The following is a 288,358-nucleotide window of genomic DNA, read 5'->3' on the forward strand; positions in this document are numbered from 1 at the left end:
AAAGTGCTCAGAATGTATTGAGTCCATGTATGAGCATATGAGAACATGCATTAATTGTATTGTATTTAAAAATTGTACAACTTGTATGTAAAGAAATGTATGTATGTACGTATGAACGCATGTATGCGATGAGGATGAGAATGTTTACATATGTATGCTAAAATTGTTGCTGTTGTAGTTGCTTTTTACAAATTTCAAAGTACAAATTTTACCAATAGTTGTTGTTGTATGTATAATTAACAATTCCAATTTCTTACGCTAAATAAAATCAATCGAAAACAGCTAATTTTTTTTAATATATCAAACAATTGCGACACAGCTTATGCCAAAGTGTCTGTAAATGGTAACAAATTTTTCTTTGAAGTAAATTTTTTCTTCAAGTAATAATTTACAATTTCTCATGCAACAGCTTACAATTATAAAATTCACATTTAAAATGTCGAATTATTTTTGTTTTTTTTTGTTCGTGTGTTTCTGTGTGTGTTTGTGTTTTAGCAACTACAAATTTTAAGCATATAAAAATTACTTAATAATGTTTGACAATTAAGGCAAAATGAAAATTGTAAATACACATATACATAAGCATATTTGCAACAAATCATATATAAATATATGTAAGTATGGTATATAAGTAGTTAAAACATATGTCTAAATAGAATACATGCACTGCTTACAGTATACACAAACAATGTAAGATGAGACGATGTTTAATTATATGGTGGGTGGTGGTTTGTGTTGCTTTTGTAATTGCGCGAGTTAATTTGTCGCTGTTGCTTCTTTATGATTGTTTGTTGTTTGTACAATTCCACTCTGCTGTGGCGCATGCATTCGCTATACACGGCCACTATCACTACATATCGAGTTCGAACATCATCGTGTTCCTGTGAGCATCCGCGTCGGATGACTCCTCCGATTCGAGACGTGCGCGTTGCATTTTGCTGCCGCCCTTTGCGTTGTGCTGCTGCTGCTGCTTGTTGGCGGTGTTATATTTATTGGCCTGCTTGCCACCAGCATGCGGCGGCTTATGAATACTGTTGTCTGCGCTGTCACCGCCTTTACTCTTCGATTTTAGATATTGGGTGTCAGCGTCCAAGTCAATGGGCTGCAAATATAAATTAGAAATTATAGGTTAAAGAATTATGATTTTTTGTTTGATATTTATATATTGTTATAACACGATGTTGACCGGCTTTATTCCTGGAATTTGATGAAATCGACGCGGACGATCTCTATTTCAAACAATACAGTGTGCCGTAATATGGCGAAAGCGTTACGCCAGTATAACAACAACAACTAAAAGAACACCCTCTCCTAGCGGCTGCACCCCATTAGCATTCTGCAAACACACATGCACACCAGTGCGCACACACCCTGTGCGAGTAATTATAGCATTGCTACCGAAAGTGCCGCCAAGAATCAATGCAAAAATAACAATGTCCCACTTTCTGAGGCTAAAACACTGCAATCAATGAAGTAATTAAGCTATACTATGCAAACAAACAAATTGGCAAAGCAAACAAATCGACGAATAAAGTGAAATCTACACACATCCATATGTACACAAATTAACGAGTGAGCTCTATATACTAACATATGTACATACATATGTATACCAATCGTATTTACTACGTAAGTGATTCCTTCGAATTAAAGAACAAAATCTTAAATGACAAAATTGACCACTTGTTTACTTTCGGTGCAAACAATAAAAAGTATTTATTTGTAAATATGTATATACATATGTATGTATATCATAATATTGGCGATGCAATCTAAATATCACATGTTTATGTTTGTGCAACGAGAGACACAGCTGGCGTGATGCCAATAACTAATTTAAAATTATGTAACATATATACATATGTATGTATAATCAAATATGTATACACATACATGCAAGGGTGGACTATATAGAGTTTATTACTTAATTTAAGTGGTTACATGGGTTTACGGGTTTAGAAAAATTGAATTTTTTATTGTCTTATTAAATTTTACAACACCTCTAGAATATTGCCCAAAATTTTCAAGTTGATCCGACGAATAGTTTCGGAGATACAGCCTTGAGAACTTGTGCGCTCGAGGCTAGCTAGGCTAAGTGCGCTGTCTTTAAACGCGTTTTTCTCGAAACCGTGTTTTTGAAGTCGGTTGGCAAGATTTCTCGAGAACTACTCAACCGATCTTCATGAAATTTTACACAGCTCTTTGAGATACAATTCTTAAAGACTGGGATTTTTTTCGATCAACTATTTCAAAACAAAATGTCACGAAATTTAAATTTTTTTGTAAAAATGTCTGCCAAAAATCCAATTTTAATTTTTTTTCCTTGGTCCAAGTTCTAAGTTAAGGCTTTAACTAAAGCACATATTTTTTTCACTTTAGATGATTCTGTAAGCAGTTATCCTGCCAACGCGGGCGCATGTTTCTTCCGAGGGGTCACCGGAAACAGCCGCGCATTGGCCAAAATTACAATATTTTTCTCAAAAATTTCAGAATTTCTTTGTAAATAGTGTATGTTTGTAACAATAAATTTTTTAAATTCTAATAAAATATTTCATTTTTTATATGAGAAAAAAATTTGAAAGATACTGTTTTTTACTCGAGGAAATCCTTAAATCATGTCAAGTGTAAAATATTGCACAGCTGATTTCCAATGTGAAATATCGAAAAATTATTAAGATTGTCGTATTTGCGGATTGGAAATCCCGCAGACAAGTGCTTGGGAAAGGATATATGGTGGATTATTTGTTTTATTTTGAAATTTTAGCCAACAAGTGAGATGAGGAATTTTTTTTTTGTCAGAGAAACAGAAGGCATTAACTTAGGCGTCAAAAGCCCATCTCGAGACTGCTAAGTGACACCGCGGATCTTATTTAATGATCGATCCTAGACTCTTTTAAGGGGATATCGAACCAGCTGTCCTTGAGCCTTTGAGTGAGAAAATCAAAGGAGACATTGAATAACCAACTGTGAAGAACGACAATGAAGTTTGGAAAAAAATAAATAATAATTGTAATTAAAACCAGTAAAATGCGGAAGAAAATGATTTTTGCCGCAATTTCAAAAAGAAAGCAAAATAATGACCACCCTGTACCCAAATCTTATTACCCACACATCTGTATATTTGTTTACATTTTAAAATGAGAATATCAGACGAGTATAAAAACAAATACGCCTCCGCGAATGTAATCAGATATGTGAGTTAACAGTATTTTAAGTAAATAATTAAATTTAATTAACTGATAGTGATAAATAAGCAGAGAATTTCTTGTTAGATAAGAACTGTTTATAGTAAATAATTAAAGGGTCAGTGGAGTCCTAATTAAGTTCGAATATATTTCGAAAATTTAAGTTCCATATTTGTATATATTAAAAGCTCACTTCTAAAGACTAAGGAGTCTTGTATTAATTTCCTACCTATAAAAATGTACACTGACTCAATATATTCGGAAAAAAACTGATTATATACTTATATGTATTTCGTATTTTACTAGTTCGAAAATAGAACCCTAACTAAATGCTAGACGTGTACTCAACTAATTAGCAAAAAATTAAATCGGTTAAAACCGCAATTGAAACATACAAATTATTTGTACATTGACAAAAATAATAGCAATAACAACAATATTTTAATTGCAAAATCACTGATAACTTTCCTAGCTACTTTTCTAGTAATCCCCTACCTACAATTTACTCACCTTGCTGTTATCTTCGTAGTCGGCAGAATCGCCTTCGCTGAGACGGCGCTGCAAGGCGCGCTGTTTGCGATCACGGCGTTTCTGGTTTTTCTTACGTTGCCCCAAAATGCTGGAATTTAGCCTAAAATACAAGAAGAAAGCATAGTTAAGATAATAATTCGCAATTGAGGCAATTTAAGCCAAATTAAATATGTATACACTTGAGAATATTTATATTGCGTAAACAGTGTTCAATTGTTTTATCAACAGTGATGCACGTCATTTCGAGTAATTTGTGAATTGCGCAATTTAACTGTGAAATTGTGCAAATCAGCCGTACAGCAAATCGAGATAAGGGGCATCTCAATGTAGACGGCTTGTTTGTTTTTATTTTTGCACAGTATAATTTGTAAACATTATCAAAGTGTTATTTTTGTTGAAACTCACCTAAATACCTGCTCTTTGATGACCTCATTAAATCTAACAGTCTTTTTACAACTCTCCGATAGCCTATTGGAGTCGTTTTCCTCCGGTATGTCGCTGAATGATTGGGAGAAATGCAAGCTGCTCCCCACGCCACCATCCACGGAACAAGAGAACGACGAATATTCATCGATAGACGAACAGCTGTCGGAAATCGATGGACGTGGCTCATAACGGCTGTAGCGTTTCAAAATACCCTTGAAGGAGGGTGGTAGAGTGGAAGCACCGCTACTTACCAAACTACCACCGCTACGACACTCCGAATAGCTACGTTGTTTTCGTTGTTGTACACCGTTTGGAACAGCCATTGACTGGGTTGCCATTGATTGTGGCTGTAGGTTGGATGTTATTGTGTCATTACGTTCCGGTGATGAGTTATCATCCGGTGAATTAGAAGAATCATCTTTCAAAATTTTAGCAGCCTCTTTTAAAAATTGTTTTTGCTGTTCCTGCTGTTGTTGTTGCTGCTGTTTTTGATACACTTTAATGTCGTCACACACCGATTCGGAGAGTGAACGACGTTTCTTATTCTTCTTCTTTTGTTTTTTGTTCACTTTCTTTGGCGCCGCATCGGCTGCATGCACCAAACCATCCTCATCTTCTGTGGTGTTGGCCGTACAGGTAGATTGTACTTCGTTAGTAGGTTTTATTTCGATTTCCACCGAGCGTTCACACTCCGAACGTTCAACGGAAATGTCCAATGATGAGGAAAGTGAAATTGGGGGCGTTGGTGGCGACTTCTTACGTGATTGACGCGATTTGTGAGCCAATTTGAATTTTCCCTGTATTGTGTACTCTTTCAAATCACTGGCGTCAATACCAACTAAGTAGTTGTGTATATTCTCACTGGAGGCAGCCATATTCAGATTTAGTACTACATTATTTTCCCAAGCTTCAGCTTCCGCTGAGGAAATTTCAGCATTAGAATCATCAGGCAGTTGCAAGTAGAGTGCATAATGCGTCGGATAATAACCGCTGCCAATCGATGTAAATTGTAGATGTAGACTCTTAGTGCTTCTAAGCATTGCTATTGACTCCGGCTGTACATTGCGAACGTGTAGTACCAAAGACATAACATTGTCCAAGACATTGCAGTCGAATTTGGCGGGTAGTTGATACTGAACGGAACTCTTAAGGAAATTGTTGGCAGTGCTTATTGAAGGTGGCACTGGCGAGCTGGAAGACTGCGGTGCTGTGAATGGGTAAAATGATGTAAAATATCAATTTACGCGTTTTTCAACTAAATATTGTGACAATTTGTATTTTATCAATATAAAAAATAACGAAAACCCAAATGATTATCTAATTAAATAATTCTCAACAGTTTTGCACTTAATTTGTATTTATGTTAAATTACTAAATTTTAATACTCACAATTCATATCGTCACCAGATGCGCTCAGATTTTCCTCCACCGTGTCACTTAGTTCATCTACGGGTGATTCGCTATTCGAATGCAAATTGCCCTCTTCGCGAATATCACTCTCCACACCGCTGTCTTCGCGATTGAGTTGGAAAATGGAATCATGCATGGCACGTTGCTGTCTTGGACTATTCTGTGTAACTGGCAGTGTTATACACAAACGTCGTTGATCTGTATCAAAGCGTGCAACACCGCTCTTATCATCCACAGCATAGGGGAGATCTAAATTGAGACGATACTTTGCGCCGGGACGTTCGCTCAATAAATATAATGACTTATCTGTCACATCCAATTTACATTCGGCTGTAGACTTGAGGAGAGGTAACTCAATTTCTATCACCAACTCACGCGGCACCGTCACACTGAACTTAGCGTCTAATTCATAGGTGTATTCTGTGAGATCAACATCACGACGATGCTTAATAACATATTTGGGTACATTAAATTCAGGTTTCGCTATTTCGTTTTGTGTTTTCATCGGTATAATTTTGGGTTCGCCGGCATCAACTGATGGCTTGGCGGGTGAAATGCCATCCAAGGGGTGTGGTTCGGCAGCCTCTGGTGGCGCATTTTTCGACAATGTGCGTATCACAATCGGGCGCGCCATGCCCTTAAATTGTAGTTTTGGAAATTTTAAATTTGTACGATCCAAATCCACCTGTAGTGACAAATGCTTCATTAATATACATATGTACATATAAATTCATATATGTATATGTATGTAGGCGTAGATATCAACCAAGTAATAATTTGCACTGATTTTAATAGGTTTATCGAAAGTACAAATTTGCTCACCTTGAATTCTCTTTCGACAGCGTCCAGCGCTGTGTCAATGAGGCACTTACGGAAAGCGGAATCTCGTTGTGACAAATACAACGCATCCGGATGGAAAATCACATCGTAAACGCGACAACGCTTTCCCTGTGCATCTAAATCGTCACGTGGTGGCGCTTGCGCAAGCGGTATTGACCAGCTTAAGTCGGGATTACCCGTTTCTGGATTTAGGCACAACTTATTCGATGGACGCGTTAGTTCAGCACATTTTGCTACATTTACGAAACACTTAGTTACCCCGTCCTCTGATGTTTTAATCACGAAACCCGGTTCAGGATTTATAAAACGCACATCTACTCCGCGTTCTGCTTCAAATTGTTTAATTTCTTGCTCGTATAGTTTACGATTTTCCGGATCTTGTATTTCTTCACAATATTCAAAGAATAATTTTCGAAATTCTTCTTTTTTTAAAGCATCTTCGATGCGCGCAAACTCCTCTTTCGTTATATCAAGATATTCTGTGCCGCCGCCGCCACAATTTTTGCTATTACGTCTTGGGGGCGGCGGGCAATGTTTATTACGCGCAGAGGAGTTTTGAGTGGCGGTAGATTCCGACATTTTTGTAACACAAATTTCAATTGGACAATTTTTAGTTAATAAGCTCTACAAATATTAGACAGATAGAACAAAGTAAACGATTGTTTTGTACACCAATGCTTTTATGCACTTCTGTTTGATTTTTATTTTTTAATAAATTAAATGTCTGTTAAATTTGATTTTCAACGCACTATAATTTGTTTGCACACCAAGTTTTTTAGTTTAAAATTCTTTCTTTTCACTTCTATCTGGTAGAAATTATACGATGCAAATCTGAAATGAGAAAAATATTTCAATTAGCGTAAAGAATATGTATATACTTTTATTTTATCAGGTTCACAGCTTAGTACTTGAAGACATTTCATTTAAAGAAATTGTTTATAGGGATAACGGTCTTTGATGATACTAGCGGCGTGAGCGCTCTACCAACCCAATTTAGTTTTTTGTTTTAAATCTAAATGCACCTGATAAGGATTACTTGAGCCAGGAGAAATATATGTAACATTCGATAAATATACTATTGCTTGGTGCATACATACATTTACACATCTATATATATGTACATACATGTCCATGGAAAATTGTTGATTTCAATTCCACTTATATTTCACTTTCTTTTTTTTCTATCTACATACATACATACAGAAATACAAATCACGCGGGTACAAATCATTTTTAAGGATTATATGAATATACATATGTTCATACATACATATGTATGTAAGTATGTACATATGTATATGTTTTTATAACGAGATTATTTTCTTATATGTTTCTTGGTCTATATTGCAAGTTTTCATATTTAATATGTTGTATAAAGAGTAAATTCATAAATTTGTACATAAATGGGTTAATTTTTATTATTTTGTTTGTATACAAAAACAGCAACGATAACAATGTCGTCATATGAACAATCATACATACATGTATGTACATACATAAGTTAATTCATATCAACAAAAATAATATAAACCTTACAATGTTTTTATCTTTGAAGAATAAAAATGAGAACACTCATTGTCTATGTGTAGACAATTCGGTCCCTAAATAGAGAGAGAACCCAACCGAGTTGATTAGAGAAACTGTCGACATTTGTATGTTTTTATTTTTGAAAAAAAAAAAAATCTCACCGCTTTTAGCTCTATTTTTATTAGTTTTTCTTATCTCGACAATAAATACCAATGTATGTGTAATTTGTTTGCAGATACATATGTAGGTACATATGGCTGAAGGTCTTTCTATTTGCGTTATTAAAATTACGAATACGTAGGAACGAGAGATTTTTGAATGAAACACACTTTGTGAGATATCTGACGAAATACCGGCTAATTATTACCTACCGTGAGGCTTAGTGAGCATTATTAATTCAATTGGTATGGAATCGATCTTAACACTTTTAAACGCTTAATTCGTGTTTACCACAATATTCACTTTTACATAAGTCAACAACTCAAAAGAGAAACCATGATATAATTTTCTTAACGAAATCACCCTCTGCTTATGTACATCTACTTTTTGGCTGCGTGGTGTTTGCGTGATTCTAAGCACGTAGTATACATTACATACATATGTATGTACATATATGTACAAATAAAGAATATATTTTGTAATGTTTTATCAATATTTTCAATAACGTATACCAACTAAGCATGAGTACTTATGCTTGTTTATACATATATACATACATATGTAGCCAAACATCGTAGACAAATTGTCCACTATGAATACCGGCTTCAAATCGATTTTGTTCTGTGGAATACGAAGGTAGTTGTTAAATAATAAACAGCCGCCAACTAACGGCAGCCAACCGGTATCACCCTGCGCATCCCACAACTACCTACCACAATGCATATTGGATGGGGTTCACTATGGGATACCTGTGTGCATGCAGCCGGCAGTAGGGGGTCATTATTATCCACTACAAACATTAAAACTTGATTTGCCTTGGACGCAACTTGCAGCGCCGGCGACCCGGTTCGTATGCCATGGCTTTACATGTTTGCACACACGTTTGACGAGCGATGTCAGTGACATTTGCACTACTTTTCTTTCTATAATCTTTTCTCTACATCAAATAGCAAAGTGGGCAGTTGCTTCTTGCCATGAGGTAAGGATTCCACCAAATTTAAGCAAACGCTATTTTTTATTGGAATGTATACTATCTTTATAAACAAACTCAGCTGTTCCTCATATTGTCACGTCTTTTAGGGTGCTGATAACAAAATATTGCAAATTTCACTGTTCCAGAAATTACTTTTGTCATAGATAAGTACGTACCCTAAAGTTTCATAGCACTTTGATAACTCAATATTTTGTACTAGCACTGTTTTTTCAGCAAAAGTATGTATAAACGCTCCAGCCTCGTGTTTCCTATTGCGCAGCGGCTTTTTAGTTTTCACCTACATGTAGTATATATTTTCTAAATTTTTATTTTTGTACCAGTTTTTGCTGTTTTTTCTGACGTGTGTTTTATGGCGGCTATGAGAGTTGGAGAGGAAATCATCTGGTAAATTGTGTTAGTGACGGCATTTTAACACACGGCTTATAAGATAACCGAATTTCAACGACCATAATAAGTAAAACCACGTGGTTGCGTTGTACCCAAGTGTTTTTAAGTAGTCGTTTCGTTGTTTTTAATTACTAAAAACCCCATTAAGAAATCAAAAAAATAACATTATCTTTACCTAAGGAGTATAATAGAATAAATTTTAAACAACAGCCAATAAGTACCCGGTTCATGACTTGACTATTTACCTTTCGGTGATTAGAAAAAGAGAACAACAAAAATAAATAAAAAAGTCAAACGAGAGTTGTGTATAACAGCTGTGAAAGAAATGAAGTAGCTGATTTTTCTGGAACTTTACTTCAGCTGATAGTGTTGGTTAGCGCTCAACTAATCATTGCAACATATGACTATATACAAACCCTTTATTATTAACTATTGTGGTATTATTACAAGTATTTTTACAAATTTCAAAAAAATAATAGATATTTTAATTATGGCTAGTTATAATGTGGATTAAATCAATTGTTTGATTAAGTTTAAGGCGTGATTAACCGGTTGTGAGAACGTAGACACCAATCTTCCTCAATAACCCTTCATAATATTTAGTACCTATTTAGCGTTGATGCACAATTATCTTTCCACGCACACAAACACCTCAAGTAACTCGCATACATATACACGCACTACTATTTTTATTATATTTTTCTGTAATTTTGCAGATATGTACCTAATGTACATACATGTAAGTGCAGCATGCAATAGATATATAGCAAAATGTATGGTATGTAATTGTATACTAACCGGCCTTTCGTTTTCTTTTTTTTTTTTTTTGAATCACCGGTTTTCAATTAATAAATATACTATATTTAATTTTTATGATTGGAAATTTTATTAATATGAGTTCAGTTTGTCTTGGCGTTTACACAAATTCACAACCACTTGCGACGAATTGATATAATCAACTGGCTGCTTACCACAGCAGAGCCCGCGTACAACCAGTACGATAGGTGAGAGCTCCGGCATACGAACTAGTTGGAGAGTGTATTTTCCGAATATATGCCGGTTCTGTTGTTGTTTTGTTTTAATGGCCTCTGCGCCTCACACTGTTCTTCAACGCAATTTAAAAACAATCATCACATACATACATATGTATGTACATATGTAAATACTACTTTATGTATGTATGTAAGTATATGTACATATGTTAGTAGTCGAAATATGTTAGCGGTAGGTATATGAAAATATATTTTGTAATATATTAAAGAATAGTCTTATTAGTTATATTTAAACAAATTGTTTATTGGTTACATATGTATAAACTTAATAATAATTAAGTTTACAATAAAAACATACATTTATTTTAAATTTGTTTGCCTGCTTTGACCAAAATTTGGATATAGTTTTTAGATTTACTTATATGTAGTACGTATCTACTAAGTGGAAGCCATTTAAATGTTATATATATATGTATTAGTAAATGTATGTGTATCCATTTACATATAATTATATATGTGCGGTAGTACAAAACACATAAGAAACAGGAAACGAATTTTACCTTCCTACTTCAAAATTGAACGGACATTAATCACATTTCAATATTATTTATAATGTAAATACTTGAATACATGCATATATACACACATAGAACTATATTTATTTTCTCATAATAATTTTAAAAACTAAAATAACAAATTTTAAGCTCTCAATTTAAAATGTGTGTTTAAAACATCATCAGCTGAAACTATACGGAACTTTAACTAACTTATCGACTTCGATAAATGAAAGAGTCGATAATAGCGTGCGCGAAATGTCAAAAATTAAAATTGTGCAAAAGCTTTTTGCGCGAATTCGCATAAAAATGAAGCAGTGAAATCGAATAGTGAGTGATTGTGAAAATTTATTTAAACAATTCAGTTGAGTAATAAAAATTGATTTAAGTGAAATATTAAGCTACACATACCAACTAAATTACAGTCATATAAACAGCAGTGTGTGCCATACTAAGTAAAAGGTGAGTGAAGTCGGTGCCTTACTTATCTAGCAAAATGCTATAGTAAATTAATTTAAGACTGATATTTTAAGAAATTAATTGAAGGCCATACTATTCTGATTGATAATTTGTATTATACACAAATACAATTTATATATATTCGTTTATAAAGGTCAGATTGTCTAAGTAATAGCAACGGCTAAAATTTTTAGTCGGCCACTAACTGCCACTGCAGCGTAATCTGTGAAAAAGTATTTGTGCAGTCTTTAATGTTGTTACAATTATATTAATTTACATATAGGTATATACCCTTATGTATATATTCTCGAATTCCCGTATTCCAGTATGGATTGCTTTGATAAAAGTTTAAATGGCCCCGCATTCTGTCGTGCAACTTCTTGATATTCCACAAATTGTATGGCCGGAAGTTCAATACTGTTGAACGGTGTATTTTTAGGTTAATACCGATTCATTTATGCTGATAATATCATAAGGTTGAATTTAATTACGTTATTAATCCATATTACTGGAAATTTTTTTGGATTTTTAATGCTGATTATGAGATTAGACCAGTCTAGAGCCATCAAAAAGGACTAATTTTGATTTATTATTTTTGGGTAAAGGAAAATGGAGTATAATATCTCCCTTTCAGGCTACATTAAAAATTATTTAAATACAGTGTAAGTTAAAAAACTATATCCAAAATGTTTATCCAAATATGACACAAAGGCGACAGTGAACGCTAAAACTAAATTAGAAACGAAATCTTAATCTGCATAACATTTGCAAGTAAAGTAAACACTTTATTTGTTGAATATTATGTCAAATATTTCACAAGCCGGCGAGTTTTTAAAAAAGTTAAATTAAAAGTTAATTAGTTAAATTAAATAAATGACAGACAATCACTAGTAAATTGATTATAAAACAAGAAAAAATGTTAACTTGAGCTGAATCGAAGCTATGCATTAGGCGCATTTATTATAGCAACTAAAGGGTGATCCATTTCGAGGTTCTCTGCTTTTTAAAGAAAAAACACAGAAACTTTAAATTTAATGCGGAATGTATATTATCATTCGAAAGAACATTCTTCAGATGGTTCATCCGTCGAGTACAATTTTCGATGACTCGTTCGAGCATTTCGACTAGTAACCGGTGAACGACACGCGTGATGTTTTGCTCCAAGGTCTGAATCGAAACGGGATTGTCTGCATAGAATTTAGACTTTACATATCCTCACGGGAAAAAAACCTGACAGTGTAATATCACACGATCTTGGTGGCCAATCGACCGATCCAAAACGTGAAATTATCTGCTCACCGAAGTGTTCGTTCAATAAATCCATTGAAGTGGCGCCGTTTTGTTGAAACCAAATGCAAACCGCCGAGATCACGAGCTTCAATTTCAGGCATCAAATAGTCAGTTATCATGGTACCATGGCGGTCGCCATTGACGGTTACGTTTTCATCGGCATCATTTGTGAAAAAATAAGAACCGATGATTCCACCGATCCACAAACCACATCAAACCGTTGTTTTTTCTGGATGAAATGGCAACTCTAGAATCTCTTCAGATTGCTCTTCTCCACAAACAGGGCAATTTTGCTTCTTTACATACCCATTGAGCCGGAAATTTGGCCCGTAAACGTCGGATCTTCTTGGAACTTTTCAAGAGCCCACATGAAGGCTAACCGGCTTCAGTTCTTGCACAACATGTACTTTATCTCAACGTAAATGTGCGAAGTCGTTCCATACGTCAGACCGAGTTGCTGCGAATGGCGCCGAATCGACTCTCCACGGTCTTCGTGTACACTCTCAGCTACGGCAACTATATGGGTTTCACTGCATGCAGGACGTGGTCTATTCGTTCAAATATTATCCAATATTATCCAAATAATGTAATGGTCTCAAGATGGGTGATGGTCTTTCTTCTTGATAGGTATATGTACTTCATCGATTTTGTAAATCAATTTCAAAAATTATTTTGTTCTTTAGTGATTCAAATGATCTCAGCAATGCATTTTTCTATATTATGAAGCCTCGACTACAAATTCAAAAACAAATGAACTAGCCAGAACCGGCACCACCTTACCATGAAAAAGTGGACATTTATATGGCTTTAGCTATTTATAGACTTTTTTCACTTATGAACTTCATCGGAAGAACGAGAAGTTTCAGAGATGGGACAATAGACTGCTTGGATTTTAGTCCCGATGGTTTCACAATCGGCCTCCTAAAGGCCTAGGTGCGTCGTCAAACAACCACTCTATCTATATATCCACCTAATTATAAATTCTTCTTTAGTTCAAAAAGCATTAATCAATTGCACAAAGCACAATGATTATTTTTATATATAAAGAATTCCTTTATTGTACAGTAAAGATAACCTAAAAATTTTACAAGTACATACAATAAATAATCGAACGTAATAATAGATGTACAAATTCAATAGAGTACCACAAGTAAGTCTATAGATTTATAAAATAAGATTTTTGTCTTAAAGCTATAAATATTCAAACAAATTTAAAGAATTTAACTTAAAAATAATTTACAAGTATTACCACATATACACATGTATAAAAAAATACAGACACAAGCTCATGCACACCAATAATTTTACTAACTAAACTTTAAATTATATTCATTGTGGTAAATAATGTAATTTATGAATGATAGATGATGATTTTAGAAAACTACTTTTCCAAAGAATATAACATAATTCATTTAATTTGATTCGAATTCTAGGCAGCAATTTCATACATAAACTGTATCAAAGGCTGATAAAAATTCGCCTGAATTCTACAACAAAATAAGCTTAACGCTGATTCTCTAAGCTACTTTTCTTCTATTTTCGCATAAACGAGCACTCTCTCCTCTCTGCACTCCTCTTCCATCTGCGCTCAATGCAATTTTACGCCTGACCCTTGGCATAGTAGTAGCCAGCAAAGGGCAGAGCGTGGAACGATTGTGTCAGTGGAATTGCACGTCCAGCAGTAGCTACGCTCTGTTCTGGTTGACGGCGCAAGCGTGCCGGTTCATAAGGTGGTTGCAAATCGCGCTGCAAAGCCAATGAGGCCAAATGCTGCTGTTTAAGATCACTGATCATGGCGATTTTGCGATGTTTCGGCTGTCCTCCAATCACTGTTGTTGCCTGAGCGGCACTGTTGGCTGCAGCAGTGGCGCCATTACCAACCGTGGTGCCAGCTAATTGATAGGCTTCTAAGTCATCATCACGTGGCAGCGGCTTATGTTGATCCTCCTCAACTGGGCTGCCATCAGGACGTACACGAAACACTAGCGGTCCACTGAGGAAGGTCTCAGTGGAGGACTTTTGATTATCTATCTGTCCATTAGCATAGCCATAGGTAATATCCATGTCCATTGCGAATTGGTGCTTGTTGTCGGCTTCGCCGTCGAAGAGTGGATTTTGGCTGTGTGTGTTGGTCGAACCGGCTGTATTGGCAGGCTTTTGATGCGTGAGGATGATAAGTGACGAGTCGGGTGGTGTTGGCAAGGGTTTGCGTGTGGTGATCAGCGTTGAGCTTGCGTGATTGCGCATGATGGAAGACCAAACTGCAAGGAAAAAATAATAATTCGCTATTATTACAAACAAATCTATTTTTAGTGTTGTAAATAAATTATTAACGATTTAATTATGCATTACAACTCTGACGGGGTGTAACAATACATACACACAGTAATAGACGCATGATTTCCAGTTATTTATTTGTCATTAAATAACAATTATTTACAGATTCTATCAGTCAACGGTACAGTGGGGCGAATTCGGTTTAAGTTGTGTTAAAAATAAGATTTTGTACATGCGTTGATGCACCTAAGAACAATAATCACACAAATTGTCAGTAAAAATAACGTTATTGTTTAACTGTTTGCGGGACTTTTATGCAACAATATGTTAAGCAGACAGCGCATCTATCTGTCTGTCGTGTCAAGTTAATTGCAAATTTATGCGAAACAATTATGGCGAAAACATTTCCTTAATAAAAACTTATTTACATACAATTTTTTTTTATTACATACATAATTATTTTTGCATATTTATGGAACCGACAATCGAAGCTGGTCAATGAACAGTTAATATGCTATTGGAACGGTTTAGTTGGTAGCTCCGTTACTAATAATATTAGTTTTAGCCACTTTTTGAAAATGTTTTTTCATTCTTTGGGATAAAACAATTACCAAAAACAATATAAAAATCACTAAACCTCACTAAAAAAATGAAAAATAATGTTAACCTCGGCTGCTTCCAAGCTGGAATATCCTCCCAGGTGCATTTCTCTACTATACGTACTACTAAGTCTGAAGACATAACCGGTTGGAGATTCCAAGCGAAGCCAGGTCCATCTCCACCTGGTCTTCCCAATGGGGTGGTGGTCTTCCTCTTCCTCTGCTTCCCCCAGCGAGTACTGCGTCTAATACTTACGGAGCTAGAGTGTTTTTCCGCCAACGCCGCTGTCTTTTAATTCGATCAACTATATCAATGTCGTCGTATATCTCATACAGCTCATTGTTTTGACTGCTAACAATGACGTGGGAGCCTAGCCGCGAGTGCGACGACTGTTTTTTTGATGAAAGGAGATAATTCGTCTTGCCCTCGTTCACCACCAGACCCATTTGCTTCGCTTCTTTATCCATTGTGAAGAAAGCAGAACTAACGGCGCGGTTGTTGAGGCCAATGATATCGATATCATCGGCGTACGCCAGCAGCTGTACACTTTTATAGAAGATGGTACGTTCTCTATTTAGTTCTACAGCTCGAATTATTTTCTCCAAGAGTAAATTGAAAGGGAGTCGCCTTATCTGAAACCTCGTTTGGTATAGAACGGCTCGGAAAGGTCCCTCCCGATCCTGACGGAGCTTTTGGTATTGTTCAATGTCAGTTTACACAGACGTATTAGTTTTGCGGGTATACCAAATTCAGACATGGCAGCATAGAGGCTGCTCTTTTTCGTGCTGTCAAAAACATCTTTAAAATCGACGAAGAGGTGGTGTGTCTAGATCCCCTTTTCGAATTTAGGCAACTTAATAAATTTTCCAGCATAAAACTATCACCGAGTTCAGTTTAAATTTTTTCCTTGTACTTAAAAACCGAAGGCAGTAAAAGAATACATGTTCAGAGTCTTCAAAGCGCTTTTAACAATTCGGACTAATGTCGTGCTGGAATCTATACAGGCAGCTTCTGAAGCACCCATGCCCACTTAGTGTTTGGGTTAGGTGGAAATCCAGGTTTCCAATTTGTCTGTCTACCCACAAATGGATGCCCGGTATCAGTCTGTGGGTCCGGCGTCCTTTGAGTGAGCTTTGCCACCGCTGCTGCCATATGGTTAAGCTTGACTCTCTCTTCTGATTATAGATTTATAGTAATAAGGAATATATCACCGTTCCGATCAGGCTTTGAACTTAAGGAATTTTTGGATTTAGCTATATAAAACCCGCGTAGACTCTTAAATGTGGAACATTTTTCAGCCGATCTTTACAAAAATTTATAGAATTTGAAATCTTAAAACCATACCCACAGATTTTAATTTTCTAAAATGTATTCTCAGACGACAAATCCAAAATTGTTTGGATAGTGTCGAATCGAACAAGAAACTGGCATAAAACAAACTGGTATAATCAAACAAATTTAGAAAAGTGAACTTTTATTGCACTTTAATGAGGTATCTGCATGATATGTTCTATTGACTCGACTGGGTATTTTTGTTGCTGTCTTCACGTTTCAATTTTGTGACAAAAGAGTATAGCTAAATCGTAGCGAGCAAGAAATATGCTTTGGATACTACTAGTGTTATGCTACTCAGCTCAGGAAAATTCAACGGCTTTAATTTAAGGTCCTGCTTCAGCAAGAAAATTTACTAATATCACTTCTCCACGGACTCCAAGGACTCATTGCAGTTTCAAGTGGGTGTTAATACCAATCAATATGTTGATTTTTTGTCGTTAAAACCGTGTCAAGCGGCGCTCAAAGCGATTTCTGCATACGAGATCAAATCGCTATTGATGCAGGAGTGTATAGAACATCTGAATAGTCTATGAGAACGTAACCAACTCTTATTTGGGGGCAAGGTCGCAAAGGTATAGCCGGGAATGAACTGGCTGAGGAGCTTGCCCGCTCCGCAGCATCCGCCAACATGGTAGGACCGGAACCTTTCATTGCTGTCCGTCCACAGACCATAAAGGAGCTGCTCCGCAATGATAAAGCATTGGCAACAACTCCTAATCATGCGCCATGCCAAGTTGCTAATGAGTGGTTACAACCTTAAAAGTTATGTTATCAACCTCCTAAGGGAAGAACTCAGGGTACTTGTCGCCAGTTCTGCGACTTGGAGTCTGAAACACCAGAACACTACCTAATCGACAGCACAGCGGTCTGTAGGCGCTGAATAAAGGTCCTTGGATTCATGTTTCCAAATAGGGATCACATCGCTGCAATAGCACCTAGCAGTATACAAGGTGCGTTCCAAAGTAAACAGGACTTAAAAAAACAGAAAAAATGGTTTTTTCGGCAAAATCAATTTATTTTATTCAAAATAGTCTCCTTCTGCTTCAATACAACATTCGAACGAGTGTTTTAGCTCGTTGGCCGGTATGGCCGCCAGTATGCCGGGGCAAGCCTTTTTGAATGGCCTCTACGTAACGCTTTCCTTTCATGGGCAAATGCATTTTTCCGAAAAGGAAGAAGTCAGACGGTGCCATATCAGGTGAATACGGGGAGTGCTTAATGGTTAAAATATGTTTTTTGGTCAATAATCGTCCTTCGATTGTTGGATTCTGAGCAATTTTTGGTCGTCAGTCAATTTGTGCGGAACAAACCGTGCACACACCTTTCGTAAGCCCAAATATTCGGTAAAAATGCTATAGATCGATGTTTTGAAGATGCTCAATTCCATTTCCATAAATTTCAATGATGATGCCGGCTGATTTTTGATGAATTCACGCACTGTTTCGATGGAATTTCCTGTGATCACGAATTTTGATCGTCATTTATGTCCCCACGACCACTTTGAAAACGTTGAAACCACTCGTGCACTCTGCCATGGGATAGGCAATCATCGCCATAAGCTTGTTTCATCAATTGAAACGTTTCGGTAAAAGTTTTACCAATTTTTAAATAAAATTTAATGTTGGCTCTTTGTTCGAAGCTCATTTTCGCACCGATAACACAAACATACTGACACTTAAAACGCAATAATTTCACTTTCAATCGATGAAATGTCATTAAATTCTCACTGGACAATCGATAATAATGCGATTCTAACGCACCAGTCGACATATAGATGGCGCCACCAGGGGGCGATAGATTCAAAAAGTTCTGTTTACTTTGGTACGCCCTTTGTATTGGAATTTATCAATTTGCTGGGGCTAGTTGAGACGTTATGACTTAGGAGAGGGCACAATAGACCCTAGGTCGCGGTACAGTCCTCATTTACTTATCTAATCTAAAGCCTAAAGAAACCTTCATATAAACTTGGCAAAGTTGTAAAAGACTTTGCATTATTTATCATTTTTACTTTTATGCAAAATTTTAGTTGTAACATGTCGGTAGCCATACATACATATTTATTTAATTGCACAATAAAATTGATGAATGGACAAACACAATTAGCAGTAAAAGCCGTTGCGGAAGTCAATTAAGCGGCGCCTATAAATATCGACTCGCGGATAAATGTAAATATGTAAATATACATAAATACATACATATACAAATACACTATCAAGCATTGCGACCCAACAACTGTTTTTCAAAGTTTTATGTAAAGACATTTGTTGTTTTTTTGTTTTTATTACACTTGTCAACTTACTAAGTTCATTGGCAGCCCGTTGATAGGGATCCAGCAGATCCAACTGTGCGTCGCTGAACGTTTGTAGTTTCTCATAGCCATAGGCGAGCAAGTCGCGCTTGCACTCGTTCACTGGCTTCGCTGTGCTGGCGGCGGTGGCTTTGCAGTGCACGCTGACCAATTGACCGAACGTCGAGTAGAGGTACGACATCTGTGGGGCGAGAGAAGTGTGAAATGTAAAGTGATTAGTGATTATTTTATATGTATTTATATATATATATATATACTTATATGTATATATTAATTGTTGTATAACTGATAGTTATATTTATTAATTTACACGCTTATTGATAAGAAGGCGGATGTGGCTTGCGCCAGTAGTAAAGTGCAGTTGGAAATATATTTTATGATAAAATATGTTTTCTACGAGCTGATAAGTGCCAGCGCTGGTTTGGTACAATACCTTGCTTGAGCTTGCGACGATATTCAGAGTAGAGTGAGATTAATGTCTATAAATGTGTGACAAAAAGGTGATCAACTAAGGGGCTTGAGATACCTTAGCAGTCAGTTGCTTTATTATTTTTATCAACTTCCAACGGTTTTTTAGCATTATCGCTATAGAACTACTTGCAATATTATTATTATTAAAAAATGACTTTCTGTATATTTTTACGACGATTTATCTTCAAAAGCTGAGATAAATAAATTTTCTGCTTATCGAAGATACCCATATGGACATTGTTTCCATAAAATATCGCATAGTCACATAATCTTATGTTAAAACCTCTGTGGTATTGAGTTTTATTAGATAAAACCGATAAAAAGGCATTACCGTTTCTCCCGAACTCTAAAGAGTGCAATGAAAACAAAGTGCCAATTTCCAAGCCAATTCATTCAAACGATACCGAAATGGATCCAAATTTATATCACGGAATTGTGACCCCTGACAGTTTTCAAACCATTTGGGCAATCCTCTATACTGTATGTCAGTTTATAATATCCCATCTCAGACCGAAGAAAACGAAACTGAGCTTAACAATTTTGTGCAGGTAGTGAGAAATTAATTTATTTTCCATTTTTATATTGGAAATTACCGATGTAAGGACTATTTTTACTTCCACATAACACATTTCCATGAAGAAAACGGAGACCCCATAAAATATATATCTAATTAATCAGCATGGCGAGCTGAGTTGATTGAGCCATGTTCGTCTGTCTATATATACATATACGCGAATTAGTTTTTAAGTTTTTGAGATATCGATCTGAAATTGTGATATCGATCTCAAATTCTTTTCTCTCCAAGAAACTGCTCATCTATCGCATCCGCCGATTTCGTATCACTATAGCATATAGCTGCCATACAAACTGAACGATCGCAATCATGTACTTGTATAGAAAACTTTTTCATTTGAAATTTGTCACGGGCAACCAATCTAAGGTTACTGTGCCATTTCTGAAAAAAGTGCTCAGTTCGAGCCATTTTTCAAAAAGGCGGTCACTTATCCGAGGCTGCTATTTCCTTTTCATTGGTAGTGTTTTTACGTAGCTGATCCCAAACCCAAAGAACGCCTTCTCACTTTAGCTCGCTTTCGAACGGATGTTTTTTGGATACCCAGAGTATACTTGGTCTAAAACCGGAAGTCTACACATGGCTCCATCCTCCGAGTCATTATATTATTATATGTATATAGCTGCCTTACAAACTGTATGATAAAAATCGAGTTCTCATAAGAAATCTTTTGTATTTGTCAAGGGTATTATAGCTTCGGAGCTATCGAAGTTAACGCTGTTTCATGTTATTATGTCACTCATTTAATTCGACGAATTTTTGAAGACAACTAAAGAAAAAACAACGATAACGACTGAATACGCATCTCAGCTGATATAAGCCTTAGTTAAATCTTGGCTTGACTTCTTGCGACTATACTTTATTGGCATGGAAAAATGTCACTGCTCATATTACTGATAATTTCAGAAATCTACCCAGCTCACCCTCCTAGTAAGGCAGGTAGAGCATTTCTATAGGTTCTGCAAAACTGCTTGTGAGGTTAATATGGATAGAAACTGTAGTTATGGTAAAATTAGGACTAAAATTACTGAAGAACTACAAAAAAAATTATGCAACTTGATACTCTATTCTCCCAATACCGAATCACCAAACCTGGAAAAGTGCTGAAACGAGCAAGCAACTGGTATAAATAAATACAGATCAGCAACCGTTTATACCAAATGAATGCAGCTTTATTACATCGGTAATAATTGTGTCATTTTGTTGCTTTCTACAAACTTTTTGACAAGTGAAACGCACTTAAATGTAACAAGTAGAGAAATGGCGAATCGATGACGTCTGCTCTATATATGTATGTACATACAATATTTATACCAGTAATGTGTACATTTATTAAAAATTATCTTAAATTATATTTCAAATCGTCATTTAAAAGCAAAACGACGTATCAACAAAAAAATCGAAAAATATGTATCATATACTTTTAAGCTTCCGCTGTTCAATATATCCAATATATAACCATTTTATAACCAAAACACATGTTTTGTTTCAATATGAGATTTTTCTATGTATTCTATCGTTTTTCCTTATTGCATACTATATATTTTTTTAAATTTTTTTTATGAAGAAGAATATTTTTACTCAAATAATTTCGATCATACAAATGTTAATTTTCAAGGCGTCTTTAATATAAAAAATTTCACATTATATTTATTCAAAAAAATATTTTTTTATTAGTTTATTGTTCCAAGCGTGATATTAGAGCTTTACGCTCGACATGTAAGGAATACGCAATTATATAATTCTGGTCAGGCACTCCAATTTTATATTTATGTTTGTCACATGTTTCAAAGTGATTGCAACCGGAAATCGATATAAAAAATAATATATTCTTCCGAACATTTGTATTGATCGCAAAATATACGTACTCGTATGTATACTTATTCAATAAGCTTCGAATGCGAAACAAATAAAAATATACATACATATATGAAATGTTTCAGAACATTGTTTTCTTGATGAATATAAGTGTAATAAGGTTATATATTGTTTTGAAAATAGTCTGATTTTTAAGATTTTTTTTATAAAATTTTCAGTAGGCACCTTCACCTATGAAAATTTGTAGATAACATTTATAGGAATCTAGAGATGGAAATGTTGCAAAATACATATTAACTATATATAATTGTAGTCAAGGCTTGGATAGATGTTCGACCGTGCTTCTACTACTCTCGGAGAGGTACTCTATGATTAGAGGAACCAATCCAACTATAAAAATTTTAAAAGAAGATTTTTGGAGAAAGAAACCCACTCAGAGGCTTGTTAAGCGTTACTTGTTAGAACTTCGCCTCGTTTGGGTTACGAGCTCACAACCCACCGTTTGGTAGTCACGTACTCTACATATTCTCCATATTTGGGTCTTTAGAACAAGTATATATGTATTTATAAATAAATACCAGCTTCAATTCAACTTCCAGATAAACATCTACTCCAGTTGCGCACTCTCGAGGCAAAAAGAAAAAATAAAAACAACAACACTGATAATAAAATGATGCTACGGCGGCTAGATTGCGCTACCGATTTGCTAACTACCAGACATTTACGTCTAAAATTAACCGACATAAATTCTTGCATGTATGTCCGTATGTACAACTATGTGCGATCATATGTAAATAGCTGCATACAGTGTACGTGCGGCAGCTCCCGCTATAGATGCAACAACAACGCCAACCACAATGCAAAAATGTAGGAATTACTCCATAAAATTTTCGGTTCAGTGGTTCTGTAACACATACTTAGGTACATCTAACATACATATATATACATACATATGTATATGAGATTTGCTTCTGCGCATGTGTAAACGCTGCCCTATGGCAGAAGAAGAATTTTGTGCGCATGCGCAATTATGTATTCTGCAAAGGTATCGGAGCGTGTCATTTTGTGTTAATTTCGCATTTTGAGTTTCGTAAAACGGCAGCTGGAAGATCCGAACACACGCGGTAGCATTAAAGACAGGCAGGCGAATAGACAGACAAGCGGCGATAAATCTTGCTGAGTTTGGGGTTTTCAAAGATTTTACGTTAGCCGCAGACGGTCAAGCATCTGTGCCGATGACACATTTCTCATCGACGTATGACGGAATTGGGGAATTTCGCACTTTGATTTAAGACTCAATTTCACTTTTTGTGCGACGAAAACAACGCAACAAGTGCTAAGTGATCAGTTTTAACCTGAAAAATTATGCAAACAATATTTCGGAGAACAAGTTCGGCATACTTAAATTTTGAGAGCTTTTATTTATTAAGTATACACATAAACAGAACGATAATACAGGTGAACATAGAAATAAATTAAAAACAACAACAAAAGTGTGACACAAGTGAGTAATAACTAACGGCATGCTGTCGCGAATATTCTAACTGGTTTTGAACTGGTCTAAACGCGGTTTTAGAGGCCACCGACTAACTTTGTTTGAACTAATTTTGTGGAAATAGAACTAAACTTTTAAAATTTGCCGCATAACGCTAGCAATTTACTATGCTTTTGATAGACACCCCGGAAATTATGCATTGTTCTTCTCGTTGGGCGGTATATAACCGGTATATAACTGGTTGAACGATTTTGAACCGCCCACCCTGCGCAATTGCGCATCTCTCCAAAACAACAAAGTGAAGACGAATCGTATTCTTCTTAGTCTTCTCTAAGCTGGCGCTAACTTGAGAACTTTTTAGAGCTGAGAAATTTTAGTTTTTCGATCTTCCTATTTCCGTAAGTTCTGTAGAGACATTCCCTGCTGGTAATTCCCATGGATATCGAAATCGGACTAAGGATAAATTAAAAAAAACTGCCTGTAAGTCTTTGTTGTAATAGTGACAGACAATATTCACCAAATATTTTGATAATTTTTAACGAGTTGATAGTTCTTGGTCGGATATAAAATCTGGTCCGTTTTGATCGTGGGGTCGAATGTTGCTGATTCTAGGCTTCTGTACCTTAGATCTGTTAGGTTTGACACTAAATCTCTGTTATCTCGATACAAAGCAGCAATTGATGCAAGTTCTATGTTAGATTACAGGGTTGATGTTGTTTTGGGTGCTTATGCTGGTAGTCAGAGAGATAAAGATTTTTACAACTGAAACTTTCATATAGCGAAAAGGCAAGCCAAAAGGCAAACGTACTGACTGTTCGTCTTATGAGTGGATACATTTCATTCGAAGCTAAGCGATTCGGCGCCATTCCCAGCAACTTGAACTGACGTATGGAACGACCTGGCGCATTTTACGACGAGATCTTAAGCATACAAAGCACACAACTTCTGCAAGAACTGAGGCCGCTAGACTTTACCAAGCGACATCGGTTCGTTTTATGGGCTTAGGAAAAGTTCCAAGAAGATTCCAAGATTTCGAGCTTAATTTTGTTTAGTGATGAGGCCTATTTCTGGCTCAATGGGTATGTAAACAAGACAATTTCCGCATTTGGGACCAAGACCAACATGAAGAGATTCAAGAGCTGCAATTTCATCCACAAAAAACAACGGTTTGGTGTGTTTAGTGGGCCGGTGAAATCATCGGCGCTTTGGTGAGCAGATAATTTCGAGTTTTGGGCCGGTCGATTGGCCACCAAGATCGTGTGATTTGACACCATTAGACTTCTTCCTGTGGGGATATGTAAAGTCTTAAGTATATGTCGACAATTCCGCTTCGATTCAGGCAAAATATCACGCGTGTTATTCGCCAGTTACCAGTCGAAATGATCGAACAAGTCATCGAAAATTGCACTCAACGGATGGACCATCTGAGACATAGTCGCGGCTAACATTTTAAAGAGATAATCTTCAAAAAATAAATGCCAAAGGATGTTATTTCGAATGATAATAAACATTTCCCACTAAATTGGAAGTTTCTGTGTTTTTTTCTTAAAAAAAAAGTAGGAAACCTCGAAATGGATCGCTCTTTATAACAGCACTACCCAAAAATGAAGTGATTACAACTCGTTAACCTTGAAACTAGGTTTTCTTCTTGGATAACGGACTTTACAGACCAATAAAGACATTTTGTTTTGAGATTAATGGATGTGATGAGTCTGAAACGTAATTATCTGGATTCTTTTTTAATCCTCTGTCTCTCTCTCACTCTCTCTTTTAACAAATTTATTTTCTTTTTTTTTCAACTACCTTTTTTGATACCCAGTTTGCTTTCTACAAAACATAGGCATTTATTTGTAATTTGAGTTTAATAGAAAAATGGATTTCAGAAAAAATTTTGGTTGAAATTTTTTTAATAATAAAACTTATCTAAAAGTATGTATAATATATAAAAATACACCTTTATTTATATTTAAAAATTGTATGTGTAGTAGTATCCAACCCGCACAAAATATGTTATGTCTCGCTGCAAATGTAAATATTGAACATTTTACAATTTTCTGTTGACAGCATACTAATGAGAAAGTGTTTCTGTGTACGTCATGGCGTATAAGTGATCATTAAGTGTCGAAAAAATAAATGTCAAAAAGTTGCCAAATACATACTAAAGTGTATGCAAATATATGAATGAGGGAGTGCATGCCAACAACAACAACACTATAAACACATAAGCATGTAAATACATATACATATACGTACATATGTAAGATATGCGATCGCATGCCAGCGAAGTGTAGAGGGTTCGCGAACGTGGGTGACTGTTTTGTTGGCAAGTACTCGTATTGACAGTTATTTAAACTCGTACGTGATTTTCATGTGCACTAACTATCGCTGGCAGCAAACTAAGCCAAAACTATTGGATTGGAGAGGTGTCGCTATTTTTATTGCGCAACGGTGTGAAGGAATGTTTTCAGACATACAAATAACATTTACAGGGAGCTAATCTGGCTCGAAACCGGTTTTAGACCCCTAGGCGAAGTTGCTTAGAATGGTCCGAAGATTTTTATAGTAAAAAAATGGTAAAACAAATCGACCCACTTTAGGGAGTATGTTTGAAGACGAGCATTTTAATTTGTTATTATGTTATTCAAAAGATAAAAATATATATTTTTTTTTGAAAATTTTCACATAAAGTGAGACTCAAACTATTTTAAATAATTAAATACAGTAAAAATTATTTGTTTTTTATATTTTCGTTTAAGATCGATAGATCATAATAGATATTCTCAGTTCTTTAGGTATTGCTATGCTACAAATGCGAGCTTATACGACCTATGGTCTACTCTGGTTTCCAAGACATTGTAAATTTTCAGGTTAATTTTCGTATCTGTCATTCATCGTTAGGTGGTGCTGGTGGATGTCGAATGTTTAAAAATTTATTTTCTGACCATTTTAGTTCATATTAGATACATATTTAGTTCTCATTTTAGGTATATTTTTACAAAAATTCAATTATTTCGGGTTTCAGTTCGATTGGAGTCCTCTGGGGTACATCTAGGGAACAACAGGTTTCATCATTGGTCGGTTTGAGTAAATTTTGTATTTGGTTTGATTAAAAGTTTATATGCTAAGCATTTTTCTAATCTGCATATTAACTGGATGTATGATTATGAATTAAAAACAGAATTTGATATATAAAGTATACATATGTAAGTTAAGATATTAGTTTTTAACTTCTTAGCATTGTGTTTGGTAAAATTTAATACAGTTCCGTAAGTTGCGAACAAAAAATCATCCACCATATAACCCTTTATTTATATTTTTTTCAAATTTCCTTTCCCTATGGTTTAATTGTTCCTTTATTCCTTTGTCATTGCTTCTCCTCTAATTGCTATCACCTACATTAAAAAATAAAATTGTATTTTATATCTAAAATATTTATGGAATATGAAAGAATTTGTTATAGCTAAAAGCCCGAATAACCTTACAGTGGTCGAAATCCATATATGTATGTACTACATAGATGCTCTAAAGCTCACACATCTTACCAAGCCTCCAGAAAACGTTTCTCCAGTGCAAATCTACTGAAATTGTCGGCAAATGGAACTGAATACGAACACTAAACGCCTTTCGAACAACTCAAAGATCTTATCTTAAGTAAGTAAGATATTTCTTGAAGTGAAATTTTACCATTTTCGAAATCTGGAAAAATTCATGCGAGATGTTCATAAAAAATGGGAATTTTAAAATAAAAATTTCCCAGATTCAAAGAGCCCAATTGTCAATTGACCCTTAAGTACGATAAAGTTTTTATTTATGTTCATTGCTTACTTTGTCTGTAGCAGCCGCTAATTTTAGACGTGTTTTTATGAGTTTGGCGGTTTTCGTTTGTTAAAAGAAATGGATAAATCGATTTTTTCGGGAATTCTTGGCTAAAAACAATACTGTAACGATGCCCCAGCCTCTATATTCGCTAGAAATTGCTTTTTGTAATTTTCTTTTATATTTCCAAAAGCAAAGAGAACCTCAAAAGACGGTAAAATCGCTGAAAATGTTAAAGGTTATTCCAAAAATCGAGTTTGAGAAGTATTTCGACGAGTAAAAAAAGCGCTGACATAAGTGCATAATATCGAATGGGAACTATTTTGAAGGCAATAACATTAATGTAGACAAATGAATAAACAAATTCAAAAATCGAAAATTCGGTTATTTTTTCAACACAGCTCGATCATAATGTGCCCAAGTTTTTAGTGCCGTCTTCATACAAGAAACCTTCTAAAATTACCGAAAATTTCTGAAAGTGTTATTTTGTATGTGAAAATTATTCATATTTGTTCTAAATTATAAAGTAGCCAATATTAGCTGTCTTCGATTGGTCATTTCTCTGCTCTCTTGTCAAAAAATTTACCTGTGCAACAATACAATCGAGTTGTATTGTAGAAAGATAGTATGCGGTTACTTCATTAAAGTGGTGGTATAACTATATGAAATATTCCCAACTTTTGTTTTGCATATTTGAGCTCACTTTTACTATTGAGAATGGTTCAAATGACAATTAAACACAAGTGCTGTCCGTTTGTTTGGACATCGTTTGTTCGATTCGTTAGAGAGTAGCGCTTGGGAAATCGAAAACAGCTACTGATTTTAAAAAGATCTTGATTGAAGCGCTCAATAGCATTTAAGTCTTGGTCGTATTTACCATATTAAAGATAGATTTTCTATTCTAAAAAGGAAGTTAAATTTTCCTATATTATTGGAAGTACATATCGTCACCTAAAATGCAAAATAACGTAACATCACTTTTCATAAGTTTAGTGGCGAAAGAAAACGTTATAATAAAAGCCACTCATATTAAAAAATAATGTGCGTATTGGTTATAAAATGGTTATATATTCGGTTAACAAATGGTTATAGTTCTGAGTTTTGGTTATAAAATGGTTATATTATTGGTTATTATATCTGACAAACAAACTTTGAGTTTTGGTTATAAAATGGTTATATTATTGGTTATTATAACTGACAGTGATTTTAGATTTTTTTGTTGATGATATGTTGTTGCATTTTAGGTGACGATATATAGATATTGTTTCTTCAAACCATAAGCATACATACATATGTATATATGTACATACATATATCCGAACGATCAATGAAGCAAACAAAAAAATTTCCGCTTGAGGCTTAAACTTTTGAGGAAAGTATTTTCTTGTTGAATTGCTGATGTAAACTCCAGTGAACGAGTGCTTATATATATATATATTATATACATATATACACATTTCTTTACCTATTCAATTAACGGAAAACATATATTTATCGTATTTAAGTATTTAAGTCCGTGGACCTCACTACAAGCCATAACTTACAGGCTTGTTTTACTTACATAAATTATCATTAAAAAATGCTTATTTAAATTTAAAGCAGACTATAAATTGATTTAATAAATTTAATAAAAATTATTGAAATTTTCGATTTTATATCCGCTTTTACCGACAGCCGCTCATTACGTACTACATACATACCAATACATGTATACAAATGTACATACATATGTATGTTTGTATTGTATAATGAAGTTGATATCACTTGCTTAATGATCATAATGAAGGTGTGAATTATTTATGCATATAAACGCTTTTAATATTTCTTAAATACTTTGTATGTGTGTTTGTATATACAATATGTATTCGTGTACACCTCTGCATTAACGTCGTGTGGTAACGGTGCAATAAATTTATGCAAATGGTGAGAAAAATGATCTTATAATAGCCAGTGGTTCATAAGTGCGCTGTGTAGCGGTAAAATGCGGTCGGTCAGTAACCCCATTAACAAACCAACAACACTGACCACCACGAGCAATAAAACGACAAAATAGCAACAAAAGACTGTAAAAAAATAAACAATATAGTTGAGTAAAAGAAAAACGAAAGACGGCACTTTTACCGCGGCAACGCATTATTAAGCGAGCTCGCGTAGGATATTCGTTTGTAATTAATTACTTAAGTTATTTTAATGAATTAAAGCGAAAATCCAAAATAAAATGAAGTGGAAAAAAATTAATGAGCAATTTTTAACGTAAGAGAGGTGGATACATGTAAACTATTGTATTTTAGGCATTTGAGCGTCGATATTTACTTACATATATGTATGTATGTAGCCGAAATGCTGCTTCAAAGTCGGTTTTCAAAAGCTTGTTGGCCATGTGTGATGTGTCAGCGATTACTCGACGAAAAAAGTTAAGACAAGCGATCGACAGTACCGTCGGCTGCTTGTGAAAGTGTTAATGGTCATCGTAGGGAAGAAATATCTTGCTGTATTCAAGCTGTTAGGGTTCAACCTACTGAATTTATAATGGAAAGAGCGTCGTAATGAAAAATTCAACTATACATTGTTGGAGACTGCTATTGCGCTACACGAAATTAACGCTGTATATTTATTTGGAATTTTATTAAGTGGTATTGCTTTTAAAAACATATTTATACCCTGACCAGGCTATATTAAGTTTGCCACGAAGCTTGTAAATCAGTAGGAATAGACGAAGATCCGATAAAAAATATATATAAATTATTAGATTGACGAGCTACTTATGTCCGTACATCCGTCTGGCTGTCTATCTACACATATGCGAACATGTCCCACATTTTTTTAGATTTCGGAGCAAAATACACTTTTTTATTTGACAAGATATCTTCATAAAATTTTGTACGGAATATTCTCCTTTTTAATAACACAATCACTGAAAATATACACTGCGGCGAAGAACTGATAAGTAGCATGAATCAGATTCTTTGTCTTGCCGGCAAGCTATTCAAACACGTCGGCGAAAAACTGATAAGGATGATGCATCAGCTTCTCTGTCGAATATGGTCGGACGAAAGCATACCCGCTGATTGGAATTTAAGCCGACTGGATGAACCTCCTCAACATTGCATATGAGTGAACGATTTAAGCTCACCGTCAAGAAACTGATTGGACCTTATCAGTGTGGCTTCACGCCCGAAAGGACTGAGTAGGCAATTGAGAACTAAAGTCCTCGAAAAGTCACACATCATCCCAGTCCTGCTATATGGTGCAAAGAGCAAGAACGTTGACAACATGTGATGAGTCGGCGTTACGAGTTTTCGAGAAACATTGACATAGTTCAGCGAATTATGTTTTGTATCCCGCACTGAGTTAAGATTATTTTAATATTGTATGTGCACCTCCATAAGATCTTCATAAGACTGCTTTTTTCAAATACAAAAATATATACTGTGTACAAAGTAGATATGCAAATCACACAATAACTGTTTATAATTTAAGTTTAAATCCATTAAAATGCTGTGAATTTTACTTTATACATCATCCAACTAATTATGCATAGCTAAAACGCTTGTCCAAATTGATGCGCTCAAACTGACAGTTCTCCTGCCAAAGCCAATTATTGTAGTGCTACATCTGCAGCAAAATTAATTATACGCCAATTTGTTACACACGAATAATTTTCTAATTTCAATTTCAAGCGATTTTTTCACTCAACACATTTAAGTCTTCAAGTAAAAAGAAATAAAATTAAAAAAAAAATACAAAAAATATTAAAAATAATAAAAATAGAAATAGAATTACTGCGCAGTCGCAGAGGCATGCATGGTGAGCAGAAAGAAAAATATAATTATTAAAGAAAACAAACAAAAAATCTTAGAAAACGTTCTGTCATCATTTCAGAACTTTTCGATTTTTTCTTTACCCTTATGTTCTACACACTATAATAATTTTTAATAGTTATATCGAAGTCGAATGGCATGCTAATTATGCATAGCTAAGCTGAGTTTATATATACATACATTCGTTTATTTATATAGGGAGACTTGACAGCCTGGGAATAAAAACAGCAGGTTTCAATAGACCATATGAAGCAATAAATGTTGACTTCAAGCTGACTCAAGCTGGAATTGCGTATAAAAAGCAATAAGTAGCAAACTAAAAGACTGTTCTCGATTATAATCGAGATTATTATTGGCACAAAGAAAAGCAGTACACCAACATACATACATACATACACATATTTGTAAGCATTTTTTGTGCTAATTCCTTACCAACCACTGATTATTCCAGGAAAACGATTTACGAACATACAAACACACACATATGTGCATACACATAAATATATGTATGTATGTAAGTATGAGAACATTTATATTTAGATAACCAAGAACCTGGCGTGTACGCAACTTTAATCCCCATCAGCTCTTTTATGACCACTTGCCTTTGCTGCTTGATCAACTTTATAGCTTTTTCCAATAATTTTCAATTAAGAATCGAAGAGAATTTACGATTTGTTTCTTTTTGCTTTGGTTTTTAATTCGTACTTAAGCTGAAAGCGCTTTCAAAAATATTTGCAGAAGGCAGAGAAAACAATAATTAACAATTGCAAAAGATGACCAGCGTTTCTTTGGACTAATGACGACATTGTTCCATATAAAAATACCAAAGTATTTTGATTGCGTGATTTTCTGTTTTTTATTTTGATATTTTAAATTTGGAATCTCAAAAGCTTACTTTGTGAATCCCTGCTGAACGCGTTTAAATTTTTTTCTTTTTTTGGCTCCGTAATAATCGGATATAAATACATTCGTAAAGAAAAATTTACTACACTTTTTTGTAAAGATGACTGTTTTAGGATTTAAAGTCTCATATTCACACATATATATGTACATATATGTATACGTAAATATTTGTAAGTGTAGAAAATAATTGAGTAAAGACACAGCTACTTATGGTCTACTGTGCCCTCTTCTATATACACATATGAATGGCCACAAAGGTCCAGCACTCTGAACGATTCCTAGAGTTTGCTGGGCGTGACTATGGTGATGTGATCCCCGTCCACATTGATGGAACCTAGAGCTATACGCCTGCTTTTACAAATTGCTGGAGAATCTAGAATCAGTTATTCAGGAATTTCCTGTTCTATATCGCAAAACCGGCAATCAGTTTGCGCAAGCGACTATGCTCATGCTGGACAAGTACTTCCTGAGCCTGCAGTGCCTTGTATAGAGCGCGACAAGAAGACGGAATTTGTCTCGGAGATGGTTGATCATATCTTTAAACCTTGCAAGGTTATACTCTTCCAATAGTAGCTTGGCGTGGCGCATGCCTGCTGCCAGTGTTGTTCTCTCCCCACTCTCTCCAGTTATTTTTTAGTGTGGTGGCCCCACTGTAGTCCACGGTTCTGGCTTCATTATCTTGGACTCCGCCACAGAGCGGAATAATTCGTCGGCGAGCTCATTTTCGGCTACCCCTTTATGCCCCGGCACCCAGATCCGGTTAACACGGTTGCTAACTTATAGACGGTTCAGTCTTCCTATACACTCCTTCACTAAAAGCGATTTGACCTCATAAGCTGAGATAACTTATGACTATCGCTAAGTATAGCGTTGCGCTGGTTGCGATTGTTGCGGCCGCGCAGTGTCTGCTCCAATGCCTTCCGGTATTTTCAAGCCGTCAGTGTACCACTGGATAATGCAGTCACCAGTAAAAGGTAGAGCGTGGTATTACTCTACTCCGCTTTACTGCCGAGAGTAACTCTAAACTTCTTCTTAAAGTTTACACTCTTCGTAACGCTGTCCCTTGGAAGAAGGGTCAGTGGTGTGTTTTCCTTTAATGCCTTCATTTGTTGAGGCGACATTGTCTTCTCTTTGCCAAAAACTCTCTGCTGGCATGGCCAGCATTGTATGTTTTGCTACATGTTTGATCACTAGATGCAGCGGTGTGAGCTCCACCATGACATCAAGTGCTGCAGTTGGGCAAGTGCGCATTGCCTCTGAAGCGCACACGCAGGTAAGCCTATGCAGCTTCCATAGTTGAAGCCTTACCGATGACAGCGTTGCCTTAGATGCCTAAGTAACCGCACCATAATTGACAATAGGCTTTACGATCATGGTATACAGACCTGTTACCTGGCTTGCAGCTCCAGGATCTACCGGCTAGGCGTCTGCTTATCATGAGTGCCTTGGTGGCTTTGGATAGTGTTAATTCCACGTGCCTATTTCACCGTAAGGCTGAATCTAATATGAGACCTAGGAGTTTGACCTCTTTAGACACCTCCAACTCCCTGCCTCCGAGTGATAGGGGCCTCAAGCCCGGAAGAGATCTTCGCTTTGTAAAATTTTTGTATTTGTATATACATACATATATTGATTGAACATTGGAAGCTGGGAAATGAGATCAGCCAAACAGGGGTTTCAGACGGTGCAGAAAATTTGATAATTCACTAAATTAAATGGCCGTTTTAAACTCCTTGCCAATCAGATAAACGATGTTCGATTTTCTGAAATTTTAGTTGCGAAGTTTTTCCAGACAATGGTGGTCTTTTACGGGAATTTTAGGCCTTCGAAAATGTCTTGAGCCTTAAAGATTTTCCTTTTTCCAGTTAACAAGTTTGTAAAGATCGATCTCTAAGATCGCTTACCTGGGTATCGCTCATCTTCTGCTACTCGTATTGTCTGCAGAATAAAAAGTTACAAGATCTTCGGTGATAACTGTTTGTCGCGAGTAAATGTTTTTGATTGATAGAAATTATTCAAAGAAGGTCGAGAATGCGTTGACGACGAACCACGTTCAGGAAGGCCATCTACATCAACTGATGATCAACACATCAATAAAATGAAGGAATTGGTGCTTGAGAATCGACAATTAATAGTCAAAGATCTTACTGGCATCGTTGGAATATCGGAAGTACCAGTGAAAAACATTTTGAAAGATCATTTGGGCCTAAGAAAAGTAAAAGCACGATTGGTTCCAAAATCACTAAATTTTTCCGAAAAACAGCGCCTCGTTAACTTCTGTGAAATAATGCTCTCCGACTACCAGGATGTCATGAGACGTTGTGTTGACAGTTTTCTTGCGGTGAGTCTTGGATCTATGCTTATGATCCACATACAGACGATCAATCGGCCGAATATCGTGCAAAGCAGTTCAAAAATCAAGTTTATGTTGGCAGTTTTCTTTGATTATCGAGGTGTGTTGCACTCCGAGTTCCTTCCAACCGGCCAAACTGTCAACAAGGAATACTATAAGTAGTTTGGTGTAATGCGTCGTTTGCGCGAAGCTATTGGTAAAAAGAGATCGACAAATTGACAATGCAAAGTCGCATACAGCATTGATTCTTCGTGAGTTCTTCGTCAAATTTTCCATCAATATCTTGCCGCAACCGTCGTATTCATCGATAACGATTTAGATCTGTGTGACTTCTGGATATTCAGCAAACTCAAACGATCTGTGCGGGGAAATCGTTTTGAGTCAATTGAAGATATTAAATGTGAATCGCTACGCGCATTGAAGGCTGTTCCGAAAATTGACTTAACAACTGTTTCGAGGATTGGAAAAATGTTGGCACAAGTATATTGTTGGCAAGGGGGATTACTTTGAGGGTGAACCCTTTGAAGTATAAAGTAAACAATTTTAAAATTATGAACAGAGTAGTACATCTTATCTGTGACATTTTTAAACGTTTCACCTATCTACAGATATGTTTGAATTATCATCTAGTTATATTTTTCTGCAAGACTTAAATTTTAACAATGTATGCTTAAAGCAAAAAGGTGCTAAACTTGGCTTAACGCTATAAATGTGTTAATTTACTAAACGGTAATTTAACAGTTATGCAAATAGTTGAGTGTATAATCACTCCTACTGCCATACATATATGTAGTATACTCGTACACACATCTACAGTTATGTTGGCAGTCAACTAAAACTCGAGTGCACCTTGGGTAAGAAGCAGCTCAAGTCTAAATTGGGCGCGTGTGTGCATCACAGAGTGAGACATCATTCACACTTATGTTCATATATATCTTTATATGGAAGACGCGTATACATTTTTAAATGTTTTTCTAGTAAATTGTCCGCTAAATAAATTGACGCATGTTGTCGAGTATGCCCAGCGGTTAATAGAAACTCTCGAAAGTCAATGGAAATTTGAAGCGTTTTAAGGCGTAAAACTACAAAGAAAACAGTTTGACTATATGTATCAACAACAGACATATCTCACTTGGAAATCTGTTAAATTATCTTGCGGTTTGTCGTTTTCGAGACTTTAATTGTTTTTATGTAATATACAAACATTTATGTATATGTATATGCACGTACATACACATATGAATATACAACATGCATATTAAGCATTTAAGTATATATGCTCATATGTATGTATGTATGTAGGTCTAGCTAAATAAATTATGATATCCAGCAGGTGCGTCATGTGTGATATAATAATCAACGTTTTTATTGAAACTCGAAGGTCACACGAGTCATGTCGTCAAATTCACTTGCCATTAAACGGGGCGTTATATGACAAGTGAAATGACAAAATACATACATATATACTTGTATGTCAAAGAGTACATAGTTCGTATTTACTTTCTGATTAAGCGCAATATGAAAACACTTGTGTTTTTTTTATTGTAAATAATAATAAATCTCGACAACTAGAAATGGAAAACCAAATTCCACTTTAATCGAACGTCAACTCGACTTTTTCGATTTTAGTAATAATATGTCTTCAACTTTAACATTACTATCCGTTTCTTTTATTTTGATCTCCCACACACCCGCCAAGGGAAGGTTTTGTGACTCTTTTTTTCGAATCACTAAAGGTAGACTAATGAGGAAAAAATATTACCAATAAAACACATACATATTTGAACTGAGAAGCTAATTTGTAATATTCACCTTAAGGAGCAAGCATAAATTAGTTTTTCCTTAAGGTAGTAGTCTGGTAACTTGGGTTAAAAAAATCGAAAATTTTTTTTGCTTAATTTGAAAGTACCATGTCTTGAAAATATACTGCGAAAATTTCACACAGAAATTCAAAATATTTCGGGAGTTATAACGAGTTTGCTAGAGCGCCTCGGAGTCCTCTCTCTCGGAGTTGTTGAACTTTAAACGCGTTTTTCTCAAAACATTGTTTTTCTGGCCGGCCCGGGTTCTAACTTTTTTTCTACTGAACCGATTGCTTTAAAATTTTAACAGGCTGTTAAAATACCTATAGTACTCGTCGGTACGAGACTTTTTTTCACCCCTAACTTTTTATTTTACAACCCTTTCTTTGCTAAAATAAAAGGACCTTTTTTTCAAAGTCCGCCATTTTGTTATTTACCTTTGAAATTTAACTTCATTAGTTCCGACCAGAATGACATGTCTATAGATTAACAATAATCAAGAATATTTGATTTCAGATATCATCAAGAGCCAAAATCACCCGGGCCACCCACGTTCATTTTTTTTGAGGTTGTCAAGGCTGTTTTCTCAGTGTTTGGTTAACAACCAATTGTCAGTTAAGCTCTGGTTAACTTAACCAAGACTCATTTTTTCGACAAAGAACTTTTTTTTTACTAGAACATAATGGACAGGTGGCTGCTAACCAGATATTAAGAAAACGACTATTAGAGAGTTATTGATTATCGAGAAATTTAATTAAGTGCATTTGAAGAAAAACGTTAACCAGAAGTTTAATCATTGGTTAAAGTTACGAGTTAAAGCACCGTAAATGTTGACAAGCTGAAGATATCTTACTTGGATCATAAGTTTTCCAGACAAGTTCAGTTCAATTAAGTACATTTCGTGAAAAAATTAACCAGTAGTTTAACTGTCGGTTAAATTTTAAGAGGTGAGAAAAGGAAAATGTTGTTAAAAAGCTTTTAAATCTTAACAAACGGAAGAAAGCATACTTGGAACATACTAGCTTTACACACAAGTTCAATTCAATTAAGTAAATTTCGTAAAACAAATTAACCAGAACTTTAACTGTTGGTTAAATTGAGAAAAGGTACATGTTTATAAACGGAAGAATACACATTTTCTAAAAAAGTTCAATTTAACTAAGAGCATTTCACGAAGTTCAAATCAAACATTGACAAAGTTCAATTCAATTAAGTGAATTTCGCGAAAAAAGTTAATCAGAACTTTAACTGTTGGTTGAGTTGAGAAAACGTACATGTTTATAAACGGAAGAATAAAAGAAAAGTTCAATTTAACTAAGTACATTTCACGTAGTTCAAATCAGTACATTTCTCAAAAAAAGTTAACCAGAAGTTAAAGTGCTGGTTAAATTTTAGATGTGAGAAAACATAAATTTTTTTAAGTGGTGTTTAAATCTCTACAATAAGAGGATCATAAGCTTCACTTCAATTTAATTAAACACATTTCAGGAAAGAAGTTAACCATAAGTTTAACTGCCAGTTAAGTTGAGAAAACATAAATGTTTTTACAGCAAATTTGGGTTTTACGTTTTGCGAACAAATTCAGTTTAATTAAGTGCATTTCCCAAAAAAAGTTAACCAAAAGTTTAACTGCTGGTTAAGTTGAGAAAGCAGACATGTTTTTAACGAGCCTTTAAATATTGACAACAACAGAAAATTCGACATTCAAATTACATATCTTTACGAAATATATAACACAACTTTTTGGTAAACTTTTTCAGTCAAATTTTTAAGAAATTGGGAATGGAATTTGAAAAATCTTCATCAAATGAAGTTAGGTAAATACTTATGTACATACTATACATATACTAGTACATATACCATAGGCAGAAAATGATACAACGGAGAATTTAATGACCATTTCTTTGAAAGATGTAGTCAAAAATTATAAAGCGATTCACAAAGTAGCGTGACTGAATGGATAAAAAATCCACCGAACTATATTTTTGTTATTATAATTTCAGAGACAGATTTTGATTAGTTTTTTTAACAAATCACTATCTAATTAAAAGAGACTGGTAAATTATTTAAAGCAATAAACTTGAATTGGCGGCGCATCACTACATTCTACTGACCTTTCGCTTTTTTTCGTGAGCAAAAACCACACTACGCTATACCAGTTATTATGAGTGAGCGTTCCTGCTGATTTCTAATGCCATTTATATTTAATTTGAAGACAACAAATTGGCGCTGTGAAAAATAAAGAGTCGACAGTTCGCGAATTCGCGTGTGCCACCGTTAATGGACCGGCTAAGCCGGTATGAATGCATACATAGATACCAAAAATATAAAACATAAATACATACATACATACATATATATACACATATACACATGTGCAAGCATAAATGTGTTGAATTAATATTTTTGCACTTTTTCATTTTTTTTTTGTTTATTTATCTCCTATTAATTATTTTAACTGTTGATTTTTAGCTTTTTTCTATTTTTTTAACTGCTTGGTTGCATTGGCATTAACCGCCGATTTACAGTTAGCGTGAAAACGCTAGTTTTATTATTGCTATTGTTATTAGAAAATCGTTACTGTGGATATTGTAGTAAAGTAGATGTGGATATATTTTTAGAAATTTGGCAGACCCGTGATAATGCTTTACTATTAAAGCTTTAGTCTGTGGTTCGAAACCCAGTAGTTCAATGAAACCCGCTTAAGTTATTTAATAGATTTTATTTTTCAACAACTTTTTTTGATGAAAAAAAAAATTAATAAAAAATCATGTGCTTTATTTTATGCAGTTTTAAGACATACATACACACTTGCGCCCCAATTTCGACATAAACTCGGCCTAACAACTGCCGTGAATGCAAGCGCCATATTGTTATTGAGAGCATTGTTAGTTCAATAACAGTGTATATAATTGTACATAACATATATTTAATTGCACTTACATTTACATATACATATATTTGTGTATATAAAATTTCCAACGTCAAGTTCAATGTAAACGAGCAGCCGTGTGGAACAATTGCCCGTTAGACAGGTGGCACGATGAAAATTATATCTTTGGACAGAAATGCAAACATTTATACAGTACTTATGTATGTATGTATGTGCCCGCAAAACGGCATAGGCGGCGTTATAACTGTTGTTGAGGGAGACTAAAGTTTCCTATAGATCTTTAAAGGTATATTTTAGGAGTACTAGATTACTTTAGGGTGTTATTTCTCAGAGATATTAAAATTTTATATAAAAAAAACATAGCAAAAATACTCAAATGGCCAATATTTAGATTCAGTAATTCGAAAATCGTATAGCTTTTCGTATTTGAATAAAGTAACTATACTTTAAGAGGACCATTCCCACGACAGCAGGGTCTAAGTAACCGGAATGGACCCGGATTTTTATCCGGCTAAGGACTGTCAACTCGGCACCATACCTCGAATTTACTTCAGGAATGTTTTCTGCCGCTACAACAACAACAGAGTGATCCAATTTCACTTCACTTTTCCTAGCATAGCCGGCCTCTTGTTAATAATGCGCCGAATGTTGGTTTTCAATCGGTCAGTCGTAATTGGCTTATTAGTATAAACAATTTTAATGACGTGCGTAAAAAGGTGACGTATTGATGGAACCACTTTTTTTGAAATGATTCGATCAAAAAAATTTATATCAAAAACATTTAAGGTCTGGTTAGCATTTATATGTGGGAGGGTGTCTTTTTAGTAGATACCAGAATCTCCTTCCGAATTACAGACCACTGCAGTGTCTTCTAAGAGGAAATCGCAGGAATTAAAGAAAGGCTTCTGACGTAGACTCCGCTTATAACCATAAATATATCCATATATACAGGTAACAAAGCGGATTTAAAATTCTCTAGGATTTCAAAATCAAAATAAAAGATAGATTGCGGGACATAGCGATATCCCAGTGAAGCAGTTGAACTAGTCAGCGCAGGCACCACCCTACAATTAGACCCAGAAAAAGACGGGATTGGTATGACTCTGGTTACTTGTAGATATTTAATCGGCAAGCATATTATATATGTATATCGGGTGATCCAAGTAGCAGTACTTTTTTCAATAACATTTTTTTGACAGATCACGCTTGATCGTGTCAAGCTGTCATATTATTTTTGTTCAGTATTATTTGGCATTTAATCATGGAAAGACTTACGGCTGAAAAACGTTTACAAAGCGTTCAACTTTATTACGAAAATTAACGTCTGTAAAGAATGTGCTCCGTGCGTATTGCATTATTTTCATTCGAATAGACCACGTCCTGCATGCAGTAAAGCCCATTTAGTAGCCGTAGCAGAGAATGCACACGAAGACCGTGGAGAGTCAATTCAGAGCCGTTCGCAGTAACTCGGACTGACGTATGGAATGACTTGGCGCGCGTACAAAGTACAGCTTTTGCAGGAACTAGAGCCTCTCGACCCTCCCAAGCGATATAGCTCTATGGGCTCTTGAAACTTTTCAGGAAGATCCGACGTTTTCGAGAAAAATTTTGTTCAGCGAAGAGACCCATTTCTAGCTCAATGAGTATATAAATAAGTAAAATTGCCCTATTTGGAACGAAGAACTGCCTGAAAATATTCAATAGTTGCCATTTTATCCAAAAAACAACGGTTTGGTGTGGTTTGCGGGCCGATGGAACGTAATCGTCAATGACGACCGTTATCGCGCCATGATAACCGACTATTTGATGCCTGAAATTGAAGTTCGTGATCTCGGCGGCCTCTATTCCCACACATCGCATTAATCAATCAATTTATTGAGAGAACACTTCGGTGAGCAGATATATTCACATTTTGGGTCGATCGATAAAGTCTAAAGTCTATGCGGACAATCCCCCTTCGATTTAAACCTTGGAGCAAAAGCTCACGCGTGTCATTCGCCAATTACGCGTCGAAATGCTCGAACAATTCATCGAAAAGTGGACTCAACGGATGTACTATCTGAGACGTAGCCGCAGCCAACATTTGAAAGAGATAATCTTCAGAAAATAAATGCCAAAGAATATTCTTTGAATGATAATAAATATTCTCCATTAAATTTGAAGTTTCTGTGTTTTTTCTTTAAAAACGTAGGGAACCTCGAAATGGAGTCTCTGTAGTGCTGTGTCTCGATGGTGTCAACATGGAGGCAAAGGTGTCATGAATGGAATATGGGCCGCACATGGCGACTGTTAAAATTCAAAGGGAATGATATAAGAATTCTAGTAAGAGTGTTATTAAGTCACTGTCTAATTTGCAAAGATGCCAACAACTATTGTAGAAGCTGTCTGGAGGTATAAGGATAATCTATGCCAATGTAAGACTTTGTGTAGGAAAATAATATCAACTATTTGTTGAGGATTTTTTGACGATGTCTCGAAGTTGGCACATATAAAACTTTTTTCTTTTTAAAGGGATTTAAGTCCTCTTTTTCGTTCCATGGAACTACGTACGTATAATACAATATGTGTAATCTAGAGCAGGCAGCATTAATGTTGTGTCTTCATTAAAAAAAACTGTTGTCATCTTGCCTACCCTGTTTCAACAAATAGCGAGACTTCCTCTCGGAAGTCGGGTTACGTAAGGGAAACGGACTCGATTTTTTAACCAGACAAGAACAGCCAACTCGGCAGAATTCCACCAAATTATTAGTCTCATGTTTTCTGCATATTAAATTTTTCGAAAAACTGATATTTGTAAATATTTCTTGGTTAGGGAGGGGGTAGCATGACCCCAAATATAAAAATGTTTAAAAATTTTCCACCGGAATTGCATCTAGTTATAGATATGCATACTGACACATACAAACTAAGCAAAGTGCATGCCTATCTAACAATTGTATGTCTGTAAATATATACATAAGTATGTGTGTATGTAATCCCACAATGAAAAGCTGTTATTACAGGTTGCTATGAATCGAGTCGATGGCAATGACAATGTTGACGCTACCTTGGCATTGGCGCTTTGTGTAACGCGGCGATAGAAACGCCGTTGCTTTATTATGAGTACCAATCTGTGTGTTTGTTTATTTGTATCTAGTATATATGTAGGTGTGTGTATTTATATTTATAGCATTTGTTGCCATTGCATTCTTCTCAAGTAATTTAGGTCTATTTAGCACAAAAAAGCGATAAGTCGATTCGAGTTCAATGATAAAATCAGCAACATCACAACAAAAGCAACAACAACCGCGCGTCAAATCCAGTCTGACAACTCTATTCGGCGGCAATTCAAATGCACAAGCAAAATTAAACTCAAAAGCCACTTAAATTCAAATCGTATGCCATACAAACTGTATGCCATGCCGTGAGTGATATCATTATTTTGAATGCATAAGGCTGAAGACGCATGCCGATTATATACATATGCGTGGACAACGTGGACACCGCTTAACGGTTCAACATGTTATCTGCTGTTGCCTAAACCTTTTCGTTCCGCTTTATTTAGCATAATTAAAGTGGTGAATAGCTGCGTATGCGAGATGCAAACATATTCAAAATGCGATAGTCAAATTAACTGCTATTCGTTGCGAGCGCTTTGCACTCGTGCATAATCGGAATACATATAAAAATATGTACTAGTTGTTATTTTATTGTTGTAAGTGGTTCAATATTTGCATTTCAATGGCTTATTGATGAACAGCGTCGTAGAAACCGGCAATGCGAAGGTGCATATTAAACGATTTACATATATAAATATTGTATATATGATAATGTATATACATATGTTTATGTAAATCGCGTCTGTGTAGCATTATAACACCAGTTTTTGCCTAATTTGCATTTTTCATGCAATTTTTCGTTAAGAAAATATATAAAAACAATATACGAGCGATAGCATTAACCTCTCCAACGTACGATTTCTTGCTCTATATGTTTAAGAATGCGTCGCACAGTTAAGACAGTTAAGGCCGCCAGCTGTGCAAGGCTCTTCGTACGCCGGGTACACGTCGAAAGCTGCGCTTTTTTTGGGTCAAACGTGATGCTTAAAGACGTCTGCGGCGCTGCCCTCTTGACCTTATGCCTTTTTAATTCTATTAATATGTGCCGAGATTTATGAATTATTAATCAGTTGACAGAAGATGCAGCATTAATGTATGCAAATTTAGGGTCAACACTCGCCTACGTTTGTTGCTTATTAAATTAGTTGAAGTTATTGATGAAGAATGCAAATAAATACCATAAAGAAGTTCCAGTTCAAGCGCAACGACATTGGTTATTAGTTAATTGCATATTGTAGTTATTGTTATGCATTAAATTATTATTTAAATTAATAAAGTGGCGTCTACGCTTTGTTTAACGCCTTGTCGCGCTTGTCATGTGATCTAATTAACATTATCTAACGAATGCTGGTTAATAGTTGCAGTCTTTACAGGCTTTAGAGCTTTGAATGCGAGACTTTTTTATGTGAGAAAATGTAATTGGTGGCTTAATATTGCTCGTCGAGGGTCTTCTGCTATGAAACAAAGCGGTTTTGTTATTTTAAAATTGTCTGCAGTCGTTATACGCACCCATAATCAGATTAAATGACTGTTAATATGAAGTGTGGACCTCGAAACTCAGTTATTTATATGTTTATTGACCCACATATTTGACCCCAAACTAAAGTGAACAAATTAAAACTAAACTGAAATTGAATTTGAAATTAAAACTAAATTGTAATTAATTTTTAAAAATTATTTTTGTTTTTTGAGGTTATGGAATTTTCGTATATTCTTTTCTCTGGTAAATGAATGACTAACCATTTTAGGGATTGCACACTCATTCCATATGTTTTCTGTTTCTCGCTTTCCTGTTCTCAGACTTGAGAAATTTCTTCGAAAGTTGCAAATTTTAGTCGATCACGTGATAGCAACAAACTGTGTTTTTAGGTATCTTGAGATAACTTCAAATTTGTCTCGGTGAAGAACTTAAATGTACTTTTCATACAATATTAGCGCACTAACATTTCAAACAAGTTAAAACGCCGAAATTTTTGAAAACCACAAATTTTGAAATAAATTTAAATATATGTCCGCTAGGTGGCGCTCAGATCGAAATTTTAAGAAAATTACATTTTTGCCAAATATAACAATGCTACTGCCGTTTGGAGTAAACAAATTGATAACAGAGCTATTTAAGCCTACAGCTAGCTTCTAATACATTAGCAAACAAATCTAGAGTTGACATCTACGTGGACAGCCAAGCAGCAATCAAGGGTTTAACCTCGTTTCGCATATCACCCAGAAATATCTTGGCAGGCGGGGCAGCCAGACATAAACGTCTTAACTTGCATCGAGGGTAATGTGATAGTGGACAAGTTTGCCAAGAGTGGTGTACAGCAGACGCCCGAAGATGTGATAAATAGATAAACATTGGGACATCCATGCATTTTCAATACGACGATTTGGATAGGAGCATGGCAAGGAAACCCAAAATGCGATGGAACGATCTATCTGGATACAAAACTGCAAAAGTCATGTGTAAAACGGTAGATCGATAGTATATAAAATTCCTACTGGCACTCGATAGAAGGGACTGTAGGAATATGATGGGAATACTCACTCGTTACTGTCTGGTGGTGGCACATGCTTGCAGAATGGTGCTGACAAATCGAGAAAATTGCGGAAAATGTCAATAGCGAGACAGCAGAGAAACAACAGAACATCTCTTGTAAACTTATTCCGTATTGACGAGGCTACTCATTAAGCATTTGGGGGTCCCACAGCATGAGACGCTGGAAGATGTATCGATAGTGAGGCCACAGAGTCTATTGAAATTCTCGTCGAGCGCAGGCATCCTAAATAATGACTTCTCCTCATTGACCTCGTAACTGAACTCCATCTGATATCACAGAGAACCAATACTGGTCTATGCTTGGCTCTACTTGATTAAGCTTACCTAATCGAACCTACTTAATCACCAAAAGATTTTTAATAAAGAAAAAATATCACCGCTCGTTGAAAATGTTGCAGAATACCAGTTTTTGAGTGACACAAAGTATTCAAAGGGGGTCGTAAAATCATCGAAAACTTGCGAGTTGTTCATTCACCTCTGTTAAGGACGATAAAATCAAAAAAGTGAAGTTAAAGAAGTGCTTGAAAATTGTCGTATTGACATCAAAGAGATAGTTTGAGATCTTCCTCAACAACTCTTATGAATCAACAAAATATGTACATTTTGGTTCATGTTTTGGGTATGATTCATATCAATGCTAGACTCGTACTCAAATATCTGAATCTTTTGTATGAATTTGTTAAATTTTCATTAAGAACAAAAGCGACGTCAAAAAGGGATGACCGAAGAGATGATTGACAATATAGCTGAGGACCCTTCATTCATCAAACACATCATTAATGGCGACGAGACGTGCGTTTGTGAATATGACGTCGAAATTGTCCAAAAATCTATCGAATGCCGTTCCAAAAATGAGCCAAAAAGTAGACTATTTTGAAGGCGATATCAAATATTTGTATTAAAATACGTGAAATAGTTTGTTTTTTGATCGTCCGTGTAAAATTTGATCAGATAATTAAAAAATCCGTCATTCGTATAATGAAATAAAATAATTTATAAAATCAACTCATTGATTGATCATTACTAAATACCTTTGTCTTTATATTAAATTATATTAAGAACATAATTTTTTGAAAACAGTTACCTTTCACAAATATTTTAGGGTATTTAAAAAATATAAAAAAATTTGGGCACAATTTTGATTAAAAAAATCTTATTATTTTATGAATTTAAAATTGTATTTAATATTTTATGTCCATGTGTTTAAAAAAAGTAGTTTTAAAATTAGTTATTATATACATATTTATAATTCTTTTTAATTTTAAAAAAGAAACTTGAACTATATTAAAAAAAATTATTTATTTATTAATATTTATTAAAGATATTATTTTTTCATTTTTATTAAAAATTTAAATTTTTTTTTTGATATTTATATAATGAAATATAAATAAATAAATATTTAAAAAAATATAATAATTACTTTTATATTAATAGTTATAAAAGATATTATTTTTTTAATTATTATTAAAAACTTTTTTTTTATTTTTTTTTTAATATATCTTTTTAATCTCAAAAAAGAAACTCGAACTATATTAAACAAAATGTGTTTTTATTATTAATAGGTATTAAAGATATTATTTTCTAATTTTTATTAAAAACTTAAATTTATTTTAATAATTATTTTTTTTTTTAATTTTAGTACAATTAATATTTATAGAATGAAATATAAAAAAAAAAAATATATATTTAAAAAGAATTGTTTTTAATATTAATAAATATTAAAGATATTATTTTTTTGTTAATTTTTATTAAAAATGTAAATTTATTTAATCATTTTTTTTAAACTAATTTCGATATTTTAGAATGAAATAAAAAAAAGTATATTTTTTTTAATTTTGATTAAAGAACTGAATTTATTTTAATAATTTTTTTTTTTAAATTTTAATAAAGTTGTAAATTTATTTGGATATTTTTAATAATGAAATGTAAAAACAAATATTTTTTTTAAAGAAAATTAACAATTTCAATTGTATTTTTTTAAATAATGTTATAAATGTTATTTTTACATACATTTGTTCGTATTATAGCTCAATTTATTATCATAATATCCAAGAGAGTCATATTTTGTTAAATAAATCTTTAGCGAGATTACTAAAACAAACTTTCATCTCAGTAAATAGCCAGTTCTAAATATTACTGTCTATCTGTCTTTATAAACAATATAATTTGTATAATATATACATATACATACATATATATATTTTTTAGTGTATATCAAAAGAAATTACTTTTCCCAAATATTTTCGGACAATATAAAAATATTTTTGGCCACAATTTTGTTTATAAATAAAATCAAATAATTTTTTGAATTTAAGATCTTATTAAAAGTTTCAAAAATATTAAAATTAATTGTTTTTATATTGGTGCAAAATATATACATTTTTTTAAATTAAAAAAGAAACTTGAACATTATTTAAATAATTTATTTATAAATTTTTTTTAATTTAAACATTTATTAGAGTTATAAATTGTGTTTTTTTGTTTATTTTTTGGTAAAGATTTAAAATAATTTAATATTAATATTTTATTAATTTTTAATGCAATTGTAGTTTTGTTTTATTTTATTATTAAAATATAAAAAAAATATTTTTTAATAAAAAACGTAAATTTTTATATTTTTTTCATAATTTTATAGATGGTATTTTTTATGTCGGTATTATAGCACAATTTTATAACATCAGAGTCATTAATTTCAAATAATTACGGTATTTTTACTTGAGAGAATTCATTGTAACTAATTTTATACAAAATAAAAATTCTTTTAAACTCATAACTTAATTTTATTCCAAAAATAAATTTTCAAAAAAACTAATCTCTTTATTTAAGTGGCCTCAACTAATATTTAAATGAAAAATAAGACAAGTCTTTAACCGAATTCAGCTGAAGCTCTTCAACAGCAGCCACAGCGCAGTTATCACAAACGAAAATCGAAAAAAAATAATAATAAAACAAAATAAATTCATTTAAACACGTAACACTAAAACCAGTTGCCGATAAAAATTTCTGTATAAAAACAAAAACTTGTTAAAAACAATAAATAACTAAGTAACACACATACACATACACATACATGCAAAAGCATGTGACTGTATGTGTGTGTGTGCAAGTCAACTCATCCTGCTTGAATGTGAATTAAAGTAAAGTACATCAAAAACAACGCACAAAAACAACAACTTAATTACAATATTTGCGTCAGCCAAAGTGATGGCGGCTATGCATGGCATGTTGTTGTTGCGCATATTTATTTATTACTACACCTCACATGTGTGTGTATATTTGTTGAGGCAAAGTAAAATTATGCTGCATTTTTCATTTTCATCATTGTTGTTATTGTTGCTATTGTATTGTTGGCTTACCTTTTCGTTGCGCGTTAAAAATTCCCAAATCGGTATCGCCGAGCCGCAACACATTTGCATGGAAACGCTTAAGATGAGGCATGTTGCAATTACTTTCGCTGCAGCGCGCTTGTTGTTGTTGTTGTTGTTAAGGTTCGCCATTGTTGTTGTCACGTCGCTATGCTGCTTGCCTTTAAGTGTGTGTGTGTAGGTATTTTTATTTTTTAATTTATTTTCGTGTTTTTTCGCGTTGGTTGCCAATAAATAATGTCAAAAAGCGCAACTTTCAAAAAAAGGGCGTTTCAAAAAAAAAAATCACTTGAGTTGTATAACACCGAAAAGCAGATGCGACAAAGCGCTGTTTTGATTGCTTTATGTTTTTACTTTTATTTTTTTTTTCTTTAATTTATTTTTGTTTTTAAATTTATTTTTATTTTTCAAATTTATTTTTAAATTTTTAAATTTTATTTTCTTTAATTTAATTTTATTTTCTAAATTTTATTTATTTTTTATTATTTTTTTTTTCAATAAATTTTTGTTTTTTTTTTGAATTTCAAATTTTTTTTCCAATTCAATTTTATTATTTTCCGCTTTGCGCCCGCATTCGCACAATTTCACTGCAATGCGCGCTTGACTTTCTTTTTCAGCGGCCTGTGCGCGCTCGTTCGTACGCTCGATTTGCTGCGCTGCGCTGGTGTTTGCTGGCGCTTCGCCACTCCGCTTAGCTGCTTGCACAATCGCTTGAAGCGTTATATCCGGCGCGCATCTAATATGTACACCTTTGTGGATGAGACGTCGGCGTACACGCGTTCAGCGGCGTGAGTTCAACGTATAACGATTGAAATGCGCAAGGTTTGACCTCTGCGCACGACTGGACCGACTGTTGATTGGCCTCTCTAAGCGCCCAGTTCCGTCTTGCGAAACACTTTCTACGGTTTTCTTTTCTTTTCGCTTGATTTTGCTCAGCTTCACTCCTCCCCAACGCGACGACTGCAAATCGATTTCGACGCTTTTAACTGTGGTGAAGAAGACTCAGCGAAGACGCTTTGTGGACGCTTGTAGACACGATAGACAAGTTGTGTAGGAAATTGTGTGAAGAAAAAAACGCACAAAACGTTCCAAAAATAACAAGAAAGTGACGTAAATATGCTGAAACTGTGCGTTGTCGTTAGGTAAGTCGTCGCTGCTTTGTGTCGTTTAACGGTTTCGCTATTTCAGATATTTCAAAAGTGTTCAAGCAAATTTGTATTGATTTTGTTTTCAAAGTTGTTTTTGTAATTTACACTTTTTTCGCACCAAAATCGTCGAATTAAACTTTGCGCTTTACAAGTTTGGATATATACACACACACAAACATATGCCGTGTGCGCTTCCGTTATGAGTTTGATCAAAGTCGCTTTTCCGTTTCAATAAATTTACTTTCCACCACTTTTCTATGCAACAAACATGCAATATTTGTTAACTACAGTTTTTTTCATTAAAAAAAACACAAAAATTATTTTTTGCTTTTCTGGGGGCGTCAAGTACACAGCACTTTCTGCTTCGACACGTCTGTAGACTCGTTTTGAAATGCGGTCTCTCGCGCCGCAACGCAGGCATTTATACTTTAAGCGCTGTCGCTGACGTTTGGTAAGCTCAACGTGTGAGGCGCATGTGAAAGAGCAGCTGGCAAGAGAACACACTTGGTGGAAACTCGTCGCAAGCACGGCTGGCGCACAAACAACGAAACAGACTACTAGTAGCTTCCAAAATCACACAGTCAGACAGAGTAGTTGTCAGTTAAAACACACATGTATGTGTGCGTGTGTGTAAATATGTGTGCAGTTTGGTATGCGGAGAACATCATCGGCTCGCTAGTTCCCGATCTAGTGAGTCAGCAGTCGCCAGTAGGCGCTCATCACTTGCCATTACGAGAGAGCAACTAAGCCGGGCATAGTTGTTAGTTGGCATGAGTGGCTGGTGGCGCTGCAGTAAGACTAAAAACAAAAACGGGGAGTGGGCAAAGGCAGCAAGTTGCGCTCATCCACTTTGGCTGGAATGCCTGTTGCTGTTTACTCGCTGCAATTGTTCCCGCTGCGTTGGGCGTTGCATGGTGGCGGCGGGTTGGTGGCGCATGTTGCAACGCGGCATGCTAGACGAAAAAGTCGTTCAACTTCACCGAGACCTTAGTCACATTTTTATACTTGTTGAGTGACGTTGCAGTTTGTTGTTGTTGTTTTTGTTGTTGCATTTCAATAGCAACGAGTAAACGTTGACATTCTAGGTGACTGCATTGACGGCGGCGACGCGATGATCGATGCGCGGCTTCGACATGCAAAAAATTAATTAATAAAAATTTGAAATCGAATTGAAGAACACAATGTTATGCAAATTAATAAATGTTTTTTGGCGTAAAAAAACCCAATTTTCTCTCATTAACATAACAAAGGCAGGTATTAAAAAAGGCTTATAAAGTAAGAAGTGCAATACGAAAAAAAATAAAAAAAGGCAAATTGCAAATAAAACAGTAAGAAAAAATTGAAAATGAAACAAAAAAAGAAAATAATAATAAAACAAAAATGCAAAAACGTAAAATATGTAATTTTTAATAAGAATCAAAAAAGGTGAAATAAAGTAAATTTACATCGAAATTAAAAAAAAAAAACTAAAAATCATAAAAAAAGTAAGGAAGTGCTAAGTTCGAGTATAACCGAAAATGTCATACTCTTGTAACAACTAGGATTAAGCCAGGGAAGTACTTTTAAGTACATAAGACCTGTTAGTTATGTGGTATAAGGCGAGATTTCACCTGATTTTATTAATTCTAAGCACAAATATGCACCGCTTTAAGAAAAGTATGCTCTCTCGGAGATTTCAGGTCCTTCCCTACCTGGTGTTTCCAACGAAGTGGAGGTCTTCCTCTACCTCTGCTTCCGCCGACGGATACTACGTCGAATACTTTCAGAGCTGGAGTGTTTTCGTCCAATCGGACGACATGACCTACTATGTGCAAAAAATTGTAAGACTTTGTTTATAATTTTAAAATTCTTAATTTATTCTTCAAAATCTATGTCGTTCCGCTCAAAGTAGTCCCCCTTGTCCCCAATACATTTGCGCCAACGTTTTTTCCAATCCCCGAAACAGTTATTAAAGTCAATTTTCGGAATACTCTTCAATGCACGTTGTGATTCACGTTAATGTCTTCAATTGACTTAAAACGGTTTCCTGGGAGCAGTCGTTTGAGTTTGTTGAATAGCCAGAAGTCACATGAAGCTAAATCAGGCGAATATGGTGGTTGTGGCACGATGTTGGTACAAATTTTAGCGAAGAACTCACGAAGAATCAATGCAATATGCGACGGTGCATTATCGTGGTGCAAAAACTAAGTGGTGTCGGTCGTACTTCCCGCCTCTTTTTACGAATGACTTCGCGCAAACGGCGCATAACGGTAAAATAGTATTCCTTGTTGACAGTTTGGTCGGTCGGAAGCAATTCGGAGAGCGCCAAGCCTCGATAATCAATGAAAACTGTCAACATTCGGTTTACCTTTGCCATGATATTCGGCCGATTGATCGTCTGTCTCCGGGTCTTAAGCATAGATCCTAAACTCATCGCCAGTCATAATATGTTTCATGACATCTTGGTAGTTGAAAAACATTGCTTCACAGACGTGATTTTGGAACCAATCGTGTTTTCATTTTTCTTAGGCCCAAATGATTTTTACTGATCCTTCCGATATTACAACGAAGCCATCAAGATCGACTTAATCGTCAATTCTCTTTTCTTTATTTTATTGACGCGTTGATCACCAGTTGATGTTGATGATCATTTTATATACTTCAGAAAGACAAGCGTATACTAAACACTGATGATTATTTTGATATGACAGTTGACACAGATGTCACTGAAAGTCATACCAACCTAGAAAAAAATATTTCGATCAATGGGTTTTCACGCGAAATTTAAATTAAAAAGTCTTACTATTCTTTGCTACAGTAGTATGTGGTATAGAGCCACCTGAAAGTTCGAAAATTTTTATATTAGTTATTATGGGGGCTAAGGGAAGTATTAACTTTATTCAACCCATTTGTAGCACACAGACATACTACTATCAGGAAACGATTCTCTCTGAATTTAAATTATAAATCTGACACATTTATTTTCTGTAAAAGTCAACTATGGATACAGGGTAAAAATATTCGGTACCTAGGGGCTTGAAAAGTTTTTGTTGGATTTGGACAGTTTTTGGTCATAATGTGGCAAACTCTAAAGGCAAAGAGATGGAATTTAAAATTGTTTCATATGGGAAATAGGCGTGACTGCGTCCGATTTCCCCCTTGTTCACACTGGAACATAAATATGTCAGAGAAGTGCCAAATTTGGTTCAAACTGGTCGTTCAGACCGATTGAGCGGTGTTATCATGTGATTTCATCCATTTTCCCTCTTTCGGTAAGAGTTCTTGTAATCTTTGCGTTAGGCGAATTTGGTTGTTGTACAGGGTTTCTTCGGAAGGTAATATGACTAAGTCGATTTATAAAAATTATAGAACCAATCGTTACAATTCTTTAGAAACTTTCAAAATAGGCTTCTTATGCGTCGATGCAGCGCAGCTAGCGCGATTTCCAAGCATTGAAAGCGTCTCGGAAGGCATACTCCTGAATAGCCTTGAAAGCCGAGGTGCATGCTGCTTGGATCCCCTCCGGAGTCCATGACTCTTCATCTGTGATTACGTTATTCAAAAATTGGGGGTCGTGTTCACACATGTTCAAATTTTCTGGGCTCTCTCCCACTCGCAGTAATTCAATTGGTCGTCTGTGAGCACATTTGGGACCATCGTCGCGCACACCTTGCGCATGTTCAAGTGCTCCGTCACAATGTCATGAACCACAGATTTTGATAAATTAAATTAAATACACATGAGTCACATTGTCGATGTTTGTCGAAGTCGCAGGTCTCCCAGCACGGTCTTCGTCAGCGAACTCTTTCCGGCCCTTCAAAAAGGAAACACGGACAAACTCTATAGCTTTAGTGGTTTAGGAGTTATGTACATTTCTAAGAAATCCCGACCACCGACTTTGAGAACGATCTTCTGAGAAAACCCGATAAAAGATTGAGGTACCCGTCTAGCCTAACGGCGCGCTCTCCCAAAGGTTCTATTCCTCACTTTTATTGCGATTGCCTTGAAACTGTGGGAAAACATTCTATTCATATAAAAAATTGCATTAAATAAAATAACAAATATTTTTTACAATTTCAAAACCCTTGCATTGCCTTAACTTCGGTAGCACCCCTCACAAATAAAAAAGTTTCCATACAAGAACTTGATTTGGATTTTTCATTTACAATGGCAGTTATAGGGACCCGATTTAAAGAATTTGTTCGGAAATTACAGCCTTGGCCAAAAATCTATACCAAATTTCTTGAAGATACATTGTGACAAAAAAGTACCTGGAAATTGTAAACAAAACAGAAAATATTTAATCATTCATCAATATTTATTTTGTCGCCTCCACATGTAATACATTTATGCCAACGATTTTACCACAGCACTTCGATGAAGTGATGAATTTTTGAGCCGCCTTTGTTTTGGCTCGTTTTTCCCCTTCATTCCAATGATTGTTGACTTGTTTGCATGTCAAACTCATAAACCAATATTTTATCGATAGTTACAATGCTCTCAATGAATGTGAGATCGGAATTCGCTCGATCAAGCATATTCAAAGAGACCTGTTTACCGTACTCTTTTAGAAAAAAAAGAGCTTTATCGGACGAGTCGAGCAACAACGAGTTTCATACCCAAAATACTACTAAAATCATTCGAATAGACTCATGAGAGATGTCGAGCTCTCTTGCCATCTCTCTAAAGTTTGTCCATAACGGGGAATTTGATCAAGATTTTCGGGTGCGTTTTTGTCCCAATGTATATCATCAAATAAAAAAGTTTTCATACAACCACTCAAATCCGATCGTTCAGTTTATTATTATTATATGCCATTGTGGTCCGATCTGGAGAATTTGCTCGGATACTTTACAGTTGTTTTAGTAATCCATATACAATTTCGTGAAGATATTTTATCATATTAAAAGTTTTCCGTACAAAACTTTACTTTTTAACGTTCAGTTTGTACGACAGCTATACGCTATAGTGGTCTTATACGGAATATTAGCACCTTTTTGGGGAGAAAGGAATATGTACAATATTTCAGACCGATATCTCATCTCAAAAAATGAGTGACCATTTCGGGTATATACGCCAATCAATGATAATATAGTATATTGTTTGAACTCATCGCGCTGATCACGCACTTATTTACTTTATTGGGTATTCGACGACGTTTTCTTCTGGGTTTTAAAAACTCCAAAAAATTAATATACCCGGGTATCATTAGCACAAAAAGGCAAAAAGTTACACAATTAACTTTTGAGTGTGATTAAGATTTTTTTAAATAATAAAAGCACGTATATACGATATAAGCTCGTAATGTGTTAAAAAATTCTGATCATTTAATGAATGCGTGCAAAAAATGCGCAAAAAATCCCACTGACCGAACTGACTGACTTTTACTCCGAAAGGCTCGTTTGACACACACATAAAATTCCCCAAATGAAATGAAACACAACTTAGATGCCTAAATTAACATTAACCCACATTTAAATTGACTTATTTTTAAGTATGATGCTTTCAAGTTTTTTTTTCTTTTTGTAAAATACGGTGAACAAGTTATCAAGAAATCAGCATAAACAAAGCGAAAAGTAAAAGTTATCATATAATATAAAAATATAAAGCAATTAAATAAATTCAATCAATTTACCCAGCCCTAAGCGGCTTAAGATTAATTAGCATTGCATTAAAATTTTCAAATATTGTATAAAATAATGGAGAATAAATTATAGAAGCCAACGGACTCAGATAACACTAATAATTCCTTTTCCGAATGCACTGTCAAATCACAATCGATTTTTTCTAAAAAAAACTTCAACTTATTTTTTTTTATATTTATAATAATAATAAACCAATAAATATGTATAATTTTGGTTGACCACTTTTTTCATCAGTGTAAATCGAAATCGAAATTTTGAAATTTCCAGAACAGTAGCGAGTGAACGATTGTTGTAAACTTCACAAATTTCATTGGTGGCTCGCGTGGCATTCTTCCACTTTTTATACAAAAATTTCAAAATATCGCGAATTTCTTCATTATTTTCACTCATTTTTGAACAGCTGTAACTTTTTTCAACTTCTCCGAATTTATTTGTTTTCGGTTAAATGATCTATTGACAAAATACAAAAATACTTTTTCGACTACCCAATATATTAGTTGTAGTATTGCACTATATAGTAATAAAGTTAGACTAGATATATGCATGCCAAGAAAAGAACATAATAAGACTGCTAGTGATTCAGTGTGTTTCGGTTTTCTTATGAAGACCCTACACTGATCTATTAATACGAGTAATGCCATATATTTTTCGCAAATAATTCCTTGCTGCGTTGAATATTGAGCACATACCTTGAAGAGGTGGAACAAATGCAAATGGCGCTTCTGCCTGAGGTTTAATGTACATATATTATATGTATATAGTATATATCCTTGGAGGGATATAATATTTAAATTTAAAGTGTTATCGCCATCGTCTTTATAATAGCATAAAATAACCCCCAAAGTTTGGGTGCTTTGCTGTGGTGAATTGTAGACCTTGTTAGAATGAACCTTTAATACAGGCATTTTTCCAATTTTTGCTTTCTTTTAATGGAAAATTCATGTAGAAATGTCCATTTACAAATACAGATCAACATTCAGGTATGCATTGAAAGGAGTAGTCTGATCCAAAAAAAACCGAGAATTTTAGAAAAATAACAATTTATTTCTCAACAGAATCATTTCACTTAAGGTAGTAGTCTGATAACTTATGCCTATTTTCATGACTTCTTTGGAGAGTGATTTTTTATAGGAAAATGAAATGGAATTATCTTGAATATTTAGAGTGTTTTTATTTACATATTGCAAATGTAAAAAAAAAATGTGTTTAAAAAAATTTAATACTTTATTACTATTATTATTGTCACTTAAAGTTGGAATCTCAAAAAAAAAATGCACGGGCCACCCACGTGATTTTTGGCTCTTGACGTTATCTGAAATCAAATATTCTTGATTATTCTTAATCTATAGACATGTCATTCTGGTCGGAACTACTGAAGTTAAATTTCAAGGGTAAATAACAAAATGGCAGACTTTGAAAAAAGTCCTTTTATTTTAGCAAAGAAAGGATTGTAAAATAAAAAGTTAGAGGTGAAAAAAATTCTCGTTAATACCGACGAGAACTATAAAATGTATAAAACAGCCTGTTAAAATTTGAAAGAAATCGGTTCAGTAGAAAAAAGTTAGGACCCGGGCCGACCAGAAAAACAATGTTTTGAGAAAAACGCGTTTAAAGTTCAACAACTCCGAGAGAGAGGACTCCGAGGCGCTCTAGAAACATCGTTATAACTCCCGAAATATTTCGATTTTTTGTCTGAAATTTTCACAGTATATTCTCAAGACATTGTACTTTCAAATTAAGCAAAAAAAATTTCGATTTTTTGAACCCAAGTTACCAGACTACTACCTTAAATTTTTGCCCGGCAAGTGACTTTTTGTGACATTTGGAATCAGTTAGAAGTCGTACGGGTCCAATAGGAAAATTTTGGTGAATGACAAAGCATTTCGTAGCATTTGACAAATTTGGTCGACGTGACGACAGCGGTGTGACCCGGTCATTGTCTTGATTGAAAAGAGTTTTGCTTCTGCATTTCGGTGTTGAATCGACCCAATAATTCAGCATCAAAAAACCCTTGGACTTTTTACATGCGGTGGTAAATGCATAGAACACACCGTGTGTTCCACAGAAGTGTTCAGTGACCTTTCACCTTCTTCGGAGCGGGCTCATACTGTTTGGGCTGCTCTTTGGTATCTGGTGTGTGTTATCTCAGCTGGAATTCGAAGTCTTTTGTCACCTTATCATACATGGTAGTCCTTTTCGGAGCATCTATTTCTAACTTATCAATCATTAAGCTGTATTCAGGCCGCAGCTTATTTAACTAGATTCCTTCCATAATTTAGAAAATAATTTAAATTTTATATTTTTGGGACTATACTTTCTCGAGAAGGCAGGTATTTTTTTTTGTATATAAGAGACCAGCAGTTTGTTTCGTAAAATTGTAAACTATTCGTTGCTGTTTTGACCTTCAGCATTATCGAATGAGGTCGGAAGAGATTTTGCTATGAATGCAACCTAAGCTTCCAGCCATCTTTATACATTAGTTTTGCTTTCCGACTTAACTGGGTTCTTGAAACACAAAAAAGTATTCGAAATTTACTGAGAGGGAACGTTTAGTATTTTCAATTCTACTACTTTTTTCACGAAAAACCATTTCCAAACAAGTTTAGAGTATTCTGCCGGTTTTACAGTCCCTGGCCGTATAAAAATATCGATTTTACTTGGTTATGTGGGAACAACTGTCGTCGGAACGGAAATGAAATACCTTTCGTTCAATCGATTTGAAAATTGATGCAGTCATTTGGAGTCTTATTAAACAAAATTTAACCACGATCTCGTCAATCTACTACAAAGCACAATACACAATTGGTATAGGGTTAAGCCACAAGTTCATAGGCTTTCGTAAATTGCATGTTGTGTGGAAGATTCTCTTCTTCATTATTGGCGTATGTGGTTGTATCTGGAAGTCTCACATCCAAAGCTCTTTCTTCTTTTCTTCGTGTTTTTTACGTGGCGGGATCCAAACCCAGCGCACAACCCTAGGGAGGAATGTTTCGTCTTCTTACTTTAGCTCGCCTTCAAACGTATGTTTTCTGGCTACCTAGAGGATACTTAGTCTAAGACCGAGAAAGTCGTGAGCTGCTTGAACTATGTGTAAAAGAATCATTTCTGGCCGCTCCCAAATGAATGGCCTCAATTTCCTCACTTGCGTGAACTTCTACACATGCCTCCATCCTCCGTGTGAAAGATTATTTTGCTTATTTGAGAAAGACCAGAAACCGACCTAGTTTTGAATGGCTTCTCCTTCTTTTATATGGTTCGCATTGTTAAAGGCAGGTCCTTATATCACAATTTGTTGTACAAAGTCGTGGTAACTCGAGGTGAAAACCTCAATAAAATTCTTTTCTATTCTAACTAAAGCACTTCACGACTAGAGCTGTCAGGTCTTGAAATTAATACAAATTTTTCAAGAAAACACACCTGTTGTTCGGCAAACTCTACATAACCTCCAAATGTGGATTATTTAATAGGCAAACAATAGAATGAAACAAAGCGCCAAAAAATGCAATTTGCAAATTTCATACATGGTATTATATGTTCTATAAGCAAATGAGATGTGTTATACAAAAACAACAATAACAAAAACAAGTAAAAAATTTAAATTATCATTAATTGAGTTATAAAATGAAATTCCAGCGAAATAGCGAGCCAACGGCGCTAAGCTATGAATATTTACTATGCGCGTGTAGAAAAACAAAAACAATAACAATAGCAACATACTTGCATAAATGTTAACTAAAATTCGACTTCTTCCAGAATTTAGTTTAGGCTTCTCCTCAATCAGACGCAATTCGTAATAAAAAAAAAGAAAACAAAAAACTAAAACAATAAAAACAAACTTTTGCACAAATAATATTATTTCGGGAGAAATTTGTGTCGCAGTTTCGAAACCAGTTATGGACAAAATTCCGACAGCACTATAGCGCAATGCCGCTGCCACCGTCGCTGTTGACGCCCGCTCCGTCGGTCTGGCATGTGAATCGGCAGCAGCGTTTGTTGTGTGTGTGGTTGTTGGCGGCCGTTTTGTTTTATTAACATGTGTTTCGATTGTTTTTGCGTTATTTTTGCCGTCATTGCCGTTGTTTTGGTTGTTGTTGTGTGTTTACTAAATGTAGCCTGAAGCGTGTTTTACTTACTGCTTTTCGCACTTTGCACTTATTTTGCATTCATTAGCGATTTGTCCAGAGAAGTGCTCGGAAAGTGGCTTAATCAAATAGCGGCAGGCAGAAGGGGCGGACCACTTACAGGCATGACGACTTTCGCATCGCTTACTTTTTGAAATGTTTAACATTTAAATGGGTGGTCTTCTTGGGAACCAAAAAAACGAAGAATTTGGAAATTCCAGAATGTTTCCGCGACTTTATTTTCGCGCATGCGTTAAACAGCCTGACAATTAAAATTAGTTTTTTTTAAGGAATTTATTGCAATTTGGGAATCACTGGCATGGCCTTTCAGAAAATGCGTTGGTAATTTGTTGATAAAACGCCACTCCCATTTTGTGTTGCATTGAAGCGACGCTGTTGTGTCACTTAAGTGCATGTGGGCGCGGTTTAAACCATCTTTTCAGTGGTTTACCGTTAAGCGATTGTCAAAAAATAACGAAGGATTACTTCGTGACATTAATAAATTTATGCGATTTTCGCATGCAAACAATTAATCGTGTCAACTTGATGCCTTTTGAGGCATTTTATATGAACACAAAAGACTTAAGAAACGAACTTGCGCTCCTTAAGAGTTTGCCACTATACATATGTATATAGATATGTGTGTGTGATTTGAGCTTGGGTACGAGTATTTGCATACACATACATATAATTTAAACTAATTGAATTTTAATTTTTTATTTTAAGAATGAATTCCTAAAGCTTTCGAGTCTATGTTTGCTCACTCAGGACATATGTATATGTATGTATGTATATTTTACCCTAAGAGTGTATTCCGAAAGTATTTATGAACGGTTCTTACCACAACAACACTCAAATTGAGTCTTCAATCTCAAGATATACTCAAAAAGTGAAAGAACCTCTAATCTAGAAACCCGTATTACGATCGGTTTTTTGGTAACTGATAAAAAAGCTTTGGATATAGCACTATACACAAAATATCCTCATCACCACGATTTCTAACCTTGTGGGAATTTCAAAAATAAGAACTATGTATATTGAATTTGTATAGTATGAATCTACATCCCTCCGAGGGATTGTGCGCTGGGTTTGGGACTCGCCACGTAAAAAACGTCCCTAATGAAAAGCAAGCAACAGCCTCGGATGAGAAACCCCCCTTCTAATGTCGACTGCGGCAAAAGCATGGGCATACACCTGGAATGTCCGGCCCCTTAATTGGGAAGATGCCGCTGCCGAGCTGGTTGATGTCCTCGTAAAAGTAAAGGCTGACATCACCGCCGTCCAAGAAATGCGATGGACGGGACAAGGACTGAGGCGAGTAGATTTACTACAGTGGCCATATAAAGGAGCGCAAATTCTGTGTGGGATTCGTGGTGGGAGAAAAACGCAGTCTTCGGGAACTGACATTCACTCCGCTGGGTGAGCATCTAGCCATAATCTGCATCAAAACGAGGTACTTCAACATATCGCCGATTTGCGCCCACGCCCCGACGGAAGAGAAGGACGATGCGACCAAAGATACCTTCGAAAGCGGATGGGCAGGATATCTTTGGCACAACGCAAAATCTTTAGTAAATGAGCGCTTGGTTGAGCGCACCTTTGAGATCTCAAGCCAGGCTTTCTCCGGATCGAAAAACCACCAACCAGATCGGTCATGTTGTGATAGACCGAAGAGACGTGTCCAGTGTTTTAGACGCGCGTGCGCCGTAACATCGACTCGGATCACTATCTTGTTGCAGCCAAGATACGCACCCGCCTCTGTACAGCAAAAAACACCCGTCACAAGCACAAGGCAGGTTCGACGTCGAGAAGTTGCAATCACAACAGATAGCTGAACGACTACTCGACTTGCACTCCTGCTCTCTGAGAGCACACATCAGCAACTCGGTATAAGGGAACTGTTGAACGGCATTTCAAGCTCTTTACGTACAGCTGCAAACGAAACCAATGGTTTTCTTGAAAGGCAAAAGAACAGCTGGTACGATGAGGAGTGCTGTGTCGCAGCGGAGAGAAAACCGACTGCCTACCTCGCAACGTTACAATCGACCACAACACGTGCGGGAAGGGATAGATACCGAGAGTTGAAGAGAGAAGCGAAACGAGTGAGTACGAAGAGCTTGACAAAATGGAGGACAGAAAAGATTCGGCGACTAGCAGAAGGTTTCAAGATCGGAGCATATTCGTGTAGAACCCCCAAAGGTGATCTAGTCATTGATGCCCAGAGCATACTTAAATTATGGAGAGAACACTTCTCCAACCTGCTGAATGGCAGTCAAAGCATAACAACAGGAAATGGTGAACCCTATTCCCCAAACGATAACGATGATGCGGACGTTTCATTGACTGAACTTGAAGAAATTCGAATAGCAATTACCGGTCTGAAGAACAACAAAGCAGCGGGGGCCGATGGATTGTCCGCCGAGCTATTCAAACACGTCGGCGAAAAACTGATAAGGATGATGCATCAACTTCTTTGTAGAATATGGTCGGACGAAAGCATGCCCGACGATTGCAATTTAAGTGTGCTCTGCCCAATCCACAAAAAGGGAGACCCCACAATCTGCGCCAATTACCGTGGGATAAGCCTCCTCAACATCGCATATAAGATCCTGGCTAAGCCTGGCATCTCCAATTGGCGCCAAACAGCGAAATGGAAGAACGACTGGCGCGCTGTTGTAAACTCGGCTATAACCGCGTATGCGGTATAGTCTACGTCTATAATGAAGTAGAAGTAGTTTTTATGTCGATATGTAACAATAGGTGAAACAAGACTGCATAATTTCACTCCGAAGTTCCTCGACATCAAACGGCTGCACACGATGAATCCGCTTTTGGCTTCAGTATTTTGGAATGCGCATAGCATCATTTATGTTGGCTAGCGTTATTGGATCGTTTTAAGGACAAAATGTTTCACCAAGACAGTGCGCCGTGTCATAAGTTAGTGACAACCATGGCAAAAATACAGGAATTGGGTTTTGAATTGCTTCTGTATCCACCGTATTCTAAATATCTGGCCCCCAGCGACTATTTCTTGTCGCTCAGATCTCAAAAGATTGCTTAAGCGGGGTCTTCCCGTACTTATCGAACCGCACTCGTATCATATGTTACTCATCCGCCATGGTGTAGAAATATTCCTACCTGCGACAATTCGTACATTAGCACGTTTAGTAGAATAATCGATTAAAATTCGTTAAAAGCTTTCAGGTTAATCAAAATAAGCGTCACCTTTATTAATTTTTTGATATTTGAGCACAACAAATTAATGCGTTTGATTCAAAATATGAAAACTAGAAAATATAAAAACACTACAAAAATATTAATGAAAGAGTAAGCTAGAATAATTTAATAGTCTAGGAAAAAGTGTTGCAGAAATTTAACTACATAAAAAAAATAATATAAATAAGAGTTAAAAAAAAAAACAAAACTATTGCCTGGCACGCCTGCTCAACGTTCTGCTAACGGTCACGGGTGGTGCAACGTTTTCATCGTTATTGCTGGTCGGTGCTTTTCGGGTTGCGCGTGCGCGACCACGAGTTGTGCTGTTCGTGCTTGCATGCTCCTTCGCCTTGCTTGCGGTTTGTGCGGCAGGTGATAAAATCTTAATTTCCGTCTCCATTGTGATCACTTTCAGGGTGCGTACTTCGGTTTTAGTACGTGTGCGTGATTTCGTCGTAGTCGACTTTTTATCCTCGGTTACTTTGATCCTTTCTACAACTTGTATTTGTGGTTCGCTTGGGACGAGTGTGGTTGTCTCGCTGCTGGCGGACACGCTCACTTCTGCTGAGGCGGGCTTTGCATTCGTTTCTTTACTTCGGCGCTTGGTTGGTGCAGCACGCGGTGCTTTTTTGGTGGTGCCTTTGGCATTTGTGGTTTTTGGCGGTGCTGTTAGTTTACCGAAAGTCGAATCGGGCGTTTTGAAAGTATCGGTGTTGTCGTCGGAAACAGCAATAACTTCGGGCGTTTGTTCTTTGCGCGCTTTTGCTTCTTTCAGTTTGGGTGTGCAGCTCTTATTTGGCACTAATGTGGGCTCATCGTCGCCAGCCAAGTCTATGGATTCAAATTTACGACAAATATTCGAAAGATTCTCATTGTGGCGACTAGCTTTGGTAACACTACACTTTTTGCTTAATATGGCACTGGCGCTGGTTTGGATATTTAATGCCTCACTCTGTTTACTACTCGCATCATCACTATCCAACAGATCCACAGATTCGATGCGTTGACAACGATTCAGTATATTGTCGATATCAGAATCGGGCGTAGAATTCGACGAATGGCTGGACGAATCGTTAGCAGCAGCTCTAATTTCGCGCAGCTTTCTTGCTGTCAGCGATTGTGTGCTTCCTTTTACACTTTTAGCACCGTTTTTGGCTGGCGTTTCAGTGGCCAAAAGTTTTTTCGCTTTTCTCGCCGTCAAAGTCAACATTTTCTCTTTGGTTTTGCTAACCTCTGGCAACCGCGCAACAGCACGCCTAGGCGTATGTTTGTTTAGACTCTCGTCACTGTCGTATATTTTGAAAGCAGCAGTTGGCAGCTTTTTCCCCGTTTTAGCTGCTGCCGGCACTTCCTTTGCCAACACCGTCACGTCTCCCAAATCGGGTGACACATTAAATGCCAGCGCGCGCCGCAAGCCACCCTGACTCTTATTTTCTTTCTGCATGGACATCTCTTTCTTTGTAGCACGCAATTGTAAGAGAAAATTAATGTGATAAACGGTATCAACATTTCCCTTTACACTACTGTAGCGCAGCAGACCCGCTTGCAGACAATTTAAGGCCTTTTCGTATTTCTTATGCGTACGCAGATAGTTGACGTAGTGTTGCAAGTTCAGCAGTTGTATATTCTGGAAATTGATACGTAGGAAATTGTTTTGCTGATGCGTTTCCAACCATTGCTGACTAGTTTCATAGAAATCCTCCAGTTTGTCATGATTATCGACAAGAAAGTAGAGTCTGGCATTCAAGCAACCGACCATAAAGCAACACCATTGTAGAATCTCATATTGTTGCAACGTATCGTTGCAGGCTATTTGGAGAAAGCGTGTAAGTCCATTTTCTCGCTGTATTGATGGGCTAAGTTGCATTTTGAGCTAAGTTTTGGGAAAAATATTAAAAGGAGATGTTAACTACAATTTTATATGAAAAGTTTTCCGAAAAAAAAATACATCAGTTTATTAGCATACCATTTTTGTGGGCGATGCATGCAACGGTATCATTTTGCGCAGCGGCTCCATGCCCGAATGCAGCAACTCCAATGTGTTGTAAGCGTTTGGGACTGCCAGTTTCTTTTCAACGGCGCGTGCTTCACTCAATTGCCGCAAATCTTCCATACTTTTTTCACCCAGTATATATTCAATCAATTTTACTTTGATCTGTGCATAAAAAAAATCAGTTAAAAACAAGAAAAAATATATACTTCGGCTGCCTCGAAGCTATAATACCCTTCATTAGGGCAAATCCTGCGACAGCCGTTTCTATAATACCGCAATTGACGCGTATTTTCTTGGGCCAAGGGCCGTTTTTCCAGCGATCTAAGCTTGTTTGGATCGCGGGCATTAGATAACCGCTACAATAACAACAACAACGACACCCTTCAAGAGTGATTTTATTATAGCAATTATATATATAACTATTTACCTAGATAGATAGATAGACGAGAATTCCACCGCGACCTTAAGTCTATTGTGCCCTCGCCTAACTCAAAAAGAATCACCTAGCCCCTGCATATTGATAAAGTCCAATATACTGCTTGTAGGTGGCAGTGAGGCGATGTCATTCCTATTAGGAAACATGGATCCCAGGTCCTTTATCCTGTGTCTGCAGACTGCAGGTGTTGTGGAGTTTAAGGCTCTCTGTCGCAGAATCGGCAATCTGCACAAGAAGCTGGCATATTGTATAAGTGCTTCTTCAGCTTGGAGTTGCCCGTGTAGAAATTGACAAGTAGGCTAAATTTTTCCATAGAGAGGTTGATTACATGTTTAAACCTGCTGAAATTATAACCCCCCATTAGAAACTTGGCATGGAGCATGCCTTGGAGTTGTTGTCAATACCTCTCTCTGCCTACTTCTTCTTCTTTGCCGAGCATCTCCTTTATGGTACCGCGATGAAGGGTTCAGGCTCATCAGCCAGTTAATTCCCGACTATTTACATTACCTATATGTCTAACTAAATTTAAAAACTTGCAACGGTTTGCATCTAACAAAAGATTTTAGTGGTTCTTTCTAGGCACCTTGTTAGATATAAACAGCCTTCAAGTCGAATTATGGTTCCTTAATAAGGAAAGAAAGATATTTTATATAGATTTTGATCAGTCAGCGTGAACAACAGCTCCATATGCTTTATATATAATCAAAAACTTAATTTTGACCGATTTGTTTTGATTATATCGTTATCTTGAATAATATTGCTTGCTAAATTTGATGAAGATATATTGTCAAATAAAAAAATCATACAATAACTTGATTTTGATTTATCAGTTTGTATGACAGCTATAACCTATAGTGTTCGGATATTGGCGTTTCCCACAAATTAGCAGCTTCTTGTGGAGAAAAGGACCTGAACAAAATTTCATATTGATATCTCAAAAACCGAGGCAATATACACAAACTAAACATGCCCTTCAGGGTATTAAAAAATAAATAAAAAAATATTTAATTTTTTGTTGTGCTCACCTGCGCCTTTTGCACATATTCCATTTGTAAATTAATCCACGCCCACATAGCTAGCATTTGTATTATGCGCAAGGCCGAACCGGATTGCAGCAGCAGCTTAAAGGTGCCAGCGAAATATGAATTCACAAAATGATCGCATAAACGATTGGCGGCACACTCGGCCACCTGCTCTATAAGACTCAATAGTAAAATCGTGTATGACATTAATTCGCTGTTCGAGAGTTTGAAGAAATCACCGCGAAAGCGCTCCAACGTGTCCTCCATTTCACGTAGCAGGCAACGCTGTGAGAGTTGAGTTTCTCGTCGTTCTGCTACACTATCCAAATGCTTCCATAAAATACGAAATTTGACAATATCGACTGTGCCAAGCACCACATTATATTTGCCCTGCTGATTCGGCAACTCGGCGTGCACCTGATGAACATACTGCAACAAGACTTGTGCATAGTTGAGATGGCCGATTCGTGCATAATAGTGTGCCATTTGGCACAGGCACATAAGCACATGGTTTTGGTGGCGTTTAATAAGCGTCGGCAACTGTTGTAAGGCGTTTAATAAGAAATTTTGCTTGCGTGCCACTTCTACAGCCAAGTCTATGCTATTTTGTGAATTTAGAAAGTATTCGCTGTTTTCACAGAAATAGGCGAGACTACGTAAGGAATTGTATTCATCGTTAATTAAATTTGTCACCCGATAGTGTAGAATCCAAGCTTCCGTTGCGACATCCAAATAGCCTGCCAATTGCAAATACAACGCAAGTGAGGTTAAGTCTTCTACGATGGACTCCCAATCGATGTACACCTCATTGCTGAGTATCGGTTCAGCGTCAGCCTGCAAAGTACAGTGTTAATTTATTGTTTATGATTTATATATAAAATAATTGTTTATACTTTTTCATAGAATTCGCGAAAGGCTTCCAAAGCCGTTTCAGCTTGCTTTACATATTTGACTTCATGTGTCACGGTTAGCGTTGACAATTCTTTGCGTTGCCACAAATCCTCTATGTTGTCCTCTTGGAATTTTATTTCCACTGCCAATGAGTCTTTACGAACTTTCAAGGCATCATGCAGCAGCGCTGTATTTATATGTGCCCAGCAGAGTTGTTCCAAACGTGTCAAACCCGCGGTTTTATCTATCTTCTGCTCCAATTCTTTGCAGAGTTGTTGCAAACGTGTAGCTACTGCGGTCGTTAGAGGACCAGCACCACGTGCCACCAACACTTCACCATACATTGAAGGACTACAGCGCATTAGCGTCATTTGAAGTTGAACACAGCTCTTATGGTACTTAAGAAACTGCTGTGTTTCTAACCAATGTAATAAGTGCTTCTGTGGTGTGTCCAGAAAAACCTTAAATGGATTGTGACTTTCCATAGCTATTTGCAAGATGCATTGTCCGGGCGTCACGTGTGACGAGGCCGTGTGGAAGTGTCCAATGCGGGTACGCAAAGTAGTAACGTCAGGCCAAATACTTTCCTGCAGCATGGAAGCAATGTGTGCGACATGTAGATCTAATGTTAAACTTGTTTCGTTTGATTCCAACGTCATTTTGTATAGACGGCGCAATAGCAGCGTCCAATCTTTAATGGAGAATTTATGACGTATGCGTAAGAGAAATTCAGCTAATGTTATGCAAAGACGTTTTTGTGCTGGCGTGCGCATATCCAATGTCAGTTGTACGACGCATGTGTAGAGTAATTTCAATTCTGTCGAATCAGGCGTTATACAAGCGAGAGAATCAAGCACACTGACACCATGGCGCATCAACGTCAGCAATTGCGTACGTAAGCTGATAAAAAGATGATCACTTTCCGCTGATGAGTCATCCACAGCCAAGGCATAGGATGAAAAGGCAGCTAATGAACTAATAACAAAGGAAATTATTGTATGTTTTCTAGCGCTGGTGCAGCAATCAAATTTTAATAATTTCGTCTCAGTAATACGTGGCGCTAAACGTATACAGCCTAATATTAATTCGTAATGCGATATATAACATTCAATACTGGTCATGTGTTGCCAAAAAAATGAGAATGGTGTGGTGGTGTGTTGCTGTACATGCGTCAAAAGTACCGCTATTATAACCGGCACATCTGTAAACCAACGCTCTTGCATTAACATTTCCCCATAGCGTTCAAAGAAAGAAGTCAGCTTTTGACTTAGATCTTTGTATATATCCTTAAATTCGCCTGGATTCGGTAAGCCATAAACTAGTTTCACCAGATAATATAGGAGTGAAAATACATAATTGGAACTTTTGTCAGTAGCAAACACAGACATTTCACGGCATGCGCGCAAATGCCGCAAAGCCAGTTGTTGCTGTAGTCTATCCGGCACATCTAACTGAAAGAAAACAGTAAGCGCTTCTAAATGTCGTTGACAATGTGCTTGCAATTCTTCCTTTGATGGTTGCGTTGTACGTATTTCCTTAAGTAACGTGAAAAAAGCATCATACATTTGTGTTTTATTTGCAGGAAGTGTGGCGAGATAATTAAAAACTGTGGAAACTCGCTTTGGCACCAGATATTGTATGAAATCTGCTATTAACTCCGGATATGTAAAATTTTCACTTTTGTTACACTGCAGCATACGCTTAAATAATTCTTTTAGTGCCTCTATAATGTCGGCGATATATTCCTGAGCAAGAGGGGCATTTACGCGTACGTGATTGTGTTGACAAAGTAAGTGTTGCAAGTACATGCCTAATATAACTTTATAATCGCCTTCACTCTGCAGATAACTAGTATAATTTGCAACAAGGTCACATATTCTTTTAGCCTCAGTAAAGTTTTTCTATTGGTAAAAATTTTACATTAAATAGTTTATTTAAAAAACAGAATTGGACTTTCGTTTCACCTTATCTGCAATCAAATGATGTAAATATCTAACATGTTCCAGGTACATTGTCCAATATTTAGCGCTCATTGATGGTTGAATATGCTTCCCCACTACATGCACCAATGTATCACAGTAGACATCATAGTGTTTGCCTTCCGTCTTCGCAGCAATAGTACAAATGGCACGCAATACTGATAATGCAAGTTGCATTTCGCGTCTATTGGAATCCTTATTCCCATTCTCTTTCAGAGTTTGAAGTTGTTGTTGAACCCTCTGCATTGCGTTGACGGCCATTTCTCGTGTGCCTCCAAATGCCGCTTCATATTCGGTCGACATTTTCTTTCCAATTTATTTTAACTTACATATGCGCGTCAATAATATATTTTCACGTCATATAAAACTATTTATACTACCCAATCAATCGTTCTATGATTTTAAATTAAAAGTCAATTATTTGTCTTTTGGCGCTTTTGCAGTACAGCCAACGTTTATAAAATAACTTAAGTGGTGCCAAGTGCAATGCAGTGTTGCCATTTAAAACGTAGTAACAAGCGCTGAAATACCTCAATAAAGATAAAATTTATTTGTAAGTAATTTTTTCCTTAATTGTATGTATATCATTCTTTATCGTAATTCATAAAAACAGAAGATAACAATTAAATTATAATATAAAATTGCTATACTAAATATTTGATACGTGTTCCATAATTTAGTAGACGTAGAAGTGTTAATACATTCATAATTTTTCACCAGTCTGGCTACTACACTCCAGCTGGCAATTGTTTGTATTTTGCTTCGCTGTTTTGTTTTAACAAAAATATTAGCATTTTTCTTTGCCAATCAACAACAAGTATATTGGCGATTGCTTCAGTGCGAAATCGTTTGCCACACCGTCAATAATTTAAACTTTTGTTTATCGCGTAACGCGAGTGAATTAATGTAGTGTTTATATTATTTACATGTGTGTGTGTGTAGGCAAAATAAAAATACGTGGTTTCCGATTGTACAATGTTTGAAAACATTTTATTATCTTATCTACATTTTCAGTTTTAGTACATTTAAGGTATATCAAGTTGGTATTCAATGTTTAAATTAAAAAGCTTTGTTAATATATATATATATGCGCAATATATTTATGTACCTATTTGTATTTTTGTAGACGGAAGGCGGAAGCAAAATTTGTTTAGTTTATATAAAGTACATGCTATCGTGCCAACAAGTTCAATTTATTGTCGAATTGGAGAAAGTTTTCATTAACGGTTTGCAGTTGAAATCATACACATTCGAGGTATACAACGTAACGCCCACCCACATTATTTTAAAACAGCTGAGTTACGAACTATTTGCCGTTAGAGGAACGCATGCGGTTGGCGCAACTTTCTTCAGCCCTTGAACTAATAACCTTGCAAGGTAGTCCCCTGATAACGGCATTTCTTGATTGATACAATTTTATTGCAACATGTTGGCTTATTCGGGGCACATAATGACACTAGCCAATAGTATTATTGGCGTGGGAATACTAGCCATGCCATTTTGTTTCCAAAAAGTGAGTAAATCTACTGTTTCACTACACATATGTATGTATGTATATGGAAGTGAGTAAATTATGTAGATATTACTTGTTTATGAATCATACAAAATAGCCGAATTTCTAATATGTTTTAGCAAACGTATGAGATGATGTGTAGTGTTTATTTTAATTGCTTTAATAAAATCAGACGAATTGTATTAGCGCGCTTAAACGGTTAAAGGAAATATTTTGAAAATTTTAAAAGATTCAGATTTAGAAATTTCATTCTTGCTTAGTTGAAGTGTATTGAAACAAATACTTACATACATACATATACTATTATTAGTTAACACTCTTTTTGTCAATGTTTTAAAACCTCAAATATATCGTGAAAATGATAAAAACCATTATATCTTTTAATGACTAAATTTTAATTAACTCTAGAAAATTGAAAATGTGTATATTTTGTGTTAGCTCGTTAAAAAAATAATAAAATAGTTATTTTGTTTACAATGTGTTTTTTAAGGTTACATACAAATAATAATCTGAAAACGTAGATGAGTAAATATTAGCAGACACGAAAATTGTTTTTATATACATGTATTGAAATAATACTTGTACATATGTACAAATATTTATATCTACCGGTATACAGCTTATCATTTCGTAGCGAATCCAATGAATAATGTGTTTTTTCCGGAAATGTTACTTGAAAATAATTTGAGTTTAGCAAAATATATTTTCTATGGACATATAACAATATACATACATACATAGACATTTCGAGTTTTAATTGATTAAATATGTACATTGTCTGAACCACATTTGTAAGTTTCATTATTTAATGTGCTAATCGTTTTGTTGTGTTCGCACCTCCATAACTAGTTGCTAATGCAACCACATACCTTTATACATATGTACATACATCATGTTACTATTTACATTTCGAAATTTAACATATATTTCCATGTTTTAGTGCGGCATTGTGCTCTCTGTTCTCTTACTCATCATCAGCAACTGGATTACCCGCATATGTTGCCATTATCTAATAAAGTCCTCACTATTGACACGTCGCAGAAGTTTCGAGTTTTTGGGTAAAGTAAAAAATTGCCAAGCAATCACTACACTAACGTATACAAATTACATTCAAACAATTTTAAACTTTAGCTTTTCTTTAATTTTCACCTGCTACAGGCTTTCATGCGTTCGGTTCATCGGGCAAACTGCTTGCGGAGTTATGTATTATCGGTTATCTTTTCGGCACGTCCATCACATACTTCGTGGTGATGGGTGATTTAGGACCGCAAATCGTTACAAAAATGTTTTCACTCAACACGGCGGATTTTCCACACCTACGGACGTGGGTGATGATAGCTGTAACCGTTTTCTGCATATTGCCTTTGGCAATGTTGAAGAATGTTGATAGCCTTTCAACAGTATGTGCTGCATCGATTGGATTTTACGTCTGTTTGGTCGTGAAGATTGTACTGGAATCCGAGGCACATATTGTAACGCACGATTGGGTGGAGAAAGTGGAGTATTGGCGACCTGCAGGTATTTTACAATGCTTACCGATCTTCAGCATGGCGCTGTCATGTCAAATGTAAGTGGAAATCTTTATTAATTTATTATTTTATATTTTTCGCACACTGCATGCGTCATAAACATACATATGGACATTGCACTGATTATTTTCATTACTGCCATTATCTTTTTTGGAACATACAAAAACGTTTATAATTTTTTTTTTGCTAAAACTCAACAAAAATTGATGCTGATTATTTTAATTACTGCCATTATATTTCTTTGAACATTGGAAAATCATTATATTTTTTTTTGCAAAAAATCAACAAAAATTTATGCTTTTACATACAAATACCGCAATCATTCATAAAATTTTTTGTTTCAAAAATTCACCTTAACCTGTGCTTTAACTTTACAAAATCCTCATGAATTTATTTTTTTTTCGTAAAAATTTCCTAAACATCTATGCTCTCTCACTGTTCATTCCTTCCGTTTCCTCGCTTAAAACCCCTCATTTCGCACGCTTCATTAGTTAATGAGTTAAGCTTACGTTATCTAAAATACATACAAACACTAATTAACCTTAAAAAAAATGAAAACACTGCCTTTATCAGGCAACTTTTTGAAGTGTTCGAGAGCATCAATAACCAAAGCGTGGAGAAATTGAATGGGATTGTACGTAACGCCACTTGGATTTGCACTTTTGTGTATATAGCCGTCGGATTCTTTGGTTATGTCGCCTTTTGTACTCAAACCTTTTCGGGTAAGCAGTAAAATGTCCTAAAATTTGGTGAAAAATAACTGAAAATATCTTCTAGGCAATATTTTGATGAACTTTTCACCCTCCTTTGGCAGCGATGTTATAAAAGTTGGATTTGTGCTTTCGGTTGCATTCAGTTTTCCGCTCGTCATATTCCCCTGCCGTGCCAGTATTTACTCGCTACTCTATCGCAAGGTTTATTCTACTATTCACAACTGATTGTACATACCTATTCACTTGTCTATACAATTTTAGGGCCACACTGATAACAGTGGTTATATACCAGAGACTCGCTTCAAAGTCATAACCACCTGTCTGGTGGGTTGTGCACTCTGCATTGCACTAATGATACCGTCCGTGGAGCTAGTTATCGGTTTGGTGGGTTCCACAATTGGCGTAGCGATTTGTATAATGTTTCCGGCATTTTGTTTTCGAAAAATAGTGAAAAAAGACTCGACAGAGCGTTCTTTGGCGCAGTTTATATTCATTAGCGGTTTTTGTCTCATGATTTTGGGCACGTTTGCCAATTTGAATGCCATCGATGAACAGCGTTCGGGTGCGCATTTACATGTAGTTAACGAATTGGAAAATACGAATTTATTGCGACCAACTGATAAAATAGCCTTGGACTCAGCGGTAGCACAACCGCAAATAGATAAACTGAGAGTGGAGAAAACACTTGTTGATTTGCAGTTAAAAGATAATAATTTAGAGCCGGAGGCAAAGAAAAAGTCTGAATTTTTGATGAGTGCCACACCTGTGCAAACGATATCGCAGCCAGCGGCAGTTGTTATTAATAAAAACGCAGAATTACCGAAAGCAAATGTGATAGCTGAAAAACCTGAGAATACATTGAATGCAAAGCCACTTAAACCGGAGGCGCCACTTATAGTTGAGGCGTTAATGCCAAAAGATGAAGCTGCGGAAGTAGGCGAAAGCATAAAGCAACCAGTTGCAGAAGAAGCGCCGTCGGAACTGAAGCCGCTGCAGCAGAATCCGCTACCACATGAAGCGGTAGCGGCGCAACAACCAAATATGGAAACACTACCGAAGCTAGAAGAGCAAAATGCGCCGGAAAATCAGCAACCGCAAACAATAGATAAAGATGCTATCAAGAAGGATGAGGAAATTGCCGCTGAGGAGTTGAAAAATGGACAAAAGTTGGCGAAAAGCAACAATGATGTGGAACTCAAAGAGACGCGCAAAGAACTGAAAAAGACCAAAGAACTGTTGGAACGCACTGTGGATCAGTTGAAGCATGAACTGGCCAAACAGAATGAGGAGACGCAGAATATGGTGGCTGAGACGTTGGAGAAGGTGGTGCAAAAGGTGGAACAAATCGAAAAGAAGGTGCAGCATAATGCGCCTGCCGAAGCGCAAGCACCTGCGCCAGCGCCCGAGCCAGTGCCAGAGCCAGAGAATAAAGAACTCAGTGACTCGTCACACAGCAAGCGGCAGTTAATGCACCGCAAGAAAGCATAGTAGCGCCTAAACAAGAGGAAGAGCCAGCTAAAATGCCAAACGTACCAAATCGTCTGGACGAAAGACCATCGCTGCTGAGCATACTTTCGGAACAGCAAGCAGATGTGCGCGAACCGCAACATGTTTATGAACCGCTATCTTATAAAACCGGCGAACTTATTGAGAAGGCCAAAAATGGCAGTCATTTGGAAACGCGTTTGCCGTTACCTTTAGCCGTTTTATTCAATGCCTCGTCCTTGAACACCAACAACAAGTCAAATAATGTACAAACACGGGACGTGGGCGACAAATATCCCTTGAATGCCACACAACACACCGCCGATAATGCCAATGCTACCATTAATCTTAAGACTGATAATGCGACACAACTAAAAGCAAATGAAACAGCTTCCGCGGGTGTTGCTCAAACATCCAGTGACAAGGAGAAGGAAAACGTGGAGGCTATACGCCGCGAAATACTGCAATTAAAGTCCGAGCAACTGAAGGAATTTCCAACGTTTGGCGTAACGGACACTGACATCGACATAATAGCGGCGAATGCGGAGCATATAAGGCGCAAGCGTGCAAATACGCCCAACTTTGCGGAGATCGAAACGAAAATGCAAAGCAATAATTGTTTAACAACACCCAAGGTTGACCAAATGCTGGCGCAGAGTGGCATAAGCAATGAGATAAATTTGAAATCGCAAACTTTTGGGCGCGAGTTGCGCTCCGTAAGAGAGGAAAATGAGTCGCAGCTTTAAATGAAGTGTGTTTTTGCTGCGCTGAAAGCTCAAGTATTAACCTCTTTGTTGATTTTTCTATTTAATGTATTTAGAGTTTATTGCATTTACTTAGAGATTTTTGCATAAAATGTAAGCTGTTTTGTATTTCCCATTTACTCAGCATATACATAAGACCGTGTGTATATGTGAACTTACCAAGAGCATTATCTGCCAGTATCATTCCTACCGATCGCTGCGTGTTTCACGTAGGCGCCCATATACTAAGTCGTTACTTATAAACTGTCGACACAGCTATCTACCTATTCCTAAATGTATATACTATATATAGTGCGTATGTGTGTCTATGCATGTTGACAAGACTAAATAAAATAAATATTTATTTATTTAAACTTCCGTGAAATTTATTTACACATCTACAATTTGTAGAATATAATATCTGAACTGGCTTTTAGTTAGAATATTTTTATATAAAGTATTTATTCGAGTATATGTAAATGATAATGAGCTGAGGTGATTAAACTATGGCCGTCCGTCTGACCCCACAATGTTGGAGATATCGATCGTAAATTTTGCATACATCTTTTTCGTCCAAAAAGGCTGCTAATTTCTCGGAACTGCCGTTATCAGACCACTGTACTATAGCTGCTGTATTTAACTGATTGGCAAAAATCAAGTCTTTGTATGAACAACTTTTTTATTAAGCAAGATATCTTGCTGATATTTTGGGAGGGATTTATTATCAATACAACGCTATAATCCTTGAACATAAGTTCAGATCAAACCACTATATCATGTAGCTGCCATGTAAACTGACCGACAAAAATCAAGATAAAGATATTTATACCCTGAATAGGGTATTTTATTTTTGTCACGAAGTTTGTAACACCCAAAAAGAAGAATCGGAGACCCTATAAAGTATGTATAAATGATCAGTATGTCGAGCTGAGTCGATTTAGCCATGTCCGTCTGTCTCTCTGTATATATACGAAGTAGTCCTTCAGTTTTTAAGATATCGTTTTGAAATTTTGCAAACATCATTTTCTCTTCAAGAAGCCGCTCATTTGTCGGAACTGCCGATGCAAACTGAACGAACGATCGGAATCAAGTGCTTGTATGGAAAACTGTCACATTTCACAATGTATTTTCACAAAAGTTGGCGCAGGTTATTTTCTAAGATAATAATGTAATCTCCGAAGAAATTGTTCAGATCGGTTAACTATAGCATATAGCTGCCATACAAACTGAATGATCGGAATCAAGTTTTTGTATGGAAAACTTTCACATTTGACGACATATCTTTACGAAATTTGGCATGGATTACTGCTTAAGGTTACAATATAATCTCCAAAAAAATTGTTCAGAACGATTTACTATAGCATATAGCTTCCATACAAACTGAACACATAGTTACTAAAAGAAATGCATCTGTGAAGGGTATATTAGCTTCGGTGCAGCCGAAGTTAATGTTTTTTCTTGTTTTATACCGTTTTATGCCATAAGAAATGTCCCAGTGAAGGGTTTTATAACTTTGGTGTAACGTAATTTATTTTTTTCTTATTAATTTTTTATACATATATTATTTGTTTCTTTTATTTTTTTTTGCTTATTTGTTTATTATTTTTTTTTTCTTTAATTTTTTATATTTTTTTTTTTTATTAATTATTATTTTTTGTTTTAATTTTTAATTTATTTTTTTTTAATTAATTTTTTTTAATCTTTTTTTAATTTATTTTTATTATTTTTTGATATTTTTTTAATTGTTTATTTATTTTCTATTTATCGATAGTCTATTTACCTAATCCAACCTAACCTTAGACCACAAGACCTTACCCTTCACTCCTTTGATCGTCCACATTAATAAGTTGGCGTCGCATGCAATCATAAGAAATTCTTAGAGCTCTCCAATTTAGAACACCCGTTCAGCTACAAACACTTAACCTATTTTTCAAATATTATTTCCATATTATACCACGACATCTCTGCTTCTCAAAGTTCCATACAGTTTGTATGAGTACGTACGGTACAAGGTTTTACTGATTCAATATTAATAAGTAAGGAGTGAGTTCGTATTTAACCTAAAAATTAATACTGTTAGGAGTGAAATCGAAAATATTTTGAAAATCTGGTCACAATCGTTTATTTTTTTCCGTTGTTCCATTAGACAATGTTTTTGTAATTAAATGTAAAATATTCCATTTAATCTCTACAAGTATACCAAACATATCGGGCTAACTTTCGTTGAAATAGTCGTATGTAGATGTCTATTTATTTTAGTTCCAATTCGTAGAATATTCGAGATTATTACTTTCATTCTGGGATGTTGAAATTATCTCATGAGGGTCCGGAGATTAACTCAATCATAAGACTCTCCTGGGTCCACATTGGCATTACTTCAGGGTGGCGTTTCATTTTTCTCATTAAGAGGTTTACATCTTCTGCGCACCTGCGTCCAGGTCCCGTTTTCTGTTGCGTAGAAAGATTGCTGCGAATTTCTGCATAATCCCCCACGTTTATTGGGTCATCCAGATCTTCTACGGCGGTGCTTTTTCGTTGCCAACGCAATTCAAAGAATGTGTTCAGCGTCGTCTTATGTCGCGTTGTTGTACTTGTATAGACATGACGGCTCTTTGAATTTTCCCATTCCTTGGAGGTACTTTGTGAAGTACCGGATAACAGCTGGGTTGTTTAAAAATCGACTTCTCGAAATTTACGGTTCGTCCATAAGTTTAGATCTTTTATTAGTCTGGCCGTCCATCTGCCGCAACTCTCATTCTCCTATCTTTGTTGCCATGTTGTTATTGGATCTTTCTTTATTTGTTCTGTGCTGTTGTTATTATCGTTCGGAGGTGATCCTCGCTGCCTTTCCAGTGGTGCGCTGAATTTGTTCAGTCTTACGCCTAGGTAGTTTACTGATTTTTGATTATGAGTATCCGTAGTCGTTTGCATACTTATTTCGAGGGGTATGTGCTTATTTGCTTGCGTCCGTATCATGACCTCATTAAGTTTTCTTCGCGCTTCTTCTGTGTCTCTGGCTGTAATTACTGCTGTAATGTCGTCCGCATAACCAATTACATATATAAGTACGATTCGTCTGACATTTCGAATTTTAATATAGCGTAGTCGATGTTCCACAAGTCAGGGTCTAAAATGGATCCTTGTGCTGCTTCGTGACCGCTATCTGTCGTGATCCCTCTCTAGTTTAATACAGCAGTTTTCTGTGGCTTCGCGCTAAAGCTCTGAAGTAGTCGGGGATTTCAAATTTTTTTACGATAGCGTCGATGATATCTACCCATCCAGCGCTGTTGAAGACGTTTCGAACAGCTAAAGCCGCCAGCAACACTATTATTTTGTATTTATGTCTTCTACGCTGTGCGACTTCTACACTTGCAATGACGCATTTTATAGCTCCAGTTGTTTTTGTTGTAGCGGCAGAATTTTGCCGAGTTGACAGTCCTTGGCCGGATAAAATTCCGGGTCCGTTCCAGTTACGTAGACCTGACTGTCGTGAGAACGGCTTTATAGCTCCTACAGTTGATCTGCCGGGTCTAAAGCCGTGTTGTCTAAGGGAAAGTCTTCCAGCTTCGTTGATACCCGCTTCGAGTGTGGGTTTAAATAGCCTTTCATAGAGTTTTCCCGTTGTTTTAAGCATGCATGGTGGACGGTATGCTGTTGATAAGTTGGGATCTCCTTTTCCCTTACTGATTAGCACCAGTCGTTGCTTTTTCCAGGGTTCAGGGAATATTCCGGCTTTGAGGCAGGCGTTGTACATGTTCAGCAGTACTGCCGGTCGCTCTGCAGCGATTATTTTCAGGACTTCTGCTGGAATCCCGTCCAGGCCGGGTGATTTGTTGGCCTTAAGCCTACCAGTGTGTAGTTGCAGCTCTTCGAGGGTAAAATGGGGAATTTTCGGAGATCTTAGAGTGTATTTCGGATCAGATTTTGGTTGTTTGTGCTGTTGCCATTGTTGTTTTCTATTTATTTTATTTATAACTTAATCCAGCTTTAAATATAAGAAAGATGTTTTCAACTTAACCTCAAAACTTGTTGATTTGCATTCAAAAGTAGTAGAGAAAGGTACAATATTACAACACCTTAACCGTTTCCAATACTGCAAAGCTTTTAAAATTTTGAAAGCAAAGAGAAACAAATCAAGGGTGCCAAAAAATAAAAAAAAAACATGTCATCTACATTTGAATTCGAAAAAGAAAAACCGCAAAATTTAACTTTAGTTAAGAATTTTTTCAAATTTCTTATATTGCAATTTCTACATTTGTGCCAAAAAATGTTTCCCACCAAAGTAAGTAACCGTTAAATGCGACGCATTGCTTTGATATCATTACAACAAAACAAAATGCGACAAATTGTTTTATTTTTTCTGCAGTTATTTAGTAACGACTCTTTGCCAAGCCTGCAAGGTTCGCTCTTCTCACTCAATTCTGTCTATTCGGTAAGTGAATTCTATTCCATAAAGCGTACCATCACACTCATTGTTTCATATTTTCGCAGAATACCTTTAGTCCGACTGGCACACGAATGGAACTGTATCCACGTCGACGTCACACCGAGTTCTACTATGACCCCCAACCGATGGAGGAGTATCAGAGTCGCGCCTGTGAGCATCCGCAAGACAAATTACAACACAAAGCACATGGCTCGAAATTTGACTTGGAACCCATTAACGAGGAGTCGCCAAAGTTGCGCATCAATCCGCCGAAGAACTCGGATATGCGCATGTTTCGTAACAGTTACTTCTCGTGAGCTCCCTGTACGAATGACAAGTGGGGTAGAGCGTTTTTGTTGTGTTGTGGGGAGTTGAGTGCGTGCTGAGCGAGTAAGCGCTTTGTTTGTGTGCAACTGTAAATCCTTTGAAGTGCTTTGAAAAATAAAACACAAACAATTTTTAAACTAACAAGATTTTCGTAATATATTTATGTGTGTGTGTGTGTTGTTAGTAATTTCTCTTAACTTTTTATACGCATTTGATATGCTTTCAATTACTAGCGATTAGTTCGTTGAGTTAGTGAGCTCACAATACTTAGCTTCAACTAACCGTCTTAAGGTATACAAAAAATATTGTATGTATATGTATGTATGTATGTTTTTAAAATAGTCAACAGCATAATGGTACACTTCTCTAGTATCTGGTTGTATGTATATAAAATGTATTACAACAACAATAATCTAATGAACGCACGAAGTAAACAACAATGAAGGTGATCTTAAGGATCTGTTTTAGGCAATTTTTTCTTATTTGTATTTTGATCAATTGTGTGCACTTTCTCACAATCTCCTGTTTTTGCTCTTTCTTACGCTGCCTAGAAGCTTTAGGTCTGTGAGGCAAAAATTTGCGCGCTTCAAACATCGCCGCCAATGGCGTGCAAATCATGCAGAACCTAGAAAAAGAATTCGAAAAATTTAACATTTCAAATATTTTTTTTAAGAACCGTTACAATTTTACCTCTAATATGGTGGCCACACTCCAAGCCTGCGTACGACAGGAATCATGACAATAGGCACCGTTATCGTTGGTCAGTTCGGGCAGTCCACGCCAATGGGAGGTGTGTAGCTCCTTTAAGTGAGCGCGCAAAATTGACCTTGAGGGGGTAATGAAAATATATATTTTATAAATTTTATATTTGTACATATGTATATGTTAGTCGTAAAGGTTAGGCTGATGTTTCTTAAATTTTGGTGATAATTTATAACGAGTTTTTTTCAATAAGAGCGAGTATATAGAGATTATCAATGAAGTTCTTTATTCCTGTGAAAGTACATTCGATACCATTATGTATGAAACGCGATTTGCATGGCCACCACGGGCACATTTGCAGAAGTCCAGAGGCTGAACTCAATTGTCGACGGTTTTTAAGCATAAATCGGCCGATACTGCTGCAATTTCACGTTCGATATTCATACGAAGTTCCTCAATTGCCGTTGGCTTGCTGCCATAGACCATAGACTTGACGTAGCTTCACGCGAAATAGTCTAACGGCGTCAAATCGCACGATCGAGACAGCCAATTGGCTGAGCCATTTCGGGAGATAACACGTTCACCAAACTTGGTTTTCAATTGTGACATTCGCTGTGTGGCTTGTGGCGCTATCTAGATGGAATCAAATATTGTCCAAGTCCATATCATCCAATTTGGGCGAAAAGGCGGTGCGCGATTCACAGTAACGTGTGTACTCACATTTTTCCACTAAACGTTCAATTGTTGATATGACAGGACGATTATGACGACCATAAATTGGACGTAGCGCTCTTAAAGTTTGGGTTACTGACTTCGAATTTCGGTAGTAAATTTTAACAATTTCGACTCGTTGTTGGATCGTATATCTTTCCATGATGAAATGGCAACCCTTACTGAAGATAAATGTCGCAAGAGCGAGGAAAAAATGGTATCGTTTGCTGTCCCTATCGGTCTACTTTGTAGCGTCCCTATTAAAAAACCCGTTAGATGAAAACGTCCTCAATTTATTTAAATATTTTCTCGATACATCGGTGTTATTTAGAACGAATTTTTTGGCTTTACAAAATTCATTCAAAAAATATTTACTCTCTTAGAAATTACTAGAGACACTTTTTCTCTTGAATATTTAACTATTTGTGAGTGAGCTCTCCCTAACTAATGTTCGTTTCATTACTAACTAGCCGAATTACAAAAAATTAACTCATTTCCAGTCGAAATTGCAGTAGAGTTGAGTGTTTCAATCGATAAGGAAAATCTTGTAAGACTTGTTCCCACGACAGTCTTATTTAGATAACCGGAATGGACATGGTTTTACATATTTCCGGCGAATCAATGTAGACTCTGCAGCATTCTTAGAATTATATCGAGAATGCTGCCTTTTTTTTTACAACTACCCGACCAACGATTGACACGTTTGGAACGTTCCTGTTGTTATTGTTGTAGCAACAGAATTCTGCCGTGTTGACAGAACCGACTGTCGTGGAAGTATTCCTCTAAACTACTGGTGTATTATTATACTTCTCCAAAGCTACAACAAATCGTTGATTAACAAATCTTCTTTGGCCCAATGCTTTTACTTCGGATTCGGTTATGATTTGATAGATCCAGAGGGTTTCCCGAACAATTTTAGACGATAACTATTTCTAAATTTTGATTTCAACTTTAGGTTAGTTTAGGTGGAGTGATTGTCTTATGACGTACCTAGGCCTTTAGGAGCCCCATTCTGATACCATCGGGACTAAAGTCGCTTCACTCTATCGTTTCATCTCTGAATCATCCCGTATGATAAGTTCATCAATACCAAAAGTTTTAAATGAACAACCTCAAACACGACCTCGAGAAACCATATATCGATATAGAGCCTCACGGTCGTATAGAAGATGTTTAATGGTCTCGTCCTCTGCTACCTCCTAACAGCTTCGGCAGTAGTCATTATATGGCGTTCCTAGTCTATTGACACGTCTGCCAACTAGACAGTGACCTGTTAGCACTCCTACTAGAGTTCTTATATCATTCCTTTTAAATTTTAATAGTCGGTATGTGCGACCCATGGTTCCATTCATTTTCCATTTGCCTGCTGGTTGAGCAAATCAGGAAGTGTTTCCACCGTGACTAGCTAGTTCATCCGCTTCACAATTGCCAGGGATGTCACTTTGACCTAGAACCTTTTGCAGGTTCGTGAAGTTGGATGCGTGACGAGACCCTTGAGACACTAGTGATCTCAAAGCCGCCTGACTATCTGTATACATATATGAAAATATTCCTTGTTATGAGTACACTCCTTGTCAGAACAAGAAGGCTTTCTCCTAGTTGCTGTGATCTCCGCTTGTTAGACACTGCGGTGGTCTTGTAGAATTTTGACCTTAAAAAGAGCTCTTCATATCACTGCGACATAATACCTATGTCAGCAGTCCGTTCCCTCGACAGTCGGGTTTACGTAACCGGAACGGACCCGGATTTTTATCCTGGATTGTCAACTCAGTAGAATTCTGCCGCTACAACAACTACCTATTTCAGTAGTCTCTTTCTTGGGGCTTTATAATAGTCAAAAAATTCAGTAGGGGAAAAAATATGTCTACTGATGCGTATCAGGAGCAGACTGCTCTTAACAAGGCATTGAATCTGTCACTATTGTATCACTATTTTTGATTTCGTTGACCTAAGACCGTAGATATTCACAATAAAGAGAAATCAAAGAGAGTTGTGGTTTCCATTCAAAGACTATCTCAGATCAGATCGAAATAGCTTCTAATATTCGAGATGTTCACAATTTTCTCTCACTTAAACTCACCATGTGTCTGCGATAGCCGCATCCAGGTAACCGCACTTCTTGGCGAATATGAGGCGAGCGCGTAAATAGAAGCCAATAGGCCAAAGCCATTCAGGTCCCTGATGATAGTTAAAACCATGCGCCACCGTGCAGTCATCGGCGTCATTCGAGTTATCATAGTTTGGACGATAATTCCAATCGTCGGGATCCAGTGTCTTCATGCCCAATGGACCGAGCAGATGTTTGCGCGCCTGTTCTAAAGCAGCCCAAGCTTTTTGTGGATTGAAAAGTTCCGGCGCAACAACCATTGTTATTGGGAAGTTGCAACGCAATTGGAAATCAGTCCAACCCTGCGAAGCACCATACGAATCTTTGTAGATATTCTTCTTGTTCGCTTGCAAACCCGTCTCCGATTCATCGACAAAGAAGCATTTCTCGAAATTATTTTGAATGCGATCAGCCCATTGCTTGTAGGTCCATGTGGTCACTTCACCTGTAGTTTACATCAAATTTTAATTTAAGTTTCAAAATATATTTTTTTTTGTAGGTTTTACCATTAGATCCCTTGCGTTCCACAGATTTGTACTTAATAATACCCTTCTCGCTCAGTGATTGCATAAAACGCAACACCGACATTTGCAGTCCAACCAACTCCACCGCGGAGCCATCGCGTGGTGTAGCGGGACGACCGCGGTTGCCCGCCTTCTCCGACGAACCCATCTTATCCATCCAAGTGCCGCAATTAGCAATATTGCCGCCGAAGACGAAACCCGTCTCTGGATGTACGCCGATATTGTTGTTGAAACCCTGATCAGTCATGTGCGCGTCAATCTCATAGCCGGCATTGCGTTCGCGATATTGTAAGCCTTGGAAATGTATCTGCAGCGCCTCTTGCATTACATCGATCAACTTTTGATCGAATTTGCCACGTGGATGTGGCTCACTATCATCGTAGGGGAAAATACGTGAAACCAAATCCTTGAGGATCTCCACGCCATGCGGTGCTTCGCCGACATATTGTTTAATGGAGTTCAACCACCACCAGACGGCATCTCGGCAGTTGAAGCGTGGCTTCGTGCCATTGTCCAACAAGTTTGGTATGAGACCATGTCGGAGACATTGACCGAAACCCAGTATGATATAGCGCGCCTCCTGATAGCGACCGGTCAGGTACATGATGCCGCGCAATGCAATGAAGGTGTCACGACCCCAGCAGCGCATGTAACCGGTGGAGAAGTGTGGCAAACCTGTGATAAGTACGGGAGTACTTTGAGCAATCGTTCAATTGTGTATAAAGCAAGCTTACCTGCAGAGAGCGTTACACATATCTCGGGCGGTTGAGGTACAACAGCCGGACTGAGCGGTGGCAAGTTAGCAGATCTGCACGCCGATAGGAACTGTAATGTGGCCAAAGCAAGTGTTTGCGGGAAGTTATGACCGTCTCGTATGAATCTGCGGAAAAATATTTAAAAACTCGAAACTCGTAAGGCACATAATGTCAATATAAACTCACTCTGGCATCAGTTGGTAGGTGTGGCCAACAAGTGCTTCATACACACCACTCAAAATGGCGTCAAAGTAGCAGGGAATGAGGTATCTTGGTATATTCTTCAACGGATCAAAAGAGGTCTTCAGCCACTTAGATAATATTTTCGTGCCTTCACGCTGACCCAGGCGATCAGCCACATAATCTGTTGCGAATACAGAGATCTCATTAAAGAAAATTTCGGTTGTGAGAATAACTCATTTGCTACGCACCAATCATCCAATTGCCATCTCGCAAATTGTTGCAAAGCGGATGACCCAAATCGTTGCGTGGCGATATCTCCGTCAATATAGAGATGAAACCTTGCAGACCACAGTAAACTGTACGGCCATAATTGGGTATATCATAAGCGGCGCCACCATAGCCGTGATCACGTTCCTCCTCTTCGCAGGTAAATAGCGCGCGGTTCAAGTCAACCAGGTCTAATTTGGCGATTATTTCACGCAACTCCTTGTACATCGCACCGCTTTCGGATTGCAAAGACGTCACCAGTCTTTGAAGGAATTCAGCATGAGGTTTCGTTGGGTTGTGCAGAGACACTCTGTAATAATATAAACGTTTGTACAGCTCTTGTCAAGAGAAAGTTGATCAAAGTTACCTGATAGCTACCACCGAGCCTGGATACAGGTTTTCGAAATCCAGTTGTGTTACATTGCCATCCACATGTGGAGTGGCACGGAATATTTTCGACTTATCCAAGGGTATGTGTTCGCGCAAATTGAGTTGAAATTGTGAGAAGCCGTTGATGTAATTCGGGTCCTTCTTGAATGGACCCGGTCGATCAAACGGTTTATCACTTTTCATTGCAATATCTGCCTCAAGTATAATTTCGTTCAATGTGCCCTCGAAACGTAGTGAACGTACGCCGGTTGGTCCAGCATTCGGATGTGGATAGCCGAAGGCAGTGTGTGCGACGAGTATAACACTTTCGTGGGTAGTTGGTGAATGACGCGTAACCGCGACTATATTCGGATCCATTTGATCGACATACACTTGATTGAAGCCCTCTTCGGCGAGTTGACCATGCAGCAAATTAAGCGCACGCTTAGCAGCAATAATGCCGGAATTGCCGTCCACGCCTTTGCCCCATTCCTGGTACTGACGCTCCTCGTCTACGACATGGATCTGTTTAAATATTTATTTTAGTATAAAATTTACGAGATTAACGATTGACTCCATGCTTTAACTTACGTGATGCGGCACGAGTTCGTCATAGCCACGATTGCTGCCAGTGGCACAACAAGCCATGGACACTAAAGCTGCTGATGGCAATAAATCGTAAGCCGAACGCTTTTCCACTGGCGATGGATTATCATGCGTTTGATCCATGAAAAGTGCATGCGCAACGCTGGGTGCTAGATCACGCTTGGGATTCACGTAGAATGCGCCAACCGGTTCGCCGCCATAGCGGTAGACCAAGCGACCCTCTTCATGCGAGTCCCAAGCGGACAAAGCTTCACGTATCAAGGAAGTAATACCGAGGCGATTAACGAAAGCATTATCTGTCGCGTCGGAGTTCGTGAAAAGCTCCGCAACAACATATAAATCTTGATTAATTGCTCTGGCGGCATCTAAAAGATATTCGGCCACATGAAGTGGTGTTGAGTGACAGTTATCCAAACGTACACCATCGAAAATCTTGGCGGTTGTCACCACATACTCGGTCATGTGTTTCCACAAATAAGGGCTATCTTCCGGTTTCTTGCCGTAACGCAATTTGACGCTATCTCCCCAAGCAATAAGCTCGCGCTTGAGATACACATTACCACGTCCCGGCTGTTCCTCGGCAAAGTCGCGTAATGGATCACTATAACCCATAACCCAGCCGTTGTGTGCTTGGAAGAATTTACCCAAATCGCCATACATGCCTTCCTCTATCTCCTTGAGGCTCTTGCCGACTGCTTTCAATTGTGTGAAGTATTGCATAAAAAGTGGATGCTTCTCGGAAATGACGCGCACATGTGGACCATCGTGCTGCACACGCTCATACCGTATGCCGGCCAAACAGTTTTCGATGGCATAGCCCAGATAACCTTGAACCTCTGCACGCGCTTCCTCATTGATCGCCTCCAAACGGTAACGCAAAGTCTCGGCGCATTTACGGAAACGTGATTCTTCATCGAAGCAATCGCCATGGAAGGCGTTAAAGATCTCCAATGCCAGATTCATATCAATGGTCACACCCAAACGTTTAAACTGTGGATCTTTAATCAATTGTATCTCATTGAAACGTGACTCGTCGGCGACATGCTTTGGTGGTGCGCGTGTGCGTACTAAGCTCATGAATTCCTCAATGGTTTTGCTAATATTGCATTGGAAGAGCTCATGAATATTCACTTTCGGCAAATATACTTGATGTAATTGATATTTGAGCGCCTGCAAGTGGTCCTCATATTCGATTACTGCCGGCACACCGACATGCTCCAAAAGCCCGGCAGCCACATCCTCACCGCACTTGGCGAGTAAGGCGTCAAGCAGAAAAGCGGGACGCAGATACGGACTCGTTGCGCAAGAGTAGGTAACATCGGGATGTTCGCGCACCCAATCTGACTCGTTGGCCGTGTGATTTAGCACAATGTCACAAATGGAAGCTATCTGCAATAAAAATAAATGAGACGTAAGCCACTGTCCGGTATAAAATTATGTAGACCAAACTCAAACTTACACCCCACTCCTGGCGACACTTCTTTATCACCTTGTCCACATCGTCAAAGCTGACCTCACCGCCCTTCTTTACAGCGAAATGCGGATTCACCTTCAATTGATTGCGCAGCGAATAGGCCGAACGCGAACCGCCGAGCTCTTGTATTGGCGTAAAGTGTATGACGTTGTAGCCCGATTCCTTGGCAACGCGCAACTTCGACTCCCACGTGTTGAGCGGACCCAATAACTTTGTAAGCACCGTCTGACAGCGCACCGAATTCAAGGGTATGATCTTCTGTGCGCCGGGTGGACCGACATGCAGAGTGGGCTCCACTTGCACATAAAGTGCACCATCCGGCTCCGAACCCTTGCTACAAAATGTTTATGAGAGCATCGAAGTGAGAAAACTTAGTCTAGTTACTAGAAAACCGGTCCCTACGCGTTTACATACCTATCCTTGTATTGAAACCAGAAGCGGAAGGTACCTGAGAGATTCATTTTCACCTCGCTGAATATGTCCGTGTCGACAATGTGCGCATATTTACTCAAATTCGTGGTAAACGGTTTCCCATTACGCGCATGCCAGTCCAGTACACGGTATTCGGTGCGTACGAATTTTTTACCTGCAAGAAAGTGAATTATATGTATTTGATGGTATCTTCTATACAATTAACAGGTTAAGTGACCTACCCTCTGCAGGGTAATTAGTGTGTAAAATAATTTCGCGTCCCAAAAGTGACGCATCGCCATGTACGCGAAGTGTAGTGCCACGCTTAATTCTATAGAGCACACTCTCGGCATTGGTACCCTCAGCGATGGGTACGCTATGTATATCAGATGATATAGTCATCTTGAGTGCTCTTGGTTCTGCAAGCACCAACTGATCTGCGCTAAGTTTTTCAAATTTGGCGCCAACAGCTGTTGTTACCGGAACTTTGACTTCTTCAATTGGCTCCTCTTTGGTTTCGTCTTCCTGATTATTTAGTTCCAAATCAAATTGCTCCTTGGAATTCGATGGTTGGGAGGAAATTTGTGTGTGATTCGATTTTTGTTCTTCTGCGTCAACTAATTGCGCGTCAAGTTCCACAGTCTCTGCTGATTTCAAGCTAAGCTGCTCTGAACTCGTTTCGGATGAACAGTTCTCTAGCGCCTGTGCTGCCTTGTTATCGACTATGTAGCTGGATATTAATATATCAGGCTCCGATTTTTCGACGACAACTTCGTCTGCCTGCTTGTTTGATTTTATAGTTTTCTCCTTTGAATTGCGCTTCTTCGGTGAGTTTGTGGTCTTGGGAGACTTTTGTGAATTAGTGCCCTAAAAGAGAATGTAAAATGAAGTATGATACATCAAAGGTTTAGATGCCGATAAAGGTGCATAGAAAAGCATTATTTGCATATTTAATTCTTAACGGTTTGTTTATGGCAACAATTAAAAGCAGGAAATCTTTGCTCTTCCCGTGTAGTGATCCGAGGATTTTAGACGCTTTAGGGTTATTGAAACACATTTCTTACACTTAACAACATAAAATATGAATACGTTATATTACATACAATATATATCTGATATCTTTATACATACGTATTATTATCAACGACAAAACATTTATAAGTTACAAGACAATAAGGCACAATTGAAAGGTTAGTCCCGAAAGCTTGAATATTATAAAGCATCCCATATTAACAGTACTACCAGCTTTTTTAAAACTTATAAAATTATACCGTTAGTTCTTCATTTAATCGACATCAATTATGCCAAATAATTTATAGTATTTTTTACCAATAAAATTTTAAGCGGGCCCAATTAAGCGATTATTAGTGTTTATATATAGTTCTAATACTTAGAATAGATTATAAAATAAAACAAAGCCACTGAACGATAGCACAAAACACAAAATCGACAAAAACCGTTTATTTAACATTAGTATATTCGATATTTTTAGCGTTTTATAGTTTTGACATTTCCACAAAATCCAAAAGCTAATCTCAGTCAAAAATTTGTTTCCTCTTTTTTTCTTTTTAATTTTCGTACAGTTGACTACATTTGCCACCATATTACACTGAACTAAGCAAAATAAAGATGTGGTAACTCTTTAAAAAACATGTTTAATTGTAAGACTTTTTAAATCTTCCCAACAAAGTTGGCATCGACCTACTGGTGCTTTATTTTATACCCTCTATTCAGCTAACGGGTGTATGATATAAGGTTATATATATAAATGATCAGGAAGACGAGAAAAGTTGAAATCAGAGTGTCTGTCTGTCTGTCTGTCCGTCCGTCCAAACTGTTACTTGTGTAAAAATTAAGATATCTTGATGAAACTTGGTATGCGCGTTCCTTGGCAAACAAGAATTACGACAAAATGGGCGCCCAAAACCGTTTATTTAACGTTATACGATTCATAACTTTAGCACAAAATTTAAGTTTTGACATTTCCACAAAATCGCAGTAATACGGGACATCTCGAAAAAATTTGAAAAAGTGGGCGCGGCAAAATTTTTTTTTTTAACAAAATGGCGTCGGTTTGAACAAAAAGTATCGATTTGCCCATATTCACTGAACTAAGTAGAAAAAAGATGTGGTAAAAAAAAAAACATGTTTAATAGCGAATGACTTTTTAAATCTTTCCAACAAATTGAAACTACTGGTGCTCTTTTTATACTCTCTGTTCAGCTAACGGGTTTGATATAAGGTTATATATATAAATGATCAGGAAGACGAGAAAAGTTGAAATCAGAGTGTCTGTCTGTCTGTCTGTCCGTCCGTCCAAACTGTTACTTGTGTAAAAATTAAGATATCTTGATGAAACTTGGTATGCACGTTCCTTGGCAAACAAGAATTACGAGTTCATAGGTGGGCGCCCACAATACGCCTTTAATTGGAAACGTTATACGACATAATTAAGCACAAAATTAAGAAATAGAACTGTAAAAAAAATTGATTTCTCGAAAATTTCACACTGAGACGATCGCTTAAGCTACAATAATCAAATTCTCTCAAGGCAAATGCCTTTAAAATCCCTATCGGCACTGTTAAAATGGATAAAAACGTAAGATAACCCCGTCCACTCGCTTTATTACGGTACTGTTAAAAGCTACTAAAAGTGCGTTAAATCAATAACTAAATATGCTTGGGGCATATAATTTTGCACTCGAAATGGTTTGAGGGGGCTTTATTGGAGTCGTTGTCAAAATTGGACAAGGGGTGTGGCACCGCCCTCCTAAAGGTGAAATACCATATCTCAGGACTTGGACAACCGATTGCAGCCAATTTCGGTAAATAACAAAAATTAGCGAAATCGGTCTACAACCACGCCTATTTTCCATATAATCCAGTCATTTAAGCTTAAATTAGGTAAGAATCTCGGAATTCGATATACCCATTTATATGTCTGTAAATACTTGTATATTGACACCCTAAAGTTGTCTCAAAACCTACATATGGTAGGACACCAGTATCTACCTCTACCTAATCAAAGAAAGAAGTATTTAAGTTTTGATCTGTTAATAGTATTGTGATAGCTCCTGCTAAGAGTTTCCAGATCCTCTGTTTGACGTTTTATACTAAAAAAAAAAATTGCCAGGCTTTGATTCCTGCAAGTTGCGAGTAAGTACGGTTGCAACCGAACTTAGCCCTGGCTTACGTTTCTTACTTTGAAATTTCAAGCACGTGGCAACCTCTTAACTAGCTTTGATATTATGAGTTATTTGTCTTTACTCTTTCGATCGTTACCTTACGCGGGTTCTAGCCACTAGTATTTGACGAATAAAAGTTGATACTAATATCTCTGTCAAAATAATGCAAAAATTAAAGGTGTTGCATTGTTTTCCAAACAATGATCCATTTTAATCAAGAATCTCTATTATTTAATTGTACTAATTTTCTTATAATTTTTCTCGAATTAGATTAATCAAATCATGCATCATCAGCTTAAACTGATGTTGAAAAGCGTTCTTCTTCTTTACTGGCGTAAACACTGCTTACGCGGTTATAGCCGTTAAAAAGCGTTACTACGCAGTTTTTCAGGAGGTTCTGTATGCCAAATCAAGTTTTAACGGCGAATGGCCCATAGGTTTGAGGTGTTTATACTCGCATTAGATTTTAGCGGAGTTATTTATCACTCTTAATTCATTTTTAGAAATTTCATTGAACTCTTTTGCAAAACAAATATTTTTATGAAATGCCGAAATTACCAATTAAAATTGCTTGATTATCGACTTAGTAGTTGGTTAATGTACTTTTCGGACTCGATAACCCATACTTTCATCTATGCATATGTATATGTACATACATATATGTTATTTCGACATATTATACTTGGTATTATATACCGTGATTTGTCTTTCATCACTTTTCTAAAACAATAAGCATGAACCTCCTTTCGGACATACATACATATGAAGATTTTACCACAAGTTGATCAAACAAAATTTTGTTGATACTTCCAAGCTTGCCTCCATCTCACGGGTTTTGAAATGATAATTATAGTTTTCACTTCAATCATTTTTCACACAGCATTAGAGTTTTGGGCACAACAAAGTTCAATGTTAGTGGTAACTAGTCCAAACCTACAGATGCTTTGTGTTTTTTTTTTTTTTTTTGTTTTTTAAATGAATCGTGACTTTATGCCACAAATGTGGGTTTATGAAGGGTTGTTGTTTTGGTTGTTGTAGCGGCCGATATCTGCCGAGTTGGTAGTCTTTGGCCTGATAAAAATCCGGGTCCGTTCCAGTTACATAGAACCAACTCTTTTTACGAAAGGTTTTGTATATCGGATATACATATGTATGTATATCTGAAGTTTTTACAATTTCTAGTAAAGGTCGACAATATAACAATCTTTAGTTTAAGCAACAGCATAAGTTGACATAATCTGTCGTTTTATATTCTAAACATCTGAGTTGATTTAGCCATGTCCGTCTTTCTGTCTATACTATATACATATACGTGAAGCAGTAATTGATCTGAAGTTTTGCCCACGTCCTTTTCTCCCCAAGTAGCTGATAATTTTTCGGAAGCGTCAATATCAGACCTTTAATGGATATACATAGCTACCATTTAAACCGATCAATCAAAATCAAGTTCTCGTCCTCCTCGGCGAAAGTTTTATTATTTGACAAGTTATTTTCAAGAAATTCGAAGCGATCAAAATCAAGGAAAATATATTTTTATATCCTTTTATGCTGTAAGAAATGCAGCAAGCTGTGGAGGGTATTATAGCTTTAGTGCAGTCGAATTTATCGCTTACATAATGTTTAGGGTATATTTAAAGATTTGTATAATTCACCTTTTTCCGGCTTTCATAACTAACACATTAAAACAAAAATTTATTTAGAGTCTTAGCGTGCTTATCCACTGGCTTATATTTTTCCAAATTTATTGTGAAAAGGAGTACATAATACGAGGCTGCTTAAAATTAATACTTTTGACTTGGTCCGTTATTCATGAGATTTTGGGTAGCACTGATTTTTTTTCAATTATTGTGTATTAATTATACACTACTAACATATACATATATACATATATATCTACATATGTATGTGTTTGTATGTATGTATGTATTTGTATGTATGTATGTATGCATAAAAGTTAAGTGTTTTCCCCAATTTTATCCAATTAGTTATTTGTTTTTCGTTCTTAATGAAGCGATCGGCATTAATTTGATACACAATAGTTGGACTCAAGAGCATTCGGGACGAATTTCAATGTCACACGAATTGAGCGGCTGATTTTTGAAATCGATCATGCTGCGCGACGCCGGATTGCAGCACAGCAATCATAGAATAATTGTTGTTGATCGCGTTGTTGTTGGCGACAAGTTTGCAATTTGCGGTTATAAAAGAGCTTACATATATTAGAGCGGGTCGATTTTTTTTTTACTAATAAAAACTCGTATGCATGAAGTTTCCTACGGCTCATTATGAACAACTTTGCCTAAGAGACTATGAGACCAAAACTAATTTGGAGCCAGCGATATTTAAGGCGAAGTTTAAAAAATTTGCATAATCGGTTGTATGGCATATATATGATATAGTTGTCCGATCTTGCCGATTCCGACAAATGATCAATAGAATATCAAAATGCGCTATTACCTAATCTCATTCAGATATCTCAAAAATTGACGAACAAATTTTTATGATCCCTTAAAAATCGCTGGCTCAAAACCGTTTTTAGATCCATAGTCGCTTAGGCAAAGTTGTTCAGAATGATCCTTAGAACATTTCTCGCATTCACTCTTTTATCGTTTTTTGGCCCCCTCTAAATCGACCCGCTCTAATATAGATGCTTATATGTGTGTCTATAAGTTTTGCTTGGCATATTATTGACATAGGCGCCAGTCTTGAATTACTTGCTTGCGCGCCGTTTGTTGTTGTAGCTGCGGTTTAACTGATATTTTTATTTTTAATATTTATAAATAAGTTATTATATAACTGTCACTATTAATATACTTACGAGTAATTTATACTTTCGAATTTATTGTTTAATATTTGAGTATTTTTTCAGTAAAAACTAATATTTTTCAAAATCCCTTTTGATTTCGCTGCTCGAATCTAACTGATTATGGTTGCAAATGCATTTCGTCTCATAACTGCAACACAACTTTTTCACCACAACACATTAGTAGAGCACACCACAGACATATTTCTAACACTTAGTTACTTACATACACATACCTATGTAGACATATAATTACTTATTTATGCAACGATTCGATGATTTTGCATAGAATCTTATCAGTCACGAGCGTAGAGTGCACATGAGGATGACGAAAGGGTTTCGGTTAAATGCAATACGGAAGATTAGGTAGGCACCTTAGACACCAATTACTGATAGAACACCATCCAACAAAGCAACAAATACTTTTTTAAGACAACATTTAAGCGCCCGAATAGCTGTACCACTCAATACACAAAGTTGACGTTAGCTCCCAATATTATAAGTACACCCAAAGTTATAGTCTATTTTTTGTTCATAAATTTTTGAAATATTTGTACTTTTTCTGCAATAAATTTGCTCAACATACCTCACCGCCAGCACTAATTTTGTTAGCTTTATGCTTGTTTTTATTACTACTATGCACATTGCCCATATTTGCGCTTGGAATTGCGTTCAGCACACCCGCAAGACCGACGTCCGTAACAGTTTCTGTCACCGGTATGTCGGGCAATTGCTGTTCTTGGTCACCCGCGACCATATCGGAAGCTGCATTTCGTGAGCGCTTCGTGTCAACGACGCGCGTCACAGCTTCGGCAGCAGCGCGGTTATGCCCTTCCGGACCCTCAGCGCCGCCATCGCTAACCGCATTGCTGGCGTCCGTAATGTTCGTGGCGTTGTTGGCTCCTGTTCCATCCTCGGTTACACCGCACGACCATTTAATGCGCGGTCTACTGTTGGTTTTGGTGTTGGGTTGCGGTACGTCAGCGTTGCCGCTAACGTCGTCGGCGTTCGCATCGGCGTCAATGCTACGATCGTTAGTTAATTTCGAATAGTAGTCGACGATCCAGCGTACAAATTGCCAATTCAATATTATTTGTAGCAGCGTGTGCAGTTGTCGTTGAAGGTCAACGAAGAGGCGTCGAAAACCGTCCATCCTTATATTTTCGTTATTCGTTTTAGCACTTTATTATCTATTATCTGTGGTATTTTTGCGGATTTTCGTTCTTTGGTTGCTTGTGACTCGGCGTTTATTCGCTTACTAACTAAATGTGTTGTCGAAATATAAATTCTGAGCGGTTAAATTTTCACAAAAAGCGCTTTCACACCAGTCGGCACGTATACAGGGTCTAAAGTTAGTGCAATGATTCATTGTTCAGACTTCTTTTCTTTTACTTTTGTGCGAATTTCACAAATTCCTCAAGTAATGCTGACCTGCCTTTATAATCTTTATAGTCCTCAATAAGTATACCAGCTAATTTTTAGTTAATCTTTTGGGTGTTTACTTACTATCGGCTCATATAATTTTCTACTTTTATAAACTGAATATGCAACGAGCGTCGATCAAGCAGAATAACCACTATCAGGGGTTGGAGTATGAGTCACATAAAAATTGCCTATAGTTTATAAGCACTCAAACTAGACTATAGTGGAAATAAGTGGTAACTAGACTATAGTTGAAGTAAGGGGTTCTCTTGAGATCCGCAAGACGATTGGATCTAGATAAGCAGAAATAAATGGCATATTTTGAGTTTATAATCTTCGCAAGCAGATCGGAAAGTTGTAAGCAGAATGAATCGAAAAAAATGCTTATTGATGGTCCCAACACATAACAAGGCGATAGCCAGAATTAAGTTGTCAAGACATCCGTGTATTCATTATCAGAATGGAGCGGTAGTAAATTAAGCTTATAATTTTTTGAAGGCAATCGGATTAACAGCATCGGAATGATGCAATTTTTTATTTTATTTAATATTTTTGAAGAATCTAGCCCCCAACAGCATTCCATAAAACTCATTTGGGTTTAGTTTCTAATTTTTAATGCGTCGTGAAGGGCAAAGATTTCCAATAACACGATCAACTATAACTATGACACTCCAATTCCTTGAGCTTCCCATTCATATTCATTCAAAACGAAGCGAACTAGTATAAGCTGCAGATCTTATCTATTCTCCTCATGAACAAAATATCTTTAAAACCAGCTGACCTGGTCAATGTCGTACCATCTCCAAAGGTATAATTTAGACCTAACGATTTGATAATTTTTGGCATTATTCCTTATAATTTCTGTTTACATTTTGAATCGAGTAATTTCTATGGACTCCGTCCTTCTAAAGTCAATATTTTAAGTTAATCTTTCCGACATTTTAATAGTTATTCTGCTATTAGAAGTGGGAAAGAATTCAACATATCAGAGATCTTCAAAATCGATTAAGTCGTTCTGCAGTTATAAATGATGTGACTAACCCAACTTTCTTTTGTTTATATAGTATAGTTAACTCTAGAAAAAAATTATGTATATCTTGAACAAGAAAAAAACGCTACACCGAAACTATAATAAACTTCACAGGTGCATTTTTTATAGCATAAAGGGGAATGAAAAAATTTGTATCTTGATTTTTATATAGTGATCCGATCTGTCTTCGGAGATTGCATCATTGTTTAAGTTCCATGCCAAATTTCGGGAAGATACCTCGTCGAATAAAAAAGTTTTCCATGCAAGTATTCATTCATTGATTCAGATCGTTCAGTTTGTATGCCAGCTTATGCTACAGTGATTCGATCTGAACAATTTTTTCGGGGATTGGAGCGTTGCAATGAATAATAATCTATGACAACTTTCGTGAAGATACTTTGTCAAATAAAAAGTATTCCATGCAAGGTCCAATATCGTCGGTTTCGACAAATGAGCAGCTTCTTAACAAGAAAAGCTCGTGTGCCAAATTTCTGGTCGATATCTCAAAAAGGAGGAACATGGCTAAATTGAATCAACTCGTCACGCTAATCAATTATAGGTGTATATATTTCGTGTGGCCTCCGACGTTTCCTTTTGGGTGTTATAAACTTCGTGGCAAACTTAATTAATATACCTTTTTAAGGTTTAAAAAACTGTTGTAGACACCTCTTACCAAGTTGAATTGATTTTGACGAAATCTGTTTAAAATGCGTCAGCAATGTTAATTGTAAAATCAAGGCTGTGAGTCCAAAATTATTCTCTACACCCTAAAAAATATTTCATCACACTCTCTCGTATTCGGCATGCATATTTGGATAAAAGTTTAGATGGAACTTTCGACAAAACTAAGAAAAACTAAATTTTTGATGGAAGTAAAACCGAGCAAATAAATCTTCCGAGAGAAAGTGTTCAAAATTAATATTTATAGGTATGATCGAAGCGGTCGTAGATGTCGACAGTTAGGGAAATTTTTAAGGAAAATGCTCTAAATTGTTCCAATCTTCAATCTTTAGATGACTCTGCTTCTCTAAAAAACCATTATCACTACAGTATTGTGAAATAGACAAGCACACGTCCAAATAATTTAGTTCACACCGAGGTAGTTGTTGTAGTAGTGTCTATGTCATGTAATTAGAATATTTCACAATTTCTAGGTTACATTTCCAAATTCACCTTCGTATTGCACCATACACCCTATACCAAGAGCGCATGCACTTAAACCAATGACCTTTCCAATGAACTTGAGAATGAAAAGTGACGTCATAGAACTCGCTGTTTCGTTTGAGAAAATGCAACAACATTGACCTTATGTCTATGTATGTGTAAATCGGAAATAAGCGCTGGCGTTTGCCGACTGCGCGCGATTCGTCTAGCGAGACTTTGGCTGAGGGGCTGGTATATACACATAATCCTATACCTATGTACATATGTATGTATATAGATATGTGTGCTGTATCAAAAACGTGCAGCACTTTCACTTTCTCTTCGTAACGTCACTCGTGGCTAATGCAAAAACAAATATTTTTGTTGACAGTGGGCGATGAAAAATAAACACCACACTGTTAAGGTGTATGTATATGTATCATATATGTATATATCTGTATTTATTGTAGCCATGCATATGTAGGTATACATACATACAAATATTCACTTAGGACGTTGTCTCCGGACCAAGTCAAGTACTTATTACTTGCCGATTTAATTATAGTGAAAATGGGTGTGTCTCAAAATGCATATCTATATAAGTGTCCGTTTGTATGTACATATGTATGTATATTATATATAATATATACTAATTATTTATACATATGTATATATGTTTGTAGCCTTTCTGTCTAATCTTTATGCTTTAAATTTTTTTCTGTGTTTGAGTTGCTAAAATTGTTCATAAAATGGGCCTCTTCGCTAGATTTGTATACAAGCACACATACATTTTGCTTGAAAAAAAGCATTTATGGGCCACTTGTGTGCTATATTTGGGTCATTGTTGTAGAAAAAGATAAAACTTTTCAAGCAGAAATGTTCTTTTTTAATAAAATGCTAATAAAGAATCTGTCTTATGGAATGGAGTATACATAATTATACCCTATACAGGATGTATTAAGTTTGTCACACCTAGAAGGAAACTTATAAGAAATTATACCCTAAACAGGATATATTAAGTTTGTCACACCTAGAAGGAAACGTTGGAGATCTTATAAGATATGTACGTACATACATACATATGTATAAATGATCAGCACGACGTGCTGAGTCTATGTAGTTTTGCCCATCTGTCTGTATAGTTATGTATGTACTATATAGTCCTTCAGTTTTTGAGATATTGTTTTAAAAATTTGCACACGTTTTTTTCTCATCAAGAAGCTCCTCATTTGTCGCAACTACCGATATCGGATTAATACAGCACATAGCTGCCACACAAACTGAACGATCGGAAGAAGGTGCTTGTATGGAAAGCTTTTTTGTTTGTCGAGATATCTTCTCTAAATTTGGCATGAGATATTGTGTAAGGCAATGGTGTAATATCTGAAGAAATTGTTCAAATCAGATCACTATAGCTTATAGCTGCCAAACAAGCTGAATGATCGGAAGAAGGTGCTGGTATGGAAAGCTTTTTTATTTGACGAGATTTGTTCAAGAAATTTGGCAGGAATTATTGTCTAAGACAGTGGTGCAATCTCCTAAGAAATTGTTCAGTTTAGATCACTATAGCACATAGCTGTCACACAAACTGAACGATCGGAATTAAGTTCTTGTTTGAGTTAAGTATTATAGCTTCCGTGTAACCGAAGTTAGCGCTTTTTCTTGTTTTGTTTAACGATTTTCACAACAATCCTTGCGCTGTCGTCATTATCAAACGCTCCTCAGCTCCTATCACGTGCCTATCACTCGCCTTCGAGCACAAATTCTTCATTATTTTTACTATAAATGACATTCCTCAAAGATTAGCAAACAATCCACTGCACCAGCACTGCCGTTTCATTATAAAACAATTTTAATTATTGCACTTAATATATACAAGTAGTTAGCATTTGGTCTTCCTATTGCCGCTCTGCTCTGTTTTGCCGGCTCGCTTATCAGCCAGCTTGTGGCGCCTTTTCTTTTCTGCTACACATTTGATTAGTTTTGCTTATTTGCTTTTGTTACACGCTATTTCTAGTTTGACTGCTACGAGTTCAATTGGTCAAAAATATGTAAATCATGCTGGTATTTATATGTACGTATTTACTTATGTATATACCTTTGTATATACTATATATGTATATATAGAGCTGAAATATGCGCGTAATTTGGTGCAAAAATAGATGTGTTTATTTAAATGGGTCACACCATATCAGCGAATTGCAAATAAATCACAAGAAATTAGGAAAAAACAACAACAACAAAAACTGTTAACTAATTAAACTTTAATCAATTGTATAGATTTTTGCATTGAATCAAAATCAATTTTAGTCGGTTCGTTTTATTTTAGGATTTTGTATATATGTAAATATACACCTGTTTGTATGTATATAATTAGAAAATATTTTCACTGTCCACTATAAACCATTTTTCTATTCTTTGTAAGCCCCAGAAGTCACTGCACTTTAGGGAATTTGCGCATTTATTTCTTTATTTCAGCATCGCACGCTTTAATTATTTATTTTATTTTTAGTACTTTTATTTATTTATTTTTATTAAAATATTTATTTTTTATTTTAATATTTTTTTTTATTTAACAACAACAACAACTTCGTTTAACATAAAATTAATTGAAATTAACAAAAAAATTGTATTTAATTTCTTTAAAATATTTTTTTAATCTTTTTTGTTTTATTTTATTTTTTAATATTTTTTTAACAGCTGTTTTTCGTTTAATATAAAATTAATGGAAATTAACAAACAAATTTTATTAACTTTTTTTACTATTTTTTTAATAATTTTTTTGTATTATTTTATTAATATTAATTTTTAAATATTTTTTTTGGTAGTTTTTGTTTAATTTTTTTTTTTTTTTAATTTTTTCTCTTTTAATATAAAAAAAACTTTTTTCCCGATTAGTATTATGCTCCACAATATTTTTTTTTTTTTGCATCCCCGAAGCACCTTTTGTTCACAACTTTAAAATGTTTATGCAATTCACGCATTTTCACCATATTTAACCAAACATTTAAGTGACATATGCATTTAAAAGGAAAATTTGCAAATCTGTATTATTTCTACCATAAAATATGTATGCAAGCAGAACGATTACTTTACCCAAAAACTTTTGTGACTTAACTGACTTTTGTTGGCTGGCGCGACGTTGAAAAATCTGTCGAAAATCGGGCGAAAAAATGCCTGTGCGTACGAACTGCGAGTAAAATAAAATTGACTGAACTGAAATTCACAACTTCAAGGTGACCTCTTTGAATCGAATCGCACAGCTGATAGCTTGACTACCTCTCGCCGTTTGACTGTTGCCTGCCTGCCTGGTGGCGCTGCAATCGCTGCTGTTGTGGGGCTGGTGGTTTTGTATATTTTATGTACATTATTGCTTTTGGGGCGTTCGTTCGCCTCTTGTGCTTTCGTTTGTTGTGCTCTCTCTCTTTATTGTCACTTACACAGACGAATATACACAGAAATACATATGTTCATATGTATGTATGTATATAAAATCGTCTTGTTGGTTGTTGAGGAAAATGCCGGTCTACCGTTTCACTTTAGTCGTGGTTTGTTTACAATGCGGATGTGAGTGTATGGGTTAGCCGGCAATCTACAGAACTGGGGAGCTTTATCGTAGCACGTTTGTCGCTGGTGGGGATGCGACGATGTGTAGACGATTGCTGGTGATCGATTGCAAGAAAATACCGATAATTTATAAAACAAAATATACTTTAAAATTTAATTCAAGCTCAATTCAAAGATAAGATTTCACATATGTTAGAAGATAAAGATCCAGTAGCGCTTAAAACTTTTCAACAATTATTTTTAGAAGTGACAACCATTGGCTAGCAAAGAAAAAAATTATCCTGAAAGGCATCTAGCATTTTGTTTTTTTGTTTTCATTCCATACTTAATATTTTGTGCCAGCTTAAATTTTCTTTGCTCAGTTATCAGTAACAAATTATTATTCTACTAATTACAAGGATATAATGAAACGGAAATATCAAATCATTATGTATCTCCCACTGGAGCATTGACAGAAGATGCTTAATATCGCTCTCAATATTCTCTACTTTGCTTAGACGAGGCTTTTTCTTTCTATATTCTTTTTATATTCGCTTTCGGCTATTGTACGTCTCTGTATTGACTCTGACTTTATGAAACATTTTTGACTTTATGAAATTTTTTTTAGGTTATGTATCTAAACATTCTTTTGGTATTTTTGAATTTAAGACCACCCTACCCTTAACTTTCCTGAAAGGAACTAACAAATATCTTCCATTTATTTTGTTCGACCGCCATCGAAGACCTGCTCTGTGCGCATTTATCTAGATATATACCAGTTAATAAGTATTTACTCTCACATGTGGCGATCCAAGTTGGAAACTGAAAATTGTATCATAAAGTTGGACATTTTTGATGGTATGCATACTCAGAAGGTTTTGGCATACGAGCGCTATTTGTGTTGTTCACAGGGACTTAAAAACTTCTTCTCAAGCAAAAAATGGAATTAAATTGCGAACATTTTCTCGCAACAACTTTCGACGTGGATTAACTCATCAAGGGTGCATGTATGAACTTGATTAAATGTTTGACGATGGAGCTCCATCAAAGACCAGTGTTTATCGATGGTACGGTGACATCAATCGAGGTCGTAGATCACTCCAAGACGAATTTCGTGCGGGTTGGCCAATCAGTTGTCCCAAAAAATATTGATGGTGTGCGCAAGCGATATTGCAAGATCGTCATGTGACCTATCGTGAGATTGAGACAACTATGGGCTTTAGTGGGATGAGCATACATTCAATAATGCATGACTGAAAAAAAAATTCTCACGTTGTATACCGTGTAATTTATAAATCACTCAAAAAAGCTCGTGTGGATTGGTTCAGAAACACATTTATGACATGGAGACAGGTTAATCGTGAATTTACGCGTATAAGCCCGAAAGTAAACATCAGTCGACTGTATGGGTGTTTCAAAATGAGCCGAATCCTACAAAAGTTGTTCACGAAACTCATTCAAGTAAATGGTTGCTTGTTTTTTAGGAAAACTTCGACTATTTTGAAGGCGAAAACATTAATGCAGACGAATGAATAAATCTTTTTTTTCTCAAAATTTCAAATTTTCCGTCATTTTATTGGACACATCTCGCAATTTATATTGTCATATTCGCGATTGCATCAAAAGGATAAGTTAAAAGGAAAGGTCTTGAAACACGTGCTTTCTGAAACAAAAAAAGGGTCTTAATCTACATACTATGTATATGTATAACTGTTGCTAGTGAATAATCCCTGCTTTTAACTTTACAACAATTTTTCGTAAAATGGTGAACTTCTAAAAAGCCTTACTAATTTCACTATTTTATCCATCTAATATTTTTAGAACCCGAAAGCTTACTTTAAGCTAGAAGGCATTACATTTTTGAAAACACGAGACTGACATAACCTCTTGTGGAATTTTTTGTATTAAACATATGCACAACGTTTTTCATTTGATTATAAAACTTTAAAGCGTTTTCTCCACAACACACGTTTTCAAAGTCGGCGCTGACATAACTTCAGCTACTTCATAACTTAAGGGTGAGCCATTTGGAGGTTCCCTAGTTTTTTAAAGGAAAAAACATAGAAACTTCAAATTTAATGTGGAATGTTTATTATCATTCGAAAGAAAATTGTCTGGGCATTTATTTTTTGAAGATTATCTTTTTCAAATGTTGGCCACGACTACGTCTCAAATGGTCCATCCGTTGAGTCTAATTTTCGATGACTTGTTCGAGCATTTCGACCGGTAACTGGCGAATAACAAGCTTGATGTTTTGCTCCAAGGCCTGATTGGAAACGCGATTGGCCGCATAGAATTTAGACTTTACACATCCCCACAGAAAAGTCTAACGATGTGATATCACACAATCTTCGTGGCCAATCGACCAACCCTAAACGTGAAATTATTTGCTCACCGAAGTGTACTCTCAATAAATCCATTGATTGGTGGAACGTGTGTGAAATGGCGCCGTCTTGTTAAAACCAAATGTCATGAGCTTCAATTTCCGGTATCAAATAGTCGGTTAGCATGGCGCGACAATGGTCGCCATTGACTGTTACGTTTTCACCGGCATCATTTTTGAAGAAATATGGACCGATGATTCTAGCGGTCCACAAACCACACCAAAAGGTTGTTTTTTTCTGGATGAAATGGCAGCTCTTGAATTTCTTCAGGTTTCTCTTCGTCCCAAATGCTGCTATTTTGCTTGTTTACATACACATTGAGCCAGAAAAAACTAAATTTGGTTCGAAAACGTTGGATCTACTTGGAACTTTTCAGAACACCATAAATCGAAGCGATGTCGCTTGCTAAGGTCAAGAGGCTTCAGTTCTTGCCCAATCTGTATTTAAGATCTCGACTCTTTCAATTTAAAATCTCGACAATTTTATTCTACAATAATTTAGTAGATTTTGTTTTTCGAAAACTCGTTTTTTTTTCTTCAAAGTCTTCGCAAAAAGTGAAAGTTTTTCTACTCCTCCCGTAATGAATGCGCTTCCTTTGGTTTTTTTGTTTTCAAAACTTCCGTACAAGCAAATTAATAACTAAGTCAATATTTTTGAAATTGCATTTTAAAATCTTTATTCTCATACATCATTCAATTCTGCTAAGTACAATCTAATTGCTACTGGCTGCAAGCTAGCCAAGCTTTTATTTCTTTAAATATCGTATGCAATTGGTACATGCACGTGTATGTGTGTGTGTGTTAATTGTGTATATATGTTACTAGCTACCTTTGTGACAATCACCATTTTTTGTTTTTGTTTTTTTTTTTAATTTCTTTAATTTATTTAATTTTAATAGTTTCTGCAACTAACAATACTTAATTGGTAAATTGTGGTTGTTTCTTGTTGTTGAGGAGCAACGACAACGCTTTGATTTACATTTAATTGTAGATTTATACACTTTATACTTTTTATTAGTAACAGAAGCAACAACAAATAATGTTAACGATGTAATTGTTATTGTTATTGTTATTTTTACTTTTCTTCTCAATTTAAGCGATAATTACACGTTTAGGTTCACTCGATTCTTAGGCATCGTTGCAAATCATTTAGTTAAATACTAAGTATTGGACATACACAAAGCGTTATACAACGTTATACATATACAAATTGTTATATATATAGGTATATGTATTGTTATATATAGGTATATAGGGTATATGCGCACAATACATAATTAATATACTACAGAATATTTTGCTAAATTATTTTATATAAAGATATAGTATAAACGAAATCGAAATATATATATGTATGTATATATGTATATGTGCGGCTGAGTGCACACATACATAACCCAATTTTGATTATACATAAATGTACTACTTATATATATGTATATATATATAAAGATAATGCATTACAGCTAGCACTATAAGTTTCCGCAAAAATCAGATTTATAGAAATATTTTTTTATAGAAAAAAATCAAAAGTTGCTTTGTGACAATTCTGCCGCACCTTTTCGCCTTTTGGCGCACAATAACAAAGCGTATAACTGAACTTGTGACCTTTTCTTGCAGTTTAGGTAATCTTTTGCTATTTTTACATTTTTTCTTATTTTTCCTTATTTTTCCTTCTTCATTCTCATTTGTGAAGGCATTCCTTAGACACAGCCCAGCTTAGTAATTTATCTTTCAAGCCAACAGTCAGTCAGTTGATTGCTTGCACTGCCGCTGAATTTGCTCATTTGTGCACAGTAAAGACTAACGGTGCTGATTCATCCTCCGGCAGGTGCTCGGCTAATATAATTTTATTCACCGAGCGCGCCGTAGGCACTTGACTCTCGATATCCTCATAGTCCACCGACGATGAACGCACCAATTTGAACTGTGAACCCTTGTTGTCCTGCTTGGTGATGACCAGTGAGGCGGGACGCGGACCTGTGAACACAAAATGCACATATAATTAATACACAAAATTTTAAAATTGTTTATGTGATTATAACTATCAACCTGTTGTTTTGCTCGGCCGCCGTTCCAGCGTCGTTGAGCCGCTCGATGGCAGCGTTGAGGCGGACGATGAGAGCGATGAGGGCTTCTCCGAGATGTACTCCAAATTGGATGTCATTTGTAGTTTGCTGTTGCCGCTCTTGATGCTGACACGCTTATCAGTTTTAACGCTGTTCTGATGTTTCAGTATTGAGTCGCGTCGTTGTGCCAGCGGTGATGCTGGTGGCATTGGTGTGCTACTGATTAGCTGCAATTCGGCATCTATGGAGATAGTTAAGGTAGACATGCGGGCATATTAGGTATGAAAAGAGACTTAAGAGATAAAGATTTAAGTATTAATAAAGAGAGAGCGAGTGAGAGGGTGTGAGAGAGAGGTTGGATATACAACTTTGATGACACGACGTATGCAGTTTTAAAGTAAAAAAAGGTCTTCTCAAGTTCTAAATTAACGACAATAATAATTTACAAGTATACTCTGGACCTATGTATGTATTGTACATTCTTTTTTTTACAGTTTTTCACATTTTCAGTTTTTTCTCGAGGAAATTAGGTTTTGCGGAAAAGCTAATGTTTCTCAAGTTAGCGAGTTTAGGGGATTTTTTTCATTTGAATACTTATGGTGTTAGTGGTGTTTGGGACTTTTTGGGTACGAGGAGTCTGAATCTATATTTTGAAAGTATCGAAAGCCGTCACTAGGGTGTGCTCTGGTGCAAAAATATTCAAACTTTTACATTTTTACGAATTTTCGCCTAAAGAGTTCGTTAAAAATTATCAAATATGTAAATTAATAATTTTGTTAAAACTTTATCGAGCATATTATTGCCACATAACGGCCTTTACCTGAACTTCCGATATATCATATTTAAAAAATTCATATTTTTTTCGATATGTCGAATCGATTAGCAAAATATATTTGTCAAATATTGACAGACCCACATATTATGTATGTATGTATATGCAAATAAAGTTGTTTCGTATAGTAAATAATGCTTAAATAAAATAAATGTCCTAAAAGCATTAAAAAACGATTCCAAATATTTTTAGGTTATGTACGAATATTTGGGATTTGCTATTTATATAAAATAATTTAAAATAGTTTATGAATATTGACCCACACACATATGCACATAATTATTTAGTTTTGATTTTAAGAATGATGCCTAAAATTTATGGAATCGTGGATTCTTTGCCATAAAAACTGACCAATCAAAATTGAGTTCTTGTATGGAAAAGCTCTTTATTGGACGAAATATCTTCATGAAACTTGGCATGCATTTCTGCCCAATACAACCACGCAATCTCTCAACGAATTGTTCAGATCGAAGTACTATCACATATAGTTGTCATACAAACTGAACGATCAAAATTAAGTTCTTATATGGAAAAGTTCTTTATTTGACGAGATATTATTCCGATATTTGGCATGGATTATTGCCCGAGGCAACCACACAATCTCTCAACAAATTGTTCAGATCGGATCGCTATAGCATATAGCTGCCATACAAACTGCCAAATCAAAATCAAGATCTTATACGGAAACGTTCTTAATTTGATAAGATATCTTCATAAAACTTGGCATGCATTATTGTCCAAGGCGACGGCATAATCTCTCAACAAATTGTTCAGATCGGATCACTATAGCATATAGCTGCCATACAAACCGAACGATCAAAAACAAGTTTTTGTATGTAAAAGTTTTTTATTTGACGAGAAATCTTCATGGAACTCGACAAACATTATTGTCCAAAAGAACGATATAATCTCTGCAGAAATTGTTCAGATCGGATCACTATAGCATATAGCTGCCATACAAACTGAACGATGAAAATCATGTCCCTATATGAAAACGTTATTCATTTGACGAGAAATCTTCATGAAACTCGACATACATTATTGTCCAACAGAACGATATAATCTCTGCAGAAATTGTTCAGATCGGATCACTAAAGCATATAGCTGCCATACAAACTGGCCGTTTAAAAGCAAGTGCTCGCATGGTATAATTTTTATTACTGAAGGGCATTATGTGTAACTTTTCTTTTTTTCTACTTTTATTTCTAATAATATCACTATTTTTGTGGCCTTATTGCTACTTTTATTTTGTTTTTCAATTATCATGCCTAAATAAATCCAAAATATTAATTAATACCTTTTTCTTTAGCTATAACCCAAAAGCACTATAATATATTATATGTATATCAGGTAGTATTGCTTAAATCAACTTATATATCGTCACATAAAATGCAAAACATAAAAAAATTAAAATCGTTATCAGATATAATAACCAATATATAACCATTTTATAAGTAAAACTCTTCAATATACAAGCTTCAATATGAGTGTATGATAACCAACATATAAGCATTTTATAACCAAAATTCAAATTTCGTTTCAATATTGGTGGTTTCTATTCTATCGTTTTTCCTTCGCCTGTAAACTTATGAAAAGTGATGTTACGTTATTTTGCATTTTAGGTTACGATATATACATATTCTTTTATAAATATAATTATAATTATATGCATATGCATATATGTATATATTAAAATAAGCTTAGTATTCTGTAGTAGTATATACTATGTACATATGTATAGAAAATAGTGCATTTATTGGTGTAACATTAACATAACATAAACCGTGAACACATACATATATACATACAATTAAACTTGTGACCAAATCGAGCACGAAGCGCCAGCGCAGCGAAGCTTATATATAACGACAAAAAGGGAAAAAGCCCAACACCAATAATCACCAGCAGCACAACCAACACCAAAAAAAGAATCATGATTGAGGAGTGCGCAAGGCAGCGCAGGCGCAGCCAGCCAAAACCAAATTATGTAGTGATATTATGTACATGTGTATGTAATAAGTTAATTTTAATGATTTTGTGATTGCAGCAGCCAGCATATTTGCAGCGTAACGCCCAAAAAATGAAACTAACACAGCACACTGGATAATTTATTTCAAATTTTTATTATAATTTTTTTTTGTTTTTTACTTTTGTTTGCTAATACTATAATTAATCGTTTCTTTAACGCTTGTTAGTATATTTTGCATATTTTATATATTTGCTATAACACATTTGCATCAATATTTTTATTTCTATTTATTTTTTACTATTTTTTTTTCAATACTCTACAGTTAGTTTTAGCATATTTTCATTATATTTATGTAACGCTACCACAGTTAGTTAGTCTATACATGATATTATACTATATTTGTGTAACTATGTATGTATGTATATAGTATATACTAGGCATCAGTTAGGTTCACAAACATTTATCCATTGTATGCATACTTTTCTCATATACTGTATGTGTATTTTTTATAGTTTATGAAACGGTTATTTTTGCTTAAACAATTAAACATGCATTTATGATAGTTTTAAAGTCTTCGCTAAAAATTAGTTTAAAATTGGTTCAAAGCCCGCTGCACTAGAGTAATAGTTTGCGATATTCTTTTTTTTATATAAAATGTGTAAGCACTTTATTATTAGTAACAAACAGTTTTCTATGCAATATAATGTGTGTTGTTAATTAATTCAACATTCGTATGTATGTATTGTATGTGTGTGTGTAATGTTCGTGTGCATAAAAAATATAAGTAATTTTATTATGATTAAAAAAAAATTATTAAAAAAGAAAATTTGATAAATACGCATAACTCAGCAAAGCATTATGCCATAAACTTAGTAAAAACTTCAAAAATTGGATAAAAAAAAATTTTTTTGCTTATTGAATAAAAACATTTTAAAGTAAAATTTCCAGTCGTCATGCAAGCGTTGAGATTAAACTTTATAAACATACATACATAACTTGAGTCTGCCAATAAATGTAATGGAATGTGATTTTAATCATTAATTAACTTTGATGTGTGAAAACAAACGTTAAACTGCCATCTAAAGCAACATTTTTTAGGTTAGAATTTGTGTTTTGTCCTTTTCATGGCATCTATGCTTTTAAATTTTTTTTAGATTGTGTAAATTATTTCCGTGTCGTTACATTCCGATTAAAAGCAAAAAAAAACTAGGCATTATTCTGCTTAAATTTTTACCGCAAGATTGTGGTTATGTTCGCTTTTATATACGTAGCCGATTTTGTAACTGCCATTCGGTGGGTCGAGGCTTAATATCATGATCGCTTTGAAATTGAAGCAAGTATATGCTGGTTGTTGTTGTAATTGTTGTAGTAACAGAAAACACTCCTGAAGTAATTTTGAGGAATGGTACTGAATAGACAGCACAGATCCTTACAGATCCGGTTCTTAGACCCGACACCACAAAAATGGTCAGGTCTTTTTCCTTCCAGTGAAATTCTGAATTGGAAAAGCTTTGCTTAAATTCCATCAATCTTATACATTGTGACAAAAAAGTACCCGGAAATTGTAAATAAGAAGCAAAATATTTAATTTTTCATCAATATGTATTTTTTTGCCTTCAAAGTAATCCCCACTAGATCTAATACACCTATGCCAACGATTTTTCTAGTCCTGGAAACACTTTTCATAAGCAGTTCTCGGGATGGCCTTTAGCTCCTTCAACGAATTTTGTTTTATCTCTTCGATCGACTGAAAACCGGTTTCATGGAGCGGCAATTTCAGCTTGGGGAACAAGAAAAAATCTCACGGCGCCAAATCTGGAGGATACGGTGGTTGACCGATTTCATTCATTGCATTTTTTGGCTTTAAATTCGGTTATAATCGTACTCTTTTTGAAAAAAAATTCAGCTTTATCGCGATGAGTCGAGCAAGAACGCGTTTCATACCCAAAATATCCACAAAAATCATTTGAACGGACTATCGAGAGATGTCGAGCTCTCTTGCCTTCTCTTTAATACTTCGCTGACGATTTTCAAGCACCATATCCTTCACTTTTCTAATATTTTCATCAGTTGAAGAGGTCGAAGGTCGTACAGTACAAGACATGTCTATAACGATTTCGTTCGTCGATCGTCTTCGAAGGCTTTGTACCACTCGTCCACTCGTAGACTTGTGTTTTTGATAAAACTGAATCACCGCAAGCCTTTTCCAACATTCGCAATGATTCTGACGACGAAATTTGGTTAGAAATAAAAAAATTTAGACAAATTCTTAGTTCGATATTTTTATCCAAGGTAAAAATCGCAACGCACTATTGAGGTGTACCGACTTCAGAAAAAGGGTTGACAGATCAATCACAATTTTCGGGTGCTTTTTTGTCCCAATGTATGTAGGTGGTCAATTAAAAAAACGAATTAGTCTCATCATTATTGTTCTATTATGCTCTTTAAAAAGTGTTTTTTTCAACACCAAATTTTCCATATTTTACTCCTTTCTGGCCATTAATATTGTTATTATTTCAATTTATTATTCGCAGCTCACCTAAAGCGCTTTAAAACTTTTGAAGTCAAGCTTAGCTTGAGATATGTTCGTAGTTTTGTCGTTTCTCTAACGTTTAATTATTAATGTAGCAATTTCTTCTCGATAAAATTTTGTTTTAGTTCAAATCAGCAGATTCATATGCATGCAGGCATGTACAAAAGTATATAAGTTAGTAAAAAAAATATATAAAAATATAAATATTTGCTGTTTATATTCAAATTTAAAGAGCAGAGTCGGTTGGTTTGTTCTTTTCCGTCTATGATTTATAGTTTTATAACTGTTATTTTGTAAATGAATTACTGTTGTTGTTGAGCTGGTTTTCTAAAATGTAACCCTAGGATCTAAAAATTTCTGAAATGTAACCCTAGTGTGCAGAGTTTAGTTTTACATAGCATATATATATGTAAATTTTGGTATATGTATATGTAGTTGAAGTTTCTAATTATTACTATGAAAAACAAACGGCTTTGCTTTCCATAATTATATAAATTAATATACTAAAAAACTTCTAAATTTAAAGGATTTTACTACGATATATTATTTTTCTAACTAAAAGCGTTTCCTTTTCTCGATGAAAATATTATCTTATTATATGGCAACATTATATAACGGGTGGTCCAAGTAGAGCTACTTTTTTAAATAGCCATTTTTGACAGATCACGAGTGAGTCAACGATGAGGTCAATTTCTGGCTCAATCGATATGTAAACAAGCAAAATGGCCGCATTTGGGACGAAGAACAACTTGAAGAGATTCAAAAGCTGTCATTTTATCGAAAAAAAAAAAAACAATGGTTTACTGTGTTTTGTAGGTCGCTTGAATCATCAGTCCATATTTCTTAATTATCGCGCCATGATTACTGTCCAATTGATGCCTAAAATTGAAGCTCGTGATCTCGGTGACATTTAGTTTCAATAAGACGGCGCCACTTCCCACACATCGCATCAATTAATGGATTTATTGAGTGAACACTTCGGTGAGCAGATAATTTCACGTTTTGGGCCGGATGATGGGCCACCAAGATCGTGTGATAGCACACCGTTAGACTTTTTTCTGTGGGGATATGCAAAGTCTAAAGTCTGTGGAGGTAATCCCGCATCGATTCACCACTTGGAGCAAAACATCACGCTTGTCATTCACCAGTTACCGGTAGAAATGCTCGAGCGAGTGATCGAAAATTGGACTCACCGGATGGACCATCTGAGACCTAGCCACAGCCAACATTTGAAAGAGAATAATCTTCAAAAAATAAATGCCAAAGAATGTTCTTTCGAATATTAATAAACATTACGCATTAATTTGAAGTTTTTTGTTTTTCATTAAAAAATTGAGGGAACCTCGAAATGGATCACCCTTTATATTTAATGTGATTTTATGTTTGAAAACAAATTTTCTAAAAATCCGAATATTTCTTAAAAGCTTTTGTAATAAATTATTTTATGTTTGGTTCTTTAAAAAACAAAAATTTTGAAACCTAATGATGGTTTTTTAAAAGGTCAGTTCAAAACATTATTTTCGAAACTAAAGACGTCCAGTATATTCAGTTCCATTATTTCCACATCGATTTTTTTTTAAATTTATGTATATGACTTAACGTGTTTTTAAAAACTTTCTTGTTGTTTTTTTTTTTCAAATGAAATATAATAAAAAAATATATACTTGTATATATTCTCTGGCTAGGTAAATTCAGCTATGAATTTTGTCAAATGTATTTAAAATTTATTTAATATTTTGTCAAAAAATCGAAACTAAAGCGGTTAATACACAAAGTGGGCGCTTAATACTGCGCTGAATTGCGCTCCAAACTGCATTTCTTATATAACTCGACTAGATTGGATTAAATCTAAAAGTTCTCGGGCTCTGAGTGCATACCGTGACGCTGTAACCAGCAAACGTACTCCATAAACAATTATGATAACACAAATTTGTTAATACTTCAAGTGCCTGTGAGTGTACGTGTATATGTGTGTGTACGGTACTGTGCCAACAATATGTGTGCTGTTAGTGGTGCAGTTCTGGGAGGGTTTGTGACCGATAACCACAATACAATATATGTATACGTGTATGTACTAGTTTAGATAATTGCATTTGTTACTGGCAACGTAATATTGCATAGTTACTAAAAGAATGTTCCGACAATTCGAAAATAAATATTTTTCGAAATCTAACGCCTTGCTTTACTATAGAGGCGTATCGCTGATATCGTGATCACCATTTGTATTTGGTATGACAACAACTGTTGGTACTGTATTGCGTTGTTGTTGTTGCTGCTGCTGTTGTTGTATAGGCGAACGCAGTTGTTGTTGTTGTTGAGGCATTAGGGATTCATAGAGCAAATCATCACCTACCGAGTGATGGCGCTGATTGCGATGATGACCATGACCACCAGCTGTTAACTGATGTTGTTGTTGTTGTTGATTAGCCAACAATTGTACGGCAGCTTGGGTGCTGGCATCACCAACAATACTATGACGCAACTTATACATGTCGCCACCACCAATATTACCACTATTAAAAACGCCAGTGCCTCCATTACCCATATGGATAGTGTTATTACCAACAACACCAACACTAACACCACCACCACCACCACCAATACCGATACTTTGCAGCGAATGCGTGCTGTCGCTGTGATTATGTTGTTGTGTATGAAAATTGCCGTAGTTGTTATTGTTGGCATACTGTAGGAAGTGATTAAATTTGAGGTCATCGGACGGTGAACCGAATTCCGATGACTCGCGTATGGGCGCTAATTGCAGTTGTGCAGCTGCAGCTAACATCTCACCTGTAGGCAAACCCGATGGGCTGGGTCGCTCACTGCTCGCCACATCCTCGAAGGCCTCCTCGTTGAGGGTTTGCAAAGCGCCGCAAATCATTTGCTCCTCCAGCGTGACCTGTAAATGAGCGAAAATAAGCGTGTCATGTGGTTAATAAAGTGCACGAAAAGTAGCGTGTCCAACATTCAATGCTGTAACTAATCATCTACACGAAACATTTTGGTACAAACTTAAAAAAATTCTGTTGAAGAATTAAGTTTCTATTTACATAAGCGTAAGCAACTGATGAGCGTAAAACAACAGTGAAAAATACACGAAAATCAAGTATACATTTAGTACGGCAAAAGAATGGGAACCACAAAATTTCATAAACTCGGAAAATAGATAGCAGAATTTATTATTTTACATAGTCTTATATGAGTTTTACTTGATAGGATAATAAATTAATTTTAATGTAACTCAAAAAATCGTATTTTTAATTTTTACAAAGTCTAAAATATTTTTGTATTATAACCCCATAAAATCATTCATATACTTATAAGAAGAAAAAACGTTAACTTCAGTTGCACCGGAGTTATATTATCCTTTACAAATACAAAATATGCCTTACAAGCACTATATTCCGATCGTTCAGTTTGTATGACATCTATATGGTATAGTGGTTCGATCTGAACAACTTCTTTGAACATTTGTATTATTGCCTTGGATAATAATTCATGCCAAATTTTGTAAAAATACCTTGTCGAATAAAAAAGTTTCTATTCCCTATATGCTAAAGTGGTCCCATATCGGCGTTACTGACAAATGAACACTTTCTTGTGGATAAACGAACGTGTGCAAAATTTCAGATCGATATCTCAAAAACTGGGGAACTAGTACGCGTATATATATGTAGACTGACGAACGGACAGACAGACATAGACTCAGCTCGTCTCGCTGACCATTTATATATATATATTTTTTAGGATCTGTGACGTTTCCTTCTGGATGTTACACACTTCGTTGCAATCCTAATATATCCTGTTCAGGTTATGATAACGTACTAAAACCCGATATGAGAATAAAAAACTACTCTAGGTCAACGGAAAACAAACAAATTCGCGATTTTCAACGAATTGGTAAATGATATCCTATGATTACTTTAGACCAAAATGGTTACTCATAAAATTTCCTATAAAAAATGTATCAAAATTTTTTTTAAGACCTACCATTTTTAATCATGTTTTTTAAATTTTTTTTAAAATTAAATTTTTAAATTTCAATTTTTTTAATAATAAAACTTTTTAAAAATTTTTTAAAAATAATTTTTAAATTTTTAATTTTTTAAATATTTTTTTTAATTTATTAAAAAAAATCGTTTCCTTCTGCTTTTTTTTATATCTAATGTTTAAATTAATTTTTATAAAATTTGCCGTTTCGTCGATATTCGCTTTAAAATTTGTTTAACCTTTGACCTCGAGCATTTTTTTCCAAATATCTGAACGATGAGCAGTTTTAGTATGCCATCTTTAATTTTGAACATTTTGAGCATATTCACAAACTTTCAGCTTATTGCAAGTTTATGGCATATAACCTTGAATGTCTGTTTTGACAGCTTTCACCGAAGAGCCATCATTACTTTGCACCCCCGTTCTGGATACGGTAGTAGGCTGAACTCTTTCCCATCCAGCATACCTCTGACATACTAAACATATGTTCTGTCTGCAAAAAGTCCTTGTATGATACTAACCGTCTTTTGCATGCCCCACCAAACCAACTCATCTTACACTCCTGTCTCTATGAACCGACCCCATCGAAAAAGCCCATCTCCTAGACGTAGAGTTAATTCTATTATTTTTTTATTTATCTTTTGTTAATTCTATTATTTCGCTCAAGCAGTGTCTAGGTATATTCCTTTACAACAAAAACAGCATTCGAACGGAATTGAAATATAAATTTTACAATTATGGATATTTCTTCGAATATTTGAACCTGCTATGAAAGCATTTTGTTTGTGAATTTCTGAAAGACTATACGTTTTTTGTTAGTGTTAAACGGAGTACTTCTGCTATATAAAAGAACCCTTCACTCTAATCCCAGTCGCCAATTTTGGAATTTCGAAATTACTGTGTATGTTTAAAAATCAGAAAATATAATCGACCCGGATGTACATATGTACATAACAAAGCCCTTTAAGACCCCTCTTCCGATTTTTTCATTTCTTTTTTGAATATTATACCAGATGATCGAACCATATCTCCTGTATGTGGTGTGTTGATCTCAACTAACAAGGGTTTCACAACACTTTGGCCTTCTGGATTTAATAACACTAGTTTACAGTCATTTTGAGAGACTGTTTCTTGCTAATTTTTTGTGGTGTATTCAAAGGTTCAAACTAACACCATTTGGTAAAATGACCAAAATAGCTGTATATGATGGAAATTTTTTTTAAACTTAAATTCGTAATTAGGACACCTCAAATACTCCACAGACCTCTTAGCTTATCAGTCGCATATTTTTCCTTCAGATTTGTTGAGTAGTGCAATCTTTTCCCAACGGCTTCTTATAAATTTAGACAGATTCATAAAAAGTTTGGTCATCTGTAGATTGCTTATTCTCAATGTTAAGCGTTTGCAGTGCCAAATTGTTAATTTTTTGGAAGTTTATCAGGCATTAGTGCTAAAAATCTAAGAAAAACCTCACACCACTTTTGATTCGTAATACTTCCCAAATGAGTTCTAATACGAAAAATATATGACATTTAAAATATTTTATTTATAGGTACTATACTCCTTGAATGTGTTATTTCTAACTATATAAAACAAAAATCCGCTAAATTTTCACGTAACTTAAAACATCTAACCCGCTTGAGTATTAACGGTTTTAATATTTCAATACTGTTCCTAAATATATCGCTACTTCGGATAGTATTGGGAGTTTTCCGCTGTCAATCGTATAAGCGTTGACATCTCAACTTATCCGACATGTCTTTTTATTCGACTGCCTAACTTAATTAGACCTTTTGACTTTCGAAAATGTTACAAATAGAAACGAATTCAATTATAACCTCAAAAAAATATTATTTATAGTCTCAAAATCATAACTACGACAAAAATACTGACATTTATGACTTATAAATTCGTGCGATTTCAAAATTTTAAAAACACATTTAGAGATCGTAAATTTCTTTAGCATACAAGAATTTAGCAAATCAACTTATTTAAATATATGTATATAGTATAATATATGGGCAACACCGTAAAAATATGTATGAACTTTAAATATTAATGACTTTTACCTGTAGATACTCATAATCGTGTACTTTTGGCTGCATTTTCGGAATGATGCGCAAACAAAATAAGAATATACGTTATGCATGAAAACGAATTGCTTTGTACATATGTACATACATATGTATGTGTATGTGTGTGCAATCATGAAATGTGTTGCTTGCGACATTGAATTGCTATGCGCAATATTTCCAACTACACACTCGAAATTTTTGATATACATAGAAATATTTTTAAAAATCGTATTTTTCGCAATATTTTCAAAAACAGCATTTTTCAAAAAAAACAAATTAATTTTTTGCAATTTGTTTAAAAACAATATTTATCGAAATGTTTTCAAAAGCAATATTTTTCGAATTTTTCAAAAAAAGATTTTTTTGAAAAAGTTTTCAAAATGAATATTTTTCGAAAAATTCTCAAAAACAGCATATTCGAAAAATTAAAAAAAAAATTTTTCGAAATTTTTCGAAAAACAATATTTTCGAAATTTTTCAAAAACAATATTTTTTAAATGTTTTCAAAACCAGAATTTTTCGAAATTTTTTCATAAACAGCATTTTTTCAAAAATTTTCAAAAGCAATATTTTTCAAAATCTATTTTTTTTAATGTTTTCAAAAACAATATTTCACAAAACATTTTCTAAAACACAACTTTTCGAATTTATAGTAAGTAGTTCATGGAAATATTGATACTACCGAATTTAATTCAACACACTAATAACGGAGGTCTGCACTCCGCTTGCTTTTGCTTGACAAACCTGCTTTTCCATATGACTCGTGGTTGAGTTTTTGCGCGAATGCGGTTGACTCGGCGCCAGCGTATGCGTGTCTGTGCTGTCTTTTGGCGCTGTCGTGTTTGAAGCTGGCACATCGGCTATCGCCGGTGTTGGCTTGAATTTACGTTGCAATTTTTCACAGTCTCGCAATGTGTTTATAAGTAATCTAAATAATTCCCAGTGGCCAAAATTAAGACCGAGCACCTGTTACAAAAAAATTAGAAAGCAAGTTTTAATTAAAATTGAAGAATTTTGATGCGAGTGGTGTATCATATTACCCCTTTCAGATCGTTAGTATCGCAATATTTCAATACGCGTCCGTTTATGGCATTCTCTTTGAGAATAGGTGATAATTTCGGCAAAGCGGGACGCAAGTCATCGACGCGCTCCAGCAAGCTGATGACACCTTCCACCGTTAAGTCGGATAGTTTTGTCTGCAGCACGTCATCCTATAAATATTTATAACAAATACTTTACATATCATCACAACACATTTAATAAAATTCAGCACTTACACCAAACGAATCACTTGGCGAGCCGATTAGCGGCGTCATAGCCGGCTCCGAATTTATACTGGCATTTCGATGTCTCAACTCATAGTCGTTGTGGAATAATTGATATGGCGGATAAGCAGCGGGCGAAGGCACATACGTCGGTGTTGGTGGGGGTATGCGTACGGCAGGATTAATGCTCGGCTTATTCTGTAGCATTAGCGTGCCTTCATCTTCGATCGATTGTTGGTCCTCTGCAACAAAAATATATATTAATATAAATAATTTTTTTTTTATCATTTTTATAATAATTTTGCACGAACCTTTCAAAACTTTTCTCAAATATGGATCGAGATTGATAGTGAAAGGCAGAAATATGCGCAAATCCGCCACTAACAAATCCGATTTATGCAACTGCAAGAAAGCATCCAATTTGCGTTCATCGCGATCGAGCTCGAGCAGCGGTGCGGCCTCGCGTAGGCAAGCGATTTTCGGACGTACTCTATAAAAATAAATTGAAATATTTAATTGAGCTTGGGTATATAAATAATTAAAACATTCAAGACAGATATTTTGCGGCGTGAAATCACCGTCGTTGCCGAACTGCAGCAACAAGACCAAGACACCAGTAGGAGTCTCTTCATCAGGCCATTCTGTGAGCAATTGGATGGGGGAAACCGGTGGTGACCGGCAGGTGACGTGGTGATAGATAGAGTCTTCATAAGCGGCGGAATCACCAACACTAGCAGAGCAATCTCTGATAGAATTATGAAAGGCTCTACAGGGGCAGAAGCAAGTCAGCACTAGGTGAGGATAGGTACATATGTCAGCATGCTAATTCATTCGAGTAGGCCAAGAGGGTGCTGAGCGAGAGCGAGGACGATTGGGCAGGACTGGACGCAAATAAAGCTAAACCAGGAGTTAAGCGACAAACTACGCCAATCTTCAGCGAAATCGCTAAAAAGGCTGGCTCAGTAGAGGTTGGCGTGTTCGACCGCAGCAGGGAGGATGGTGCCATCTCCCACGAAGAATGGAAGAGCGGCAGCTATCTCCTCAGTCTTCCTGAAGGTGGTCAGAGGAAACCCTGGGCCACAAGTAAAATTTGAGTGTGCCAGATGACACCATGGACTTCATAAGCTCCTTAGATGTGCCGAGTCTCTCAGGTGGGGGAGGTATGAAGGTGTTCCTTCTACAGTTACTGTTATCGAACGATAAACAAACTTTTCGAGGCACTGAAGCCGAAACAAAAATATTCCGTTTCCACGACAGTTGGGTCTACGTAACCGGAACGTACCCGGATCTTTAACCGGTCAAGGATTGTGAGCTCGGCAGAATTATGCCGCTACAACAACAACAACAAAGAAAAATATTTAGTTTGTAGCATAGTGTAATACGCACTTTTCATAGACTGCTTGCAGTGACACATTATCGTCGTATGAGTCCATGAAGTTGTCGTGCTGCAGCACAATCATGCTGGCACGCAGCGGCCACTGCTCCGTTAAATTGATCCAAGAACTTAAACGATACCAACTAAAGTCTATTTGGAATGCTTTCAGTAGACGCACTAAAAAGAAAAACAAAATAAATATTAGTAAACTCTAAACGCGTATGATTTGCTTCAAACAAACCGGTTATGTAGATGACATTCATGAGACGCCGCATGCTGCGCGGATTCACATCACTGAAGTAGTCATCGGTTAACATGATGCGCGATAGATCGAGCACGCCCTGCGGATTCTGACCCAAACGATGCAAATTCGAGCCAATCGAACTGGCCACCGACTCGGAGAGACGCATCTTCTTGCCGCTGCGCCCGGGATTATGGGAGGTGCGCAATTTTTCTTGACTGGACATTATTTCCGATGCATTGGACAAGCGACGCGCCGACACCGAATGTCCCAGCGTCGGACCATCCTCGTTGGGGAATTCACTGTAGTTGCGTTTGAAGAGCATAGCGGTCATTTGAGCGCGTTGCACCTTACGCAAACCAGAATTCTGCAAGTACACCGGCAAGTGCACCAGATTGCGCAAGAAATCGTGGCCACCAATGCCACCTTCGGTGAAGAGACGTCTGCTATTAGCCTCTGCTGCTTTGGCAATCACATGCGGATCAACAGCGATGAGCAGAACAAATGGACGATTCGGTGAGGAGAGCAGCGTTTGTATGGCGTTGAGCACGCAGAGAATGCGCTCCGTATCACATGAGTCCAATGCGTCCACCACGCCCACAAGACGGCTTTGCTGATTCGTAAAAGCATCCAGACACTGTGGGGGAACAAGAAAATTTATTGAAGGTCTTTGCTGCGAAATCACACCTTCTTACCTTCACCATATCGGTCATGAGCGCCACCTCGGCGCCCATTGCAGTCAGTGGCGCGCCCTCATTAAGACGCACCGAACGACGCAAATGGCGTCCTTGTGAAATGAATAGCGAACCGAATGCCTTCGCCAGTCCGTGTAAATTCGTGCAGATAATAGTCACTAATATCGCGCAAATTACATAAATCGAAACGAGTATACTTTCTTTTTCCTCGGCCGAAGCGTACGTGAAGTACGCCACCACGAGCGAGATACCCGTAATAAGTGTTAACAGACATAACTCGAAAATGATCACAAGTGGCATGCAACACATGCGACGCCAACGCCAACCGGATGTCACTTTCAACGCCTTGGGACGAAACGCGCGATACAAGCGTGTCGACAGCCAACCATAGTGCGATTCGATGGCTTCATAGAGCGCAGCCAACATATGTGTAACCGCACTCTCGCCCGTAGGCGACGCGCTGCTCGCCTCAGCAAAGTGAAAACGCACCGGCTTCGCTTGGGCGTCCGCCTGCGCGCCGGGCGGATGACAGAATGCCACCTGTAATATGAGACGTAGACGACCGAAGCGCTTCATAATGCCATGTTGCACCGAATAGGCCCAGTAGGCGTCCATATGGTTGTTGGCATAATTAATACTGGCAAGCAGGAGGTATGTGAACACTAAATAAAGCACTGCCGCTATACCGCCCCACATGGCAGACCAAGAAGACATGCCGACTACGGTGCCTAGCACTAGCGCAATGTGCAGATTTACCAGGAACATCAAGCCACTCGTATTGATGGGCGGTTCCGCCCACTGGCGCGCGAAATTATTCATCTCATCGCGCAGTTTGTTGAGCAGAAAGCTTTTACCGCTACCCCATTTGGCGTACAAACCGACCGTAATGGGTGTGGTTAGCGTGGGTTCACTCAATACATCAGCCAAAGCGGAAGAGTACAATTCATAGCCGAGCATGCCTTCCGAATCTTCATTCGTATTGAGACGACGCGCGCCAAACACCTGTCCCAGTATGGTCTTTTGATGTATGGTATCGATATTGTATGGCGTCTCACCGGCTTTATTGGCTCTGTACAAGAGCTGACTATTTTTGGGGTTGCGCAGCAATGCCTCCACAATCGCTTTGGAACGCGCGCGCATTGCAATGTGCAAGCAGGTGTCACCGCGCTTATCGCTCGCCGTCACCTTTGCCTTGCGATCCAACAGCATTTGCACCATTTCCAGATTACGATTGCGCACGGCGCGCAGCAGCGCGGTATCACCGTCTTTAGTCGCCGCCTCAAGATCGGGATTGGTGGACAATAGTATCTTTACGATATGCGTGTGACCCTTCTCCACCGCGGTGTATATAGCGGTTTTTCGATCCTTGCCTTGTATATCGACATCAGCATGCTTCTTAAGCAGCGCTTCAACAACGCCGCGATGACCACCCTTGACGGCATGTATGAGGGGCGTGTCGCCGGCACGATCTTGTATGTTGATGTAGGCGCCAGCGGCGATAAGAGCCGCGCATATTTCCTACGGGAGAAATAAGGAATCATCGAATTATTTTTATAACATATACTACATTGACGACGCGCTGTACCCACCTGGAAGCCCTCACGACTCGCAATCGCCAACGCGGTCATGCCATCCTTATCCAGCGCATTAACATTGGGTTTCTTCTCCAGCAGCGAGGTAACACAGTCTGTATGTCCGCCTGAGGTGGCTACCAGCAGTGGCGTCCACGAATACATGCCCGCTGTGTCGACATTAGCACCGGCCTTTAGTAGCGTATCGACAATCTCAGCATTGCCTTTGCGGCACGCCCACACCAACGCTGTTGTGCCATACTTGTCGCCGACATTGACCTTAGCACCGCGTTGCACCAGCAATTCCACAATATCTCTGAAGCCACGACCTGCTGCCCACAGCAGTGGGCCCAAATGATAATTGCCATGTACATTCACGTCCGCGCCTTTCTCGAGCAAGAAACGCACCAGATCGGTGTGGCCACGGTAAGCGGCCCACATTAATGCCGTCCAACCGCCCTGTTCAAGAGAGAGAGAGAGAGAGAGAAGCGCGAAAAGTATTAGAGGGAGGCGTTCGGCAAGGCATGATATGCAGAAATATTTACCATATCACGATGCTCAATATCGGCGCCGTGATCGATGAGCACTTGAACGATATCGAAGTGACCATTTTTGGCCGCGCATATAAGTGCCGTCCAGTTGTCATTGTCCTCCGCTTGGACATCTGCGCCGCGTGCCAAGAATTCGCGCACAAAAACAGTTAAGCCACGTCCAGCAACAACCATAAGTCCAGTGGTGCCATTCTGTTATAAAAAAGATATGACAAATAAGGGTACTAATATTGAGGCAATAAAGCTTTAACGAAAGAACTTTCATTTCATGTAATCTTTCAAGAAACCGCAGTGTGTTGAAATTGAAAATAATATTACTCACCTCATCACGATCATCGACGGATAAATGCCGACTATCTAAGATAGCGCGCAAACCGGATAGGTCATTATTTTCCACATATTGTAGGAGCGCTCGATGTGCTAGTGAACCCATAGAATCTCCGTAGCGATTGAGATGCTAAATATTAAAAAGATAAGAGAAAACCATTAGAAAAATATTGCAACGCTTGTTGAACAATATTAATAGATTTTGTTAGTTAGGGAGAGTTTCATGCCAAAATATTATATGGAATAATTTAGACACTCAGAAAAAAACATATATATCGCAAAGAAAAAATCATCTCAAGATGCATTGCAGTTGCTGAATATATAAAAAAAAACTTCTGCATTAGAGGCACATTCAGAGTTTTTATGCATCACAAAAAAGGTCTTAATCAAATATTTCTCAACAAAAAGAGCTTTCACATTCACTTTGGGAGCTAAAGCTCCAATGAGCTTTAGGTTAATCAAAAACTCACTGATGTCACAAAAATTACTTATAAGATTTTCCACACAAAAAGAGCTTTCACATTCACTTCGGGAGCTAAAGCTCCAATGAGCTTTAGGTTAATCAAAAACACACTGATATCACAAAAATTACTTATAATATTTTCCACAAAAAAGAGCTTTCACATTCACTTTGGGAGCTAAAGCTTCAATGAGCTTTAGGTTAATCAAAAACAGACTGATGTCACAAAAATGACTTATAATATTTTCCACAAAAAAAGAGCTTTCACATTCACTTCGGGAGCTAAAGCTCACATGAGCTTTAGGTTAATCAAAAACCAATGCAGCTTTCACCTTCGCTTCTGGGTTTTTAGATCATAGCAGTTGCAGTTAATGCAGATCAACTTTCACAAATGACAATAGGAGCTTTTACATTTAAGAAGCTTTTTAATTAACTTAAGCAACAACATTGGACCACACATACTTCTTTATATATTCTTTTTTTAGTTATTATCGTTATTAGTAAAAAAGTTACTCAAGCTTTAGCCAATAGTACCACGGTTTCATTTTCACCCTTATTATGTAAAAAATGTATACCTACAATATTTCACACAAGGAGAGCTTTCACAATCATATCAGAGTTTGATTTAGACAATTAAAGAAAATTGCAAAACTACATACATACATATATATGTCTAATAAGTATTAAGTTTTAGTAGAGTAATTTAAAACCATTTAAGACGAAGGTATATAAAAATCGCTTACAATATTGTTACTCAGAAAAGCTCATTTGAAAAAAGCACAAAAACAAAATGTTTAACTAGATGCATTCATTTATTCTGGCAGGCAATTAGTTTAACAGTTATTATGAACATTTTATGGAGAGGCAAGTTTCCAAAGCAAGCTTTAAACTTGTGTTAATTGTATTTAAAAGCTTCCTAGGCATGAGCTTAAATTAGTTAAAATTGAAGATTGACAACATTCATATGTTAAATAGGTAAATGAGTGCTATAAGAAAGGATGAAGGATACATCGGAATTGAATCAACTAGAATTAGTTTTTAAAGAGCTAATCAGTGATGTAAAGAAGGTTTAACAAACTTTCATAGTCATTACCAATAATTTGCGTAAATAATCTGAGCATATTAAGTATGAAAGCTTTATACTCGTATGGTATATAGGAATACAAATATTAATTTAGGATGAGTCACAATAATCTGAAATCTGCTATTTTTGTTTTCAGAACCTAAAAACTAATTAAAGAAACTAAGTTTAAGCTCTACGCCATTTGCTTAAAATATAAAATTTCGATTAAATAATATAATGGAGCATACAGAACATGCCATGATTATCACAAATAAGACTAATTAGCTGTATAGAGCGAATAAACTTCAATACCTCCGAAATATTGGAACACTAACCATCCCTAAACGTCATAAATTTGTCTGTCGTATACTAAACTTTCCCCGGGGTTAACCTCTAATGCATTAGCAGACAACTCCAGAGCTAACAACAAGGTGGACAGGCTAGTTGCAATCAAGGCTTTAACCACGTTTCGCAAATCGACCAGAAGTGTCTTGGAAAGCAAGGCAGCGGTGGAGACTGTCGCTATAAGTAAGCGAGTTCACATTTATTGGGTGCCAGGTCACACAGGCAACGATGGCAATAAGATAGTGAACGAGATTGCCAAGAGTGGTGAAGGACCGTCGCCCGAAAACATGATCAATGATGGGGAAATCCATGCATTTTCTATACCACGATCTGGACAGCGGCATGGCAAGAAAAACCAAAATGTGATAGGACGATCTATATGGGTGCCAAACTGCAAAAGTAATGTGTAAAACGTTGGATCGCATATATACAAAGTTTTTACTGGCACTCGATGGAATTGACTGTAGTAACATGATCGAAATATTCATTGGTTACAGTCTGGTGGCGGCACACGTCTGCAGAATGGAACTCATAAATCGAGAAGACTGCAAGAAATGTCAAAAGCAAGGCACCAAGGAATCTGTAGAGATTCACTTTTCGCTAGCCAGATCACAAAGTCTGTTGAAACTCGCGTTAAACGCGGGCACTTTTGAGGATGACTATTCTTCAGGGACTTCGTAACGGATCTATGTATATGTGGTGGCGCAAAGCACTAAAACTGGTCTGCATGTGGCCCAATAGCCTGCAAGACTAACCGAACTAAACTTTCCTTTCATTTTGTGTCATATTGTTGAGCGCATTATCTCGCGTCGTAGGAATGGTGCGTGGCTTCCAAGAGCATTTAACACAATTAGACAACATTTTTGGGGGTTATATGAAGTCGCTGGTTCACGCAGATAAACCCGAGACGGGGAAACAATATTCGCTTTGTTTGAGAATATTCGTCAAAAAGTGTTATTTTTGTTCAATATTGCTTAGAATTTTATTATGGAAAGACTTATGCCTGAACAACGTTCAACGGTCAAATCGTTCAAGTTTACTACGAAAATTCACGTTCTGTAAAGAATGTTTTTCGCGCGCTTCGCTTAATCGACCTACTGAGTGAACTATTCGCAACACTATTGTGCATCTTGAGACTCAGCCAATAATGAATGGATAATATTCGACCGAATAGACCACGTCCAACTCGCAGGAAGGAAATATAGTAGCCGCAGTTGAAAGTGTACACGAAGATCATGGAAAGTCGATTCGGCGTCGTTCGCAACAACTCGGATTGACATTTGGAACGACTTGGCGCATTTTACGCTTTTGAAAGAACTGAAGCCGCTCGACCTTCCCAAGCGACATCGCTTCGCGCCCAATGGGCTATTGAAAAGTTCCAAGAAGATCCGGCGTTTTCGCGCCAAATTTTGTTCAGCGTTGAGGTCGCCCATTTCTGGCTCAATGGGTATATAAACAAGCAAAATTGCCGCATTGGGGACAAAGACCAAGACAAACCTGAACTGAAGAGCTGTCATTTCATCCAAAAAACAATGGTTTGGTGTGATTTTTGGGCCGGTGGAATCATCGATCCATATTTCTGCAAAAATGATGAACGTAACCGTCAATTGCGACCATTAACTAATTGATGCCTGAAATTGAAGCTTGTGATCTCGGCGATATTTGGTTTCAACAAAACGGCGCCATTTCCCACACATCGCATCAATCCATGGATTTATTGAGAGAACACTTCGGTGACCAGATAATTTCAAGTTTTGGGCCGGTCGATTGGCCACCAAGATCGTGTGATATCACACCGTTAGATTTTTTCCTGTGGGGATATGTAAAGTCTAAAGTCTATGCGGGCAATCCACTTCGATTCAGGCCTTGGAAAAAATCAACGTGTGTCGTTCGCCAGTCGAAATGAAATGGAATGAAAATTGGACTCAACGGATGGACCATCTGAGACGTAGCCGCAGCCAACAGAGATAATCATCAAAAAATAAATGCCAAAGAATGTTCTTTCGAATGATAATACACAATACCCTGTGTTTTTTTTCTTTAAAAAAAAAGTAGAGAACCTCGAAATGGATAACCTTTTATACATATAGGGGTGTACATTCGATTAGTGTGAATTTAAACTTGCCATTATACACTCGTTAATAATTTTAACGATTTTAGGTTAGAGTGTGTTTACAAAAACAAACCAAGCAATATCAAGTATCAAAATATTGAACCACTTAAATTTAACAATAATAATGAATTGTTAAACATGATTTTGCCACTTTCATCGTTGATTTTAGCAGCTCAATTGCTTGATTCACAATTAAGTAATGTTGACTAATTTATTTATATGCTTTCAACTATTTCGAGTGATAAGTGAAAAGTCACAAGTGCTACAAAAACTCTTTAAAAGTTGTGATAAAAAGCACTTGCCTGTAGAAGTGCCAAGTGTGGAAATGAAAATGCCTGAGTGAAGCAATGTAAATATAAGTGCAATAACAAGAAAAAATTAAAACAACAAATTCAAGTCAAAGATAAGGAATAGCGTAAATATTTACCTTCATATTAAGTGGTCTTAATGGACTACTTACTATGTCTAAGTAGTGGCTTATTAAATGTAAGATATTATGGATATGTGTACCGAGAGAGTTACGAGGGTTTGAGTTGCAATCAAATGTGATAAAATGTTAGAACTGATGACATTGACATTGATCGATTGGCATGTGACACTTTAAGGGCGCAAATACACCTGTTTATGCATATGTGCTTATGTCAAAATATTGTACATATGATAGTAAATATTTTAGGCCAACATTGACAGGTGTTAATGTCCACGACAGTCTTGTTCTGTGTATGCTGTTGTTCTTATATTTGATCATTTTATTATGATGACACAATTTTATTAAATGTGTCAAAAGTGCATTGAGCCAAATAAACGGATATATTTACCATATATAGCAGAGAAAGTTAAGAATAAATGTGTCGATCAATGCCGCAAATTATTTGGCTAGAAAAAACAAATATACACGTGTATCTTACTAAGACTTTTTTAAATTTCCGCGCATAAATTTTAAATGCAACTCTGCTTTGTTTTCTGCACATAAAGTTTCCCTTTATGTTATTTATATTTAATAAGTTATGTTACAACATTAATTATTTTTTTTTTTTGTAATTTTTCAAAATTTTACTTATGCGTTTTTATATGAAACAAGCAAAAGCGATAACTTCGGCAGCAACGAAGCTGTAAAACCCGTCACATGTGATTTTCTTATAGCATAAAAATGTATAAAAAAAAATGTGAATACCAGATATATGCTCCAGTGGTTCGATCTAAGCAATTTATTCGAAGATTATAGCGGTGCCTTAGGTAATAATCTAAGCTAAATTTCGTGAAGATATCTTGTCAAAAAAAATTTTTTTTTGATCTACGGCTTTGTATGGCAGCTATGTCCGATAGTGACGCGATATCAGTGGATCCGACACATGAACAGCTTCTTGGCGAGAAAATGGTTTATGCAAAATTTCAGATCAATATCTCAGAAACTGGGGTATTAGTTCGGAGGATGGAATCATGTGTAGAATTTCACGCATGTGAGGAAAGTTCTCTGATTGCCATTCACTTGGGAATGGTCAGAAACGATTTGTTTACATATGGCTCAAACAGCTCACGACGTCCGGTCCTAGTCCAAGTATCTCTGGGTAGCCAAGGAATATCCGTTTCAAGGCGAGATAAAGAGAGAAGGCAAACTATCCCCTCCTCAGGGTTGGGCGCTGGATTTGGTTCTTGCCACGCTAAAAACGCCCCCAATGAAAACTTGCTTTCGACAGCACGAAAAGAAGCTGCCTTTATACCGCGATGTCTGAATTTGGTATCCCCGCAAAACTAATACGGCTGTGTAAAATGACGTTGAGCAATACCAAAAGCTCCGTCCGGATCGGGAAGGCCTCTCCTAGCCGTTCGCTATCAAACGAGGTTTCAGACAAGGCGACTCCCTTTTGTGTGACTTCTTCAATCTAGTCTTGGAGAAAATAATTCAAACTAAACAGGGAAGGTACCTTCTTCTATAAGAGTGTACGCCGACGATATTGATATCATTGGCCTCAACAAACACTCCGTTAGTTCTGCTTTCTTCAGAATAGATAAGGAAGCAAAGCAAATGGGTCTGATAGTGAACGAGGGCAAGACGAAATATCTCCTGTCATCAAATCAACAGTCGTCGCACTCGCAACTAGGCTCCCACGTCACTGTTGACAGTCCTAACTTCGAAGTCGTAGATAATTTTGTCTATCTTGTCTACGCCAATTATGAAGAAGAAGAAGACTACATGACCCAGCCAGCGTAGCCGCTGTCTTTTAATTCGCTGAACTATGTCGATGTCGTCGTATATCTCGAACAGCTCATCGTTCCATCGAATGCGATATTCGCCGTGGCCAATGCGCAAAGGACCATAAATCTTTCGCAGAATTTTTCTCTCGAAAACTCGTAACGTCGACTCATCGGTTGCCGTCATCGCCCAAGCCTCTGCACCATATAGCAGGACGGGAATTATGAGCGACTTATACAGTTTAGCAGTTTATCATCAAAAGGGGGTCTCTCATCCGAGGCTGTCGCTTACTTTTCATTGGTATTGGTTTTTACGTGGCGGGTCCCAAACCCAGCGCACAACCCTATGTAGGGGATGTTTCGCCTTCTCACATTAGCTCGCCTTCGAACGGATGTTCTTAGGCTACCCAGAGAATACTTGGCCAAAGACCGGAAGTAGTGAGCTGCTTGAGCCATGTGTAAAAGAATCGTTTCTAGCCGCTCCCAAGTGAATGGCGATCAGAGAACTTTCCTCACTTGCGTGAGCTTCTACACATGACTCCATCCTCATGGTCATGTAGTCTGAATGAATGAAAACACTCCTGCTCTGAAAGTATTCGACGCAATACCTGCCAGGACAGCAGAGAAAGAAGAAGACCGCCACTCCGTTGGAAAGACCAGCTGGAGAAGGACCTGGCTACACTTGGAATATCCAATTGGCGCCAAAGAAAGAACGGCTGGTGCGCTGTTGTAAACTCGACTATAACCGCATAAGCGGTATCTACGCCAAAAAAGCAGGAGAAGAAGTCTTCAGGAATTCTGTTGAGCTTTAAAGAAACTTTGTAGCATTTCAAGAAGCTATATAACGCAACTTCGTTATGCCATTCTCAAAAACACTTCAATTAATTCTGGTAAAGTAAATTGTTAGGCAAAAATTGTGAGAGATATGAAGTTGCTGAGAAATGAGAAATTTGTGCCAAGGAGCTAATGCTTTACGAACAAGTTTTAAATTTAGTACACATACTATAATATAAACAGACTGTAGTAATTTTTAGTTGCTTCCAGTTTACTTCGACGCTTTAGAGCTTAGGTAAAACTTATACATACGTAGTGTGTATATGTATGAAGGCACTTTATAAGCATTTTCTATTTACTATCTATTAAGCTAATAACACATGACAGCTCTTAAATCACAAAGCGTTTAATGGATCAATTGCGAGGCAGTATTCTAAAATACACACTCTCCCTAAGCGACCAATCAACTTAATGAAATGCACTGCAATTTGAAAGTATTTTTGCTCACGCAAACTACCTCCCCTCCTCACACGCACTCAACTACATCCGATCTTATAGTAATTTGTGTGTGCGCGTGTAGCATGAAATGCGAAGCGGCATAAGAAGTGCAAATTTAGAATTGAATTCTTGTAAGAAATGTATTTCATTACACACAACACAAAAATGCGAGGCAACTGGAAATTGTTAAAATTAACTGAATTTGCATTTAGTCGATCCTGATCAGCACACCTCTTCGAATAACTTAAGTTTATAAATTGTACGAGGGCAGTTCGTTAAGTCATTGACACTATCAAACACAGTTTGGTTGGTTTTATTTTATTTTTAGTAATAAAAAGCTACTAAACATTTCTTCCAAATCAATAGAAAAGAGAACAGGTGAACGACATCCTTTGGCCTTCTTCCATTTCATTTACGCTCAAACAAAGCAATCCATTATATCAACTGTTCTTGGGTCTCATTTCATTTTATATAATTTTTCAGCTTTTGCCTAACGAATTACAGACTCAGGGTTTACCTAGCTTGATCATTACAATGGCAGTCGAATCTATGAAATCGAAACAAGCAAGAATGATGGAAATAATGATCGAATAATGATCTTTTTAAATGTTTTTCCGATTCTTGATATATCAAAAGTAGAATTTCTTTTCAATTTGCTTGGGAACAAAACCTAAGCAGTTATCAACTAACTTTAATTTTTTGTTTCCATTTGAAGAAAAATGCTACAGGGTCGCATTGAATGCTTGTCGAGACATGTGGTGATCATACTCTATCAGAAGCAGCCTGCAAAAGATGGTTTCAATGGTTCAGAGATAATGATTTTGATGTGAGAAATGAAGAACGTGGAAGACCAACAAAAAAGTTTAAAGACGCCGAACTGCAAGCAATATTGAATGAAGATGATACTTTGAGTCAAAATAATAAAGATCGGAAAGTGTGGAGAAAGGGTACCATATGAATTGAATGAAACCGAAAACATACTTGTGAAATTTTGCTTCAAAGACACGAAAGAAAATCAGTTTTGCACCGAATTGTCATTGGCGATGAAAAATGGGTTTATTTTAACAATCCTGAACGGAAAAACACCTGATATATATGTATATAAGATCAGCCTGTCGGTATTTACGATATAGTCTCTCAGTTTTGGGATACGAACCTGCAAATTGGACGGGTCTTTTCCAAGTAGCTGCTAATTTGTTGGAACCGCCGATATCGAACCATATAGCATGTACTTATTTACTCTCAAATTGATTGATCGAAATGAATTTCTTATGTGGAAAACGGGTTTTATTTGACAGGATATCTTCACGAAATTTAAAATGGATTATTGTTCAAAACTGAACATACTGAGGACCAAAAATAATGATGAGTTAAGGATCCGGAGCAGTGTTTGGGGATGTTCAAGCGTAAAAAACCCGAGTTTTTGCGTCGATATGTGACAATGGATAAAACATGGCTTCATCATTTCAGTCCAGAAGTCCAATCAACAGTAATCTGAGTGGACAGCGTAGGGTTAACCCGCTTCAAAGCGTCAGAAAATGCAACAGTCGGCTAGCAAGGTTATGTCGTCTGTATTTTTGGGATGCGCATGGATTAATTTTTATTGACTAACTTGAAAATGGAAGTACCATCCAAAGCATCTATTACATGGCGTTATTAAACCGTTTGAAGGACGAAACGGTCGCGTTTATAGAAAAGGAAAATGCTGTTTCACCAAGCCAATGCACCGTAGTCACAAGTCAGTGCAAAACGATGGCAAAAATCCATTAAGTGGGTTTCGAATTGCTTTCACATTCACCATATTTTTCAGATCTGGCACCGAGCGACTTTTTTGCCATTCTCAGATCTCAAAAGAATGCTCGCTGGGATGAAATGTTCGTCAAATGAAGAAGTGATCGCCGAAACTGAGGCTTATTTTGAAGCAAAGGACAAATCATACCACAAAAATGGTATCGAAAAGTTGGATAGTCGCTATAATCAGTGTATCAGCCTTGAAGGGAACTATATAGAATAATTAAAAACGAATGTTTACGAAAATTTTCCCATTTACTCTCGGCTCGGTTTTGAGTGCATAATCTAATTGAAGAAACGCATTTTTTAAATAAGCTCGTCAATTTTTAAAGACGAATGTGAACCAGAATTAACTAAAAAACAACAATGTTTTAACAATTTAATTAATTAGACCATAAAATGTCGCCTTTAACCCACTGTAAATTTAAAATCATAAAAAAAATGTTTGTTAATATTTTTTTCACAGGTGAAAATAATTTTCATTTAAGATAATTTTCTTTTATCATATCATATAACGGTACTGCTCCGCACGATAAATGAAAATGTCTTACAAAAGTAAAAAAAGCGCTTTTTAGCTCAATTTGCGTATATGGAAATGCCGCAAAAGTAAAACCTTCACTTAAATTACTGCGTATGAGTGTATGTGTGTCTCATTTATGCATGTTTTGCTGCTTTCATGTAAATTCACACACACAGCAAGATAAATATGTATGTGTGTGTAAACAGAATTCGGGGATTTTTCTTGAGTGCTGCGCATGTGTTGGTGCAGTTTTTAGAGCGCATGAAAAGCTAACGCCACAAAGCAGTTAAATATTTTACTATTATCTGCCGCGACGCCAATCGCCAGCTAATTAATGATCGCTTGACGCAGAACGCACACGCAACGCTAGCGCGCCTGTGCAGGCAGCTGTCATTTGAACACTTATGCGCATGTGTGTGTGTTAGTTGTAAAATTACCATACTGGCAGTGAGCGGTTTTCAATGAATCCATCGTTTAATCAATGAAAATTATTACAAACAGCTCGCGTTGCCTTTGCGCATGGGTTTTTTCTTTCATTTTATTTTTCTAATAATTTTTATATTTTTCTATTACTGTTAGACGATAAGCGTTTTCACTGTAAAATCAAGTCAACGTTTACGCGCTGTGGGAGATTTTAATTGCGGCTCATATTCTGTTTCTTGTTACATAAATTTCATAAAAGCAGGATTTTCGATTTTTAATTCATCGGAAATCGCAGATGATATTTACAGCTGTGTGTGTGTGTTTGAATATTTTATGAGTGATTTACTTGCTTGCATTGACTTTGTGCTTTTCTGTGTAAACATTCAAATAGCCGCCGCCTGACCATTTATTATGTATATATACATATGTATATACATATATGATCATTACATTCACACATGATAAATATTTTTTTTTATTAATTTTATACCTCGGAACATAGTGCGCAGAGTATAATATTTTTGTACATTTGATGGTTATTTTGAGCACATAAAATTGTATATTGAAATTATAGGATGACAAGAAGTTTTCCGGATATTCCGTTTCCGTCCATGCAAGCAATAATTTGAGGAGAAAAATAGAGATGTCTCGAAGAAACTTTGTACACGTGCGTCTTCGCACTCTGAGAAGTGTGGTATTGCAGCTGGTTTACAAAAATAGTATGGTAACTTTTATCTAAAAATTGTTGAAGCTAACTTTTTAAGCCCCTAGACATCTAATGCGACGACCTCAATGCTCAGTTGGCTGACTTTGTACCAAAGCTTGCCTTCTTCATCTTGATTTTGCCCAGTCAGTTTGTATGGGAACTATATGCTATAGTCGTCCGATCGGAGTAATATCTTTGGAGATGGTATAGTTGCTTTGGACAATAATCTATGCTAAATTTCGTGAAGATATCTCGTCAAATAGAAAGGATTTCCATACAAGGTCATGATTATGATCGGTCAGTTTGTATGCGAACTATATGCTATAGTCGTCCGATCCGAATAATATCTTCGGATATTGTATAGTTGCCTTGGACAATAATTCATGCTAAATTTCGTGAAGATATCTGGTCAAATAGAAAGGATTTCCATACAAGGTCATGATTATGATCGGTCAGTTTGTATGGGAACTATATGCTATAGTCGTCCGATCTGAATAATATCTTTGGAGATTGTATAGTTGCTTTGGACAATAATCTATGCTAAATTTCGTGATATCTCGTCAAATAGAAAGGATTTCCACACAAGGTCATGATTTTGATCGGTCAGTTTGTATGGGATATCGGCGGTCCTAACAAAGATACTCTTTTTGAGATGTAAATATCTAAACAAAATTAAGCGGTCATATTTTCTGAGGTATGTTATAGTTAGTTGCGGAAAATGATTGAGATCCATCTTATGATTTTTGTTTCATAGTTAGTTTTATTCTGAATATGTCGGTCAATGTTAGGTAGAAATATTTTCTTAAGCCTACTTTAGGTTAATTCAAAAAGTAATTAAAATCAGACCAGACCTTTTCTTAGTCCCTCGTATACATACTAAAGAGATTTAAAAGTTTTTAGTTCATTCTAATCGTGTACATCGGTCAATATACACATTTAATTTATTTGTAATCGGACCAGACCGTGGTCTAGCTTCCATATGCCAGGTGTACCGGTATGAAGTGGGCGTTAGGATACAAATGTGTTGGTAGGGAACATTTGTTGTGAATGAGCCTTATTTTTTCCATTTGTTTGGCCAAACATATTCAATAAACTTACAGTTATTGACGTAAGAAGAGTAACTGAACTTCATCTGGTATCGCAAAGAACCAAACGTGGTTCAATGGCCTACCAGATTAACTTAACCGACACTTATTGAACAAACATCATCATATTTCTATGGAAAAGATCCAAAAGTATGGAAAATGGCTGCCACATGAATTGAAAAAGAGAGAATTGGAAAACCGAAAAACAACTTGTGAAATTTTGCTTCAAAGACACGAAGTAAAATCAGTTTTGCATCGAATTGTCACTGGCCATGAAAAATGGATTTATTTAAGGAATGCTAAACGAAGAAAATCATGGGTTAATCCGAGACAAACATCAACATCGACTGCACAAATAAATCGATTCGGTAAGAAGGCAGTACTTTGTCTTTGGTGAGATTAGAAGGGTGTTGTATATCATGAGCATCTAAATCCTGGTAAAACTGTTAATTATAATCGCTACAGACAACAAATGATCAATTTGAGCCGAACATTGAACGAAAAACTACCAAAATGGACCGGAGGACACGACAAAGTAGTTTTGTTACACGACAATGCACCTGCAAACTTGGCTGGGAGCTGCTTCCCACTTGCCGTATTCACCAGACTTGGTCTCTTCTGAATTCCATTTGTTTTCATTGGCTGTGCAGCACTTCGATTTCTACGCCGAAGTCGAAAATTGGTTGTCTGATTGGTTTGCTTCAAAAGGCGAACCTTTCTATTGGCATGGTATATACAAATTGCCAGAAAGGTGGTCAAAATGTGTAAGAAGTAACGGTAAATACTTTGAATATTTTTTTTACTTTCTCATTCAAAATAAGACTATTTCATTTTCACAAAAAAATTAATTTCATACCGGTACACCTGGTATAGGCTTACCGTCCCTCTGTTTGAATTTTTCCTCATATACTATTTTAATTCCGTCACTTTGAGTAAATCGATTATTTTGAATGCTATGTACCCTCCCATAGTATTTGTAATAAAAAAAACCACATGAATACATAGCACCTATTAGTAGGTTACCAATTATGATTGACCAACATTCAAAAATATGTCCCTCTTTTCAATCCCTGCTAAATGCGAGTGCATAAAATATTCGGCCGCTTTCCAACTTGGCTCTTCCTTACTTATTTTGATTATTTAATTTTCATTGTTTTTTTTGTAAATTTTTTCTCTAATTTATTCGATAAGCCATTTGCGTAGGAGAAACGTGATTTGGCTAATTTGACGGCACATTCAATTGACTAAAATATAAATATTAATTATTATTGACTCTTGAGCAGATGCTTCGATTAAGTCACGTGACAATACTTGCGCAAAAACATGTGTATCAGCGGGTTCAATGTGCAGAGTAAGCATTTCTAAACATTTCCAATTATAATTATGGAAATATACAAATATATATATTATATTTGTCAATAATGCTAATTTCGTGTCATTAGTCACTAAAGAAAATGATTTCAGCGCTTGGCAGGTGTTATGGCGGGGTTTTGTGTGTTTACCGAAGAACTTTTAAAAGTATCAACAAATTTTCCAGTGGCCCAATTATTTTTACACTGTGTGTAATTAGCAGTAGAAAGTTAGTGTTGGATGTCATTTTGGTTTGTAAATGGGACTTCCCTGGCGAAATTGTGGTTTCCAAAATTGTGTGCTCCAAAAATTTTCCATAAAGCGCGTAAGTGATTAAGTTCAGATATATTAATAATCCTGTATTCATTTGAATATATATATTTATACATAAGTATGAAGATGACATGATGATAAAGAAATTATTTACTGACATTCTTATTGAAGAAGCTGCTGCTTTTAAAAAACCTTTCGCTTTCGTTGCAAAGGTATGCAAATGGGACATCTTTAAATATATAATTACAGTTAAATGTAATAAATTTTGACACAAACGAATTGCCGTAATACTTGCATACGAAACTAGGGTTGCATTGGCGTGAGTTTTGATGGAAAATTAGGGATTTTCCGATATTAGATCAATATAGGAATAGAAAAATAAATATTTTGAATTAAAAAAAATAAGGAGAAAAAATTAAATATGTTAAATATAAAATACAGGGAGAAAAATTTAATATTTTAAATTAAAAAAATACAATGTGTTTGGGACATAAGCAGGTTAGTTTACACCAAATTTCGGGCAAGAAAAAATTTTGTGTGTAAAATGTAAAAATAAAAAACTCATACATTTTGGTTATTTGAATTTTTCACATACATTTTGAAGTTATGGGAAAAAATTCCGTACACAAAAGTTATAGACCTTTGCATTACCCACAACATTGCCATGTAACTTTTTTCTATAGGACTGGTAGTTTTGCCGGAAATCGAAGTAAGCCATTCTTAACCCTTAATTTTCAAAATTTAGCCACGCCTCTCTCCTTACTTTTCCCGATCTCAGATCGTCCGAAAATTATTTTTCTCTTAATGTTTGTTATTCTATAATTCACTTCCGATGGGCTTCAACCTACGATGATTTTTTTTTTAAATTATTACCCTGATCTTAGGGCTATAATTGAGGTGCTTTTTTATATTAGAAAAACAATAAGAAATAATGCATTTACTTAATTTTTAGACTGAATTGTGAATCGGCAACCCACCAAATGATGCTGACAAATTCATTTCGCTCGATAACTAAAGTAGGTATTCGCAGTTCTAAATATATGTTTGGTGAAGATCTTTTTTTGACACATAGAGAATACCTGGTTTAAAAACATCTTAAACAACTCTAAGAACAGATGTAATAAATTTATTGAAGAAATTAAGCTCATTGCTCAGCAAATTGGAATATGTTCTTAATCTGGGCCACATCTTCCATTCGCAAAAGAATTAGTTCAACGCTGATTACCATACTTTTTTGCTCTTGTACTGCTTTCTTCGTTTTCTATTTGTTCTTTCAATGGTTTCAGTGCAAATTACTATTCGCCTTTTTAGAGAAGATAAACAGAAACCTGGCTGCACATGGTATCTTGAATTGACGCCGAAAAGAAGAAACGACTGGCGCGCTCTTGTTAACTCGGCTATAACCGCGTAGGCGGTGTCTTCGCCAGTAAAGAATAAGAAGAAACTGAAATCGGGAAATTAATTCTACTTTTCAAATTCGGGTGATGCTGGACACGAATTTTGGGTTATCAAACTTAAGTTCTTTGGGCCATCGCAAATGTCCATGTCTATTTCTTTGATGAAAAATATTTTTTCACAAAACACTCCGCCACATAAAAGAGAAGAGCTTAAAATTCTTTTAAAAGTGTATGAACCAAATATTATATCAAATGACGAGTTAGGCAAATAACTGCGTAAATTGTACATTAATTAAGATAAAAAGTATTATTTATCAGTTGAATTAAGAAAAAATTGGGTAAAAAGCATGAAGAAATGGCTCCCCAAAACAGTCATTCTAAAATTTAATTAAAAGATAAATGAATTGTTTAATCACCAAGGAAGCCAACGCATATTTTAACTAAATTTACTGTTGGTAAGAAGATATTATGATTGTTTATGGATATATTTAATATATATACTATATAGTATAATATAGAAAGATATTATTGAGTCAGGTTACAAAAATACGATATTGTCTGATGACCTCGGGCTCATTCAGCTTAGTTTCATAACTGAAAACATTTTCTTGTTTATTCTCCTTAAGTATTCTTAAACAATATCGTTTCAACATAGAACGTTTCTGAACGCGGATGAAAATAATTACTTGTTGGGTTTCTATGTTTGTGAATAAACAAGAAAATAGTTTCAGTTATGAAACTAAGTCGAATGAATCCGACAACCATCCTGATGATTGCTATTCTTATGAACAGAATCATCGGTTTAGTACGTGATGTAAACATAGTTTCGATCGTACGAAAATTAAACATAACACAAACCGTTCGAAACCATCTATGCGAGTTAACACAAAAAAGGCTCATGGACCGAATCTTCATTTGCGAAAAGCAGCTAAATTGCAACAAATTCGAGCGATTTCCGAAGCGGATGGTTAATGATGATGAAAAGTGGACAACGTCAAGCTAAAACGGTCCGGGTGAATCGCGGTGAACCATCGCAAAGGGTGGTCAAGGGGATTGGCTGTATTATCTACACTGAGCTGTTTCCCTATGGTTAAACTCTTAACTCAGAATGGTATTGTTAACAATTGGATCGACTGAAAGAAGTAATCGCTCAAAAGCTGTCAGCTTCGGTTAACAGTAGTACTGTGTGCCATCAAAAGACTAGGTTACACAAATGGATAGTGACTCGCCAGAAACTCCAGGAGCTTGCTTGAGAGGTTCATATGCCTCACCTTACAGTCTGAACCTGTCACCATGTGAGTTCTACCTGTTCTGCCTTGGGCGAATGATTTTGTTGGTAAAAATTCCCCTCAAGATAAGCTGGTAAAAATAGACTATCCCAGTATTTTGACGGAAAGGAACCAGGGTTTCTATGAGACTGGCGTTATGAAATTTCCTCCAAAATTATAACAAATTATCGAACAAAACGGTGCATATTTAACACAAATCTGATCATTCTAACTATGCTAAATATAACCTTCAATATAATAATAATAATAAAATAACGTATTTTTTTTACTAGACCTTATACAAAAAATCAACATTAAAGGGTTGCGATCGGTATATGGAACTGTTGTGATTCTTAAAACAGTGCTCAAATCTCACTATGATTCTTCCGGAGAAGAAAAATTAACTAAAAGATAAATAAAATTAGTGTGATCTAGAAACACAAAAGCCATTCAATCAAGTTAAGATTTAAACAAACTTAATAGAGATATGGACAAATAAAGGATGTTTAAGTTGCGTAATGAAGAATTTTAAAAATAACCTCTATAAATTTATTAAAAATTATTTATGTGAGTATGTACTTCTTACCAAAAAAATAAGAAATACAAAACCAAAAGTGATGAATGAAATCAAATACATTGCATAAAACAATTCACAGGTTTTTTCGAACTTTTTGCGGATTTTTGTGTTACTGTCTTGCTTTCGCGTCTTTTTGATTTCTCCCTTAGTTGTTAAATTTTTTTTTGTTTTTACATAACTGATATTGTGTACTTAAAGGAAGTACTTAAGCCATAATATGTCATATGTTTGATTTTCATTTGTTTAATCATCATCAGCTGGGCCTCACGCAACAATAAAGATATATGATAACAATAAGTATGTATATTTCATTAAATTTCCGGATATGCATTTAAAAATTTACAAAAACAAACACAAAAAAATTAAAACGTGTTTTTATTTTTAGTAAGAGCAGAATGAATTAAAATTGAAAACACAAAAAGGAAAGAGAACAACAAAAGCGTAAAAAGGTAAGAACGACAAACAAAAATTGAGTAATAATGCTTATTTTAAAAACGAGATAAATCGAGTTTTTGCTTTTTTAAAAATTATATTAAAAATCTTTGATAAAAATTTTGAATAAATTTTTCATAGAAAAAAATTTTAGTGAAAATGGTCGTTTTTGCCCGTAAATACCCCGTTAATATCATTATTAAATTGTTAAAAATGTTAGTATTTTTATACATTTTTTTACATTTAACACTAAAAATCAAGAATTTTCAATTTTCAACTATATTTGCCACTTAAAAAAAAATAAATTTTTTAGAATGATATATGTACATTTTTTATATTATCTTCCCCAATAAAAAACCAAGATTTAAAAAAAATAATAAAAATATGTTTTCTATAACACTGAAATTTGCAGTATATTAAATTAATATTATAGATTTTAGAATTCTTTCCACACAATTTGAAGTTAGTAAATCGATTTTTGTAAATAAAATTTAAAAAAAAAAAAACACTTTTTTTGAAAATTTTAAATTTTAGAAATTTGTATATATTAAAACAAAATATTTTTAATAAATAAAAAAGTTGAAATCTGTTAAAAAAAATTAAATAAAATATTTTAGAATTTTCGCTAATTTGTTTAAAATATGCTTGCAACTAAAAAATTGAATGAAATTATTTTTTTTAAAACACTGAAATGCAATTTTAGTTTGATAAATTAATATTATAGAAATTTGTATCAATTGTTTTCACAATAATTTTAATTAAAAAAAAACAAATTTGTTAAAAAAAAAATTTATAAAATACGCTTGGATTTCATATTTAAGACATTTTGGAAAATTTTGTTTTTAATATTTTTTTTTAATTTTATATTTTAAAAATCCATCTCCACTACTTCTCACTAAAACGCAGCGCTGCAATTTAAATATAAATAAATTTGAACACACACACTCGCACACTTTGGCGTCATTGTTGTGAGAAAACACTGTTATCTGCGCTTGTAATTTACGTCTATTTGTTGCTTGCGCAGCAGAATAAATAAATAAATAATAAATAAATTTAAAAATCTTAAGTTTTTGTACACTTTCCGCTGAAAATGTTGCCAGCAGCAAACGCACGTAGTACAAACACACATAAATATAGTATGAAAGCTTAAACTCCAACTACAGAATAGCTTATAAATGTAAATATACTAACATTTTTCGTTTTCTTACGAGTCGGCGAACGTAAATTATTCAGACTTAGACGCGATGCGCTCAGAATTAGCTCATCCAAACTCTTTGACAACTTCATGCTAAGTGTGGTGCCTGCAGCGCACCGCTTTTACAATAAATTAGTTTAAATTAAAAAATATGCAGCACACTTTTACGTGCGTATGTATGTGTGTTTAGACACTATTCGATATTTGTACACCAATCGAAAGTGTCAAATGAGTGGCAAGAAGTGTCAAATGTCTCCTACTTAACGTAGATTTTCAGGCGCGATAAGGATGTGTACTCGTAAATGATGAGCACTTTTTGGGTTTTCCACGAAAAAATGTATTAAAAACTATGCGCGTTGTTGTTGTTGAGTTGATAGTGAAATTATCTTAACAAAAACACTTGAGTTGATGATGGCACACAAATTCGTTAATTTAGTGATAATGCATGAATATTAATATTCCTGTTTTTGTTAGCACACTGCTGTTTGTTTGTATATATGGGTGTGTATGTGTATACATGTTTGGCAGCAATTGTAGAAGCATGCATATTTTATAAACATTTTGAGTATTCTGTTTTTTATTTTGCTTTTAGAATATTTTTTTTGTTGTTTCTAAATTTTTTTTATATGAGATACATATTTTTTATTTTTTTTATTAAATTTCTTTTAATTTTTATGTCTTTTCGTATAATTTTATAGCAATGCGAATTTGTCGTCACTCTGTTTAATTAGCAATAATTTTTTTAGATGCTTGGCGCACAAACACAAACACACATAAAATACATATGTGTGTGTGTTTTTCGCGATAAAAACTATTGAAAATTAAATTCACACTAACTTATTGTACGAGTGAGTTTTATACTATTTTTAGAATATCACAGAGATTTCTTATATTTTTTATGCTTTTGATTGTAATTATATTTTTATTTATTTATTTTTTTTATTATTAAGATTAAAATTTTTTTTATTTTTTCTTTTTGTTTTTAATTGTGATTATATTTTTATTGTAACCTTTTTTTGATATATATTTCCTTTTTAAATTTAATATTTTTTAATATATAATATATGTACATATATCTTTCATTTAAATATTTTTTTTACGTTTTCTTGTTATATTTGTATTTCAAATGTTACTTATTTATTTTTCTAATTTAGGAAATATTTGTAATTTAAACATTTTTGTAATTTTCCTTTTTGTTTTTAATTGTAATTACATATATTTTTATTATAACTTTTTCAATTAATTTTTTTTATTTAAATATATATTTTTTAATATTTTGTTACTTTTTAAATTTTTTAATTATTTATTTTTTTATTTAATATTATCAATTTAAAATTTTTTAATTTTTTTATTTAATTTCCTATTACAATTTATTATGATTATAAATAATAATTTAGTCTTTAGTAATTTCTTTTATATAATAATATACATATGTATGTACGTATACACATTTATTTTTAGATTAAAATTTTTCTTCTTATGATTTCTTGTTGTATTATTTCTTATTAAATTTTTTAATTTAAATATATTTTTTTATTTAAATTTTTATTATTTATTTTTGTAATTTATGAAATACTTTTAATTTTTTATTTTATTTTTTATTTAATAGTATTATTTTACAATTTTTTCCTTTTTTAATTTAATTTTATTAAATTATTTATTATTAAAGTTTATTATTATTACTTATAATAATTTATTATTATCTATTGTAAAACATAATTGATTATTGTGTTTTTTTGTATATTATTATTATTTTTCTTTAATAATTATTTTTATATACATATATGTATAAATGTACACAAATTTATTTTTATTTTTATAATTTTTTTATTTTTTATTGTATTATATTTTTATTTAGATTTTTATGTATTAGTTTTTTATTTATTTTTATTTTTTTTGAAGTTTTTTTTATATTTTTTCTTGTTATTTTTGTATTTAAAATTTTATTTTTTTCTAATTTGTGAATTATTTTTAACTATTTATTTTTTTATTCAATATTGTTTCTTTACAATGGTTCTTTGTTTGTATCTTATTATTAGTTTTCTTTAGTAATTTTTTTATATATAAATATACATAAATATGTATAATGCATACATTTATGTATAATAAATTTATTTTTATATTTAAATTTTTTTTTAATTTTTATTATAATTTTATTTTTTAATTTTTCTTATATTTATTTTTTTATGTTTATTTGTTTTTTAATTAAAATTTTTTTATTCATTTTGTTTTTATTTTTAATTTTTTTTCATTATATATTAATTTTCTATAATTTTGTATGTTTTTTTTTCACTTCATATCAAGGAATAAACAAGAAATTTGACGCGTATGTATGTATGTCTCCAAAAATTTGTTTAAATATAAACACACTCAATCTTAATCAGCAAACAGATCAGCTATTGATTAACATTTTGCTCTTGTATGTCAAAATAAAAAGAAAAACAAGCCAAAACCGAAAAGCGAAGAAGGCGCACGCCCGCGCGTTTATTACACGTTACACACAGCACACAACGAGTGCCAAGAATCTCGTCGACAAACGCGAAGTAGCAAACAGAAACCGTAGGGCGCGCGCTGACGATTGTCTACTACTATTAACTTGGCCTTTTGCTTAGCGACTGACTAACTGATTCAATGGAGATTTCAATGCGCGACGATTTCAACAAAACGCTGAATTCGCTGCTGATATCAAACGGTGATAAAGATGAAGGAAGAGATGCGTTACCACACACCCACACACACACATACAGACAGCCAGCCAGCCACAGTCAGCTGTTGGTGTTGTTGCTGTATGGCGCTCACCAAACGCCAAGCGTTTGCACTGGGCTTAAAGCGTCAAGCGGCGGTGAGTTTGCACACCGAAGTGGCATTACTTGTTATTCTTACAAGACTCAAGTGTTGTTGTTTTTATTGTTGCTGCTATTGTTGTTGTCAACAGCAGTTGTAGCTGTGCATGTGCAGTGTAATTCTTGATAAGAAGCGATGAGCAGCAGCTTCAGCTGTGACTGCGCCGCGCTCGCGTTGTTGCTGTTGTTACTATCATTTGTACAGTGTGCCGAGTTACAACACACTCGGAAGCGAAACTCGTAAATTTGTGATGTAAATAATTTGTATAAAATTTTATGACTCGCTCACTTTTCATCTGAAGCGCGAAATAACTGTATTTAATCGGGTTACTGGTTTTCACCTGGAACAGTTAGTTTGAACCCAAACAGATATTTATTTGAAACCAAAAAAAAATGTTAAAAAAAAAAAATGAAAATACAAAAAAAAAAAAAATGTAAGAACATTAAATAAAGAAAAATTAAAAAAAAATTAAAAAAAAATATAGAAAACTGCGTAAAAAAATAAACATTATTTGAAAAAAGTAAAAAAACAAAACTAAAGAATATAAATAAAATATAAATGAAAAAAATTTTAAATGCTGCAGATGAATAACAATATAGAAACAAGAACAAAATGAAATTCTAAAAATGTAAAAAATAAAAAAAAACAATTTAAATAAAGAACAAATATAAAAAAAAATTATTTAAAAAAAGTACTTAAAAAAAATTTTATAAAAAAATAAGTAAATCAATTAAAACAAATTAAAAAAATTAAGTAAATCAATTAAACACAAATTAAAAAAAAAATAATAATTATAAGAAAACAAAAAAAGAAAAAATTTTAATACTTATGTAGCCTAAATTTTATTTAAATTCAAATAAATTTTTCTCAACATCTGGCAACACTAGTTTCAGTAAAGTACAAAATAGTTAACAGTTAGTTTTTATAAAATTGAATTGCAATTTTACAAACAATTGTCGTTTTACTACAAAAAAACGTTAAGCGCAAATTTGTATGCTCTCTCATAGGGCTATTGTCATCTGTCGATATTTTACACTCTACACTCTCGTCATACTCTGAAGTGCTGTTATCTATGTAATTATATCGTTCTCGAATAATTTTGTAAAAAGAAGAAGAAAAGTATAAGTGTTAAGCCTTAATAATGAAACCTAAGCTGAGCCTCGGATTATGTTTCGCACAAATAAGGAATGTGCGACGAATCTTGTTGACAATTAAGCGTAACTTTTCCAATTATTTTTGCTTACATCTTTATTTGAGTAATTTCTATGTACAGGATATCTTTTTGGATTATTTTATTTGTAAGTGAATCTTTCCGATATTAGAAAGATTATGTTGTCATTCAGAGAGGAATTCAAAAAATCAGAGATTCTCAAAATCGGAGCTAATGCCCCTAACATTTCTGTGTGGCAAAAACGTGGATTTAAAATTTATGCTTAGAGTCGGAAGCTGCAATTCAGCACCTTATTTTTGCTGAACTAATAAATGCGAGGCAATGCCAGGTAGAAGTAATGAAATGACGATTATGCCATTAGTTTCCGTTAAGTTTGTTCAGTTATGGGAAATGTCCGGTTATGAGGGCTGTCCATATTGGGGAATTTCATTGTATGTGAACAGGCATGGACAGCTGGTTTAGATCGCTCTAATTAATGCGAATATACTATTCTATTATTATGTACAACGGAGTTATGGCAGGAGTAGAAGTTCCCGCAAGTGAAAAAAATTCTCTGAGCGCCATTCACTTGGGAGAAACGATCCTTTTACATATGGCTCAAACAGCTCACGACTTCCGGTCTTAGACCAAGTATCCTCTGGGTAGCCAAAAAACATCTGTTTTAAGGCGAGCTGAAGTGAGTAGGGAATCATCCCTTCCCAGGGCGCTGGGATTGGAACCCGCCACGTAAAAAAACGCTCTCAATGAAAAGGAAACAACAACCTCGGATGAGAGAAACAAGATAATACAAAAAGAAAATATTCTGAAGAAGAAACTAAATGTGGTAAATACAATATAAATTTCAATTTTATTATATAAAATTTTGTTTAAGAAACGCGAGTTACTGCACGAAAGGAAAATATGTGCTCTCACCTAGTTCTTTTAGCAAGAATAATGTAGATATTGTACGCACATTAAGCTCTATGAATAACTCCATTTCATTCATTCATTGTGACCTCAAAAAATGCTATCATAAGTTTAATATTGATTCTGATCTCATTGGAATGAGGAGTTCATTTGTATATTCTAATGAATCATTGTTGATTTTTCAGTGTGTTATTAAAACAGAAAAATACTTTAAAGAAGGTCATTTTCTAGATAAGCACTCTCTGAACTTTAGCACATTTATTTAAATGACGTACAAGTATATTTTATTGTTTATATAGTAGGAGGAATTTTATCGAGACATTAAAGAAACTGTTTGTATGAAAACCAATGTTGTTTCTATTGGATTATTTTAGGAGAGATTTTGAAATGAATCTTAAAAAAACTGCGTTAGAATCATGATGTAGCTAGAACGCTAGAAACTTGCATGAGTAGTCTAAAAATATCTGGCAACATTGTTGACGAATGTTCCACTTAATTTATATTAAAATACCGAATTTACAGTTATATAATAATAAACGAAATGTTTTTTTTTGAAACCTCAGTGAACTCTGCAATTCCTTTACTTTCTTCTTCTCTCTTTAGAAACATTTTTTATTGTGTTTTTTTGCACATAATGGCCTTAAGGTGTCTTCCGTAAAGTGTGTTCATGTAGTTTATTTTTAATGTTTACACAAATGTTTTGGTTTCATTGTCAAAAAAATATTGAAAAAAAAAATCGAAAAAAATTAATAAAAATAGAATTCAAAAAAACCGTCCTTCTGCAAAACAAAAAAAAAATATTAATAAAAAAATTTAAACAAAAAAAATTAATAATTATATGCAAAAATCAATAATAATTATACTATTTCAATAAAAAACAATTATTTTACGACAAAAAAATATTTATGTTAGCATATGGCCAACAGCCAAGAACTCCGAATTACGCTAATTTTAATTTTTTTGTTAATTTATATTTTTTAACTTAACTTTAGTTGACTTTTTTGGGCGCTTACAAGTTTCTAAAAATAATAAGAACTTCCATATATTTAACCGCAATAAAATAACACATAATAATTTTTAGTCAACGAGATAAGTAATGAGCTTCATGATCGAAGATCGCTCAAAGCGGAATTTTATCGGAAGTCATATAATTAGTCATTTCTTTTTAATCTTTCAATTATCTTCCTTTCCTTAAACCACAAAACCACTGTATACCTTTAAATTTATGCTCATCAAACAGTAAACCCCCCATCACTGAAGTTATGGGAAGTTCTGAACTTTATTATTATCATGTCACAATAAATGACGCGGGTAAAATATGACATTAAACTCATCTTTCGGGGCAGAAATTACATGAAGTTATAGAGTTACGATTGTTAGTCATAAGAAACATACCTAGAACCAACTGATTTCATCGAAGAACAAGAAAAAAGCAAATAAATGGACTACTGAGGGAGAAGTTGCCTAAGAAAAGATCAGGACTAAAGTTTTTTATATAATTATGTAATACTTGTAGTATGAACTACAACGTGAATTATTATGGATTGGTATCATATGAGGCGAGAGACACTCAAACTATTTATATAAATTAGAGAGAGAGACAACCCGACAAAGGGGACAGAGACCTTTAAAAATCCGGACTAAAGATTTGGAACGGAAAGAATAAAGGGTTTGTGATATATATCCGAGGTTTTTATAGGAACTGGCGGAAATATATAATATGCTTAAATATCTCACTATGGAATGGCGTTGCTTAGAAAGAATACTAAATAGGTTAATTGCGAAGTAATACATCCTGGTCACGTGTTTTCTACCTTCCACAAAGGTTCTGCGGAAGATTTATGGTACTTTGCGCATTGGCAACGGCGAATACCGCAGTCGATGGAACGAGATATACGACGATATTGACATAGTTCAGCGAATTAAGAGACAGCGGCTACGCTGGCTAGGTCATGTCGTCCGAATGGATGAAAACACTCCAGCTCTGAGAGTATTCGACGCAGTAACCGCAGGGGGAAGCAGAGGAAGACAAAGATCTCTACTTCATTGCAAAGACCTGGTGGATAGTCTAGCTTTAAGTCAAACAATTTTCGTAGAGATCATCTCACAACTCTGAATTAATAGTAGGTTAGGTTCATTGTGATGCTCAGAACTCTTAGGTTTGGATCAAAAAGACCGTCGCATATCTACAAAGCCCCTACATCCAGACACAAAATTTACTCGGGAGAGACCAATAGATCCATCGCCTGTGTATTAAAAGTATATCGTAATAAATCTGAGTTCTTTCAACTCGCAATGAGTCTAGTTTTTATCTATATTTAATGCCATTTGCCACACAGTGCGCCCATACATTGTAGAACGACATGCGCTAAGCGTTTTGTTGGCATTTATGTAATACAATGCGGAAAAATTTGTCTCGCGCCAGCGCTGCGCTCACCTAAGTCAACCGAGCGCAATGATGGGCGCTAAGGGAGATGATGGCTGATTGCATGTGCGGGTGGGTGCGTCGGTCGATGGCGCTGATATATTGTCGACTGAGCGCAGCAGAGCAATCGGTTAAGTGCTGGCTGGTGGCGAATGTGGAAATTCTAAGTACAAAAGTGTATATAGTATAATAGTTACTAGTATCTTTTTAAGTATCTTGCATGAGCACGCAAAGCAAACGAACGCGAAGAAATGACGCGTGGAAAAGTAAACAACTAAGCGCGCGCGCACATACAGACGCACTGGCATATGTATGTACGTGTGTGTAGACGCGCGCATTTTCCGAGTGTAGTAAATTTCTGCAAATAACTACCAATAATAGCAACAACAATAACTTTAGTTGCACTTTGTGTGCAAAGCAGTGTTTTTGTCCACTCCAACGACAATTTGATTGGCGCTGCCGCGGTGCTGTCAGGCGATTGTTGTTGTGGCAGACGGCGCTGTTACAATTGACGCAACCAACCAAAGTGGCACAATTACACACACACACACGTCAATTATAATGCGCTTGTGAGCGCGCGCGCCTGCATAGTGCAAAAGCAGGAAAAAAACGCGCACGATAATACCGTTAGACCACGCGTGGCCACCGCGCCGAATGCATTCACATAAAATTGACCTTCGACATTTGCCAAATGCAATCGAACTGTGTGTGCTCGCGATTAAAGAGTTACTTTCAATGGCAAGCATTTTGCAAAAGTACAAACGCGCGTCGCCAACGAAATCCACGTTCACCAAGCGCGCGACGACGACTTCCTTATAAAACAACAGTTGAGCTAAATGGCAAATTAATTACTTTTATTTTACTTCAGTTTTAATGAGCAACCGTACTTCTATTTATAACACAAACAACGCGCAAACAACAATAACAACAACACCAATAATTGCAGCAACAGCAAAAAAAAAAATACCAAACATATTGCATCTCAGATTTTCATTGATACGCGCTAAATCAACGCGTCGCAACAGGCGGACGAAAAGTATGGCGCGGCGCGGCGCGTTCGCCTTTCGAGCGCCAAATCGCATTGCTATAAATGACAGAGGAAAAAACAAAAAGCACACACAACACACACTAAACAACACAGTCGAATAATAACAACTTTAATAACAGTAATCACACTGATTATGCCGGACGGCAAAACGTTTCGTTGACAATAGCCGCGCCGCGTTCGTCAAGTCGACAAAATAAACGTTTGTGGTGCGCAAACGCGTCTTGACCGCTGCGATACGTTGTGACCGTTGGGGTGCGCGCGCGATGACTGCGTTGCAGAAACGCTTGGCCATTCTGTGGTGCTTGCACTGCTTGCTGACCAACAAGCGAAAGAAAATTGCAATTGAAGCAGCAGCTGTTGCCTGCTAAATCGTGGCGTCGTCGTGAGAGAGCGCTAAGCGAAGCCAACAGGCTTAGTTGGCCTGGGCGCGCGGGCTAGCGAGCGTCCCAATGCGAGGCGCATTCAACACACACTTTGTAGTTTTCCACTGCCGCCACTGCATTTTAATGGTTGGTTGTTGAGAAAACAAATGGTTTTCTTATTTCAGCAATTTTGTTTTTGTAAGTGTGTGCTTCTAAGCAGTGAGCGGTATAGGTGTGCTGAGCGTCTCTTCAGTGCTAGCGATGGCTATTAAGCCGCAAATATACCTTTTTCTTTAGCACAATTCTGAATTTAATTTAATGTCTTTTTATCTCAGTCGCTAATGCGCAACAATGCGCTGTGGGGGCTTAACCTTCAAGTGGTTTCTGGCGCTTATAACTTTGCTAAATAATTTACAGAGGTTCCTTTCCAATATTAGTACTCTATAATTTTAAACTTGACAATCTTTAAGTTCGGGATATACTTGTATGTAGCGCAATACCTTTTCTGAGTTGATCTTTTTGACGGCTGTTTCTGGATTTATACTCAGTTTGGTCTGTTATCTCATAATAAACAGACTTACTCCAGAAGAACTTTTGCAAATCGCTCAATATATCAAAATAATGGTTAGGTTCGCGAGTTGCATCTAATATTAGATTGACATAATCGCCCAGCGGAGTCAGTAACTCAAGCAACCATGGATCGGTTTCGCATCACGTTTACTCTAGTGGATACTGCACATCCGCAGAGACGCCGAACAGTGCGCACCGAAGACGCTGTTGCAGCTGCGGGGCACAGTTTCCAAGAAGATCCGAAAGAACTTATGTGGCCTTCACTTTATGGAAGATTTTGCGGAAGCTTATTGATTTGCGGGGTTACAAAATACAGCTCGCAAGAATTGAAGCCGAACGACCATCAAGTGCGTCGCGTGTTTGTGAATGCGTTCAAAACAAGATGGCCACCGTTTCTGATTTTCACAAGAAAATTTTAATCGACGGTGAAGCTCACTTTTGGTTAAATGGGTGATGTTGAGACCCCGTTACATCTTCAATAAGTCACTGTTTGGTGTGCTATATGAGCAGAGGATATATTTCTTCAAAAAGAAGGGAATTGAAGACCTGGAAGCTTCACCGGTATCAAAATGGTAGACTGATACAATAAATGAATTACTCTTGATGGCGAAGAGTAAGGTCACATTTGTCCAGAATAGACAAGGAAGCAAAGCAAATGGAACTGGTAGTGAAAGAGGGCAAGAGAAATATCTCCTGTCATCAAACAAACAGTCGTCGCACTTGCGGCTTGGCTCCTACATCTTTGTTGACAGTCATCACTTCGAAGTCGAAGAATTCGTCTATCTTGGAACCAGCATTAACACCAACAAAGAATTCAGTCTCGAAATCGAAAGCAGAATAACTCTTGCCAACAGAAGTAAAGTCCTCTCTCGACGAACAAAGACTAAACTCTACAAGTCACTCATCATCCCCGTCCTACTATATGGTGCAAAGGCATAGACGATCACAACATCTGAGGAGTCGGCGTAACGAGTTTTCGAGAGAAAGGTTCTCCTGAAAGATTTATGGCTGTACGAGATATACGATGACACTGACACTAGTTAAGCGAATTAAGAGATAGCGGCTACGCTGGCTAAATCATGTCTTCCGAATGGATGAAAACACTCCAGCTCTGAGAGTGTTCAACGCAGTACCAGCAGGGGGAATCAGAGGAAGAGGAAAACCTCTACTCCGTTGGAAAGACCAGGTGAAGAAGGACTGGCTACACTTGGAATCTCTAACTGCGCTAAATAGCGAAAAGGAAGAACGAAATATATGCTGGTAAACTACGAACACGAGTTAAACGACTTGTAAACAGTTCCATTTGCTAGTCAAAACTTAATTATTTTTTTGTCAGTGACAGATAGGATTTAGATCAGCTGATTTGACAGAGACTGACAACTTTTTCCATTCACTATAGTAAACAGTGTTTAAATGAATAGCATTGTCATACTGATAGCCATTGATTCATGACATTTAAATACCAATTTAATGCAGTAAATTTTTAAGGTTCAACTAAGGGTTAAGTTTGTTTTGATCACGAACTTGGCATCGTTAGAGTTACAGGGCAGACATTTTAGTTAACAACAAAGAACAATGACCAAATTGGACTGCTGCAAGGGATAGTGAAATATTTTTTACTACTGGAGGCATTTATAGAAAAAGTATTGGTATAAATTTATGAATGAATATAAAAAAAAAATAAATAAATAAAAATAAAAAAAAAAAAAAATAAATAAAAAATAAAATAAAAAAAAAAATTAAATATACAAGAAAATATAATAAATAAAATAAACATAAAAGTATTGTTCGGAATATTTTTGGAAATATTTTTAAAAATGCTCCGAACTACAATAAAACTTGAAATATTTTATGGGAGAAATATATAATTTAATAAATATGGCAAGTTCATTGAATTCTAAGAAAAAATTCCATGTTTGTTTGTGTGTGCTAAAATATTGGAAGCGGCACTTTTTGCTTTGATTGACAGCACCGCCGCTGAAGTTCATATTCATTCAAAACGAGTATTATGAAATTAATATAAAAAATTTACAATAATTAAAAAAATCATACAGATGTGCAATGACGAGTATAACAAAAACAAAAATAAAATAAAAAGTGAAAGTTAAAACAAAAACTTACAATCAAAGAACCAAGCTAAAAATTTTAAAATAATAAAAATATTAAATGAAAAAAAAAAATTAAATTAAAAAAAAATAATAAAATAAAAAAACCAAATTCAAAAAAACAAAAATTAGAAATAAAAAAAATAATCATAATAACTGCCGACACAATATATATGTATGTATATATATATTTTTATCAATTAAGTGTTCCTTCTGTATTTGATCTACAAAGCCGAAATTGTTTCCCAACGTAAATCAAAATGCCAGACAATGAATTTACGCGAGTGTTAAAAAAACAAAAACAACAAAAATGGTAAAAAATTTAATTAATTATTAGCGCCGGTGGCGAGGCACCAACGCTGCAGCTAATGCCAATAACCTATTTCGCCGCAATTATTGACCCCCTAAATGAACGAAAAAATGGGAATTTATTTCAAAGAATTTCATATTTATGAATTAAATATTAAGTAATTAATTATTACAACAAAATATCACAATAACCGGTGAGAGCAAATGACAAACCAATGACGAAAGAGATAAAAATAATAAATAAAGTAGAACATAAAATAAAATTATAAATAAAAAAATATATAAATAAAAAAATAAATAAAAAATATAAAAACTTACAAAAAATAAAAATAAATAAAAAATAAAAAAAACAAAATTTAATCAAAAATATGAATAAAAATTAAAGGGTAAAATTAAACAAAAATTTAGCTGAATAAAACTAACCATCAACGTACGTTATTGAGGAAAAAAATTGCATATAATAGGTTGTCAAAAAAGTCTTGCGGTATTTTCGCTAGTTGGCGCTGAAAGCGCGTAGTTCTAGTTTTATTCGTCGCATCGGGTCCATTTTTGGAAAGCTCATTTCACGCGCTAACACGTGTTTGATTGATTGTCGTTTCTTTTAAGTCGTTCGTGAGTTATAGCGTCGCAAACATGGAGCAAAATAAAGAGAAAATACGGCATATTTTACAGTACTACTACGATAAAGGCAAAAATGCATCTCAAGCCGCCAATAAAATTTGTGCAGTTTATGGACCCGATACAGTTTCCATTTCCACCGCACAACGATGGTTTCAACGTTTTCGTTCTGGTGTAGAGGTGGTTGAAGATGCGCCACGCTCCGGATGGCCTGTCGTCGAAAATTGCGATAAAATCGCTGAATTGGTCGAAAGAGACCGGCATAGTAGCAGCCGTAGCAAAGCTGGGCATGAGTCGTCAAAAATTCATTTCAATTTCAATAAAAAAAAAATTCAATAAAAATACCGCAAGACTTTTTTGACAACCCATTATTATTGAAAACAGACACGTTAAAAATTTTATGCCCAACGGTGCATTTGTACAGGGTTTTCCAATAAGAATGATATGACTTCTTAAAATAAAATCACACTTATTGTTAACGAAATTCAATTGTTTTTTATATACATAACTTCTTTTGTAGCAAAGAATTCGATGAACCCAATTTTCGGGTGCTTTTTCAACTAAATCAAGTCGTGTGTCATGAATAGCACGTTCAATATTGTCTTCTAAAGCTTGAAGAGAGTCTGGTTTATTGCTAAAGATCAATGACTTCAAATAACTCCACAAGAAGTAGTCTAAAGGTAATAAATCTCAACTTCTTCGAGGCCATTCAAAATCACAACTTATTGAAATAATCGAATCTTCAAACTTTTGTCGCAATAATTCGGTTGTTTCACCTGCTGTGTGGCACGTAGCACCGTCTTGTTGGAACCAGATGTTGTCAAGATCAACTTCTTCCAATTGCGGCCATAAAAAGGTGGTTATCATCGTTAGAGAGCGGTATATCCATTGGCAGCAAAGATGTCACCAACTTCATTTCGAAAGAAGTACGGACCGATGATTCCGCCAGACCAAAAACCACACCAAACTGTCAATTTGGCTGAATGTAATGGTTTTTCATAATAAATTTTTGGATTTTCTTCGTACCAGAATCGACAGTATTGTTTATTTACCGCACCACTCAGATGAAAGTGAGCCTTATCGGAGAAGATGATTTTCTTATAAAAATCGTTAACGATTTCAAGTTGTTCCAAGGCGAAATCAGTAAATTCACGATGTTTACGGTGGTTCATTGGCTTGAATTCTTGAGTGAGAACAATTTTATACGGATGCAAGCCCAAATCCTTTCACAAAATCCGTTCGGTTGCGGTTTCAGACAGTCTCAATACTTGCGAATGTTTTAGAATCGACAAATTGCGGTCTTCAGTAACATTTGCTTGACGGGAGCAATATTTCCTTTACTTCCAGTGGCTCTTTGGCTTATTGGCACTTGAACATAAAGGAAATGTGTGCTCGAAATCGCTGTTTCACGAAAAGTGGCAATTGAAGAACAATTATTTTGATAATAAAATTGAATAATTTGTAAACGTTGTTCTTGTGTTTATCTCTCCATGATGAAATTGTAAACATTTTTGAGTACAATGAAAAAAATTACAGATGATGACATATTAAAAATGGCCAAAACGAGACTTAAAAATCATATCATACCTATTTGCAAAACTCGCAAAATGCTTCACATTTTTTTTGTTTTGATATTCAAAAATATTTCCTTAAAAGGATTTTTCTATTGGTTTGTTTTAGACACTACAAGGGTTGGAAGCATGATAACCAGGAAGCAGTTCCCAGTCGACTGACCTGTAGTCCGAAGATTTTTTGTTGTTGTTTTTATTGATTTATTTTTTTCAATTTTATTTGTATTCCTTAAATTAAAAAAAAAAATCATATAATAAACTGAATAGTAAATTTTTTTTCATTGTTTCTATCTTAGTTTGAAAAATGCTTTAAGTTAGGCGTCTAGACCAGAAAATCCCCTCAAAATTTTCCAAAGCCGCAAGTGCAAAAAAATAATGTATTTTACAAATTTGTGAACTTTTTAATCGCTTTACTTTAAATAAAAATTTTTAAATTTATTTTTAATTTTTTGGTAAGGATGCATGAATGCCATTAAGTGCAATAAAACCAGAGGAGCAACTCCACAAATAACTGCATTAAAAGTAACCAAGCAGAAAGGAGTGACGCAAATAACAAAAAGAATGTCGGTTTGGTGCGAGGGTAGCTGAAGAAGTCAGCGATTCTTAATAAACCAACTTTTATATCTAATTTTTGGCTGAAGGTGAAGCGTGCCTCCGAAGTGCCGATATATTTGATGAAAGGTCTTTTTATGTCTGAAATGCACATGAATATTCTGTCTGATGCTCTCGGAAAGCTGTAACTTTAAGAGCAATACTTTTTCAACAATTTTATATTCAAAAGTTTGCCAGCATTTCAGCCAAGCACCGACAGGTTGAGTGATGTTACAGGTTATCGGCTTAAACTTCACTTTCCAATCTCTCCTTTAGGCAAATATTATTGTAGTTTTTGGTCTTAATCAATATCCTTCATACATGATAAGATATAATATCAGTCTCTCTGATACTTTGAAATGAGACGCCGCTTAAGACGAGACGTTCAATTTTAAACAATAATTTTTCGCAAAATCGTTCGTTAAGTTTCTTTTAACGAATGTTTTAAACCAATGAAATTATTGCTTAAAAGGTGCCAATATTTTAGAAACTTACTTGGACTAGGCACTAGTTCCCTCGTTTTTTAAGATTTCGATCTGAATCTTTGTACGCGTCGCTTTCTATTCAAGAACGACCGAAATCAAGTGATTGTAAGGAAAAATTTTTCATTTGACGAGATATCTTCACGATTTATTGTCTAGGGTAACGCTGCAACCTATATAGTTATATCACTCGAATCACTTTAGCATATAGCTGTCATACAAACGGACCGATTATAATTAAGTACTTATCTTGGAACTTCTTTAATTGTGAAAGGTCTTATATAGCTTCGCTGCCACAGAATTTACTATTTTTTTTATACTTTTGCATAAAATTAGAATTTTCAGAAATTATGTTTCCAGCGTCTGACAATGACGTAGCTTTTTGAAAGTTTGACAGATTTCGTGTTGTTTTGAAACTCTTACCTTTAGAGTTATTCAAAAAATTCATCACTCGCTGATCCATCAAACCTCCCCCTTAGTTATGACGACAAAGTAAAAATATGCAGAACAAAAATTTGTTGAACGAAGTGTCAAAATGTTGAGACATTTTATTTGGTATGCGGTTTAAGATCAACCACTTATACTAAAAAAAACTTCGATGCGTATTATGAAATTCATGTGACATGATTTATATATCACATACGTATGTGAGCTTTGTTAGTGTAGCACTTTTACGCTATGCAACAAATTTTAATCAATTCATATCAAATTTATAAGCAATTTACTAAAAAATTCAAGAAATAACACAGAATTGTTGGTTTGACTATTTTTTTGTGGACAAGTTCGGTTCATTGTCAGCCGCGGAGCAGCGCATAGCACAGCAGCGGTAACGAGATCGTGCAGCCATCAGATAAACCGCAGCCACACAAATCCCTAACTTACAACGCTGTGAACTTGGCAACATGTTGAGCGCAAAAAACACCATGATTGTTGCTTACTGTTGCTGTATATATTAAGTACAAATATACATACAAACGCTTATATCGTTACATACACTATGTTTGTAAGCGTTTTTATGATGCTACTACATTGAGGGATCATTAAACTGCATCGATCAATGGTATTCACCAACACGTGCCAAAAATAGCATAGTGGCTACAGTCATTTACACATATATACATATATATACACATGTATTTGTAATATGCAGGTGATATTTGGACAGTGACGATAAATTGCTGTGTCATACTTTGAAGCAAAAAGTGCTTAATTGCTTATTTTCTCTTAATTTCTTTTCAATTAAAAGTCAACAAACGAGCAGCAGTTAATTTAGCTGCATCACACTTTAGTCGCTCTTGGTGAATACCCGCATTGTACTTTTCATCGCCCTGCACAACAACAATGTAAGTTGGTGGTCATAAGAGTCTTTGTCTTTTCTTGTAAAACAGTAAAACAAATCTGAAGAAACATAAACTATTCGCTAAGAAAAAGTACGAAAGAAGTTACATTATGCCACATTACATTGATGCTAGAATACAGTGCACGCCAAATTAATAAGTACAATCGAATAATTGATCGACCTAATGTCATTTAATTGATGCCCCTCTGAACTAACTAAGAGTTATATATGTAATTTACTCCAATAAAAAACAGTAATTTCTTCAAGTACGATTATAGGCGTTTCTAGCGACCTTCAAATTGAGTCAATTAACGATTATTCGGATTGTACTAGTTGAAAAATAAAATAAAAAAGGCGTTTCTGACAACCACTTAACTAAGTCAAATAACAATATTTTGCAATCTAATATTTGACTAAATTAAGTCGCTTCTCTCAATTTAATCAATTAAAAATTTTTCGATCTACTAATTGAATAAATTAAGGTAAAATGTAATAAGACACTTCTGACAACCTTTTAATTGAGTCAATTAACAAATTTTAGCAATCTACTACTAACTGAATAAATTAAGGTAAAATTAAAAATGGTGCTTCTACAGCCTCTTAATTGAGTCAATTAACAATCTTTAGAAATCTACGAACTGAATAAATTAAGGTAAAATTAAAATAAACGCTTCTACAGCCACTTAATTGAGTCAATTAACACGTTTTTGCAATCCGATTCTGGTATCCCCTAAATTGAGTCAATTAACAATTTTTAATAAAGTACTAATTGACTAAATTTAGGTAAAATTAAAAAAAAAAATACCTGACAAACCCTTAATTGAATCAATTTTCACAATCTACTAATTGACTGAATGAAGGTAAAATAAAAAAAACTCTTCTCGCTCTCTTAATTGTGTTAATTAACAAATTTTCGAAATCTATTAATTGACTAAATTAAGGTGCTTTCATTGAAACAATTATTATCTTTTCTAATTAAGCGGAATTTTCGTAAAGAGACATTGTAGAAATACAATATAATAGAAAAATAACGGACATTTGAACTAGAAATGGTAATTTTTCAGTTAAATAATAAGACAATTAATTTAACCTTTTATTGTAAAGTAGAAAATATTCATTTCAGCAACAAAATAACGAAAGAAAATACTTTATGTTTCTAATAAGACGAAAATTAATACCGTTAGCAACTTAGAAGATACAGGGCAATACTGGCTTTGAGCACGTCGTCGTCAAAGTTGTATGGAAGAAGGTGAGGTAGAAACATCGAGGCATTTTCCCCTCCATTATGCAACCTTTGTAAGACTGTTGTTGCAACACCTCGGCAGTTTTAACTTCAGCGAACCAGAAGACGTAGCCGAAACTGACATTAACCGTTTCAACGAATTTGTGTTTGGCTCAAAACACTTTGTCGATTTGTAAAGTTCTTATGATCAATCATACAGTACGTTCCAAAGTAAACAGGACTTAAAAAAAAAACAGAACAAATGGTTCTTTCGGCAAAATCAATTTATTTTATTCAAAATAGTCTCCTTCTGCTTCAATACAGCTCTTTTCACGGTCCAAAACCATGTCGAACGAGTGTTTTAGCTTGTTGGCCGCCAGTATGCCGGTGCAAGCGTTTTGAATGGCCTCTACGTCTGCATTTCTTACGTAGGCAAATGCATTTTTCCGAAAAGGAAGAAGTCGCACGGTGCGATATCAGGTGAATACGGGGAGTGGTTAATGGTTAAAATGTGATTTTTGGTCAAATAATCGGTCACAAGCGTCGAATCGAATATTGGATTCTGAGCAAATTTTGGTCGTCAGTCAATTTGTGCGGAACAAACCGTGCACACACCTTTCGTAAGCCTAAATGTTCGGTCAAAATGCGATAAATCGATGTTTTGGAGATGTTCAATTCCATTTCCATGAATATCAATGATGATTTCGGCTGATTTTTGATGAATTCACGCACAGTTTCGATGGAATTTCCGGTGATCGCGGATTTTGATTGGCCCACATGTTGATCGTCATTTATGTCCTCACGACCACTTTGAAAACGTTGAAACCACTCGTGTACTCTGCCACGGGATAGGCAATCATCGCCATAAACTTGTTTCATCAATTGAAACGTTTCGGTAAAAGTTTTACCAATTTTAAAATAAAATTTAATGTTGGCTTTTTGTTCGAAACTCATTTTCGCACCGATAACACAAACATACTGACACTTAAAACGCAATAACTTCACTTCCAATCGATGAAATGTCATGAAATTCTCACTGGACTCAATAAAAATAGCAGATTCTAACGCACCAGTCGACATATAGATGCCACCAGGAGGCGCTAGATTCAAATTCATTTCTCTTTTCTTTGGAACGTACCTGTTTAATTTGGAACGTACCTTGTATAGAAGTTTTCAATAATACAACGGACCGGCGTTCTAAGCCGCTCAAGTGAGGTCCCTGTTAGGATCGACCTCTTAACCCAACCTAACCTGTTAGGTGTGAGATCCTGAACTCGATTTGGTCATGCCCGTCTGTCTATATATACGCGAACTAGTCCCTCAGTTTTGGAGGTATAATTCTCCCCAAAAAGGGGACATCGGATTACAATAACTAATACTAGCCATACTGACTGATCCAAACCTAGTTCTTTTATGAAAATGTTTTTAATTTTACGGGATATCTGTGCGAAATTTTGTCATTAACTATTGTCCAAGGCAAGGCTATAATATTTGAATAAATTTTATATATCGCACGACTATAGGATATAGCTGTTATACAAACCGTCCGATCGAAATCAATATCTTGTATGTAAACTTTTTTATTCGTGAAGTGTATTCTAGCTTCGGTATAACTGAAGTTAACGATTTTTCAGTTAGCACGAGCTTTTAGGAACATCGTCGCTTATTGAAGAAGATATTTTAATAAATTTTATAAATTGTCAAACCGAGACATTTTTTCGGAACTTTAGATCGACCTAACCGCCTAAACTTTAGTTAACAGCAAATTTCATTTACGTTCTTAATATAATTCCATAATACTTTTTTGTATTTTTTTAGGAATACTTAATCAATAGAACTGTTAAATTTATGTGACTATGAAACTAACTGAAAATTCTTAGTTGAACTATTCACATGGAACTCACCTTGTTGACTCCAACCGCCGCCGGCTATTTATAACTTCAACAAGAGATCAAAGCATGGGAAAGCCGCAGAAGCAGCAACCAACTAACCAGCCAATGTTGCATGCAACAGCGAACAACAAGCTATATGTATGAGCGTTTAGTATATTAACGATAGCTAAAACGATGATGAGCCCAGACAAACGAACGATGGACCCAATTGTGTGTGAGAGCAAAACATGCAGAAAAATAAAAGTTAAAGGATAAATGGGTAAAAATAGACGCAAATGGGTAAAAAGAGTTTGAACTACAACACAACACTTTAGCGGTCGCACAGGAGAGAGGGTATGGGGCTGGAAACAAGGTAGTTTAGGCAAGCATATTGCTGAGTGATTGCGCGTGACTAGAAGATTTAGTTGTAGGAGGTGGTGAAAACCAGCGAAAAGGAAGTAGTAATAAAAGCAAAGCAAACAACAAAGGCGCATTAATAACCTTGTCAGTGAGAGAGGACAGCGTGTAGGCAGAGCGAGAGAGTTAGTTGCGAGCTTCAGAGAGTTAGAATTTAAAACGTGGAAAAAAACGAAGAGGCCAGTAAGAATATGCGCAACAAACGGTGGAAATCAGTAAAAGATTGCAGTGAGCTTATTTTGGGACCAAACAAGGCAAAGCGGAAAATGAGTAGAGCAGCTGACGGTTTAGGAGTAGAGAGTAGTTGTAAGACATGAAGCAATGAAGTTGCAAGAGAGTGAGCTTTTGAAACGGCGTACAGAAAGGGTAGACAGTGAGTTAGCAGGGTTAAAGCAACAAAGCGCGTGCGTATCGGATGTAATTAAAGACACTAGGTTGCGCGAGAGCTTGGTATACATTAATCACAAACGATATTTTTAGAAAATATTTAATTTCAGGGATTTCCCAAGTACTACCGCTGGATTGTGTACGTGCGAGAAACGACGAAGCGCAAAATTGAATTGACTGAAACGACGTGCGCCAGGACTGAGCGGTAGGCCGGTGCCATTTTGTTTGGCCAACTCCAGTTCGTCGGTTGGCGAAAGCGAACGCGCCGTATAATTGCCAGGTGTGCCGACAACACCACCACCACCGCCGGTATCATCGGCCGACTCGATATTGATGATCAGCCGGGGCAATGACGAATGCGGTGTCATTTCCGATTTCAACCTGGGCGAGGAGAGTAACGAATTCGGTGTCGAGTTCGAATGATCCAATGCGCTGGTTACCGAGCTCAGCGCTGTCGTCTCCTCGCCCGACTCATCGACCAATGGCAAGTGCATGGTGTTTACATCTCGTATGCCGGTATTATGGAGTCCACGTATGAGCGCGCTGATCGTATGGTGATTGTAAATGATATGTTGCTGAGCCGTGGTGGCGCTGCTGGTCGTAATAACGGTTGTACACGACGACGCGTTGCTACCCTTTCTGGCGGCGGTACTAACCGACGTCGCTGTGGTTGTTGTCGCTGTGCTGACGACGGTGGTTTTGTTTGGAAGCTTGAGGCTACTGTTGCGACTGTTCGAAGGGTCATTTTGCTGCATGATTTGTGACTTATGTTTTTGTTGCTTTTTTGTGTGGTGACTTGGCGTGGTGATTTTCAATTTTTCTGGTTGTTTTTGTCTTTTGTGCGCAAATTAAAATTTTCAATTCAAAGTCATTTATGCCGAAATCTGTTGTTGTTGTCTTTTAATTTATTGCTTTTGTAGAATTTCGTTTTGGAATAATTTTGTGTTGTTGTTAGCAGCAAAGTTGCAGAGAAGAGAAAATGAAATGTTGAAGGGACACCCCCCTCAATGGCGTTTGGCGGCTAAAATAGAATATAGGTAAATAAAGTATATTAATTGTTTTTGTAGAAACAGACATTTTTTGGCCAGCATTTGGGGCAAAGCAGCAGTAGAGTGCGCGGAGGGACGAGTGTAGTACTCTAGGCAAGCGTTTAATTGTATATAAATATAGTGCAAGTATGTATGTATTGCGTAGATAAGTGGAAATCTTAGTGGCAATAGAATTTTCAAACAAATTTTTATATTGACCCAAAACAAATCACACAAAAACACATACAAACACACACACACCGACGGCTTTTTTTACTTTGACCATAAGTGCACATCAATGTTTGTTTGATTAAGACAAATTAAATATATATTTATGACTTTCTCATGATTGAGCACAAGTAATCATGGGACTCATCAATTAAGCTCATCAAGCCCATTTAACAGCTTACAATCACTCATTTTATGACAGAGAACGCGCATATGTCACACTACTGAAAGAGATTTGACGTAAAGTAGGCAAACGTATGTATGTATGTAATTATTTTCACAAAATATCTGATAATTGTGCTTAGATAAATAAATCAGTTGTCATAGATAAAATAAACTGATGGTTGAACGCCTTATGAAATTTAAGTTTTTGTCCTAAAAAAAGGATCCAACATAAATTTTTGTTTCCAATTTTAAGCATTCCTAGATCATATTTCTTTTTTTATGTATATAACATGAGATTTTTGCTATTTCGCATTATAAATTATATTTTCTAGAACAAAAAGGTTTTAATGATGTTTTGCATATAACCACTCCTTTAAAATTTATGCGCAGTTAAGGGGGTATTCTTGTCCAGGATTTTGAAAAAATCGATTTTTTTTTTGCATATCTTGAAAGTTTAGACTTTTAAAAATATGACCTTGGAAGGATTTTTAAAAATTCGACTTATTTTCGGAGATACATCCGATTTTGTGACGTGGCGTCTGTGTTCACTAGAATTGTCTCCTAAACTTTAAACGCGTTTTTCTCAAAACTGACTTTTTCGGAACGATACCCACGATTTCTCAGGTTCTACTGGACCGATGTACTTGAAATTTTTATAGAGTCTTCTTTATAGGCTTGTCTATGGTTGGAACTAGCCCCATCTCCAAATTTTTATTTTTGTTATTTTTAAAAAATTCGAAATAGTCAGAAAAAGTGATCCAAAAAAACTTTTTTTTCAGGCAGTCGCCATTTTGGGAAAAATTTTTTTTCCACTTTTCCGTAGTTCCGGCCATTGCGACATTATTCGAGATTAATAATCTTTTTTTTTGGTTTTAGATAACTAGGAGGGTTGAAATCATGGGTATGGTCACGTGGAAATTTTTAGAGACCCCCAGTTCAATTTTTGAAATTTTTACTTTTTTTAGTTTTTAATTTTTTTCTGTACTCTTCTAAAATTAACAAATAACTAATAAAAAAATGGATAGTAAAAATATTAATTGCCTTTTTTTACGACACTTTAAAAATTACCTGAAATTCATGCTTCTAGACCAGAATAGCCCCTTAAAGTTACAATATACATTCTGACAAAAAAGTATCCGGAAATAGTAAATAAAATGCAAAATATTTAATTATTCATCAATATTTATGTTGTCGCCCTCAAATAAATCCCTAACAGATGTAATACACTTATGCCAACAATTTTTCCAGTCCTCGAGACACTTTTCGGAAGCTCCTTCAACGAATTTTGTTCTTCGATCTGTGAAAACGGGTTTCACGGAGGGGCAATTTCAGCGCAACAAGAAAACATTACACGGAGCCAAATCTGTTGAAGACGGTGTTTGATCGATGGTATTCATTCACTGCGGTTTTTACTTTAAAATCGGTCACAATCGTACTCTTTTTGAAACAAAATCAGCTTTATCGGGACGAGTCGAGCAAGAAGGCATTTCATATCCAAAATATCCACAAAAATCATTTGAACGGACAGAGATGTCGATTTTCAAGCACCATATCCTTCGCTTTTTTAATATTTTCATCAGTTGAAGAGGTCGAAGTCCGCCCAAAACGAGGCATGTCTTCAACGATCTCTGGACCACCTTTGAAGGCTTTGTATCACTAGTAGGCTTGTGTGTTTTTGATAAATCTGAATCACGATAAGCCTTTTCAAACATTCGCAACGATTCCGCACACAAAATTTGGTTAGAAATACAAAATATGAGAGAAAATCTTTATTCTATATTTTTATCCATTGTAAAAATAGCAACCCACTACTAATGCGTATAGACTTAAGCAGCTGGTATAAACAAACTGGTTGACAGATCGCGCTCATATTTGGCATAGAAATTAAGAACAATTTAGCAAAACATATGTTTTTGAAATATCACTTGCACTTACTTTGTCGCAATGTTCATCAAAATCACTGAGGCTCAGCAATTCAATTCACAATCACTGAGGTTATGGTAAGCGGTAAGTAAGAAGGTTACACCTACACCTTACACCGCGAACAACGGACTATGAGTTAACCCTAGCAAAACGGAACTGATGATTTTCACGAGTACAACAAAAAATGCCGCAATTCAATCTTTTTTCACTCAGTGATACAACAATTCATGTGTCCTCCACGGCAGAATACCTTGGGGTTGAAATCGATACCAAACTGAATTGAAAGATTAACATTGAAAAACAATACTTAGAAGAACTGGGACTAAATCAAATATAGTCATGTGGACGTATACGACCGTCATTAGACCAATTCTAACTCTTTTTTTGATAAGAGATCCATTATTTTTTAATTGCTGGCTTTAGTAATTGGAATCTGGCGTGTTATAAGTAAACAAACTCCTCTGTCTTTATAGTTCTGATCATCCGTCTATTCCCCACTACAGCGAATAATTTTGCATGAAGAGAAACTTGATAAACGACTGTTCCATTTATTAACTTTTTCTGCCAATAGGGACAGAGGTTTGTAGAGCATTTATGAATTATTTTGCTTTTAACATAATTGAGATATATACTATCATATCTTTTAAGTTGGATAAAACTGAACACATTGTGCTAAATTTTACTAAAATCGGTTCAGTAGTTTAGGAGTCCATCGCGGACAAACAACGTGACAAATAATTTTTATATATATAAAGAAGATGGAAACCAAAGAATATTATCGAAGGGAAATGAATAGAAGAAAGCAGTATATACCACATTAAAGTGATTTAACTCTTTCTATTCTACTGCTACACAATTTCTTATAAGAAAATTGCTCAAGATTGTATACTAAAATCTGCGCTATTGAATAAAAACGAATTCCGAATTGAGGTTTGCCATTTCAGAATGAACAGCCTTACTTCGGAATAACGTCTGCAAATCGTGACTAAAACCAGATGGTCATCAATCCCGATTTTCACAAGAAAACTGTTGTTCAGCGATAAAGCTCACTTTTGGTTGAATGGAAACGTTAATAAGCAAAATTTTTGCATTTAGAGTGATGATAGACCACAAGTCATTGTTGAGATGCCGTTACATCAAGGAGTCACCTCGTGGTGTGATCTATGGACTGAATAAAATCATTGGTTCATATTTATTCAAAAATAAAGTTGTCCGTAATGTTACAGTCAATGGGGAACGTTGTAAATCCATGATTAAGGATTAAAGGTGGACAACCTTTGGTTCCAACAAGGCGGCCCTACATGCCATACAACTAACAAAACAATTAAGAAAGCTTTTAGTAAGCGCATTATCTGGCGTCGTGAGATAGATAACTTCGCTATCTTGGAACCAGCATCAACACCAAAAACAACGTCAGCCTCGAAAACCAACGCAGAATATCTCTTGCTAACAAATGCTACTTCGGACTAAGTAGTCAATTGAGAAGTAAGGTCCTTTCTCGACGAACAAAAACCAAACTCTACAAGTCACTCATTATTCCCGTCCTGGTGCAATGGCATGGACGATGATAACATCTGATGAGTCGACGTTACGAGTTTTCTAGAGAAAGGGTCTGCGAAAGATTTATGGTCCTTTGGGTATTGGCAAGGGCGAATATTGCATTCGATGGAACGATGAGCTGTACGAGATATACGACGACATTGACATAGTTCAGGGAATTAAGCGACAGCTGCTACGCTGGATACGTCTTCCGAATGGACTCTGAGAGTATTCGATGCAGTACCTGCCGGGGAAGATCTCACTCCGTTGGAAAGACCAGGTGTAGAAGGACATGGCTACAGTTGGAATCTCCTATTGGCGCCAAACAGCGAAAAGGAATTGCGTTAATTTTGGGACACCCTGTATAATAAGTTTATCCACAAGGATATATAATATTTTATACCCTTCAAAATTTAAGTATTTACAACTGTATATATGTACAAATAAGCGATACCTCAATTTCCGGCGTATGACTCGGCTTTAGACGTGCCTTAAACATGGTGGTAAAACTTTTGCTGCGTTTCGCCGTTTTGCCGCGTTTCACTTCGCCCACTCCTTCCGTTAAGCTAATACAATAAACGGAGGGAACCTTTGACGTTGCACTTGGACACTCAATTTTGCCGCTTTTTTTAAAGGCAATCTAATGCACAAAACACTTAAAAAAATATAATAAATTGTATGCTTCTTTGTGTGTGTGTGTGTGAGTATGAAAATTGCGATCGTTTTGGATGTTAACGGGTTGCTTGCACGAAATCGAACTGAGAATTGGCGCAGCTTGGCGTCGGCACTTAAATAGCTGGCCATAGAAGCGGCGGAATAGACCAAGCACACACGCGGTCATAAAGAAGGCATAATCATAAAGATGGGAAAATGTATTTTTCAATTAATTAATTAGTTTTGAACATTGTTGTAATTTTAATTTATTTTTTTGTGAACACAAAATAAACAACGGTTATTTTAGATAACGACGGCAAGTACAATTTTTTCTTTATATACAAATGTGTATATATAAGCTGCAAACAAGTGTACTTTCGGCGCACATTCCAAGCTGCTCTGCATTCGCCAACATTTACATATGTTTGTATGTATGTATACTTTTAAGTCACAGTGTGGTCCCAAGCAGTCGCCTACTTCCTGTTTGCATTGGATATGCTAAGTACACATGTAAATAAACTAAGCCAAATGATATTAATCCGCGCGTATGATGCTGCTGCTGCCTGGTGTTGATAAGAGCAGCTGATAACCACTTTACACACACAAACACACTTCTATTTTCGCGCACACTAAGCAACAGTATTGTTGTTTCTTTCCTTGTCATTGGTGAAATACTATTTTTTCATAGAAACTTTTTCACGATCAATAACTGTGGGAGCGAAGTGCGTGCGTATTGAACAAAAGCGCTGGTGGTTGATAGCAGCAGCATCAAATCCGAGTGATATATCGGCAACAAAGAGCAACTGTCAACTATGGCAAGCAGCTGACTGACAGCTGTTCAGCTTCGGCGGCTGTTCATTGCATATACAGAAAAGTTAATAGTTTATACGATGGTGTATATACATTCATATGTATGTATGTAGCTAAGCACAGTTATGGATGTACATAAGTACGAGGTTGGTTTGAAGAGGTGACTTTTCAGATTTCCGAAAAAATGTATTAATCGATTAAATGTGCATTTCAGCTCATATTATAATGTTTGCCGCGAAGTTTGTAACACCCAGAAGGAAACGATAAAGACCCTATAAAAATATATTTATACTTGTGACAAAAAAATACCGGAAATTATAATTAATTTCCACAGCTATATGATATTTTGCTAAGTTGGTAGGACTGTTCTTAATTACTATGCCAAATAATCTTGCGATCAGTCAACCAGTTTGTTTACAGCAGTTGCTTAAGTGGGAACACCTCATTAGTGCGTTGCGATTTTTACAATGGATAAAACTATCGAACGAAGAATTTCTCTCAAATTTTGTATTTCTAACCAAAATTTCGTGTGCGGAATCGTTGCGTATGTTGGAAAAGGCTTACAGGGATTCAATTTTATCAAAAAACACAAGCCTACGAGTGATACAAAGCCTTCAAAGACAGTCGAGAGATCGTTGAAGATATGCCTTGTTCTGGACGAGCTTCGACCTCTTCAACTGATGAAAATATCAGAAAATTGAAGGATATGGTGCTTGAAACCACCATACAAGTGCTAGAGAGATGGCAAGAGAGCTCAGCATCTCTCGCGTGTTCGTTCGAATGATTTTGATGGATATTTTGGGTATGAAATGTGTTCTTGCATGACTCGTCCCGATAAAGCTGAATTGTTTTCAGAAAGAGTACCGTAAACAGATCTCTTTGGACATGCTTGATCGTGCGAATTCCGGTCCGACATTCATGGAGAGCATTATAACTGTCAATGAGACATAGGTTTATGAGTTTGACATGCAAACAATTCAACAATCGTAGGAATGGTGGGAAAAAAGCCGAAACCCAAAAAACCACGCCAAAGCCGCTCAAAAATCGAGGTGATGCTCATTGCTTTTGTTCTATATTCGTAGTTTGGTGCATCATGAATTTGTTTCGGAGGTACAGACGGTCAATAAGCAGTTATATTTTGCAGTATTGAGGCGTTTGCGTGAGAACATCCGTCAAAAACGGCAGGAATTGTGGAAGAACAATTCATGGATTTTACACGATGATAATGCACCATCGCATCGAACCACGATTGTGACCGAATTTAAAGCCGAAAACGCAATGAATACCATCGATCATTCACCGTATTCGCCAAATTTGGCTCCGTGTGATTTTTTCGTGTTTTACGAACTGAAATTGCTGCTCCTGGAACCCGTCTTCAGTTGAACGAAGAGATAAAACAAAATTCGCTGAAGGAGCAGAAGGCCATCCCAATAACTGCTTATGAAAAGTGTTTCGAGGGCTGGAAATCTCATTGACATAAGTGTATTACACCTGGTGTGAATTACATTGAAGGCGACAAAATAAATATTGATGAATATTCTCTGTTTTATGTAAAATTTCCAGGTATTTTTTCAAGGAAGGTTTTTTTTCAATTATTTTGGACCATAATTGCACTGACAAGTTCTTGTTTCCGATTATTTTCGACTTAATCGATTATTTTATCGTTTGAAAATACATTTTTTTCGATTAATTTTACTTAATTGATAACACTACTCAACAAATCTGAGGGAAAAATTTGCGACTGATGTGCTAAGAGAGGTCAGCACGATTATAGAGAGGAAGATTAAAACAGCTCAAGATCACAATAAAAAGGTCATATCACAACTATATTATTTTAAATCACACCTTCATGAACCAGCCTCGTACAAATTAACATATAAATATACATATACTAATCGTTGCACAAGCTCTACTATATTTTATTATGATTTTGTTTTGTTTTTGTACGCTATTAATTGATGACTACATTGAATGCTCATGAATGTCAAAACACTCATCATTTCTTTATTGGATCCTAGTTGATATTGACAGTTATATAGTACGTCAAAACAAAGTGCAAACTGTCAACAATGGTTGAATAAATATACATATATACACATAAATGTATATAATAAAATGCATATACTTATGTATGGATGGACATACATACATATGTATATTTATATATAACAAATGTATATTAGTAGCAATAGAGCGGCAATATAGTTATAGAAAATAAGAATATGAAAAATGCGAGTACAGTTAGTTGATTGGAAATATGTACTATAATATACTATAATATATCATACGGCATATTATTATTTTATTTCCTTGTACTTTTGATACGTATACGTATGTATATGTAGCCCTATTTAACATCAATCATTTACAAACACATTGATCGTCAACTTTCGATTTCTGCATACTTTTAGGCGGTCGAAGGCAAGCCTAGCTCTTGGGCCAATATATCCGGCAGCATTGACAATGATCGATGTGTGAAAATTTATCCAAAAAACATACATATGTACGAGTATACAAATTTATTACTGTACACTAGAAAAGTGATCAATAAATCGATAACACTATTGCATATCTTTAACTTCTGAAAAAATACTGCCTTACTGCATACATATTAAATTCAGTTTGCTTCAAAAAAAAAAAAAAATTTAATATTATTTGTAATACTTTAATTGTCAACTTAGAACTTAGGTGTAGGCGAGGCATTAAGCAAAGCAGGAAAGTAAATATTATTCAAATCTTAGGTAAATAAAAATATATGTAAAGTGCGATCCAATCGAGGTTCCCTGCTTAAAAAAAAACACAAAAAATTCAAATTTAATGGGGAATATTTATTATCATTCAAAGAACATCCTTTGACATTTATTTTTTGGATTTATCTCTTTCAAATGTTGGCCGCTCCTACGTCTCAGGTCCATCCGAGGATTTCGACTAGTACTTGGCGAATGACACGCGTAATGTTTTGCTCCAAGGCCTGAATCAATAACGCATTGAAAATATCAGCCAAAAAATATTAATTTTAATAATTGAATTTATTAGTGAAATGAGGAGAGAAATTTCGAAAAACTTAATTTAACAGGCGACTTTATTTCAACCATAGTTATTTCTCAAAATATTTTAGTGAAATGAAGGGAGAAATTTCGGATATTTTTACGCAGAAGAGACCATTTTTTTGACAAAATATTTTTTAATTAATTTCTATATCTTAATTGGTGTCTTAGAGATTCAGATTTAAATTGTTTATATGAAGAATATGTTTGAATCGAATCGCAAATTTACATTGACTTTTTCCAATAATTGATATGATAAAAAAACACACTAATATTATATATATATTTATTGCGAAGTACAATTAAGTTCTGAATATAACATCAATCAAATGACCTTCACGACTTCTTTTGCAGAAGCGAATTCGATGAACTGAATTTTCGAGTACTTTTTCCACTAAATCAAGTCGTGTGTCATAAATATCACTTTCAATATTGACTTCTAAAGCTTGAAGAGATTCTGGTTTATTGCTAAAGACCAGTGTCTTCAAATAACCACACAAGAAGTAGTCTAATGGCTTTAAATTACAATTTCTTGAAGGCCATTCCATGTAACAATTTCTTGAAATAATCGAATCTCTAAACTTTCTTGCAATAATTCGGATGTTGCACGTGCTGTGTAGCACGTAACTCCGTCTGGTTGAAACCAGAAGTTCTCAAGATCAACTTCTTTCATTTGCGGCCATAAAAAGTTGGTAAACATCGATCTAAACCGCTCTCCATTGAGAGTAACGGTGTCACCAGTTTCATTTCGAAAGAAGTACGGACCGATGATTCCACCAAACCAAAAACCGCACCAAACTGTCAATTTAGATGAATGCAATGGTTGTTAATGAATAATTTGTGGATTTTCTTCGCACCAGAATCAACAGTTTTGTTTATTTACCGCACCACTCAGATGAAAGTGAGTCTCATAGGAAAAGATGATTTTCTTAAAAAAAAAATCGTTTCGTTTTCATGTTGTTCCAATCAAAATCAGTAAGTTTACGACGTCTACGGTTGTCCAGTGGCTTCAGTTCTTCAGTGAGAACAATTTTATACGGATGCAAGCCTATATGCTTTCTCAAAATCCGGCAGGTTCTGTCTTGAGACAGTCCCAATTCTTGAGAACGTTTTGGAATCGACAAATTGCGGTCTTCAGCAACACTTGTCTGAAAGGCAGCAATATTTGCATTGCTTCGAGCGGTTCTTTGTTTTATTGGCACTTGAACATTATGTAAAGAAAATGTGCGCTCGAAATTTTCAACAATTCAACGAATAGCGAGCACATGTGGACGATTACCATGACTAAAAAATGGTAGAAGCGCAGGAAAAATTGCAATCGTAAGCATCAGTGAATACAATGAAAAAAATTTCAAGTCATGACGTATTAAAAATTGCCGAACGGACACTTAGAAATCATATCATCCCTATTGGAAAACCCGGTATTTGAAAATATTCTCCGACTCCGATTTTTTCGAAGATATGAGCTTATTTGTAAGAATATTTTGGTGGCAATAATTGGCTCCCAAATCTTTAAGCGCGTTTTCCCTAAAATGTCATTTCAAGTAAAATTTGGGCTTACAGTTTTCACACGACCCTAGATATATTTGTTAAGTAATGATCGAACGAATATGATTGCGACAATGATTTCGACTTTTTAAGCCACTCTGAATGTAAATTTTTTCATAAAAAATACTTTTTTTAATAGAGAGCGCCATCATTTTGTCAAAAATCCAAATTTTGTCTAGTCCTTCAAGAATTACCAGTATTCAGGCTATTATAATAATAAATTTTTATGGTTTTTGGATTTAGGATACTTCAAAGCAGAAAATTCTTGCTGACTGCCAGACACCTTTTATTGGAGGTGCTCCTAGAGGATCGCCCACGAGCTAAAGGGAATCTAAAATTTCCCAAAACGGGTATTAAATGACATTAAACATTATATGTTATTTTATTCATTTATTCATCTTTATTTATAAAATAAAATGCCTCTTCAAAAAATGCGTTTTTTCTGACTTGCAAGCGGCTAATACCCTTTAATGCAATCTAAATCTCAAAATTAGTGTTCCCAAACCCATTAGTAGACAGAGAGAATTTGCAACGCTTTCCAGACTAATTAAGTGATAAGAGTTTATACATATGTACATATGAATATAGATTATATAAGTGTGAAAAATGTGAGTCACTTAATCCGTCGGCTTTCAACTATAATTCACAGGGGGCTTATTAAGCTTTTGCGTAACCCGTTATTCCGTTGCTATTAAAGGAGCTTAGCTTCAGTGCCCTTTTAGAAAGATTGCATACGAAGAAATGCAATTGCTTTAGATATTATGTGTTATTGTTATAGTAGAACGACGTCATGTTTGTTTATTTTGCTTGGGTTTATCTAGCAAATGCCAGTTTTTATTAAAAAATATTTATCTAATGGCGTTAATATGCTCTACATAAAGGTACATACTATATATGCTCATACATACATATGTGAATACCTTGCAGAAAATTTGAAACAGTTAATGGTTCCATGGCATGGTACAATAACCTTACAGTCATTAATTCAGAGATAATGATTTTGTTGTATGAAATGAAGAACGTGGAAGACCACCAAAAAGGTTTGAAGACGCCGAACTGCAAGCAATATTGGATGAAGATGATACTTTGAATCAAAAGCGAATGGCGGCCATGTTCAATGCTGTGAAACAAAAAAATTTCAGACCCTTTGAAAGTATGGGAAAGATCCAAAAGTGTGAAAATGAAAAATGGATTTATTTTAAGAATCCTAAACGGGAAAAATTATGGGTTAACCCAGGACAACCATCAACATCCACTGCAAAAACAGATCGATTCGGCAATACTCTGTGTTTGGTGGGATCAGAAAGGTTTTGTATATCATAAGCTTCTAAAAGGTGGTGAAACTATTAATAATAATCGCTACTGACAAAATATGATCAATTTGAAACATGCATTGATCGAAAAACGACCAGAGTGGGCCGGAAGACACGGCAAAGTAATTTTGTTATCGCACACTGTGCCCAATATTCGGTCTATATAATCGCTTGGCAGAATCGATAATTCGAGCAAACATGGATCGGTTTCGCACCACGTTTACTCTAGTGGATATTGCACATCCTCAGGGACGCCGTACAGTGCGCACCGAAAACGCTGTTGCTGCTGTGGAGTAGAGTATCAAAGACCCGAAGGAGTCCATACGCCATTTGCGCGCAACAATTGCAGCTGTGCCCATTCACTTTACGGAAGATATGGTATTGCGGAAGGATATTGGTTTGCGGGCTTACAAAATCTCACTCGTGCAAGAATTTAAGCCGAATGACCATCAAGCTCGTCACTCGTTCGGTAAATAGGGCCAAAACGAGATTGCCCGGGATCGGTGATTTTGACAAGAAAATTTTGTTCAGCGATGAAGCTCACTTGTGGTTGAATGGGTATGTTAATAAACAAAAATGTCGAAATTTGAGTGATGGTAGAATGGTGAATGAAAAAGAGAGACGCCATTACATCCTCAAAAAGTCACTGTTAGTTGTGCTCTCTAATGTTACACTCAATTGGGCACGGCATAGAGCCATAATTAAAGCCTTTTTGTGCCTGAATTGGAGGCTGTCATGCCATACAGCCAATGAAACTTTCAATTTATTGAAGGAAACTTTTTGTGAGCCATTATCTCGGGTTATGTGAAGTCGCTTGTCTACGCAGATAAGCCCGAGACGATTGAGGCCTTGGAATATTTCTCACATACGGCAAAAAGTGGTCGAAAATCGGGTCACTCGACTGGAACTTATTCGAGCCGGCCATGGCGGTCATTTGCTCGAAATAACTATTAAAGCATAATGACGAACCCTTATCTTCATAACAAAGCTAAATTCTTGACCATAGATATTAGGCCGGTTCTGATGCCCGATCCATTGATCGCACTTGGACTACAAAATGAATGCTTTGTGAACCCATAAAACCCTGTAATTCAAACCTATAAGTTAGCAAAAACGTCTTGTGGCCGATAGAAATTTTTTCAGGCGTTTGATTTTAATTCTCACCAGTTCGGTGCGATATCTGAAACTGTGAACCTCAATCTCGCAAATATGGAACAAGAAGTAAGTACTGAGATGTTTCCATCTCGTCTTCTTTCATACAGCTTCTGCAGATGGCGTCCGGTAAGACCATCTACTACGCAAAGACCCCATAGAATATAAGGGGCCAGAAGACTACTTTCGATGTGAGACCTTATCGTTTACCAAAGGGTCTTTTGCAGCAGTACAAGGCAATTGATGCCTTCTTTGCTCTTTCCTCGATATCAAGCTTCTATGAAAGCGAGCTATCTAGATTGTATCCTAAATAATTAACTGAATCTGCAAGTTGTAGGCGGATGCTTCTGGGATCTTATATCTCCTAGTAGCTTCGGGTTAATCGCAAGGCCACATGCGACCGTCCAATTTGTTACAACGCTGATGAAACATCGTCTGCAACTATAATTCACAGGGGACTTATTAAGCTTATTAAGCATAGGCAATCAGCCGGAAGCCGTCCATAAATAATAGAAAGTTGCAAAAGGAGCTGAGGAAATATGTGTGTTATTGGAAATAATTTTAGAGGAAGATGTACTACAAGTGCCTGCCATCAATTTTATATGTCTGCAATCTTTTTCCGCAGACAAAGGACTGAGAAAGTTCTCAATGCCGCTAAATTCGCTGTGAGGTTTTCAATTTCTTGCTGGGTATCTGCTATCACAAAAAAAGGGTGTAGAATCGAGGTTGGAATAAAGCTTGCATGCAGAACTAAATAATAAAACGTTAGGCAATCTAAATATTTATCACTCATGGTATAAATAAGTGGTTTTTATTGGCTAATATAAGAGCCAAAACTGCTTAGACCGTATAATAGCACTTCTAAGCGTCTGCATCAGCTTTTTTTAGATAAAAAAGTATATATTTGGTACAAATAAGGGAGTAGTAGTATCATTGATGTTAAAACGTCAAAGCTGCCTATGCAAGTGGAGGAGTATAATTTCTCACAGGGTCTGTACCATACACAAGCATTGTGCATCCATAACAATCTGCAGACAAAAGGTACACGGTAGACCGTATATACATACATATTTGCAGTATACACGAGTGTTCATACGTGTATATGTGTGTACAAATAAAGATTCTTATCAGTTAGTAATTGCAAAAATGTTATATGACAACGAGAGATTATCAGCTTCAGCGCTACAAGTGGCGGCAGCACATTCGCACAAACCGAGTTATTTATGTGCAAAATTTTATATACATAAGTATGTATATGGGTATATAGTATGTATGTATATATACATATATATTTACATTTGACTATGTGCACACGTATGTATTTATGTTTTTATTGTATTTGAAGCGACAGTCCATGTTCGCGGCGAACAAACAAATAGGAACGCGATAACAATAAATAATAAAAAAAAATAAAAAAAGAACTCATAGCGCTATATGTTGTTGCCAACAGTGTTTTTTTTACCTGAATTGAACTTCCGCTCTTTTGTAGGGATAGACGCAAAAATCCAAAAGGAAAAATACTGCCGTAGTTGCCAGAGTCACGGCGAATTTGCAAAGCGGCGCCAGCAGCCGCGCTCGATGGGCTGCGACAGGAGGGCGAAGCCGAAGCGGGATTCAGCGGTGACATTTCGGAGAAAGCGCGACCCATTTGCATGAGACGCGGCGGCGTGCGGCGCGTTTGTTCGCCGACAGCGCCCTCCTCAGGCGCCTCATCCTCTTGGGTGGTGCTGAGCGCTTTCTTCATAATAATTTTTTCACTTTTAACTTTTAAGTGTAATTTGTACAACAATAATAACAAAATTGATTTGTTGGTTAAGAAGAACTTATTTTTTTACGAATTTCATACTTTTTCGTATTTTTTTTTTAATTTTCTTTCTGAAACACACACACAACCGCGCACAGTTTGGGGGAAAGGTCAACACAATTTGGTTCGAAGCAAATCAAAATTAATGTACAACAAAACAAACAAACATATGTACTTGTACATAGGTATATATTAAGGAATGTTCAACGTTCGCCGTACGTGGCGTGGTACCGAGCAGCGTGCGGTAGGGGCGGTGGTGAGGCGGTGAATACAAGTACGCGTCTATGAATGTGCGAATTTAGTCGTCTGCGCGGCGAGTGACTAAACTCAACTAAATAGCGGCGTGTGCGCGCGAGCTGACTAATGGCGCGTATCAACTCGAACTACCGTTAAACCAATCATTAGGCTCCGAAAACAAAGGCAGCACAGGCATCAGTGTATTTTTGCGATTTTACCCCATTTAACGCTGAGCCGCGGAAATCACGGACCTCTAACAATGTAGTTATGTATATGCTTTCTTCACTTCACTGATTAGTTTAGTCTCGCCGCGCGGCTCCCGTAAACGCGCGTCGCTCTGCCTGTGCGCTGCGTCGCTGACAGTGACTGCATAAATGCCCGTCGTAGTCTGTCATAAACCGCGAGAGCTGAGACAATGTACGGTACTATCATAGAATGCACTGCAGTCCCGGCATATGTACCCACACGTCTAGGGGTAATTTGTATGTCAAAGCTGATAGACAGCTCGATGCGATAAGAGCCGCTTACACAGACGCATAGCGGCTTAGTGACTCTGTGAAGAGCAAATTTTGTGTTGAGTAAAATAATTTTATTTTTTGGTAAACAAAATGTTTTTGGTGGTTTTCGACAGCGTATCGCATACATATGTGTATGTATGTAGGTATATGTTTATGGGACCAACTTTTTATATTATACTGAAGCGCCCAACTACCTGCACAGACAACACAATTATGAGCACCATCTTACATTTTAATGATCTATGATACATACATACATACATATTTGCTCAGCATAAACACTCGGCCGCTCACCTCATCAGCAGGCCTGACGCAGTCGACGTTCGTTCGAGATAATCAGCTGAAATGCACAGGTGGCTGTTTTTTTGCTTAGAAACAACTACAATTATGAGTAAAACAAATGCAGCCGAATATAGGATAGTTGTTCCCACAGCTGATAATACAAGTACAAAGCGTTGAAGGCCAAGAAAGCTGGTGATGAAGATAAGGGTTCAGGTTAGTAGAGCACAGTTACAAATTTGTATATTTTGTGAGACACTGCTCAACTTCAGAGTAGTTTTTTTGGCTCGTAAAGGTCAACCTGCGATCTATTGATTGGAACCTGCCACACTCAAGAGAGTAGAGCTGTTCGTCCACTTTCGTAAAGAGTAATTTTGCAAATTTATCAATAACTTGAAAACGGTATCTAGATATAACGGGTGATCCCCTTAGAAGTACATTTTTCAATAGCCTTTTTTCACAGAGGAAAATTCACTTTCTGTAAAGAATAAATTTTGCGCGCTTCGCTCTACTGCGCGTACTATTCGCAACCCATCTTGAGACCCAGATTTCATTACTGGCTAATGTTCGTCAGAATAGACCACGTCTAGCACGCAGGAAGGAAATATAGCAGCCGTAGCTGAGTGTCTACACGAAGACCGTGGAGAGTCGATTCGGCGCCGTTCGCAGCAACTCGGTCAGACATATGGAACGACTTGACGCATTTACGTCGAGGTTTTAAATTGAAAGCGTACAAAAAAATAGCTCATGCAAGAACTGAAGCCACTCGATCTTCCCAAGCGACATCGGTTGGCTATATGGGCTCTTGAAAAGTTCCAAGAAGGTCCGACGCAACCTGAAAAGATTCAAAGGCTGTCATTTTATCCAGAAAAAACAACGGTTTGGTGTGGGTTATGAGTCGGTGGAATCATCGGTCCATATTTCTTCAAAAATGATGCCGGTCAGAACGTAACCATCAATGGCGACCGTTATCGCACCATGATAACCGACTATTTGATGCCTGAAATTGAAGCTCGTCATCTCATCGACATTTGTTTACAACAAGCCGGTCCACTTCCAACACAACGCATCAATCAATGGATTTATTGAGAGAACAGTTCGATGAGCAGATAATTTCACGTTTTGGGCCGTTCGATTGGCCACCAAGATCTTGTAATAACACACCGTTAGACTTTTTCTTGTGGGAACATGGAAAATCTAAAGTATATACGGACAATCCCGCTTCGATTCAGACCTTCACGCTTGTCATTCCAGTTACCAGTCGAAATGCTCGAAAGAGTAATCGAAAATTGGACTCAACGGATGGTCTTTGGATCTGAGACGTAGCCGCGGCCAACATTTGAAAGAGATAAACTTAAAAAATAAATGCCAAAGAATGTTCTTTCGAATGAAAAAAAAGTAGGCAACCTCAAAATGGATATAAGTATTTCGGGATAGCCTTCTTAACACTGATCAAGTATTTGCTTTGACTTTTCTCCTCGTCTCTCAATTATGTAGCGTTTCGAAAGATAGTTTCGATTATCGGATCGTAAAAACCGCCGTGATTACAATAAAACGGTCACGGTAGAGAATCGGAAGAATGAGAGAACATTGATTCCGTAGATTAAAAATTTAGTAAAGGTGCAGCTTCCCAAATCAATAAGCAAGGCACTCAAAGGAACGCCAATTTTACCATATATGAAAAATTTAGTTAGCTTTACCATCGAACTGGCAGGAAGGGAAAGAGAATCCTTCGGTATTGTTCGGAAAAGTAACGAAAGAGCAGTGAGACCATACAGAAATCGCTGTATGGTAGATAAGAAATCGCTGTGGCTATGTACAATTTTATTTCCGCTCAGTACAATCAAATCAAGAGAAATCTAGGAAAATATTGATATGTATTGTTAAAAAAATCCCCGCTTTTGTGATAGTAAGTAAGCATATGCTTCAATTATTTTCCCAGACTCGTCTGTAGTTCTGCCGCTATAGGCAGTTGATAGGAACCAAAATAGCCACTGCTACATATTTTACTCACTTTAATCAGCCAAAATAACATTCACAACTTGACATTATTCCCGTTTCGTAAGTCAAACAAATTCGTCAAATTGTTGTTAGACGTACCAAGCACACATATCTATGGAGAAGTATACAAACATGTGTGCTGATGACGCATAGCTTTGCATTAGGGTGGCTGCAATTTTTCGATTTTTCTTAAAGAAGAAAATAATTCAAATAAAAAGTAAAGCTTTATTAGGACCCATGGGATCAATAAAGATAAAACTGAATTTTTAAGTTAGTTCCATTTTTCTTAAAAAAAAATTTGTAAACTGGTTTTCTAGAAAAAATACTGGTTTAAATAAATTTAGCCCTTAGGTATTATCGAAGACAAATATAATGAGCATATACATTAGAGCGGGTCGATTTATAAGGAGCCAAAAAAAACGAACAAATCGCGTATGCAGGAAAATATTCTATGGATCATTCTGAACAACTTTGCCTAAGAGAGCGAGCCTAATCGTTTGTATGGGAGATATGAGATATAGTAGCCCGGTTTGACGATTCTGACAAATGATCAATAGAATAACAAAATGCCTCTGCGTATTAAATTCCATTGGGATATCTCAAAAACTAACTAATACATTTTTAAAATCCCTAAAAAACTTCGCCTTTATAATCACTAGTTCGAAAGCTACCCGCCAAAGCGACTACGTACGCTGTGAATGATTCAGACACAAGAAAATGATTCTGCTGTGTGACAATGCTCGGCCTCACGTTGCGAAATCCGTTAAAACCTACCTGAAAACGCTTAAATAGGGAACCCACACGCCATATGTTCCAGATATTGCAACGTCCGATTAGTATTTGTGCCGTTCAATGGCACATAGTCTGGCCCAGAAGCAGTTCCACTCACAAGCCGACATCGAAAAATGGCTTGGTTCTTGAATAGCATCATGGCATAATGGTATTCGAGCTTTGCCAGAAAGAACAATTTTTTCAAAAACATTTTCTGAAATAATTGGTAAAATTTAACTCCTATATTTATCAAACGATTTGCTAACGCCCTAATTCGCATGTAAATATCAAATTTACAGTTGTGTTCATGAAAATAGTTTTTTAACATATGGTATACTGACTTGCCAATACACACTTCAAATTATAAAAAAAACTAGGCGAATACGGTGGTTGCGGAACGATATTGGTTGAAAGCTTGGCGAAAACTCACGACAAAATAAGCGCAGTATACGACGGTGCGTTATCGTGGTGCCAAAACCAAGAGTTGTTCGCTCATAATTTCGGCCTATTTTTACGAATAGCTTCGCGCAAACGACGCATAACACTCAAATAGTATTCCTTGTTGACAGATTATACGGTCGGAAGGGATTCAGAGTGCCCCACACCGCAATAATCAAAAAAAAACCGACAACATAACCTTGATTTTTGATTGCTTTGACGTGGTTTTTTCAGCTTCGGCTCACCTTTGCCACGATATTCGGTCAATTGATCGTCTGTTTCCGGGCCGTAAGCATAGATCCAAGACTCATCGTCAATAAAAATAGGTCTCATGACATCCTGGTAGTCGGAAAGCATTGTTTCCAGACGTTAATGCGATGCTGTTTTTCAAAAAAATTTAGTGATTTTGGCACCAAACGTGCTTTTACTTTTCTTAGGTCCAAATGATCTTTCAAAATGGCTTTAAATGATACTTTCGATGTTCCAACGATGTCAGTCTGACTGTTAATTTTTGATTCTCAAGCACCAATTCCTTTATTTTATTGACGTGTTGTTCAGAAGTTGCTGTTGATGGCCGTCCGATGGAATATCGAATAATTTGTCCCAATCAAAAACAGTTGCTCGCGACAAACAATTATAACCGAACGCCTTTTCTTCAGAAAGACAAGCGTATACTAAACACTAATAATTATTTAGATGTGACAATTGGCACAAATGTCACGGACAGTCATACCGACCTAGAAAAATAGTATTTCGACGAATTTGTTTTCGTTCGAAATTTAAAGTAAAAGGTCTTATTATTTTTTGCCTACAGTGGAGGGCTGTCATGACAGTTGGCTGTTAACCAGACATTGAAAAAACGGCGTCAATCTATAGTATCATGGATCAAATATTGTATGTAAACCTATTAAAAGATGTTGTTATCATTTGCTAGATGGGAAATCTCTATAAAAAGGACGTTGGAGCAGGATAACAACCCAAAACAAACGATCAAATTAGCTAAGGAGTGAAAAGATCGACGTTATGTCTAGGCCAAGCAGACACTAGACCTGATTCCAAACAAAAATTTATGCGTTAAACGAGTTATCGTAACGGCAAATCCATCAAACAGAACACAACTTTGGCTGGTGGTCAAGGAAACATATAGCATGAAGCGTTGTCAGTATCTAAAAGACTCTATGCAACGTCGGTTTATGAATGAATTAAAAAATTAAGGCTTTACAACCAAGCACTAGTCAATCGAAAACATTTACTAGCTGAAATTTTAATGTTTCATTGAATTTTTTTCCTGTTTTACCTTCAACAAACAAGGCACTACTATTTTTGTGAAAGACACATTTTTATATTAAGAGCACTACTATTTTAATGAACACAGCTGTACAGACATACCTACTTATGTATATATACTATACTATACATATACTGATGCCGTTTATTGAATTGACGAAATAGTAAAATATCAATTTTAGCAAAGCTTTGTATTAGTTACACTTAAATCAGTCTTTCATAGCTACGCGACTGAAACGAACAAGGTGATACTGAAATACTTGTATATTGTTGTATGTGGCGTTGTTCAAAGCAAGTGTAAAAAGCGAAAAATAAAGTAAATAAAATTATAATATATTCCAAAAAAACTACATAGTGCATAATGCGATTTTAATTTTGTTGCGGTTTTTGTTACCGTTATTCGAAAAATGTATTAAAATTATTCTCATATGAAACTACAAAAAATACAGTTTAACATAGACAAATTCATTGCCAGTGTTTTAAAAGAACAGTATTTTTTCACAATTAAAAGAAAGGCAAACAGGCCGCTTATCATCTGTCAAAGAATTCACCTACACATAGTGAAACATACTAATTAATTAATTTAAACGAATTATTGCTTTGGTGAGTTCGTTAGTTAATTAAGTTAGACAATATGCAAGATATGCAAGTACTTTCATATAAAAAATTCATATTTTTTTTTTATTTTTTTACGAACATTATTTAACTCATTCATCGCTTTTGCGATGAGTGAAATTGTTCAACAAAGAAGTTCCATTAAATATTGTGTGCGGAATCGAACTTCTAGTGCCGAAAGATACAGAATGTTGGAAAAGACCTTCAGTGGTAATTGTAATTGGCAAGCAAGTCTTTTTGATTGGTACAAATTATTCAAAGATGACCGGGAACGCGTTAACGACGAACCACGTCCAGGACGGGCATCAAAATCAACTGATGATCAACACGTCATTAAAATAAAGGTTTTGGTACTTAAGAATCGACGATTAACATTCAAAGATCTTACTGGCATCGTTGGAAAATCGAAAGGATCAGTGAAAACCAATTTGAGAGATCATTTGTGCTCAAGAAAAGTGATAGCACGATTGGTTCCAAAATCACGCGATTTTTTTGAAAAACAGCGTCGCGTTAACGTCAGTGAAACAATGCTTTTCGACTACCAAGATGTCATGAAATGTATTATTACTGACGATGTATCTTAGATCTATGCTTACGACCCGAAAACCGACTATCAATCGGCCGAAAATCGTGGCAAAAGTGAGCCGAAGAAAAACCACGTCAAAAATTAAGGTTATGTTGACAGTTTTTTTTTTTCGATTATAGAGGAGTGGTGCCCTCCGAATACCTTCCCACCGGCCAAACTGTTAACAGGGAATACTATTTGAGTGTTAAGAGTCATTTGCGCGAAGCTATTCGTAAAAAGAGGTCGGAATTATGAGCCGACAACTCTTGGTTTTTTATCCGTGATAATGAAATGCTATTCCGGAAATTGATTTTAACAACTGTTTCGAGGATTGGAGAAAACGTTGGTCCAAGTGTATTGTAGCCAAGGAGGATTACTTTGAGAGGGACGACATAGATTTTGAGGAATAATATAAGAATTTTAAAATTATGAAGAAAGTCTTACTATTTTTTGCTCATAGCAGTGTGTATAGAAGTCTTATAATATTAATTTATTTATTAATTTTCAACTAAAGCTAGCTTTAAAATTTTGCAAATCGGTCATTGTGTGCTTAACACATCTTTCTAAAATGTAATTTCAAATGTTTAATGTTTCTATAAGAGATCAATTCAAGTGTCTTTCAAGCAAACACTGCTAAAGCCAATGAGTTGTTTTGTCAAAAGTCCTCCGATATGTATAAATATGGCTCCATTTTATATACATATGGATGTATGTAGTTTTTTCCACACATAACAGTTATTTTCGCATCGCCAACAACAGCTTGCATATTTTTAGGCGTTTATATTTAGGAAGTGATCAGTTAGTAGGTATGTATATTTAAATGTGTGAATATGAGTTAATGGTTCCTTCCGTTATTACACTCAACGCATTACTCACTTATAATAATAAAAAAATTAAAGAAATCTACCTAAAAACTACTTTTAACTAAGAAGTACTTATACATACAAACATACATATGTAAATATGTACAAAAATATTCGCAAATTTATTATGCATCAGCTAGTCCGACTAAACTTAGAAGTGAAACACTCTTTATGAAACAATTATATAAAACACTTTGCTCAAGTTATCAGTAACAAAATTACGAAATAGATGATTTAATTTGAACTAAGCAACTGAAATATACAGGGTGCATATGAAAGTATATTGGTTTTGGTAAAAAAAATAATCGTAAACATTTAAAATTTATAGATAACAATGCTTTCATAAAACTAACTGTCAAAAAAAAAAACAATTTAGAAATACAGGGTCTCTCAGTGAGGTCGTTCTTGAGTTTTTAATGTTTTTATTTTTTCTGTGGTGAAATTTGACACTTATAAATGAAGCTTTTGACAACTATCAAAAAAACAAAACATGTCAGAAATGCAAGGTATCTCATTGAGGTTTTATTTATTCTACGTGTAGCATTCAATAGTAAAAATTTGACAATTATAAATGACACTTTTGACAACAACCAAATAATCGATAAATCGAAAGAAATTAATCGCTAGTTTTCGAAATTCAAAACTAAAAATTTTATTAATGATATCAAAATAAACAGATGTTAAATCTTTGTAAGTGTAAAATAAGACAAGTTGAGTTTGCAATAGTTAGGTCTTAGAGACCCAAAATAATTGAATAGATAACTTGAAATAACTCTACCAATGGTGCGATTACACCGAACAAGAAATCACGCACAATTTAATCGATTTCTTTTAATCAAATAAACGAACTGTAAGTTTCCTTTGAAGTCAACTAATGTTTCTAATCTTAATGCCTATAAGTTCAGCTTTGAAATTGATTAAGCAATTTTTTCATAAAATACCGATTTTTCAAATAAAATAACCGATTAATGTTTCTAACCTTAGCAACTATAAGTGCAGCTTCAAAATCGATTAATCGACTTTTCCTCAAATACTGGTTTTTTAAATAAAATAACCGATCAATGTTTTTAATCTTAATGCTTATTATTGCAACATTGAAATCAATTAATCGATTTTTTTAAACGAAAAAAATTTTAAATAAAATAATCGATTAATGTTTCTAATCTTAATACCTATATGTGCAGCTTTAAAATTTAGATTTGAAATCGATTAATCGATTTTTTTAATCCAGTATCGATTTTTTTAATCAAATATTAGATTAAAGTTTCTAATTTTAAAGCCTATAGTGTAGCTTTGAAATCGATTAATCGATTTTTAATCCAATATCGATTTTTGAATTCAAATAATCGATTAATGTTTCTAAATTTTTTCGTGCATAAATGTAGCTTAGAAACTACGAGACCCTAGTCTGTCGAACATGTAAACTTACGACGAAGGTTCATTCGTGGTAAAAATCGGTCAAATGTTAAATGGAGAGAAAAATTTAATAATTGAATTAGAGATTGAGTAGTTGCAACACGTTTTACTCAACTTTTAGACCGCAAAGGTCTAACGGATTTCAAAAAAGGTCAAATTCAGATTGGATTTCAGAAAATATAAATTTCTTAAGGTCAAATTGGATATCAGAAAATATGAATCCCTTAGAATATTAAGGTCAAAGTATAGGCGAGGCTCTGATTTAGTTTTGGAATAATCACAAAATCAGGCAGTTACTCAAACAAATTAGGCCGACTGCTTTTGAGCACAGGGAATACAGATAGATACCGTTCACTGAATAGTATTTGGCAAAGAAAAATAATTATTTTTAAAAAATTTTGCTATTAGAGAACATAAAGAAATTTTTGGTCCGATGAAAAGATCATCAATAAAACAAAAACTTATACGGAGGTTTTGAGAAAGCTGCTGTCATTTAAAAGAATATGAAAAAATTAAAAAATGAAAGGCTGAAGAGAATTTTTGAAACTCAATATAATTTTTAACACACGAACTGTAGGAATATTCAGCATTTGCTCTTACTCAAAGAGGACAGAATGATAAAATAAGCATTAATAGCAGTTTCATAATATTATCTTATTTGCCTAGCCATTACCATTGAAAAAATACCACAAAAGTGGCATTTCGTTTGAGTTACCTCACGTTAGACGCAGTCAATTGCCCTTCAATTGAGTTAAGTGTCAACAAAGTGGGCAGTCAACAGCTGTCATTCGCTTAAAAAATTAGCGATGTGTTGAAAAATGCAATTTTTTTTGCTCTTGAAAGTACAAAACTTAATTGTTAAGCAGTAAAAAAGGCAAATATTGTTGATTAGCCAGTGCTTACAAGTAATAATAATGATTGAGCGCGGCAGAAGAGTAAACTTTGCATTTTGTTTTTATTTTTCTCTCGCGCTGTCACACTTGACACTTAGCACGTAGAATGCAGTTTTTAATGCAAATAGAAGGCGTTCGAAAAATTCGTCGCAATAATTGCTGTAAAATTATAGAAACTTCTAAATTTAGCAAAAAATATATATGTATATTTTACCAACAGAAGCCGTTAGGCAGTTAATTAGGATATGTTTACTAATTTTTAATAGTTTACTTGTAACATTTCGCCTTAGGATTGCCTAAGTTGACATAAAAGCAGATGTTTTACTTTAAAAAGTGTCTCGTGATATTTAAGTAGAAAACGCATTTCTACTGTGTCAATTATTTTTAAACAATATATACATATTTATGTATGTATGTATGTATGTAAATATGTACATATATAGATATGACTATTTAAAGCAGCAAGCTAAATATAAACAATTCTACAGTGGTGAGCACATAAATAACTCAGCATAATTTTATAGTTGAAATTATTGAAAGCAAACTAAACCAGTTTTTTATTGAGAAGCATATTGAAACAACACGAGTATCTTATTTCGAAATTATATTAACAAATTTATATATTTTTTGAAAACCAGATATTCTCAGCAAATTTCAAAAAATAGTTCCAGATATGCATTGTGATAAAAAAGTACGCGGAAATTGTTAGTAAAACGCAAAATATTTAATTATTCATCAATATTTATTTTTTTGCCTTCAAGGTAATCCCCATCACATGTAATACACTTATTATAATACACTAGTCCTCGAAACAATTTTAATGAGCACTTTTTGGGATGGCTTTCAGCTTCTTCAGCGAGTTTTGTTTTATCTCTTCGATCGACTGAAAACGCGTTCCACGGAGCGACAATTTCAGTTTGTGGAACAAGAAAAAATCACACGGAGCCAAATCTGCTGAATACGGTGGTTGATCGTGCTCGATGTGATGGTGCATAATTTCCATGAATTATTCTTCCACAAATCCGGTCATTTTCGACGAATGTTGCCTCAATACGGTTAAATAGAAGTCTCTATTGACCCCCTATTCATCTGGAACAAATTCATGATCCACCAAAGTACGAATATCGAAAAAACAATGAGCATCACCATGATTTTTGAGCAGTTTTGGCGCGTTTTTTCGGTTTCGACTAATTTTTTTCCTTCCATTCCGATGATTGTTGACTACTTTTCATGTCAAACTCATAAACCCATGGCTCATCGGCTCTCCATGAATGTGCGATCGCAAATCGTACGATCAAACATGTTCAAAGAGACCTGTTTACGGTATTCTTTTTGAAGAAAATTCAGCTTTATCGGGAGGAGTCGCGCATTTCATACCCAAAATATCCACCAAAATCATTTGAAAGAACAAGCGAGAGATGCTGAGCTCTCTTGTCATCTCTCTAGCACTTATCTGACGATTTTCAAGCACCATATCCTTCAATTTTTTTAACATTTTCAACAGTTGAAGAGGCCCAGCACGAGGAATGTCTTTAACTCGTCTCGTCTTTGAAGAATTTGTGCCTCTCTTAGGCTTGTGAATCACCGTAAGTCTTTTTCAACATTCGCAACGATTCCGCACACGAAATTTTGGTTCTAAATACCAAATTTGAGACAAATTCTTTGTTCGATATTTTTATCCAATGTATGTTGTTGTTGTTTTAACGCCAGAAAACATTGTTGAAATAATCGTGAGGAATGATGCTGACTTGATAGACCTTGGTCGGATAAACATCCGGGTCCGTTTTGGTTATTTAGATCCGACAGTAGTGGGACTGTCCATATTATATTCGCTGGTGGTTTTTTTATTATTTTCAGAGTCCCTGGTGATAGCAACGGTGCTATTTCTGTAGCCACCACTGTATATTAATAATCTTTACATATTAACTTAAGCTGAAAAACCAAGTTACACTTATTTTGCGAAACACTTCTGTCATAAAACAAAAAAAAATTTAAAAAAGCAGGCCAGTTTTTGGCGCTAAAAATATTAGTACGTACTCATAACAGGATAGTATAGCTTTGTTTCGTTATATCTTCATTCAACGTATTTTTTCATTTTCAATAATCTTCAGAAATTTCTAAAAATCGAAAAATAACGTCTCAGATATCTCCCACATAACGATTAATTCGTGTGATCACTACGAACGATTATATACATATATGCAATTTATTTTGGCAACAAAATTAAGCCACATCTTGTGACATATGTATTTTGATTGTTTACACCTCGCCATAGGCAAATCAGCATAACCTGTTAGTTTGTTTGCCGACACTTACCTCCTTCCAGTCTGGCGGAGATGTTGACTGATAAAGCGTATCCACGAAATACGAGACTGTGAAGACAGATAACTGCTCTTCCATAACTTAACAATGTTTACTCTATGTATGTATGTATATTTAACTGTTTTTGTTTTAGTTTTTTTTTTCTCCTTACGGTCACACAGTTGAAATTGCAATCACCCGGTGTCGATGGTTATACGCTTGACATTTGCAGTGAAATAAGTATGGATAGCAAAGGCTCAACAACAGAGTTACTCGCTCTTCGTACACGCCATACAGTTACATATACAGTTTATAGCGGCGCGCACGAGCTTAGACAATAAAACTGCACTGTTTATAAGATCTTTAAAAGCTAACTAAGAGATAACTCGAATGCAGCGCAGATAAACTGAACAGCTCGTTGTCAGTCGCGCAAAACACAAAATTAGACTCGAGAGTCGGCGCTCTGTGGCAAATATCATGCTAATATTGAAGTGCTAAACAAAAAAAAATAACAACGGATGATATTTACACTCACTTATCGCAAAAGACGAACATAAGAACGACGTCTCCAAGTTAGATATCCGATACATGCTGGTACGGTACCTTCCTTTGCCTGATATATCGGCATATTTCATTGTTTGTTATTTCAATTTCTCATTTGGCGGTGTTTGTATCAAAATTAGTATCAATTTGTTGCTGATTTCTATTTAATTCGCGCGCAATTCGTCGTCGTCGTCGTCGTTTGAAAATTCACTCAATAGAGATGTGCAACTCTTTCTAATTCGATTTTTGTATATACACACGTTATGGGAATGTCGATGCCGCGGAGTCTACTTTATAGGCATTTTAAAGAGTAATATTCGATAGATAAGCATTACCATTTCTTGGAAACGATCTGCTCTGGCAGCATCACGGCTAAATTGAGGGGTTTGAGGGTTGAATTTTAACCTGGATTTTTGAAATTTCGCCTTAAAAATTTCTGACTCGAAACCGGTTTTAGGCCCATAGTCACTTAGGCAGAGTTGCTCAGAATGATTCGTAGATCATTTACCGCATACGCGATTTTTCCGTTTTTTTGGCTCCCTGTAAATCGACCCGCTCTAATGTATGTATACAAGGTCTGTCGCAAAAGAAACAGAACTTTTTAAATATAACTGTTTCTGGTGGCGCCACCTATTGCTGGGTATATGAAATAAAAAGTTTGATCTCTTGTTGACATTTCGTAAAAATTTTAAGACAATTAGATAACTACAATCGATGTTATCGATCAAAAAGTGACAGCAGCTTTTGGTCATCGGTCGTAAAATGCATTTTGAACAAAGAGCAAATTTTGTTTTAAACTTGGGAAAACGTTTGCTGAAACATTTCAAATGATGAAAAAGTTTATGGTGATCAGTGCCTATCCCGTAGTAATGTGCATGAGTGGTTTAAGCGATTCCAAGAAGGTCGTGAGGACCTCTGTGACGATCAGAAGTCGGGCCGGCCAAAATCGTCTTCAGAAGTCAAAAATAAAGACAATGTTGATTTGTTTTTACGATTCCGAGGGTATTGTACACCGAGAGTTCGTCCCACCTGGCCAAACGATTAATGCTGTGTTTTACCTTGGTGTTATGAAGCGTCTTTTGTCACGCATTCGTCGTGCTCGACCACAATTCCGTGAGGAAGGGTCCTGGCGCCTGTTGCACGATATTGCGCCGTGTTATCGGTCGACGCTTGTCACTGATTTTTTGACAAAAAACTCCATATTAACCATTAATCACTCACCCTACTCACCTGAACTGGCACCCTGTGATTTTTACCTATTTGGAAAACTTCATTTGCCCATGAAAGGACACTGGTTTCAAGACATTTCAGCTATCCAAAAGGCGACGACCGATATTCTCAAGAGTATTCCGAAAAAATTACCTTAAACACTCATTTGAAATGCTACTAAACGCTGAATCGAAGCACAAGGAAACTACTTTGAATAAAAAAATATAACTTTTGAAAAATATTATTTTTTTGTTGTTTTTTTTTAACAGGCCTGTTTCTTTTGCGACAGACCTTGTATATGTATACATACATATATATTTAATACAAATACAAAAAAGAAAAAAATTCTAACCACAACTTTATATGCTGCAATTTTTACGCTAACACGTTATCAATGTGATTGTTATTTAGTGAATTATGAATTAGCAAGGTTTCCTAAATTGTTGACCGCACAATGTATTTTGATAGTAAATTATTAACTTCACATAGCAACCAAAATAAAAGTGTTAATTAAAGGTCTGCCCTATTTATTTGTATTATACGCATAATCTGAATTTAAACCTTGTTTATGGATATTATTTTTCAGATAGGATATTCTAAAGCTTCTATAAAACTAAGCATAATCTTTGCGAGATTTAAAAAACTAACCCTAAATAATTGAACTTCAATATTATTATTTTTGCACGCAAATTTAAAGATTTACACCATTGTTCGGCAAAGCACTTGCGTGGAGAATAAAGTGACGAGCTGGAAATTTATTCCAAAGGTCTCCATCATTTAAGTTGATGTGACCGATGAAGTATTGTTACGCAAACAGCAAATTACATATACAGATAAATTAATTGTTGATAGCGATTGTCAAATAAGATTAATTTTATATTTTCTATTTACCCACAAAACCATTTGCACAGGTTATACAAGTTTATAAATTTGTGTGTGTGTATAAAATTAAAGAAAGAAAGCTTATACTCATTTAAGACAAACATTGGTATTTAATAATTAAAGATATATGTGAAAAACTAAAAATTTAATTAATTTTGTTGAAGACTGTAAAATTAAATAAATTTTGTTGAAAACTAAATATTATTGCTTTTTTATTGCACAAGCATTCTGAATTGGTGGCGATATTTCTATTGGCACATGAAATCGAACAGCTGGCAGTTAATGTTTGACATTTTGCTTTTATTTGCCCATATGGAATTTACCTCAAACCATTACCTTAAATATTTGCCCTTTTCATTAACAAGAACACAACAAGTGATTACGTAAAATATACTAATTGTTATAATAAATGTCGAATTTATGTGCTGCTGTTGTAATAAAATATAATCTATACATACAAACATACGTAATAAGATATAAAAACGCGATTTGCCAATTAGAATATCATTGCAATTTAGCCAATAACAGCTGCGTGCAATTTTAGAATAGAATTTTATAAATAAATCGTATAATTTTTTTTTTTTAATTATTTAGCATTCGCTCTAAATATTACAAAATAAAACATTTATAATAATTATAATTAGCGCAATTAAATTCGAGCATCCCAGGAAACATATTAATTTCAAATATGTTAACAATGCAATTATCTGCTTGTTATATATTTTTCCAGGCAAATGCCTTCCATGTATTGTATTTGTTCAATTTACACAAGTGATTAGCACTGAAAGACGCAACAGAGGTGTGCGTTGAGGAGTATTTTCGGAGGGTTATTAACAAAATATAAAAAAAATGATTTATATAAAAAATTAAAACAAATTTATGATTTTTAATCAAATTTGGAGTTCAACAAATTAAATAATTGTTTTAAATATAATTGCTTATTATTAACAAGGAACTTTTAAGGCTAACAAAATTTTAAAATTCTTGCTCCCATAATTCATTTCAGTCCCAGTTTCTTCTCTACGGCTATGTGAGCAAGTTAAATACAATATTCGTATGTAAATATAGCAATTAAAGTTATTTTAGACAATTATTCTTCGGCAGTTTCCATGAGAAAATGTATGGCAAACATTTGCATTCAGAATTAAGAATCATTTGCTACATATATATACATATGTACATATGTATATCAGCCTCGTATATAAAAGTTAATTAATACTATATACAAAACGCACACAAATATACATACATACATACATAAATATGATGAATATGTGCACTTATACATACAAGCACAGACCTCAAGTGTGCGATAGTGATATTTGCTAATGGCAATCTTATCGCTAAAGAGACTAAATGTAACACGAGGAAGGTCTATCAATCCTTATGCTGGCTAATATTTCCAAGTGCAAAAGCTTATGGCCTCATGCCATATGTACATGATTATTTATGTACGGATATATATGTATACTCTCAAGTGAGTGGACATAACGTCGATCACTTCACTTCAAATCAACAGCAATGCTCAATATCGAATGAAGATATTCATATTTCACAGTTACGATCAAATTGATAAGAGTGAAACGTTATATTTTTCATAAACACATACATACATATATGTATGCATGACTGATCACTGACTGTGTTTAAATAAGTATAAGTAAGTGCGATTTATGGTAAAGTGTGAATAATTACCAAATAAAAGTAATATATAATAGATATAACAATATGCACATCACTTCATACAAACAAATGTAGCTACAATGCATAATTTTGATTTATTACTGCCCACCAGGTTTATTAACATACAATTCATCACTCGAAGTGCTCATATAACCGTCAATCAGTAGCGAAAAGTGAAAAAATTATGTTTTATTAAACATTATCGAAGAGTAAATGATCTTTTGCTTATAGGAATACTGAGTTGTTATGAATAATTAATCATTTTCAAAATTTTAGCTGCACATAGTTTTCAACAAGCGCATATCCAAAGCAGATCAGCTTAATAATTATTGCTATTTTATGCACTCAATTATTCATCTGAATATGAATAGAACATGGATATATCCATATATCAACAACAATACGACTTACCCACAAATAATGAAGTAATTATAAACTTTGAAATTTCAAAAACTTTTACAATGTTCCCAAGCTTAGCAATAAGCAATATAATAAAGAGCTTTAAAATTTTTCACTTCACTACAAATTGGCAAAACAGAGTATATAGCTCATCTTACGTAGCTTAACTTTTATTTAACAGTGAAATAAGCTTACTGGAAGCTATAGTCAGATAGCGTTTTGACTGTTGCGGAAATTGTGAGCGCTCAATTAGCGCCTTTGCAGAACTTGCAATGTCACCATATTTTATTATTGACAATGTACGAACAAAGCACGTTTATTATCCCTGCCACTGTCTATATGTATTGTTATACAAGCAAATAGATAAAGTAAATATAAAATTAACTTCTAGACGTTGTCATTGGATGCCAACTTCATTGAAAGATATGATGTCTTTGCTTTGTTGAGAAAATTTCCACTTTCTGCACACGAAGTTAAGACTTGTTTGTCAAGATCTTATTCTGCTATGTTAATGGAGAGTTCCCCTTTGGTATATAACTTAATAGAATTAGCATAAACATTATAAAAAATAATAATCCACTTACCTTTAACAACGCCAGTCATAAAAGTTCGTTTGCCAGCTAATAGACTCTAGGTTTTACTTGACTGCTTCGGACCACAGTGCAGTGTGCCAAAGCAAAAGTAAATAAAACAAAAAATAAATAAAAAAAATCAGGGATAATTGAGAGTGATGATGGCACCAACGATGCTGATGACGTTTTTCACGGCTATTGTCGATGTCTGTCGATGCAGCGTTGTGGTGATGCGACGAATTGGTTGTTGGCTTGCTTGCGTAAATCAACCTTAAAATTCTACAACAGCAACAATTTGTACAAAAAATCACGTCTCGTCGATCACAATGCGAAACGAATACTTCATGCGCACTCTAAGGCTAAATTTATGGAGCATTTGACAGAACCCAATTTAGATTATTTATGCATTTACTATATATACTGAACACAAACACCACTATTTACCAATTAGGATTGTATATTACTTCACTTTCGTAACCCTTTTTTTTTGATACACTAAACTGCACAGACTATGAATTACATTGAATTATTTTGAGACATTGAAGGATGTTTGTATTTGCTTAAAAATTTCTTTTGTGTTTTATTAAAGACTATTGCGATATTTTTTTTTTTTTTTTTTTGAAATGTGAAAGGATTTCACTTCGCGACCCTACTACGCTGCAACAGACCTTCCCAGCAATATTACCGAAAATTATATGAAAATTTTGACAAGCACGGCACTTTCCGAATGGTTTCCTTGGAAAATTCCTGTTTCACGGCTAGCGCTTTGTATTATTATTACATTAGGCACATTCACGCACGTTTCCACAAATTTAATTTAATATAATAACATAATATTATTTATTGCAATGATTTTCACAGCACAAACATTTTGGATTTTTCCTCTTTTCAGATTGGAGTGTTACAACAGCGGTGGCGATAAATGACAGCACAGACAAAACGATTGGTGTTTAAAATACAAAAGCAACAAAATCTACAAAAAGAAAATGTCAAATTGAAATCTTTCTGCTTCATAATAATTACATGAATAGTTGTTGTGTTGTTGCATACCCCAGTGGGCGAATAATAAGAAAACGGAGAACAAGAAACAGCTGTCTAGCAGTGTTGTAAAGGAACACAAAAAACGCACGTGATAGATGTAATATATATCGAAATTTTTGTATATCCTTTATGAATACTGTCTGTTTACAAAATTATACATACAATGTTAAAATATTTATAATATGATTGTAAACATTAAAATAATTATTATTACAGAATAAAAATTGTGACTAATGCTAGCTGTTTAAATTGATAAAATTTTTCAGTTAATTGTATTATGTATGGAAATGGTAACCCTACTAAATGTTTATAGCGAATGAAAAAATTGACATTTTGCTGTTTTGTTTTGATTATGGAAATAAATGCAAAATTTTCAATTTTTTGCATGCAAAAAAAATAAATAACAGATTTGTTCCGTGATTCGGTTGCATTTCTTACTTATATTTTTTTCAATGAATGTATACATTGTCGAAATAACATGAGTAAACCGAACAACAAAATCGTAAATGCAATAAGTATGCATTCTGGTGTAATAGCCGGTAAAATAAATCTATACTTAACCTAACACCAAACCAGTTGCGTTTTGCTTTCAGCACCGCTTTCTTGTTAAATTCTGCGAGTTACCGCGAGCTTATATACTTATAATCCATAGTATAAAATATTTTTTGTATTGGTTTTAAATACTTTAACGTGTCTTAACCACCTTTAATGTCAGCCATGGCACTTAGTCCACGCGAATCTGGTGAATATATCGTCAAAAATGCGAAATACTTGACAGTATATCCAGAAGGCATTGTAAAATTGGCAAATGAGGTTATTTCCCGCTTGCAGTCTGGGCAACTCGATCCGAAGAACTTTTCGCAAAATGATGTGCACCCGAAGTCCACCGATGCACATGCCATTGAATGGATATTTGTGGTGGATACACTAAATTTCTGCTTCTGGACGCCAAGTAAGCAATTAAAGGTTTTCATTTGTAACTCTTAAATACAAAAGTATGTTTATTTTAAAATTCGCAGCTGACTACACGAAATACAAGGTCAACGGTTACACCGGCTACTTTGCTTTATGCGCTGCCGTAAATCGTGCCATGGAGGAGGGCATAGATATCACCAACGCTGAATACTATTCCACAATCGATGCCGATACATTGCGTAAAGTATTTCGTTCAGATGATGGCCAGACGTCTGTGCCATTGTTTGAACAACGTATCGCTTGCCTGCATGAGGTCGGCAAAAGACTCCTGGAGAAGTGGCAAGGCAAGTTCGAGAATGTGGTGCGTGCCGCCGATAATTCTGCCGCGCGTTTACTGGAGCTAGTGGTCAGTGAATTTCCCTGTTTCCGCGATGAAGCTGATTACGAGGGTAAGCGCGTTTCATTGTACAAGCGTGCACAAATTCTTATCGGCGATATTTGGTCCTGTTTTGAGGGTAAGGGCTTAGGTAAATTCAATGACCTTGAAAAAATTACCATGTTTGCCGACTATCGTGTACCACAAGTGTTGATACATTTTGGCAGCTTGGAATACAAACCGGAATTACTCGAAGTATTGAGCAAAGATACAATTTTGGAGAATGGCGATCCACGTGAAGTCGAGATTCGTGGCGCGTCTATATACATTGTGGAGCAGGCAAAAGACATCATTTTAAACAAACTCAATAATAAGGAAATTGAGCTCAATAAGGAACATGTGAACTCTATTTTAATAGATCACTTCCTATGGGACTACCGACGCAAGCACGCAGAAGAGTTAGAGCACATACCATTCCACAAAGTATTAAGTGTTTACTATTGAATGTTGCTTATACAATAAATGTTACATTTGATATTTTGTATAAAATTGTTTTTATTTTTAATTTAATGCCACCCACATTTTAAAACCCACTGACGCAACGATATTTTACAATATTTATAGCTTGATGGGTTTTGGTTTGCCAGCTTGAGCAGCTACACGCTCTTCGAAGCGCTGGTTGGCCTCAGCGCGAGACAAATTGCCCTTGCGCGCATAACGCTGGTTGATTAGGAATTTGACATCCATCTGTAAAATATTAGGATAACGTTGCTAATGAAATTTGAACCACTTTATTAATATGCAATTACTTACACCAAGAGTTGATTCATGACGCTTGCGGATTGGGCGCTTGATGCCATTACGATGCGCCTTCCTGTTTTGGTTGTGATTGGTGTGATTCTTTGACTTGGCCATTTTATGCTACTAAATCTGTGCAACAAATCACATAGTTGTTGATGTTTGTCACGATAACATCCATTGCACCACATCCAATCGGAATTTGAAGTTCATCCAATTTTTGATTTGATGTGCGCAAAATTTATCAACCGCAGCAAATTTGAAATGAAACAAAGAAAAATATTTGTTAGAACACATAGCATTGATACGTATTTTTGCTTTTCTCATAATTTTGGTACACTTTTATTTATATTATTTCGGATTTTTAAAGATTTTTTATTAATTATTAGCAATATTCCTACCTCCGTTTTTGACAGTAGAGCGGAAAAGAAAAATATCTGAGAAAAATGTCAATGTTGACATTTCAGTGCATTAACAACACAGGGTTGCACTAGGAGTGTGTTCACTACCAAAGTTTTGTATAGGCTGCTTTAAAATTTTGAAAACTACTTTACAATTATTAATTTATAGAATATTTCCCTAAATTTTTAGAAGGGACCCAACTTAGACAAAGTTTAAAAGTTTGTTTTATATCTCCTAATGTATTTTTTAAGAATTTCAGTTTTAAGGTAGCGCTTAAAGTAGTTGTCCTAAGAAAAGGATACTAAATATATGATTTTTGACTTTGAACACTTTTTCAATGTCTGGTTAGCAGCCATCTGTCAGTTTTGTTCGGGTTAACTTAACTAACAGTGACCATACACGACACACATGTGCGTTCGATCGGTATGTGTGCGATTGCGGTTTACTCGTGTATGGGCTTGTGCGTATACCAATCCATGTTCGCGAAAATGTTTGATTTTTTACGATCGGTGTGCACACAAGTATGTCGTGTATGGCCTCTTTAAGACTTCTTCTTTCTGTAAAGAAAATTTTTTAACCAGAACTTAACTGACAGATGGCTGCTAACCAGGCATTGACGAAACGGACCTTATTGAATGCTTGTCGGGTGTCATACGGACATGTCCGACGGCGGCACTTGAAGTCATGCTGGATCTCACACCGCTTCATCTAATAATCGGACAGGTTGCCAAACATACACTGCTTCAAATGACAGTAGAAGCGTTTGGCAGAGGTAAGGTAATCTCTTCCCAGCGTTTGAAAGGCCAAAATGGCGAAATAAAATTGGCTCTTCTCCAAAAGGACAGCATTACCAAAACTGTAAACTTCATTAGGAAGTTCAAGGTTATCTTTAGCAGTAAGGCTGAATGGATCGTTCCGCTCTCGAGCTACTGTTTAGGGATAGTACAATCAAGCGGTACACCGATGGCTCGAAAATGTCGGAGGGAATTGGCGCAGGGGTCGCATTATCACGCACCAAACTCTGCATACTCACTATTGGTGTAGGCGTTTATAGAACGATTAAACAGTCTATTAGATCGCAACCAAATGGTAGGTAGGATCCGAACCTTTCATTTCGGTTGGTCCTATACCATAAAAGAGCTGCTTCGCAAGGATGAACCAGTGGGAGGGATATTGTCAACAACTCCTAGGCATGCAACTTGCCAAGTTACTAAAGGGTGGTAACCTTGAAAGGTTTAAATAAGTATGTAATCAACCCCGCAAGGGATAAACTTAGGCTACTTGTCGCCTCCTTCACTGGCTATTGTAAGCTTAAGAAGTACTTATGTATATAACATGGGCCTAGTTTCTTGTGCGCAGAGCCGGTTCTGCGACGTGGAGTCTGAAACTCCAGAACACCTGCTAATTGACTGCACAGCCGTCTGTAGGCGCAGGATAAAGGTCCTTGGATCCATGTTTCCAAATAGGAATCACATCGCCTCAATAGCACCTAGCAGTATATTGGAATTTATCAATCTGCTGGGGCTAGGTGAGTCGTTATGACTTAGGAGAGGACACAATAGACCCTCGGTCGCAGTGCAATCATCATTTATTTATTTAATGTATTCTACCTCATACCCTGATGATATTACAAATCGATAGCATTGGTTACAATAATCGATTCCACGTGTTTGAAAACGGTGAATGCGGACATGTCTGATAACTTTTGAAATTTCAAAACTGGATACAAAGCAATAACGGTCAGTGATTCGATTTTTTGGAGGAGCAATCGCGCAGCGAAATCAAAGAGCTCAGGGATGCTGTATACGGTGCCTCCTCATCTTCGTTAGGTATCGCCAAATATGCTTTAACGGGGACGGGTGCCAGTTATTAATGAGCCGCATACAGATGCCTCGAAATGGTAGCCATTTTCAGAGCATAACTTGGAAAAGGTCCATGGTTTCGTTTTGGTCGACTGAGAATTGAAGTTGCGCTAAGGAGCTGAGACAGTAGTCATCACAAAAGATCGCGTGTGTCATATACTACATGAAATATTGGCATAAAAAAGTTGTCGACGTGATGGGGCCTGATTTTGTTTTTGCGTACAATAAGGCCACATCATAAGTAGGCGAACAGTCGAAAGAGTGAATTTCAGCTGACACCCGCCCCTAGGAAGTCAAAGATTGGAAATATATAATAGCTGTTTTCTGGGATTTACAAAGAGTGTTGTACATCGACTACCTGGAGAATTCCAACACGGTCATAAGGCTCTACTGTGCCGGATTGTTGGCTCAAAACCTAAAAATGTTGATTTTTGGTCGAAATAAAAGCTGTTCATCTTTACATTATTTAATGATCGCAAGAACAAAAACACATCTTGATTTCAAGTCTACTATGGACTCTTCAGATGTCTTCATTAATGACGTCATGCTTCTAAGTATCTGAGCACGTAATGGCTTACTGAGCTTTTTAAAAAAAAGTCGCATCTTGCAGATCTTATAGACTACCACAGTCTGTCGAATTCCAAAGCTCAATAAACTCTTTAATCTTTTTAAGTCTGTATACTTTTACTTACCGGAATATTCCAAAGAGTATTTTTTTATAAAAAAAACCGTTTTATTAAAATTAATCATCTTTAGTTACATATGCAGATTATGAAGAAACCCTAATCAATCTCTTTCTAAATATTCGCTCTTTTTTATTTGCTTTTATTCTCTTCTCTCTATAATTTAAATATAAATTCAACGTATTCTTCTTTGCCATTAAAATCGGTCATCATTCTTCTCTTCAACATTCTTCCAGTTAACTAGATCTTCTGAAACTGACCCATAAAGTAGATGCCAAACTTTCGGGAGCGCAGGAAATACATGAAAGGATGATCAGCAATGAAGCGTTTGCGTCTGAAACTCCTTACGGGTAAAATTCGCAAAACTGAAATGTTTTAAATATAATTATTTCCAATCTTTAATATATTAATAGACAACATGAACCCCAAAAAATAGATGGATGACAGTATTATATTTATTTCCACATGCATTTCGTACAAATATGATGTTTTTGCCACAAACGATTAGGTTACGATGCCGTTTTCCCACGAACATCTGTTTGCATGCTGTGACAGGCGGAGAAAATCGTTAGCCGTCAAAATAACATTAACGGTAAATAACTTAATGTGTACATACCGAGCATTAATAATACAGATAAGATTACGTGACATAAACAAAAAGAATAGTCAAATTTCTGTAATTTTAAAATATAAATAAATGATTTGAGTAATTTCGTGCATGGCGTCACAAGCCAAGTTTGCTGTCAAACACGCTCCAGAAAAATACCAGCAAGAAATTGTCATATGCTCTGTTTCTTGATACCGGCTACATAAGTATTTAGTACCAAAGTCGATATATGTGACCTGGTCTACGGAAAGGGGGCTTAGGTGTCAAAAAATCAATTTTCACTTTTTAGTTGATTCGGATGGAAGATGAGATGATGAGATGCTTTTTCACATGATAGAATCCAAAAAGTTTTCGCACGTTAGCTCCCTTTTCGTAGACCAGGTCATATATAATAAATAATAACAGTTATATGATGACCCACGAAATATATAAATTTATTTATTTTTTAGATTGTTTACATATATATGTTCAAATATAGATATATAAATTTATTGAAATTGAGCTCCATCATGCCTTCGTCTTTTGTCCAGCAAACAGAATCAAATTGGCCTTATTTTTGATGATATATGCAAAGGGTTTGTCTGCTATGAAGAGCCTGGGCGGCGGTGGACCTCCTCCCACTGAGGTTATGCCCGCAAAGATGACAGCTAAGAGAAAAAAAATAGTATTTACGAAATGTCACTTTTAGTTACATAAATTGGAGTTGGCAAAACTTGGAAGTGAAACGGTGACTTTTAAATAATATTAGAAATTGATAATTAATCTATTTATTATTACTTAAATTTATTATTTAATAAAGTTATTAACAAATGAGATTTAAAAGTGAAAAAATATGCGAGTTTATAACAAAATTATTAGCAAAATATTAAAAAATAAAAAAAAAATTATAAAAACAGAGAACTGGTAAGAACACTCTCTGCAAAAAATATGTGTGCCATATTCCATTATGTTCCGCTTTTTTATGTATATTTATTTTATAAGCAAATATTAAATGTACATAGTAAATTAAATTAAAAGTAAAATTTAAAAAATATACGAAGAAATTGAACATTACTACATTATATTATTAAAAACTTTACTCACAAAATGTATTTTTCATTTTCTGAAGATGAGTTTCAAAATGTTTTCTTAAGGGGTTACTTGGGTTTTGAAATTTCCAAAACTCATTTTTTTCATTGTCCAGAATGTTTTCCCAAAGTTTCAAAGCAATCGCAATAAAGGTGTTGGAGGTAGAAACTTTGGAAAAGCGGCCGTCAGACTAGACCGGTTGGCTATTTCATTGTTTGAACTTGTTTTCATAAAACGTGGTTTCAAAAGCGTTCTATTCACAACACCTTCACCCATCTTGAGACCCAGCATTCATTATTGGATAATATTTGACCGAATAGACCACGTCCAATACGCAGTGTAGAAAATATACATAGCAGCCGTAGCTGAGAGTTCGGTTCGTTCGGACCGACATATGAAACGACTTGACGCATTTTATGTTAGCTCGAGATCTTCAATTGAAAGCGTACAAAATACAGCTTGTGCAAGAACTGAAGCCTACCCATGTGACATCACTTCGCTTTATGGGCTCCTGAAAAGTTTCAAGAAGATCCGTCGTTTTTGAGCCAAATTTTGTTCAGCGATGAGGCCGCCGATTTCTGGCTCAATTGGTATGTAAACAAGCAAAATTGTCGCATTTGGGACGAAGAGCAACTTGAAGAGTTTCAAGAGCTGCCATTTCATACAGAAAAAACAACGGTTCGGTGTGATTTGTGGGTCGGAATCATCAGTCCATATTTCTTCAGAAATGATGTCGGTGAGAACGTAACTGTCAATAGCGATCGTTATCGCTCCATAGTAACAGACTATGATGCCTGAAATTGAAATTCGCGATCTCGGCGCTACTTCCCACACAACGCATCAATCAATGCATTTATTTAGATCGTGTCATATCACACCGTTAGACTTTTTCGTGTGGCGACATGTATAGTCTAAAGTCTATGTGCGCAATCCTGTTTCGATTTAAGCCTTGGAGCAAAACATCACGAGTGTCATTCGTCAGTTACCGGTCAAAATGCTCGAGCGAGTTGGACCATCTGAGACGTAGCCGTCAACATTTGAAAGAGATAATCTTTAAACAAGTAAGGAAGGGCTAAGTTCGGGTGTCACCGAACATTTTATACTCTCGCATGGTAAAGTGATAATCGAGATTTCATAATACGTCATTTACATATTTTTCAAATACCGTATTTTTGTAAAGTTTTATTCCGCTATCATCATTGGTTCCTAATGTTTATACTCGTATTATACAGAGAAGGCATCAGATGGAATTCAAAATAGCGTTATATTGGAAGAAGGCGTGGTTGTGAACCGATTTCACCCATATTTCGTACATGTCATTAGGGTGTTAAGAAAATATTATATACCGAATTTCATTGAAATCGGTCTAGTAGCTCCTGAGATATGGTTCATGGTCCATAAGTGGGCGGCGCCACGCCCATTTTCAATTTTTAAAAAAAGCCTGGGTGCAGCTTCCTTCTGCCACTTCTTCTGTAAAATTTAGTGTTTCTGACGTTTTTTGTTAGTCGGTTAACGCACTTTTAGTGATTTTCACCATAACCTTTGTATGGGAGGTAAGCGTGGTTATTATCCGATTTCTTTTATTTTTGAACTGTATATGGAAATGCCTGAAAAAATGACTCTATAGAGTATGGTTGACATAACTATAGTAGTTTCCGACATATATCAAAAAACTTAGTAGGGGGCGGGGCCACGCAAACTTTTCCAAAAAAATTACGTAAAAATATGCCGCTGCCTAATGCGATCCTTTGTGCCAAATTTCAGTTTAATATCTTTATTTATGGCTTAGTTATGACACTTTATAGGTTTTCGGTTTTCGCCATTTTGTGGGCGTGGCAGTGAGCCGATTTTGCCCATACGCAAATACGTGTACCAAGTTTCATCATGATATCTCAATTTTTACTCAAGTTACAGCTTGCACGGACGGACGGACAGACGGACGGACAGACGGACGGACGGACAGACAGACATCCGGATTTCGACTTCTCTCACCCTGATCACTTTGGTATATATAACCCTATATCTGACTCTTTTAGTTTTAGGACTTACAAACAACCGTTATGTGAACAAAACTATAATACTCTCGTTAGCAACATTGTTGCGAGAGTATAAAAATTAATGGCAAAGAATGTTCTTTCGAATGATAATAAACATTCCCCATTAAATTTGAAGTTTCTGTGTTTTTTCTTTAAAAAAGTAGGGAACCTCGAAATGAATCACTACACCTCTTGATTGATAGAACGATTTTTTCGATTACAACTAGTTTTTTTTCGAATTAATTTGTGGTAAAAATTGGAGTGAAATATTACTGATTTGTTTGCAACTTTGCCAAAAGTTAATTTTTTCTAAATTCTTCGATTAATCAGGACCTATATTCATTTACTAACGGATGAAATTTGATATTTAGATTTTAGATGAATTCTTCGTCTATATTGTAATAAATCAATTACATGAAAAAATTGGTGAAAATATCCACTTTTTCGGCCATCAAAACCCACGTAACCCCTTCAGACTTACATATTTTTTTAATCTAAACCAAGTACCAAATTTAATATCTACTAATTACGCAAAGTAAATAAAGTTAAATTTCAAATTGTGTAGAATACATTTAAGTTTTAACGCCTGGCCTTTTGTCCAGCAAAAATAACGAAATTTGCTTTATTTTTTATTAGAAATACGAAGGGTCTGTCAGCAATAAACTTTCTGGGCGGTGGTTTAGGTAATGCTGGTCCGCTGAAGCCCAAGAAGATGGCTGTTAAGTAGAAAATACAATACGAAAATAACGGTAATAAAATAAACTAAATTAGAAAATAATTATACTATATGTTTGTTGTTATATAAGGCCATCCCATTTGTTAGTTAAAAAAGTTAAAGGTAAAATATATCTAAGACAAGAAAAAAGACTTAATAATAAAAGAGCGTACAATATACTTTCCTCAAATATCCAAACAATTGGCTTACAAAAGATAAAATTAAACTGTTTTTAATTAGGATTTTTTCTTTTAATGCATTGCATTATCTTGGCGTGCTCTGACCTGGCTACTTTCGAAATAGTAAGTATGACTCTAGTCGCCAAAGAGCAATCTGATCGTTATCAATTGGATCATATTCAACTTTTTTTGGCACATCTTTCGCTTTCTAGTTAAAGGTCATGAGTTATAGTGAAGCCCGAAAAACTTCTTTAATGCGAGGCCTTTTAATACTAGGTTCTAGACAAGGTTCGAGCCTTACTTTTCGAACAGATGCGATAAATATTGATTTGTTAATGCATTTGGAGCGAATTGAGAACAAGAGGAAATTTTATCGGCCTCAGACAACTACTAAGTACAAATCGTATTTCCCTTATTTTTACAAAGTCCTGAACAGAAACATTTTTTTTCTCAAACCCAACTTCTACCATTTCGGTGTGTTTTCTGAACTACACATTTTATGTTATTTATAAAACTTCTTAACAAATGACTGTCTAATCTTCAAAATAATAAATAAATTAAGATTTTGTCAAGCCCACATATATTTAAATGCTGTCATTCCGAAAGCTTTCGCTAAAGCTAGACAAAAAGAGATAGGAAGATAGATTGACATAGAGGAGATAGATAGGAGGTAAATATATAGGAATATAGATTGACATTGAGAGAGAGTGCGATAAAGAGAAAAAGGAGAGAGATAAAAAAAGAGAGGGAGATAAAGCAAGAGAGGGAAGGCAAGAGAGAGTGAGAGAGAGAGATTGAAAAAGAGGGAGAGTGAGAAAGCGAGAGAAAGGAAGGACTACTGTATTTTGACTTCCTTTGATTCCAAGGAATCCACATTTCCCTCAGCCCAATCTTCTTCAATTTTATCTAAGGTTAACGAACTTATGTGATTTTTTAATACTGATAGCCTTTCAAGTATATTATCTTCATTTTCTAACGACTTGTTTACTCTCTACATCCATCTTATCACTTGACAAATCGTAATCGAATGGAAAATTATACAAGTTTAAGCCTTTCTTGACTGAGGGGAAGGAAAAATGTCTTAATAATAGTAAAATCTGGAACAGTGTTGGCATAATTCAAATTTTGACAATATATGACGAGGTGAAATAGGGTTTAGCTATGATTGTACTACGCAGGTTGCCTTTTATATTTCGGGATTCGAGAACAAAAACAAATTTTAATCGTCGAAAATCGCTTTATAGTTTTTAGAAATATTCTCCATTAAAATCTATACACTACACGCGTTTGAACCAATTTTTGAAGCACTTTTGCCACTCCGATTGAGGTACATATCTTCAAAACATGCGTTCTGAACGCATCAACCGCCTCTTCAGGTGTCGAAAAACGTTGAGCTCTTCATTTATTTTTTTTCGTACGGTAATAAAAAGATGTTCAAAAATTGAATTAATCTATGTATCCTTGTTGGGTTAATCCACGTCGAAAGTTGTAAAAAATAATGGCGCGAAATTGTTCGCGATTAAACAACATTTTTTGGCCGAATGAATATTTTAGCTTACTGTTAAGAACACAAATAGCGCTCGTATATCAAAACGTTCTGGGTATGCATACCAGCAAAAATGTCCAACTTTAGCTTCCAGATTGCAACACTATGGTAGCAAAATCCTAAAATATTAAAGCTAACCACCACCTACGTCATTTATGAGAGAACGAAGTCTTCAGGATCTTCATGACAAATAAATTCTTAGTTTGGCATATAGGGAAACAATTGTTATCTATAATAGTTGTTTGAGATTTTATTTTTTCCCGATTTTTCACAAATATGTATACAATCGATAATACATTTAATAATCAATTTTCTGGCTTCGTACAATCCCCAGCAAACAATGGCACTCCATGAACACCACTTCTGATTAAATAGACGAACGGACGATTGACGTTGAATCTAGGTGGCTGCTTGGGGATGAAGGCGCATAACTGTACTATCATAGCTGTAAATAGTCGTATAGGCAAATGTTGGTATATATGTAGTAACTGTTTTTAATGTTCCATACATACGTATCTTAGGTTTATATTTCTCACAATAAACAATTAAATATTCGATTTGTAATATTTTTGGGTATTTTTCAGTTCACATTTGATCAACTGCGCGATCGTGGTGGGAAATAAAATTGATTAAATACGTCGCAAGTAAATGCAGGGTTTGTCCGGAAAGTAATAGGACTGAGTCGATTTAAAAAAAAAATTATTACAGCGTTGCCTGCGCGATTTCTAAGCATTGAAGGCGTCACGGAAGCCTTAAGAGCTTTTTGTTCTCAAACACTACTTCTACCGTTTCGGTGTGTTTTCTGGACGAATGAAGAACTATACATTTTATGTTATTTATAAAACTTCTTAACAAATTACTGTCTAATCCTGAAATAATAAAAAAAATTAAGATTTTATCTAAGCCCACAGAGAAAAAGAGATAGGAGGTAAATAGATAGGAAGATAGATTGACAGAGAGAGAGAGAGTGCGAAAGAGTGAAAAAGATACAGAAATACAGAGAGAGAGAGAGAGAAGAGCGGAAAAGAAAGGTCTCCTGTAATTTGACTTCCTTTGATTGCAAGAAATGCACATTTCCAATTACTTTAGGCCAATTTTCTTCAATTTTATCCAAGGTTAACGAACTTTTGTATTTTTTTAAACAACTTTGTTAGCCCTTCAAGAATATTATCTTTATTTTCTAACGGCTTGCTTTTCTTCTACATTCATCGCATCGCTTAAAAAATTGCAATGAAAGGGAAAAGCATACAAATTAAAGCCTGTCTTGAGTCTGGGGCAAGAAATGTGTTCTAATATTAATAAAATCTGGAACAGTGTTGGCATAATCCAAGTTTTGACAAAATATGACGTGGTGAAAAATGGTTCAGCTTCAGCTCTGATTGAGGTACACATCTCCGCCTCTTCACGTGTCGAAAAACGTTGACCTCTTTCTTTTTTTTTCGTACGGGAATAAAAAGAAGTCCATCGGTGCCAAGTCAAGACTCTTCAGTAGATTACTCATCAAATCGATGTTTTAAGTGCTTAGAAATGCAGTTGTTTCAGGCGACGTGTGAGAGCTCGCATTGTCGTGGTGAAGAGTGGTCCGTCTTCCGCGGTTGGTTTTCCTTATTTCTTGAAAGAGAACTGGCAAACAAATGGATACCTACCACTCAACATTTACTGTTCTGTTTTGTTCCAGTGGTATGGACATGACAATCCAGTTTTTCCAAAAAACAAGCACCCATAAATCCACGATTCATCACCTGTCATGATGTCGTGTTTCGAGGCACCGCTATCGCATTTTCTGAACATTTCTCAATCTCGTCGACCAATCGACACGAGCCTTTTTTATGAGTGATTGACAAATTGTTTAGGATCCAACGTGAACAACTTTTTTTACAGCCACATGTTCATGCAATATTGAAGGTATGCTAGTCCCACTAATGCCCATAGTTGTCTCAATCTCACTATATGTAGGTCACGTGACGGTTTTGAGCACAGCATCAAAAGTTTACGAAACAATAATTGATTTTGCACGATTTTCATGAAATTCGTTTTGGTGTCATCTACGTCCTCGATAAAATTGATCATACCATCGATAAACACTGGTTTCCTGCTGGAGTTTCATCGTCAAAAATTGAATTCATCTACATATATACTCTTGTTGAGTTAACCCACGTCGAAAGTGGTAAAAAAAAAATAATGGCGCGAAAGTGTTCGCGATTAAATTACATTTTTTAGCCGAATGAATATTTTAGCTTACTGTTAAGAACACAAATAGCGCTCGTATATCAAAACGTTCTGAGTATGTACTATATGCCATCAAAAATGCCCATCTTTATGATAGGGTTGCCAAATCCCGAAATAGAAAAGTCAACCTACATAATTCATGAGAGAACGTCCGTCTTCCGGACCTTCATGACAAATAAATTTTTAGTTTGGCATATAGGGAAACAATTGTTATCTATAATAGTTGTTTGAGATTTTATTTTTTCCCGATTTTTCACAAATATGTATACAATCGATGAGTGCTTTTAAATACATTTGAGAAACGATCATCAATTTTCTGGCTTCGTACAATCCCCAGCAAACAATGGCACTCCATGAACACCACTTCTGATTAAATAGACAAACGGACGATCGACGTTAAATCTGGGTGGTGGTGGATGGGCGATGAAGGAGCAATACTGTACCATCATAGCTGTAAATAGTAGTATAGCCAAATGTTGGTATGTAGTAACTGTTTTTAATGTTCCATACATACATATCTTAGGTTTATATTTCTCACAATAAACAATTAAATATTCAATTTGTAATATTTCTGGGAATTTTGCAGTTCTACAACTGATTCTGACGAGGGCTGTGAAAGAACGGTACCCCGAGAAGAGGTGGAAAGAGCGACGTCTTTTCAACATAACAAAGAGAAAGAGGGAAAAAAGATGTGAATACGAAGAACTTGAGGTGCTGGCTAACAGGAATTTTATCAAAGGTACGGGCGACGGAACCAATGGAAGGACCAGGTGTACAGCGACCTGTCTGTATTTGGGATATACAGCAAGTGGGATCCCGCAAAGGATAGAGGCAACTGGCGACGTTTCGTATTCTCGGCCCAAACCGACCCACAGTTGTAGTGCCAAAAAAGAAGAAGAAATAAGGACGGAAAAAAATTATTAAAATTATGAAATATTTCTTCACTCCATAGGTAACTGAATACCATTTTTATATTATAAAATAATATTTTTAAATTTATTATACTTTAAAAAAATTTTATAACAATTAAAACTTTTTTTATTCAAACTTTTCTATAAAAATATTTCATTAATATTTATGGCGTTGCTATTTGCCCAGTAAATAGTGAAATTTCCGCAATATCACTGTAAATGATGAAAATAAATGGGTGATCAACGGTGAATGCTGGCGGTGATAATGCTGGAAGAGATCTGCCCATAATCATGCCTGAAAAAATACCAAATGATATTTGCATGCATGCATTAGGGATATTTACTCCACCGACTTTGAGTTAATGAATGAATGTGGGGTTGTGTGGGTGTGAATTTGTGGAGAATATCTACATGATGTCCGTTATAAAAGTATTTTACAGTTAAAAATTACTTTATGGTTTTGCTAATTTTCCCACAAAAACAGTTAAGTTCTCTAAGCAATTATTGATCGTGTACATAAATGGCCGATCTACTTTAAAGGTTAACGGTGTTTGATCGATTTCGAGTGCGCAGTTGGAAATACTCATGCCTGAAAGTAGATCAGCGGTGAGAGAGATATTTTGTTAGCCAGAAGCCTTTCGTATTACTTGAATCAGCGATGAACAGAGACAATAAGCGATACACTATTGTTTTGAACAGAAATGAGATAAGTCAAAATCGGAAAAAGTTAAACCGTCACCAATAAGTGCTACACGGGTTTCCGTGTGTCATTCATGAAGTCTATACCACTAATAACTGAGTTAATGAAGAGATAGACAGAGAAAGAGAGAAGGCAGCACAAAAAAATATCACCACAAGTATCTGAGTTAATGGAGAGACAAACAGAGAGAGAGAGAGAAAGAGAGAGAGAGAAGGTAGCACAAAAAAATAATGAAAATGTATGATAGTCATTAACGAGTAATTGACAACTTATAGTAAACGTAGATCTAGGTATAGTTCAGCACCTGTACCAAAAATAAGTAAGTAGTATCTCTTCTGAACTGTAGAATTGTATTTTTGTTAATTAACCATAATCCAAATAGAATTTTTCAGTTTTTACAAAGGTTTGTTAGTTCATTTCGGACAATTTTCAAGATATTTCATCTAAAAAACCCTTATTTCAGGAATAAAAATTGTATTTGAAAAATGAAAATGCAGAGTTATCGTGTTCCAACAGTCTTTGCTTAACTTCTAGATATGATCTGAGATAGTGGAGTATAAAAAGTCTATTAACTATACCACAATCCACTTTTCAGATTTAGATTTAGATATTATTTTGCTTCCACTCATCTGCCGAACTGTCTGGGAATCCTACCAGATGCCATCTACAGAAGCAGTATGGAAGAGGATGAGGTGGAAACAACTAAACACTTCCTTCTTGATTGTTCAGCGTTTGGGAGGTCAAGACTTAAGCACTTGAGAGCGCGTACCTTAAGACATCCCACCGAGCTGGACAAGCTGGCACAGAAGTTCTTCTTTTCTATGGCATTACAAATTACTACATATAGTAATCCAAGTGCGATCTTTGATCAGCCATCTAACCTAACCTAACCTATCTGCCGTACAGTAAACTGACATTTGATTGAGCTTCTTCTCGCTCTTCATTCTTGAGAATGTGCTGTGAAATTTATTTTTATACGACAAAAGGTGGGTGTTAGAGGTTTTCAGTTGACTGACTGAAGCTCGCTTAGAAACATTTTCATGGCATGTAAAGACATACTTAGAAGTTTTCTCTTGGTTGTCGATAGACTTCTGTGGACTCAGACTCTGAAGGTACATATTTAAACTGAAAGGTGAAGAGACATGCTGAAGTGATTGATAGGAAAAAAAAACAACAAAATATTCTCTCATGATCTAAGAAAAATTGTCGTTAGAATAAACTTTCCTTCAACCGATGATTTTAAAGTGTGTTTGAAACAATTTTAGTTCTTCAATTTTATATTTTTTTATTTTAGTATTTTAGATATACCGAAACAAATAAAATATACATTTTTGTCAAATATAAGATGCCTCATAACCTTTTACGCCCAGTATTACTCTGTTTCCTCGACGAATCAATATCTCCAGCGTCTCGGTCTTCACAAGTTCTTACGAAGTTTCGACAAATCTTTTTCAATGAGCCATACTCCTACGATTAGATGCGATACTCTCCACTGCTTAGCCCTATCTCCACGCTACAATCTCAGACAGGTACAAATTGTGTGAGACGATGATTCCAATTTCGAACGAATAGTGTAATTACCCCATGAGACACCCTATATGTATAGCCACTGACTACTCGTATATATGGTACTCTAGTCTCTAAAGTTGCTAACGGTACCAGCAAATAAGAGATTTTGTTCTGAATTCACCACTGCATAGAAAAATGGTCTGTTGGCGATAAACTCGTGGGGAATTTCCATAGGAAGGTAGGATTCGGCGTACATTATAAGCGCTAGATAAGAAATACGTAAAGCAAGCAATTTTTAAAAAAGGAGTACTGTATGCAATGGTCGGAGGGTGCTTATTGATATTTTGCTTATTATTATTTAATTCATGTACAGTGATTGTAAATGTGCAAAAATTATAAAAAAATTAATAATGTATTTCGAGCACTCAAATGAAAGAGTTAAATGAGAGTGAAAGTAAATATTCTTTGTTTCGTACGCGAGTGGCAAAAGAAAGCCCTACTCAGTTAAATTTTCCCCGAAGGTCTATGATTGTTTTAGAATTCTCGAGCAAAAGTCGGTTTTTTTAATAAGCTCTGTGAATTTGAACTTTTGACTTTTGTTGAAACCCTTTAAAGGTGAGGCTCTGAGCGAAATAGTGGCTCTAGAAGTTATGTGGTTATGTGACTATTAGCAAAAATATTGTGCAACCTGAAGAGATTCAAGAGCTGCCGTTTCATCCAAAAAAACAAAACAAAAAAAAACGGTTTGGTGCGGTTTGTGGGCCGGTGAATTCATCGGTTCATATTTCTTCAAAAATGTTGCCGTTGAGAACGTAGCCGTCAATTGCGACCATTAACTATTTGATGCCTGAAATTGAAGCTTGTGATCTCAGATCAGATAATTTCAAGTTTTGGGCCGGTTGATTGGCCACCAAGATCGTGTGATATCACACCGTTAAATTTTTTCCTGTGGGGATATGTAAAGTCTTAAAGTCTATGCGGGCAATCCCACTTCGATACAGGCCTTGGAAAAAATCACGTGTGTCGTTCGCCAATCGAAATGAAATGGAATGAAAATTGGACTCAACGGATGGACCATCTGAGACGTAGCCGCGGCCAACATTTGAAAGAGATAATCTTCAAAAAATAAATATCAAATAATGTTCTTTCGAATGATAATAAACATTCCCCATTAAGTTTGAAGTTTCTAGGTATTTTCTTAAAAAAAAATTGAGAAACTTGAAATGGGTCACCCTTTATAATTCGGTGTCGTCTTTTCCCATGTACTATACATACGTATATTAATTATAAAATATTTTCTTTTGTTTTCGAAAACAATTGGCGAGAAAGAAATCTTTTCTAAATTAGAGTAAAAACGTGAAAAATTTCAAAATTTTCAATTGAGTTAGTTTTTTATAATATTTTGATTTTTAGAAACTTTTAAAAAATTAAAAAAAAATTTTTATTTTGTAGAAAAATCTTAAAAACATTTTAATTTGTGCTAAATATTATATTTCTTTAGCGATTTTTATTAAATTAAAAAAAATTTACACACTACTTTGAACACTCTGTGCTTTGAAATGACAAAAATCAGCTGTTTTCGTTGTGACATTTAGCAGTTATTTAGAATTTTTAATGAAAATATTTTAAATAGTTAGAAAGTTTTCACGGTGCTGCAAATGGTTTTAGGTATAAAGAAATGCCGCTAAGAAAAAAAAACTGCTAGAAAATTCTACCGATCGAGTGATGTTAATAGTGTTTTCTTTTATCACAAAATTGTTGTATTTATGCTCGGGCAGGTTTTTAAGTGCGTTCAAAGACTAATTGGAATTAATTTACCGCGAATGGTTTCAGAATGAATAACAAATCAACTTTGTTAGTTTTTTTCATTAAATGTTCTGCAGCAGTGACTGCGGGGTATAACATCCCAGCAAGTCACGGCTACCGAAGCTTTAATGCATTAAAAGAAAGTGCAAGTTATAAGGCCTTTGCGTAAGAAAGGATGAATGATTGATTACATGTACATAAGAGTTTCAGTTAAAATAGTCAATTTAGGCGTACGAAATTCATGGAAGCTTTAACAGAAACCTCAGTTAGCGCTTTTGGTTATTAACCGGTGAATAAACCAATTGACTTACAGTGATCAACAAAGTAAGTACAAAAAGTTAAAATTTTCAAGCTACAGTCTGTGTCATGTTAGCAAGTACACTAATTATATATGTAAATATATATAGGTAGTATGTGAAGACCACCACAGTACTTCCTCCACACATATTGTAATTAATTTTGAATCATCTATGTTTAGTACCTTTATTTTTATTTGTTCGACTTTATGTAGGCTTAAATAAATAATTTACAATATATATGTATAATTTTTTTTAAATATGCATATGAGGTACTACTACAACAACAAGCCTAATGAATATTGCATTTTACAATTCATCATGATTTTCGGATGCATTTACAGCATCCAGGCTGCTCACTGTGCCCAAAAACAGTGAAATTGCTGTAGCTGTATCTCCGGAACTGTTATGTTTGATCGTATATAAGAATGGATGATCGGCATGAAATTCCGGTATTTCGGAAAAGGACATGGCACAACGTTTTTTACGTATAACGGCGCCTAATGAAAAAACAGAAACACACATACTCACAGATAAATAAATGATGCACTTGCAGATATGTATGCATGTATGTTTGTGGTGTTAACTATAGATAAACTTATGCTAGTAAGAGATATAATACAGTATTAGAAATGAGCTTAGAGACATAAAGATGTGTAAAGTGAACATATACATATGTACGTATGTGTAAAATGGCAAACATAAAGACAAAATTATGTGGATGAACTTGAGAAAAAAAAAGTAATGCTTACCAGTTGCCGCCGCGGCCTCAGTGCCTTCTTCGTTCACGTCGATGAAGGCTTTGTGCACGACTTTCGAGACCTGCAGTGGCTCGTCCGAATCGAGCATGTTACTGAATTCAGCGTCTTTGCTGAACATTCGTGCCATGCCAAGCTGTGGAGAATGCCATATATGGTGTGTTAGAGGTATTTCAATATAACAAAAAATAAAATTTCAATTAAAAACAACAAGTACAGTCACTATTTACATTTATCAAAGCATCATTCAATTCGATATCGTATTCCGCCTTGAATTTCGGCATTTTCACAATGACCTTCGTGTGGATCAAATAACGTGTGATGTCGCTGAGATTGAAGTTCTTCAGCTTCTCCTGTAGACTGGCCAATCCTGTGCGCGAGTTCGGCAATATCACCACCATCGATAGATCGGAGTCCTTGTAGGGCATTTCGAGCACGGTGGCGTCCAATTCGGATATAACACCATAGCCGAAACTTTCCTTCAAATTCATCATTGGCACACGTACCGAGTCGACTTCATTCAGGTAGAAGTCATCATCACGTGTTGCCGATTTCGGGAACTGGTACTTCCATTCGCCCTTAAAGTGTATGGCATTGACCAATACCACGCGCGTGTCAGAGTCCAACGCATCCGGTGAAATGAGATTCTTGATTAGATTATTCGTTTTGGATTCCACCCACTTGTTAATTGTGTTTGCCGCATTTGCGTTGTCAGCGAAATTAATGCTATCGGCTGAGGAGTAAAACTTGGTTGTAGCAATTTCATTGAATTCTTTCTTGACGCTGTAGCCTTGCATTACGTAAATCTTATTGGCGATCTTCAAAATCGGACTATCCTTATAGGTTACCAATACGTTGTGGAAAGTATCGGCGATCGCCGTCACATCGTTCGATGGTAGACCCAGACCGCGGTCGAGTTCCGCAGCGGTTTCACCGACCGCGCCAATGCGTGCCATGCCCACACATGTTTGTATCGAGAAAGGCGAGTAGATAATATTCTTGTTGGGATCTCTCTTGTACATGTGATTGAAGAGCTTTACGGCAAATTGTGCCGATTTGCTGGCGAACTCACGTTGTGCTACAAGTTGATCATGACTCGACATGGTTGCAGTTGTTGTGTATACGGAGAGTAGTAGAACGAATGATAGGAAGGTATCTGAAATTAGAAGAGGAAATAGAAACATAAGTAATTGATTTAAAATGTAATTAAGCTATTAAATCTGTCAGCAAATGTAAATTTAACTATGGGGTCCAACCTAACTTGAATTTATCAGAGAACAAGTCGAGTGACGCTTGCTGAGCTGACTTGAGGCCCTATAACCCATTAGTAAATCACAAGCAGCAACGAGGCTCTTATCCGTTTCCATTCTAAAGCTAGTGAAACTGTGGTAATCCGATATCAGAGATAAGGAATCTAGACTTCCCTTCACTAGTCTCGAGCATATATCCAACGAGCTCAAGTTTAATATCGCCGCCCTACAATCGGAATGGATAGTCACCACTCTGAAGTATACTGCGCTACAGAGTAGTAGATCTACTGCTACTTTTACCACATGGCAGTCCCTCTCGCTTGAAAGACGCTGCCGTGGCAGGAAGCCTAAAACTGGAGTTGATTCTTAGTTGCCGACACCATAATGCTATACCAATTCTACGCACAAGCTTTTATCCATTCTTACAGCCCCTCCCCTCCAGCTGCTAGTCTTTCTCTCCCATACAAAAATATTTCGTAATTAAATGAAAGTGTGAGAGCATTCCAGAGCCAATTCCGTCATTTCGCCAGGATCGTGCCATCGTAGAGAAGTCTGAAAATGGGTCGACTGAAACATCTAATTACCGGTTCCGGTTATACGCTTTTGAATGCCACTCGATATCGTCGAAGGTCCCCACCGCAAATTTCTTGTGTTTTGTGTCTGGTAACAGCGGTATAGTATAGTATATATTCCAATAGTCAAGTCGTGTCCATGAAAGTCGATTTCTTAGAATACTATCCCCTAAGTACAGATCAATCAGCCTCTATAATGTTTTCAAAAGGAAAGAGGAAAGACTGATAGGTTTGAAGTCCTTGGTCACGACATGCGATATCTTATGGGCCTTCGTGATGAACACGACCCTAACCTGCTTCCAGGCCCCTGGAATACATGCCAATCTAATATCAGACTAATTTTTGAAGTTGCGGTTCTTTTTAGTTCGATTTCTTCGATAAAATATTGGAGGAAAAATGTACAATTTATAAATAATATTTTCACTTAATGAACTGCGCCTATTGCACGTAATTTCAGTTAACGAGAAAATCAAAGCAGAGTCAAGGCAGATATTTGGTTGGAAAATGTTGGCTTCGGCTTGTACAGTAGGTGCATTTGGCGTCAGTTTAAAAGAAAATGTTTTCAAAGTATGATGCAAATATTTTATTGATCCATACATGTATACATACACACATCTAGATCTGATAAGATGTAGCTGGCGCTTCAGCGGGTTCAAGGTTATTGAAATCAAATGTGTGATAGATATGGAGTTTTACATATATACTGCATAAGTTTGCGTACAAAACTAACAGCAATTATGTATGGCTCATTACGAATTTGTATGCAAACAATTTGAAAGTTTCAGGGTTGCATTATAAATCTTCAATGTTACAGAAGAAATTGATTGCCACCATAAAATGTGACGAGCCCATCTTTTTAGATAACGACGAAAAATGTGCATCGCCGCCGCAGAAAAAATTTCCGTTCCAAACAAAACTTTTTCTTAATATTGTACAAGTACGTATATCAATAATCAAGATGAGGAGACGAGTTGACTGACCGAGTGACTGTCCCTCTATTCTTTCGAAGGGTCCTTGTCATCCAAGAAGTATTGGGGGTCGAATAGAACTATTGCAATCATTCATCAACATTTTACGTGGCATTGCGCTCCTTTAGGTGAAATCATATATTTCGGGACTTACTCCATCGATTTGAGCCAAATTCGGTATGTAAGATTCTTCTAATACTTCTATATTCTTCTTCTTTACTGCCGTTAACAACAGCGCGCCAGTCGTTTCTTCTTTTTCCAATGTGACGCCAATTGGAGATTCCAAGCGAAGCCAGGTCCTTCTCTACCTGGCCTTTCCAACGGAGTGGAGGTCTTCCCTTCCTCTGCTTCCCCCGGTAATGCGTCGAATACTGTCAGAGATGAAATCTTCCCATAAATTCTTGCGACATAACCTAGCCAACGTAGCCGCGGTCTCTTAATTCGATGAACTATGTCAAAGTCGTCGTATATTTCATACAGCTCATCGTTCCATCGAATGCTAAATTCGCCGTGGCCAACGCGCAAAGGGCCATAAATCTTTCGCAGAACTTTTCTCTCGAAAACTCGTAACGTCGACTCATCAGATGTTGTCATCGTCCATGCCTCTGCACCATACATATCCTGCTTGTATAGCAGGAGGGGAATAATAGTGACTTATAGAGTTTGGTTTTTGTTCGTCGAGAGAGGACTTTACTTCTCAATTGCCTACTTAGTCCGAATAGGTGCTACCTGTTGGCAAGATGTATTCTGCTTTGGATTTCCTATTATATATTACGGTATGAAAATGAGCAAATTCGGCCTACGACCACATCTACATACTTCCTATACAGCACAATTTTAAATTCCATTTGATTCTTCCAGTATACAAATCCCGAAGCATATAATATATCCACATAAAACTTTGTACAAATACTTTTGGGGTGAGCCACCGGATGACCAAAAAATTGTCCAAGTCGGATCAAAACTATTCAAGCTCCATTCAAGCCCCAGATATCCGGTTCTTTCCTCTAAATTTATACCGAAAATATCGGTCAACCTGTCAGGTATGTAAATATATTACTGAAATTCGAAAAAAAAATTTCCCCTGTTTTGATAATATAAAATGTTCGGTTATATAGAAAAATATTATAGTTAATTGTAAATTCAGTGTTTTATCAAAGAACTAGTTGTACGCAATTAAAATAATTATTTAAGTAATAATTACTTTTAAAATTTGACACATGACTTTCTTGTTTACATTTATTACTGATATTTTGACAGTTCTTCTCTTCTTATGCAAACATTTTGTTTTGCCGTTCTGATCAAAAGGGCGCAAACTTCGAATTAATCTGAACTATTAACATATATTTACTGGCTATAATATACATATGTATGTATATTTATAAAAGTGTAAATATATGTTTATGTATTACGTGCCTTATTGAGCAAGGAATATTGCAAGTTGGTTCGACAAGTAATCCGAAACTTACCGCGCACAAAATTCCCTGGCGATAACATTTTGTAGTTTATCTGCGTTTGTGATGATTTGTGATCTCTATATATTTATATTTGTTGTAATGTATAACTATGCTATCACTACACAATCAATACCACATATTTGCTGTTTACTTATTTTTTAATATTTAATATTGTATTTACTTGCACAAAATATTTTTTGTTGATTTTCACAATAAATTTTTGGGCTCAACAAGTGCGCTCACAATTTTCTTTGCACTAAAATAACTTTCTTAAATATTTTACCCAAAAATTGTAAAAAACCTATTTATATTTATTCTATTTCACTTCTCACTATTTTATTCGCTTTTAAATTCGATCAAAGTCACAACCGAACCGACGTGTGTGCACAACGAGACTGAATCGGAAATGTTACTGTACATGCTTGCACTTATCAGCGTGTTCGAAAGAATACCCAGAATAAAATATTGACAAACATTGTATTTGTGAATGTAGTTATAAATCAAGTAATAGCTTATATAGTTTTGATATTTTTATAAATATTGTAAAAAGATGAGCAAAAATCAAAAATGGCGCAACAGTCAAAACATTTTTATGATAAAAAAATATAAAAAATGAATAAAAAAACAAATAAAAAATTTTATTAATAATAAAAATGCACAATATTTTTACATAAAAAATTAAAATATAGTTTTGCAAAAACGAAAAAAAGCTCAATGCGCTAGTCACAAGCGCGAGGGACAAAGCTTCGAAAATAAGTCAGCATCTTCCACTCCGAAATTTATAAATTAGTAACTAAACAGCCATATTAGGCATATGAAAAAGTTGAATAAAAATAGTTACAAATAGAAAAAAATTATTTGTTAATAAAAAAGTCAAACAATTTGAAGGTATATCTCATTGAAAAGCTGAGAAAAAATCGTGAACAATATACCGCCTAGTTATTTTCATAATGCAAAACTTTTTTTTTCGTATATGAAGATATTTAAACTCACTTTTTTCGAGAGTGGCAATTTTGAAAATTTATAAATTCATATATATAAATCAAAAGAAAAAAATTACTTGTCCGATATTTTGTCTCAATGAATAAAAAGGATGTTTTGTACGAAAAAAATTTCTAATGTAAATTTTGGATGGCTGGAAAGACTCATATGGTATATAAAAAAAATATACAAAAGGCATAAAAAATAAAAATATAAAAATTAAAGAATTGAAAAAAAAAAAAAAAAAAATTAAATGAAAAATAAAAAAAATCAATTAAAAAATAAAAAAAAATTTAAAAATAAAAAAATTAAAAAAAAAAAATTGGAGAAATGAAAAAATTTGATATTAATAAATCTTTAAAAAATAAATTTTAATATTATATAAATATTAGAAGCATATATTTTATTCAATATATTTTTATTTACTTTAAGTATTTTACTTATAATTATACGCTATTTTTGTATAAAGAATTTGTAGTTTTCTCTATAATTTTTGTTATTTATAAATAATTACATTAATATAATTATATTATAATTATAATAATTACATACATTTAAACTTTTAATGCTTAGTTATTCAAAACCAAACGCTTACTAACTGCAAACTATATATGTATGTACATACATACATATTACGACGGTTTGATCCACGCAAATAGATATTGGGAAAACCAAAACCAAAGGTGTTTCCCAAACGAATATTTTCATATAAGTATAAAGCACGTATAAGGTAAATCACCCACTTTTTATCCATAAAATGCCACGAAGTCTAGTTTTGGTATAAAATCCTCTACACCTTAAATAGACTTAAAAGTAAATAACAGATATTTCGGGATTTACGTTTTTCTCGTTTATTTTGATGTGGAATCCTTTTACGTCAGTTACATTACGTTTTATTAACCATTAAATTCTATTATTGTTTTTATACTCTTGCTACATGTTGCTACAGAGTATAATAGTTTTGTTCACCTAACGGTTGTAGTATCACCTAAAACTAATTGAGATAAATATAAGGTTATATATACATATATATAGATAAATGATTCGGATAACTAGAAAAGTTGAAATTTACGTGGCTGTCTGTCTGTAAGAAACTTTGCCCACAAAATGCCATTAATCGAAAACGAAAAAAGTCTTAACTAAGCACTAAATTAAATAATTATTTGGCGCAGAGGATTGCAGTACCGAGGGACGTCTCTGAGCTAAACATTTGGAAAAAGTTGGCGTGGTTCACCCTCTATTCGGTTTTATTTACATAACTCCTAAACCACCTAAGCTACAATAACCAAATTCACTCACGACAAATCCCTTTTGCACCTCTATCGACACTGTAAAAGTGGATGAAATCGGAAGATAACCCCATCCACCGGAAAGGTATGAGAGGGTTTTTTGTGAGCCGTTGTAAAAATAGGCTGATAGGCCTGACATCACCCTATATAAATAATGTACGCTTATGACCAAAATTGTCCAAATCCAACCAAAATTGTTCAAGGCCATAGGTACCGAATATGTGGACTCCAGCATCTATATTATACGTAGTTGACTTTTGACCGAAAATATCGATCAAGGTATGGGATATACATACAATTAAAATTCAGAGATAATCTTTTTTCCGTTAATAGTATCTCTGTATATCAAAAAGAAGTTGAGTGGGTTCAAACTTCCCTGAGCCCTCATATACCTAATATAAAGATTTTCGAGCTCCCGGGTGACTTTATACCGGTATATACGGGTAAATTATCTCAATGAAAATGAAATAACGCGTTTTACTCATAACAGTGTATCTTTGTGCCTAAAATTGGGCGATAACTTGATCTAGTTCTCACATAACTAGGATTTCCGAACTTCCGACTGACTTTAGACCATATTATTGGTGTTTACATGTGAGGTAGGTTAATGAAACCCAGGGAACATTTTTTTAGTATGTGGCATGTAGTTAATAGATAAAACCGGGTCGATGCTATCCCAACTCACATATACTACATATCGTCACCTGAAATGCAAAATAACGTAACAACATTTTCGGAAATTTACAGAGGAGGGAATGAACCACGTAATAAAATGAAACATAAGTGAAACAAAATTTAAATATTGGTTAAAACTGGGTTATATCTGATAGCCGAACCTTAAAATGTTGGACATATGTACTTATATGTACTATGTAATTTGAAGTAGTGGATCGTAATCAATGAAGCACTCAATTTCGAATTTTTTGCTGATACGTTATTTTGCATTTTAGGTGACGATATGTATAATGATTTTCGTTTTTCTAACAAATCTTATGCCGAATAAGTCGGTCAGTCCGTAGATTCCGATTCTCTTGTTGACGCTTTACCTACATCTTAAGGTATTTCCCTGGCTTTGATTCTTGAAAGTTTCAAGAGTGTAAAATGTTCGGTTGCACACTTACTTAGCCCTTCCTTACTTGTTTTTAACTTCTATTTATTGTTGCTATAAAATAAAAATCCCCAAAAAACTAATTTCATCATCCACATTTCATATTCTCTGTCGTACTCGTGCTGCGCAAAGAGCGATAAAAGAAGAGAGCAAAAAGAGGTAAGGAAAAGGCCGGGCAATTGTTTACGTACTATGGTTGTTGTTGCTAACAATTGTAATATTTCATGACGGCAATAAACAAATTTCGGATACTATTGTGAAGCATGATTCATCGCAACTTTGTTAAGCTTTAAGTTTTTGGCTGTTTAAGGGGTTAAACGTCAACTGATAGAATACATTAGCTAAAAGATGTTTTGCATAACAATCGTAGGGATTTCCCTCAATTTTTGACTAAATTTTCAATTCAGGAAGTGAAATTGTTTCTTTGTTGGTAAGAAATACTATTATTTTTATTTCCTTATGAATTTTTATACCCTGAACAGGGTATATTAAGTTTGTCACGAAGTTTGTAACAACCAGGAGGAAGCGTCGGAGACCTATAAAGTATATGATCAGTATGTTGAGCTGAGTCGATTTAGCCATGTCCGTCTGTCTGTCTGTCCGTCTGTATATATGAATTAGTCCCTCAGTTTTTAAGATATCGTTTTGAAATTATGCAAACGTCATTTTCTTTTCAAGAGGCTGCTCATTTGTCGGTACTGCCGATATCGGACCACTATAACATATAGCTGCCGTATAAACTGATCGGTCGGAATCAAGTTCTTGTATGAAAAACTTTCACATTTGACAATGTATCTTCACGAAAGTTGGGATAGATTATTTTCTAAGACAACAATGTAATCTCCGAAGAAATTGTTCAGATCGGATAACTATAGCTTATAGCTACCATGCAAACTGAATGATCGGAATCTGGTGCTGGTATGGAAAACTTTTGCATTTGACGTGGTATCTTAAGGAAATTTGGTATAGATTATTTTCTAAGGCAACAATTGTTCAGATCGGCTCACTATAGCATTAGTTGCCATACAAACCGAACGATCGGAATCAAGTGCTTGTAGGGAAAACTTTCGCATTTGACGTGGTATCTTCACGAAATATGACGTGGATTACTGCTTAAGGTAATAACATAATCTCCGAAAAAATTGTTCAGATTGGATTACTGTAGCATATAGCTTCCATACAAACTGAACACATAGTTACTAAAAGAAATGAACCTGTGAAGGGTATATTAGTTTCGGCGCAGCCGAAGTTAACGTTTTTTCTTGTTTATTACTAAATTTGAGGCCAGTTGGTTCGCTAAAATGTTTTCCTAGTAGGTTGAAGGTAGGCAATGTGATAAGACGCTTCACTTTTGGCTACATAAGTATGTACATACGAGTATAAAAAAGTAGATATGTATGTATCGTGAACAAGTTTCATATCTTCAAGTTACTTATGCATTGTCATTCTATTATTTATGTCACTATCTTCCTCAATTAATGCCTAATAATAACAAAAATAAGATTGCGTCAGGCAACGTCATTAATATAATGAACTGTCAAGCTTTCATACTAATAGTAAACAAAGCTTTCGCCGCATTTCGTTAATGACGTTACGACCCATGTGTTTATTTGTCAAAGGCACAAAAAAAACAGCACGAAACTCGAATTATCTATATTGCTTTTATTTTTGTTGAGATGAGCATTTTCCATTTGATTTGAGCAACTCTTCAAAGATAACTACATTTTAAAATCAATGAAGTAGTAAGTACCGACTCATTATAAAATATTAAAATTTTTAGACATTTGTTATCTTATTTTTGTAAATATGTGTATGGTATATGTACATAAGTATACCAAGTCCTATATACTTGTACATTGCCCTCTTAAAAACTTATGATACATCACCAATTCGAGACTGAATAAATTTTTTACTTTACTTTGTCGGCCATTTATTATATTTCTCTTTAAACAGACATAATCTACATATCTTTAAGTAAATGTACATACATAAATATTTTCTTACAAAATCAGTTACAGTTAATTTTTGCAGCGCGGGAACAATGCTGTCACAATGGAACAAAGCAACCAGCTGTTTTTGTTTACAATTCGTACACGAGTGTCATTATTTTATGGCAGCTTTTGTGTAAAGACTATGTGAACTTCGTATGTTAAGTTTGCTACGAAGTTTTTAACATCCAAAAGGAAACGTTACCTTGTCGAAAACTATAGTAGACCGCTTAAAATCGCGATAAAAACCATTATTTAAGATCTTTTCCCTTATTAAGAAAGCTTATTTCGACTTGAAGGTTATTTTTATCAAACAAAGTGGCTAGACAGAACCAGTCAAATGTCTTTTGTTGAAAGCAAACCTTTATCTGGTTACGTTTTCCGATGTAGTTATGTACATACATACATATATGTTTCCTGTTAGAAATTCATCTGGAAAGGGTATTCTAGCTTCAGAGCAGCCGAAGTTTAAGCTTCTTCTTGCTTTTGTAATAAAATTGCTTAAGATAAGTAATTGAGGAGCGTGAACTAAAAGTACTTATTCATCATTACTTTCCATTATTTGGCGGCATATCTACGCTACAAAGGGTGTTGTTGTTAGAGAAATATTTTTTTAGGATAAAGAAAAATGATTGAAAAGTCCAATATATTGGCTTTATAAGTTTGTAAATTTTATGAAAGTTCATGCCTTATTTGCAAGGATCATCTTATTGGTCCATTTTTACACCACTTTTTCTGGAAAAAATTGAAACGACAGGCACAAATAAGTGCCGTAGTTTCGAGAATATTGCTGTCACTGGCGCATCAATTGAGGAAGAACCAAATCAGTCTCTCACACGCTGTTCTCCAGCGTTGTGTATCTCTGTGACGTCGTTGGGACGTATTTTGCGAAAAGATCTTGGTCTACATCCTTACAAGATCACATTGACGCAAGAACTGAAACCGCTTGACCACAAGAATCGTCGTATGTTCGTGAATTGCGCTGAGCAACAACTTGAAAATGATTGATCAGCGATGAGACTCATTTCTGGCTAAATGGCTTCGGCAATAAGCAAAATAAGCGTTATTGGTCAGGCAGCAATCCACATGTACTCCATGAGTCACAATTGCATCCAGAAAAAATAGGGTTTGCTGCGGTTTATGAGTCGTCGACGTTCTTCCGTGATGATCAAGACCGTTACTGTGAATGGGAGTCGCTACCGCTCAATGATAACCGACTATTTGTGGCCCGAATTAGATGATATCGACTTGGACAATATGTAGTTCCAACAGGACGGCGTCACAAGCCACACAGCGAACAAAGTTTGGTGAAAGTTTTAACTTACGAAATGATCCAGTCGATTTCCGCCTCGGTCGTGCGATTTGATGTCGTTGGGCTATTTCCTGTGGGACTACGTCTGGTCTATGATCTATACCAACAAGCTAGCGACGATTGATGAACTTCGTGCGAATACTCGTATCGAACGTAAAATTGCAGCAGTATCGGCCAATTTATGCTTGAAAAGCGTAGAAAATTGGGTTCAACATCTGGACTTCTGCAAGCGTGCTCGTGATGGCCATGAAAAAACAATCGAGTTCCATACACAATGGCATCGAATATACTTTCACAGGAATAAAGAAATTCTTTGATATCCCAAACCTTTTTATTAAAAAAAAACTTTTGTAGCGCTCTTATTGAAAAACCCGTTACTTTAGTTCAGGTTATTTGTATACCTAATATTAGCACTGACTGTAAAATTTACATGCCCGTATGGGCTTAGCCCGGTATGTGTATGTATCGCTCAATTTTCTCTCCATATTGTCTTTCTTTATTTGCTCCAAAGAATGTGCAATAAAAATAAACACTCTACTGATTACTCATTTCGTATTTATCGCATTCGAGTAGATAGTGGGTACTTGTACGCACAAAATAAGATATTATGGCTTTTAGTACTGTGGTAACCTTGTCGAGTGTAAGTCTGAAATTTGTTGTGCGAATTTTGTAGCACAAATTAGCATATATTTCAATATATACGACTTTTTCTTGTTCGCGGTTATTGGAAAAATATGTATTTTTTTTACGTTTTGTTTACAATCGGAGTTCGTTGTTGTTTATAAACAATCTGCCACAGGTGATGTTTGAATGACCCCACTTCCTGTCAGCAAGTTACACTGACTTAAAGCCAGAATGCCCGCGAGAGCGTTAGCGTGTGAGAAAGTCTTAAAAATTATAACAACAACAAAGCGTACACAACACTCGGCTTTAAATCGCGGTTTTCCCGTTTATTTGTTTATTTCGTTATACATATGTGTGTGTGTATAATAATAAATATTTTTTATTTGTTTTTCCATGCACCGATTCGCATTCAAAGCTACATTAACTATATAAATTTGTTGAAAAATAGAAATTACTTAGTTTCATTAGAGCATTGAAAAAGTGAAGTAATCAATTGAAAATTTTGTGTGAAAATATTAGAAACGAAATCTTTTAACGCAGCTCGAACAGCAAAGATGACGTCATTACGGTGTATGTATTTGTTTGTGTAGCTTTCTTTTAAACAAATAAACAATTTAAGGCGAATAAGTGAAATTTATGCCAAAAATTTGCAATGTGCAGTTTTCAAAACGAACATTGAGTGGTTATAAATGGTTTGGAGCACGTACGCAGAGGCCGCTTTTGAGTGATAAGCGTGTAAAATAGTTGTTGAAATTTGAATTTTTTACGGCGTGTCGGATGTTAGTGACTTTGTGGCGTATATTCATATGAAAGAGTCATAATTGTCTGAAATTGTTTTATATTAGTGACTTTGGAGAAAGAGTCATATTTGTTTGATATTGTTATCGTTTTTATTTTGTTTGAACTTGGCTTGCGGTGCAAGCACTTTTTATAATGCTGGGCGGTCGAAAAAATTAGTCAGTAGCTTATTTTGTGCTTGGATATATCACAGCTTATTATATTGAATTATTTTTTTTTTTAATTTTTTTGCTGTTACATTTGTTTTTTTTTTTACGCCCGACAGTCAACTTTGCTTTGTGGTGCGCCTCTAGTTGGGGTCACAAATATTTGTGCTCTTACTAATTTCTAACCACAATCTTACGGCAGCTGCATTTATGTGGAAATATTTGTTATGTTAAAAGATATATTCCAAACTTTGTTATTATTAAATTCTTATAATTTTCTAAAACTATAAAAAATACACACAGTTTATGTCGTTTGCCAATTCCAATTTGAATTTCAAAGTAAACAAAAGTATTAGTGAAGCACATTGGCTGTTATCGATTTTCGATAATTGTTTATTATACTACAATACTATACATTCACTACAAGTGTAAAAAAAATTGGCAAAAACAAGAAAAGGCGTTAAATTCGCCTACACCGTAGCTATAATACCCTTCACAGGTGCCTTTTTTTAACACAGAAGAATATAAAAAATACCTTTATCTTGCGTTTGATCGATCAGTTTCTATGGCAGCTATATGTTATAGGTGTTTGATCTAAACTATTTGTTCGGATATTACACGCTTGGCTTTAACAATAATCTATGCGAAATGTCGTGAATATAGCTCATCAAATAAAAAAGTTATGCAGATATGGATTGGACTTTTATCGGTCAGTTTGTATGGCAGCTATATGCTAAGGTAAACCAATATCGGTGGTTTCGACAAATGAAATGGTTCTTGAGAAGAAAATGATATGTACAAACTTCAGTCCGATATCTCAGGCACTGTGGAGCTAGTTCACATATATACGAATAGACAGACGGCCTTGGTTAAATAGATAAAGTATAGATATACACTTTATAGGGTCCCTGACGTTTCTATCAAGGTATTGCAAACACCGTGACAAACTCAATAGATTCTCTTCAGGGTATAATAACTTTAATGAGGCATAATAAACATTTTATCAATGCTATTTATGACGATTAGTTCCAAATCAGTTGATCTTACTGTTGCTCGTGGCAGTCCAATCAATTCGCTCAGTGAGTTCCAATGTGGGAGTGTAGATATGCGTCATGCTTTATCAGCAAATATTTTTAATTAACGCTTTGGAATTAATAATAAATAATATTTTTTAAATAATAGTTTTTCTAATATATACTTATGTATAACCAGATATACAAAACCAAGCACCAAAATAGGCGTGACCTAATGTAAACAAGACAAACTTGTTGTTGTTGTTTTAACGGAAATTCAATCCCCGTTGGGATGGTAAATGTCATTTGTGTTGTCGTCGATGTCATCTAACGGTAGGCCCAAGAAACGTGCTGTTTCGACGGGGTCGGACCAAAGGGAGGAAGGTGTTAGATGGGTAGGGTTTGTAGGGCATGCAAAGAGGTGGTCAGTGTCATGCGGAGACTCGTTGCATGCAGGGCATACATTGGGTATGTCAGGGTCTATTCTGGATAAGTAGGAGTTTAACCTGCTACAGTATCCAGAACGAAGTTGCGAAAGGTGGTGGATGGTGGTGGCAAGACAAACTTGTGGAAAGGTTCAATAATAAATATTTTAAAGCACACATATTTTTCAATTGACTATCGAAATGTTTAACTAGAAAAATATTTGAAATTCAAAAAAAAAAAAAAAAGAATCGTAGATCTTTAAAATTTAGTTCAGAATGCGCTTAATAAGTCTTACTGCAAAGCAATTAAAGAAGTTTATATATTTTCAAATGAAATATTTTATTTGCCCCCAGCCTGTTTTCTAGTCACACAAACACTCATCGCTGCAATCTTAATCAACATGGCAACAGCCGGCACAATCGCACCTTCGTTAGCGGCCAGTCGCAATCTCTTTGCCGCGGATATTTTCCAAGCGTTAGCGCAGACGCGTGCACAGCAAAATGTCGTCTTTTCACCAGCGTCCGTACAGAGTTGCTTGGCGCTAGCCTTTCTGGGCGCTGAAGGCGAAACGGCACAACAACTGCGCAGCGGCTTGCGTTTGCCAGCCGCGTTGGATAAACCAAGCATTGCGGCAGATTATGCGGCGTTTCTGCAGAAGAACTTCCATAAAGACGCGAATGCAGCGGAGGATGCACCCAAATTGCGCATGGCTAATCGTGTGTACGTCAATGAGTCGCTGGAATTGTCGGCAAAGTTCAATGAACTTGCCAAAACTAGTTTTGAGTCTGTAGCGGTGCCAACGAAATTCGCCGACGCCGCGAATGCAGTACAAACCATTAATACGTGGGTAGAGCATGAAACTGAGGGCAAAATCAAGAACTTATTACAACCAGATGCCGTGGATGCGGACACCAGCGCCATTTTGGTGAATGCGATTTACTTTAAAGCCAAGTGGCTGCATCCTTTCAGTGAGTTCTCAACTTCGGAACATGAGTTCCGCATGAGCGACGGCCAAACGTCATCGGTGCCTACGATGTACGGCGATGAGCGTGTGAAATATGGCGAGTTAGCGGATTTGGATGCGAAAGCTATCGAGTTGCCCTATAAAAATTCGGATTTGTCAATGCTGGTGCTTTTGCCCAATAAAGTTGACGGTTTGGCGGCGTTGGAGCAAAAGTTGACGAATGCTGATCTGAATTTGATCGTCGAACGTATGCGTGGCGCCGATGTAGATATATTTTTGCCAAAGTTTCGCATTGAATTCGAGGTGGATCTGAAGCAACCGCTGCAGCAGGTTAGTAGTGAATACTTTGTATGATGAATTTGTATAACCATTCTGTATATTTTATTTACAGCTAGGTATGGTAGACATGTTCAGCGGATCAGCTGATTTTAGCAGCCTTTTTGCGTCAGGTCCACAACAAAGAGTTGATGATGTCAAGCACAAGGCGTTCCTCGATGTGAATGAGGCTGGTTCCGAGGCGGCCGCGGCCACATGTGAGTTGTTTATTTTGCTCTGCTGATTTTATATTATGTGTTTTTGTAATAATAAATTCATTTTTATTGCAGTTATGAAAATCGTGCCCATGAGCCTGAACTTGAATCAAAAAATATTCAAGGCGGATCATCCATTTGTGTTTGCGATACGAAATAAGGAGGCCGTCTACTTTGTAGGGCATGTAGCGAGGTTGTAAAGCAACTGAATGTATTGAGTGAAGATTTTGAAAGAAAAAAATTCGAATATATTTGTAAAATATTTTTTAATTTAATAAAAAATATATTCACTAACGGAATGGCTCATATTGCGCCCAAGTTAAGGGTATTTGAAAGAAGGTTAGGTTAGGTCGTCGGATTGATACAAAATTTATGGATCTCATTTGGACATATTTGTTCTCTGTGTTATCCAAAAACTCCTTAAAGCTCATTACATCATACATCGACGAAGTGTTTTGAGCTCACCCCATATTTATTAACGCGTGTGATATTAATCCCAGTTACGTCGCCAGGTTCTTAAAAGATGTATCTACCGAGATATTGTAATCTCTGGCAAAAGCCAGGCAATAGTAGCACTGCGTGTGTACCTTCTGGACAGTGTTCAGTCAGAACATCTAAATTGACTTTGCTAGGAACAAGTAGTTCGGAGGAGCTCTTACGGTTCACTTGGGGCACAAGGATCTCGCAGTCTCACAAAATCTTGTTGTTAACCTGCGGTTGCCGAGCTCACTGGAGGTCCATAGGTTCAGCGCTAGAACGCAATAGGTTATCGGAAAACCGGCTCACTGGAGGTCCACAGGTTCAGCGCTAGAACGCAATAGGTTATCGGAAAACCGCCTTCTAATAATTGTAATTGCAGTAAGGGTGTCTTCTCTAGCAAGCTTTTAGGCTTTGCAGTTGCCGGTGATTCCGCTGTGACACATACAAGTCTAATATCATTTGACACATACAAGTCTAATATCTTATTTGTAAGAAACTTTAGAATCATTTTTCTCGAAACGTTGTTTTTATAGTCTGTGCGGAAAACTACTCCGAAACGGCTAGACCGATAGATGTATCGATATATTTGTCAGGTATGAATCGAAGATAAAAGATTTTTCAAATAGATTTCGATTTTTATAAAATTTTTATCGATTTCTTGGACAGCTACTTGATTAATTAATTTGCTTTCAAGAAGGTCAGCTTGATTATTGAAAGTAAATCTATTCATTATTTGCTACAAAGATTTGGAAGAAAACAAAAACCACAAGATTAGATTAATATTTTATCAAATTGGTAGTTTTCTTCCATAAAAATGTTTCCTTTGATAACAACAATATTACACATTTCAATAAAAGTAATTAATTACTCATCGCTAGCAATTTTAGAGCATTTTTAACGGAGTTATAAATATAATATTGATACATTAATTTATGACTATGCATGTACATATTATATGACTATATATTAATGTATGAGTATACATTGTATCGATAACTATTTTTTGAAACTTCCAAAATAGTTTTTAATAAGTAGATTAAACCGATTTGAAGTTATCGATCATAGTTGCGGAAGGTTGCTTGTTCCTTTATGGTTATTTTGTATTACTTTTTTTTTGGCAACACCGACTAAGTGTAAGTTCAAACAAGAAAATATTTTTACTTGGGTTGCATTAAAGCTGTAATACCCTTCAAAAATAATCAAGTTTCTGTACAAGAATTTGATTTTGAGCGATCAGTGTATATGGCAGCTTTATGCTATAGCTATCCGATCTGAATAATTTCTTCGAAAATCGTACTGTTACTTTGAAAAATAATCCACACCGAATTTCGTGAATATATCTCGTCAATAGAAAAAGTTTTCCATACAAACACTTGTCTCCGATCGTTCAGTTTGTATGGCAGCTATATGCTACAATAGTCCGATATTGGTGATTCCGACAAACGAGCAGCTTTTTGTGGAGAGAAGGACATGTGTTAAGTTTCAGATCGATATCTCGGAAATTGAGGGATTGGTTCGTGCATATACAGACAGATAAGGCCAAATCGACTCAATTCGGTGATCATTTACATATACATATGTATGTATGTACCTATTCATATAACTGTATTTAATATAATCTACGACATTTCCTTCTGCAGGTTACAAACTTCTTCGCAAACTTATAATTCTATTTTCAAAATTAAAATAACACTAAATTTGGTGACTAATGCAACTCTTTTTTTAACAGTCAAGCTCTTTACTCACTATAATATATTTTTACAGATAATTGTTGAACTATCTCAAAAACGTATAGCTTAATTAGTTTTTAACGACTCTAAATGTTATTAGTGTTCTTGGCTACAGCTTTGTTGGCAAGTACACATCATTCACGGAAAAGTGACATCAAAAAGGGAAGTTTCAGAATAACAACATATTGTGAAATGTGCGAAAATATTTGAAATACACAATATTGCAGCAAAAAATAATGAATATAATTTTGTGAAATATTTTTGAACGAAATGTCGAAGAGTTGTTATCACTACACTTTCTTAATAAAAAATTAAAAAAAAAAAAAACTTTTGGAATGTGAAATCAAAACATTATCGATAACATCAGTTTACACCGAAAATGACGCATACTTTCATTGTTTTTATTGTTGATCACCAATTTTTTCCTATGTGTGTATTTTTTAATGCTACTAGGTGCGCTTGCTTATCTGTAAGTATATACATATGTATGCATCTTTGTAAATACTTTTGCATCACAATTTCACAATGTATTTCTCTTTGAACATTTCGTTGCTCATCACAAAAACTCTTTCACAGCCATTTGTTGTTTTTTGACAGAAATTGAGTGCTATTTTTCAGCCGATATTTCCAGCATTACACACACTGATCACTAACACTTCAATTATACACAGTTTCTATTATTTCGCAATTTTCAGTTTTTCAAAATTCTTTATTTACTTACCAAAATTGCAATTGTTTCCACGTCTGCTGAGGGGACTCCACAGGGTTAGCAGATTCTTTGCGTTGACTATTTTACGTCCAATAAATGACATCAACATTTGTTGACTGAATTTTTGCTGACTTGTTTCAGTATTTATGTGTTGCCGGCCGAGAATGACGGCACTACGTTTTGTTGTGGTATGAACTGAGCGAAAGCAAATAATTAATTAGCCGCTTAAAGAGCGCAAGTAAACATATGAGCTCTCTTTTATACGTCAGTTTTAATGCAACGCTGAAAGATTTAATTAGTACAGACACACTGGTTAAATCTAAAGTGTCACCCTGTGGAAATATTTATTAGTGGTGACATGAACCCTTGCCAAGAGTGATTGAACGGAGGCGGATTGTAAAATACAAAATTTAACGATAAATTTGAACGTAAGAGTAGTCAGTTAAGCTCATCAATTTTTATTAAATAATATTATTCTTAATTTTCAATCATTTTTGAAGCATTTTAATTTAATTTTCTGCCGCATGAGGTATTAAAATACTAGCTATAATACAATAATAACAATAATAATAAAAAAAAATAAAAATAATCAATAAAGTTTTTAAATCTTTCAGTTTTTAATTAATAACATTATATTAAAAACCCATATAAGAATTTATACATGTCCAGAAGTAACAAATAACAATGTCTCAACAAAAGTTTAGCGAATTCATCAACCACTCTCCACTCTGTTCAATTTATCGACTTGCAATGTCAACAATCGCCGCTATGTCATCGTTAAGCACAAATAAATTCAGTAAAAATGCGCAAGAACGGATTTGCAAGGACGCCTCATTTTGAAAACGCAAAAGCGTCGCGGAAACGTATAAAATATTTATTCAAAAGTTGAAATTCGTATAAATAGTGTTGTAGTAGAATTGTTTTGCATAATTGTTGTGAGAAAGTCCATAATTTAATGTATTAAAAGCAATATGCTGGAATTGCCTGCTAGTGCTACTGTGGGTTTCAAATTGTTTGCATTGTGAATTCGTGCGGTTCGGTTGATTAATGTTGATATGAATGCAATGAATGTGTAAAATAATGTTTACTTAGTGTAATACTTTAATAAAAGTATATAATTCCAAATTAAATATGAAGTTTGTCACCTGATGCATGTCTGCCCAAAGTATTGTTGGCATAGAGCATCTCAAAGCGAAAGCTAGTGTGTAGGTGTCAAAAGTGTTAACGTATTTTGTTTTACGCTTTGGTAAGAAGAAGAAAAAGTAAAAGGAAGTACGAAAAAGGAGGAAGTGTCAGTTGGTTCTGAAATTGAATGCGGTTAAAGCGAACCAGAATGTAACCAGTTGGTAAGTGGTTCTTAATAAAGAAATTGTTACGTGACAGAAAATATTAATAGAGTTCTAAGTAAAGCTTTGGTTTATGGCAATAACGGTGATTTTAAGCCATACTTATATTTATAATTCGATAATATGCTTTTATTGAAATAGATTTTTTTGTTGAATTTTATTAATTACTAAATCTTGCGATATAGTCAAGATAAAGTGAGAATATGAGGAAGCAAAAAATTTATGTGATGGAAATTGTGTGAAGAGCATTATTTAGGCACGGTATCAAAAACGGTATCATAAAACGTATAGTGATGCTAAGGATGAGCTTATTAATATTTATTTTTTAATTTAATGAAAGCACAGTAATTAGAGGTGTAGAAAACCATATAATTTACAATTTTTAACAGGCTTGCCATTTAACTAAAAAATGGGATACTATAAAATTTATAAAATGAACAATATAACGGAGTTTTCACTAAGAGCGCTACAAAAGTTTTTTTAAATAAATATAGGATATCAATGAAACTTGTTTTTAAATAAATCGATTGTGACATTCGCTAGTTGGCTTGTGGCGCCGTCCTGTTGGAACCATATATTGTCCATGTCCATATCATTCAATTCGGACCAAAAATATTTAATTATCATTGATTCCGATTCACAGTAACGTGCCGGTATTGATCGTCACGGAAGAAGTACGGCCCAATGACGCCGCCGGCTCATGAACCGTACCAAAACGTAATTTTCCGGGATACAATGGTGAGAGTATTTCATTGATATCTCAAACCGTTTTTGTTTTATTTAAAAAAAAAATTTGTAGCGCTTTTATTGAAAATCCCGCTTTTACAACATGGGCGTAAAGCTGTAGAAGTGTTTCATCCTGCTTAAAAAATTTATAAAATAAATTAATTAATACTATAAGAATTACAATAATGAAGTATCGATATGAAATTGAAGTATAAAAAATTTACAAAAGAAAAGACTTTTGGAAAGCGTTGTCATCTGTATAAACATTTTAATTCTGTAAATTCTTTAAAATTAGAGACAAAATAAACCTTTGATATTTGTGGGCTTAGCAAACCTAACATTCGAGTTCGTAGATCATCCATGAGTTACAATCTGGGAACTCGCAACTTTATCGTAGAATTTAACATTTTTGATGATTTATGTACGTATTCAGAACGCTGTGATATACGGACACTATGGCAAGTGTGAAGATCTTAATGGAGAATATTTTGAAAAACAATTAGAGATTTTCAATGACTAAAATTTGTTTTTGTTTTTTAATCCAGAAATATAAAATGCAACCTACGCATTACAAAATGGGATTCAAACTGTATATGTTCTAAAAAGCTTACAGTTTAGACTATTTTTTGGAGAAATATAGCCGTCTGACTATTTTTCTTATAAAATAAATGAAGTATTTCAATATGTGCATAATAATAAGTACGCCTTAAAAAATTTCCATCGTATAGTTTTTGAAATGAGTTGCCTCCGGATTGAAAATTGTAAGTAAAAAAATATATTCTCGAGTCTTTACGATGTGGATTTCCCACAAAATAGGCTTAGATAATTTCATATTTTATTTATAAATAATAATTAAATTTGAGAAGGGTTGTCACCTGCTTAAAAAATCAAACATGAATGAAATATTAAAACGAAAATGATTTAAAAATAATTTTTTAAAATATTGGAAAAACGTGCTGTTTATATTATATTACAATAAATTATATTTATTCCTTCATTTTTGAACCGAGGTAAAAAGTTTAAGCGATAGACTTTTTATAAAAATTTCTTCGAATATAAATTACGTATTTAAAGTACGAATTTTTGAGTAAACTAAGTTGTGTGAAAAACTGCTCCATTTTGCAGCTGAAATGAATTGTCTAAAGAAAGCAGAGATTCTGCAAGTGAGTGTGCATATTAAAATCAAAAAATGTTGACTATTGAACAAAAAGTTCTAAGCCAAAAATTGAGCAATAATAGCAAAGTGGAGAGAACAAAGGCACATGCCCACATATGTATATCATACATACATATGCAGGTGGAGAACTACTCCCACACTGTGTTTGTTGTGAATGAGGGATGTGTGACCATGTTTTTCTCAATCTCCATGTGAAAATATATACAGCTGCGTTCAAAATAATAACAGTGTCAAGAAGCCAATATACGAATTTCTTACAAAAAGCTTATTTCGCTTTTTTGTCTGTTGAAATTGAGTAAGAACATAACATAAAGATTTATTTTACATATAGGGGTTTTACATGTATGTATGTATATAACTGCAAAATAGTTCGAAAATTCGTTGTTAAAAAAATGATGGTATTTCACAAATAGTTTAAAAAAGTAACTGAAACATCGGTGAATATAGGAAGTATATATAGATACAAACAAGTGGAGTTCCGTATTTGGTCGAAAAGTCTTAATTTTTCAAAACTTCTTTACAGAGACGCGGCAAAGAGTTGACTAGGTCTTCACAACGAATTTTAAGTATTTTTTTCCCAAGAATTCTCCATTACTGAGCAAAGTTCGCGGTTATTGCCTGGTTTGAGTTTTCTGACTTCTTTCTTAATATCACCCAATAGATTCTCTATGGGATTGAGGTCGGCTGATTGCGCAGACCAAAGCATGACCTCAATCCTTTTGACACGAAACCACTCCCTGGCTAGCCGACTGTTATCTTTCGAGCTGTTATCCTGCCCATTTCAGAGGCATTTTGTCTTCTGCGTCAGGTAACATTGTGGTATTCAAATATCCACTTAGATATGTTAATCTATGACAGTGTCAATACGATATATGGCCCAATACCATCGAGAGAGAAACATGCTCAAACTAATATTTTCAAAACTTCATGTGTTACGAGACATATATTGCCGGCAACCCGTGCCTCCAAAAATAACGATTTTACTTTCGTCCGTCCATAATATATTTCGCCACTTTTGCAATGCCCGAGTGATATGATTCATCGCGTTGGTATTTTTGTTTTTGTCCAACGCAGAATAACTCTTGCCAACAGGTGCTACTTCAGACTGAATAGACAATTGAGAAGTAAAGTCCTCTCTCGACGAATAAAATTCAAATTCTATAAGTCACTCATCATCCCCGACCTGCTATATGGTGCAGAGGCATGAACGATGCTAACATCTGATGAGTCGACGTTACGAGTTTATATGAGAAAGGTTCTGCAGAAGATTTATGGTCCTTTGCGCATTGGTCACAGCGAATACCGTAGTCCATGGCACGATGAACTGTACGAGATATATGACGACATTGGCATAGTTTAGCGATACGGCTATGCTCGCTGTGTCTTGTCGTCCGAATGGATGAAAAAACTCCAGCTTTGAGAGCAGTCGACTCAGTACACACCGGGGAAAGCAGATGAAGAGGAAGACTTCCACTCCGTTGGAAAGACCAAGTGAAGAGAAGAACCTGGCTATACTTGGAATCTCTAATTGGCGCCAAACAGCTAAAGGGAAGAATGACTGGGGCGCTGTTGTAAGCTCGGCTATTTGTCTACGCCAATAAACAAGAAGAAGACTTTACATTTGTACCTACAAATACGAGCAAAATTTCAATGTTATGATTCTAACTCACGCACTCTTATTATTGTGATCACAACTGTATGCACATATTAGCTCTGCAGATTTTTGCATATGCTTCAACTTGATCTCCGGAGATTTTCTGCACCTTATGACACACAAATTTGCTGCTAGACCTTCTGCTTAGCCACAAATGCGTCAAGATTTTTGCAATTGAGTGCATACATAGGTTATACACACATGCATATAGAGCTTGCTCAATTTGTGGTAATGGGCATAGCATTTTTCATGCCAATCATTTTTGGTATTATTGGGAAATTTAATATTGTAGTTGCCTTAAATTGACGCATTCCTAAGAAATTAAAGAAGTCTCCTTTTAAAGCAGAAGCATAAAAATGTTGAAAGCTCCTGGCTAATATTTGTTTGGGATTATTGCACTGAAGAAATATGTACAAAACGACAGAAGTATAGGTATATATGTATGTATAAAAGTTAGTGAGCATTTCAATGGAATTCGTTCAGTGTGTGATTGTGGTGTAAAAGTTCCAAGCACCAAAGGAAAAACAAATATGTGTGTAAGAGAACCCACAGACTTTCATCCATGCTCTATATGTCTGCATCATCATCCCATCGGTCTTATATGGTCGTGCGGTAATTATCACATCTGACTTGACAGTGAATTGTTAAGTAATACTTAGCCATTAATAACTTGAAGCCTGTTGCGTACACGCTCCTTCGCACCTCCGTAGGGTCGGGACATTCATACAAAATCCGCCCTGCAACACTTGTCCACAAAGGTTGAGGCCAGAGCGTTGAATGACAACGTAGCAAATATTGGCACGAAAATTAATTACATTTTCATCATAAAATAAACAGAAAAGGCACAATCACCAATGAAATAATAAAGCGAAAGCAGCGCGCTATCCCTCCCAAAAAAAGGCATAAATTAGACAAAATAAAAGTGACCAGAAAATTACATACTTACACACTCAACCGTAACACAAACACTCGACTGCTCTCTTCCACAATTGCTGCGGATTCCGTTGTGGTTGTGAAGTCTGCGGCTGTGACTAAAGGAAGAATACAATTTTTATAATACTTAATGACCGAGACAGCAGTTTCCATTCTTACGATATATACATACCAATAGCCATAGCTGACGTTCAGTAATGCTTTCAACTATATAGTGACCGACCTTCCGCCCTTCCGTACTTAACGTCCGTATCAAATGAAATTTTACAAAAGCTATGCCCGTAATGAGAATGTAGGATCCAGTAGTTATCTTTTGTTCAGAATTGAGCAATGCTGCGATTGCTCAATTTCCTATAGATGGTTTTGCACACATCTAGGTCTTCAGTTATAATTTTTCATAATGTCAAAGATCTAAAATTAAAATCCAACTATTAAAAATAGTCTGCCTACTTATAAATGAGAATATTCTGCAGTAATTCTCAGTTAGTTTAAGAATATCTCAAATTTATTAAAGTTATTTTTTTCACGAGAAGGCAATCAGTTGACTCGTTTCTATGAGAAAAGTCCAATTGAAGCATTATTGCTTGTAAAATTTATTAATCAATTAACTTGATAGATCATAATTTATCCAAAGACTTCGATCTTTCATTCTCAACAATACAAGTTAATTTAAGTGGCATATATGGTATAAGTCGCTCCTATCTTGACAATTTGAGAGTCCCATATCTTTTTTATAATTTAATATATTTGTTTTCGCGGATACTTGACTATATTGGGTAGTCGAAAAAGTCTTTTCGTATTTTGTCAATAGATGTCGTTGCAGTCATATATCTCCAGTGCTACCAATCACATTGTGTCATACCATATAGTGTTGTAAAGGTGAGATTTTGATCTTGATTTAACCAAAAAAAAAAATCGGGAAAGTTGAAAAAAAAATTAACTGCTGTTCAACAATGAGTGAAAATAATGAAGAAATTCGCTATATTTTGAAATTTTTCTATAAAAAAGGAAGAATGCCACGCAAGCCACCAATGAAATTTGTGAAGTTTACGGAGACGATGCTGTATCAGTTCGTGTAGCATAACAATGGTTTGCTCGCTTCCGTTTTGGAAATTTCGAAATTTCGTTTTACACTGATGAAAGTTTTACATTGATGGAATAATGTCTATAGCGGAAAAATGGCAAAAAGTGGTCCACCAAAATGGTACATATTTCTTTATTTATAAGTATTAATATAAAAAAAATATTTTTTCGACTACCTATATTCCACGATTGTAATATGATTGCTGATTTTTCGAAGTCCAAGATAAAATGGCGATTTAATTCAGGCTTACATACTAGACTCGGTTTTCAACAAGCCTAACAGCATGATGTTTCATATAGCCCTTGCAATGGGATGACTGTTCCTTTCCATTGGAGGTTAAAAGGATATATTCGTCCATATTTTCTTCTTTTCCATTTAGAACAGCGTGCCAGTCGTTCTTCCTTTTCCCTGTTTGGTGCCAATTGGAGATTCCACGTATAGCCGGGTCCTTCTCCACCTGGTCGTTCCATCGGAGTGGATATGTTCCTCTGCTTCTCCCGGCGAGTACTGCTTTGAATACTCTCAGCGCTAGACTGATTTCATCCATTCGGACGACATAACCTAGACACCGTACCCGTTGTCTCTTAATTCGCTGAACCATGTCAATGTCGTCGTAAACTCGTATAGCTCAACGTTCCATCGACTGCGGTATTCACCGTTACCAATGCGCAAAGGACCATAAACCTTCCGCAGAACCTCTCGCTCGAAAACTCGTAACGCAGACTCATCAGATGTTGACATCGTCCATGCCTCTGCACCATATAGCAGGACGAGATGATGAGTGCCTTGTAGAATTTGGTCTTTGTTCGTCGAGAGAGGACTTTACTTTTCAATTGCCTATTCTGTCCGGAGTAGCACCAGTTAGCAAGAGTTATTCTGGGTTGGATTTCGAGGCCGACATTGTTGTTGGTGTTAATACTGGTTTCAAGATAAACGGAATTATCTACGACTTTGAATTTATGACTGTCAACAGTGGCATGGAAGCCACAAATGCGACGACTCTTTGTTTGATGGCAGGAGATAATTCGTCTTGTTTTCGTTCACTACTAGATCCAGCTTCGCTTCTTTATCCAAACTGAAGAAAACAGAACTAACAGTGCGGTTGTTATGAGCAATAATATCGATATTAGCGGATTACCTTTTCTATTCAGCTCATCTGCCTGAGTTATTTTCTCCAGCAGCAGATTGAAGAAGTCACACCACAGGGAGTCGCCTTGTCTGAAACCTCGTTTGGTATCGAATGGCTCTGAGAAGTCCTTCCCGATCCTGACGGAGCTTTTGGTATTACATAACGTCAATTTACACAGCCAATGCGGCATTGCGGCGATACCAAATTCGGACAAAATTTTTTTCGAAGTGAAACGTCAGATATGAAGCTTATAAGAAATCGAATAATTGGAACTATTTGAAGTTATTTTAAAAATGTTTATTTTTATTTCACTATTTTACGATTATCAGGTCGGAAAAGTGATATATTAGGTTGTCAAAAAAGTCTTGCGGTATTTTCGCTAGATGGCGCTGAAAGCGCGTAGTTCTAGTTTTATTCGTCGCATCGGGTCATGCTATACCTTTTTGGAAAGCTCATTTCACGCGCTAACACGTGTTTGATTGAGTATCGTTTCTTTTAAGTCGTTCGTGAGTTATAGCGTCGCAAACATGGAGCAAAATAAAGAGAAAATACGGCATATTTTACAGGACTACTACGATAAAGGCAAAAATGCATCTCAAGCCGCCAATAAAATTTGTGCAGTTTATGGACCCGATACAGTTTCCATTTCCACCGCACAACGTGGTTTTTCGTTCTGGCGTAGAGGTGGTCGAAGATGCGCCACGCTCCGGTAGGCCTGTCGTCGAAAATTGCGATAAAATCGCTGAATTCGTCGAAAGAGACCGGCATCATCGAAAATGCATTTCAATTTCAATAAAAAAAAAAAAAAATTCAATAAAAATACAGCAAGACTTTTTTGACAACCCAATATTTCGAGGATATAAAACAAGCGCCTAAATGTAAGCAACCGGTTTTTGTGGTTAGTTACCGTGATTTGTTTGAATTTTATTTTACGTGTTCTTCAGAAGGTGAGCTTTAGTGGTGTCATATTCAACTCTAATTTATTTACTTTCTTTTTTAGTTTTATCGAAAACAAACTAGTATTCTCAGTTTTTTTTTTATTCTCAGTTTTCGGTTGGGAATTTTTCAATATCCCTTTGTTTCAAGTTTCTAACGATTTGAATGTATCGTTTTTGTCGATGAAACTTTAGTTTCCCCATTATTTTAAATCTAAACATTCCCATTATTGTGTGTAGTTTGGTTTTGCGCCAAAAATTTTAATAAACATTTCTTACCGTAAGCTCCGATTTCTTGCAGTTACGGTAAAAAGAAATTCAGGGAAAACTTTCAAAGCGTACTATGGCGCATGTGCAATGAAAAGTACCCCTCATTCATTATTATGAGAGACCTACACTTGTTCACTACGTGCCCCAACTGGAGAAATGAACCCTTCAACAAAGCTTTTGTGTTTCTTCGAACATATGCATATGTGAAACAGCTTTCTCTATAGCAAACCAAGTTACCTGTTGGCTTTCTAAGCAAGAAAAAAACGAAGGAAAAAGCCAAATACATATTGTTGCATGCAACATGTTGCAAGCAAACTTGTTGTGTTTTAAATGTAACAATTTATCTAATGCGAGCATATAATAATGGTACCGTGTGTTTGACGAGCAAGTCCGTTTGTATGGGTATTACAAACTTTGTTGTTGTTGTTGTAGGTCGCGAATATCCTCGCCGGCTTTCAGGCTTGAAAAAAGAAAACTAAACAAGCTGACACATTCGCAATGCTACTAGTTTCGCAGTAAGCAACAATGTGTACGTTTGCCGGAAGCGGAAATCAGCCATTAAATGGTGGAAATTTTAGAAACATAAGTTAAAAATATAAACAGAAAATATTGCATTTACCCAAACAGTTTTAAAGTGAAAAACGGCTGTTAAAGAGCTTGTTTTTCTAGATATATGTATGTATGTATATATAAGTGGGTAATGGTGAATGTTTTTTTTTGATTTTTCAAAATCGTTAAAAAACATAGTTTTGAATTTCAAAACTTTTTTTCAATTTTTTTTTAGAATTTTTTTTTTTCAAAAATATTTATTTTTCAAAATAAATTTGTTTTTTGATTTTTCGAAATATTTTTGAAAAAAAAAAAATTTCGATTAATTTTGTTAATTTTTTTTTGCAATTTTTTAAGAAGTAATTTTATTTTTTTTTTTTCAAAAGAGGAGAAAATATGTTTTTTTTTAATTTACATATTTTTTATAAATAAAGCCTTTTTTGTGAAAATAAACAACAACAATGTGTGCAAACTATCTGTCTGTTAAACAGTATTGTATTTGAATATCAAATCATTGATTCAACTGTATTTGCAGTACAAGGAAATTAGTGAAATGTGAATATTTCCGATGTGCAGCAATAAATGCTAATGACACTGCGCCGCAAAGGACAAGCGCCGACCTACTCACGCTCAGTGCTACTGTCCACTGAATGCTGATGTTTGCATTTGCCTCTGTTTGCGGTCTCTTTAAGCCCTACTTAGATCTTATTATTATTCTTGTTGTCCGCTGTTGCCTATATTTAGGCGCTAACAGTGGTTTATTAGGGTAAAATGGCACGTGCACGGCCCATAAGCATAAATTGCATACATATACATATACGTCTGTATATACATAAGTCCGTGTGGTCAACGATATTTAACGAGTTTTTCGGACATGGCAAACAAAGCATTTTGACTTAAAACATTTTATTAAGTATAAATTTCAGTCATATATATTGCGACAAAAAAGCACCCGGAAATTGTAATTGAATTCTCCTGATAAATGATATTTAAAAAAAAAATGTATGTGTGTTGAAGACCTGCCTCGTTCTTAACGACCTTCGATTTCCTCAACTGATGAAATATTAAAAAGTAAAGGATATGGTGCTTGAAAATCGTCAGGCAAGTGCTGGCGAAATAGCAAGAGAGCTCGACATCTCTTTCGAATCCGTTCGAATGATTTTGGTGGATATTTTGGGAATGAAACGCGTACTTGCTCGCCTCGTCTCGATAAAGCTGATTTTTTTTCAAAAAGTGTACGGAAAACAAGTCTCTTTGGACATGCTTGATCGAGCGAATTCCGATCCCACATTCATTGAAAGCATTATAACTGCCGATGAGACGTGTATCTATGAGTCTGACATTCAAACAAATTCAACAATGATAGAAATGGAGGGAAAATAGGAGCTGAAACCAAAAAAACCACCCCAAAGCTGCTCAAAAATCAAGCTGATGCTCATTGTTTTGTTCGTTATTCATGGATTTTATACGATGATAAAGTACTATCGTATAGAGCCACGATTGTGACCGAATAAATAATATCGATTAACCATCATTTTCACCAGATTTGGTTCCGTGTGATTTTTTGTCGTTCCCAAAACTGAAATTGCCGCTTCGTGGAAACTGCTTTCTGTCGGTCGAAATTCGCTGAAGGAGCTAAAGGCCATCGCAAAAATTGCTTAAGGAAAGTGTTTAGAGGACTGAAAAAATTATTGGCATAAGTTTATTACATCTGGTGGGTATTACTCTGAAGGCGACAGCATAAATATTGATGCATAATGAAATATTTTGCGTTTTATTTACAATTTTCAAGTACATTTTTGCACAATTGCTGATTTAAATTTATTATAATAACACATTTTGGGTAAATTAATTTTCTTTACGACTAACTCCAGTCTTAGAACGGAAGTTAAGTGCCAGTAAATGCAGTTATAAGTTCCTAAACTCTGCAGTATTCTTCCAGCGAAGCATTCTGTATCTTTTTATGTTCAACTCCCACCACTTGTGTATTGGTGCGTTCATTTGTCTCGCAAATATTGTTTTTTCCATTTTGTTTTGTTGTGATTTTGCTTTTCTTTTTCACCTTCCTCTTTGTTTCCTTTTTTCACATTGATGAATTTGAATTTTTATAGCTTTTTTTATTTTACTGTGCGCAATTCATCAATCATCAGCGTAGACGTTAATGGACTATTGTCGGGGAAATACACACACACACGCATAAAAATATAGCAGTAAAATGCACATATTTTCTACCTCTTCCGGAAATTTCAAAGCGAATTTTAATAATATTGCTGTGCGTGTTTTAAAGCTGCGTATCTTCGTTGAACTCGAAATCTTACCGGTTCTCCATAGTGCATCCATTAAAAAATACCGCCTTCTTTATTAGCAACAATCATTATGTGTAATCTATACACATTTAGCAGATTCTTATACACGTATAACTTTAATACTGTGAATATATTAGTAACGAATAAAGGTGAAAACGTAATTGCCGGTATAAGAATTTCAATGACTGGTTAAATTATTTTAAAAGGTCGATCCTAAACAGGATCTTACTTGAACAGCTTAGCGCACCGGTCCGTTGTGGTACTTATAAACTCTTATATACTAGGTAAAAAGACCCTTAAAGATCGACAGAACGCGTTAAGCCTATTACAAATTTTTTGAGGCGACTAGTATCAGTTTCTGCTATGCTTTCTGGTTCGCCGAAGGTAAGATTATCAAGATGTTTTTATCACAGTCTTGTAAAGGCTGGACAATGACAATTTTGACAACTAGCGTTCAACAGTGTCTAGTAGGAACTCCTATGGTTGTGGCAAGATAAACTTTGCTCAGTACAAGTAGTTCAGTAGATCTCTTGCATTCTACTCTAGGCAAGGAAGATCTCTCAGTCTCGTAGGAATTAATAGTCGACCGGCGTCTGTTAAGCTGTCAATTCTGCCTGAAAGAACATAATACATCCGGTGGCCTAAAGCTAAGACTGACAGAGAGTTCTCTGTAGAAAACTCCGCCTTCTCCTCATCCTTTCTAGCTTCGATTTCACAGTGAAAAATTCACTGCGCCTCTTTTCCAACGACTTCGCCCCATCCACATCTCTCTCGTCGGTATGTGAGAAGAGAAAAAACCAACCCGAGTGACCTCTGCGACGCAGTGTTCCAAGATTTCAGGATTGCAATTAAAGGCGGAAAGAAACTCGGCATGTCTTTGTTCGGAGCCCTTCCTATAACAACGTTCTTTGAATCTTAGAGCACACTTCGCAGTAATACACCAACCGGCAATGACCACGGAGCTGACCGACATGACAATGACAATAAGTGCTCTTGTTGGTGTAGTCGCTAGTGCACCGGAGATGCCAATGAGAGCTGAAGCTCTAGCTTTTTAGCAAATGTAGCCCGTTCGAGCGTTCTCCACCAGACGAATATATCAAAAATATAAATAGCTTGACTACGGTTTCTTAGAGCCAAACCACTACCTTTAGTGAGAGTCTCCACCTATTTTCTATAGCTTATCGGCAACCATGTCAGGCAACCGATGCCTTCCTTACTCTCTCCTCAATATTTTGCCACCATGAAAGCTTCCTGTCAAGGATAAGCCCTAGGTATTTCACCTTATCAACAGGATGAAGCCGTTAACTCCCGCAAAAGGGGACAGGAACATTGGGAATCCTATACCTGCTAGTAACTAACACCATTTAAGTATTACTTGGGTTGATGGCTAAGCAGCTTCTATTCGCCTAGTTGGATACCTCGTTGAGGTGCTCTGCTACGACCGTTCTTTTGCCAAGAACACTAAACCTCATATTTATGGGGCTTGAGGTTCGATTCCACATCAAAATATACTGCCTCCAGCTGCTTGCAATAAATTACAGCATATGCTGCCTTCAACCATCACACCGGTGTCCAGCAATCCGACATACTAAAGCATGAAGAAAGGGTTTTGAAGAAGAGGTAATATGTTGTCATATATCATAGACATACAACGTACACACATAAAACCGCTCATATTTACATATTACGTATTGGCTTAGCCGAGAAGGCAACCTAATCGCTTTTGTATGTAAATAGCTGTTGCCGCGACTATTTCGCCGTTACATTGAGGGTTTTGTCCACACAACTCACACACAGATGAAATCTTTTTAGCTCTAACACACGAAGGAACGGAAATGTGCTTGCTCTGCAGCTAAACGTCATCATTTTCTGTTTTCTTCTTGCTAGCCATAAGCTCCTGCCAAACGTTTGCATAACCCGAAGCCACATATCATTGTTAGCGTTGAGATAGTTTTGGTTGCTTCAATTAATATTAATATCATCATTCTGAGTGCAATCATCTCTTTGATAAGTAAATTATTTTTCTGTTATCCCTACAGATTGTTATACAACTGGCACTGTCAATGTTTGTTCATTGCCTTAATAAAAATCGTAAAGAGAACTAAATATAGTATATATATTTGCATGATTATATTTCTGCCCTGTCGGAATGACAGAACCTGAACAGGTATATTAAATTTGTCACGATGTTTGTAACACCCAGAAAGAAATAAATAATATATATTTAAATGATCAGTATGTTGAGCTGAGTCGATTTAACCATGTTCGTCTGTCTGTCTGTCCGTCCGTCTGTCTGTATATATACGAACTAGTCCCTCAGTTTTTAAGATATCGTTATGAAATTTTGCAAACGTCATTTTTCTTCAAGAAGCGCTCATTTGTCGGAACGGCTATATCGAATATATATAACATTTAGCTGCCATATAAACTGAAGGATCGGAATCAAGTTCTTGTATGGAAAACTTTCACATTTGACAATGTATCTTCACCAAATTTCGTATGGATTATTTTCTAAGGCAACAATGTAATCTCTGAAGAAATTGGTCAGATCGGTTAACTATATCATATAGCTACCATACAAACTGAACGATCGGAATCAAGTTCTTGTATGGAAAACTTTCACATTTGACAATGTATCTTCACCAAATTTGGTATAGATTATTTTCCAAGGCAACAATGTAATCTCCGAAAAAATTGTTCAGATCGGATGACTATAGCATATAGTTTCCATACAAACTGAACACATAGTTACTAAAAGAAATGAACCTGTGAAGAGTTTATAGCTTCGGTGCAGCCGAAGTTAACGTTTTTTCTTGTTTTTACATAATTTTAGACTTTTCTATAGAAATTAGGTTGATAGTTTACCAAAAAAAAACTGAGTGTAAATGTCAAACAAAGATGTTTATTTTGACAGCAGATTTAAGAGCTACCGCTCAACGAAAATCATTGGAAAAACATCCTATACTAGAAAGAGATAGTGTAAGAAATTTACTGAAAACTCATTTACAATTCATGACTCCCTTGTGCATTTAACACTTAGTAAATGGAAGTCAAATAACTTCGATTACCCCAAACTGCCAAAAAAATGGTGAATTTGTGTTTGCGCTGAAATAGAAATTTCTCTCAACTACCACCAGTTCCAATTTTCCTACAAGGTAGCCTTATCTACATTGTTGTTATATTGCTTGTGGACACATTTGGTTATCGGCTTAGTTTTATTGGCTCAAAGTAATATTGAATTCATGAATTTAAATTGGATAAAATCTGAAAAGTGACATTCTTTCGTGGCTGTTTCCATGGTTTATTCACATTTTTGTGGCTCATATCCTCACAAGAATTTTTGGAGAGACCACTTATTTTATTAAAATGTCTGCAAACACAACCGTTATAAAGATTCCAACACATTATTTTGACAAATTTTTGTTTATTTATGTATAGTATATGTATATTTTAATTATCTCCAGTGCTGTTTTTGAAAAGCTTCTTTAAGCATAAGTCAAAGGTTGATTGAAGTGATGGCAGTAACTATTTATACACATTGGCAACGCCATGTCACTTGCCAAGATGTTGGCTTTTTATTCAAGTTAATACAGCGTGTGTTTTATACCAAACTTTAGAGAGTGGTTAATAGTTAATACTACATACATAGTGGGTCCAACTATACGAAATACTCAAATTTCAAGAGATATGATTAGCATTATTTGGAAAATGCTCATTTAGAATTAACTGTTTCATTACGCTTAAATTCATTAGATTTTTTTTCAATCTCCATATGTAAAAAAGAGAGAGATTCTAGCTCTTGACTGATATCCACACCGTACTGAAATTATAGAGGGAACACTTCTCCAGCCTGCTGAATGGCAAAGAAAACATAAAACCAGGAGGTGGTGAACCCGATTCCCCAAACGATGACGATGGAACAGACGTTTCATGGCCCGACCATGAAGAAGTTTAAATAGCAATCACCCGTCTGAAGAACAACAAACGAGGCGGGGGGCGATGGATTGCCAGTCCAGCTATTCAAGTACGGCCAACGATTCGAATATAAGTGTGTAGTATCCAATCTACAAAAATAGACCACAAAATATGCTCCACCTACAAGCCCGCTCAACATCGCTTATAACATTCTATCGAGAGTATTGTGTGAAAGATTAAAGGTCACCGTCAACAAACTGAGGCTTCAGGTCTGAAAAATAAATAACTGACCAGTTATTCACCAGATGCCAAATCTTGCAAAAGACTCGTGAAAGGAAGATCGACACACGCCACCTCTTCGTCGCTGGCTAGGTCATGTCGTCCGAATGGATGAAAACCCTGCAGCTCTGTAAATATTTCCCTTGTGCAATAGAATTATAAAAGTGTTGTGGATGCCATCCCAAAAGAATTGATGCGACTTGGCAGCTAAGAATGAATCAAGCTAAATTTTAATACCCTGACTTTTGATGTGAGCTGTGTTCCAGTGAAGGCGTTCTGTATCGACCGGAACAAACGATAGACATATCGGGCAAGGTCTGGACTTGGCTTTTCAGTTAGCTGGTTTCCAAATAGTTTTTAATAAATCTTGTACTCGTAACATGAGGCCGACCGTTGATTAAAAATTATTGCCTCGTGTCTAGTCGCGAATTCCGAGCGCCTGTCAACAATCGCTCGCTTCAATTTGATGCCTTGTTGTCGGTATGATTTCCCTATAACGGCTTAAACAGGAGTTAGAAGCTCGTCTTCCAATGTCTCATGGCTTCAATTAAATTTTCTTTGTTTTTGAAAGTATCCGGCTACTTTAAGACGTTTTGAAATGTTTCTCTGAGTGACTGCTAAAGGAGCTCAGTTTATATTTAGCAACAATATTCAACGAGCAGTGCCTCCAGTTTTTAATCTTCACACTTTTTGGCCGCCCGGGACGTTCTTCGTCTTTCAAGCCGAAATCACAACTCTTGAATCGTGCAAACCACCTTTGACACATTCGCTCAACTACAGCATGTTCACCATAAACTTCCACCAAATTACAATCATTTTTGGTTGAGGTTATCTTCATTTGAAAGTAATGGAAAAAACTCTCCACAAGCATATATTGAAAAGGAAAGTTATAAGAACAGTACTAATGTAAACAATATATATAATAAATCTGCACTTCGAAACAATAAGTTGAAAATATTTAATAGTATATTAAAAGAAAATATTTTACATTTCTTTTTATATGATATTTGTTCTACCAACAAATGCTAGCTTACAATTCTAAGAAAAGCACAAAAAACTCTTAACTTCTCCTTTGTTTTTATGAGCACTTAAACATGATGTTTAAATATGCACTTTATAAAATTTTTTTTGTCCCACAAACATACATGTCAAGCAACAAATATGCCAGACAAAACATAACAACCTCAATTTCCTTCTACCGTGTCTGATGGCAGTACGTCGTGGCAAGCGATTGACGAATTTTGCTGAACACGTCATTGGGGATTACTTTACGCAGCAGCAGACTTGAAATAAAATGCTTTGACAAGTACTTGAATGACCTTAAATTCATCATTTCGAGCAAATGCTTTCATATGAAACTCTCATTGCTCACAACGACCGATGCGCATACGCAAACACCCACTTGAATGAATATAAATGGCTCGCGTGCCTTACTGTTACGATAAAATCCGCTTCAATGGAGGACTTAAAATCAATTTGTGAGCCGTAATTCAAGGTCTACTACAAATGTGTTAGCCATTTATGTGGATAAATTAAGACTGATGTGGTGCCGTACATACAAACACAGTTACACACACACAAAATGAAGAAAATGAACAAAGAAAGGCGCAAAAAAGCAGGAGAGGTGGGAAAAAGGAGCAAACAAGGAGCGCGCGAGAGCTCGATGAGTCAATTGGTTGGAATTGACAGGAAGCCGCGTTGATAGCGCGTCGGCAGTCGCATTTGTTGACAGACTGTTGACATTTTGCCAGTGAAACGCCAGAACCTTTTGTTTGCAGGCAAGTGTTTGGCCCCGCAGGAGACCCGCAGCGCATGTGTAGTTTTACATTAATAAACAGGCCGGGCGGCGGTGATAAGTCGCGCTTCAAATGTCATGCTTAAAGCCGGTATGTAGCTTCAGGCGGTCAGTTATTAAATACTATTGCATAATTCATGAATTCATAATTTCATCCAAAGCTGCGCCAACGAGATTGTCGGCGTTGCAAGTAAGCGTGTTTAGGCGGGCAACATGTTTCAAATATATTTTGCAGCCACGCCCACTCTGCACATATTTATTGCTTTTCAGATTATATCACACACTGCTTCATTGCTTATATCTAAACATATCCATAGGTCTTTATTGTTTCGTTGCCATGGCGTATACGTAACCTCACTGATGCGCATTGCATCGCATGTCACGTATACGCCGTGTTTGCCGCTGTGTAGTGAACTATGCAAATGTTGTATGCATACATGCAAATTTGCATAAATAATTATGTATGTGTGTGTTTTATTGATGAAGTGTTGCTTGCTTGGCGAGAGCTTTGCGCCTAATAAAATGTTGGAAATTTTGCAATGAATGCTGACCCGTTTTGCTTTATACATATATAGTACATATACATTAGAGCGCTTTACAGGGCATCAAAAAAAAGAAATTAAAAGCCGCGTACACGAATCATCCTGAACAACTTTGCCCAAGAGACTATGGTCAAAAACAGGTTTCGAGCCGGATTTGAAGGCGCTGCTTTTAAGGGATAATTAAAATTTGTTCGGCAGATTTTGAGGTATCCGAATGAAATTTAATAAAAACCTGCACTACGATATTTTATTAATCATTTGGTGAAATCGGCCAGATCTGACAACTTAATCACATATCTCCCATATAACTGATTATTCATATTTTTTAAAGTAGGCCATAAAAATCGCAATCCCCCTAAAAAGGAGGATTAGGTCTGGTTTTACTAGCGATGACCCACAAAGGTTACTCAAGAGCACTAAGTATTACAAAGCTTTTCGTGAAATAAACAAACAAGATAAAAACTACAGTGAACTTTTGCAGTTGGGGCCCACTTTTGAACTATAAAAATTGTTGGTTGTGAGCTGTTCGTTGTCCTCGATCCGCCGCGATCTTTGTCTTGTTGTATGAAGCACCAAGCCGTCAATTGCATTGTTCCACTTCAATAAGCCGCAGTTCGTTGGATACCTTACCAAGCTCAGCTGAGCTGAACTGAGCCGCAATGAACTGAGCAGAGCTGAACCGCATGTGGGCGTCATACTTTCATGCAAATGCTCGCCATATGAGCTCAGTTATGTGCAGTCAATGACCACTTGCAGGGGTTAGCTCTTGAGCATGTTTACACTTTTGCGCTTGTGTGTATGAGTGTGTATGTTCATATGATTTCGGATACTTCTTATTACTGCCACTTTGCTGCGTTGTACGTTATAGGTTGCATAAGACAGCCCAGTTGGCAAGGCGAAGCTTCATTTCACCTTACTCTATGTGCTTGCCGACACTTAATTTCCTCCCATCAGCTCCCACGCCAGTTATGTCAGCGTTTCGTCAAGCAGCGTGCAGCCTTTCGTAAAATGAATTTAATTTTCCACTCAACGAAGTACAAAATATAAATGAACTTCGAAGAAAAGACTAAGAATATATATATATATATATATATGGAATATATATATGAACGAGAATATAGATATATATATATATATATATATATATTAGGTTAGGTCAACAACTCCAAATGTATTTTTCGTACTCGGAAAAGTTGGTTCGTAGACACCTCTAAGAAAGCCTCTCCGAGAAAGAGCTCTTAATTGTAAAGGAAAGATCCAACATTTATTACAATTTTTTTATTATGGGTTGAAATCTGATTACTTTAAGGCAGTAAAAAAAAATCATTATAAATCGGAAACTTAATAGTTTGGAGGAAATTTACCTCACTTCATCCAAAACACTAAATTCTGCTCATAACTTTTCTTAATTTATCGAAATGAAATATAAATTTTTTTCCCTTTTCAGCTGGAAATATATGTAAATTATTTGTTCTGTCTGCCATCAAGAATGAGTTGGTGGTCCCCTCTCCTCGTGTGTTCCACTAAATAATGGATAGGGGGCATCGCGGAACTTGCTAGCGGTGGGCTACAATTTTTATCAACCAAAAGGCGTTTTTGCTTACTTATAGGTTCAATTAAGGGGGTATTCTCATGTAATCACTTCGAAAAATCGATTTTTTTTATTTTGACATTAAAACCTGTTGAAAACATGCTGTGAAAAATTCAGACCGAAATTCATAGTATTTGATAAGTTACAGCTCATAGTCGCCGACGTGTCGTAAGCGACTGTCTACCAGGCGCCATGACAAGTCTGCAGCTGCTACGTTTCTAAACGCATTTTTCTCGAATCATCATTTTCTGGAACTGTCATGGTCCTAAAAAAAAAGTATTCAACCGATTGCTTTAAAATTTACATATGTTCTTCTACTTATTTATAGTTATCGTTCCTACCAGAATTGTTTATTTTCGAAAATATTTTCATATTTTTTTAAACGATTTTTAACGAAAAAAACAAGATTTTCGTGACTTTTTTTTTTAAGTTCGACATTTTTTTTAAATGAAATTTATTATATTTGGTAGGGACGATAGCCGCAGAACTACTGAATAATAATCCATTCGATTTTTTTATTTCAGACAACAAGAACAGCCGCTATTACCATGACGAGTGAACTACTTTTTTTTGTTGGGGACTACTTTGATTAAAAAAAAAACAAATATTAAAAATGTAAAAAACGAAAAAAAAATTTATTTTGTACATTTCAAAATACAAATAAAAATATATTAAAAAATTAAAACGATTAAATTTTTTTGTCGCATAAAAAAAATTTTCCTAGAAAGTGGTAAAATGTATGCGTTCACATGAGAGTACCCCCTTAAGGGAGTTATATTTTTATAGCTTCACAAAGGACTTCATTTAATCGTCCAAGTTACAATTCTGTATTAGCCATCAAACCTAACGAAACCTAACCATCCACATTTCTTAAATGTAACTACTTAGCATAAGTCATTGTATAAAGGAACATTAGAAAATCAAAAGGTTTTGGAAAATTTCGGCAGTACACGACTGTCTATATAGCTATCTATATAATCGAAGTTCCAAACGATGGCCACATATTTATTGTTATCACAAACAAGAAAGAAATGGTCTTGGACCAAAGCGGAGAACTATGTCGATTGAACAGGACTTATTGACCGTTTTCTTCCATTTTTTCCACGATAGAACCTGGCAGCTTAAAAAGTCTTTTCATAATACATATTATATTTTTTGGTAATGACATCATCATAGTTCAGCGACTCCAATGACTAAGCTACGTCCAATAGACAGTGTTAATTGATGTACCAATGTTTCTTTATATTGTAAAAACTAAGGAAAGAGTCTGGCTCTCTCTAACCTATTGCTTTCCTGAACTCTTTAAAGGGCTATAGGAGTTCTTGCGCGTAGAAAGGAGAAGAAGCTGAGTGTTGGTGATCATATCTTGTCGCACATATGTACTTCTTGAAGAACTCTATTAGAGAACGAAATTTACTCTCAAAAATACTAAGGTAGAAATCTATTGTACATTCACTCGTGAATTTACGATTCTAGGTTAAACCCCTTTCGATGATTTATTTACGCTCATTTTCAGTACAATCCAGCAGATTTGCGAACAAGAAACATGCTGATGAATTCTTATATTCTCTCGACTCCCTTATTAAATAAACATGTGTTTTAGAATATTTATAGTAGGAGAATATTAATTAAAATTCTTTCTTATGCTTTCATGCAAATAAAAGTGGGATAAGAATACTATATAATTACGAATTATGTTAATTAATGAGGTCAGTCAATACTAAATTATATTATCTATACCAATTCTAAGAAATTCCATTGATTTTCCTTGAAAATAAATATAAAAACCTAAAATTGGCTAAGATGAATTTTTGTAGACTTTGGAATAATTAATGTTATTTAAAGCTTTATAATGAATTTTTATTTATTTTTTATTTTGGCTTCAGACCATTTTCTGAACAAAAGAACGATTGCAAAGGTAGACTTGATAGAAGGGCAATGTTTTCCAAACATAAATAGCGCCCTAAACGAAGTGAGACACAAAAAGAGTGAGTGACTTTCAATGCAAAGTAAAGGTCTATCAATTCATTAAAACAAAAGAGGTAAACAGAAAACGAAGTCTAAAAGCAAAAAGTTCAATCTTTGATCTCACATAAAAATGGAAACATCGCCTGCCATAATTAGAGACAATTAAAGCGCGTGGGTGCCGTCCAGTGATGAATGAGTGCAAATTGGCGAAATGAATTTGCCTTTTCCTTAATGAAGTAACGAGTTATTGAATTTGGGAGCGAAGTCACGAGAACGGAAAACAGGCAAATAATTGAACTAATTAACAACTAAACAGCAAAAGGCAAATGTTGGTTATAGAGATGGTGAACAAAAGAGGATGTTGACGACCATTCGATGGGCAATAACTGGACATTTTCAAACAAATTTAATATTAGGATGGCAAACGGCGGAGCATGCAACAGAACCATTTTCAGTACATGAGGATTTATAGAGTAAGAGCTATTTTGGTTATAAAGTAATCGTAATGAAGGAAAATGTGTGAAAGTAAAAGTCCGAAAGCGAACAGAGAGCAGCTTTGCCACGAAATTTTACAATTGTATAAGTTAACAAAAATCTATATACATAAAAGAAAGTTGTGTTAGTTACACCATTTATAACTCAAGAACGGCTGTCGACTGTACTTCAGTGGGAAATGATGGAGCTATGTTTCTATTGTCACACACCGACGCAAAAATTCGGTTTTATTACGTTTAAAGAGCACTCAAACACTTCTCAGAATCAGTTATTCGTTGTTTTTGTTGAATTATGAAGCATGTCTGTATCTGCCAGAATACCAAAATGAGACTCCTGATTAACACAGTCACTAAATTACGATTGTGACAATTAGAGACATGAGTCAATCGTGACAAGCAGAATAACGGCATTTATCTACCCCAAACCTTTTTGTTTTGTTTTTTTGAGGAAAGAAATATTGTCGCACAATTTTTTGGATGAAAATTGTAGAGCTGTTTTATAATAAAATCGTTTTGAGTTGATCGATTATAGTTTATTCTTATAATAGATAAAAAATTTTAATAAAATCTGGTAAATGCGTCATATTGTTAATTTTTATGAAATAAATAAAAAAAAGGTGAAGTCAAGCTATTTACGACTGATAAGTGTGTCTAAAAATCTGACAAAAATATGTAATAAATCTATATGAGATCGATGTTTCATTTTCTCAAGAAAACCGTCTTAAACCGACGCAATACGTAATATCTGCTACATTCTCGTAGCCCAACTCTTTTGCTTAACTCATTTGAATTTTAACAATCTTCGTAACATTTTCTAACCTAAAGGTATCACATCCATAACGGATATAACCTCTGTATTATGGTATTTAATTCGAAAAAGAATAAAAGCTTCCTTGGTGACCCCTTTTCTCTCCGCCCTTTTTATACCTAAACAGGGTATATTAAGTTTGTCACGAAGTTTGTAATACCCAGAAGGAATCGTCGGAGACCCTATAAAGTATATATATAAATGATCAGTATGTCGAGCTGAGTCGATTTAGCCATGTCCGTCTGTCTGTCCGTCCGTCTGTCTGTATATATACGAAATAGTCCCTCAGTTTTTAAGATATCGTTTTGATATTTTGCAAACGTCATTTTCTCTTCAAGAAGCTGCTCATTTGTCGGAACGGCCGATATCGGACCACTATAACATATAGCTGCCATACAAACTGAACGATCGGATTCAAATGCTTGTATGGAAAACTTTCACATTTGACAAGATATATTCACGAAATTTGGTATAGATAATTTTTTAAGGCAACAATGGAATCTCTAAAAAACTTGTTCAGAACGGATTACTATAGCATATAACGTAAGTGTGCCCAATTACGGCCTAATACCTAATCCCGTGCCATTTCGTTTACAAGTGTTTCAAATAAACAAAATAAGTCAATGCTACCCCTCTTCAAAGGACAGTTATTTTAAATTGTCAAAAATATATTCAACATTACATTTGAAAAATGTCAAACCATAAATCAGTTTATTTCATATTAAATTCACATATGTTAGTTGGCTGGAAGCAGTTGCCTAGCCGGTGGTGATAATTAACAAGTTTTGTTGTGAAAAGTGCTAAGAGTTGTGTAAAAATTGTTTAAGACTGATATTATAATTGGGTAAGTGCATATACATATATATATATATACTAAAATATTTGTACATTATAGCATTTTTTACCGAAATATATGTTTTAATATGAATTTTATATAATAAACTCATAAAAATGTTAAATGCAAAGTTAGAACGGAATTTGGTACATTGAAATTTCACCTGTACCGATCTACGTGCTATGAAACGGAATTAGGAACATATATCATATTTCGTTTTACTTTGTTTTGGGGTTGAAAATTGAGTTTTAATATATATTTAAATTCTTAGCTTAAAGTAAACTCAATAAATTGTTTAAAGATCAATTTCCGTCCTATCGTTTTTTGAGGAAAAAGCTTATTTTTGCGTATGAAATTTCATATATGAGCTTAAAATAAGTAAACACAATTCAGAGGCTTACTTTTTCTAAAGCTATGTTATTGGATTAACAAGACTTTATTTACGATGATTCTTCATTGGTGGAATTTAAATTATGTAGTTACAAAACAGTTTTAATCAAATATTTCGGGAACTCCCTGCTTAATATTTATAAAAACATGTAGCACGAAAATGTGCTTCAGTTTTTAATTTTGTGCCTAATTCCGTTCTATAGGCCGCAGTTGGGAACGTTGTGTTTCTAATTACGTTTCAATTCATTTTAACGGAGTGAGTGCCGCCATCATGCCAAAATATACACAGGAATCATTAAATTTAGCTCTTGAAGCAATAAAAAGCAATCGGATGACATGTTACAAGGCTTCAAAGGTATATCGTGCTCCGAAGCAAACTCTACTGAACAAAATTAAATACAAGTATTCAAAAGGCTGCCCAGGATCTTCAGCTGTTCTAACGACAGAAGAAGAAAGTTTTATTGTCAAATGGGTTTGTTATCTGGCGGAAATAGGCTTTCCAGTAACAAAATATCAACTTGTAAACTGCGTTACTAACTTGGTTAAGGAACTAAATTAAAAATAATTCCGAAGAATTTTTACAAAGTTTTGAGAAAAAGGTTGCCGGCTGAAAATCTTAAACTGTTTATTGATTGTGATTTGTGCAGCGGAACTTGGAAGGGTGATGTTAAAGACGAAAACTTATTTTACTTTTGGAGAAGTGTTAAGAATGAGCAAACAAGCAGCTGCATTGCAAGTATTTCTATTTCCGATCTTAATATTACGAGTATTTTAGCTAACAACGACTGTTTATTGGATATCGAAAACATGAGATATTTCATAGATTTCAATGAAGAATTAGTTAACAAACATAATTTGGGCAGCTCAACTCCATCTTGAGCCGTGAAGTCCAAGCAGCGTGAAGTAGTACAGTAGCTCAAGCCATTAACTTCGAAGATATCCCAACAACTGTCAACCATCCACCAAGACCTCAGTTGCCCCCTAGGGAGGCGAATGACAATGTAGACGTGGTTAATATTAATTCGAGAACTCCACCAAAAAGCACAGTTAATGCAATAGAAATAAAAAAATCTGAATTTCCAACGCCTTTCAAAAATGCTCTTTTCTGGCCAGAGCCCCAACCAGTGAACCCGAACAAAAAATTTGTCAAGAAAAAAATTAACCCCCAACTGTCGCCACTGCTTCTGAATACATTGAGTATCAGCGACGTTTGGATGAAGAAAAGATTAAGAAAGAAAAGATAATTTTAAAAAAAGAAATAAAAGCAAGGTTCAAAGGTGAAAGCAAAACGGAACATTAATAATAGTTTTAATCCAGGAGACTATGTTGTAGTAAAAGGTATGAAGGCGAGAAATTTCCTGAGCAGGTGTTAAAAGTTACTAATGGGAATCCAGAAAAATTTCAATTCAAAACTATGACAATGAGTGGATCTAACTGGCATTGGCCGGGAAAAGAAGATATTTTAGAATACAACGCCGATGAAGTAGTTAAAAAAATTAATTTACCTCAGCCTATAAATAAGAGAGGAATATTTTCAATACCTGATATGTAATAAACTAAAATTTAATATTGAACTGACTTTATGTACATTAATGTAATTGAAATTATTTTATTTCACGTACAAGTAATTGAATGTATACAGTTTTACTAACTAAATACTTATTATTTTATGTTTATATATCGCATCAAATGCATAGCCGACAAATAATGTCATTAAAATATTTGAAGTTATTTTATTTTATCTAACTAAGTAATTTTCTATGTGATTTATGTGAATAAAAATGTTTCGTTGTAAAACAACGACATCAACAATGTTTTATTACATACCATCTATGAAAATCCCATACAGCCTTACTTAAAAAGTCGAATATCTCGAGAAGTATTAATGATAGCGATTTTGACTTCGAATCTTTTTTATAGAAAATAAAATTTCCTACAAATTTCTCATGTACATTTTTTCTTTAGCTCCTGTCGTTTATGAGATATATACAAAAAAATGCGAAATTCGTGGAAAAATCGGGTTTAGAGCCCCATACTACCTCGCCGGAGTGAGTTGCGACTTTGTTACACTGGGCACTTTTGTAGAGTGAACAATTCTGAGAAATATGCGTCTAAAGTCAAAGCGATGCCATAAAATACCTCTGATCTGTAGGAATTTAAAGATAAAAACTCACGATTATAGTGTATTTTCAAAGGAAAATTTTTACATGCCCTCGTCCAGTTCTTAATGTTAATATTGAGGGCTAAAATTTTCAGGGCATTTTTTTTAGGATATTTTCAAGGAAATTTCGAACGGGACTGAAAAAAATTAATAGTTAAAAAAAACACCCTAATATGTATATATGTATTTTTATGCTTTAGAATTACTTTTGTAGATACAATTTGTAATAATTTTGTTTTTGCTGTAGCAAATTTTATAATAAATCCAAAAATCTTATCTGAGAGTATTGCCAACTGCTAAAAAAGTGTAGTTTCCCTCATAATAGGTTAGGTTACTCTTGTAGGCTCGTAAGCCGCGCATAGACTAGTTTTTGTCCTTTATGATGCCAGATTGAGTCTTTCAAGATGCGATTCTGTGGCTTCACTCTTGATACATTTTCCGATGTCTCATATTTTGGGGCTTCAAAATGTTTCAAGCATTGTCCAATCCAAGTGCCTCCAAGAGACTGGTACCAGGATGTAATATTACAATGGTTACTACTATCAACAGTAAGAAGGAACTGTGAAAATTTTTGATCTAACACTTTCCTGATGCAATCTTGCGTTTCGACAGTTCATTCCATCGTTTTTTAATTTTCCTTGCCATGCTCACCTGGCACTCAGAAGAACTGAAGTAAGTAAAAGAAGGCGTTGCCAATATGTTTCGATATTTGCTTTGCAATACAAGTAGGCCTAGACGGGCGAAGCTGATTCCGGGAGCTAGTGTATCTACACCAAATTAGAATATAGGATCCCACATATAGTTTGGGACATCAAATACTTGCCAGTTTTATTTAACATATGATATACGAGTTTTATATATTTGGACAAAATAACTGTCATTTGATAAGCATTTAAGCAGTATGTGTTGGTGCTTTTTTAGCTTTATTTACCCGAATCTGCTTCATCTTATAAAACAGTAATTCCAGCAGCAGCGTAATAAAGCCCAAACCAAAGCCAAAGCCTAAAATTAACGCTGGCATAGCAATATATTCCAGCCCCAAAGGCGCGACTCTTGGACCCTCTGTTGCCGCATAATTCACATGACCCAAACGTATGGATTTATAGTTCCCTTCCATAAGGTACCGTAGATACAGTCCGGTGTCGAACATATCTAGAGAATGTTTGTTGAAGAGCTCCTCAAGTGGCCAATCGTCCTTGAAGGCATGTGCTAACAGTACTTTGAGTATCGGTTCGTCCAATTTCTGCATGATTGGATATTCTAAAAATTTTTGTTGGTATGCAAGTAACTTATATGTTGTATCTGGGTACAGATAAGCGTAGCGGGTGTCGAAAGTGTTGCGATTCTTTAGAAGTTCTTCCCAGCGGGCAATGCGCGAACGATCGATGACAATCGCAGCTGCACCATACCTTTTTAAAGTCATATACTGAATTTCATTTAACATTAGAGTTATGTTGCTGCGTTCAAAATCTTGTAGCGTTCTTATTTGTGGCTCATAAACACTCTTGCCGAGTATGCTCGACAGATAGCCAAGATAGAAATTGCAAAGCATGAATCCGCCAATGAAGAGCGTTAAAAACATCAACGTTCGCATCGATCGGCTTTGCATTGGACGCAGATCAAATCCTAAATATAGAAAGCTTGCCCAGACATCCAAGCCCAGCCGACCGAAGTGCCAGCCGCCGTCCTGCAGTCGTGTCAAGAGCGTTGTGACAACTATTACCAAACAGATGCTGGCACCGATGGCTTGCCAAGCTGCCGGTTGAAAGGGCACTTGAAAGTAGTAAAGCTTAGAGAGTGGTGGCGCGGAACGTACTACTAAATAAAAGTTATGTAATGCCATAGGCGCGCTCGTTACGGTTTCTACTTTGAACGACGTCCCATCACTACAAGCATCCACAAGGCGCTTGCGTAGTCGTTCCAGGCAAATATGATCTTTATTAGCGTCGTTGGAGCTTTGTGCGATCCAAGGCTCGATCGTAAGATTGTGACGTTGCGCAAATGCGGCAAATATCTGTGCCGTAAAGCCGTCGAACTGCCACTCTCTGGTTTCCGGGTGTCGAAATATGAGCGTAGTTGGTGGATCATCTATATAAGAGATGCGTAGGTGGTGACCTTTCAAATCATGCCACATGTTGTTACGTTGATGCAGATATGCTTTTAAAGTAGTGTTAACCACGCGCAGTTCTGGAAATGGTTCCAGACTGAGTAGTTGAGCTCGGACATCCACTACCAGTACATTGTGGAAGCCATGCTGCCAATAAAGCGTGAAGAGTTCCAACCATACATCTGTCATTGGCGGGAATTCGTGTGGCCAGTGAAAGAGCACTTCGGTGTGATGTAAACGCTTAAGAGCGCTGAAGACTACATTGTGCCAGCTTTGGTCCAACAAAATTGGCGTGTCTGCCAAGAAAACCACATTCAATATTTTTCTATCGAAATTGTGTCTTATTTCGTAAGTTATATTTGTTGTAATTATAACTTTCGGCAAGGTTAAATCTTTTGCAATGGCACCAAAATGCTCTGCGGCATCGAAGGCGAAGATGACGTTCGTGATGACACCCAAATCTTGACTCAGATCATTCACTAGACGCACAGTATCGCTGTACCCTCCGCGACAGTGTAGAATTAGTAAGGGGTTGAAGAGAATGATGGATCGAAACATTTCGTTCTTGGTTTTTTTTGTTGAAACACTTTTAAACTGCTCGTTTGGCGCGGAATTAACACTAAACGGTTAAATACGAAGCGTATGCTTTTATACGCTTTATACGAGTCGCTAATAATTTTAATTTTGCATTATGGCCTTATTGCATTACATTAGCGAAAATTAATATTTAGCACTCTGTGTAATTACTCAATAATGGCTAGTAATAGTAGGTCTGTAAGACCCAAAGGAATCGCCAAATACATTAAATTTCACAGCGCAATACACACCAAATGAGATCTAATAAGCTTAAGTAGTCAAGTGTATTAATTAAGTATTAATTAGCTTTTTCAACCTTAATCAGTTTCGGTCTGACTTAATAATGCCACCTAAAAGCCACCACTATGCGGACACCTTTTCTAGCCAATCGAAACATTTTTGCGCTGGAGTACCATGACATAAGCCATTTTAGCCACTGGAACGTTCTTCACTGGGCAATGTTAATGCCATAGCACAACTCATACATGTCGTCTTTTGTCCAGATACTAAGTAAATCTCGACATCTCCCTCTCAAAAGCTGCAAGTGTCAGCTCATTCCCTTTTTGCATCTCCCATCCGAAGTACGCGTAGTTTGAGCGACTTGTATAGTTTTTCTATCAAGAGAGTGGCTTCATATCGTAATTGCCTACTAAATTTATAATGCTAGTAAGTTACATAGTCGGCATGTTAAAATACCGGGTCCGCCCAATCAGTACCTTGTCTGCTTAGTATAACCACCTTAACGAAGTTAAAGAGCTCACAAGAAAACCGATCGGCCTGCCTGAAACCGTGCTTGGTATACAAAGTTTCGGACCGTTCCTACCTTGATGCCGCTTCGCGAATGCTGCTCTACGTCGTTCTTCGGGGGCGATAAGGGAACCGATGGGACTATCGAAAGTCGCCTTGTAATTGAAGATATGGCGTGTCGGGTTTTTATTCTCGGGACTTGTCCAAGGTTTGGCGCAGCAAGAATATTTGTTCAGGTGACTTTAGTCTTTCACAAAACAGGCATGAAATGACCTTATAAGCGATGGGGATCAAGTTGATTCCTCGGTGGTTATCGCAGATTGTGCCACTAATCTGAACCGCAGTGGCAGTGTCTTCTATAAATGACACTAGAGTACAAAGATAATATTGACCAACCTAGGAAAATTAGGGAAATGCGTTGGTTTTGTGGTGAATTGGCGATTCCTCGCGTCTTGCAAACTACGTTACTGTTGGCAACTATAAATAAGCCTGGAAATCGAGCGTAGAATAAAAATTTCCACCTATCTGCACTTGGGAAATATAACTGGCGTGACCTCGCAATGGATAAAAGCAACTGGCGAAGTTTCTGTTCCAATAACAAAATTATTATTTGTTTGCTTTAATCTTTCACACAATACGCTCGATAGAACCTTATACGTGATGTTGAGGGGGCTTATCCCACGGTAGTTGACGCAGATTGTGAGGTCTCCCTTTTTGTGGATTGGGCAGAGCACACTTAAATTCCAATCGTTGGGCATGCTTTCGTCCGACCATTTTTTACAAAGAAGCTGATGCATGCTCCTTATCAGTTCTTCGTCGCCGTATTTGAATAGTTAGGCCGACAATCCATCGGCCCCCGCCGCTTTGTTGTTCTTCAGGCGGGAAATTGCTTTTCCAACTTCTTCGTGGCCAGGCCATGGAACGTCTGCTCCATCGTCATCGATTGGGGAATCGGGTTTGCCTTCCGCTGGCGTTGCACTTTCACTGCCATTCAGCTGGCTGGAGAAGTGTTCCCTCCATAATTTTAGTATGCTTTGGGCATCGGTGACTAGATCACCATTAGGGGTTCTACAAGAGTGTGCTCCGGTCTTGAAACCTTCAGTTAGCCGCCGCATCTTTTCGTAGAATTTTCCAGCATTACCCCTGTCGGCCAGCTTGTCAAGCTCTTCATACTTACGCATTTCGGCCTCTTTCTTTTTCTGTCTGCAAGTGCGTCTCGCTTCCCTCTTCAACTCTCTGTATCTATTCCATCCCGCGCGTGTTGTGGTCGATCGTAATGTTGCGAAGTAGGCAGTCTGTTTTCTCTCCGCTGTGACACTGCCCTTCTCGTCGTACCAGCTGTTCTTTTACATTTTCCGAAAACCAATGGTTTCGGTTACAGCTGTACGTAAGGAGTTTGAAATGCCGTCCCACAGTTCCCTTATACCTAGTTGTTGACGAGTGCTCTCAGAGAGCAGGAGTGCAATTCGAGTAGAAAATCGTACGGCTGTCTGTTGTGATTGCAGCTTCTCGTCGTCGAACCTTCCTTGTGTTTGTTGACGTGCGTTTTTTGCTGCATAGAGGCGGGTGCGAATCTTGGCCTCAACAAGGTCCGAGTCCGAGTTGATATTAGGACCTCGGAGCACACGCATATCTAAAACACTGGAGACGTGTCTACCGTCTATCACAACATGATCGATCTGGTTAGTGGCTCCAGGCGCTCATAAGAGGCATATTTACCTCTCATCCGAGGCTGTTTACGCTTTTTCATTGGTAGTGTTTTTTACGTGGCGGGTCCCAAACCCAGCGCACTACCCTGTGGAGGGGAATGTTTCACCTTCTCACTTTAGCTCGCCTTTAAACGGATGTTCTTAGGCTACCCAGAGGATACTTAGTCGTTTCTGGTCACTCCCAAGTGAATGGCGATCAGAGAACTTTCCTCACTTGCGTGAACTTCTACACATGACTCCATACTCGAACACCAAGTGTGCTCTTATAAATCACCCGTAAATACGCAAAATAATTACTACTGGGTATGAAAAATAGTTTAAAGCTCTGTAAACTTCATTGAGACTTACTATGGTCATCCAAATATCAGCTACTTCGCCATATATTTAGAACCCTATGAACTTTTTATAGCAATGTAACCAATTTCAAATTGTTAAATTGCTTAAAGTTTCGGTTTGGGAAAATATCCCCTTCTGTTTTAAGTTTATAGTAAGCAAAAATTGAAGATTTAAATTTGGATAGATAATGTCTCACTTGCTCATTTCCCTCTTTTGGGCCCGCAAGTCAATAGAGTGGCCGGGTTTACCAGCGTTTGTTAAATATCTAAATTACTTATAGTAGTGTGACGGTTTTGGTAACCAGTCGTAATTTACTTGTACATCAATCGATTTCTGATATGCACCGAGTAGGTAAAGCCGGTGTTGGTACTTCTAGTCTTTGAAAATATATCAGCCAAGAATTAATCATCTAGCATAAAAGTTAAATCTAAATAAGGTTAGGAATTACCTTAACTGTATGGAACCTCGTGTTTGCTCAATGTCAGATTTCATTGTCAGTTGAAAAATATAACATAGCCTGGGAAATGACGATAATTTGTAATACTGAGAGAGATTCATAAACAAGACAGAATCAATCAATCAATCAATTATGTCTAGCTTTGCTTCATATATATCGGTTTTCAGCGAAGAAGTTCCGATGCCTTGCACTTTCTTTTCTTTTCTGACTATTTCTCATTAACCACAATGATTCACTTTTACTTGAAGTTCCTCTTCATTTTCCTCTAGCTTTCATCAGAGAATCATCCATTAGAGGTGAAATCTAAAGTAAAATTTTAAGTAAACTATCGATTGCAATCTCTCTTTCTTTCTATTCGCCTGTCTCTGTATATTTTACTCATCCTTCTACTGTACTTTACTATTTTGCGATATCTCATGGTAATATCACGAAGTCTTGAGCTTCCAAGAGGTCTTAAATTGAATTGCAGTATGTTTTTTGGTAAATTAATTTAATTTATTTTTAGCTCTTCGATTTCGTAGAACTGTAAAGCCAAACAGACGACTCTATGCTGCCCTTGTTTTCCCCTTAAAGCTTGTCGGCACGAACATAAAGAGACAAGTACATGTAAAATTGAAAACAGAACTGAAGGAAAAGTATAAAAAAAGTGTTGAACGACAAAATGTTGTTGATCTAGGGACGAAAGTCGCTGAAAACTTTTAATAAGTGGAACGGGATAATATAAAGTAATTTGAAGCGTTTAAGCCAAACATGCTAAACAACAATGAAAATATAGACACTCACGTATACACAGAAGCGCATAAATAAGGAACAATATTAGAGCGAAAATCTCTGAAGTGGAAGACAACCTATTTACCCCTGCAAAGCTGATGACAGACTACACACGTAATAATGTAGATTTGTATGCTTATGTAAACATATAACACTATGATGAGTTGCTTGCTAAAGTGAGTTAGCGAGTCATCGTGTCATCGAGCCGCAGAGTAATCGAGCCAGCGGACCAAGCATTTCAGTTACTCAGCTGCGCTAACATTAAAGTGGCCCATTTTTGGTGAAAGATTGTGTGAGAAGCAAGTAATTTCAGCCGCCAAATGCCATCAGATGCTGCGGCTTCAAATTACTACCGTTACTTGCAACAATTTTCCGCACTTAGCAGCAACAAACAGCCGGTGCCTCGATTCTCTCACTTTACCGCTCATTTTATAAATTTTTAGCGCAGTGACATAAAGCAAACCGAATTAAATGCAGGGCAACGTATTGTATACAATAACAAGATCAGCCATGGTTTTTTACAAAAAAACCGGATTATCGTTTCTCCTAATCTGTCCGTATTGTCCGCATCATCATGCTTCGATATCTGTGCGAACCACAGATGGCTTTTGCTTAGACGCCGAGCCACTAATGCATTGTGGTTGCAATCGCTGAGCGTATATACAAAATGTACTAGCACAATTTGGAAGGCGGAGGAATAAAATCTCTTTAACATTTCCTTTCCAGCTTTGCGCGAGCACTGTCCTTGCTTACTTTTTTAGCTTTGTATCCTCAGTGAGTCACTTTACAAAATGCATTTGTAGGCAAATTTTGACTATAACCACATCCGATATTTGAATTTGCAAGATATGTATAGTGCAGGAATCACGAGGAAGACAAATTTTTGAAGACCATTGAACCAAAAACTATCGCAATCAGCGCATATATGGGTTCTTAAGCCTTAGATTATTGCTGAGTATTAGACTGTGTTGCTTTCATTTTTCAATAAGATCTTCGATCGGCAGTTTATAGCTCCGGAATCACCAAAGCCATTGACAGATCGAAAGAACATTGTACCCAAAACTGGTTGTTACCGACGAAAATATCGGAAAAGACTATAAAAAAAAAGCGTTTGTCATTTAGAAAATTAAAAGTATTTTTCTTTAAAACCCCAAATAGCATTTAGTATATCTGATAAGGCTTTCGAGTTTTATGCTTTTCTGCACTCGCCTCCAACCACCCAAAGCACCGTGCATTCTCAACCAGTGAGCAAATAAAGCAAATAGTTAGCTGTCAGTTATTTTGCCCTGAATTGTTAGTTGTGAGTGCTACTAACTGGCTGGATGGAGAGACGTGTGCAAGTGATTGACTGCATGGCTGACTGCCTTTGAGGCTTTCTGAATGCCTTATTGCCTTCCTCTCAAACCAACTGTGTTTGTCACTGTCAATATGTGCAAGCGTGTAACCAAAGTTTATGCACTCACACAACAACTTTAATTGTAAAAACCCAGGCATGCATTTGCTAATGTTAACATGCTTAAATGTATGCAACATTTGAGGTGAGTTTTTGTGGAGTAATACGCTCTACAATGCTTGTACGACTATAAAGCTATGCCAATCAGAGGCAAGCATGTCAAACCTACATGCAAACAACAGATTCACTCACAGATACCAGCTGTCGCCTTGCAACTGTAATACAATTAAAAGCGTTAATGAGTCAATATAATTTCAATGAGCCCATACAGGGTGTTTGTGCCAACCATTTGCATTTATGCAGATAAGTCTGCACTTATTCCCAGCTGTGTGGCGCCCGGTTTAGGGCAAAACTTGAACTTCGTATTGAGTTTAATCAATTTTACACATTCCAATATTTGTTCTTGTATAGTATATATGTGTTTGAATAATAGTTTATAAACATGCTCCACATAATGAATGAGCTAGGGGCCTGCATTCTCCCATTTTAATGTTTAACTGATTTGAAATTGAAAGCAAATGCAGGCAATTCCCACTTAATTTTAACATTTTATGCAAAGCAAATTTATTAGGCTTTAATGGATTTGCTGTAGAACGTTTGATTTGTTTTATTGCTTGAAAAGGGTGAGAAGGGGAAATGCTAAGTAAATAATAATGAATTTGATTTTAAAGTTCAAGAGCTATAAGTATAGTGTTGTTACACCTTGTGAAACCTAAAATTTTTCCGAAGATTTCCAAAACAAGTCTGACCATGTGGATGAATCGAGTTTTGTCGATAGATTGGCGGCTTTCTAAATAATATATTGATTATGTACTTCATCTCTTTATACAGCAAACAACTGTTAAATTTGAAAACAATATTTGCTACTTCACATGTAAGCTGACGATTAGTAAACCCAGAACTAAGGAAAAAGGAAACTATCTCCATATACATCTCAAAGAGACTTGCTCATCCTTACCATTTACACCATGAAATCTTAGTAAGATCCATAATTGTTTCTCTTCAGAGGACAAAAACACAAAATCTCCATTACGAAAGGTTATTGACCAAGATTGGCTTAAAACAATCGACAGCCATGATACTCTCAGTTTTTCTTTAATGATTTTGAAATGAAATCAAGTCCTCTTCGACTGTCGGTTGCCTAATACTTCGGTCGTTTAAAAGGGCAAATAAAGCTGTCAACAGAGTGCGAGAGCTGGAGGCCAAATAAATTGCTGACTAGAAGTCAAATGCATTGCTCCCTTCGCAATCGAGTAATCACACACAACGAAGATAACTACGTACTTATAAGTCGCTTCAGATGACTTCATCCGTCGGGGACTATGCTTACCATCTTCCAAAGCATTGAAAGAGTATGAGCGGCAGTGGCAAGTGAGTAGCAGGGAGTAAATTGCATTTTCTACATGCCGGCGGCAAAGCGGGTGTTCCAGTAACTGCTACAACTGCAAGCTGCATTGTTCTTAATTCTTCTCTACGCTGCCCAAACTTTTATTTTGCGATTTGTCAGCCTCGCTTTGTTTAGCGCCGAACATCATATTGTCGCCAGCGGCTTCAGCTTGGCATTTGAACTGGTATGAACTCCGCTTGCTGGCTCTGTCTATCTTGCGCTCAATTCACACTCTGGCTTCAAATGGACCGGTGGCGAAATGCTAACGCTCTGAAATCGAATCAGTGATAAAACTAAATTCAGTTGTTAATTCTTTATGCCTATTCAAGGCAACGAGTAGCATTTAAATGGTAGGGAACTTCGATAAATAAAAGTCTTTATTAAATTAAGAATAACAAATGTACTGTAAGGTTTTACATGAAGCTTTGCTTTAAACGATTGAAATGAAAGCAGAATAAGCCGAAGTAGAGAGGCTATGTGTCTAAATATTTAGTGCCTCACCACTTCAGCTGGTATTGAGCATTGGGAAATCTATTACGATTGCAGTTAGATAAAGATTTTGAAGGATGTATTTTAGGAACAATCGTTTCGGCTGAGAGGTTTCGACTGTCATGAAAACGGTTGTTGGCTTAAGCCTTGTTAAGCGAATGACTTACCACAATCCGGATCATCGAAATTTTTTATAAAATCACCATCAAACTAGGTCTTCGAAAGAAGATTATTGTCCTTTACAGCATTACACCCGTCCTCGTTCCACAGTTCCTGTTTTTTTTTTTTAGAAACTTTAATAAAATGGGAAGTTGTACTAAAAGTAAGCAATTATAACCGTTACGAATGGCCACTCGAAGTTTGTTTGCATGAATGCTGGACCCTATCATGCCACTTATTTCATGTTCTTTGGACGATAGTCGAAAAACAAACATGAAATTAGTTGTACAAGCTTCTTGAGTTCACTAATTTAAAACTTTTAGCTAGACCTATGATTGGATATGAAGTATGGCCGATATATGCGGTACAAATTCACCTCGAAGTTCGAAAATCTTTCTATTAAGTATATGGGGGCTAAGAGAAGTATTGGAAATATTGAACCCATTTTCTCTTAATTTCGGTTATATATATTTCATATTGACCGACATATTCGTTATGGTCATAAGGTGGCACACACTAAAGATATTAGGCGTCCGATTTCGTTCATTTTCACAATGTGATATAAGAATGTAAAAGGAATGCCACGTAATAGAATAAATTTTGTCGAAATCGGTTAGTTAGGTCCTCAGATATGGGATTTCACCAAAAAGTGGGCAGTGTCACGCCCGTCGTCCAATTTTCACAGGAGCTCCCATAAAGCTCTCTCATACCATCTTGGTGGTAAAATTTAATTTCTCTGGCGTATTCAGTTATTGATTTATCGCGATTTTAGTAGTTTTTAACAGTACCGTTATATGGTGGAGGAGCGGGACTATACTCGAATTTCATCCATTTTCGCACTGTAGGTACTGTAGGTAGAAGTCCTTATAAGATTTGTACTCAGCAAATATTGTTGTTGTAGCTTTAGTGGTTTAGGAGATATGTATGTTAAAATTGTAAGAGGGCGGGACCACGCCCATGATCTTTAATTTTTTTTAATACCAAGTTTCGTCAAGATATCTCAATTTTTACTCAAGTTACAGTTTGCACGGACGGACGGACAAACAGACAGTCACCTATATTTCAACTTTTCTTGTCATCATATCTTATTATCCTATATCTATCGTGTTTAGTTTTAGGTGATACGGACAACCGTAAGGTGAACAAAACTATAATACTCTATAGCAACTGATTGCAAGAGTATAACAAATTTTTAAAACGAGTTGAGAAAGTGGAATTAATTTATTTTATATATTCAGAAAAAAGATAAAAAGAATAAAAAACATTTAATTTTTTTTCAACATAAAATTTGACAGAAATTAAAAACAAAAAATTTATAGAGCGGTTAAGAAAAATAAAAGGTGGCAACACTTTCAAATATACTTTGGCAAAATTTTTAATTTAAAATATCTTAACAGTCTATTAGAGAGAATTTAAAAACAAAAAATTTAGAAAAAAAAGGTGGCAACACTTTTAAATATACTTTGGCAAAATTTTTAATTTAAAATATCTTAACAGTCTATTAGAGAGAAATTAAAAACAAAAAATTTAGAAAAATAAAAGGTGGCAACACTTTCAAATATACTTTGGCAAAATTTTTAATTTAAAATATCTTAACAGTCTCTTAGAGAGAAATTAAAAACAAAAAATTTAGAAAAATAAAAGGTGGCAACACTTTCAAATATATTTTGGCAAACATTATTTTCAAATTTTTAATTTAAAATATCTTAACAGTCTCTTTGAGAAATAGATTTTCATTTAACACCATGGTAAACAGGTAGAATGGAGTATATGCAACAATTTTCATTCTAGGCGCAGATATGAAAGTTTCGCTTTCAAAGTTTTGTTTGTTTCTGTATGAGTTGAAAAAACCTTGCTCTTGAATTCCACTGCTTTTCCAATACCTTCACACAAAAGCATATAAAATAAACCTGCCTGCTCTCAAATATTCCATCTTTTTGTGTCAATGCGTCCCCTTTGCAACACTTTCAAGTGCAACACAGTCTATATTTACGCCTAACGGTGAGGTCCTTGTTAAATTTCGCACACACACTGCTCGTTTGGCAGCTCATTTAGGCACTCACTCATTCTGAAACCCAACAATATTTGAAGAATTTTTCCAAAAAATGGACTGAATGAAAAGTGAGATCTAGAAATGCATGAATGGTGGGCAAAGTGTTTGCTGGACGTTTGATTGCACTAGAAATTGAATAAATGTTTGATTGGTATGCGCTACGTTGATTCTGTGAGTTTATTTTCTTTACTTAAAGTTCAAAATATTTTTTTGTAGTAGTACCCATTTGCACGAGAAATAGATAATTTGTCGAGGTATCAGCCAGTGTTGATCATAAATCTGTGATCCATGAGACTTCAATAATTAAAAAGCTTGAAGCCACATGTTTGAACATTGCCCTCTGACTTTCACCAGAACTAACTAACCGGTCAGTATCTACTTGTAGGGTAGTTAAATATATAAAGACAAAATTAAAAATAATAGATAAATCACAAATCGTTTCATTAACTAACTTTTTTCGTTTTGAATCCTCTTGAGTGCATAACATAGTACTATGAATAAAAAAAACCGTCTTTGGACCACCCTGATACTCATGTACCTAATGAATGGAAATGAAGTTTTCCAGCGAATTCGCAAGTGTAACCCAGGGCTTTCAAATTTCTACTCCTAAAATTCTCATTTTATATTATTCTTTATATCTCCCACTTGCCTTACGAAGTGGGCAATTTCACAGCTTCATTGGTAACTATTTCATAAATTCATGTAAATAACTGAGCTCTCATTGTCTGCTTTGAAAATTCATTATCCCTACCTACTTGTTCACTAAATGTTTAGTTTTAGTAAAACAAAGCCAATCAACCCGAGTAAAAATATCCTCTCGAAGACCACTCAACTTCCGACCACTCCGACAGGTCAATATGTACATGTGTAGTTGAGCCGTTAAGGCGCCTCTGAATTTGAAATAAATCCACTTAAGCACAAGTAATGTCAATTAATTGAGGGGACTTTATTCGTACAAAGACATACTCGTTAAGGTTACTCACATACAGCAGTTAAACTGTTAATATATTGTTGTAGCTAGTCGTTTGGTTGTTTCCTTCTGTTTGTGCTTTCAGGATTCTGCATTGACTTGATTAGATAATATTGTATTTGTTGTTACAGAATTTATCAAATATTTAAAGTATAAAAAGTAATGGCCAAATTAGTTGAAAATATAAGCAATACTTGTACTAAATTTCTAATAAGTTCTTAGGACAAATATTAATTCGTAGCAACTGAAAAGTTCGAGGGTTGGCCTGCAGAACTTTTGTTGGGTTATTTTCATTGTACACTTACAGATATGTAGTATAATTGGCGGTCCCTTTGCAGAATTTCTGTAAAAAATAAAACCGTTGCTCGGAAGATTATAATAATGGTAACTCGAATTATATGCAATATCAAATGAGCTTCTTTCTTGTGATTGCCATATTGGTTTTCTTGTTGAATCAATTAATCAATCGGAATCTACATAAGGTCTCTTATAAGGCTCTCAATTACTCCAGCAGTGAAAGGTTAAATTAAAAATTGTACCAAAAAGAACTGGAAGCTACTTCTACCTATAACTTTTAACATGACAGTATTCCTGCAGAGGAATAAAGTTACAATTTAAAAATATTTTCTAAAATTTTGAACTTTTATTTTCGCTGCATAAGTACGCCCATGCTTCATTACATGTTTGGTCTCAAAAGTTGTATAATTGGTCTAGCAATGAATTATCTACGTTACTAAAACTTCTTTTAAGTAATATTATTTAACTTTTGTCCTAAATGTAGACAATGTTTTATTTATGTTGCCTAAATTTTGGCGCGCAAGAGAAATCGAATGGCACAAAAACGGGAAAATTTAAACTTATTAACGCAGCTAATAAAACCAAAAACAAAGAAAATAGACAAATTGTTCTGCAACATGTACGGCGGGAAAAAGTACTAGTAAAGGAAAACTGCAATAAAGTTGTGTAAGAAACGAAATGGAAAATTCTACGAAAACGTGTTAAAGTGGAAAAGGTTAAATGCCTTCTGCTGCCGCTGTCATGCATGCAAATACTTGTAGAGTGCCATAAAAGCAGGGGAAATTTCCTTACAATTCATTGCTTGCAACATACTCTTATTAGACTTTCCGTGCATGCAACAACGTATCGACGATATTGGCAGCAAGCAGTGCTACTCCTACTACTCCCCCTTCTTGGTATTTCATTGTTTCGGCTATCACTTTACCTGCTGCTGCTTAGTATATGTATGTATTTGTGGCTCGTGTGGCAGTATATTAGAAATGACATTGCCTGCTGTGGCAGCTGTTGTGACTCTCCCGTTGCATCTTCGTTTTCATTGTCGTTTCTCCTTTGGTTGTAGTTGTTGTTATTAGGGTCGGTGTTTTCGATTGTAGGCAACGGTTGCCACCTGCTCTCGTAAGTTTTGAAATGCGAACAGGACGAAAATTGCGAAATTGCGTTTTGACGTTAACGGTAAACAAGCGCTATTAGAATTCTTCAGAAACGCAATGAGTGCAATAAGAGTGACAGAGCGAAAAGATCACTGGGTTGTGAATGAATGCTTTTTGTGGTAAGAATGTATATATAATACATACATGTCATTCTAATACAAAAAATGACTTTAATTTCCAAATCTCACTTTGCTCAAAATTAGAAGCAGTTTTTAATGAATTATATCTAACGTAAACCTTAAGAGGTACGGAATGAAAAATAGGCTTATGAATATTTTTTCCATGATATAATACATTTGGTCACATCCATAATCTGTTAGAAAAAAATTTTTTTTTTTGAATTTTCGAACATGTAAGCAGTTGTTAGTACTCTTAAAACAAAATTAATTTTGAGAAAGTGCTTTAGTAGAGCGGACCGCGCTTTTCTACAGAGTATAACGTATCCATTCATATACATATATTTGCTTTTAAACGCCTGCGTTTCCGCATTCAAACCGCAGAACATACAAGGTGCGTTCCAAAGTAAACAGGACTTTTTGAATCTAGCGCCCCCTGGTGGCGCCATCTATGTGTCGACTGGTGTGTTAGAATCTGCTATCTTGATCGATTGTCCAGTGAGAATTTCATGACATTTCATTGATTGGAAGTGAAGTTATTGCGTTTTAAGTGTCAGTATGTTGGTGTTATCGGTGCGAAAATGAGCTTCGAACAAAGAGCCAACATTAAATTTTATTTTAAAATTGGTAAAACTTTTACCGAAACGTTTCAATTGATGACACAAGTTTGTGGCGATGATTGCCTATCCTGTAGCAGAATGCACGAGTGGTTTCAACTTTCTCAAAGTGATCGTGAGAACATAAATGACGATCAACATGTGGGCCAATCAAAATCCGTGATCACCGGAAATTCCAGCGAAACTGTGCGTGAATTCATCAAAAATCAGCCGAAATCATCATTGTAATTCATGGAAATGGAATTGAACATCTCCAAAACATCGATTTACCGCATTTCGACCGAACATTTGGGCCTATGAAAGGTGTGTGCACGGACTGTTCCGCACAAATTGGCTGACAACAAAAATTGCTCAGATCGATCGACGCTTGTGGCCGATTATTTAACCAAAAATCACATTTAATGGTTAAAATGGTTAAACCACTCCCGTATTCACCTGATATGGCACCGTGCGACTTCTTCCTTTTCCGGAAAAATGCATTTGCCCATGAAAGGAAAGCGGCCATACCGGCCAACGAGCTAAAACACTCGTTCGACATGCTTTTGGACCGTGCAAAAAGTGTATTTAAGCAGAAGGACTATTTTGAATAAAATTAATTGATCTTCCGAAAAAACTATTCGTTCTGTTTTTTTTAAAGTCCTGTTTACTTTTGAACTCACCTTGTATTACCAAATTATTTCCAAAAATCTACTCAGCGCTTTAATACACATTTTCGATAACTTTCAATTAAAAAAGCTTCTGAAAGCTTGAATCATTTGCATAGTTTATTATTAAGTAAATTGTGAAGAGTGTGAGTAAACAAGAACGAACGTTAACTTCGGTTTCACCGAAGCTATAATACTCTTAACGAATATTTGAAATTCGTTACAAGAACTGGATTCCGATCGTTCAGTTTGTGTGGCAGCCATAAGCTATATTGTTCAGTAGATAACTCAAGTGTAGAATAACTCTTACCAACAGGTGCTACTTTGGGGTCGGTAGGCAATTGAGAAGCTGATCCCTCTCACGGCATACAAAAAATACGCGCTATAAGTCACTTACATTCCCGTCCTATTATACTCAGTAGAAAAAAGAACTGTTCTTCCCAAGCTTGTTGAAGCCGTCGGCATGAGCGATGAGTGTCGATGAAAATGGAACCACGAACTGTGTGAGCTATATTGGGTCATGCATATGTAATACGTAGGTTGCTATATATATTTCTGGCCTAATAATGTAAATAGGCATATTTATCAACGAAAATATTTCGTCACCTGTGACAATCTTATAAACGTCTTTTTAAGCACCGCGATCGTATTTTTTCAGCATTTCTTTACACCAATCCACACGAGCCTTTTTTTGAGCGATTGTCAAATTGTGCGGGACCCAACGAGAACAAACCTTTTTTACGGCCAGGTGTTCATGCAATATCGAATGTATGCTGGTGGGAGAAATGCATAGGCATGCCTCTATCTGAAGGTATGTTACATGACGGTCTTGCATTATCAGTTCACGTACGGCATCGATGTTTTCTGGCACAACGGCTGTTTTTGGACGACCTTCACGGAATTCGTCTTTGAGCGAGCATCGGCCACGATTGAATTCGTTGTACCAGTTTTTCTCAGTGCTATAGGATGGTGCTTCATAGCTATATAAAGATTTTAGTTTATCGATGCACTCTTGTCGTGATAATCCACGTCGAAAGTTGTGAAAAATGATCGCACGAAAATGTTCACGAGTTACTTCCATTTTTTGGCGCAGATGAACTTTTTAATTCCCTGTAAATAAAACAATTCACGATTAAATGACAAAACGTTCTGAGTGATGTTATGCTAAAAAATGTCAAACTTTCCAATGGAAATGTCAGATTGCACCTGGCAACACTTAGTGTTGCCCTAGGCCAGAATATATATAGCAGCCCTCGTAGTTAAGCCTATAAGAATTCAACGAATTATGCTCCAACGAAAAGCTCCTTCGACTCGAGACCCATGGGAGCAAGGGCGCCCACGATCTAATGGAAGGACCTAGTGCATAGTTAACTATCTACACTTAGGATGTACAACTGGTGTGACCTCGCAAAGCATGCAAACAAGGGGGCGAAGTTTAGTGTTCTCGGTCCAAACAAACCCCTGGTTGTAGGGCCAAAGTAGAAGAACTTAAGCATATTATGAGTTGTAACGGTAAACATGAATTTGCTATGCCTATAACTAAACTAAGAGCAAAAATAAAAAGAAAAATCCTATGAAATGGGATGACAAGTTCTGTAAACATCCAAAGAACTGTAAGAACTTAAGGTTTTTCGCTCATGGTGTCTTAAACTTGAGATTGCTACTAAACACGTGTTACGGTATCTACTGATATTAAATCATAATCCTACGCAGCGATAGCATGAGTCAATTCATTAAACTTATAATTCAAGTTACCAGATACCGAATATGTAGATCAAATTTCCTAGTGCGAACCTTTTATCGAATGTATGGGTAAATATGTAAGAATTATTATATAAATTCGGAGAGAATCCTTTCCTAGTAATAGTAAGATGGGTCATATCGGATCAATACTTTCTCTAGTCCTCATATATACACATAATCCTTCATTTGCGATATTGTCTAAAAGCACGAAGAGTTCATCGAGTGATTGGCGGTGGTTTCCATTCGTGATATCCATTCCTAAACTATTCTCGACGGTATTCGCAACCAGCTGTCAAGAACACAACAGCTATTTGCATTTTGAAGTCAACGCGCAAAACTTTCCATCGCAATAATAACAGAAAAAAACACAAAAGAGTTGTAGCAAATGAAAAAATGAGCCGCTTAGTTATATTATATTATATTATTTAGACTTATGGCTCTTTGCTCTGCTGTTCTATTATTTTATTTCGATTTTGACTCCATTTTAGGGTTTCACATTTACTTTTGCGCTGCAGCCTACATCTCTTTTATGGTTTGCTTTACTAGAATTTAAGTATTCTTTGCCATGTATGCTTTTTTATTTCAGCGTGGCATTTTATTATATGCATCCATATGCATCAACTTTACTTTTGTGTTAACCAATTTTCAGGATACTTCTCAAATTGCTTGCGTTTGTGGTTAGCCTAGTTGGCGGCGCTGACGACGATGGTTAGGCATTAACCTTTCCACTCAACGTCTAGTATTTTCTTGCCGTCTTGTTATGCTTGTGTGTTGATCGCGATTGGCACGTCGAGTAGCAATATTTAAATAGTGGAAAGTTCAGTAACCTTATCTTGCCAGTCCATGACAGATTTTATGTTCTATCTCTGTCCACTGATTAAAGAGTCTGTGTTTTGTAAATAAATAAAGAATTTAAGTTCTTTAAAAATATGTTTTTCGACAAAAATTTTCGCTGGAACATCTTCCATAATTTAGTGACATGAACCATTATGTTCACTGAAATTCCTTATCATAAATTGATCATATTATTTGAAGTTTTTTGAGCAAAAAATCTAAAATTTAAAACACTGTGAAAATTAAGAATTAGTACAGAAAACCGAGGCTATAGTACCAGGGATCAGTGTATCAAATGCTAACGTCTGATGTGGGAAATTGTATAAAATTCTCTGTTTTTTGCTTTTTGTGAATTCAAGTTCCATCTGCACCTTTACGCTTCATTCCTTATACTTACCTTCAAATCTAGGGATTTGTTTTAGGAAAAAAACTTTTTCACTTTAAAAAGCACTGGGACAGAATGATACATTATCAAACAAAAAATTAAATACAAAATATACCTGCAGATGTTAAAATCGTTTGTATGTTTTAGAAAATGTTTCCCTATTTGATTGATTCGCTAAGGAAGCATCAGAGCAAAAAGATGATTAGAAAATGACTGTGATTGTAGACAGTTTAAGCGAATGTTTGTTAAATGAAGCAACGATATATAAAAGCACAAAACACGCACAAAGCATGATTCAGTACACAAAAACAACAAGAAACACATATCTTGCGAATGGTAGTTGTTGTTGTACGGAATAAATGTTGCGAATGCTGTGATAGAATTAATGCTGAAGGCTGGTGATAGCGAAAAGCGATGAAAATTCGCGTATTACTCGTTGCGGTTCAACGGAGCGTATGAGCAACATTAAACAAGCGACGCGATTCGAGATATGAGCTTTGCCATATCTAAATAATTTACAACATTGGCAATGACTGAGTGTGTATGTACCAGATATGCTGCGTGGTGTCTACCACGACCAGTGAAACTGCGTCTAACAACAACAACAATGACATATACGTAGACTGTTTTGTTTATCTTAAAGCTTTCACATTTATTTCTGTGGGAACGTGCAAATTTAAATGTGCTTATTCTAATGCAGCACTAAATCGGGATTTGGCGTAAGGTGTTTTTAAGTATGTGTGGTAAATGTTTATATATTAGTATGCAAAAAAATTGACAGCAACGTTGATCTGTCAACATGCTTGCATGTATTTACATTCGCAATGTGGAAAAATGTGCCCAACAGCATTTTATTTAGGACGGTCATCAACATCAACTGATGATCAACACGTCATTAAATAAAGGAATTGGTGCTTGAAAATCGACGATTAACAATCAGAGATCTTACTGCCATCGTTTGATATCGGAAGGATCAGTAAAAACCATTTTGAAATATCATTTGGGCCTAAAAATAGTGAAAGCACTATTGGTTATAAAATCACAAAATTTTTCGAAAGAATACCGTTGCGTTAACGTCTGTGAAACAATGCTTTCCGGCTGCAAGGATGTCATTAAACGTTTTATTACTTGCGACAAGTTTTGGATCTACGCTTACGACCTGGGAACAGAGGATCACTCGTCCGAATATCATGTAAAAGGTGAGCCGAAGCCGTAAAAATCACCTCAGCCCTTCAAAAATCAAGGTTATGTTGACAGCTTTCTTCGGTTATCGAGGTGCGGTGCACTCCGCATTCCTTCCGATCGGCCAAACTGTCAAAAAGTAATTCAATTTAGCGTGTTATGCGTTAGATATTTGTAAAAATAATTGCGGTCCGACAAGTCTTGGCTTTCGCTCCATGAAAGTGCACCGTCGCGTGCTGCAATGATTCCACTGATATTGCGCCACAAGCACCGTATTTGCCTTACTTAGCTCGTTGTGACATCTGGCTATTCAGCAAACTCAAGCGACGGCTCCGGGGGAACCGCGTTGAGTCAATTGAAGACATTAATTGTGAATAACTGCGTGCTTTGAAGGTTATTCCGGAAATTGACTGGAACAACAGTTTCGTGTAACGCAAAAAACATTGGCCCAAGTGTATTGGTGCCGAGGGAATTACTTTGAGGAGGATGACATTGATTTTTTGGAATAAATTAAGAATTTTAAAACTAAAAATATGAAGTATAGGTATAAATGATTAGCATGACAAGCTGAGCCATTTTGTCACCTCTGTCCATCAATATGTCTGTTTGTATACGCGAACTGCCGATATCGAACCACTATAGTATATAGCTACCATACAAACTAAACGTTAAGGTTTTTTCTTGTTTTTATACTCTCGCAACAAAGTTGCTAAGAAGAGTATTATAGTTTTGTTCACATAACGGTTGTTTGTAAGTCCTAAAACTAAAAGAGTCAGATATAGGGTTATATATACCAAAGTGATCAGGGTGACGAGTAGAGTTGAAATCCGGATGTCTGTCTGTCTGTCCGTCCGTCTGTCCGTCCGTGCAAGCTGTAACTTGAGATATCACGATGAAACTTGGTACACGTATTTCTTGGGCAAAATCGGCCCACTGCCACGCCCACAAAATGGCGAAAACCGAACACATATAAAGTGTCATAACTAAGCCATAAATAAAGATATTAAAGTGAAATTGGGCACAAAGGATCGCATTAGGGAGGGGCATATTTGGACGTAATTTCTTTGGAAAAGTGGGCGTGGCCCCGCCCCCTACTAAGTTTTTTGTACATATCTCGGAAACTGGTATAGCTATGTCAACCAAACTCTATAGAGTCGTTTCCTTCAGGCATTTCCATATACAGTTCAAAAATGGAAGAAATCGGATAATAACCACGCCCACCTCCCATACAAAGGTTATGTTGAAAATCACTAAAAGTGCGTTAACCGACTAACAAAAAACGTCAGAAACACTAAATTTTACGGAAGAAATGGCAGAAGGAAGCTGCACCCAGGCTTTTTTTTTGGGAATTGAAAATGGGCGATGCGTCGCCCACTTATGGACCAAAAACCATATCTCAGGAACTACTAGACCGATTTCAATGAAATTCGGTATATAATATTTTCTTAACACCCTGATGACATGTACGAAATATGGGTGAAATCGGTTCACAACCACGCCTTCTTCCAATATAACGCTATTTTGAATTCCATCTGATGCCTTAGGAACTCTGATGATAGCGACTGAAGTTTCAATGCTTTTGATTATCTTGTAAAATTATTGTGTGTTGCAAAAAAGCTCTTTATTTTTGCAATGTTTTCTATAGAAGTTTCTTTATTTGCAATTGAAACCGTGCCTGAATAATTTTGCTTTTCACATAGATTTTAGAGAGATTTTTTTTTTTTAATACATCCACCAAAATAGTACAAAAAGTTCTAAATAATTGTTTTCGTAAAGACATTCCTTGAAAAGTTATACGCAGGTAAACTTATGCATTAAAAGTACTGTATTCTTACTGTACGCCATGTCGTATGAGCAACCTAGATAATCTTATAAATTGGTCGTATGCTAAACTATATTGAAATCATCCTCAAATAAGATATATCTGACATAAGCACAACCAAAGAAGCTATATATAATATATTGAGATCTCAACCAGAGGATCGCATGTCATTATGTTGGGGATATGACGATTAGATCGAGGTCTAGATTTGCTGCATTTCTATGCAGCGCTCAACTGTTAATATAATTTTATAATTTTTAAGAAACATTCTGCAACTGATTTTTTTGTAAGTTTCTCACAGTTTGACCAGCCTAAACGGTTTAAAGCAAGCTGGCATATCGGAAATCACCATGCCGGGTATATTGAGGAATAGAAAGGTCTGATCTTATGGTAGTAAATGCTTTTTGATTCGTGATGCAGTGATTTTAAACCTTTGAACCTTACAAGCTAGAAGCGTTTGTACAGATAATCTATAATCCATTGTTGTGATGCCTTTAAATCCTCACAAATTCTCAGTTTTATGTGCCCTATGAGCAGATGATCTCATATATTTTTTATCAAAAATGTTGCTGGTAATAAGGTTACAATCAGTGAGGAACGCAGTGGAGCCATGATTAATGGCTTTTTCGTTACTGAATTGAAGGATGTTGGTGTGGACCACTATCGGTTCGTACAAGCCATAAACTCTAGTATCCTCTGTAATACTTATTGACTTTTCAATTACTAAAGCATTCGTCTGAACAGCTTATACTTGTAGTTAACTCACCTGCGATTGGTCGTGCTGTATTTCCGGCATAAATATTTACGGTACAAATCTGGCCAATTGATTTTGAGCGTGCCAAAGCATAAGGTACTTGAACACTCAATCTATTAGCAATTACATTTTGCACGCTCCGCCGAACTTTTGCTGATAGCACAGGAGAGAAGAAATGGAGAATTCATAGTCACTTAAAGTTTCGCAATCAGCTTCACAACTGTTCCATACTGAGCCAGGGAATATCGCATATAACGACACACTCACACATGCAGATGCATCTTCAAACACTTGCTGAGTTGTTGCTGTTGTTAGGAATTGCTGTATAAGCATATTTGGAGTGTCAGATCAGCAACGCCAGGCAACAACAACCAGCGCCCGGCATCTAACCGTAAGTTTCAAACTGCACTCTCTCTGGTGAAACGCTGGACGGACCTGGCTTTGCTGCTGCCCCTCGTCATTGGGTCAGCATTGACATGGTAACAACTTTGTACGTTAGTTGCATAGATGGCGTCAATTTTGGTTTGTTAGTAAAGTTATACACACATATACATATATATACATTTAATATAGTCCATATGGTACTATGAATTTGTGTGAGTGTAGTTCGGTCGATGGTTAACGTAGAACTTTCGAAATCGTAAAAATAATTTTGTTGACACATTTCCAGTGAAAGTTAAATATTTTCGTAAAAAAATAAAAATCTGGTCAGTTGCCTAAAGACACGCTGATAACGTCCAAACATTTTGTTGACGGTTGGCGTTAATCTTTCACACAATACGCTGGATAGAACCTTATATGCAATGTTCAAGAGGCTTATCCCACGGTAGTTGGCGAAGATTGTTTGGTCTCTTTACTTGTGGAGGCAGAGCACACCTAAATTTTAAATCGCCGGGCATGCTTTCGTCCGACCATATGCTACAAATAAGTGAATGCATGCAAATCGAAATCGAGCTCGCCTTCAAACGGATGTTCTATGGCTATCCAGAGGATACTTGATCTAAGACAGGTAGTCGTGTGCTGCTTGAGGCTTATGTAAAAGGATCGTTTCTGGCCACTCCCAAGTGAATGGCGATCAGAGGGCTTTCCTAACTTGCGTGAATTTCTACACATGGCTCCATCCTCCGTCTTTTTCATTTTAAGAACTCGGAAGAGTTGGCTGTCCATATTAAAGTTCACTTTTATTTTGTCACTTGCAGAGTGAAAGTGCTGGAGTGCTTCGCCGAGGAGGATTAGAACGTGAGTGACCTCTTCAAAAATTGCTGTCAGTGTCTCAATTTTGTCCGTGGCAAGCAATATTAACGGCACAAGTGGACTAGAGCGACGTTCTTTGGCATATGTTAGCGTATCGTCAAGTAGCAGTGAGTACACTTATAGCCAAAATTACACTTAAAAAAAATTTTGTGTGTATGGAGCAGACAGTCGAACACACGCAGCAGATATTGGGTTGGTAATCTGAAGAGAAGAAAGCTGCAAATGGCACAAGAGGCAAACTAAGTGATAATTGAGTGAAACAAATTCAATTAGAAGTTGGCACGCAGTCGACGCTTAGAAACCGTGGGCGTTCTTTATGTAAATGCTTTCTTCTTATTTGATCAGCTTGGTTTCAATTAGTGTAGTGCGTGTCAGCTTACTGCTTAGCAAATCTTTTAGTGGATTTGCTCCTTCTTCTGTCTTATTCTATGTCTTTCATTCGCTTTAATTTTGCTGCTTCAGCGTTGCTATAATATTAATACCATTTTGCGTAAGCAGTGAAGTATCTGAAATTGGAAACTAAATTAAATTCTCACCATTTTCTTATTCAACATTTTTTTAATACCAGCGAAGACATCCAAACCCAAGTTATACATATTAATTAAAGACAAAAAAATGTTCAACAATCAGTAATAATAACCTGCAACACCACTCAATATGGAACAGACGGAGTTCCTTCTCAAAGCAACCAAGAACGTCATTGATAGTGAAAGTGTTGGAAAGGTGTATACAGAACTGATGGTTTCCTACGACCGTCCGAGTTATGTAAGCAGAATGGACAACAATCGAGACATTTCCGTATATAACAAAATTTTAAATTATCTGATTCTTTTACTGCACAGTCATAAATCAATCCATAAAGACAACAGAATAAACCATTTTAGAAATACATTGTTTCTTCGAATAATTTTTATGAAATTGGTATGAAATCTTAAGCCAGACAATGGATTATTGATCTTTTAGATGCTGAATATGTGAATCACATTGCTTAAGGCTGAGATTTTTTTCTTTCGAGTTTCAGTGATTAACTCCATTTTCATTCATACGACCAACGTATTTTCATACCACTTCACAGCGTCCGAGGAAGCACACAAATTTACAAGCATTTACCAGATGTTTTATGTTTATTTATTTACAAAAATTGCAGCGCTTAACCAAGCACCAGCCGGCACCAACTGAGCGGTTCAACACAATCATTTACAACGCGCTTGGAAAAGCATTTGGCGCTGTCACTGCGCCACAGTCTCTGCTCATGGTTTAACACTTCTTCACCTCTCGTATTACGGTTTATATGACTTTTTTATACTCTCGCAACAAGTTGCTAAGGAGACACTTCTTCACTATTATTACGGTTTTGTTCACATATTTCGTTGATTGTTTGTAAGCCTAAAACTAAAAGAGTTAGATATAGGTTTATATACATATATCAAAGTGATCAGGTTGACGAGTTTCCGAAAGTTGAAATCCGATGTATGTAATAATATATATTTCTTTAGTTGTTCAAGCTGTAATCGAGCCTTTTTCAAAATTCATATATATTATGATGAAATTTATTATATTTCTTATTTTTATAAAAATATTAAGTTCGAAGATGGGCAAAATCGGCCCACTGCCACGCCCACAAAATGGCGTTAAATATAAACCTATAAAGTGTCATAACTAAGCCATATATAAAGATATTAAAGTGAAATTTGGCACAAAGGATCGCATTAGGGAGGGGCATATTTGGACGTAATTCTTTTGGAAAAGTGGGCGTGGCCCCGCCCCTACTAAGTTTTTTTTTGTATCTCGGAAACTATATATTTGAGATGGTATGTCAACCGAAACTCTATAAGTCGTTTCCTTCAAATTTCCATATACAGTTCAAAAAATGGAAGAAATCGGATGCAGCTGAAGTTAACTTTTTTTTTATTGTTTTTTTGTAATTTTAATTCTGCACTTTAACTACACGTCCGCTCATTCGCTCGCTGTCTGACTCGCCGGCAAACTGTTAAATGTTTCTTAAAAATAGCGTTCCACTGAGCAAACTATCTCGGCCATGTATGGATATAATCAGCTTATTGGCTGATAAGTATTAACAACATGCAGAAGATGTCATACAACGTGTCCTTATAAGGCCCTGTGCAGTATTGGCAAAGTTAATGGTGGAATAGCAGTGGTAGTAGTTGAGTTGAAGAGCCTGTACAGTGAGAAAAGTAATCAGATGTAAGTGGCTGTATGGGATGATAAAGACTATGAGATTGAAAGCTAGTGAATGTATTAATCAAGTGTCAGTCAGTTATATATCAATACACAGTTAAGTTGGTTAGTCACTTGGAATTAAATTTGAATTATTATATTAGTTACGCCCTCACCTGTGCAACGAAAGTGCGCTCAACTCAAATTACATATTTTTAAATGAAAGTACGCAAATTAATTATAAAGGGAATAAACACGTGTCATAATGAGAATGCAGTCAGGATGGTTTATGTATATATAAATAAATTGTTAATATAATTCAAATAATTATGAAATAATTAATAAGCTCTAATGGAAAGGCATATATCTGATCGCTAAAATAATTTAAAGTTTAATGTGGACTATATTCTTATTTCAATAGGTTACTCATACGCCCCGTCAAACTGCATGGTGTACTGAAAATCGTGGGGCGTATGAGTAACCTTTTGCAATGTAGTCACACATAGTACATATATTTTCCTTAATTAAGCGTGATTTTGATTTTATTTAAAGATTTTAATGACTTATATCAATCGAAATTTGCAAAACAAACTTGTTGTTAATATGAATGTAAGAAATTCTTAATTAAATTTAAGCATTTAAGTTAACAATGCTTTTTAACTTGCTTGTTAATATATTAATTTTCATTCATTTTTTTCTCAATATAAAATCACTACGGTCAAATAATAGAGTACCCTTGGCTAATTGAAAATATTCCTCATAAGAACTTGATTAAGTGAAGTAAATTTGTTTGGGATAGGAAAATGAAATTTTGAGAATTTTAATTTTATCTTTATATAACAACCGTAAACATATTTAAGCAATACACAAATTTTCAATAGCGATTTAATGAGGAAAGTGTGGATAATAATTTATTAAAAGCGGTTTGAAAACCAACTGACCAAAATTTCTTGATTTGATGGAGTTTTATGACTTTAGAAACAGCTGGGTGTACTCCAAAAGAAAAAGAAGCTCCAGCCAATGAACAGAGACCCTGAGATATCTTATTTCGTGTTAGTAGAAATCCAGTTTGTGTAGTATTTGTAATTCAGCGGTGACTTTCAAGCATTAAAATCTGGCTTGGCTATGAAAAATATATAGTATAGCAAACTTAAATCGAACATAGCTATGAATCGAACAAGGTGTATAATTTTTAAAACAAAAACAAGAAAAAACGTTAACTTCGGCTGCACCGAAGCTAATATACACTTCACAGTTTGTATGGAAGCTATATGCTATAGTAATTCGTTCTGAACAATTTTTTTGGAGATTATATTGTTACCTTAAGCAGTAATTCATGTCAAATTTCGTGAAGATATGTCGTCAAATGAGGAAGTTTCCCATGCAAGCATTTGATTCCGATCACTCAGTTTGTATGGCAGCTATATGCTAAAGTAATCCGATCTGAAAAATTTCTTCGGAGATTACATAGTTGCCTCAAAAAATAATCTATACCAAATTTCGTGAATATATCTTGCCAAATGTGAAAGTTTTCCATACAAGCATTTGATTCCGATCATTCAGTTTGTATGGCAGCTATATATTATAGTGGTCCGATATCGGCAGTTCCGACAAATGAGCAGCTTCTTGAAGAGAAAATGACGTTTGCAAAATTTCAAAACGATATCTTAAAAACTGAAGGACTAGTTCCTATATATACAGACAGACGGGCATACAGACGGACACGGCTAAATCGACTCAGCTCGACATACTGATCATTTATATATATGTACTTTATAGCGTCTCCGATCCTTCTTTATGGATGTTGCAAACTTCGTGACAAACTTAATATACCCTGTTCAGGGTATAACAAAGACATACTAGAATGAAACCTATGGGAGACGAAAGATAAAATAGCGATCTGAGTTCGGGAAAAGGAAGGGGTTTAATTTTCAAAAGTTAAAAAGACAGGTTTACACTAAATTTCGTGACAGAAAAAAATTGCTTGGTTATTATAGACTTCTTCATTACCTACAACATTTGTATTTAAGTTTAGCTGGAAATCGAGATAAACCATTCGAATGTAACCAAAATTGTTCACTTTCGACCAACAGCGTAGCGTTCAAGAGATGTTGAATCCCAGATCTGCTTCAGCGGGTCATAACTGGTGACAAATCATGAGTTTATGGCTATGATGTGAAAACCGTGAAACTCAATCATTTCAATGGAAGCTGCCGTGCCGCATGAGTAAAGACCGATAAAAGTGAATGTGAAGGTTTTCTTGGGTTCTTGCCAAACAGACGGTCAATAATGAATATTACTTGCAAGTTTGGCACCATTTGCGCCCAGCAATTCGAAAGAAACACTCGAATTTGTGGTAGATCAAAAATTGGCTCTTGCACCATTATAACGCCAATGCTTACGCATTGTTGCTTGTGCATGAATATTGCACCAAAAACAACACATTGTCGCAGCCACCGTATTTCCCAGACCTGACCCTCTGTGATTTTTCTTTGTTCCCAAAACTAAAGAGACCCATGAAACGACGACGCTACGCTATGATTGAGAAGATAAAATCTGCATCAAAGAAGTTGTTTGAATAGCTCGGCCGGCAATCCATC

The 288,358-nt window shown here is 35.7% G+C and overlaps 13 protein-coding genes and 2 long non-coding RNA genes across 37 annotated transcripts in view; 7 read left to right on the forward strand and 8 right to left on the reverse strand.

The window, feature by feature from the left end:
* LOC126757153 (DNA polymerase zeta catalytic subunit) overlaps positions 1 to 694 on the forward strand; it is a 13,001-nt gene extending 12,307 nt beyond the window's left edge. The window contains exon 18 of the mRNA XM_050470812.1: positions 1 to 694. This exon is cut by the window's left edge and continues 1,583 nt beyond it. The gene's annotated coding sequence lies outside the window, so the exon portion shown is untranslated.
* The window catches only part of LOC126757154 (protein kintoun), a 10,472-nt gene extending 51 nt beyond the window's left edge, over positions 1 to 10,421 (reverse strand). Inside the window, exons 1-6 of one of the 2 annotated variants that reach the window (XM_050470813.1) lie at positions 10,258 to 10,421; positions 6,375 to 7,223; positions 5,532 to 6,237; positions 4,122 to 5,349; positions 3,696 to 3,816; positions 1 to 1,102 (exon numbers count right to left, since the gene is read on the reverse strand). The exon at positions 1 to 1,102 is cut by the window's left edge and continues 51 nt beyond it. In XM_050470813.1, the coding sequence (XP_050326770.1) occupies positions 851 to 1,102; positions 3,696 to 3,816; positions 4,122 to 5,349; positions 5,532 to 6,237; positions 6,375 to 6,971 (2,904 nt within the window). In that variant the 5' untranslated portion in view covers positions 6,972 to 7,223; positions 10,258 to 10,421 and the 3' untranslated portion in view covers positions 1 to 850. Of the gene's footprint in view, positions 1,103 to 3,695; positions 3,817 to 4,121; positions 5,350 to 5,531; positions 6,238 to 6,374; positions 7,224 to 9,227; positions 9,382 to 10,257 lie in introns of those variants that run through there. The other variant, XM_050470814.1, reaches the window with a different exon arrangement.
* LOC126757155 (uncharacterized) lies at positions 1,098 to 2,581 on the forward strand. Its single transcript, XR_007666698.1, has 2 exons — positions 1,098 to 1,629; positions 2,380 to 2,581. It is a non-coding gene; the product is annotated as an uncharacterized LOC126757155 (long non-coding RNA).
* A 3,454-nt stretch (positions 10,422 to 13,875) lies between the features above and the next one.
* Positions 13,876 to 49,823, reverse strand: LOC126755357 (rhythmically expressed gene 5 protein). Its single transcript, XM_050467868.1, has 3 exons — positions 48,226 to 49,823; positions 19,266 to 19,455; positions 13,876 to 15,015 (listed from the first exon to the last, which is right to left on the reverse strand). The coding sequence occupies exons 1-3, from the start codon at positions 48,364 to 48,366 to the stop codon at positions 14,354 to 14,356; spliced, it is 993 nt and encodes a 330-aa protein (XP_050323825.1). The 5' UTR covers positions 48,367 to 49,823; the 3' UTR covers positions 13,876 to 14,353.
* A 12,502-nt stretch (positions 49,824 to 62,325) lies between these two features.
* Positions 62,326 to 69,093, reverse strand: LOC126756022 (protein three rows). The gene is made up of 5 exons (XM_050468812.1): positions 68,650 to 69,093; positions 66,688 to 68,586; positions 65,798 to 66,628; positions 64,310 to 64,498; positions 62,326 to 64,216 (listed from the first exon to the last, which is right to left on the reverse strand). Exons 1-5 carry the CDS (start codon positions 68,965 to 68,967, stop codon positions 62,552 to 62,554), a joined length of 4,902 nt encoding a protein of 1,633 aa, XP_050324769.1. The 5' UTR covers positions 68,968 to 69,093; the 3' UTR covers positions 62,326 to 62,551.
* A 306-nt stretch (positions 69,094 to 69,399) lies between these two features.
* On the forward strand, positions 69,400 to 75,021 carry LOC126755411 (putative sodium-coupled neutral amino acid transporter 10). The gene is made up of 8 exons (XM_050467961.1): positions 69,400 to 69,694; positions 69,791 to 70,177; positions 71,118 to 71,235; positions 71,336 to 71,744; positions 72,280 to 72,428; positions 72,484 to 72,620; positions 72,681 to 73,829; positions 73,874 to 75,021. The coding sequence occupies exons 2-8, from the start codon at positions 70,091 to 70,093 to the stop codon at positions 74,648 to 74,650; spliced, it is 2,826 nt and encodes a 941-aa protein (XP_050323918.1). The 5' UTR covers positions 69,400 to 69,694; positions 69,791 to 70,090; the 3' UTR covers positions 74,651 to 75,021.
* Positions 75,022 to 78,362: 3,341 nt separating this feature from the next.
* LOC126757467 (uncharacterized) lies at positions 78,363 to 79,512 on the forward strand. Its single transcript, XM_050471398.1, has 3 exons — positions 78,363 to 78,929; positions 79,014 to 79,079; positions 79,139 to 79,512. Exons 1-3 carry the CDS (start codon positions 78,810 to 78,812, stop codon positions 79,388 to 79,390), a joined length of 438 nt encoding a protein of 145 aa, XP_050327355.1. The 5' UTR covers positions 78,363 to 78,809; the 3' UTR covers positions 79,391 to 79,512.
* A 17-nt stretch (positions 79,513 to 79,529) lies between these two features.
* On the reverse strand, positions 79,530 to 100,378 carry LOC126757466 (glycogen debranching enzyme). Its single transcript, XM_050471396.1, has 14 exons — positions 100,189 to 100,378; positions 94,084 to 94,759; positions 87,752 to 88,376; positions 87,513 to 87,684; positions 87,084 to 87,432; positions 85,610 to 87,013; positions 85,017 to 85,543; positions 84,631 to 84,959; positions 84,386 to 84,563; positions 84,179 to 84,324; positions 83,427 to 84,119; positions 82,894 to 83,365; positions 80,091 to 80,226; positions 79,530 to 80,025 (listed from the first exon to the last, which is right to left on the reverse strand). Exons 2-14 carry the CDS (start codon positions 94,648 to 94,650, stop codon positions 79,987 to 79,989), a joined length of 5,637 nt encoding a protein of 1,878 aa, XP_050327353.1. The 5' UTR covers positions 94,651 to 94,759; positions 100,189 to 100,378; the 3' UTR covers positions 79,530 to 79,986.
* A 3,292-nt stretch (positions 100,379 to 103,670) lies between these two features.
* On the reverse strand, positions 103,671 to 194,797 carry LOC126756363 (kinase D-interacting substrate of 220 kDa). Of its 8 annotated transcripts, none has more exons than XM_050469375.1 (15): positions 193,911 to 194,797; positions 122,510 to 122,644; positions 122,182 to 122,379; positions 121,655 to 122,095; positions 120,066 to 121,583; positions 119,371 to 120,007; positions 119,141 to 119,306; positions 118,066 to 118,244; positions 117,767 to 117,996; positions 117,530 to 117,700; positions 117,234 to 117,455; positions 116,484 to 116,513; positions 113,215 to 113,323; positions 105,074 to 105,331; positions 103,671 to 105,001 (listed from the first exon to the last, which is right to left on the reverse strand). In XM_050469375.1, the coding sequence occupies exons 2-15, from the start codon at positions 122,618 to 122,620 to the stop codon at positions 104,805 to 104,807; spliced, it is 4,467 nt and encodes a 1,488-aa protein (XP_050325332.1). In that variant the 5' UTR covers positions 122,621 to 122,644; positions 193,911 to 194,797; the 3' UTR covers positions 103,671 to 104,804. The 8 variants fall into 8 exon arrangements, with proteins under 8 accessions (XP_050325332.1, XP_050325330.1, XP_050325331.1 ...); XM_050469373.1 differs by lacking the exon at positions 193,911 to 194,797 and adding an exon at positions 188,626 to 188,851; XM_050469374.1 differs by lacking the exon at positions 193,911 to 194,797 and adding an exon at positions 166,553 to 167,030.
* On the forward strand, positions 182,283 to 195,188 carry LOC126756370 (uncharacterized). Its single transcript, XR_007666576.1, has 2 exons — positions 182,283 to 182,560; positions 194,791 to 195,188. It is a non-coding gene; the product is annotated as an uncharacterized LOC126756370 (long non-coding RNA).
* A 126-nt stretch (positions 195,189 to 195,314) lies between these two features.
* Positions 195,315 to 196,779, forward strand: LOC126756367 (queuosine salvage protein). Of its 3 annotated transcripts, none has more exons than XM_050469392.1 (3): positions 195,315 to 195,478; positions 195,655 to 195,891; positions 195,959 to 196,779. In XM_050469392.1, exons 1-3 carry the CDS (start codon positions 195,418 to 195,420, stop codon positions 196,732 to 196,734), a joined length of 1,074 nt encoding a protein of 357 aa, XP_050325349.1. In that variant the 5' UTR covers positions 195,315 to 195,417; the 3' UTR covers positions 196,735 to 196,779. The 3 variants fall into 3 exon arrangements, with proteins under 3 accessions (XP_050325349.1, XP_050325350.1, XP_050325351.1); XM_050469394.1 differs by having other exon boundaries at positions 195,463 to 195,478; positions 195,533 to 195,891; XM_050469393.1 differs by having other exon boundaries at positions 195,323 to 195,891.
* Positions 196,768 to 197,520, reverse strand: LOC126756369 (60S ribosomal protein L29). Its single transcript, XM_050469401.1, has 3 exons — positions 197,430 to 197,520; positions 197,044 to 197,160; positions 196,768 to 196,977 (listed from the first exon to the last, which is right to left on the reverse strand). Exons 2-3 carry the CDS (start codon positions 197,143 to 197,145, stop codon positions 196,849 to 196,851), a joined length of 231 nt encoding a protein of 76 aa, XP_050325358.1. The 5' UTR covers positions 197,146 to 197,160; positions 197,430 to 197,520; the 3' UTR covers positions 196,768 to 196,848.
* A 2,562-nt stretch (positions 197,521 to 200,082) lies between these two features.
* On the reverse strand, positions 200,083 to 232,854 carry LOC126756364 (alaserpin-like). 10 transcript variants are annotated; one of them, XM_050469382.1, is made up of 5 exons: positions 232,693 to 232,853; positions 214,566 to 215,491; positions 214,330 to 214,471; positions 204,257 to 204,402; positions 201,132 to 201,229 (listed from the first exon to the last, which is right to left on the reverse strand). In XM_050469382.1, exons 1-4 carry the CDS (start codon positions 232,787 to 232,789, stop codon positions 204,266 to 204,268), a joined length of 1,302 nt encoding a protein of 433 aa, XP_050325339.1. In that variant the 5' UTR covers positions 232,790 to 232,853; the 3' UTR covers positions 201,132 to 201,229; positions 204,257 to 204,265. The 10 variants fall into 10 exon arrangements, with proteins under 10 accessions (XP_050325342.1, XP_050325336.1, XP_050325339.1 ...); XM_050469385.1 differs by lacking the exons at positions 201,132 to 201,229; positions 204,257 to 204,402 and adding an exon at positions 200,083 to 200,340; XM_050469379.1 differs by lacking the exon at positions 204,257 to 204,402 and having other exon boundaries at positions 200,988 to 201,229.
* On the forward strand, positions 213,121 to 230,060 carry LOC126756366 (serine protease inhibitor 42Dd-like). 4 transcript variants are annotated; one of them, XM_050469389.1, is made up of 4 exons: positions 213,121 to 213,605; positions 228,621 to 229,561; positions 229,623 to 229,764; positions 229,837 to 230,060. In XM_050469389.1, exons 2-4 carry the CDS (start codon positions 228,668 to 228,670, stop codon positions 229,959 to 229,961), a joined length of 1,161 nt encoding a protein of 386 aa, XP_050325346.1. In that variant the 5' UTR covers positions 213,121 to 213,605; positions 228,621 to 228,667; the 3' UTR covers positions 229,962 to 230,060. The 4 variants fall into 4 exon arrangements, with proteins under 4 accessions (XP_050325346.1, XP_050325348.1, XP_050325347.1 ...); XM_050469391.1 differs by lacking the exon at positions 213,121 to 213,605 and adding an exon at positions 218,031 to 218,168; XM_050469390.1 differs by lacking the exon at positions 213,121 to 213,605 and adding an exon at positions 225,840 to 225,900.
* Positions 232,855 to 260,459: 27,605 nt separating the features above from the next.
* Positions 260,460 to 262,232, reverse strand: LOC126754467 (uncharacterized). Its single transcript, XM_050466436.1, has one exon. The coding sequence runs from the start codon at positions 262,230 to 262,232 to the stop codon at positions 260,460 to 260,462; it is 1,773 nt and encodes a 590-aa protein (XP_050322393.1).
* Between the last annotated feature and the right edge of the window lie 26,126 nt (positions 262,233 to 288,358).

The sequence above is a fragment of the Bactrocera neohumeralis genome, chromosome 4 (assembly GCF_024586455.1).
Source record: "Bactrocera neohumeralis isolate Rockhampton chromosome 4, APGP_CSIRO_Bneo_wtdbg2-racon-allhic-juicebox.fasta_v2, whole genome shotgun sequence".
In the NCBI taxonomy this organism is placed as follows: domain Eukaryota; kingdom Metazoa; phylum Arthropoda; class Insecta; order Diptera; family Tephritidae; genus Bactrocera; species Bactrocera neohumeralis.

Excerpts from the sequence above, each read along its gene's own strand:
- LOC126755357 (XM_050467868.1), bottom strand. The coding sequence starts at position 48,366 with ATGGCGAACCTTAACAACAACAACAACAACAAGCGCGCTGCAGCGAAA. Across the intron at positions 19,456-48,225 it reads TTTTAACGCGCAACGAAAAG|ATGTCGTACCTCTACTCGAC; the intron begins GTAAGCCAACAA and ends CTCGCCCCACAG. Across the intron at positions 15,016-19,265 it reads ACGGGCTGCCAATGAACTTA|TTTGGTCTTCCATCATGCGC; the intron begins GTAAGTTGACAA and ends TTTTCCTTGCAG.
- LOC126756022 (XM_050468812.1), bottom strand. The coding sequence starts at position 68,967 with ATGTCGACCGAATATGAAGCGGCATTTGGAGGCACACGAGAAATGGCC. Across the intron at positions 66,629-66,687 it reads TTCGCGAATTCTATGAAAAA|GCTGACGCTGAACCGATACT; the intron begins GTATAAACAATT and ends TGTACTTTGCAG. Across the intron at positions 64,217-64,309 it reads ATGCATCGCCCACAAAAATG|CTCAAAATGCAACTTAGCCC; the intron begins GTATGCTAATAA and ends CCCAAAACTTAG.
- LOC126755411 (XM_050467961.1), top strand. The coding sequence starts at position 70,091 with ATGTTGGCTTATTCGGGGCACATAATGACACTAGCCAATAGTATTATT. Across the intron at positions 72,621-72,680 it reads ACTCGCTACTCTATCGCAAG|GGCCACACTGATAACAGTGG; the intron begins GTTTATTCTACT and ends ATACAATTTTAG. Across the intron at positions 73,830-73,873 it reads CTGCGCCAGCGCCCGAGCCA|CAAGCGGCAGTTAATGCACC; the intron begins GTGCCAGAGCCA and ends CTCGTCACACAG.
- LOC126757467 (XM_050471398.1), top strand. The coding sequence starts at position 78,810 with ATGTCATCTACATTTGAATTCGAAAAAGAAAAACCGCAAAATTTAACT. Across the intron at positions 78,930-79,013 it reads AAAAAATGTTTCCCACCAAA|TTATTTAGTAACGACTCTTT; the intron begins GTAAGTAACCGT and ends TTTTTTCTGCAG. Across the intron at positions 79,080-79,138 it reads CACTCAATTCTGTCTATTCG|AATACCTTTAGTCCGACTGG; the intron begins GTAAGTGAATTC and ends ATATTTTCGCAG.
- LOC126757466 (XM_050471396.1), bottom strand. The coding sequence starts at position 94,650 with ATGGACGGTTTTCGACGCCTCTTCGTTGACCTTCAACGACAACTGCAC. Across the intron at positions 87,014-87,083 it reads AGTGTCGCCAGGAGTGGGGT|ATAGCTTCCATTTGTGACAT; the intron begins GTAAGTTTGAGT and ends TTTTTATTGCAG. Across the intron at positions 84,120-84,178 it reads ATGTGTAACGCTCTCTGCAG|GTTTGCCACACTTCTCCACC; the intron begins GTAAGCTTGCTT and ends TACTTATCACAG.
- LOC126756363 (XM_050469370.1), bottom strand. The coding sequence starts at position 176,366 with ATGAAGAAAGCGCTCAGCACCACCCAAGAGGATGAGGCGCCTGAGGAG. Across the intron at positions 122,380-122,509 it reads CCGTCGATGATCGTGATGAG|AATGGCACCACTGGACTTAT; the intron begins GTGAGTAATATT and ends TTTTTATAACAG. Across the intron at positions 121,584-121,654 it reads CGAGTCGTGAGGGCTTCCAG|GAAATATGCGCGGCTCTTAT; the intron begins GTGGGTACAGCG and ends TTTCTCCCGTAG.
- LOC126756367 (XM_050469392.1), top strand. The coding sequence starts at position 195,418 with ATGAGTAAACCGAACAACAAAATCGTAAATGCAATAAGTATGCATTCT. Across the intron at positions 195,479-195,654 it reads GCATTCTGGTGTAATAGCCG|CCATGGCACTTAGTCCACGC; the intron begins GTAAAATAAATC and ends CTTTAATGTCAG. Across the intron at positions 195,892-195,958 it reads TTTCTGCTTCTGGACGCCAA|CTGACTACACGAAATACAAG; the intron begins GTAAGCAATTAA and ends TAAAATTCGCAG.
- LOC126756369 (XM_050469401.1), bottom strand. The coding sequence starts at position 197,145 with ATGGCCAAGTCAAAGAATCACACCAATCACAACCAAAACAGGAAGGCG. Across the intron at positions 196,978-197,043 it reads GTCATGAATCAACTCTTGGT|ATGGATGTCAAATTCCTAAT; the intron begins GTAAGTAATTGC and ends AATATTTTACAG.
- LOC126756366 (XM_050469388.1), top strand. Across the intron at positions 229,562-229,622 it reads TGAAGCAACCGCTGCAGCAG|CTAGGTATGGTAGACATGTT; the intron begins GTTAGTAGTGAA and ends TTTTATTTACAG. Across the intron at positions 229,765-229,836 it reads CGAGGCGGCCGCGGCCACAT|TTATGAAAATCGTGCCCATG; the intron begins GTGAGTTGTTTA and ends TTTTTATTGCAG.
- LOC126756364 (XM_050469377.1), bottom strand. The coding sequence starts at position 232,789 with ATGTTGATGTCATTTATTGGACGTAAAATAGTCAACGCAAAGAATCTG. Across the intron at positions 215,492-232,692 it reads TGGAAACAATTGCAATTTTG|ATACCTTCCTATCATTCGTT; the intron begins GTAAGTAAATAA and ends TTCTAATTTCAG. Across the intron at positions 214,472-214,565 it reads TGAATGATGCTTTGATAAAT|CTTGGCATGGCACGAATGTT; the intron begins GTAAATAGTGAC and ends CATTCTCCACAG.
- LOC126754467 (XM_050466436.1), bottom strand. The coding sequence starts at position 262,232 with ATGTTTCGATCCATCATTCTCTTCAACCCCTTACTAATTCTACACTGT.